Source organism: Onychomys torridus, chromosome 6, assembly GCF_903995425.1.
Source record: "Onychomys torridus chromosome 6, mOncTor1.1, whole genome shotgun sequence".
Classification (NCBI taxonomy): domain Eukaryota; kingdom Metazoa; phylum Chordata; class Mammalia; order Rodentia; family Cricetidae; genus Onychomys; species Onychomys torridus.
The window spans coordinates 56,732,993-56,985,341 of record NC_050448.1 but is presented as its reverse complement, the minus strand read 5'-3'; the positions used below and the strand labels follow the sequence as shown (position 1 = coordinate 56,985,341).

The window sequence follows — 252,349 nt, the reverse complement described above, 5'->3', positions numbered from 1 at the left end:
GTGGCAAAGTATAGACTAACAGAAATGGGTTAATTTAAGATAGAAAAGGCAGATAACAAGAAGCCTGCCACGGCCATACAGTTTCTAAACAATGTAAGTTTCTGTGTGCTTTCTTGGTTGGGTCTGAGCGACTATGGGACTGGCGGATAAGAGAGATTTGTCCTGACTGGACCAGGCAGAAAAATCTAACTACAAATGGCGCCCAACGTGTTGGCAAGAGGTTCTACCTAAAACCTGAGAAAAAAGATTCTAAGACGGAGCTAAAAACAGCTTCCTAGTTGTCTCCCTCAAGTTAGCAGCAGCCTGCCGGTTTGAGCTACTATGGCGGGTTCCTGGCATGTGCGTCTGACCTGCAGTGTGGCGGGAATGAGGAGTCTACAAGCAACACTTTGCTCTGCTGCATGGTGGATTTAGCCTTTGTGAGTTAAAAAAAACAACAACAACAACAAAAGCAAAAAAGGGTTTCTGGGCTATGCACTGCTTTGATAGAACTGCTTCTGATAGTTGATGGTGCACATGGCTCCAGACCCAGAGCTGGTGGTAAACTGTACCACCCCCATGTTGGGAAGCTGAGGTGGGCGGAGCCAGCAGCCACAGTGGTGTTTCAATCTTACAAAGATGGATATTACACAGAGAATCTGGTTTGCCTTGTCTTTGGGATTTTTAACTGCAGAAAAAGATTTGATCGTAAAAGCTGTTGAGTTAAACAAATATGTAAATTTTAAAGGTACCTTGACTTCAAAATTTGGAAATAAGGATATATTGCTTTGGAAAAGAGTTTCCTTTTGTTTCCACAGAAAGCCAGGGGCTGTGGATTTGTTCCAGATTAAGATACATCAGGTTTGATCAGCCAAGACCATCTGAAAGGTCTCCAATGACACCATGGCCCAGATGATCTGCCATCCAGAATGGTTTCAAGGCAACTGGCTCAGAGGTTCACCCTAATGGACTACTCTATAATCCTAAAATTTTCTTTGTATCCCCATAAGATACAGTGCCCCCCTCCAGCAGGAAGTAGTAAGAGAAACTATGCCCACATTCCCAAAATTATCAAGCTGGCTTTGGAGATGGAATTGGCTCACTCCTTCTCTAAACCCAGACATATTGCTAAAAGAAAAGGTTAAGAGATTCTTGTGTCCCAAATCAGAAGAGCCCTCTGGTGTGGGACAGAGAAAAGCCAATATTTTTCTTTAAAGCAGGTTGATTATAAATGCGATCTCTTTCTAAAGAAGAAAAGGGGATATGATACAGATATAATAGGATAAAAGGGTAGATTAAGGAACTTACTTCTAAAGAGCAACAACTTGTTTAAAATGTTTTACATTGGTATAGATTTTAGTCTATTGATACAAACTTAAAGTTAATTTTGTTATACTGTGTGTATATTTCTAACCGTGTTTAAGGTATTATGTTTGTATAGCTCATTTTAAATTGAAATGGATAATTAAAAATAGATTAATAATTAGTCATCTATGATAATCATACTCATAGCCATGTTAGTTAAGTCTTCTAGATATACATAGACATATTTCAGATAGATAGGTAATCTTCAAATACTTCAAAGACCTACAGAATATGGCATTTAAAATACTTTTAAAATTTAGACTTTCTGGACAGTGAGACATGTCTGCTCCTGGCACCACCGATTTACTTCAGAGAGGAGAATGGGCATTGAAGACACTTTCTATCTTATCTTCACCTTGGCAAAATTAGCCATTTGGGCAAGAAACTGTTCTTGCCTGGACTGCTCGATCAACTGGACATACAGGACCCATAGAAAGGTGACCACTGAACTTTGCTTGACAAAACGGTCCTTCAGGTTCCTGCTTCACAGAGCAAACTGCCAGACATTCTACAGGACACTGAGAGAAGTGACCGAGAGACTCTAGCCCTGTGGGCTGAAGACAAATGCCCCAACATTACAAAGGAACATTAGGTGACTGTTCAGGCTGCCAGCTGTCTCTGTCTACCCTGCAAGACTCCCAAAAGTTGCTTGCATCCTTCTCCCAGTTCTTAGGTAATATTATATCCTTCTGAGGTCTTTGATGTGGTTGAAGATTAGATCGTTATAATTTCCTCAGTTATGATAAAAGATAAGTTAGATATAAAACCTTAGACTCACAAATATAAGATAGATAGGATATGTTATTTAATATTGTAACTGTAATTCTTGCTTGATAATTGTTTTGTTATATGTAATTGTACTGTGTAAAAGTTAAAACCTTCCTTAAAAAAAAAAAGAAAAGGGGAAGTGCTGTGGATATCGCTCTGTGTAAATAAAGTTCTGATTGGCCAATGGCCAGGCAGGAAGTATAGGCGGGACAAAGAGAAGAGAATTCTGGGAAGTAGAAGGCTGGAGAGAGACACCGCCAGCCGCCGCCATGAAAAGCAACATGTAAAGACACTGGTAAGCCACAAGCCGTGTGGCAAAGTATAGACTAACAGAAATGGGTTAATTTAAGATAGAAGAAGCAGATAACAAGAAGCCTGCCATGGCCATACAGTTTCTAAACAATGTAAGTCTCTGTGTGCTTTCTTGGTTGGGTCTGAGCGACTGTGGGACTGGCGGGTAAGAGAGATTTGTCCTGATTGGGCCAGGCAGAAAAATCTAACTACAGTAGTCTCATAGAAATTGTTTTTAGGGAGATCACATGTCATGCTGGGGGGAGTGAAAAGCTGTTTATATTACGCAGTCATGTGAACGTACTTAGCATTTGGTTATTATTTATGACACTTTTATTTTGTGACACATTATGTATTTTTTTTTGCCCTTTGTAAATTTTACCTTGATATGTCAAAGACTGAAAAGAACTGGAGCTAGAGGACACAGGGTTTCTCTTGGACATAGAGCATGGAGTTGAGTCTTTGGATTGGAAATAAGCGAATGTGGACAAAAGGAAAAATAACATCCTGGATAAGTCAGTCATATGCAATGTTACTTTGTACAATCACAGACCCCTACAATGACTGAGGGCAGGTGGAAACAAGTCAGCCCATTTGCACTCTCACTACATGCTCCCCCACATCTCTTTATAAACTAATGCATTGTCGGAAGCACTAGGAAAACCTCCTTTTGAGCAACACACCACACTCAGAATGCACTTGCCTGTGTCTGTTTCTGTGTTCTTGCGGGCCTTCCTGCCCCATCTGAACTCACACTCCTCCCAGACCCCGCCCACCATGCTTTCAAGTATTACAAATGTGTGAATGCATTTGCTATTCTCCTCTACATCAGCACTGTGTTGTATACAAGGGAACTGCCCCACCTCCAGCATCACAGGCTTCTGGTCTTCAAACTCTTCCTAGCCCTGACTGGGGACATGAGCATGCTGATTTCACTAAACATTTCTTGTAATTCCCCCTCACTAAGGTAAACAATCAATAAGTCATTAAGAAATCAAGAGGGTTGACAATTTCATGGTGTAACAGTCTGTTCACAATAGCTTACGCCCGATTAATACAGTGTCTGAAATCTATTAGAATGGCAAACTTCAATCCTCTTTAGTCAAGAGTGGGTCAGCAAGATGGAGAGGGTAAGTAAAGGTGCTCGCTGCCAAGCCTGCCAGCCTGCCAGGGCTGAGTCTGATTCTGCAGACTCACATGGTAGAAGAGAGAACAAACTCCCACAAGAGAATGCACACAACCATAAGAAGCGTGCACCTGAGGACTGGACATATGTTCATGTCCATAAATAAGAGAAAAGATGAGTCAATTCTGACATGCTTGTGAACTATGATGGGATACTTATTTAAAACAAAATACGTGCAGTGAAGGATTTGATCTTGAAAACCATTAAGCAGAGAGGAGAAAAAGCCCCAGTATTGACAAGGCTGAGCGTCATTCCCTTGTGTAAACTACAAGATGTCCCTAGGGAGCTGCAGAGACAGCTCAGCACTGACTGCTCTCTTCCAGAGGTCCTGAGTTCAAGTCCCAGCACCCACATGGTGGCTCACAACTGTCTATACCTCTAGTCTCCTGCAACTCAGCGCCCTCTTCTGGTGTGCAGATATACATGCTGGCAAAGCACCCAAATACATAAAATACGTAACTAAATCAATCTTTAAAATAAGAATCCCTGGGCCTCGATGCAAGTTCAAAGTGAAGTCAGGCTAAGTCAGGGTTTTCTACTTAACTGTTATTGACTACTCATTAGCTGTGTGGGTCACTCTCTTGAGGAGAAAATGGGCATCTGCTGACAAGATGTTCCAATCCTCAGAGGGACAGCGTGGGTCTCAGCCTGATGCAGTGCCATTTGCAGCCACTGCCAAAGATGGAAACGTGTATAAAACTGGGGAGTCTCTAAGATGAGCCATTCAGCTTTAATGACGGTGGAACAGTCAATCAAATGGTTAAAGTGAGTTATTCCCCCCATGTGAGGTACCTGGTTGCCTTTAATTTTAACCACTATTAATCACCTGGACAGTGCAGTTTCACATTTGACCACCAGAGGACAGTGTGTGTTCGATTGATAATTTGGGATCCTCTCACAAACTGAACACCCCTCTGCCCGCCCCCTCCCTCCTCGGTCTGCTCTCCTTCATGTATCTCACCTCTAAATGACTGTACCAACAGCATACAGATGTTTAAGTCACTAGTGTACCATTTATATCCTCAAACTCTCCACGTGGCATATGTCTCTCAGTGATTGCTTTCACAATCCTTTTCTTGATTTAGTTTCCTAAAAGGTGAAGACATCACAAATAAACTTGTTTTAAAAGTATTTAAGTGCACAGTGCACCCTTGTCCTAGAGTATCCAGGGCACAAGAATTTCCACAGTTGGTGACTGCCACCAACACCAGGGACAGAGCTAAGCCACACTGTTCTCTGACCTCCTGACAAAGCATCCTCACTGACTCATCAGGCTACATGGCCTCAGTTTTCTCAAAGATGCACTAGTAATTCTTTAGCTTAATTAGACGCTTCAGGTCACAGAGACCTGGAACTATTTGCCCTGTTATTTTTGAAGGCCTTTTTCCAATAAGAGGCTGAAATGTTTTCCCAGTGGGCTCATTAAGTCAAGCACTTGCTGTTACTACATGTCCAGTGAATGTGGAATCTTACAGTCAACTCTCCCTGGCAGACGGGTTTAGGAAGGTATGTTGGCCGTCCCTTTCTCCTGGGTATGGAATTATACTGGGGAAAGGTGATGTTCGGGCATGAGACTATGTTTATTTCAGTTCTGAAACACCTAGTGGAAAATCACAACACAAATTCTGCTGAAGACAGGAAGTTGGATATGTCTGAAATCTCAAATCATAAGCCAAGTTGCTGTGCAGAATTGCCTCATTTACAGCCTTAGAATCCTACCCCACATTTAGGTCACTTTACTCTTTAGTGCTTCTGAGACTTAAAGTAATATTCCATATATACCATGTTGGCAATAAATCTGTTCACCTCAACATAAGAATGGAACATATTTCCTAAGTATGAGGTGAGGGAACATAAAATCAATCCCACACTATATTCTGCTAGGTCTGTGTGCATCTTGGGAGGAAGGTGGGAAACACAGAGAGGTGTATTGGATACTTGCACACCTGAAGGACTTTCTGCGGGCAGCAGACAACACATGCCACACTAGTTCTTCTAAATGTATCTCTTTTCGATGGGTGTTGCAAAAATTGTAGCTGTCCAGTCACCTAGGAGTCACTTTAATACTGAATGAGATGAATTTTTCTGCCTGAAAAGATGTTTCAAGACTACAGAGCCACAGAAGAAAATGTAATTTCCTCAGGTTGTGTTCAGGCTTCCCTGGCTCTATTGTTTAGCTCCCTAACTCCGTTTCTCCAAGCCAGCTTTCTAGAACAGATTTTAAGAAGCCCATCAGGGACAAAGTGCCCCATTCCTGGGCAATCCCCTTTTCTACAAGAGCACACCAACAAAAACTGTTCTGCATATGGGTTGGGGCTCAAAAGAAGAAAGCCTTTCAGGAGGAGGAGAGTCTGTCTCCTTTCTGAGAGATTCTTATGGCGTCCATCAGTTCTATCCGGAATGGACATCAACTTTATTAAATTAGATTTGCTTGTTATTTCAAGAAACAAGTTTGTCATCAAAACAATGGCAAAGATACCAACTGAAAACTGGGCGCCACTTTTCACACTCTCCCCGTCGCTCACTTTCTGTTTCCTCGCACAGTCTTAGAGACTGTTTCCAGAGTCTCACTGCTGAAATTAAAGGACATCATTAATATCGCTGTGTGTTGATCTTACATACTTGATGTGAATGTTTACAATACATTGCTAGACATCACGAAATAGGTACACATTTAATGTTTTGATTGATGCCATCAAAACACTCTATGAAAAGTTGAATTAAATTTCATCCCTCGGCTATGGGTCCCCAGTTCATGGGTTTCCACTAGTTTGGCTAGTTGTCTCTGTACTTTTTCCAATCATGATATTGATATCCCTTGCTCATGGAATCCCTCTTCTCTCTCATCGATTGGGCTCCTTGAGCTCCGCCTGGGATACGGCCGTGGATTTCTGCATCTGCTTCCATCAGTCACTGGATGAGGGTTCTATGTTGACAGTTAGGGTATTCAGCCATCCAGTCACCAGAGTAGGTCAGCTCAGGCACCCTCTCAACTACTGCCAGTAGTCTATGGTGGAGTCATCCCTGTGGATTCCTGGGAACCTCCCTAGCACTCTGCTTCTCCCTATTCCCATGGTGTCTTCATTTATCATGTCATCTCTTTGCTTGCTCTCCTACTCTGTTCCCATTCCAGCTCGAACCTCCTGCTCGTCTAAGCTCTCATCCTCCATCCCTTGCCCTTGCCCTCCATTAACCCCCTCACCCCCAGTTTGCTCATGCAGATCTCATCCATTTCTCCATCGCTGGGCAATCCATATACCATTCCTAGGGTCCTCCTTACTAACTAGCCTCCCTGGAGCTGTGGGTTGCAGTCTGGTTATCCTTTGCTTTATATCTAGTATCCACTTAAGAGTGAGTACATGCCATGTTTATCTTTCTGGGTCTGAGTTACCTCACTCAGGATGATATTTTCTAGTTCCACCAATCTGCCTGCAAATTTCATGATATTGTTTTCCTCTGCTGAGTAGTACTCCATTGTGTATGTGTACCACATTTTCTTTATCCATTCTTCAGTTGAAGGGCATCTAGGTTGTTTACAGATTCTGACTATTACAAATAATGCTGCTATAAACACAGTTAAGCATGTGTCCTTATGGTATGATTGAGCATTCCTTGGGTATATGAACAAGAGTGCTATACCTGGGTCTTGAGGAAGATTGATTCCCAGTTTTCTGAGCTGAGGTGCCCCGATGGTACTGGACTAGGCCCTCTGGATAAGTGAGACAGTTGTTGAGCTTGAACTGTATAGGGGGTCCCCAGACAGTGGGATAGGGACCTGTACCTAGTGCGTAAGACAGCTTTTTGGAATGCCTATGGCGAGACACTTTGCACAGCCTTGATGCAGGGAGGAGGGGCTTGGACCTGCCTCAACTGAATGCACTAGGTTCTGCTTACTGCCCATGGGAGACCTTGCCTTGGAGGAGGTGGGAATGGGGGTAGGTTGGAGGGGAAGGCTGGGGGTGGGAGAAGGGAGGACAGAGAAATCTGTGGTTGGTATGTAAAATGAATAGAAAAATCTCTTAATTTTTTTTAAAAAAAGGGAAAAAATAAATAAATTTCATCCATAATAACATTGACTTATATTTTCTTGCCAAAATGATTTTTCCATGATTTCCCAGTGTGACGAGAATAACTGGCACATGTGTCACATGTATGCATCTTTGCACCTGTGAGCATGTGTCAACCATCCTTTCCTTGGGTTCAGTCCCTTTGCTTCCTTTTCTGGAACTTTCTTCCTATTTATATCTCTCCATAACTGATTCTAGGGAGTTTTGGAATTTAGACCTACAATTTGTAAGAACAATCCCTTGGTCTAGAATGTAATCTGTATTCACTGGTAAATGCTTATTTTTTCTTTTGTTTGATGGTTATCATGCATCGAACACCACAGAGTCCTAGTTGGTCCCACTGCTGGCAGTGCTAAGTTTGATACCTGGATTAAGGCCCTTTCCAATAGATTTACGGTTGTTTTTATCATCTTAACTGTGACACAGTTCTCCAACAACTTTCCCCTGACGGCTTTAGCACTTACTGGGGACTTGGCTTAAATAAACAAGTACATCAACAGTTGCGAAGGGGAGTTTATATGACTATGTCACTAACTCTGTACCATTGCCCTTTATTCTTCTACAGAATAACTCTTCCCTGGGCCCTCATTTCTTATGGGCTTGGGAGTGAATTTCTGCAGTGTGGCCGGCAGGGGCTTCTCAGTGCTTCCCTCGCTGTGTGAGGATGCACCCTGCACTTTCTCTTACTCAAGCTTGGAATCAGTTCCTGTTTCCAGAAGATTTGTTCCTTTCGCTTAGAAGTGATTCCCAAGACTACGAATTGCCTCAGTTTCTTGTTTTCTGGGACAACCATTTTACTCTTCCACCTTTGTGGGAGGCCAGCTCCCACTTCTTCATGACAGGGTACTCTTGAGGAGAGAGGGGTAAGAGGTTTAGACAGAAGAATAGACGGGAGAGAAACAGAAACACAGGATAGTGTGGTGATGTTTTAATTGTGCTGAAATGTGATTTTATTTGTATGTTAATAAAGTTTGCCTGGAGATCAGAGGTCACATAGCGAGCCATAAACAGAAGTCAGGCGGTGGTGGCCCACGCCCTTAATCCGATCACAAGGCCGGCAGACTCTCTGTGTGGTCAAGGACACAGCCAAGCGTGGTGACAGGAGCCTTTAATCCCAGTACCAACCATAGAGACCTGGAGGCCTGTACAGACAGGCAGTGACGAGGAAGTGATGTAGCTGTGTTTAGAGCCAATGAGAAGGCAGAACAGGAAGGCAATAAAGGCGCAGTTTCGACAGGAAGAAGCTCTCTTTTGGGACTCTACAGCCAGGTGATAAACTAAGGTGTGGTCGGTGGCTATTCCCTATTCCTCTGATCTCTTCGGCTATTACCCTTGTATTTGGCTTTGTGTTTCTTATTTAATAAGACTGTTTAGAAATAAGTCTACAGGATAGCCTCAGAAGGGCCTGGGTCATTATCCACGGGCCCCTTCTGTCTCTTCTAAAGGGCTATTCATAGGAATGCCAAGGAGCAGAGCAAAGACCTCCCCTAGCACAGCCAAGTGTAGACCCTTCCAGTCACCTAATAACCATGCATGTGGTCAAGCAATCCACTATTGCAGCTCTGCTGGGTAAAGCAAGCTCAGATCTCACTAGGAAAACTTTGTGGGCGTCCACACACCTTTATCTGCCATTTATTTGCTGTGTTTTGTTTTTTTATTGGTGTTTTCAGATATCTAAACAAGTGTCACATGGTGGACACTCATGAGTTCCATGTTCAGAATCAGGTTCTTTTGCTGAGGTCTGAATTTGCTCAAATATTGTTATGGGAGAGTCTAAGGTTAGACATTCAGTTTTAGTCTTGGTGATCTCTTCCAGAATCATTTTCCAGTGTGATGTGACTACGTGTTCCAGGCCCATTGAGTTGTCTCTTTTCATCTTGTCTTATTTCTTCAGAGACAACAGACCTCCCTTCTCTGCTGCCCAGGAAACGAGCAGGCTCAAGGAGAAAGCATGTAACTCCTCACTCCTTAGCTGGTTGTCACTCTGCTCTGACTCTATTCACATGTCCACACCTCTCTTCTCCTCTACAGCACACAGCAGGCCCCACGGCGGCGTTACCAGGTGTCCCCACTGCTGTCCCTACTAATTTTCATTCTTCCAACCAGGGTGGTCAGTTAACGCTGTGTGGCAAGTGGTATGAGACCCTTCTTGAAGAAGAAAAACTATGAAATCAGAAAAATCAGTCTCCTGTTGAGAGGGGAATTTGCTTCAACTTTAAACATTCTGTTTTTGGTTTTGTTTTGTTTTTCCTTAAAATGAGTAGCTTTGGGATTTGTGATAAGTTACCATGTGGAGCTTTCCCTGGGGTCATCCTCTGATCTAATTCCCTCATCTTATCTTGAACTTACACACACACACACACACACACACAGAGAGAGAGAGAGAGAGAGAGAGAGAGAGAGAGAGAGAGAAAGAGAAAGCACCAATAAACTAACAGTCTCACTGTTAAAACCCATCAGACTGTGGAGTTCAGTGCTTTATGGGAACTTGAATTATACAAAATTGAGTGACACAGGACTGCCCCACCTTTCCAAAGGTGCAGTTGCAGGCTCTTGGGTATGTTTCAGGAATCTTTCTGGAATAAGCACTCAATGAGAATGGAAGAGAGGAGATGTCATTGGTGGACTGGAGCCAAGACATCTCCTGAAAGGTTTCAATGCTGGGTCCAGTTTGCATTCTTATTTTATACTCTAAAACCACAAGCTAGGGTGGGCAAGCAAGCAGGATTTTATAGACGCATAAGGAGCAGTCAGCGGGTTGTAAGGGAAACAACCCATGTTTCAGCTATTCCTCCAGGTCACTCTGTTCCAGGTAGCAAGTGAAGTCGTGCTTGGCAGACAGGCAGGACAAACAGCGCTTTAAGTGAACCACTAAATAAGCCAATAGCTAATCATTGGACTTTTCTACTTTATTCTACTTTGGGCATCTGCAGAGGCAAGAGCATTGGCAATGTGGGCCAGCTGGTAACTTCTGCTTAGCTTCACTTTGGCACAGCTCACCTGTTAGTGATGTTTCTTTTTATTGCAAGGGATATAAACCAAGTTGACGTGAAAAGCTGCTGCACAGTTTATGCATTTGTTGTCTCATGGTTGTGAGAAAAGCATTTGAAGACAGCAACGCTGGGAAAGAAGGTTCTCCTCTGGCTCATAGCTCCAGAGCACAGTTAGTCTGTTATGGCCAGGAAGTTTTGGTGGCAGGGGATCTGGGGAGGTGGTCACATACCAAGAATTATTGTTGTGGTAGAAACTTGGTTTGGCCAAACCTGCTAGGATATATCTTTATCTTATGGAAATACCAATCAGATTATTTATTCATGTTTATTTTAGTGTTTAACTATAGAATCTTTCACAGGTCATTGCACATGTTTTATATTCAATGAAGAGCTATTGACTGGTTCTCTTGGTTTCTTCTTACATTGATATTGTAATCTAGGGTTCAGTGGAACCCCAAACTGGGCTGTTCCATGGGTAGAAGGAAAAGTTTATTGGGGATCAAACTGCTAAGGCTATCTGTGGAGCAAGGGAGGGTGCAGAGAGAAGAGCAAAATGGTGGAAAAGAAAGTATACCTTATGTGACAGTCAACAGGGTAGGGACACTGTCTGGACTGACCGGGAACCAGAGCCCCAGATGTCTGACCTTTGGGGCAGATTAAAGAAGGTTCCTGGTGATTTAAGAGAGGTTCCTAGTAAACAGAAACCCACCTTCAGACCACTGTTCACCCAATAACAATCCTGTTTATCCACCCAAAGTCCTTCTGTTTAGGACACTGTCATCAGCACCACCAGTTTGGGGAGCACTTTGGGCCTAACATTCCAGCCTTTTGTTGATGATAAGGGGTGAATGCTAGTTCTCTGGCTATTTCCTGTTGATTGGGGGCTTGAGAAGAGGGAAATCTGGAATGCTGGTCCAAAGCAAAGACTCAAGTAAGCAGCTGATGGTAGGAGACCTTAGGAAAGTCCATCAGAAGCATCCGGTTTACTGACCATAGCCGGGTTATTTCACTAATTCTCTCCTAGAGGAAGCTTTTGGGCTGTCAGCAAGTTGAGGGTTGACTGGTTTTACAGGACCACCTGAGGCTAGGGAGATGAGTAATTGCAGGGATGAAGTTTTTTCTTGCATGGTGTCTGTCAGCTGAGTGGAAATATACTGGGACAGATGTAGACTCTGAACAGAAAGTACAGTTAAGGACTGGGGAGGATCTTGATCTCTTGATCACAGGCATATGCTTGAAATCTCCAGGCCTTTCTCAGGCGAGGGATCTGGAGCCCATTTGAGTGGTGACAGATGGATCTTACATGAATTAATTTTAAGTTGGCAAAAAGAGACAGAAGTTTTAGATATGTTAGCGGGACCACTGTTTGTAGTCTCTACTGACCTTCTTACGGTAGAGAGAGCGGTTAATAAGTCTACAGCCAGCTCAAGTGGACTCTCACCTTTGACCACAGCAAAAGTAAGGCCTGAACGTTATCAATGGGGTAGAAGCATGAACATCCATCTGTAGTAAGAGAAACGTCCTGACAGGAGAGAGAACGAGTGGGAAGAAGAGCTGGAGCACCCAAAGGATGGTTCTCGGGCAGAAGCACAAACACTCGTTCCTCTTGGACAGAGGACTGGGTACATGGAGATTGGACAGAGGTGCTTTCTGCACAACGGGAAAACAGCTGAAGGAAATTTAACTTTTTTGAGCCTGTGACTATGATAATTTTATTTTTTAGAAGCGTTAGTAGCCAGTGCTTCTACCTGTCACCAAGCCTAGATTAATAACTTATCAGAACTCTGTTGATTGACATTAAACTTTGAAGTTTTAACATAATATGTATTATTTAAAGTCTCATTTTTCACATACCTTAAACCACTTTCTTGGATCCTCACAACTTCCATAAATCTTCTATTTTTTCCCCTCCTGAAAACATCCAGTCACTTTAATCTTTGTTATAATTTGCATATGTAGTCACTGAGGATAAAGGAAGAGTAAAACTCAAAACTCGATATTTAAGTTAGTAGCAGCATGGTAGCTCTGAGCTTGTTGTTTTATTGAAACCTATCCTTCTAGCTCAGCGGTTCTCAACCTGCAGGTCTCCCTTCGACAAGCCTCTGTCTCCAAAAATATTTACATTGCAATTCATAACAGTAGCAAAACTATAGTATGAAGTAGCGACGGAAATAATTCTATGATTGAGGGATCACCGAAACATGAGGAGCTGTATTAAAGGGTCAGGCTGCAACATTAGGAAGGTTGAGAACCACTGGTCTAGCCCTAGGAAAAGGCAAGGCCCGATTTTACCCTTGAGCCAGTTTAGGCTGGCAGGCAATTGAGCCGTGGGGGGTTTTGTGTTGTTGTTTTTTGTTTTGTTTTGTTTTAAGAGACTCGGGTAATATAAACTTTCCTTTAAGGCTCTCAACTTTGTATCATCAGCATGCCACATGTCCATCGTCTGCATGCAAAGTTATTGCAAAGCCAGATGTTTTGAAGGTGGAAACATATTTCTTGGCCATGAATGGAATGACCAGGCAGCTGCAGCCTCTCCAGAGATGCTGGCTGAGGCATGTTTGCTGCTGGAGCAGCACAGGCCAAGGCTGCGAACTTATCTGGTTAGGGTCTATTGTTGGGACTCAGGTTGTCAATTTAGAAAAAACATAGAAGAGCTTCAGAAAGGAGACAGATTCATTTTGGGTGCTCCACCACCTATTTCCCAGTGTAAAAAAAACAAAAACAAAAACAAAAAAACAAAAAAAAATAAAAATAAAAAACAGAAGAAAATTACAAAATAAAAGAACATTGACAGAAGAACTACAAAACGATGCTGTCTGATGTTTTTTTTAACTGCATGTGGGTTCCTAGTTCATCTAACATAAACATTATTATCGGCATAGGACAGGCTCATAGTAAGGTGAGGTTTAACATAATCATAGCCAATAAAAGTACTTTTGTTTGAATAACTGATTTGTCTAAAAATAAGATATGTTCTTTCTCTATACTAAGAAAACTTGGCCATGGTGTTCATTCCAACAAAGCAATCAACTGAAAGACTTCCTGGAATTCCGATGTGGTGGTTTGAAAGAAAATGGACCCCCAAAGGGAGTAGCATGTGGTGATATATCGTGTACCCTAATCAAATTTGCCTGAAGATCAGAGAACAGAATGAGCCACTAGATTAAGCATGGAGGCCAGGTAGTGGGGAAATGGCTGTAGGGATGTAAAAAAAAAAAAAAAAATTGAAAGTAGGTTGCCATAACCCACCAAAATAAACCATATTGCTGAAAGGAATATATTCTCAATAGTTTTAAGAAATACTTTAGTATCTAGAAGGAAAAACTGAATCTCGAGTTTAATTACTTTGGAATATTAAATATCAACAATCGAAGGCAAGACTTTTCTTACTGGTTTTCTTTTTCCCTTCTAAGCCTCTGCTTTTAGATCAATAGCGAAGTCTTCTTAAGAAGACTGGCTCCATGGAAATCATATTTGAGTCATGCTATACAATATAACCATGGAAGACAAAATACAGTTCCTTAAAATACCAGGTTATTTGGTCAGCAAATCTGTGACTCTGAGTTTGCAAGGGGAATAAGAATTCTTTTTCCCTTCGGTGGTTTTATGGGCTATGCCAGACACTTAGCGACCCAGTACCTCTCCTCCTAAACATGCTGTTTGGAAGTCTGTTGTGCTGGACACAAGCTATTCCTATAAGTTTCTGAAGCACGTAACTCCCTGCTCAAGTCTCACAGCCTCGGAAAATTTCCCTGTCAATTCATCCCCAGTGCTTTCTTCTGGGGATGGAAAATGTGATGAGATAGTCTGGCTCTGCTTCCAGGAACTGGGGTGGAGGCAGCAGTGTCCTGTGCAGACTGCACAGAGGACAATAAGGAAACAGCTCCGAGACAGCGGCCCCAGGTACAGCAGGTTTCAATGGTGTCTGCTCCTTCTTCCTTCCTAACCTCACTTTAGTTAGCCACCATATTCCGAGTGCTAACAGGAAACCAGGAGAGCAAGCCAGTCGGCACACACTATTGTTCTCCGATGTTATTGCTGTAGTCTTGGCATGAGCCCTGTCAGAATGAAGGAAAGAACGCATCGCATAGTGTGGGAAGAGGGGGGAGTTTTCTCGTTTTCTTCTACCAAGCATAAGAAACGGAGAAGCAGACAGTAACTTCTTTATTGGAAAGCCATAATTCAAGGCCCCTTTTCCAACCCTGGGCCAATTTCCAACTTGAGAGCTCACTAGCTAAAATATAAACCCACCCCAGGCTCAAGGGCTTTGTGTCTCTACAGTAAAGTCTCTGGTAATGATGCCTCGACCTTCACGGAAACCCACAACCATTTACCACATAACCTGGCTTTGGAAATGAGTAGCCATATATGGAGCATTATCAGATACAGGGTCTAAATTAACATTAGGGTCAGTGTACTGATTTTTGAGAACTTACTGTATGCCACTCATGTGAAATACAGCCATAAGTTGGCCAAGGGCCTTGCGCTGAAGGAGTCTTTGGAGCTTATAGTAATAAACAATGAATACAGTAGTGTTATGCACACACACACACACACAGCAAGAGAGAGAGAGAGAGAGGGAGAGAGAAATCTAGGGAGAGAAAAAGGTGGAGTACAGATGAGTTTGTGTCTCCTGTAGATAGATAACTTGAAGGGGAAAAATGTAGACAATGAATTACCTATTTTTTTAATTTAAAGTAGTGTTTCTTGACATTTTTAAATTATCACACCTCTGCAGATTCATTTTTAGACATTTTTTCCTAATTGCCTCCTCTCCAGTGAAATTCAATAATCAGTAATAAAATTCTGCTGCGTAGGTTCAGGCTGTGGAGAGCCACCAACCACTGCAACACGTAAGATTTTTCCCCATCCCCTTCCCCAAGAACCAACCCCCAGAGGCACACTTGGAGGAACAGACCCTCGAGAGTTCGAGGGAGTCTCCCCGCACTGTGCAGAAAGAAAACTCTCAATGGAAGGATTAGGAAAGCCTGTCAGGAAGTAAAACAAAGTGGTTTTGAAATATGGCTATAATTTGTTGATGAAGAGAAAGCAGCAGCCAGGTGCGGTGGACTGTGTCTGTAATCCCAGCCCCCTGGAGGGTGAAGCAGGAGGATCACAAATGTGAGTTCAAGGCCAGCCTTTGCCATATAGCAAGAAACTGGGGAGCAGGGAAAAAGGAGGAAGAGAGGAAGAGATGGAGGGAAGGAAGGAAGAGATGCTAAGTTAAGGGAGATTCCCACTATTTCAGCATTGAGAGAGGGAAGCCCTGCCTAAGTTTCTAAAAGGCCCTCCTAGCTCATGCTCTGTAGTGGGTGACATGCAAATTCTGCACAGAGGAAGAGCAAAAGCCTTCCTTCTGGGGTTGGCTGGAATACTCTGGGGCTGGCTAGAATAGATAATTATAAATAGAAAGTAAAAGCTATATAAGAGTTATATTATTTTTAAGTATTTTTATATTTGATACATTTCTTATAGGCACACACACATTCACAAAAATAAAAATGAGTAAGTCTCAAGCATTAAAAACTGGAATCATGCTATGTTCCAAAGCAATACCTTAGACTGTTTGAGCTTCAAATTTTTTGTACAAATGTATGTAAAAATAGATGTCTTAGGTGTCAAAACTGGTCTTGCTTTGTATTATGTATCTTTAACAACTAGAATCCCTTGGCCAGAGCAGAAGATCGAAAACTATCTGTTTCTAATTTTTTTAGCAGTATCAACAGAGGGCTCCTAATGGGTGGTGTTGTTTATTTTTGCTTTTTTGGGAGCCTGCCACTCAGCTCCCAAATAAATCACACAAGGCTTATTCTTAATTATAAATGTCTGGCCTTAGCTTGACTTGGTTCTTGCCAGCTTTTTTTTTTTTTAACTTTAAATTAACCCTGTCTATTTTTGCCTCTGGGTTTTTCCTGTTCTCTTACTTCTGTAAATATTACTCTTACTCTGTGGCTTGCTGTCTAGCTGGGTGGCTGGCCCCTGAGTCCTCCTCCTTCTCTGGCTACTTTCTTTTCTTTCTCCCAGATTTCTCCTTCTATACATTCTCTCTGCCTGCCAGTCCCACCTATCCTTACTCCTGAGTTGCTATTTGGCCCTTCAGTTCTTTATTAGACCATCAGGTGTTTTAGACAGGCACAGTAACACAACTGTGGAGACCCAAATTACTCAGTCAAAGAATCTGAGCTTGGTTTACCCAACAGGGCTCCATAATGGGATGATTTGACCAGGGACATAGTTATCAGGTATTTGGAAGAGTCCATACTTGGCTGTGTGGTATGCTTTGATCTAGCAATCAGGGAAGGTCTTTTGCCCTACCCCTTGGTGTTGTTATAAAAAGCCCTTTTGAAGAGGCAGAAGGGGCCGTTGGGTTTTGATACAGGTCTTCCTGAAGCTATCCTGTGTTTCTGTCTTTCTCTTCTTTGCTATCTAAAAGTTTCTTACCCCTCTCTCCTCCTCATAGGAACCCTTAAAAAAAGGTGGGAGCTGGCCTCACACACAGCTTCACAGAGTTAAACAAACGCAACAAAAACAAAAGTAACACACTTCAAAACAATATGCTACACCAAACAGGACCTTACATTTTGCTTGTGTTTTAATAAACAAGACAATAACAAAGAAACAAGGAAAGCGCTCACGGCTCATTCAGCACCCTGTTGAGCTACCCTGTTTTCAGGCCACACAGCTATGGGTTTTCAGCCCTGTTTCTTCATTTCTAAGGATTTGCAGCATGGTTTCATTGAGGCTACAGATGTCTGTTAAGATTGGAGTGAGTGTCTTGTGAAGAAAAGCAAGTGTGTGTGTGTGTGTGTGTGTGTGTGTGTGCGTGTGTGTGTGTGTGTGTGTGTGTGTGTGTCTCTGTGTGTGATACTATATGCTGCTTGTATCTACTCTACAAAAGTTCAGCCAATTTTAGGTTCTTATGTTTCTCATGAGGCAGATAGAATTCAGTGACATTAAAATTTAAGAGAATCCCCCCACCCCACCCCCAGAACCTAGAGAGGGCTCAGTGCTTGAGAGCCACTTGCTGCTGCAGAGAACCTGGTTTTTCACTCCCAGCACCCAAATGGCAGCCCACTGTAACTCCAGTTCTGGGGATCTGACACCCTCTTGTGGCCTCTACAGGCACTGCGAGGACATGGTGCACAGACACACATGCAGGCAAAACACTCGAACATGTCAAAATAAAATAAATAGACCTTTAAAAAATGAGGCATGGCATAATAGCAGATCTTTCTTTTTTGAACTAGAACTCAGTAGGAACCAACAAAGCTGGCTTAGAATATCTTTTTGAGAAGTTCTATTTAGAACCACGATTGTGATTCACTGTTACGTTTTCCAAAATTTGAACCACCAATTGTCTTAGTTAAGGTTTCTATTGCTGTGGAGAGACACCATGACCACAGCAACTCTTACAAAGGGAAACATTTCATTGAGGTGACTTACAGTTCAGAGGTTCAGTCCATTATCACGGCAGGGAGCATGGCAGCGTACAGGCAAACATGGTGCCAGCTACATCTTGGTCAGAAGGCAACCGGAAGTGGACTATGGTACTGAGTGAAGCTTAAGCAAAAGAGACCTGAAAGCCTGCCTCCACAGTGACACACTTCCTTCAACATGGTCACACATACTTCAACAAGGCCACACCTCCCAATAATGCCACTCCCTATGAACTTATGGGGGCCAACTACATTCAAACTATGACACTAATGGTCTTTGATTTCACTACTGATGAGAACTACCCAAACTGTTGGAAGAGCTCCAATAAGCTTTTAATATTAAGCAAGCAAAACTATTTGTTGTATAGATTCAGAAAAAAGAATTTATAGCCATAATATCTTGAACCTATGTTTTAAGACCCATAAATATGACATCTAGTTAAGCCTGCACCGCTTGTCTCTCCTGTCTCCCTTGCACACATAACTGTTCTTCTTCATTAGCTCAGTCCCCAGGGCTTAGCCCTCCCAGTCCCTCAGTCCTGGCTTCTCTTGGAATCATGCTTTCTCAGGCTAGGCATCATGGTGGACGACCCCCACTCCCCCTTATCCCATTCTTTTCCACCTAACTTGCTGCACTAACAGTGTTAACTACTTTTCTTATTGTAGGGGGGTGGTGAGGAAGACAAATGACCTAAGAGAGATGATTTTGTCCCATTTTGTCTCAGCGCTTCGGGGAATACTCCATTGTTGCTGGGAATCCTGGTGGCAGATATGGCCCGGTCTGACTATAGAATCATCACACCAGGCAGGAAGCAGAGAGAACAAGACTGGACCCAGACTGGGCCTTCAAAGGCCAGCCAGGCCATACCTCCTTAGCCTTCACAGTCTTCCAAAAATGGTGTCGCCAGCTGGGGACCAAGCACTCAAACACAGGAGCCCATCAAACCTTACCTCTGGATGGAGTTCAGCCTTTCCCTTCTACTCCAGAACCCAGGGTGGAGAAAAAGACAGAAGTACACAGCTCGAAGCTGCCAGTGGGGTGGTCTTCAGCGGCACGTGCATGCGCATCTTGTGGTAGGCCATCCTGTTTCCCACTGTAATTGCACCCACAAGCTCTCAGCAGCAGAAGCCATTGTTAATCCTCCCCATACGTGTTTGGAACATAAGAGAGAACATGGCTAATCTCCAGTTTTCCTGAAACCTACAGTGGGAGTTGACTAGTCAGGAAGCATTTCAGCTGCAGGTGAGCATGTTCTAGAATTTGTTTTAAACAAAAACAAAGTCTATTATTTCACATAAGAATTCTCCCAGGAGCCAGGCATGATGACATAATTTATAATCCCAACTAACTGAGAGGTTGAGACTGGGAGAGTGTAAATTCAAGGCAAGCCTAGGTCCATAGTTAAATCATGTCACAGGTTTTCAAATATTTAAAAACTGTTGGTGAAAGAGATGGGCTCAGTGGCAGAGCCCGTGCCTAGCCCAAGTTCAAACACAGTAGCACAAAAAATAAAAAATCAACCCCGAGTCCAATCTGTGGGCCCAACCAAGTCCACAAAGACCCACATGGCTTTCTCTTCTCCGCTGCCTTCATTTCATTCTCTCTCTGGCCCACCCCAGGTGCCCCAAGACAATTATTCAGGATCCAGGAAGCAGGTCCAGATACGACAACAGCCAAAGAACGGTGTGAGCCACCCATGCTATAGCTCCTTTTTAAAATATAAAACTTTGCTCCCTCTGAAAACCTCCAACTTTCCTCGGGTCTCCTTTCATCACAATGAATCACGTGACCTGCACTAAGCCGACCTCTAACAGAGCATTTCTACTGCCTGTTCATTTGAGGACACCTGACACTGAGCTCATGGCAGAGGCTAGGAATGGTGACATTTACACAGATGATTCTTGACTTGATAGGAGTCAGCACAAAGAGAAGAAAAATAGTAATAGTCAACTCAAGAGATACTCATGACATGAACACGTGGAGAGCTTGGCACTAAGAAATAAATAAAGAAACAGTAAAACTAAACATAGTCCCTTCCTCGGAATTCCTCATAGCTAGTGGAGAACCAGAAAACGCCCCAAGCTTCCATGAAGGTGACTTACGTGTCACACTGGAGACAGACACTGAGAGACGGACTTCAGGGGAAAGCCTTCCTCAGGCTGGACACAGCTTGGCCCTCCTCCACATGGCTGCCCTCCTCTGACACCCACCACGTGGCTCAGACGCCATCCCCAACACCAGCTGTTTTACTAGGGGCAACCTGCACTCTTAAGAGTGTTCCCAACGGTTTCTGGAACCTCTCCACTGTTTCTGGAAAAATGACAAATGACCAGACCTGGTTTTTTTTGTTTTGTTTTGTTTTGTTTTTTTAAGTGACTCTTCTCTGGAAATAGAAGCTCTGGGGTTTGCTGCCAACGGCCAGACAGATAATTTACGAGCTCGCATTCTGCAAGCATCAAGTGCAGTAAAAAAGTGATGAAAGTCTTTGCGGGCTCCACATGAAGGACCCGCTTACACAGGGTAGTTCTGGTCGCCCCCATTCCCAGTCTGGGTCACAAGCTACATGCTTTAGGCTATTTTAAAACGTCTGTGTCTAAGTCCACAACTGGATCAAAGGGTGGCTTTATGCCCTAGCCCTTTCCCAACGCTCTTGGGAAGATCAAACGTTGATAATAAACTTCAATGGATAGATCTATGAAAATCACCGTATTTCCATCTCTGCTAAATCAAAGCAGCTTCACCGAGCAGGTGGCTCCGTCATCTTCTCTGCAGACACTGACCAGGAGGAGACAAAGGGTGCCTGGGAATGAGGAGCTGCAGATGAAAGGGTGAGCCACCATGCATCATCTGCCCGCTGTTCTGTACCATCCCTCTCCGTCCCTAACTCCACTCAGCGGACTGGCAGGAGATAGTCACGTGCGCATTCCTCTACCTCTGCAAACACCCAGGACAACAAAATCTTAAGCTACTCAATTTTTTTTTTTTTAGTTTAAGTAATTGGTTTTTATTGTAATATAAAAATGTAATGAATACCAAAAAAAGTACAAATGGGAAAAACAGAAGCACCTTAAATATTCATAGTTCTAACAACTCAGAGACAAGTGTTAACTTGTTGATGTATGCTTCCAGAAATTTCTGCACATCAAAACAGATCTATACATATACATATTGTTTTAATCGAAAGACCATATCACATTTTCATTTACTAAATATATTTTGGTCATCACAATTGTCCATAGATATATGATGGTACATTACTTAGCTATATATTAATTTAACAAGTTGTCATTCTCTTCTTAGCTATAAATATATTATGTCCAGTGTTCTTATTAAAGTCACATTTTAAACAATGTCTATTTCTATTTCTTAATCATTTTGCTTTTTAAGAAAATGTATTTTTGTCCAGGTGGTGGTGGCAGCGGCAGCGGCGCACGCCTGTAATCCCAGCACTCAGGAGGCAGAGGCGGGTGGATCTCTGTGAGTTCGAGGATAGCCTAGTCTACAGAGCTAGTCCAGGACAGGCTCTAAAGCGACAGAGAAACCTTGTCTTGAAAAAAAAGAAAGAAAGAAAATGTATTTTAAAATACCATATTTCCTATACTTCTTTCCTGTCTAAAATGAAAAGAGCAAGACAATATAATGTCATTTGACATATTAAATATAATATAAATGTCACTTGGTTGTCCCAGAACTTTCTGTAGACCAGGCAGGCCTTGAACTCAGAGATCTGCCTGCCTCTGCTTTCCTAGTCCTGGGATTAAAGGCATGTGCTTTTTTAGACAGGTTCTCTCTGTGTAGTCCTGGCTGTCCTGAAACCCCCTGTGTAGACCAGGTTGGACTTAAGTACACAGAAATGTGCTTGCTTCTGCCTTCTGAGTGCTGGGATTAAAGATGTGCATAACCACACCTGGCTGATTGTCTACAGTTTTTAAGTCATGTATCTCCAAACATTCTTTGAGATTGATTTTAAGTTAACTTACATACATGCATTTAGAAAAGCATTAAAGTGTAGAAACAAGAATTAAAAATATAAAGAAAGAGTGAAGTAAAGCAGCCAGGTATTAACCTTACTATCACAAAAGCCACCAAAGAAGCATTTCATGTGTCTATTCTCAAGGTCTGGTGTTTTCTTTGGGCCCTAGGGATTCAGAAGAATATCCTGGGTACCTTCACATGAAGAAGACACTGATTAATGAAAATTTTTTCCATCCAACATTTTTTCTTCCTAAATCTAAGGGTACGAAATTAAGTGTATTTCAAGCAAAAATGCTTTTGTAGAAAAACCTAATGCAGTGTAAACACAAGGCTTTTGACCTGATATCATCAAGTGTCCACCATGTAGAAGCTAATTCTACTGTCCCCACCTGTGACTTCCTCCCAACATCCTTCTGTTAAACCACACATGGACGAGACCTAAAGAAGGCCTCCAGGACTTCTGGGGGTCAAAATTCACCCCAAATCTCTGCATATGTCCAAAACCCACATAACCATGAAAGTCATTTCCTGAAATTGAGTTGCAGGTAATTAGAACCTGGTATGTCTGCCACTAAGTGTGTCATGGTGACCATAGAGAATCCTGGTGTTGTTTGATGTAAATGAAAGTTGCCAACTCAAAAAGCCCTCAGCTGTCACTAATGTGAACCGGGACAGCTGTGAACAGCCACAAACTGAAGATGCTTTTCTCAAAGCATTTTTATGTCCATGGGACATAGATCTGAACACCATTTCACCTGCCTTCCTTCTGGAAGAAATACTATGAAGAATTCATGTGTGCACTATGGCCCATCCCCCACCCCATCTTGGCTTCCCGATATCTTTTTGTTGCTCTGAGAATGAACCCAAGGCTTTGTGCATACTAGGAAAGAAGTAAACCAGTGGGCTCCATCCCTCATTTCCCTTACTTCTCTACTCAAGTACTATTTCAGTGAAGCGTCAAGCTGAGAGACAGCGATGCTGAGGATAGATGTTAAGGAAGAAGTGATCGCTTCAAACCTTACTAAAAAGTCAAAGCAAATATTCTTTGGAAAATGGCATTTGAATGAATTTTTTCTGTTGCTTAGTGTTTGCTGAGATCCAAGCATTTTATTCTTTCAATGCTAATAACTTAACACATGTTAAGTCTTCTAATGTGCCTTATTTTTACAGTTCTAAATATTTTCTTCAAATTAGATAGTAAATCCTAGCCACCTTGGGATACTTTGGTTCTTCTATACCACAGTTTTGAAAATAGAGCAAATTCACAGAAAAACACCTATTGACATGGAACTTCCTTCCACCTCTACCCATTTTTTTTTCCAAAGGGTAGGCCAGGGAGGCCATGGTGAGGTACACAGATGTAGGAGGTTGTACAGCATGCAGCAGAAGCTGGTTCTCTGGGGAGGGGCTAGAGCTGACCCAGGAGAAGATAGAGAATAATAAGAAGATGAACAACAGGTGTAGGAGTCTGCAGAAATGGAGAATGTGCCAGGGCTCACCCAGAGCAGGGCATCCAGATACAGAGAGCCACGCCAGGTGATGGCAGAGGCAGGGACCAGCTGGAAGGTAGTAACTGTTAGTGCCAGTAGTAACAGACTCTCACAAGAAGGCTCAGAATAGAAACTGGGGCCCTGAATACCAGCCCCACACAGGAAAATAACAGCTCAAGCTTACCAAGACTTAGTTCTCTCACAAATACTGGAAATAGTCACTGAAAGAAAAACAGTGACTTTAGTTAAAAGATAAAAAAGGAAGAAAACAATAGAGGAAGGGAAGAAAAAGATGCAACCAACCAATTCCACACACAATACACAATCCACACCATTAAAAAGAAAAAAAAATACCTCCTCTGAAAATCACTAATCACATAGTAATTAACCGCAATGAGATGACCTGGAAGAACTTTCAGAGAATTCAGAAGAATAATTATAACTCTTTACACAACTCAAAGAAGACACACAGATGCTCCAAGAAAACAAAAACAAAGAGCCAAATGAAAGAAATAAGGTGGTTGTACTGGCTAGTTTTATGTCAACTCCACACAAGCTAGAGTCATCAGAGATGGGGGAGCCTCAGTTGAGAAAAATGCCTCCATTATATCAGGCTGTAGGCAAACATGTGGGGCATTTTCTTAAGAAATAACTGATGTGGGAGGTCCCACATCAGTTATCAGGTGCCACCCCTGATTTGGTGGTCCTGGGTGCTATAAGAAAGCAGGCTGAGCAAGCCATTGGGAGCAAGCTAGTAAGTAGCACCCCTCCACGGCTTCTGCATCAGCTCCTGCCTCCAGGTTCTTGACCTGCCTGAGATCCTGTCCTGACTTCCTTCCATGATGAATTGTGATGTAGAAGCATAAACTCAGTAAACCCTTGCCTTTCCAAGTTGCTTTGGTCATGGTGTTTCTGCACAGAAATAGCAACCCTAGCTAAGACAAGTTGGTACCAAGGTAATGGAGTGTTTCTGTGACAGACCAGACCATATTAGTGGGGAGGATTGTGGAAGGATGTTGGAACCTGGCCTAGAAAAGCCCTTGAGTTGAGTGCTTAGCAGGCTGTTCTGTCGGAGCTTGGAAGAAGAGAATGTTGAGAAGTATAGACAATGAAGGCCCAGCTTGTGAAGTGTCAGAGGGAAGTTTAAAGACTCTTCCAGGATATCATGCTATTTTACATTAAGATTCTGCCATTCTGGTCAGCTGGGGATGAAGAATTGTCCATAATTAACAAGCGACAGCACCACTGAAGTGATACCTTTGGGTTACTAGGGAAATTGATGCGGGTTAGCTGGAGCTAAGGAACTAGAGGTGATTAAAAAGAGACAAGTATCACTGAGGTGAAGCTTCCTGGGATGTGTTTCCTCAGGGTCAGCACACAAAAATTGTATTTCAAAGATGGCTGAGGGTGTACCTCATGCTAACAGCTGAACTTGGTAGAGTAAGGGTCACCAGGTGGTGCTGGTTGTGAGGGCATAAAGGGGACATAGAGAGCAACTGAGGCTTGGCACTGTGTGGCGGGGCTGGAGTCCCCGAAGAGAGCCCAGAAGAGATTATTTTTGAAATTGCAGCCCAGTTACTGCAAGGGACCTCAGTATTTTGGAGATGCCAGTACCATGGCATGATCACTCAGAACAGCAGCAGCAGTGGAACAGAGGCAGCTGGAGCCTAGAAGACAAGCTGTGTGTGCTACAGATGGCAGAGCGGGGAAGTGACCCAAGCCCCTTGAAGGGGCCCCGAAGATGGTGAGAAAATTCCAGATCATTAGACACTGAGTATTTACACTGTTGGAGCTCGGTTTTGTTTGGTTCAGTTTGTGACTGTACCCTGGCTCTTCCTCTTGAAGAAAGTATTTAATTTTGATTTTCACAGGAGCCCACAGCTGAAATAATCTGAAATTTTAAAAGAGGGTTTGGATTTTCAAAGAGATGATATTCTAAAGAGACTGAACTTTTAATGTGTCCGAATTTGTAAGAACTGTGGAACTTTTAAATTTATTTATGTCTTATATTGTAATATTAATATTAATGGTCCATCTTGGGGATAAATGAAAGAGAGAAGGTTCTAATTGAAAAATGATGTGTTTGTGCATTGTGTTGACAAGGGGTCATTTGTACTGGCCGGTTTTATGTCAACTTGACACAAGCTAGAGTCATCAGAAATGGGGCAGCCTCTTTGAGAAAAATGTCTCCACAAGATCAGGCTGTAGGCAAGTTTGTGGGGCATTTTCTTAAACAGTGATAGATGTGGTCCCGGGTACTATAAGAAGGCAAACCATGGAGAGCAAACCAAAAAGCAGCACCCCTCCATGGCCTCTGCATCAGCTCCTGCCTCCAGGTTCCTGACCTGCTTGGGTTCCTGTCCTGCCTTCCTTCAGTGATGAACTGTGATGTGGAAACATAAGACAAAATAAATCCTTTCCTTCCCAAGTTGCTTTGGTCATGGTGTTTCATTGCAACAACAGTAAGCCTAACTAACATAGTGGCCACTATAAGATATGAAAAGAGAATTCAATAAAGATATACAAAGACAATTATAGACCAATCTCCCTGATAAACATAGATGTAAATTCTCAGTAAAATGCTCACAAACCAAATTCAAGATCACTTACAAAAGAGCATTCCTCATGACCAAGCTGGCTTCATTCTGGCAATGCAAAGATGATTCAACATATGTAAATTAATAGACTTCATCCATAAATGGACTCAAAGACAGAAACCACATGACCATCTCAAAGGCATCAAAAAAGACTTTTGACAAAATTTAACATCTCTTCATGAAAAAAAAGGATAGATTAGCAATGGGAGGAGCATGTCTCAACATAATAAGGACTATGTGCAACAAACTAACCTCTAGCACAGTGATGCATGAAGAAAATAAAACTAAAAGCATTGCCACTGAGATAAGGAACAAGACAAGGGGGGGGGGGTCCACTCTCCCTGCTTCTATTCACTATAGTACTTGAAGTCTTAGCTACAGCAGTAAGACAAGGAAATCAAAGAAAGATAAATAGGAAAAGATGAAGACAAAGTATCTCTATTTACAGATAATATGAATCTGTACATGAGACGCCAGAGAAAGGCTGGGTGAGGCGCTTAGACAGTTGAGCAGTGAGTCGGCCAGCTCAAAATCCCAAACGTGGGTGTAGTCAGAGGTGGGCGAACGTTGGGGGCTCTGGAGCAGGAGCAGCCGTTGCTGTTGCCGACCCGGAGGGACATGGCCCAGAGAGGCCTGCAGGCCAAGGAGTCTCTCTCTGCCCGAGAGTAAAGACCAGCGCTTACCAGTTAAGATGGAGGAGATCTCGTTGGCCAACTTGGATACTGACAAGCTGGAAGCCATCGCCCAGGAGATCTATGTAGACCTGATAGAGGATTCCTGCCTGGGACTCTGCTTTGAGGTGCACCGGGCGGTCAAATGTGGCTACTTCTTTCTGGAGTTCGCAGACACGGGAAGCGTGAAGGATTTGGGCAGTCAGCCAGTGGAAGACAAAGGAGCATGCGGCCTCCCGCTTTGCTCCTTTCCTGGAGAACCTGGGAACCGGCCCCAGCCAGAGCTGCAGCGGTCACCTCCAGAATTCCAGTAGTCACAGCATGAGTGACCAGGACAATAATGTGGACTGCTCCCGTGGCTTGGAGGAGTAAGTGAAGTTGAAGGGGAAAAAAAACGAAAAAGAAAAAAAAAAAAAAACCCAGATAAAAGTCCCAGTTACCCTTAAAGATCTTAGCATTTAAAAAAGAAAAACAAAACAAAACAAAAAACTCAAAGATTGGAATTTGAATCCATTTGAAATGGTACTCAGTGCCAGCTCCAAAATCCTGGGCAAGACAATGTCCAGGCATCGTGCTGTATTTTGAGCTTTATAAATACACCTGTATGTACAGGATCCCTGTACTGCCCTCAGCGTAGAAAATACTTCTGTTTCTCAGATTTTGCATCTGCTTGATGTCAAGGGCTTCCTGCAAAGTCTGGATGCGGTTGATGGTCAGGCCATAATCGGCCAGCTTTGGTGGACTGCTCCTCTGATTCCTAAACCTCCAGTTGGGCCTCTTTGATACAAATGGAAGTCCGGTATGGAACTTGGATACTAAAACATGTTAATTCCCATTTGAATTTGGTAGAAAGCCCTGGACCTTGTCTATAAGAAATTCAGAATCGCCTGTTTTCCAAAGGGCCGGCATTTTCAGTGATTTCAGCTGATGTGGGGACAATGCCTTGCCTTCAGCTCTTCAAAAGCCCTGTCTTGCCATCCCACTCAGAAGCAAAGGTCTGGCAAAGGACAAGGTGGTTTGCAAACAGTTGAAGGTTGTGTTTTGGTGCTGTGAGGGTGAAGTGGACCTCTGCAGCTGCATTGCCAACCTGGAAGATTCATATCCTGAATTACTGTGGACATAAGTTTGGTGGGACAGTCTTTTCCTACTTTTGAGTTACTGGTGATGTAGGCAGCCTATGGGTCTGTCTCGATCATTATGACAGGTCACACTGTCCTCCAGGGGTGCCACTGAACTGTTGAAGAGCACAGTGGCCAGGCGGGAGGGAACTTTTTCCAACTGCCCTCAGTAATGTGAATGAGTTCAATGCTTAGAGCCCTGAAACAGGCCTTGCTTCCCCCGTATGGTTGCAGAATCTCCTCTTCCTGAAATTGGGCAGTCAGACCTCTGCTCTGGTGAATTCAGACTGTCGACACCTTCTCTGCCCTCACAAATGACAGCACTTCACTCGGTCCACTGGACCCTGTTGGCAGCAGTGGCTGTCTTTGTTCTTGGAAGTTAGGCAAAGACCTCCAAAAGTCCCTGACTCTGGAGGCTGGAATAGAAGTGAATGGGAAGTGACTGGTGGATCAAAACTGTCCTCTGATTTAGCCCTTCAGTGGGGGTTTTTGGAGGGTGGGAGTCCTGAGGTGAGCAGAATAGAACGGTGCTACTCTATCTGAAATGTTTTCTCACTTCCTTCTGTGCCCCAGTAAAGGGTCCAGCCTCATCTGTCTGGCTTGGCCATGGTCCTGTCACTGGCTCACTGGCTGTCTGAGGCAGCTCATGGTTCCAGGTGCTGCTTACCACTCTAGCTTTTATCTGGACCAAGTTCAGTTCATCTTCCAGTGTTCCTGCTTCTGAAGCCGACACAGGTTTCCTGTTTTGTTTTTGTTTTTGTTTTTGTTTTTGTTGTTGTTGTTTTTGGTTTTGTTATTGTTGTTCTCTTCAGTTTTTAAGGTTTTATGTTGTTGGCTTTGTTTTACCTGTTTTTATGGAAGACTCAGAGGAGAATCTTCTCATGGCTCCCTCTGTTTGGATTGGGATGGGAAAATAACTTACTTTTGTGTGTAGGTGTGTGTGTGTGTGTGTGTGTGTGTGTGTGTGTGTGTGTGTGTGTGTTTACAAGGCAGTGTCATGCCTAAACATTTCTCTTATATAGGACTTCCTTGCTACTATATCTTCTGGCTTTGACATGAGTTCTTTCTTGCCATTGCTCCTTGGATATCGCCCTGTAGGACTTAGAGCAGAACCAGGAATGCTGGCATACACAAGGATGGAGTTAGCCCTGCTCCACTTGCCTGACCCTATTGTGTACATATTTTCCTCTTCCCGGGTTCTATTGGAACTGTGTGGACTCATTTAGGTCACCGTACTCAAGAGTCAAAAACACCATAGTGACTGGGCCTTGAGACTATCTATTGCCTTCTCAGAGTTTTCCAGCTCAGGGTTCATGCCTAATTACAGTTTGATGGATCCCTCAGTCCAAGCATTATGAGAATTTAGGGGAAAAAATGAAACCTTGGCCAGGAACTAAAAATACCTTAAAAGGATGGCTTGCTACAGGAGTTCTTTCAGCATTTAAAGCAGTCTTAAGGCTCCTGGAAACACAATGAAAGGGGAAATGGCCATGGCCCGCTCACTCTTGCCTTCAGCTAGGAAGCTCAAATGTGACTTGAATATTTCCTTTCTTGTCTGTTCTGGGTAGAAGGTAAGAAGTGGGCGGTAGTGTGGGGTGATGGATTGCTCATATGACTTCCCTTTTTTGTTCTGTTTTCTGTCTCCAACGTTTCCCTTAGGGCCATGGCTCCCCATCCCGTGTGGAGAGAAGGTGGGCTCAGTTCTTTGGCTATTGTTGCCCTGAAGGAACAGCTACTTTTTCGGGAGCTAATGTTCTCCACCATATAGTTGACAGTGGTTAGGAACTCTTTCCCTTCCCTGCTTTTCCTGGAACAGCAGAAGCCTATCCTTCCTCTTCAATTAATTGTATTAACAACTCTGTGGTCCTATTAGATATCTGAGTGTGTGTGTATGGGACAAAGGGTTCTTTAAATTTTCTGTGGTTTGTGGTTTTTTTTTTTTCCATAAATTAGTTCCCACCACCACATGCCCAGGGGCCACTGCCTGGCATTATCACATGCTGGGATCATTGCGGGAGGGTAGCGTGAAATTTACCTCTGTCCTTTGCTTTGGAGATTCTTATTTTTTAATAAGTAATCCATCCTATACAAATAGCTAATTAACTCTGTGTGTCCCCCTGCCCATCTGGCTGCTGGTGTAAATAAATTGCATTTTCCCATTGCTAAACAGTAATAATACAATTTTTAAAATACTTTTTTAAAAAAGAGATGCCAAAGACACCATCAAAATCTCTTAAATGATAGAAAATTTATACACTAAAATCAATGGTCTTCTTATATGCCAATGACAAATATATTGAAAAAGAAATCAGGGGGAAATTTCTACTCACAAAAACCTGTTTTGTGAGTAGAAATTTTGTTTCTATAAAAACAAAATTAAAATACCAAGGAATAAACCTAACCAAAGAAATGAAGGACCTAGACAATGAAAACTTCAAGCCATTGAAGAAGAATTGAGGAAGATGCTAGGTAATAGACTTCCCACATGACCAGAAGTTTCTACTACCTTCTAATAGTCCTACGGGCTAAGGACCAAGATGTTACTAATAACACATGAACCTTTGAAGGAAATCCCACATCCACACTACAGCAATGATGTATGGCCCTCACACGTACCAGATACTTCTCAACACTTGATAATTGAAGGTTCTATGGGGCAGACATGGCCTAGACAACATAAAAATGAACTACAGTCCTGCTCATGAAGAAAATGACAAGGAAACTTGGAGAAAATGTTGATTTTTAAACACATGAGCTCATCAAGGCATCACCATTTGTGGTGGTGTAAGTCCTAGATGATTTTGTCTTCCTAGTATACCCACCAGCAATGCTGAAATAACTTAGCCTCCATAGCTGCGTGACTGGTGTCTTTATATCCTAAGATGACACCACCACCACTTTGTAGTCTGAACAGTCCTACACTTCCGACAAACTCTGACTCAAAAATGACTGCTAACACTTTTTAAAACCTGGGTATCAGGCTTGGTTCAGGGTTCCTTTCCACCTCAGTCTCTTCTGTCACCCCATACAGCCAACCAGAGTTCTAAAGTGCAGGCATGGATGTAGTTCACCTCTGACGACCTTCGTTTCTCCCTTACCACAGACATTTGCCACTCTGGATTCAGAGAAGACTGGAACTGGAGCTATGCAATGAAACTCGCCCTGTGTGGTTGTGTCTGAGATGTTGGTGGGGAGGGGTCCTTCCCATAATGAGGCAGCATCTGCATCAATGGTGCGCATGTGAAGCTTCAGGTTGGGCCTCTGTGTGTCTGAAACCTCAATCTCCAAGATCCCCTCCACAGAACAACGTATGTCCTACCCCACCACAAGTATGTGTCAAAATATCCAGAGCCACATACTCTCTCCTTTCTCTTCCCCAAGTGAGGGAGAAAAGTTGAGAAGTACATCATATATCCAGCAACAGAACAAATGTCAAGATTCTGCACCTAAGTAAATATTTGGAGGGAGAGGCTGACAGTCTCTGCTATCCCAAGATGCCCCAAGTCTGCATGAGGATGTTATTGAGAATGAGTCACTTGGCTCTTTAGACAGAAAAAGCAGCACTGCCTCCTCCACGGACAGGGAAGGGAAAGCATCAGCCATAAATTTTGAGTGTTTACCCTCCCTCAAATTCTGGGAAAGCACGAAGAAACGGGATGGTGAGGGTGACTAGTGATAAGTAATGGTGACACTGTCATGTAGGAAGTCCTGATGGCTATTAGTGGCTCAGAGAATCTCAGTGCCATGTGTTCTCAGCTTGGGTTTTAGACACACTTCTGAGACAAGAAAAATCAAACTCCATATTCTTACACACAGGTGGATATTAATACCATTCTTAACTGCATGTCTTAAATTTTCTATCTTCTCACAGTAAAAAAGATTTTAGTTGTTTAAAGGTATGTTCCAGAAGACTCTCCAAGTCAGAGTAAATGAAACCATCTGCTTTTTAATACTTCACATTTTATGGCTTCAAATGTGCTGTGTACAGCCAACCCCAGAGGAGGACAACACTAACTCACATGGACAGAGATAGAGCATGAGCCAGGGTTTCCCACATATGGGATTCCTGAGGCCACCAGAGGCTACAAATGAGCATAGCAATTCACAGGAGAGGAGGACCTAATGCAGGTGACTTCTATCTGAGAATCCGAGGATTTCTCATGAGCAGTGGCATGAGCATCTCATGGAATCAACTCTAACACAGCCAATAACAAGCATGGGCCACACAGTGAAAGCCCTGAGCTGATAGTCTCAACTCTACATTTACTTGGTTGATTTCAGCAAGAAACAAAATTTTCTGTATCCCTTTGTAAACACATGTAAAATGCACCATAGGTAGCCTTAAAGGTAATGTAGGATCATAAACACACACACACACACACACACACACACACACACACACACACACACACACACGTATGGCTTATATAACACAAACAGCTGTCCTTACTGATTTTTTTATTATTGAAAGGTCTTGGGACTGACATTCAAGGGAGACACTGAGAATGATTTCCTTTGGGGGTAAAAAGTTATTAGAAGAGTTATTAACACCATGGTCACATATACAGAAAGACAGACAACAGTGTGGTGGGAGCCCCAGTGATGATTCAGGCCCCAGAACCATAGGAAGGCAGATACATGGTGGGACTATTCAACTCCTCAAGGCAGGTTAAGGGTCTCTTCTTACAGGTCTCAAACAAAGGAGAGGGTTTCACAGAAGGAGCTTGGAGCCAGGCAGGGGGAAGGAAGGGAATCTAGGGAAAGAGTATTTGGATCCAAGGACATGCAGAATCAAGGGGAGGAAAACAGCTGAGGTGTACACATTAAGTGTGGGGTGGGGAGTGTTGGCACTCTGAGGTCTATAGACAGCCTTGAATTGGGAATGGACTAGCCATTCTTCTGGAAGCTAAGCACCTAGGAATCTATTTAGAGGGGTTAGAGCTTCACAGACAGACTCTTAGTAGGGGGTTGGCCATCTTCTTACATCCACAGTGCCTATAAAAAAGCAACTTCTGCAAGCAGGCAAGGTAAGGAGTAATCTATACTGAACCCTAATAATTATGTTCTCCTAGAATTAATCTATGAATTTTTAAAAGGCTTTAGAAATGTGGGGGCTGGGAGGGAGGAAAGAATGTGTTAGTTCATTTCCTGTTACCATAATGAAATATCTAAGTATGTAGTTTGAGTGAGGAATGACCCCCTCATTCAGGTATTTGAATACTTGGTCCCCGGTTGGTGGCACTGTTTGGGGACCCTAGGGAACTTTTGGAAGGTATAGCCTTGTGCAAGAAATTCATCGCTGGGAGCAGGCTTTAGGGGTTTATAGCCTCACTCTAGTTGACATTCTGCATCCTGTGTTGATCTCTCTCCTTCCTGTTGTTGCCACTATACCAGTCCTTCCCTGCCTTTATGTATTGGTGAAGTTATTAAGGCCACTCCACATAGTTAAAAGGGAGGTTTATTTTGTGGGGTAACTTACAAGTAAAGGGATAGGTAACAGGTTTGGGGAAAGGTAAAGTGCAGTCCAGCCATGTTCTCTGGAGAACTCTGCTTGGTCTACCTCCAGTGTCCAGGATCCAGGCACCAAGAGAGCCAGCACATCCAGATCTTGGGTCTTAAGGGCTCCCTCTCAGCCCCACCTTGTAGGCATGACAGTTACAGGAAGCCTCAATGGGGGTAGTACTTCCAGGTCAAAGCTGGAACAGCTACCCACTACACTTATGCACTCTATCCCTCTGGAACCAAAAATTAAAATAAACTCCTCCTTAAGTGGCTTTTGTCAAAATGCTTTATCACAGCAAAAAATAAAAATAAAAATAAAATTGTTGTGGTTTAAATGAGAATGGCTGCCATAGACTCATGTTTAAATGTTTAGTCAACAGGGAGTGGCGCTATTTGAAAGGATTAGGACGTGTGGCCTTGATGGAGGAAGTGTGTCACTGAGGAGTGAGCTTCGAGGTTTCAGGAGCCTAATCCAGGTCCAGTGGTTCTCTCTTTCTGCTGCCTTTGGATCTAATTAATCCCCGCTATGAGGACAATGGACTAAACCTTTGAAACTATAAGCAAGCCCCAATTAAATGCTTGTCATGCCCATGGTTTCTCTTTGCAACAACAGAATACTAAGACAGAACTTGTTATCAGGGAGTGGGGTGTTGCTGTGACAGGCCTGACCATGCTGCTTGTTGGTGGAATGTGGGCTTTGGGACTTTAGATTAGGAAAGCAGTTGAAGATTTTAAGTGGAGCTTAAGGGGCCATGCAAGAATGAGAATGGAAGATTGGTGCTGAGAGCAGAGTAGATCATGAGGAACCAGCTCAAGAAGTTTCAGAGGAGAAGAATATTAGTAAGTATCCAGAGGCCATTCTTATGATATTTTGGAGAAAAATATGACTGCTTTTTGCCCTTGTCCAAAATATCTCCGTAAAGCTGAGTTGAAGAGTTTTGGATTAATGACATTGGCAGAGGAGATTTCAAGACAGCCTGGTACTAACTTTGTCACACGGTTATTAACTGTGTCTAACAGCTATTATAGTAACTGTCACATGGTCACTCATGCAGATCTGTAATGAAAAGGAGCAAGGTATATGAGGAAAAATATGAATGTACAGGATTGAGGAGAAAAGGGGCACCCGGAAGTGTAATGGAGCTAAAGCCAGTGCTCAAGGAGATAAAAAGATGCTAAATAGAATAAAGGAAGTAGTGACCTCCTGGCAGGATACCACCCAGATAAGCTTCCAACTTGTGGAAAGGAATTAAAGAAAAGCTTAAACAGTAAAAGAAACCACCGAAAACAGAAAGCAGATGTAATTTAATAAAGGGGCCATGTTCCAGCCTCAGCAAGCAGCAGAACTTGGCAGCTTTAGCTAAGTGATTCTGTCTTCAGAGCCAGTGATACAAGAAAGGGGTTGTGGAATCTGCCTTTGTGACTAAAGAAAGCCACTGTGGCCAGGCATGTGTCAGGGGTGTCCCTGCATGGAGGTCCAGAGAGGCCATTGTGTGGAGAAGTGAAAATGAAGTCTGGGTTTTGATGTTGGAGATGCCGGAGTCATGGGATACCCGCCAAGGAGAACTGCCAACAGGGTGTGGAACAAGCCTAAGAGAAAGAAGTGTGTTGCAATCAAGAAGGCTAAAAGAAGTTAGAGATCTAAAGAGAGCTCTGACATCAGATGTGTAGATGCAGAGTTTGGAGTTTGCCCAGCTGGTGTGTGGTCTTGCATTTGGCCAATATTTCCTCACTATGCTCCTTTCCCTCTCTTTTGGAAAGTCAATGTATATTCTATACCATTGTATGTTGGAAGTATGTGATCTGCTTTTTTTTTTTTTATGTATACAGTATTCTGCCTGCATATGTCCCTGTAGGCCAGAAGAGAGCACCAGATCTCATTACAAGTGGTTGTGAACCACCATGTGGTTGCTGGGAATTGAACTCAGGACCTCTGGAAGAGCAGCCGGTGCTCTTAACCTCTGAGCCATCTCTCCAGCCCAGATCTGCTTTTTGATTTTGAATTTTCAGGGGGTTATAATTAAGAGATTGCCAAGTGTCTCAGAAGAGACTTTGAACTTTGAAACATTGTTGAGACTGTGATAGACTATGGGGACTTTTGAAGTTGGACTAAATGCATTTTTCATTTTAAATTGTCAACAAGCCTGTGGGGGCCAGGAAATGGAAGATGGTGATCTGAATAAGAATGGCCCCCATAGGCTCATATATTTGAATGCTTATTCTAGGGAGTGGCACTATTTGGAAGGATTGGGAGGTATGGCCTTGTTTGGAGTAGGTATGGCTTCAGTGGAGGAAGTGTATCACTGAGGGTGGGCTTTGAGGTTTCAAAAGTCAAGCTAGACCAGTGGCTCTCTCTTCCTACTGCCTTCAGATCTAGATTTAGACCTCTCGGTTACCATGTTTGCCTGCATGCAGTCATGCTGGCTGCTTTGAGGATAATCAAGTAAACCTTTAAAACTGTTACCAAGCCCCAACTAAATGCTTTATTTTGTAAGAGTTGTTATGGTGTCTCTTCACAGCAATAGAACATTGACCAAGGCAGTAACTAATACAGAAATTGATTGGTACCAGGAAAGTGGGGTTGTAGCTGGGCAGAAATCAATCACGTTGTGTCTACTTTTTAGACTAGAAAAACATCTTAATATTGTATTCAGAATTTAACAAACCTTTGTGGTAGGAGCCTGGGAAACGTAGTACTGAGAATAATGTGAACAGCAAAGGCATGTTCACAGGGCTTCAGATGGGGGCAAGGCTCTACTAGCACCCATTCATGTGATACTTTGCCAAAGAATCTGGCTGCCTAATGTCCATGTCTGGAAATTTTGCATCAGGCTAAATTAAAATATAGTGGATTATTTTATCTGATAAACAAAATTTCAAGACTACAGAATGTTGAGTCTGTGGTGGGGTTATTGCTGGCCATTCTTAACGCAGGTCAGCAGTGAGAAAGAGCTACACATGACAGAGAAAGAAAGATTTTAAATGTACAGTCTGTAAAGAGGGCACCAGGAAACAACGTTACAGTAAAACCATATGGTGAAAAAGAGGCAGGGATTACTGGGTAGAGAAGCACCATTAAAAAGAAGATTCCTGCTCTGCAGCGAAAGAGTAGGAAAGGTCCCCCGAAGGCAAGCCCCATCCAGCTAAGAAAGAGAGACAAAAGGGTTTCTTACTCCAAGAAAGCAATTAATCTCATGTATAGAAACTGCTCTGCGATCCGTGATCTCTAATGTATATTCTGTGCCATTGTATGTTGGAAGTATAGAATTTGCTTTTATATTTTATAGAGGATAACAGTGAAGAGATTACCTTGAACCTCAAAATAGACTTTGGACTTTTGAACATTGTTGAGACTGTTAAAGACTATGAGGACTTTTGAAGTTGTAATAAATGCACTTTGCAGTGTGAGATGGCCATGAGCCTAGGGGAGACAGGGGCAAAGTGTGATGCTTTGAATTAGAGATTTCATCCATAACCTCGTGTATTTGAACATTTAGTTTCTGCTTAGTGACTCTCTTTTGGAAGGTTCTAGAACCTTTAGAGGGACAACCTTGGTGAAGGGAGGAAGTATATCATTTGGGATAGAATTGAAGCTTTGTAACCCAACCTACTTCCTATTTCTCTCTCTCTCTCTCTCTCTCTCTCTCTCTCTCTCTCTCTCTCTCTCTCTCTCTCCCCTCTCCTCTCCTCTCCCTCTCTCCCTCCTTCTCTCCCTCCCTCCCTCCCTCCCTATCTCTCCTCTATCCATGTGAATGAAAATGTGATCAGCCAGCTTCTTGCCCCTGTGGCCATGCTATTCCTTCCCTGCCATTATGGATGCTAATCCTCTGGAAACATAAACGATAATTAACTCTTCTGTAAGTTGCTTTTGTCAGAAGACTTTATCACAGCAGCAGAAAAGTAACTAATACACTAAGATAACTAACTTATAAAGAAAATAAAAGCTGTATTACACCTCAAATCTAAAAAGTTTATACTTTCTGTAGTACCAGGGAAGACTAAAATAAGAAAGACATGAAATAGTCAAAATAATTGGCCCTTAAAGCACAATACACAAAATGATTGCAAAGCTGCTCATTGGGTAAGATCACACTAGCCTTGCCCCTTAACTTCACTAAGCTTGTTCTCTTTGTGGAAAGTGAGAGTCATAATGATTATGCCCATTCACTAAGTTGTTTTAAGAGTTTTGAATGACTGTTATAATAGTCAAGGTTCTGTAGGGTAACAGAACTTATAGAATGAATCGAGAGAGAGAGGGAGATTTTATTAGAATGGCTTCAAGGCTGAGGTCCAGCTAATCCAACAATGGCTGGCTGTGAATGGAAAGTCCAAGAAGTGCTCAGTCCACAGGCTGGCTGTCTCAGTGGTCTTTGGTATTTGCTGAAATTCTGAAGAAAGAGGCTCTAATGCCATTTTTGGCTTTTAGTTCCAGATGTAGCCAACTTGACAATCAGAGTAGCCACCATGCCTCCCCTCTGTGAATATCTGGGTCTGTGTTCCTATCAGTCTATTGTTCATATCTGTGACTATGCTCCTATATTTATCTATTGTTCCTACCTGTGTCCATGTTCCCATCTGTGTCTGTTTCTTTCTGCATCTATGTTTATACCTGTGTATATAGTTTCTGTCAGTGTCTCTGGTCCCTATCTGTCTCTCTTTTTCCTATCTATGTCAGTGGTTCCAATCTGTCTACAATCCTGTCTGTGTCTATTGTTCCTATCTATATCAATGGTTCCAATCTGTCTACGATCCTGTCTGTGTCTATTGTTCCTATCTGCCTCTACTGTTCCTATTGTTGTCTATGTTTGTATCTGTATCTAGGGGTTCTGTGTCTTTGGTTCTCATCTGTGCTTATGTTCCTATCTGTGTCTATGTTCATATCCACGTCTGTAGTTCCTATCTCTGTCTATTATCCTGTATGTATCCATTGTTCCTGTCTTTGTCTATGCTTATATTTGTGTCTATAGCTTCTGTCTGTGTCTGTGTTCCCATTTGTGCCTATGTTTCTATCAGTGTCTATGTGCCCATCTCTGTGTATGTTCCTATCTGTGTCTCAGTTCAATCTGTAACTATGTTCCTATCTGTGTCTGTATTTCTATTCATATCTATGTTCCTATCCATGCAGATGGGAATATAGACACAGACAGGACTAAGAGACACAGTTGGGACCAACTGACATGGCTAGAAATATAGGCACAGACAGGAATAGACATAGATAAGAACAGAGACACAGATAGGAACCATAGTCACAGACTGAACATAGACACAGATAGGAAACATCCACACAGACAGGACACAGGCACAGATAAAAACATAGACACAGATTGGAACAATAAACATATATAGGATCACAGATACAGATAAGAACATAAACACAGAAAGGAACAATAAACAAAGATAGGAACATCAAATCCTGCCTATGATGAAATGTTACCATTTTGAATTTTGATATAAGAATACAAACAATAAAAATACAATGACTTTATTCATAATCAACTCTTAGATTAAGACCTGTCACTTTGAGACATGTCCATTTCAAAAGAGCAGGTGTGGCAATCTAGGAGAAATCTAGCCACACCTACCCACAGATAAACTCTATGTCTATTTGCAGGTCCAGCAGCAAATGCTGACAAGAGTCCAACTAAATGCAATCATCACCCTACTATCTAGCCCAAGAAGGCCTTTAGTTACAGCCTGCCTTCTCCTCTAATGCCTCCAAAAGGTGGTGTCTCCAAGTAACACAGTCCTTCTAGAAAAAGCCATATCTCACCTTACAGTATCCTTCCCTCCAGAAACCTACAAAATGTAAGATATCCTCTTGTTTCTCTTGAACCGAGGTATCATCCTCTCCCTTCAGGAACCGCATCATACTATCTGTGAGGCCTGTCTCTGTTAATGAAGCTCTTCTTTCTGCCCAAAAGCTCACTCTTATCCTTTAGGGTCCCATCATCACTACCCACAGTAAAGATGCTCTAACTCTCCCAATAAAGCTCTTTTAAAAGGTAATGCTTGCCAGTACCTTTCTACAGACCATTAAACATCTTGTATTATTTCGATAACTCAGTGATGACGATTTTATGTTTCATTGTCAAATCTTTCCTGAAACTCTAGAATTAAAAAAATCTTCTGTTGAACACAAAGAAACTAGAAACACTGTGGAAAGCTGAGACTCAGACCTAAACATCATTCCTTGTGGGGAAAAATTAGAGAAAGCTCATCATTGCACAAATAACAACCAAGACCATGAAGAAAAATGCTGAAAGTTTTGTCTCTGCAGCAGATTCCTCCACTGACTAATCCTTTCTAATTAAGACTTTCTCAAAGCCCTCAAAATCACTGATCTGCATCTAGTTAGAACTCAATTGATAGTTTATGATCAACCTTACACTTTCCACCAGTCTCAATACCATGCATACTGATTCTCTAAACTTAATGTCTATGATACATTGTTTTTACATTCTATAACATTGCCTGAAATTTCTTTGCCTAATTGTGTTCTATATAAACCTAACCCCTAATTTCTTTCTATCAGGAGAGCTCCCAAAAAGAACATTTAATTGATGAATTGATAAAAAATTACCAGGATTCAGCATCCAGTTTGAAATTAGACATTAAAATGTATGAGAAAAAAAATCGAAAAGATGCAGAAGATAGTCATACATATGCAAATGTATGAAAATTAAAGAAACCGAATCAATTTCACTGGTCAACGAGAAGGCAATGAGAAATTTAATAACTGGCTTCAGGTTAGGAGAAAAAGAACTACAATAGAACACTATTTTAACCCTTACTATTTCATGAGAGGTTCTGGGGAGAGAAAGAAAACATTTCCTTATACGGAGAACTGGCTGAACCCCAGTACTCACTGGGAATCCCAAAGCAGCAAATGGACTTGTTTTTCTGAACAGTTTTTCCAAACATTGATCCCCTGTTTCAGGACTGCTATCCTACTCCTTCTCTCTGAAGATATCCAAGAGAGAGAGAGAGAGCCAAAAAAAAACAGAGTGGAGCCGCAGAATAGAGGAGGCACCAGGAATGGAGGAAATGACCGTTGTGACCACTCCTGGGAATAGGAAGGATGTTTTTGCCCCCTATGAACAGAGGGGAGGGGAGACAGACCTACCAGTGGCATTGGGTTCCATGTTTCCCAGTCCAGCGAATGCTGCCACTACTCCCGAAGACAGATTATGCAAGAAAAATCGAAGGTGGAAGAGAAGAGAGATGTAGGGGGAATTCAGGTAGCATGGGTTCCTCGCATACATCCTTAAGCAATGCTGTTGGGACAAGCAGTTGAAATGTCTGGCAAGCAAATAGACATAGCACTGGTGCAGGGCTAAGGAAGGGGTCTGAGTTGTTCTTACGGCCAAAGCCAGTGGCCCGGAAAGCATGGTGGCTGTAGCAGCCCCTGGTTGTGATGGCAAGAGCGTGGAGCTACTCTCTCACATCCAGCCTGATCAGGAAACAGAGAAAAGGGAATGCCAGTACTTCCTGGATCCTCAAAACATTGCCATCGAAAAAGATTTTGAGCCAGAGATTTTGATCTTGAAGTGAAGAGAGCCGGGAAATGTGCTCTGAAGATGGTGAAGTCCCCGGCATAGAAGCGGGAGAGCGAAGCAGAAGCTGGAGAAGTTACCAACAGGAAGGGAGGAGAAACCTTTCAAGTATGCGGAAGTCCATTATACCACGCAGGGTACTGGTAAGTCGCCTCTCAGCAAGGCCCTCTCTGACCACTGAGCTCATCCATCCATGCTGGAGCATCTCCTGCTGACACGAAACCTCCTTGTGGGCAGGAACCCTGAATCCCAGCAATGGGAGCAAAATGAGTTGATGTGTTAATCGAAGGATTCGTTGACTTTCATTGAAGACTTTCCAAAACTTTAAAGTTTCATCTTAGAAATGATTGAATGACTAAAGAAACAAATGAGAAAAATACTCCAGTTTATTTCCTTATATCCCAAGTAAAATAGAGTCATGGAGTCATTGTGGACTATGGGAGCGAAGAGGGACAAACAGAATTAAGCGATAAAGTCACCAAACAAATTAAATCACCAACCTTTCTACTCAGTCTTGGATTCTGCTGCTAGCAATTATTTTTAGCAAACGGATTCCTTTTACTATGTATTCTGTATAGGAAAAGATGCAGAGCTAGTAACAATTCCTAAAAACCAAAGTATACAAAGGAGCCTGGCTTCATAACAAGCCAAACACTGAAAAGACACCTGAGGTGCTTAATGAGAAGCTGTAAGAGTCCATTAAGGAAAAGGAAATGTGTTTCACTAGCCACTGTAGGCAAAAACAACAAAAGTCATTTCAACGCCTGCCTGATTAAATATCTTATTTCTTGGAGTCACAGAATAATTCATCACTGGAAATAGGCATTTCTTTATCATTATTAAAGCCATATTTAATATTTGCCCTAAATAAATTACAAAGCTAAAAGAAATGTCATTTGGGGTCAAACATTTCACACTTCCACTTATCAGGGCTCATAACAACATTTGAGTTTGATTTTAAAACATTAAATTTGGACTGGGAAAGTGGCTCAGTGTTGAGTGCCTGTACAAGGTCCCATTCTCCAGTGCCCAACTCTGAAAAAGAACACTATTAAACCCTATTTTCTGGGATGCAAATGGAAGTGGCAAATGACCCTGGTGATAAGGGAACAGATGTGGGCAATAACAGTGCAACGCCTTTGTAACTGAATAACTGAGAGAATGAAGCTGCTTGTTTCTCTGTCTCTGTTTGTCTGTCTGTCTGTGTGTCTGTGTGTCTGTCTCTCTGTGTGTCTGTGTGTCTGTGTGTGTGTGTGTGTCTGTATCTGTGTCTGTGTGTGCAGAACCCAGGTTCTTGAGCATGGTAGGCACTATGCAATATTCCCCCATTCAATAGATTCACTGTTTAAAGATTCATCTAAAATGAATACTCTCAGGGACAGTGGTATTTCCAAAGCAGCTGTCACAGCCTCGTTCCTATATGGACTCAGAAGAGAGAAGGGAAAAATGGCACCTGTGTGCAGTCTTTGGCCTGCAAAGACACAGAGCCAGGGATGGATCCTGTAGACCAGGTGTGAAAGAGAGCTTGGTACTGCTTTTTCAAAAAATAGGAGATTTCCATTTTTAATAATATGTTTACTATATTATAAAATAACAATATATAAAATTTATATATATACTCTCTGGGTATCTCTATTATAACACCATAATTTTTGTTGTCTGTTAATGTTATCATAGGAAAGAAAAAATTAAAAATTTAAATTGTTAGCATGAATTTTGGCATTAATCTTTATATTATGTAATTCCAGTTTTAAATTTAAATACAAGAACATTTCATTTCTTTGCAAAAATCATCAAAATTACAAATTTCCTAGTTCATGGTCACACATGAATATTTATTTTGCTCTCAGAAAAACAAAGGAAACACTGCACAAAAGGCATCCCCAGTTTTCACTTTTGCTTTCTTACTACAGCACATTTTATGGACACCCTTGAACCCTGGCTCACTGGTCAATCAGGAAAGACTTAAACAAGAAGCTATGACAAGCCCCGTTTTGTACACGTGTGTATGCATGTATGTGTAATGCCTGTGTGTGTGCATACATGTGACAGTCAAAGCTTGAGTCTCATCTGTTCTTCAGTCACTCACTCACTCTCCATCTTTTCTTCAAAATTAAAAATAATGTGTATGTATGAGGATTTGCCCACATGTGTGTAAGTATACCACATGCACATCTGTTGCCCACAGAGACAAGAAGAGGATGTCTGATCTTCTGGAAATGGAATTATAGGCAGTTGTGAGCCACCACCGTATGGGTGCTGGGAACCAAGCCTGAGTCCTCTGCAAGAGCAGCCAGTGCTCTTAACTGCTGAGCCACCTTCCAGCCCCCACCCCACCCCCATTATTTCTTGAGTCGTGGTCTCGCACTGAACTGGGAGCTTGCTATTTTAGCTAGGCCTTCTGGCCTACTATCTTCAGAGGTCATCTGAGCCAAACTGTTTCTTTCATTGGCCTTATCTGAGCCATCCTTCCCTAATTCTGGGCTGTCCAGGGTCAGGGTAGATCTCCCTCTCTCAGTTCTATGGTTCCAAATGTGTGTCATCCTACCTAATAGCCCCACTTTTCATTTTCTCTTGTGTCGGGATTTTCAAAGTGTTTTAACTTGTATAGAGAAGCAGCAGGCACAAGGCGATAGTGGCCTGGGACGACTGGTGTTTCTGAGAACGCTGCTGTCCGCTTTTGAAACATTTCTGCTTTAAGGGGGAGCAAACCTCTCAGGGCTATCAACTCTCCACTTAATCATAAATAACATCATTTTTATGTTCCCATTGGCTTTTGATTAGTTTCCATGCATTAGTCAGTGTCTGCTGCAACTCTGTGGCCCTAGGGCTTTGCAAAGGTTATATGCAAAGGGAGTGGCAAAAGATAGAAGACACACATGTTCGTGTATCTCTTCTGCTTACATGCATGCTCCATTTCCTCACCAGATTCACAAAACACAAAGTCAAAGCTTAAGTTACCCAATGGGTAAACAGTTAAAGAAAATTTGATATATGGAAAGTATTCAGTCCTTAAAAATCAATGTAACTCTGCCATTTGCAATGGTCTAGATGGACTTAGAGGCTACCACACTAAGTGAAATAAGTCAAACTCAGAAAGATAAATTCTGTATGATGTCACATGTAGAGTGACATTTGTCTATTTTAATAGGCAAACTCACAAAACCAGAAAGAATGTAATTGGTAAGGGCTGGAGACAGGAAAGAGAATAGAGAGGAGATGGTCAAAATTTCAGTTATACAAGGTAAATAAGCTTTGGAGATTGAGTATACAATATGGTGACTATGGCTAGCCATGTTATGTTGAATATTTGAAATCACTGAAGTGGGTAGACCTCAAGGGCTTATACCACAAACATTATTATGTGCGGTTCAATGTCTGCACATAAAAGAAACAGAAAAGAGGATCCAAACCACTTTGATTTCTTTATATCACCTGATGCAAACCCTGTGACCACTTACCACCACTTTCAAAATGTCTTTTTCTGGAAATGAGATAAACATATCCACCCTATCATCTTCTTACATCAGCATGCTTTCATCTCTGAAATGAACTTCCAAAGCAATACCAGGAAAATTTTCATGTTTTTCTGATGATCTGGGAGATGGACAACCTTTAGCAGGTTGACTCTGCCTGCCCCAAGAAGGAGGAGGGTCTAGGGGACAAAAACATTGTCACTGTCCTCTCACCACACTTACAACATCAGAAAGATCTCTGGTCCTTCTAAGCCAGTGGTTCTCGAGTATGGTGAGTAACCAGGAGAGATTGCTAAGCCACACACCACCAGGCCCATCCCCATGATCTCTGCTTCTCTAAGAACCACTGTCCCAGCTATCAGAGAGATCCAATAAGGGAACAAATACTGTGATTTAAGAAACAAACAAGTAATTTTCTGGTTGTTGTTAAAGAGAATGAAAACATCCATACCTCTAACTCTAAAATTTTCCTTCTGACTTCAAAAGCATTCTTAAGTGAATTTTAGTGAGTAATGGTAAGGTAAGTATCTATTCTTGCTTTGTTTTGTTCTTAGGACATTCATATTTATTTTACTTATTATGGTTACAGGGAGCACCACGGTGTACATGTGGAATTCAGAGGACAGCTCAGGAACTCATTCTGTTCTGTCCTTCTACCTCGTGAGTTCTGGAGCTTAGAGTGAGGTTGTCAGGCTTGTTCAGCAAGCACTTTTACATGCTGAACCATCTCTCTGGCCCCAGCATCCATTCTTAAACATCAAATATATGCCTAGCATCAGCACACTGAATCTCTCTCTCTCTCTCTCTCTCTCTCTCTCTCTCTCTCTCTCTCTCTCTTTTTTTTTTTTTGTCTTCCTATTTAGAAGTTTAGGCATAGCTATTTATTTTTAGCTTGGCAATTTTGGAAAGAATGTGAGTTTTTCAGTTCAATGTAACATACAATTAAAGAAATTATATTGCATTAAAAGAAAAACTCATCTAAAATTTACTTCTACAAAGCCAGGTGTGGTGGTGTACACCTAGAATCCCTACACTTGGAAGCTGAGACAGGAGCTGTCACAAGTTCAAGACCTAGTATAGACAATAAAATTCTGTGTGGTGATATATTGTGTCCCCCAGTATTGTGTACCCTAATCAAGTTTATCTGAGGATCAGAGGAAAAAGCTAGCCACTATATTAAACATAGAAGTCAGGCAATGGTAGCACATGCCTTTAATCCTAGCATTTGGAAAGCAGAGATTCATCCAGATCTCTGTGAGTTCAAGGCCACACTGGGAACAGTGCCAGGCATGGTGACCATGCCTTTAATCCCAGCACTACCATAGAGGTCTGGAGGTCTGTACAGACAGACAGGAAGTAATGTAGCTGGGCAGAGAGAGGAAATGAAATGGCCAAATAGGAAGTCATATAGGCATGGGTACACAGGAAGAAGGTCTCTTTGGAGACTGAGGTGTCCGTGAGGTGAGGTTGGCTGTGCCTTTCCTCTTCTTCTGATCTCTCAGGTTTTTACCCCAGTATCTGGCTCCGGGTTTTTAGTTAATAAGACCATTTATCAATTCGTCCACATTTCTGTCTCAAAAGAAAATTATTTTCACACATATTTATAGATTTTCTTCAAAACTTTAAAAATAAGTAGTATATATGAAGTTAATTTTTCTAAGCACATACATAATAATGCAGCTGTGGTTTCTGCCAGTTATGTACAATTTTTGTTGAGCTGAAACCACATGTTAAAATGTACAATTTGAAATATCTTTTGCCATTTTCTATGGTAATATAGTAAATAGTATCTGAACTAAAAGATCAGCACACCTGAGAGTACTAAAATATTTACTATACAGAAAGTAAATGATATTATGGTTGCAATAAATGTACCACATATTAGTTTCCTAAATTGTATGGTATATGTTCGCCTCCAAAGGAAGTATTTTCATTCAGTAGTTAAGGATTGATTTGAAACTGCAAATTACTAGGTCTCTGTGTTTAAGTTTAGTTTTAACTGATTTCACACTTCATATATTTTTATATTTATCAAAGCACGGTTGTTGTTGTTGTTGCTTTTTTAAGTGACAGCATATGCTTGTTTCACAGTCTACCACTATCTGATTCTCTGAAATTTATTCCTTCAGTTGCATGGGCTAAATATGATAAAAAGATATTTTTTGTTGTGACATATCTTTGGATAAGGTTACTTTTTAGGATTTAATGTTTCACTTAATAACTAAGCATGGTCTTAGTAACAACCCTACCCAGAAGCTCATTTTAATGATGCTTTCTCTTCCTCTCAAAAATCTGGAAGGTACTACTATTCTGTGTGGACTTACAAACCATTGGGCCAAAATGAATAAATTGTTGGAGTTAGTGAACAGTTGCTAGTTAACATGAAGAAAAGCAATATGTGTGTGGCCACTATAGATATGAAGATCAGTAGGGTTGGATGTTGGTTGAGTACACTGGAATGGAGCACCTACATTCGTCATCACATACCCAACCTGTCCATCCTAATCCTGTGATACAGCACCATCTTCTCCAGCTCTTCTCCAGGTCCATCACAGATACTCAGTATCAGCTGGCTAAAAACAGTCTTAAATGCAAGAGGTTCAGCCCACTAAATCAGCCCAGCTAGTCCTCCTCCTGGGGCCCAATTCTTCTCCCATGTATCCTTCTCATTTAGTGAACATCAATGTTCAACACTCCTCCAAGGTTTCTTTAGGTCCCTGTTTTTCTCTTGGTGTCTCTAGTTTGACTTCTGCTGATGTGTCACACATGGAATGTAACTACAACCACCACAATGGTCACCATGCAAATGCTAAGAAAGCATCGAGTAACTACACAATTAAGCTCATAATTTTCTACATGAAGATCGACTCTGTTGTATTACACTTCCTCTGTGAGTTAAGACTCTTCAGACTCTACTAATGAAATAGCTTGTTGGGGAAATTCCATGTTTTGCCTGACTGTGGTAAGACTAAAGCCACTGTGCACCCAGCATCTCCTCTTCACGCTGCATCTTGCACATGTTTAAATGACGCGGTAAGATATTTGATTCCTGTAAGTGTGTGACTAGCTGATGTATTTACAGACAGGCAGGCTGTGGAGAAAAGCATCACTTTGTATTTTAGAAAGGGAAGAACAGCCTGAGAATATGATGCAAGCAAGTGGCCCAGACTCTATCTTTATTAGCTTTTTCACACTCAGATGTAGTTGTGTGCAGTGGTCTGCTAGCCTCTGGAAGGCACAATTAGATGAGAAATTCCTGTGGCTGCTGCCTGGTACCCAAACACAAGTGATAGAAAATTATCTGGGACATAAATGAGATGTCCTAGGAGCTCCAGTTAGAATGATTCGTTCCAAAGGTTAAATTAGAATTAAAACACGTGTTTGCCTTCATAACCATGGTCTCTTACTACAAGCTGTATCATTAGTAGAGTATAAATGTAATATATCAGAATCTATCTGTCTTCATGTAGAAAAATCATAAACTTATTTGCGCAGCTATATAATGTTTTCTTAGCATTTGTATGGCGACGTTTGGAATGATGGTAGTTACATTCCATGTGTGACGCAAACACCAGCTCACAAAGCAGGATGGTGGTCTCACTCAACCTGCACTGATGATCCACGAACTGCTGTCTAGGTTTGCCTTTGACAATTTCCTTTCCTCAGCCTCTACTCCGCTCCCCTGCCCCAATCTTTTCTTACCCATTTCCACTGTTACTTTGTTTTGTTCTTTTTTTATTGTTGTTGTTACCCCATTTAGTTTAGTTTTTAGTGCTATATCTTGCTATCTATCCCATGCTGACTTGTAACTCACTATATAGTCTAGGCTAATCTCAAAGTCAGAATCCTCCTGCCTCAACCACCCTAGTGCTAGGTTTGTGCATGTGAGTCATCACACCCAATCCCACTAACTCTTAAGAGCATCCAAGTCTTTTTCAGGCTTAGTGTGATTTCCTTTTATACTCACTGGCCTAGGAAACTTCAGAACAGTGGTTAAAACATAAATTTGACCTCCAAATTTTTGGCCATTTGTTAACTAATGATTATGTCCCAAGTAATCTTATAATAATCAAGAACAGTTAATAATGCAGCCTCATATCAATAAGACCTTTAGTGGTCATGAGACTCTAGACACAATTCTTAGTTTAGATTTAAAATGTAACCTAGTCAGGGACTGGTGCCCCTAGTTCTTGAGAGTCCCTAGAAGATGTCTCCTTGCTCTGAGGAGGATAGAGCTGAAAAGAGAAAAACCAGAGCTCAACAGCAATGATTTAATAAAGCAGACAAAAAGTCCTTCTAAGCTGAGAGAAACCAGGAAGTAAAGATAATAGGGGGCAAAGGCTGAGATGAAGGATCGTAAACAGAGGTGGGGCAAAAGACCTGTGTGGCAAGTATTGGATCCCTGGTTATGGGTATCCTCCGCCGATGCAATAAGCCAATCAAGACCAATTAATAAGTCCAGGTTGAATAAACAGAATGAAGCAACTCCTGGGTGACTCTCATGAAGTCGGGAGGGAGAGCACATGGCCTGTCTAGAGACCAGCTCTTAAATACCCTGTAGGTGTGGTCTTGAGGGGCTGACCTTTGGCGCGCTCTCTGAGGGCGGGGTCTGGAGAGGGCAGGGCCAAGGGACATCCCCAACACTGTGGACTTCAGTTGAATTGGTTCCTGGCACCCGCACTTCAGTGGGTCTGACTAATTCAGAATTGAGAAGTGGATGACACTGTTAAAGCAGCTGGCACGTGAGCACAGCTGAGTTGAGGAGGGCTGTGAGCTGAAGTTCCTGTAAAAGCCCTTGCCACTAAGCCTGACTATATGAGCTCCGTCTCCTGGACCTTCTGTAAGGTCCAAAGAAGGATCCAGCCCTCTCAAGTTGTCTTCTTACCTCCATACATGTATAGTGGCACAAACACCCCAACACTCTCCCACACACATAATACATTCATAAATGCAATGAAGTATAATTTTTTTGAAAAGATTCTTCAAGGCTGAATGATTAAAACTCTAGTTATAGAGAGTTAAAATATCATCATTCCCAAGTCAGTTTATCTTGGGTCATCTTTATCCCCCTGAATAGCCATTAACAGCTGTCCCTTTGTCTGATCTAGCATCCTTTCAACTATGAGGCAAAGCCTCTGGAATTAACTTTTTCTAACACAGAAGCTGGGAATGTGGCCCTCTAGCACCTGTCACACAGTTCTCCACACTGTGCTGTGACCTGCCTCCCTAAGGCTCCTACTAATGTATTTAGAAAATATCTTGACTGCTGACTTTCTTCTGTCACTGACTACAGATGAACATATCCCTGCCTCCATAAAGGACCATGTGACTGGGACAACCTCAATCCACAACTCCTAGCCCATTGCCATGCATATTTAGCTCAGAATAATTCCTCTCTCATTCTCTTTGTAGTGAGAATTATGTTTAACAGTAACAAATGAAAAGTCATAAAATTCCTTCATCCCAGACTGGGAAGCCATTAGGTTAGTTATCCCTTTAAAAATCCCTTCATAACACTGGGCGGTGGTGGTACAAGCCTTTAATCCCAGCACTTGGGAGGCAGAGCCAGGTGGAGGATCTCTGTGAGTTCGAGGTCAGCCTAGTCTACAGAATAAGATCCAGGACATGCACCAAAACTACATGGAGAAACCCTGTCTCAAAAAAAAAAAAAAAAAAAATCCCTTCGTATCTGGGAAGAGTAGGCGAGTAGGCAGAGAGAGATGAACATGGTCAAGACATTATGAAATTATTAAAGAACTAATGGAATGTTTTAAAGGATATAATACATAGGCATATTTATTATTTATAAGAACATGCCATATATTAAATATATTTCAAAGTTTTGTAGAAATAGTCATTAGTTGTGGTATTTTTATCATAAATCTTCCCATATATGTTGAAACTAAAGGCTACACAAGAGGCTTGAGTATTTGTGTAATCATGAAGAAAAGGGATATTTTGTAAAGATTATATCAAAGAAACAGTGAAAGATTATTTGACATTATGTTTGATGAACTTTTCAAGTAAACAGAAAAGTGCCATAAACCCTATTAGAATGGAAATGAGAAACAGCCTCTCATTAAATAGTTGCCTCTGGGTTTTCTGCCTCTGGTTTTACTTGTCACTTCCCACACACACACAACTGTGGGACTGTACATTCAGAGGCTTATCTGCTTGAGTCTCTAGAAGAGCATGATGTGAGAAATAAGCTTGGAGTGGGGGCTGGTCGTCAGTGCGTCACAGCCTAGCATATGCTAACTGACTTTGATATCAACTAACTGAAATTGATAGCTAGATGTGGTGTGTTATCATTTATATGATATTGTTTATAGGGTGCATTATATAATAATTCACATAGTATATGTGTCCAGGAGGTATTAGCACCAAGGCTGGTGACAGCCAAGAAGAACACTTCTGTCATGCGCTCTGAGACCAGTGCGCTTGTTAAGCATGATAAGGCATCGACTGACATTGTTAAGCAATGATAACTTGGCAAGCAGACAATATCAATTTGTAATCCTAGGACTAGAGACCACACAAATTTAATGATAAATCTTAGTTTCCATGATTCACATACTTTTACAGAAAGCAAATTAGCTTATTAACAATTAGCCAAATTAATAAAAGGGTAAAGAAGGAGATGCTCAGTGGGTAAAACCACTCTCCTCAAAAGCCTGGCACCTGAGTTGGATCCCTGGCACCCTAGAAAGAGAGAACAAACTGAGCAAAGCTTCCATTTGCTTCCACATCTACCATAGCATGTGCCTGCCCATCCATACACAGACTGCAATAACAAATCAATATTTTTAAGAATAGGAATCTTGAAAGAAGAAATAACAGAGTCTAGAAACTCAGAACTCAGTGACTTAAAACAACCATTTCTACAGCCGCTTCTTAACCACAACCAGAAAAAGATAAAGTTGAAAACTTCTCTTAGCATAAAAGGTCAACTCAAAACAATCTTTTGATAAGGACTAGAAGAAGATGGGTCATTGTGCACATTGTTAAAATCTCTAGAACACTCACTAAATTTAAGAGGGTCAGATTACCTGTTAGTACGGCCCTGCACATACTTCTTGTGGGAGCCTACAGAGGTTTCCTAGTGAGAGCTTACTCAGGGTCCAAGAATCTGAGCTTGCTTTATCCAGCAGGGCTGCATAAGGAGATGATTTGGTCAATGGCATGGTTACCAGGTATTTGGAAGGGTCTACAATTGGTTGTATGGTGTGCTTTGATCTTGTAAGGGGGTGGTCTCTTGCCTCTCTCCTTGGCATGTTATAAAAATCCTTTTGAATAAACCTTTGAAGCTGTTGGGTATTGATCCAGGCTCTCCTGAAGCTATCCTGTGTTTCTGTCTTTCTTCTCAGTGGCTAGGTCTCTTTCTCCACCTAATATTTTTTATCCCTCTCCCCTCCTCCTAAGAACCCTAGAGAAAGTGGAAAAGGTGGGAACTGGACTCCCACCATCTCCCCCACTTCTAATTAAACCAATGACTCATGAAAAAAGACAAAGGAAGTGACTAACCACAGCCTAATAGAGGCAGGGTGACTTTAATGAAGTCATTAAATGAGACAGAAAGGAAGGGACAGCATAGTAAATTAGAGAATTGTGTACACAGAGCCACCCTGAGAAGATACCATGAGTAGCTACTGACATATGAAAAAAGTAAGAATCCAGTGATGTCTCTGAGCTGCTACAGAGATTATCAGTCTAGCTAACAGACAAATTGTTTACAAAATGACCTGAATCCCAGTAAGTCTCCAAAGAGAGTTCATCTTCCCACATCCACTTCAGACATAGATTTTTTTTTTAGGTGAGTCAAAGGAAGGGTCTCCCAAAGAGCAGGTGCGGGGCCTTGAACTCCTGGTTCTCCCAAGTGCTGGGATTACAAGCATGTGCCAGCACACCCTGCTCCATCAAGACTTTTAAAGACTTCCACCACCACTTGACCTGGAGTAGGTTCAATGTTCCCACAGTGTGGTTCGTAGTTGTGATGTGGAGTTTTTACTCATCTGAAGTGCAATGAGAGAAATAAAGACAGTGTGATTGTCTTAATGAAATGTAAAGGATTCCATTTAAAGAATTGTTTAGTTAGGAAAGAGTGAAATTCCTAACTTCACATTATTGAAATCTTGTTACATTTATCAAATGGTGGTAAAAATAAACAGTGGCTTTTATTGTTGTTACTCATGTTTTTATGTGGCAACATTAAGTCCGTTGACTTTATATTATCCAAAAGTCCAAAGCCTCATCTAAATTCAAGGCAATCTCATGTGAAATTTTACAGCCAAAAATAAGTTATTTATATGGAGTCTGAACTGACCATCTTTCATAGCCATGCAAGGCTTCCAATGGTGGGACTGGATTGCCTTTGGTTGAGTTATTGGCCAAGGCAGTCCTGTAGTGATCTCTAAAAAACTGAGGCTGATGCTAGGAGAGGCCACTCTGAAAACTGTCAATGTAGGCCTCATTGCCAAGACATCTACACATTGAATATTGAGAAGTCAAGCTGGTGCCTGCCTAGAGCCTTCACCCTATATTCTAGTCTCTTTGGTGTGAGAAAGTACTCTGCAGGCTACCAAAAGAGAAACCTGGACACCAACCCAGCCACAAAACCCTCCGTCTATAATCTGTCCTACCTGCAAGATTTGCTGGGGCAAGGGTGGCACAGAATTTGTGAGAATGGCCAACCAATGTCTGGTTTAACTCAAGGCCCACTCCATGACAGGGAGTCCATGCCCTACACTGCCTAGATGGCCTGGGACTATCCAAACATGACTGCTCTTTAAAATAATCAATGAAATTATTCCAATGATATTCTGCTATACTCACAGATTAGTGTCTTGTCCAATCATCATCAGAGAGGCTTCTTCTGGCAGTAGATGGGAGTGGGCACAAAGACCCACAGCCAGACATAATGCAGAGAAAGAGAGAGTCTAATTGAGAGGTCTCCATTGGGTCCCTCCCCTAGTAGGTCAGGAAGCTCCTCTGAAGAGGGGGAGGAAATGCAAAGCTCAGAGGGGATGGAGGACACCAGGAGAACATGGCCCCCTGAATCAATCAACTAAGCAGGGTTCATAAAGACTGAAGCTGCAAGCATAGGGCCTGCATGGGTCTGCACTAGGTCCTCTGCATGTATGTTATAGCTGATAGCTTCTTGTTTTGTGGGACTCCTAACAGTGAGGGTGGAAGTGTCTCTGATTCTTTTACATGCTCTTGGGACTCTTTTCCTCCTGTTGGATTGTCTTGTCCAGCCTTGGTATAAGGGCTTTTTCTTTGTCTTATTATACCTTGTTTTGTCCTGTTTGGTTGTTGTCTCTTGGAGGCCAGCTCTTTTCTGAAGAGGAAATGGAAGGGGAGTGGGTATGAAGGAGAAGGGAGGTGAGGATAATTGGGAAGAATGGGGGAGGGGAACTGTGTTTGGGATGTATTGTATGAGAGAAGAATCTATTTTCTACTAAATAAACAAAATAAGCTATGTATTTCTAACACAATAGAACAGATTAATCAATGCATTTGAAAACTAAACAATAGAAGGGTAAAAACAAACCTTGAAGCCCATGCCTGGCATCTGTGGAGTCATGGTAGCATCATCTGGACTCCAACAGGACTAGGTAGCCCAACTCTTCCAGCTTTGTTGCCTGTAACACACATGGTCTCTCACGGGACAGCTCCTCCTGATCTATTCAGCTGTCCTCAGTGGACTTCCCACAGACATCTCCAGTACACTGGGGTCTCTGTTTCCCCCCAACAGCTTCACATGGAGTTGTCACAGGAGCTCTATGGGAGAACCTGATGTTACTTCAAATTGACAAACCTTGGTGGCTTTTTGGAACCTTGATGCGAGTCTCTACAACCCTCTAACTCCTGGAGTTTTCGTGCCTATAAAATCAGTACCATATGGACCATGTCAATTTCTGCTGATAGCCGGCAATATACCCCCAGGGACCACAATTGCAATGGCTTCTCTGTGCTTTCAAGGCTGCCCTGTGAAAACATTTCTATAGGAAGACCTGCTCAGCAGGATACCCTTACAGGAGAGTCTCTCTTTTTTTTTAATGAGAGTTTTTCTTCACTGCACTAATCTCTTTAGGAACACAGTCCCTTTGTCAGCACAGGTGTCCTGCCCACAACTTTAAATCTGTTCATGATCCTTTCTTCCAATTGCACATTTTTTTCATATCTTTCTATTCCATTTTTTAAAATCTCTTTTACCGAAATCTGAGTAAATGCAGTCTAAACCATGCTACTGGCTCAATGATTTATTTTCTTGGAATTCCCTCCACCAAACAAATCAATCCATTGGGTTTAAATTTATGATCGCTGGGGTTTTCAGGACATTCGCAGAATGCAGTCAGGTTTCTTTGGCAGGCTACAACATGAATGACATCTAGTCCAGTTCCTGACAGAGCCTTTGTTTCTCTTTGTAACCTTATGGGACCAGGCTTTCCTGTCCACTCTTTAATCAGCATCCTGCTCTTATGAGCTCCCTCCAGATGGCCCATTAATCTCTGCTTAGAGCACTTTAGGACTTCTCTGGCATACAGGTCTATACTTCCACATTCCTCCCACGAACTAGTTCCAAAGGCTTATGAATCACACAGGGAGGTACTCACAGCAAAGACTCTATAACTGTTACCAATCTTGTGCCTTCATTACTTTGCATTTATAATTTCCCTATAAAATTCCCCTTATTCTTTGAGCATTTCACACGAGCGTGCAGTGTGTTGTGAACTGTTGTGTCGGCCCCCTACCCCTCTTCACATATTCTTTTTTTCTTTTTACCGTGGCCCAACACCTGACAAGAAGCACATTAAGGAGGAAATACTGGTTTTGACTCACAGTTTCAGGATACAGTCCATCATAACAGAGAAGACACCATGACAGGAAACCCCCTCATCCCCCTGGCACTGGAAGCCTGCTCACACCTCACAGGAGGACATTTTAGAACAGAGAGAAGGCAGGAAGTAGGAGAGACTTGAACCCTCAAGGCCTGATTATCCCATGAACAACTTCTTCCAACTACTCCCCACTTCATCAGGGTTCCACAGCCTCCCAAAGAAGTGCCACCACTTGAGGACCAAGTATTGAAACGTATGAGCCTGAGAAACAGTTAGCCTACAAAGCATAACATTAATAGTTTGGATGTGTTGAGTTTGATAAAATTTATCATTAAAACTAAGGAGACTTGATTTTTATTTTACTGCTTTAATGTAGGTTCTAAAAAGCCCTTACATATATTTCACATTTATTCCCATTAGGCATCCCTGTTCTAAAGACAAGCTGTGTTTATGATTAACTACAATTTAAGATTATGCTTTTAGCCCATTATACTGGTGTGTGTCTGCAGTACCATCGCTCTGGAGGCTGTGAGGCAGGAGGATCGGGAGTTCTAGGCTAACCTGAGTGCATAGTAAGATGTTTCAGAGAAAACCAAAGAGACTGTTCTTACTGATAATGTCTTTTGTCTCTGTATCACAGTCACATCAAACTATAACAGCTGACCAAAGTCTTGTGTAGCAATTTTCTCTGAGATTAAAATCCTCCATCTGGGATGGAAGCTCCTAATCAATATACTGTATTGCTGCTTCATACTGTCGGTCTTGAATCAGATGAGCATAATTTCAGGAGAATGAGCCCATAGCGTGAGTATGAGGGAAACAATTAAGACAGAGCTAATAATACTAAGGTCTGTACAGAGTTTGCATTTAGCAAATATCATATACTTTACTTTAAAATGAAAAGTAGATTAATAACAGAGATACATACATGCTTCTATTCACATCCATATATACACAGAGGGAGAGAAAGTTGAACTTTTTAGCCATGCTCTCATTCTCTTTATATATCAACTTTGCATAGAAATACTAAATTCTACTTTCCTGTTATATCTCTCAGTGAGGCATTTGGCAATATATGAGTTGGGACTTGGTTTACCACTTTCTAGGTAATTTTCTACAAAAAATAATGTTTCTGGCCACTTTTTATCAAGGACAAATTTACTCAGATTTTGCATAAAACATCTTTTGAAATACCTGTAGCTATAACTACTCCCTCCAGTTGCAGGTTCAGCAATGTTATCAATCTTATTCTCCAAGAGTCATCTGATTTTGGAATTGTTTAATTAATGCTAAATTAAGACAGCTAAAATTATCTTTGGGTGGAACTTAGGAATGATGAGTCTTGGCTGATTGGCAGCTGTCAGCTGTGATAGAAATGGAGCCGCAGGATCAGCAACTTGACAAAACACTACTTTTGCTCTTGGGTTGGACATAATAGCCTTAGCTTATGGGTAGTGAATCATGATGGGAGTCTCTCTATGCTGCAAAGCTCCAAGTGACAGTTCATTAGCTTCTTATCCTGGGAAAACTCAGGCCTACAATAAAAAATAAAAATAAGGGGTTGGGGATTTAGCTCAGTGGTAGATCGCTTGCCTAGCAAGCACAAAGCCCTGGGTTCAGTCCTCAGGTCCGGAAAAAAAAAAAATATATATATATATAAAAGCCAAATTAACAAAATGGCTGTCTCCATTGTTGAGCATGATAGTGTATGATAGGTATAGAAGAGCATGGTGGCTTTCGGGTGAGGAGGATGAAAAGGTCGCAGGGTCTCATAGATCTGTAACTGTGCCTGGGCAAGAAGGCTTTTCTAGCTTGACTCACTGGGTTGTTACAAGAAGTAATTTTCTTTTTCTTTTCTTTTATTGGTTTTAATTTTTAATTTTTTTTTTGAGACTTGGTTTCTTTATGCAGCCTTGGCTATCCAGGAACTAGCTCCATAGACCAGGCTGGCCTTAAATTCACAAGATCTGTCTGCCTCTGTCTCCAGAGTGTTGGGATTCAAGGCATGGACCACCACCACCACCACCACCACCACCACCACCACCCTGGAAGAAGTAATTTTCAGATAGAGGGCTTTGTTGTTATTCAGAGTGCTTCAGTGGGATCTACAAAGGAGTTCTAAGGTAAGAAAGAACATAATCCTATTAGCCTAAGCAAGCACCCAATCTGGGTGGAAAACCGGGACAATGCTTAGCCATGAAGAGGCTCTGGCACCGTGGATTCTACCAAATCACTCAAGCATGTTTATAATTGACTAGCATGGGTAGAAAGAGAAAGAAGAATGCACGCCATCTGTTTTTGTTTTTGTATATTTATCTTCAAATTGCAAAACAAGAAAATACACTTTAACTCGGACTCTAGGTAAAAAGAATTTGATGTCAATAATCAGACTTAAAACAAAAACAATGTCTAACCAGGCAATAGTGGTACATACCTTTAATCCCAGCATGTGGGAGGCAGAGGAAAGTGGACCTCCAAGTTCGAGGCCAGCCTGGTCTACAGATTGAATTCCAGGACGGTCAGGGCTACACAGAGAAATCATGTCTCCAAAAGAGAACCCAATAAACAAAAATAAAATGGTATCTAAATATTATTCAACAGAATATAATACTAAGATCCAATGATTCTCAACTGGGGACAATTTTACACCCAAGGAGCTTTTTCCAACGTCTGAACAGAATAGGCTCTAAAAGTAATATTTGTTTCACTGACTTTAACATGTGAAGTATATTTCTAAATAGTGGCCAAAAATTATTTTAATTGTCTTTTTCTCCCTTGTAGAAATAATTTATTTCATAGAAAGAAAATCATGACTCCCCTAGCCCAAGTTTTGACTGTGTCTACAGTACCATACATGAATCCCCTTCTGTGTAACAGGTCTCAATCGAATCAAGAGAGTGGGTGTTTACATTCACACACAGTCTTGCCACTATCACACAGGCACATCTTGCCTGGCAGGTCAGTGTTGTCACGTGCAGGTTTCAGTTCTGGGTCAGACAACTAATGCCTTTTCTCCCCCAGCACCCTGCATAGCTCTTGCTGTTGTAAGATCTGTTTCTTTATGTCCTGCATCCAAAGTATGAGTGTCTTCAAGCACAAGACTCTTACCATGCAGTGAGTGTGGAAAGGCAAGAGCAATGGCAATGGCCTATATCTTTTTGAGTGTCTCTGGCCCTTCCTGACCTTAACTCCTAGGGAGGTAACCTGTGCCTCAGGTAACACTGAGGTTTCTTTCAAAACCCATGGGAAAAGCATTGCTCAGGTATGTGGGTTTCCTGTTTAAACTCTTCTCTTTATCCTGGAACTCTCTCTGTAGACCAGACTGGCCTCAAAGTCAGAGATTCACCTGCCTCTGGTGGCTGACTGCTGGCATCAAAGTGTGTGCCCCGCCACCGCCACCACCACCAGGCTTTGATTATATTTTTAATTAGCTTTCAAACTAGCATAGTGGGTTTTATAAGGCTTCTTCATGTGCTCTTACTTTGGTTAACACAGCCCTTATCCCTACATTTTTTTTTACCCTGTGCCCTTATCCCTGCTTAAACCTTTGGCTGCTGGTATTCATCCCCTACACACACACACACACACACACACACACACACACACACACACACACACACACGCATGCACACATGCATGCACATCCTTTTACATCACCTGTGTTCTACAATCCACTCATTATATTTTCTATTGGGTTGCAAGATTTTAGGTTCCCAAACAGCTTCATGCATTCTTCATTTTGGCTGGCATTTCCTCTTCTCCCTCATTTCCTCATCCCTTTTCGAACCCTTGTATCATTGTGATAACTATTAATTCTAGAAAGACACTTCTAAATCAAAAATAAGAATTACATACTCTATGACAAAATGCTGCCCATGGAAATGTTATTTGTATTTACAAATTTTTCTTGTTCACCAGTAGCCAGTATGAAAACTTGTCACATGAGTGGCTGCCATTTGGTAGTTACCTGCTGTGTACTAAGGCTTATGCCAGTCATCCAGTGTGCCCTGTGTAGAGCCCCAGAGCTGTCTTCCTGAACAAGTATTTTTTTCCTGAAAACCTAGGTTGGGATAACAGCTGCCAGCCCCAGAGTGTCAGGATCCCTAAGATTTGGACCCAGGAAGACTTCATTGTTCAGTCACAACATGTCAAGTCTCTACTATAGTAAAATCAGGAGTGCAAAAGCGTTTTGAAATATTTGATTTTTATATTTTTCCTTGAACCATATCTATTGCTCAAATTCCCAAACAAACTTAAAAGGCCACTGCAGTCACACCTTAGTTCCTGCTCTATATTTGTGCCACAAAAGCATTCATAGAGAAGAAAAAAATTTTTTTGCTTTGATAAGATCAGACTTCTGTCAATGTCCATATATGAATGTGGAGAGTTTTGCAGGGCAGAGAAATAAGATGTTTAGAGGAAACAGACCTATGTGCTCTCAGAAACTTTCCTTGCTGCTCAGCTCTCTCTCTCTCTCTCTCTCTCTCTCTCTCTCTCTCTCTCTCTCTCTCTCTCGTGTGTGTGTGTGTGTGTGTGTGTGTGTGTGTGTGTGTGTGTGTGTGTGTATGTGTATGGAAAGATATTAAGGCTTTCAGAAAAGGGAATCAAGAGAGGAGAGAGGAAGGGGCGGAGGGATAAAGGAAGGCAGGGAATGAAGGAGGGAGGGAGGGAGAGAGACAGACAGAGAGAGAGAGAGAGAGACAGAGAGAGAGCGCTGCCTTATAGCTGCTAAGACTGCAGACAGAAATAGCACAACCACTGTGAGCTGTGCGCGGCTCATTTTATCCAAGACCACATTTTATCTACTTTCATTAATCAGTTGCTCAGAAAGAAGGAAATGACATCTGGTCCATTCTTCTTCTGCATCTTCATTATTGGAAAATACTGTGAGTATGCTCAGCATCTAATTTTCTGTGCCTTAGTGTTTTAATGAAATAATTATAAGTACAAATGTTCATTCCTTACATTTATGCTTTTAAGCTAAAATGCATGCTCTGATAAAATTGCAATCTTACTTTAGAATCATTCCTTTTAGTACATTTCTGATATTTGTACTGGAATATACTGTCATAATCAAAAGTTAAGCAAAACTAACATTTTGTATAAGCCTATGCTTAGTAACAGGCAACTTTTATAATTGATGAGCAGTATTTTCATATTTAAAAACAATCTATAGATTCTGTACAAGCAATATGTCCATTGAGTTATCCCGGGAGTTCTTGATACTCATTCGTTTCTATGTGGTTGTTGCACATTGCCATCCTGATATGCTCCCTGGCGTGTGCATCTACACAGAGATGTAGCCATGTAACTCCTCTGCCAGGTTTTGCACTATTCCTTGAAAGGAAAACAAGGGAAAGAATAAAACAATGAAAAACATAGACACCCAAGAAAACAAAAAGTCATTTTGCTTTTAATATAATGGCAATTTTCCTTTGTGTATGCAGCCACAGGTTTTGTTTTTAATCTTGTTTATAATTCTAAGGAAAGGGTTGTTATGCATTATGTCTCACTGAATTGTCATGTCTGAGTTAAGAAAACACTTATGATTGTTAGAACAATTAAATAATCCAAACCCAGTACAGAATGAAAGTTTCTGAGTCCCCCTAATACCTTGGAGTTGTGGAGGTGTGAACATCACCAAATTTAAGACACAAGCATGTTTATGTTCTTGTGGCTCCCAAAGTCTACAAAACTTTTGTTTATACTAAGATATTCTACTTAATTTCTCAGGGTAACCTTCCATCTTAAATCTCTTAATTCTAATATGCATATACTATGCTTTGATGATTTTTTTCTCCTTTTCTCTACAGTACAACTAATCTAAATAGTCAAAGGTTGAGATGGTTTCAAAACCATAGAAGTGACTAGGAATCCCTGAGAATATTCTGCTCCTACTTTTCTCTATCTCAATCTTAATTATGACATACCCACGTGAAACTAAAGTAAGAAAACCTCAAACTTCGCATCATCATCAAGACACTGAATCTTTCTAATTATAACCTAGTGCTTAAGGTATCAGGGCTACAAACACACACACACACACACACACACACACACACACACACAAGAGCTGTACACAAGCTACTTTTGCAGCAAGAGCCCTTTGAAATTAACAATCAATTTTACCATTTTCTATTCCATTTCAAGGAAATGCATAGATTGAGAGACCCAAAGGAATTCTTCTAAAACAGGTGTTCTATTATGAAGAATTTCAGATGTATAAAAGGTGTTCAGAGCAGTTTAAGAAGGAATTTTGGCGGATGTGGTACTAAAGACGTTTCAGGCTATAAAAATGTTCCATGTTAACATTCTTTTGTTAATAAATTATTTTCATGAGCAAAACACTGAAAGTGATAAAGATGATGACAATATCATCTTTTTATATTTCAGTTCTCTTGAGGTTTAAAAAAACAAACAAACAAACCATGTAAGTAGTTGTATAGATGCAAGGTCTAAATTCTAAACATTCCCTGTTTTCCACTGGGGATGGGGCAGCATGATGACACAGAGATGAGGAGCAGGATTCCAGGCTACTTGTGCAATCTGGGTGACTGAGAGGAACTTTGCAGAGACCCTAAAATAGTAACCCATAATAAACTCAGTCCACCTTGATTGTAGCCCATCACTCAAATCCACCTAAGTGGAGACTTTCTGTGCACACAGCAAAGGACATCAGCAAAGATCATCAACAGTAGCATGTAAGGGCAGGCTCCTAACCCTCTACTGCTGCCCTGAGCTGTGGATTGTTTACTCCATGTGCTGAGCTTGCTTCCTTTGGCTTGGTTGGTTGTTGTGTTGTGTTGTGCCATGTTGATCCAGTCCTCTGGTACTTTGGAAAGGTAATGTGGTATCATGGAAGACACCATCCTAACATGTTCAGCTGCATTGGTTCTACTATCCTCAGCAATTAATTTACCATCTTTGAACCTTGTTTTGTAAAATGCCTATCAGATATGTTACCTTATCTACTTCTCAGGGCCCTTGTATTCAGTCTCTACTAGAAAAAAAATCTTTGCAATAACGATTATGTAGAAACAATTCAGCAAGACCCAAGGACATGTTGTGCCGTGTCACAAGGCTAGCACTAATAATGCCAAGATTTGAGTGATTTGGGCTGATGCTCTTTCCTCTGGACAATGATCATCCTCAGCAGGGGTGGCACAGATAATTGGGCCTTGAAAATAGCAAAACCTCCTATAGATGGAAAGAGCTATTGGCCATGTTTTAACCAAAAAGCCCAACTGAATGGCAGTTGCTTTAATAAGCAATAGGATAAAGAGCCGTTACAGCTTCAGCCTTGCTCTGAAGGGACAGAGTGGAGATGGCTGCACATTAGCCCAGAGCTGCTGCTGAGTGACATACACAGACGCTGAGCTGGGCTCCGAAAAGCCAGCCTCTTGTCCTTCAGTCCCCTAGCCATGGCCAGTGAATGGCAATTAACCAAAGTTAATCTGCAGTTTGATACTAGTTTAGTTATGTGAGATTTTGCTGTCAGAGAAAGCTCAGCAAAGGGCACGTGGGACCACACTGTGGCAATTCTGAAGTTCTTGTGAGTCTACAGTTATTTCAAAACTACAAATTTTTTTTAAAAAAATTCTCAGAATGTGTTTTATCATAAATCCTTATCAGAGATATTTTACTTATTAAACAATATCATCAAGCAAAATAGTCATTTTGCATAACACTTTAGGTAGGCAGAAAACAAGTAAGATAGGAGAAAGCAGAAGGGCTTTGAAGCAAGCTGTCCTAGACCTCACTCTGTAGACTAGGCTGGCCTTGAACTCAGAGACCCACCTGCCTCTGGCTCCTGAGTGCTAGGATTAGAGGCATGTGCCACAACCACCAGACCACTTTTGAATTTCTAAAGGACCAGCCCAGATGTTAAGGGTTCAGTTACAGCACCCCAGGGAGACTTAGCGGGCTATCTGGTCTTTGTCCTGGAGCCCATACCAGTGTAACTTCTTAGCAACTCTCTAAGAAGAGAAGAAACAGAAAGTTAGACATCCTACAAAAGCCCATAAGCTTGATGAAGACATTAAAAATGACCCACACCAACAGACTTATCCATGTCCAAATGTGGGAGAATAAATTTAACCAATGCACAAACTATGGTTTAGCTAGTGTTCCAAGTCAACTTTGTGAAGGCTGCTACACTTTCATGCTGTTCCTATTCTGAATTGAGACTCACATTTTTAAGTTCCAAGTAGGTAAAGATAAATCTGTGTAAAGACTTTACCACCTGAATAAAATGGAAGAAATTGTGTTTGTGAAGCAAATAGGCATTCAAGCATAATTTCACACATCAGAACAAACTTGTCCAACTAAAGTGCTTGGAGGTGGGTAGTTTAGTTAGTTTTGATTTTTTTCATTAAAAAAGAAAAGCTGTTAGGATTTAAACAACTCAATCTCAAGCTTTATGGTGATAGTCTTTATTGTTTCCTTTTACTATGAGCTTTCCATGAACCAGGAACCATGTTAAATGTCCCAAACATCTCCTATTCCCCAATGACTTATGAGGTATTCCTACCTTAAAGTAGAAAACAGAGAATGAAGAATGTTCTGTAGTACATCCTAGGCTCTACTCTCTAGAAAGTGTTGCAAAAGAGAGTCGAATCCAAGTCTGTCTCCTTAGTAACACTCTATCAGTAAAATGTGACTTGGTCCTAATACTTCTAAAATTATAGTATCTTAGAATTAAAAGGTACTTTGCAGACACCCTGGTCTATCTCATTTGCATTTGTACAAATGACGTAGTGCCCACTTCAGAATCTGAGCAACCCAAGGTCTCAAAACCAGAAATCCAGGTTTTCTACCACATAGGATGATGCCAGGCAGTGGAACACATTCACCCTCAGTGCCATGCATCTCTTCTTATGGACTGGTGAGGCTCTATGTACCAATTAATGCATACCAACATCCAGTGGATTAGGATACAGATGCTACCAACTTGTGGTATAGAAAACACTTTTGTTTCCAACAATACAGCAAATGCCAATAAATACCAGCTTAGTTCCTGTGTCAGCTCCCTCCTCCCTCTTTCTTAGCTGTGTCCTCCCTCACTAGCTCCACCACCCCAGGAGCTCCATCTCTTACCTGATGTAGAGAGATCCAAAGCTACCTCTCACTGTTCAGTTCTACAGATCCAAATACTCCCCTGGTCAGAACACCTAGAATCCACCCTTGACTTGAGGAATCCTTTCCTTCTTTGCTCAAAAGCAACAGCAAGTAATGAAGACTTCAGATTTAGGTTTTGATCTCCAACCTCATAAACAACAATAATAAAAAAAAAACAAGTAGCAAAAAGAGGACAATAAGAGTAAACTCTCCTATAATTTGCATTAGGAAATGGTATTTTCTTGTTAAATCATTATGTTATGTATTGGGTTCTTTGTTACATGCATTTCATTTTATAATTGTTTCAATATTTACCTGATTTAATTGAGGTCTCTCATGTCTGCACTCTTTCTATTATAATGAATATATCTTTTGGAAATAATCAAAAACTTTCTGAGAGTTTATCATCGAAAAGAGGGTTCACTCTCAGCTTTCACTGGCTGCTCTGGACCACATGGCACCCCTGCGTCATGCGGTGGTGTCTTTCCTTTCTGCCTGTTTTTCCATGTGGTTCTTCCAGGACTCCCCGAATCCTGCCTCAGGAACTAGAGCATTCATTGAGTGTAGACCCTGGCCTCGGCCTCTTCCCAAAGTCAGCTCCAGGCCCAGTGAAAGCCAAATGTCACCCTCATGATTAACTACAAAAAGGGACAGCAGAAGTTCTGGCACATTGTTCCATGGTGAGATTTTCTATTTTTAAAAGGTAGTTGACATTTTAAGTAATTTGATGTTTTTCTTAGAGGACCCATAGGTCCTTGAGCTGAGAGGTCACAGAGTTATGGGTGCTTTTGATGATTATAACATCTAGTTATATGGAAGTTTCCTAAGCATCTTTTCCCTTGACTCTCATCTAATTCACTTATGGAAAAATAACCTGAAGTTTCTTTTTTGTTTTTTGCTGCCTGGAGCCTGAACCTCAAGTGAATTGCTATTACCTTAGGCAACATCATAAGTATTTTTAAAAGACATTTCAGCTTTCTACAAGTGAAGCTCCTTTGAGTTGGAAGGAAACCTAAATTTTCAAAGGATGACACCCACATCTGTACCATGGGAAGACGCTAAGACTCTTCCTTTTCTCTTCATTATCTTGAGTCCCTTCTAAACACGGCTCTGCAGTTGCATACATAGGTCCTAAAGGACAGGAAATAACAGAAGGGCAGAATATCACCTGAAAATAGAAATAACCTAGACTGAAGTCCTTGAATTTATTATCCACCAAAATCCTGGTCTCCGATGTTATGACTTGGCCAATATGCTACCCTAGTATACTCACTTCTCTTGAACCTACCTGGTAAATAAACACTTCAGATCTTTCTCACAACCAATCAGAAAGGATCTGATCCTAGGTCCCCAGTGCTCCGTTTACAGCCGGGCCCTTTGTTGGAAATGCCATCTCTGTTCTCCAATTCCCCAAGGGATCATGTCGCTTTTTATTATTTTCCCCTAATTTCACTGGTACTGAACGCCTGTGCATCTCACCTCCCCCAGGCCCTTCCTCCCTACAGAAAGAATGCCACCTCCCTGCCTTCCCACTTGTTCTGGTGCTACACAGTTAGGACAACAGAGACACTGCTGAGCCACAGCATCACCCTAAACCTACTCTGTTCCCTTCCTAGCCTGGTTTCCAGAGATGAGGTCATGTGTTTTCTTTTATATGGAGAGTAAAAGGTGCTGGTGGGAGCATGCAGTGAGTCCTCATTGTTGTGGAAAGCCACCTCAGGCTTTAACAAGTCATGGCTTGCTGCCATGTTGAGCCCACATCAGTAGTCAACTAACTATCCATTCTGACACCTGTCTCTTATTCATCCTGCGGGCTGACTGTCCTTGCATTTGGGATTCAGGCATTGGAATGAAATGGGCAGGTACAAACCTGGCCTGTTATCTCTGGCCTCTTCGTAGCCTCCTTTTGTTTGTTTACATTGTGTGCTGTTTCGTTTCTGTTCTCCCTTCATGGAAGCAGCTGGCTGTCAAGTGCACTTGCACATTTCCTTTCCCACCTCCCGGCAGTCCAGATATGGGTGCTGAGAGGATCAGACGTGCCCTCTTGTTCCTGTTGTGTTAGTGTCTCCTGTCTATCTTAACTTGTCACTGTTTTCCTTCATCCCACCATGGCTCCTAACCTAACAAAGGACCCACAGTTTTACTCTCTTGATGCTAAATCCTATTCACCTCATCTCCCTGGTACTTCCTCCTCATGAATGCAAACTTCCACAAAAGAGTTGTGTGAAGCACCTTACAACAACACACACACACACACACACACACACACACACACACACACACACCACACAGACCTTTTTTGCAGTTATCTGGATTCATAGCCACTGGAGCTGATGTTTTCAGTTGTTGAATAAATTGGTTCCAACATCTTTCTCAAACATAAGGAAATGATTAACCTTCTGTTTTCTTTAGCTACATCCATTTAAACAGAGAAATATGACTTCATAGGTTTGAAATTAAAATATTACAGAATAAAAATGAATCTGAACTTACAGACCTTAATAAAAATGTACATATCTTGATCTACTGAGATAGAGCAAATAAGTTGTCATATAATTATTTCCTTGGCATTTTTATCCAGGCCTCATTTCTCATCTGTTAATGAAAGTGACTGATCAAGTTCTTGGAATTTCAGGCACCACCTTCAGGGACCCAGCACAAGTGTCTGTCCCCACACCCCTCACACCTCCTGGTCCTTGTCTTTCTTCCACAGCCTCTTCCCAGTCACTGCTGCTGTTACTGGTTGTGGCTTCTTCGTTGTGGATGCTTTAATACATTTTCCAAGGTGGGCTGGAAGCGCTCGCTGCAGGTTCAATGGTCCAGAAGATTGGCCAATTTTACTTTCCCAGTTGTAGCTAATTTGTTGGAAATTGCAAGCAGACTCCTGGTTTATAAATGTTTCTACTTCCTCACACATTTCAAACTTAAAAAGACAGCACTATCAGACACGCTTTTTGTCAACTTCTCCTAGCCTCTCCCAAACATCCCCTTTGTATTAAGACCAAGAGGGGAGAGAGAGAAAAAGAAAAGACCCAGAGAAGTTGCCAGTTAGCTCAGTTAAATTTAGATTTTTATTTCTGCTCCTCTGACTTTAGCCTTTACTCCAACCCTGTAAGACAACAGCACAATTTAAGTCATTAGAGATTGATTTTATTTTTGTGTGTTTCAACAACATTCTGGACAGCTGAATTCTCACCAGCCCCGAACAAAGGCAAGCAGTGGTGTTTTTTCTACCAAATCCACTTTAATGGAGAAAGATGCATATGATATGTCTGAGTTGCTTTTGGGCATCTGCTTTCAAGTTTCTATGTGAACATATGTAGCAGGTCCAAAATTATTCTCACTATTCAATAACTAGGAAGAGCTTCACACACACACACACACACACACACACACACACACACACACACACACACACAAAATAGACCATCTCATTTTTCCCTTAAAGAGTTCATAGTCAATGATAGACAAATTCAAATAGACACGAACTTGATTTACTAAAGAGTGAACAGAGATACCAAGGCCAAGCATACCATCAGTATTACATTCCCTCAACAATTTAGCTAGAAGACAGTCATAATAAATTCCTGAAGAAATAAGGATGGATAAATTAATGGGTATAGTATTAATGAAGGAAACTGGAATTTAGCAAGAATGTAAATTATGTGGGAAAGGAAAAAAATGATGAATGGTTGTATTAAGTAAAAGTAAATGATATTTTGAGTGGTTTGTAGGCACAAGAAAGCTCTGAGATATAAAAGAAGGCTTCATAGCAGCTCAGGGCCTAGAGCCAGGACAGGCATTAAAGCAAAGAATACAATACTGGAGGTGATGTTGGTGCAACTGTTATTCCATGTCCTGTTCCAGAATGGTTTGTCATTGCCTCTGGGATGGGTTACAGAGTGTTCACATTATAGTAGCTACACAGTTCTGTTCTGAACAACTATGAAAAAATAAATCACATTGGGATGTACCATAAAATCAGAGATCTGATAGTAGGGGCGATAGCCATAAAGCCATAGTTTTTGAAATACAATTGTAATGAAAATCTAAGTGAAATATGAACAAGGCTTTTCAATTCACAGCATCAGAGTTCTAGCTATTCACCAGTGGACACCAGTGAGTGTACATGTTAATTGTCATTCCATGAGATTACACAAGGAAATCCAAATCTTCAAAGCTTCACAGTAGTTGATATTTATTCACTTTAGCAAAGAAGCATCCCTACTGGGAAACAAAATGTGTTTGACTTATTTAAATGAAACACAAATATCTTGACTCAAAGCCCTACATCATTTCAGGTGCCATTTCTCCACATTTTTCTGTTTTGTCGCTGTCTTAGTTACCTTCCTGCTACTGTGAAGAGATACAGGACCAAGGCAACTCATCAAGGAGTGAATTGGGCTTACAGCTCCAGAGGATTAGTCTGAGAGCATCATGGCAGGGAGCATGGCAGCAGACAGGCAGGCATGACTGGTATTGGAGCAGTAGCTGAGACCTTACATCTTTGCCCACAAGTGCAAGGCAGAGAGAGAGCTTTCTAAGAATAGTATGAGCTTTTGAAACCTTAAAGCCCATCCTCCAACAAGGTCACATCACCTATTTCTTCCCAAATGGTTCCACTAACTGGGAACCAAGCATTCAAATACATGAGCTAGCTTATGGGGACCATTCTCATTCATACCACAGTTGACCAAACTGGCGCCTTTTGCTTTGCCTTTGTTTACAGATAACTACTTTGCAAGTAAATTTTGTTTCTAATCCTTTATCCTAATTTCTGAGTCAAGGCACTTCTGTGTTGCCAGGATTAAAATGCCTGGAAGAACTTGGGAGGAAGTATTGCTTAATTGAACCACAGATTCAGGTGGTTCAGCCCACAGGTACTCAGCTCCTTGTGCTGGGACAGAACGCTGTGGAGTGGGACTGTGTATCAGGGTTGCTTCATTGCATCCTTTCAAACAGCAAGCAGAGACAAGAAGACTGGAGACCCAGTGTAAACTCCAGTCCTCCCGTAACACACTTCCTCCAGCCCTGCCTCCCAATGTTTCCACAGCCTTCCCAAATAGTACCTGAGGACCACACCACAGAAACACATATTCAGCCAGGCGGTGGTGGTGCATGCCTGTAATCCCAGCACTCGGGAGGCAGAGGCAGGTGGGTCTCTGTAGCAGCCTGGGCTACCAAGTGAGTTCCAGGAAAGGCGCAAAGCTACACAGAGAAACCCTGTCTCGAAAAACCAAAAAAAAAAAAAAAGAAAGAAAGAAAGGAAGGAAGGAAGGAAGGAAGGAAGGAAGGAAGAAACAAACAAACAAACACATATTCAAACCATAAAGAAAAGAGCGTGTCCATTTGGTAATATGCTTTTTCCTTTTTTTTCTAACATGATTCACATTATTATAAAATAAAATAGCCAAATACAGAAATGTGACTCTAAATATGGAAAATCCCTAATGACTGGTGTTATTTATTAACTTTATTATACAAAATTTTTCCACGGAAGTCCCTAAAGCAGTATTATGTGTAACCCATAATTAGAAGGAGCAAAGAATGATCTGATATGGTGATCTCCTCTGCTGGGAAGCTGAGCTGTCTGATTAGTCATGGTGGAGTGCATTCTACTTTAACATTTATGTTGGGGGAAATCATGGCAAGTTTTTCAAGTGAGTTTTAATATTCTTTAGTGTGTGCACTTAAATACACAAAGGGGCTAGATCAAAGTCACTGCGCTTTGGTCACTGGTAAGGTACAGTCAGTTACCTCGTTGAAGTTCTAGTTAAGTGACAAGCAGAAGTAATGTTTACTTCAACCATGGAGGGTAGTATAGCCTTGTCTCACCAAATGCAAGACACAGCTTCAGAGAGATTTGTGAACTTGCCTAGGTCACAGGCTCACAAAGACTCAGAGTTAAACTTGGGTTTAGCTGGGTGGTGGTGGCACACGCTTTTAATCCCAGCACTCGGGAGGCAGAGCCAGGCAGATCTCTGTGAGTTCAAGGCCAGCCTGGTCTCCAAAGCAAGTTCCAGGAAAGGCACAAAGCTACACAGAGAAACCCTGTCTCAAAAAAAAAAAAAAAACAAAACTACAACATGTTATTAAAGTTTCTGTGAACAAATGCAGTTTTCCTTAACTGTGATGTCACAACAGAAGAATGCATCATATATGCAAATAACTTCAAATACTTACTTTATCGGACCAAAGCATGACATTTACAAGAAAATGTTTTTAATTATACTTTAATATTAATGTTTTGAGCAATGGCACTACTTAGGGTAACTCATACACAGGTATCTGTTCACCTGGATTTTTCCCTCTTTGTGTGTGTGGGGGGGTTGCTGATGGGGGAGTATGGATTTTTTTCTTTATAAGAGAAAATTCTGTAAGAGCAGCATGCAATGGGCTGAAAGCTGAAGCTGTGTTCTTCAATCTGTACCAAGAATACCCCTACTCCCTCAGCACATTTTTTAATTTCCATAAAAACTGCACAACTGTAGTAATGCTAACTAATTAGTTTGAAAAAATCTTTAAAGTGGGAAAAAATACATCCTATCATTCTTGCAAATAATAATGTAGCCAAAAGATATCTGAAAACAGGCTCTTTGTGAATACTATACACATTATATAACATTGCTTATAGCTTCTATGTGACTAGATAAAAGTACAGATTCATTAGAAAAAGTCTAAGTGCTTCAATATATTTATTAAGATTAGGGACTCACCTTCAGCTGAACTAAGCCATGCGTTCTTGCTGGGTAAATTACTTGCTGGTATAAATTAAATGCACACTTGGAAATTGTGTGCATGATCTCAAAATGACACTTGCCAGGAAATCAAATATATTCTGGAGTTTCAAAATTAGTGAGCTAAATAAAGTTCACACTGGCAGGCTAGAGGAATTTCTTAAATGCAAAATACACCTTTTTACCATTTCCTATAAATAGTGAATACTGTCGCAGCCACTTTCCTTTTTCTGGGTGAAGATGCCATGACCTTCCAGGGGATTAGAGTCCGTGATGGTGGAGTGGACACAGCAGGTGGTGGGCAGATGGAGCAGCAGTGGAGAGCTCTCATCTCAGTCCAACAGGAGCAGAGAGAGCTCACTGGAAATGGACAGAGCCCTTGGAAACCTCGAAGCCCACTCTTTTAGTGACTTTTCTATTGCTGTGAGACACTGGGACCAAGGCCACTTATAGAAGAGTTTATTGGGATTTACAGTTTCAGAGGATGAGTCCATGGCCATCATAACCATGAACATGGCAGAGGGTGAGCAGGCATGGTGCTGGAGCACCAGCTGAGAGCTTACATCCTTATCCACAAGCTGAGGCAAAGAGACAGAGAAGGGCTAAAGGGAGAGGGGGAGAGAGAGTGCATACAGTCTAACTGGGACTGATGAGGGTTTTGAAACCTAAAGGCCCACATCTAGTGGCACACCTCCTCCAACCAGGCCACACCTCCTAATCCTTCCCAAACAGTTCTACCAACTGGGGTCTAACTATTCAAATATGGGGTCCTATGGGGTCTATTCTCTTTCAAACCACCATATCTACCCACAGTAACACATTTTCTCCAGCATGGCACACCTCTGAATCTTCCCCAAACAGCCACCAACTAGGGATCAAGTATTCAAATGTCTGATACTTGAAGTGGTGATGGAGGAGGGTGGGGGTTGACAGGAGACATCTCAAAACCACCACAAGTACTACTTCAATTATAGGAATCTAGCTAATCTAGGAAAGCTGGTTTCTATTTAGTTGATTGATACAATGTAGTCTAAGATCTAAAGCACAATCACTCTGGGATTTTTAGCCACCATTTGGCGACATCTACAGACATGATGAGTCAGTATTAGCCCCACAGCTGGCTTTACTGAGAAGCTAGTCGCAATGTAAAATGTTCCATTTTTTGATCTCTTCCTTCCCTTACTTTCCCTTTATCTTTCCTTCACCTCCTTCCAAAAGGAACAAAAAACAAAATAAGTTTCCCTAATCTAGTTGTTCACAGACAGAATCTGTGTGCCCTAGAGTATCCGAGAGGCTGATGAGGGGCAATACACCCTGAAGAAACAGGAAACGAGGACTCCCTGGCTGACTGCACCAGTGACAAAATTCAGGGGTGTTTATAGAAGTGGAGTCAACTGGTGGAGGCTGGAGGAGAGGCCCACTTGCCATGCATATTAAAGAGACCTTCACAGAACTGTAGTTTTGAGTTCCACCCTAAATGCTGGAAGTACAGAGCTAGTAACTGTTCACACTCCCTTTCTACAACTCCATGTGTTTACCACAGTATACCTAGCACCAATAAAGTCATAAAAAAAATCATTGGGAGACAACACCAAAAAAGCCCTTCACCTCTAGGAATTGACATTTGGGAAGTGATACTTCACAGAAGGTAAACTAATTGTCTCAGTTCCATTTCCTGTCACTGTGATAAGATATCCTGACAAAACCAACTAACAGGAGAAAGGGCTTCTTAGACTCAAAATTCCAGATTACAATTGCATGAAATAGACAGCAGGAAGCAGCAGTCACATTACAGACAGCCAAAAGCAGACCATGAATTAAGGAATTCGTGCTTCTCCTCAGATCTCCCTCTCCTTTTCATTCAGTCCAGGGCCGAGCCCATGAAATAGTGCTGCTCACATTCAGGCTGTGCCTTCCCACCCCACCTAACCCGGTGTAACAATAGTGATTAAATTCATTAAAGGCAGTGAATCTGAGTGGGAGGGCAAAGGAGAATTTGAAGAGGGGAAAGGGTGAAATGGAGATGGTGTAAATATAGAAATTCTCAAAAGAATTAAATTTTTAATAAAGAAAATTCCTCACATGCATGGCCATGAGTCAACCTAGTCCAGAGAATTCCTCACTGAGGCTCCCTTCCCAGTTTTATCTACATTGTATTAAGCCAAAACTCAAAACTAATCATCACACTAATAAATTTCTCAAATGGCAGTATGTTCTGAAGAAAATAAATACACAGAATAGGATAGTAACTGGCAAGGAATGTGGAGAACTTTGGCTGGAATGTTCCTGAACAGTGTCTGCTATCCCAGTACTAACCAGGCCCAACCTGCTTAGCTCCAGATCAGGGCAATATTTTAGTAGGCACAAATAGTCTTTCTAAGGGAGTGCTATTTATAAGAAGAACCCCTTGCCTTGTAGAGATATGAATAACAATACTCCAAATATCCAGAAAGATAGACTGGCTCACTCAAAGACCTGAAGGTAAGACCAAGCTGAGAACACAGATAGTGCTGAAAAGAAAAAAAAAAAGAAAAAGAAAAAGAAAAGGAAGCAAGCCAGGAGACAGTGGTGACCTGTTCATACATGATCTGAAGGTAAAGGTGAAGAGATTGGATGTTATTCTAAGACAGTAAGGGCCCAGAAGAATCTTGCAGTGAGGGCACTTTTGTGATGTCATTTCTTGAAGAATCTCCTAGCTGCTGTATGATGACCAGGATGGAATGAGGCTGAGTGGAAACCAGAAGGCCGAGTAGGGAATGGCTACTGTTGGGGTCAGTCAGCATGGTTATCCACACTTGGGACACAGTAGAGATGAGGGTTTGACACAATTACAACAGTCATAGATAAAGGTTCTCTAGCCCTTGAAAACCAGGTGAACAGTGGGAAAGGGAATTGCTTGACCCTAAATATGAGAGGATACAAAATGACTCAGGAGGGTCAGAGGAAAGCCAATCATTTTCGGTAAAAAAAAAAAAAAAAAAGGAGTATGTAGGGATGTAGATCATCTCTCCCTGATAGCTCAGTTATAGAGGGATGGTGTCACCTCTTACCTGCCACAAGTGCATCTCTAACCCATTTAATGAAATTGTGAGCTGGATATAGATGGGTATTCAGCAGCCAGTCACACAAAGCAAGGCCGGGGGCAATGATATAACAAAGTATAACTTAAGAAGGAGGGAACTACTTAACTTGGTGACCTGAATTAGCAACCACCTCCATCACAAGATAATTATTTTAATTAACTATTTTTTATTTGCTTTTTTGTTTATAAGTGCTTTGCCTGCATGTATGTGATGTATTGTGTGCATGCCTCGTGGCTGTAAAGGCAAGAAGAGGCCATTGGATTCCCTGGACCTGGAATTATGAATGATTCTGAGCCCACAATGCTGGAATTACAGGCATAAACTAGCACACCAAGCTTTTCATGTATGTGCTGGGAATCGAAACTTAAATCTCCATGCTCACATGACAAAATCTTCACCAAGCCATCTCCACAGCCCACATCATTTCTAAAGCATGATCTTCTCTCATCTGGCTCTTTGCCTTGGCCTTAAGAAAATTCATTACACTTACAGCTCCTTTGCTCTCCTCCAAAATAGAGTCTGATTGCCTTCGATGACCTCAAGATCAGTTGGGAATGCATTCAAGATGCAACACAGAGAAATACCAAGCAACAGTAACTTAAAGATTTTTTTTCACACACTTGTAGGTACATCAAGTCAGTGGTTCAGCCAACCCAGAGGGTCACAAGCCTTTCTACCCCACCATTCCACCATCCTTCGTGTTTATAAAGTTTAAACCTCCAATGTTCCACAGAGAAACTAGGGTCATAAGCCATTGTCTCCATGGAAGCCAGTGTTCCACATGAACCATGAGTTGTTACAGAGTTCATATCTTCAACATTTCTGCAGAAAAATAATAGGAAAAGGTTTTGATTCAGAATATTTTCTTGGACCTGGAGGGAAAATAGCTTTGAAATCCCTGAGCAAACAAATTAAAAGAAACTGACTTCTCTCTTATCTTTGCAATAAAGGCTTTCAGAGAGTGGACAGAGTGCCTAGAGAAAAATAATCATGGAAGTGTTAGAAAATAAAATTGGCCTTGATTTTGAATGGTAGGACTTCAGTGGAAAAAAAAAAAAAAAGATAGGCAAAGACATTCCATGCACTTTCAACATGGATATGGGGACTCATGGAAGCATGATGTAAAGAATGCTTAACAAGAGTCCAGACTCTCGACCAGACAGATATGAGTCTAAATCCATTTTCCCACTGGTGAGTTCTGTGGCCCTGGCCAGGTTGCTTCTCTGTACCATGGCTTGTGAACTCATAAAATCAGGATGTTGTTAACCCTGTGTAGTTGGATATTTTCACTCTTTTGCTCATTGGGGGGCCTGCCACCCAGCTCCCAGATAAATCACACAGGGAGGCTTATTATTACTTATAAATGCCTGGCCTTAGCTTGGCTTGTTTCTAGCCAACTTTTCTTAAATAATTATCCCATCTATTTTTGTCTCTGTGCTTTTACCTTTTTCTACTTCTGTATTTCTTTCTTCTCTGTTGCTGGCTGTGTAGCTGGGTGGCTGGCCCCTTGAGTCCTCCTCCTTCCCTCACTTCTAGATTCTCCTTCTCTTTATTCTCTCTGTCTACCGTCCCCTCCTATCCTTTCTCCTGCCTCACTATTGGATGTTCAGCTCTTTATTAGACCATCAGGTGTTTTAGACAGGCACAGTAACACAGCTTCACAGATTTAAACAAATTCATGAGGAAAGAAGGCAACACATCTTTGCATCATTAAAACAAATGTTTGACAGCATAAACAAGTGTAGCACATCTTAAAATAATATTCCACAACAACCCTGTTTGACAGAATTGTGACAGGGGTGAAGTAAAACAGGCATGTAGCATGTTCAGCCTGCTTGCCTACCACAATTGCACAAAACATGAAAAAAACAATGCACCCAACCAGAGCAAAAAAGTCAATGTAAAGCTACTGGAAGCTATTAATAGTAGGTTGTAGTCTTGATGGTTCATTCACGGCTCAGGGGAAAACATAACTTAAAAAGAAGATGAGTCTTGGGCTATCGAGATGGCTGAATGGGTATAGGTGCTGACTCTGCAGCCTGGCAAACTGAGTCCAATCCCTGGAACACATGTAAAGGTGAGAACCAATTCCACAAAGTTGTTCCCTGACCTCAGGATATAAGCCATGTCATGTGTGTGCACACACACATATCATGCACACAAATAATAATAATAATAATAATAATAATAATAATAATAATTAATATAATGGCAATTTTAAAAATAAACTTACAAAACAAAAGAAAGGAATATTATCATTTGTGACAACATGGGTGGTCCTAGAAGACGTTTTGCTAAGTAAAATAAGTCAGGGACAAGGAGACACTTGTCTGCATAATCTTACTGATGTACAGAAAGTACAACAGTCAGGTGAGCACAGGCGGAAAGCAGAATGGTGGGACCAGGGTAATGGAGCAGGGAAGACACAGGGCCAAAGGTGAACACTTCAATTAGGATGAGTTTGTTCCAGATCTCTTCTAAAGCACAGTCACTAAGGTTAGTAACAGTGTATAATGTGTTTGGAATTCACCTAGCAGAGATTTTTAAATGAAATATAAATAAATAAGTGCCTGAGATAGCAAATTTATGTCTATTGAATGATTTAATCATTCTATTCTCTATATGTCATTATATCCCAAATATGCATGCAATATTATAAACTAAAAATACCTATTTTTACATTTTTGATTGTGAGCCTAGCCTTCAATGGCTGAGCCATCTCTCTAGCTTTTTAGCCGGGTGGTGGTAGCACACACCTTTAATCCCAGCACTCAGGAGGCAGAGCCAGGCAGATCTCTGTGAGTTCGAGGCCATCCTGGTCTAGACAGCAAGATCCAGGATAGGCACCAAAACTACACAGAGAAACCCTGTCTCAAAAAACTTATGATAATAATAATAATGATAATAATAATGCATATTTTTAAATAAGGACTAGGGATGTAGCTCAGTGGTAAGGTGCTTGCCTAGGATGTGCAAAGGCTCTAGATTAAAGCTCCAGCATTGCAATAATAATAATAACAATAATATTTATTGAAGACACACTCCCTAGGAAAAGAGAAGGCTGTCACTATGGCTGATTCTTGATACTATGACCATAAGGTTAAGGAGTAAACAAAAGGAAGACACTACCTTTTTATTCCCTAGACATCAGCTCGTACAATGGAGTGCAAGGAGCTCGGGCCATAAGAGCAGAAACTGAGTGTTAAGTGAAGACGTATTCAGAAGAAATACAATACAAGTGCCCTTGGTTTCGGCTCTTACTTCCTGGCTGCTCCAGCAGCATAATCAGTGAAATTGCCTGTTCCCACATCAGTGAGAAGGAAGGGAATGAGATTGTTTGGTGTCAAGAATGTCACAGTCTGACACATGCTAGAAGTATATAAACACGGCAGCCCTGACTGGCACAAGACAGCCACAGGCCCACTCAGCGCCCCGGAACCACAACAATGAACAGGTACGTGGTGGCAAAATGGCAGGGAAGAAGAAGCAGAGTGGTGTGGGAGCTGTGGAGAGATGCTGGACCGAAGATGCTGCAGGAGTGGGAAACAGGCTGATATGGGTGGCCTAGCTGCTGCCTGGGTCCATGTTGATGTTCAAGGGCCACGCTGCCACCAGGGCCATACCAATCTGAGTGACCAGTACTGCCCCAGGACCATGGCGACCTCTGGACCTGAGCTGAGGCTGAGGGCAGTGTCTGCATCCATAGTCCTCTAGGAGCCGGAGTCTCTGTTGATGTCCATGGCCTGTGATAACACCAAAGCCCATATGGATGCCTGTGGTCTGGGCCACCACCTGGGGCCACGTTGATGTCCAAGGGTCATGCTGATCTGGGTGGCCTTACTACCACCCAAGGCCATGGTGATGTCCGGGCTGAGCTATGGCCAAGGGCCATGTCTAGGTCCATGGCCCTACCACAGCCTGGGTCTGTGTTGATATCCATGGCCTTTGTTACAACTGGGGGCAATGAGAGAACTGGCCCTGGTGGAGAACTGGCCCCCAGTGGAGGCCCGGACTGACCAACTCAGCTACCACCAAGGACTGTGAATTGGCCCACCTCAACATCTATCCTATCTAGAACCTATGGGAGCTTATGAAGGGGAGGGTCCTGCCAAACCATAGCCACAGGATCTTAATGACTCAATACAGCAAGACATCCAAGAGAGGTTTCGATGAGGATCCAGTACTGATGGTGTCTCAGAAGCCAGAGGCCTTGAACCCGACAACAACTCACTGCAAGAAAGCTGTTTGAACAAGAGGTATACTGTTTGACACGCCACAGCTCCCAAGGCCACTATGACAAATGAATATGTGATGGAGAGGCAGGAAAGAGGAAGGAATGAAGCATTTGGGGTTTGGGATTTGTTTGGTTTTTTTTTTTTACTTTATTTGGGCAGGGGAAAGTAGGAGGACAGGCATAGAAGGGCTGGGAAATGAGTAGGACTGGGGTACATGATGAACCAAATAAAGAATCAATAAAAGAAATTATGTTAACAAAAAAAAGAAGATAGAAACATAAATGCAACATACAGAAACCTCAGCTCTTCTGTGTAGGAAAACGTGTCCTTCGTGTGTGCATTGTGCGGCATGGCGAGTCCTGATTCATGTGTAGGACATCTCACAATTGAGGATTGTTTATCCTAAACCCTCAAAAGTGGTTCTTAACCACCCAGGCATTAAAAAAACAAAGCAAGAAAACAAACAAACAAATAAAAGGTATCTTGTGTTCACTCGGAGCACTTCTGTTCACTCTTCGTGCAGAAGTCAAAGAGCTCAGAACTATGGCAGTGACTGTACAGAGGCAGACGTGTGGGTGACTGGTGAAAACACAGCGGAGGAAAGCTAACAAAAGTTGACAGAACTTAGACACAGAATCAAAATCAAGGGGCCCTCAAGACATCACCGCACTGCTCAACAAGGTAAATATTCCATTCAGGGAATTATGGAAACGTCAGAAGTAAAGCTAAGCCAACAACAGTCTGTCAGAGACTGGTGTGGAGCTACAGAGAAGATACAAGGAATGGGGATCTAAGTGACATGGAAAAGAGAATCAAGAAACTATTTTTTTGCTTTTCTTTTTTCTTTTATTGAAAATTCAAACAATATAGTCTGATCACCACTTCCCCTCCCCCATCTCCTCCCAGATCCTCCCCCACTCCCCTACCTATCCAACCCCTTCTTGATCTCTCTTCTTAGAAAACAAACAGGCAAAGCAGAAAGAAAAAGCACAAGAAACACCCTCAGAGAGACATGACACATACATGCATACACATAGAAACGTAAAATCATAATACACAAGCAGAAGACTTGCTAGATTTTTTTAAATGCCCAAGCAAGGCAATAGGAGACAAAAAAAATAACAATTACACTGAGTTTGTTTTTGGTTGGCCATCTACTGCTGGACGTGGGGCTACCCTTATCTGTAACCAGTGAGACTCCATTGCCGAAAATGAATTTTTCCACATCAAGATGACATCAGTTGAAGATAGCTTCGGGGGTCGGAATGGGGACTTGTCTCCACTTTCCCTCTCAGTGCCAGAACCCTGTCTGACTTGAACCTGTCCAGATCTTGTGCATGCTGTCACAGTCTCTGTGAGTTGATATGTGTCAGTACTGTTGTATCTGGAAGACTGTTTCCTCGATGTAATCCATACCCTCTGTCTCCTACACCTGACTCTTTTGACCTCTTTTTCCTCATAGTTCCCTGAGCCCTGAGGTGGAGGGGTTTGATAGACACATTCCATTTATAAATGACTGAGTGTTCCAAGGCCTCTCGTTCACTGTGCATTGTCCAGTTGTGGGTCTCTTTATGAGTTCCCATCTACTGTAAGAGGAAGCATCACTGAAATGTCATGGCAAGACATTGATCTATGGCTATTGCAGAGCATTGTTAGGAGTCATTTTGTTGTTATTTCCTTTAACAGACCTATAGTATTTGATTTTCTCCTGAGCTCGTGGTTGATCTAGTCTCTGGTTCTAGGCCACCCAAGTAGTATTGAGCATGGGTTCCATCTCATGGAGTGGGCTTTAAATCCAATCAGAGAGTAGTGGGTAACTCCCACAACATTTGTGCCATGGTTGTTTCTACAATATATCGAGCAGGCAGGCATGTCATGTGGGTACTATGAACTGGACCTAGGTCCTCTGGAAGAGCAGCTAGTGCTCTTAAACACTGAGCCATTTCTCCAGCCCTTGGTTTCTTAATGTCCAGTTTTTAGTTCTTTATATATTCCAGATATTAACTTTCTATTGGAAGTATAATTGGTAAAGTTTTTCCCATTTGTAGGCTGCCACTCTGTCCGTCGCTATACAAAGGGTTTTCAATGTCATGAGGTTCCATTTGTTAATTGTTGTTCTTAGTGCCTGTGTTCTGTTCAGAGAGTCTTTTCCTGTGCCAATGAGTTCAAGGATATCCCATACTTTCTCTTCTACCAGATTCAGGGTATCTGGCCTTACGTTGAGGTCTTTGATTCATTTGGAGTTGAGTTTTGTGCAGGGCAGTAAATATGGACCTGTTTGCATTCTACACGCAGCTGTTTAGTTTGACCAGTACTGTTTGTTGAAGATACTTTTTTTCTTTTTATCAGTGTGTATTTCTGACTTCTTGATCAAAAATTGTCTGTCCATAAATGTGTGGACTGATGTCTAGGTCTTCAGTTATATTCTGTTTTATGCTAATACCATGCTGTTTTTATTACTATAGCTCTGTAGTATAAATTGGAATCTAAAATGTTGATACCTCTAGCAGTTCTTTTATTATTCAGGGTTGTTTTAGCTATTGTGTGTGTGTGTGTGTGTGTGTGTGTGTGTGTGTGTGTGTGTGTTTCCATATGAAACCGGAAATCGTCCTTTCAATTCCCTGTGAAGAAGTGTGTTGGAATTTTGATGGAGATAGCATTGGATCTATAGACTGCTTTTGGTAGATGAATTTTTGCACTGTATTAATCCTACCAACCCATGGAAGATTTTTCCATTCATTGATATCGCCTTTAATTTCTTTCTCCAATTCTTAAATCAAGTTATCCCATGATGTTTTGGAGGCTACTGTGAAAGTTATTGTTTCCCAGGTTTCTCTCTCAGTTCATTTCAGTTCACAAAGGAAGGCTACTGATTTTCGTGAGTTAAGTTTGTATCCTGCTACTTTGCTGGAAGTGTTTATCAGCTGTGGGAGTTTCCTGGTGGAGTCCTTAGAGTCGTTTATTTCTGCAATCGTATCATCTACACATAAAGATAACTCGACTTCTTCCTTTTCTGTTTGTGCCTTCTCGATCTCCTTCAGTTGTCTTATTACTCTAGTGAAGTTTTCAAGGACTGTATTGAATGAGTATGGAGAGAATAGATATCCTTATCTTTTTCCTGGTTCTGGTGCAACCAGGGTTTCTTTGGGTTTCTACCCATTTGGGTTGATGTGGGCTGTGGGCTTTCTGGAAATTGCTTTTATTATATTAAGGTATGTCCCTTGTATCCCTAGTCTCTCCAGGACCTTTATCATGAAGGTATATTGAATTTGTCAAAGGTCTTTTCTGCATCTGAGATGATCGCGTGGCTTTTGTCTTTCAGTCTGTTTATATGCTGGATTGCACTTGTCAGTTTACATAAGTTGAACCATCCCTCCCTCTCTGAGATCAATTTTACCTGATTATGGAGGATAATCTTTCTGATGTATTCTTGGATTTGATCGACAAGTATTTTATTGACAATTATTGTATCTTGCTCCTAAGGGAAACTGGTCTGTAATTTTGTCTTAGTCTATAGATTCAATGACCTATAGACAGCTGTGTGAAAATATGATTGCACAAAAAGGGTCCAATATGAGTGGAGCAGACTGGGTGGGGGTGGGGATCAGATCTGTGTGCTTGAACCCTTTTTAGCCTCTCTGATAAGCATTTCTTCTTCTTAAGTAGGGAAGGCATCCCACAGAAGATCTTTGATCTACCATGGGACCAGGGCAGGTCACAGACGCCCTTTATACCAGTACTTACACAGAAAACCAAGAGAAAGTCAGGGTGGTATTTTTAGATTTTACTACTGACTTTTGGGAAAGTTCTGGTTTCTATGACCTACCATGGGGAAGAAGAATTCCAGTGTCTATGGCTTGTCTGCTGAAGGGAGGAGGGATGAGGGATGAGAGGCGGGAAGACAAGAGAAAGTCAGAACCTGTGCTTGAGTCTGCTTCCAGTGTCACTTTGGGTCTCATTTTTTTCAGAGTCCACATGTCTCCCACCACCCAAAGTGGAATCACTGCTTTAAGTCTGGTTAGGTATAAATTTTAACTGCTACAAATTAACAAAATCTAGATTCAAAAATCTTCATTATTCTGGTCAGACATTTAGTCACTCAATAAAGATTTACCACATCAAGGAGTTTTGTGAATGCACAGTAGACACTTCTCAAATCTCACACAAAGTCTAAAATGTTCTCTTGGTTTCCTGTCGTATCTGTATATGTAATCCATGGGTTTGTGGAGCTAACATACTCTTCCAGAAAATATTCTGTGGCTGTGCTCCCTACCTTGAGCAGGATAAAATTGAACTGTCTAATTTTTCAAAACCTCCTGAAATGTTCTCAGTAACTCAGCCCACTCACTGTTCAATAATTCAAACAGTTATCACTAACATGGCTATTTCCCTCTGGCATTAGTGGTATAAACTGCAGTCTATTTCCCAAGACTCTCATCCAAAACCGAAACCATCACTGCTTCCAAAAGAGAAGAACAGCTGGACTCATCCCCTACTTGCTAGTGTCCAGCTACTCCTTAATTCTCTTGGGATCAATTAAAAAATCTCAACAATAAGACAAGGAGCCTGAAAAAATAGTCAACTGCTAATCCACAATGAGCAATCTGTGCATATTTTCATTAGGTATTGCTGTGGTTTGGAGGGGTGCCTCCTAGAGATGTATTTTAGGCTTGGTCCCCAGACAGTGACACTAATAGAGGTGGTGGATCTTTAAGAGTTAGGACCTCATGAAAGGATGTTAGGTCGCTGGGGCTGTGCATTTGAAGAGAATGTCAAAACCGCAGCGCTTCCTTCTCCCTCTTTGTTGACTGGCTGGTATGAGGTGAGCACCTTCCTCTGCCATAGATTCCACTGTGGTGTACTGCCCTATGTGACAGGCCATTGGCCATGGACTGACACCTCCAAATCTCTGAACCAAAAAGGAAACCTTTCCTTGTTTTAGGATGATTTTCTTCACATATTTTGAGGCAATTGTGGAAATCCAGCTACTCCATTATAAATGTTACAGCTCTGAAGGGAAAGGTATCCTGGTAGTTGGAAACCGAAGATTACCTGTAGGTGTTACATCTCTGAAAAGAAAGGTATCCTGACAGTTAGAAGCCAAAAAATACCTGCAAATGTTACAGCTCTGTTTCAGTGGTGGATGGCTTCCCCAACAAAGTGTTACAGTCCTTGCTCAGGAAAATGTTTTCCTAATGCAAGTGTAACAACTCTGCTCCATGAGGGGAGGGTTTCCGCAGCTCTGCTCTGCTCTGCTCTGCTCAGGAGAAGGGTTACAGCCCAACTTAGCTTCTCTGGAATGTAACAATTAGGCTCCCTCGAGGGAACGTTTCCCCAGCCAAAATGGTACAGTTCTGCTCTAGCTCCACTCCACTCGACTCTGAGGAGAGTCCTTCTGCTCTGCTCTAATAAGGGAGTTTCCCTGTGGATATATAGCAGTTCTGCTCTGTTCCAGCCAAAGCAAGTTATTACAACTAACCTCACTCAAGAGATTTATTGGGAGGGAAGAATCCAGGCAAGCAGCTGTCTCTGCCATGGTGGAAAAAGGCAGTCCCAAACTGAACAGGTACAGGGTTTATGTAAGGTTTCTTAGGGGTAGAATTTTCCAAGGTGAAGATTTTCAGGATGGGATTGGTAGAATCTCAATTCCTGAGCTTAAAACAAGCTCAGAGATTGGTTGGATTTTGTGCTCAGGGACTGGTTGGATTTCATGCTTGGAGACTGGCTGCATTTCAATTACTGAGTTAGAGGAATAAAGACAGGATGTGTTTCCTTGGCCCTGGTCTCAGGGCCAGGGTGTTCTTTCACTGGCCATTTTTACCCTACATCCATACCTAGCTCTCTATCTCTCAACCTATACTCTTCTGCGATTTTAAGGCAGAGAAACTGCCCTATCCATGTGGCAGATTTATCAGCATCCCTAGCCTCTACCTACTAGATGTCAGTGACTCTGTCTACATTCTGACAATCAAAGATTTCTCCAGCCAGAGTTAGGGTTACCTGTAGTCTGAGCTGTGTGGGACACGTATTAGTCAGGGCTCTGTAGAGGAACATAACTAACGGATAGGAGTGTGCTAGATTGGTTTACACAATAAGGTCTAGGTGGTCCAACACTGGCTGCCTCACACTGGAGAGGCCAAGAATTGGAAGTAGCTCTGGAGGTCTCAGCAATCTCAAAATGGCACTAAAAGCCTGGAGGATTTCTGGGAAGCTGCTTGTCTTCAGTCTCTTTTGGAAGTCTGGAGTAGCTGGTTGTATCAGCAAAGGAACAACACAGTGGTGACAATGTGGACAGACTTGACAGCAAGAGTGAAGGCAAGCAAAGGCGATGTTTCCTTCTCCCGGGTCCCTTCCATCCTTACTCCCCAGATTCAGCCTTTTAATCACACCAGCACTCAGTAAGAAGACTCCAGAGCCACACAGAGCCCGGCGGCTTCCCTTCTCCATGTCCACAGTCCACACAGATCCCACCATAGAATGTGGTCATACAGAAAAAAAAAAAAGCCGATACTCACCAAGTTCCTTGTTTCTCACTTGGTAGTCAGTAGATGTGATTGTCCATCTCTTTTAACAGTTAATCTCAAAGAACTTCCAAGAAATACAAGACTTAAACTGTTCAGGAAAAAAAAAAAATGTTTCTACTATCAAAGCAAACAACCAGCAGAGTGAGGAGACAGCTTACGGAACAGGAGAGAGTCTCTGACAGGGAATTTATGGCTAGAGTCTAAAAAGTACTCAAAAAAATTAAACACCCAACAATAAGTTAACACTTGCCATCAACAAGTGAGCAAATGAGCTGGCTAGCTCTCCAAAGAAGAAATGCAGATGGGCATGGATACATGCCACACCTTTCATCTCAGCACTCAAGAGGCAGAAGCAGGCAGATCTCTGTCAATTCAAGACCAGTGAGAGCTACATAGTGAGACCCTGTCTCATAGAAAGGAAAGGAGGGAGACAGGGAGGGACATACAGACATACAGACAGACGGATGAACAGATGGACAAAAGACAGGCAAGTGGCTAACATATTTGAAATAAAAATGTCCAATAGTCTTATATCATGGAGAGACTACAAATTAAAATGACTTTGAGAGTCGAGTTCAACTCAATCGGAATAATTATTTTCAATGGCTTGCTGCTGGTAGGTATAAGAATAACTTCCAATTTTCTGGAAGTTCCTCAGAAAACTAAAAATAGAACTACCAGGTACCTAACTATTTCACTCCTGGGCATATACCCAAAAGAATCATCAGCATATCTCAGAGACCTGAACATCCCCGTCTTCCATGTTTGTTGGAACACTAGTCACAACAGCCAAGGTATAGAATCAGCATAAATGATCATTAATAGATGGAGACAAACATTACCTAGATAAATGGAATTATGTAACTCAACAAAATGAATGGAACTGGAGGCCATCATGTCAAATAATCCAGTCTCAAAAGGACAATTATTGCCTGTCTCTCTCATCTGAAGAATCAAGATGTAATTATGACACATACACACACACACTCAGATGTAAGACATAAAAACAGAAAATGATGAGGCTGGAAGAAACAATCAAAAGGGATGGGAGAAAGAACAAAAGACAGTAATGGAGAACAGAAAGATAAATATCACTTTGTCTCTCTCTCACATACAGAACCTAGATTTAATGATAAGCTAGGACATGAAAGCACAAGGAAGCTATTTGGGAGGGAGAAAAGCCATTGAGTTATTGTGCTCACTGATTTTTTTTTCATATAATGAAAGCTAAGATTGAGGCTTTCAGAAAATCACAGATCTATGGAGGTGACAGATGAGGGTTAGGAGCCTCCATGGAGTCCATGGAGTCCCAGTACTGACCATTTTTTCTTCCACCACACCAGAGACCGGTATGCTTTACAAATATTTGTATAACAACTAAGCATCCAACATTAAGACAAGTGGCTGCAAATTCTGAATTAATGGCTTGTGTATTAACAAAGAAAGACTGCTTCTTTTTCTAATATAAATTGCAAGATTATAACATGCAAAGTGGAACAGCAGGAAGGCAGTCAAGAGATGCACTTGCCTTTTCAATAGAAAATCAGTATCCTTATACAATTCTACGGTACTGTTAAAGGCTTATCTATCTGCTTCGATGATATTATTGAATTGACATAAGCTTGATACATGAAATTAAATGACAAATGAAATTTACCATCAGGCCAAAGGAACCTCAGGACTGTGACTAGTCATTCATGGAAAACCAAGGTACAAAGCCTTCAAGATGTCTTAATGTTTAGTGGGGCCTTTCTCCCACAGAGGAAAGGCAAGCTCTCTCCTCCATAGCTAGGGGATGCTGCTCCTCCCCAGCTTGTGTGGAGAATATGAACTCAAGGCTGCAGGGCTACAGGGGTCCATCCTGTCACACAGAACACAACTTACCTACATGCCAATCTCACAATGTCCCCATGCCCAATGTGACTCTTTGCTTCCATCTAACTAGACACCAGGAAAGATGTAATAGTTCAGGGAGGTCTCTAATCTCAGTTGATCTAATCAGGCAATTAAGCATCCCACCAATTCTGGAACCTCCTCATACTTTAGTACTGTAGTCTCCATCCATCTCTCTGGTGACCCTGTCATCCTTTCAAATAGATTGCCAACCTGAGATTTCTCTTTAAAAGGAAACTGTATGGGGAAAGGATGCTCATGTTGTTTGTTTGTTTGCTTGCTTGCTTGCTTGCTTGCTTGATTGATTGATTGATTGATTTGTTTGAGATAGCATCACACTATGTAGCTCTGACTGTCCTGGAACTCACTATATAGACCAGACTGACCTCAGACCCTCAGAAATTCTCCTGCCTCTGCCTTCCCAGTGCTGGAATTAAAAGCATGTGCCACCACACCCAGCTTGCTAGAAATTCATTTATTAGAAGAAAAAAAATATGACCCTACCTATATAAATAAGAAAGGTTTATTCTTCAAACTGGAAAGAATCTGGTGGGCTGGTGATTCCAAGGTCAGATGTGTCTCAGCATCTGTGGTTTCCTTGGTTTCACCGGTGCTTGTTAACTCAGAGTTGTGAGGAGATGGCTGAGGATCTACATGGCATCTCATGATGGAGGCTGGACTATGGAAGGCATCGAACAGTAGCATTTATTTTGTTCAGCAAAGCTAGCTCCTCCAGGACTTCCTAAGAAGTCCCACAGGCAGTCTCCATGGCCAGAAGAATGTGTTGCAGCCACCTGAAAGCAAGAAGGCCAGGAAAGGTGTTCTTTCTAGACTCTTAATGGGAGGCAGTAAAAGGGCAGGGTTCTGGGGTAGCCATGTAACCAGCAAGGCAACAGTACAGCCACACTTGCGTCTAACAATAATATGAGTTTATTATACATACTATCATGAAACCTTTCATTTCTAGTTTCAGATCTTATTATTCTATTCATAATCCTTTGATTTCTTTTGTTTTTTCGAGACAGGATTTCTCTGTGTAGTTTTGATGCCTGGTCTGGAACTCACTTTGTAGCCCAGGCTGGCCTCGAACTCACAGAGATCCACCTGCCTCTGCCTCCTGAGTGCTGGGATTAAAGACGTGGGCCACCACTGCCCAGCTTCTATTCATAATATTTTAAGGTGGGAAATCACCTTCACTTTCTAACTTACCAACTTACCAAGTTCAGCTTAAGTTGAATGAACTGAGCTCCTTACAAACCCCCTCACAAATACATTGAGCTATTGTTTGAAGAAATCTTACACATAAACTTACTTTATTTTATATGGTTTAAATGTTTGCTTAAAATTCTAGAAAATCTAATAAAATGAATTTTAAGTATAGCAAATGTCAACTTAAGCATTTCAGTTCTGCTTATATATTTCATTCCATTTTTTTAATTAAAGTACACGTGCAGAACCAGATGCAGTGATGTTTATTTGTAACCACAGGTGATTGAGAATCGGAGGCAAGAAGATAAGAGTTCAAAATCAGCTTTGGCAACATAAGAAGACTATGTCTCAAAAAGGGAAGGAAGGAAGGGAGGAAGGAAGGAAGGAAGGAAGGGAGGGAGGGAGGGAGGGAGGAAGGAAGGGAGGGAGGGAGGAAGAAAGGAAGAAAGGGAGGGAGGGAATATAGCTGGAATTGGAGAGATGCTTTAGCAGTTAAGAAATCATACCGTTCTTCCAGGGCATTGAAATTTGTTTCCTATACTATGGCTGGCCAGCTTACAACTACCTGTAACTATGGCAGACAGATTCACACACACACACACACACACACACACACACACACACACACACGTGTATATATATGCATATATATATGTATATATATATATATAAATTTTTAAGAAAAAATACATATTTTTTAAGAAAAAATATATTTTAAATTATTTTTGGGCTCACTGACCCAAAGAGATCTTTAAGAGAACAAATAGTCAATAAGAAAGTCTGTGTTATCTGTGTCCATGTGCATCTGATGTGGGACTTGATCCATCATCTAGGGCTATCCTTGTTACTGTTCTATTACTATGAAGAGACATCATGACCAAGGCAACTCATAAAATAAAGCATTTAAATGGGACCTTCTTATTGTTTTAGAGGATTAGTTCATTATCATTATGAAGGGGAACAGACAGGCATGGTGCTGGAGCAGCAGCTGAGAGCTTTACATCCTGATCCATAGTCAACAAACAAAGAGAGAGACATTGGGCCTGGCATTGGCTTTTGAAACCTCAAAGCCCACCCCCAGTAACACACTTCCTCCAACAAGGCCACACCTCCTAATCCTCCCCAAACAGTTCCACACCCTGGTGAGTAAACATTCAAATATATGTGACTATCAGGGCAATTCTCATTCAAACCACCAAGGGACTGAGTATACCCCCAGGAAAGGGATTTATCAGAGATTACCCTTGGCCTCTCTCCTAGGAGCAGACTGGCCCCAAAGAGAAAGTTGATGCCAGCTTTAGTTCCCAGACATTTCTGCTGTTAGTCAGATAAATGAGCTCTGAGAAGGCACATTTCTCCATCTGTTGAGTTCCAAATGTCTTCAGCTCAAAATATCAACTCTGGAACTCCAAGTAAATCCCTACACCTGTTAAAGGATAATTTAACAAGAATTGGGAGGAAAAAGAGATTAGAAGTCATGAGTTATACAGATATAAAATCAAAGTATCTCAAAGATTTTATTTAACTCATTTACTAAGGAGAGAACCAGTGGTAATTCAGGAAACATTGTGTATTCATGTGTGGGGTGTGTGTGTGTGTGTGTGTGTGTGTGTGTGTGTGTGTGTGTGTGTGTTTTGCCAAGAGGAATGATGGAATAAAAGCATAATAAATAAATAAATAAAAATCAACCAATACCATGAAACAATAATTAATGTATCTCACCATCTCATTTCTACCACAGAAAATCTGTATTTCTAGGGACAATGGTTATTTTCATTTTTATATGCCAGAGCTGAAAAACAGAAGATATGAGGTCAAGATAACTACGTTCATTGATCTTGTGTGTTTTTCCTATTTCAAAGTCTTCCACTTTTCTTTTCTGTCACATAGCTGTACTGGAACAATGCCAGACACCATGGGGCACCTGGATAGTCAGGTGACAGGTAGGCTGACATGCTTTCCTATGGATGGTTACTTGGTGAATCTTTGGGTAACTTTCCAGAGACGTTCATTATCCTGTCTTCTATCTGTCAGCCCCACAACAACACGGCTTCCACTGCTGTAAGCAGATCATGCCGTGATTGCAGGGAAGCATTCTTCCCACGTCTTTAGATGTTGCCTCCAGTGTCCCCAGAGCACTGTTTCCTGGCTCTTTGTCCTGAACAATCGTGTTCTAACGCTGTTTCATGGCCCCCAGAAAGATATTCTGTGTTGGGATGTAAGAAGTGACAGGTAGAGGAGCATGTTTGAGATGCTTGGCTGTGAAAGCCATCCACAGTGGTGAGTAGATTGTCAGTGTAATGACATTGAAGTTATAGAAAGCAGATTCCTTGCCTTTAGAAAAGCATGGAGAGGAAGTTAATGGGAGGAAATAAGACTTAGTCTTATGACACTGCATAGGAGGAGGGACTCATATTCAGTATGGTGAGATGTTCTAAGTAAATACAGATGTCTGCATACACAGGTCTGAATAACCACAGAGTCCCAGTCCATCCACTGAGGACACTGGGAACAACAACATCCCAGTAGCAATATGTGTACCCAGAGTCCTTATCTTGGTTTTTAAATCTGATTCGACTTTAGGAGAAGCCAGAACTCAGAAAATTGGTGGATTCTAAAGCCGCAGCAGGCAAAATAGATGGTTCTGAAAAAGTCATTTAGTGCCCAAAAGCATGGAAGTCCTCAGAGACCAGTGGGTTCTGCTGAGGCTCGAGAGAATCAAAGCCAGGTTGAGGTTGTTCCTACTGCCAAAGATGGAGAAATGTGGGGGCCAGCAGGACCAAGGGACCAGTAAGATGGCTCAGCAGGTTAAGGCACTTGTCTCCAGTTCAGTTCCTGGAACCTACACAGTGGAAGGAGACAACTGGCTGCACAGAGCTGCTCTCCACACGGGTGCCCTGGTACACTTGCCCACTCATCCCCACATCATGCACATACACACGACACAATGATGTTTGAAGGAAACAAAGGTGGTTCCAGATAAAACTAAAGACATAATAAATCATCTCAAGGGCTGAGTCCAAACTAGACCCATCTGCTTAAAGGATATTTGGGAGCCCCAGCTTGAATAGAAGCTGAGGGTCCCGTGGGAATGGCAACACAAGGTCAATCTGATTTTGATGGCTGTGTCGTGTAGTGGGAGAATGCCTTTGCCCATAGGGAACATGTAGCAAAATGTCTGAGGTTTTTTGTTTTGTTTTTTGTTTTGTTTTGGTTTTTTGTGGAGCTGAGGATCAAACCCAGGGCCTTACGCTTGCTAGGCAAGCACTCTACCACTGAGCTAAATCCCCAACCCTGCAAAATGTCTGAGGGTAGTATCAGGTGAGAACTTTACTCTCAGATAGTTGGGGGAGATAAAAAAGATTCTTTTCCCATATTTACAGGTTCTCTGGCAGTTTGAGAATTGAAAATTATAAACTAACATTAATCTAATATTAATTATATTATAATTATAATATAATATCTAAGGCTTTTAATCTATCTATTGATCAGAATGTTATGGAAATAGGCTAATTTCGTGGTACTGTCATTGAAAAGCTGTATCCACATTGAATATAAATTTAAATTTAAGAGATAAGATGTAGGCTGGGAATTTATTCAGTAGCAAAGTATGAGTTTAGCATTCCAGAGGCCCTGGGCTTAACCCTAGTACCATCAACAACAAGAGGAGCATGAAAACACAGTAACAACAAAAACAAATGTCTCCGACTATTCAAACCAGCAGCATGAAAGCACAGCCATGTTCATCCAGCTAAGGCTTTAAACAGTTGCTGGGGCTGGAAACTGATAATTTGTCAAGAAGTTTTGTTTTGTTTTTCATCTTGATCTTTAAAGTTCATCCTTTAAATTTTAATAAAGAAGATTATTAAAATTAAGGGTCAGCACGAATGTGCTCCTGAGATCTCTGTTCTGGGATACACAATTCTTGGTTTCCACTGTGGTTTAATCAACTATTGGAGGGGAATGATGAGTCGATGAATTTTAACGTAACTTCACAAATGAGAATACTATTCACACCATAGTGTACGATGCTGGTGTTATGATTCCTTGGTCCCGGGGAGGGGAGGGCTGGTGGCATGTGTGTATTTCTGTATGGGAGAATTGGGTGGGGGGGCTGCATTGTGTATTTCTATACAGGAGAATGCAAATGAGTGTTGGTGCCCTCAGGGGCCTGTGGTGTTGGATCTCCATGGAGCTGGAGTTACAGAAAGTTGTGAGCTACCTTACTTGGGTGCTTGAAACCAAACTCAGGTCCTCTGTAAGAGCAATGTGGTCTTAGCCACAGAGCCATCTCTCCAGGTCCTGGGGTATTGTTTAATGAGTCTCAACATTACACTCATGATAGATACACTTGCCAAAATCCCATTTGTCAAGACCAAGAATGAACTATGCTATAAACGACAGGCAGCGATGACGTGTTGGCTCATCTCATCTAACAAATGCACCACACTAGGCAGGTCTGATGGTGTGGTGGGAGAGGCTCTGCTTGTGTGGGTATAGAAGCATGTGGGAAAGGTGCCCTCCATTCTCTTTTCTGTACACTAAAAATAGCTCTAAAGAATAACATCTACTTTATCCCCAGTGTGCTTACCCTTCAAAGTCAGAAGTCCCTGGACCTTTCAGTTCTCTCAACAGCTTTAAGACAAAGAAAGGTGCTTCCTCTAAGTCTCCTCCATACACTTTCTTCCGAGTATCTGTGAGGCAACTGTCACTCCTTGTCACTCCTCGTCACTCCTGTGTTTGCATCTCTAGTTTTCCTATTCAGCAGATCTCTTTCCAAAACCCTCAAGGGGCAAACAATGGCAGGGGCTTCTTTACAATTGGTTTCTTTCTTATCATCATAAGACAAAAAAAGCACACACGAGAATTTGAGACCCAAGATGTAATAGCCTTTTGTTAACTGCCTTTGGTTTAAATTGGGGTCTGGTAGGGACAATTAATGTGCCCAACTCTTTGAAGTTTCAAAGTTCCCATAGTCCTCTTGGTTCTGTTGTGTGCTCATAAGGATATAAGGCATTTAATTTTGGATTGGCCTGGGATATTTAGAACATATTCTCTCCTAATAACATGATTTCAAATAGTAATTAATTTTCTATCAATCAGTAAATAAATGTTTGCCTAGCAAGAACAAAATCTCGCCTGGAAGTACGACAGAATAGTCTGAGGCAGGAATTCCAGCAAGACTGGCTTCTAGCTCTCTAAGGAAAGGTGTGAAGAGAGAATGGTGCCTCGGGGTCCCAGGAACTAGAGAAGGGATGGGATGGGGAAGCAGGGCTGGAGATGGAGGATGGATTCGAGAGTCTAATGCTGAGCAGAGTAAGAGGCTGCATGGCAAGGCTCTGGTAAAGGACGGGACTGAGGGGGATGTGCCCCATGTCTCCTCTCACCCCTAGCACATCCCAGGAGACTGAGCAAAGGCACAGCCTTGCCTCTGGCTGTTCCGGCCACTTCCACTGTCTCTTCTAACTGTGGTGTGTGTGTGTGTGTGTGTGTGTGTGTGTGTGTGTGTGTGTGTGTGTGTGATGTGTCTCTTTTCTTCTCTCGGCCAACTCCACCCTAGACTAAACTCCATCATCTTTCAGTTGGATTGCCACAGTCTCCTCAGCATCAGTCTGTCTCCCACTCTCACCCTCTGAGATCTGTGACCCAGCTTTGGCAGCCAAAAGGATGTGAAGAGAGAAAGCACATGCCCTCTCTGGCTGAAGGGCCAGGTCTGTGGCTGAAGGGCCAGGTCCACCTTCTGTTTCCCTTGCATTTTAAATAAAGGTCAAAATCGCCCCTTTGTCTGCCTCCTCAGCCCCAGCTCAAGCCACACATGCCTGTTCACCATGCTCCATCACAACCCCCATAAGGTACTTGGTCATCAGCCTAAACCCACTCACCTCCGCACACACCCCCTGCTCCACTGATTCCACTCTACATTCTGCTCTCTGCTTACTCAGACCACGTTCTCAGAGGCCTACTATACAGACCCCAGCAGCTCATGTCCACTATGCAGTTCTCAGTTTGGAATTATTTATTGATTTGCTCTGGTGTGTCCTCCCAACAGACAGCGGTCCTGGCCAGGACAGCAGCTGGACTTTAGCCCATGCCCTGCACAGTCTTGCCAGAGCCTCACATGTAGGACTGCAAAATCCACTGCAAAATGAGCATGGGCCACATGCTTCTTGATGCCCTCAAACCAGAGAAGCCTTGTTTCTGAGTCCACACTGAAGATACACTAAGTTCTTGATTTTAAAAAAATAAAAGCTGAAAGCTTTCTATAGAAGAGAGGAATAGAGCTGAAGTTCAAATACAAGCATACTTTCATTGAAAGGGGGCCTGAGAAAACATTTCTAGAGTTGAGATCTGGAAACATGGTCTAGTGGCAGAATGCTTGCCTAGTATACAGTAGGTTTTAGGTTCAATCCCCACCACTTTGGCACTCTTAGAGGGGTGGGGGCAATGGACAAAGAAAAGAAGCTGGCAAGACAATGCTAGGGAGAGGAGCTACTGAGAGCATCCTAGTGAGGCAGAGGCTCTGGAAAGCAGCCACAGCCATGGTGGATGGCAACACCCGATTTCCATACTAACCGGACCAGGGTACAAATGTGTAGGAACTACTGGGTTGGGGTGGGGGGAACTACCTTTGGTGCTATGTTTATATTAACGTTCTAAACATCCTGTCTCTCTCCCTCTTCCCCAGTCACTTCTGGGAGTGCACAGGATGTCAGCTGCCCCCTTGGCTCCTTCCCCTGTGGGAACATCACCAGGTGCTTGCCTCAGCCGCTTCACTGCAATGGTGTGGACGACTGTGGGAACCAAGCCGATGAGGACAACTGTGGTGAGTGAGGAACCGAGTCACAGCCAGCAAGGCCTGGCCACTCCAACCAGAGAGAACTGAATGCAGAGGGCATGTGGACCAACAGTTGGTTTTGCTTCAATATCTGCTTTGTGAAAGGACCGGAATCAGCACAAGACACCCCAAGACCAAGTTCTCAGCACCAAGGAGATTTATTTGCCCTGGAGGGACAAAGGCATGCCTCGAGATAGAGAGGAGACAGATGTATCCCATAGGCAAATGAAGGTTTATAAAGGGAATAGGGGAAACCCTGTGTTGGGATGAGTTGTTTGTTTTGATTGGGCATGTTAATTGGGGTATTCAAAAGGGAGCTTTTGATTGCTAGACCTCAATACTTTGATTGCTGGACCTTGGTTGTCAGCCTCAGGAGGAGGAAGCAGCCAAATAAGGGAACAGACCTTGGTGGCCAGCTTTAGGAATGCAATCTAACAGTTTAGCAAGGCAGAGGGAATGGGAGGGAAGGGCAAGGCCTGCCAGAGCCGTGTTTGCCATGCTTGGGTCCGCTAGAGCCCTCCACCTCGCCGGCACTGTTAATACAGTGATGGGCTGTCCCATCCAGCTCCCACCATTTTATAGGGAATACTGTTGCTCTCAGGATTTCAGAGAAGTAGTTATGCAGCACAATCAAGTGTCTTTAAGCCAAGAAACCTGCAGAGCTCATGTCTTTGAGGCACCATGGTGTCAAAATCGAGAACATGGTCTCCGGAGACTGAGCCTAGGAACCGCTTTCACCAATTATGCCAACTTTGGAGAACACTTCGTAGCCTCTTCGCGCCTCAGTTTCCTCATTTTGTAAGAGGGTTTAAGGGCCGGACGGTGGTGGCGCATGCCTTTAATCCCAGCACTCAGAGGCAGAGCCAGGCAGATCTCTGTGAGTTCGAGGCCAGCCTGGTCTACAGAGTGAGATCCAGGACAGGCACCAAAACTACACAGAGAAACTCTGTCTTGAAAAAAAAAGGGGGGGAGGGAGGTTAATGATTGTACCTACTGTGAGACTTTAGGAAGATTAAGTATAAAGGATTAGGAGAGTGGCAGGCATATGACCAGGACTCACAGCCTGTTAGAGACTGTTGTTCTACTTAACACAGCTGGGGAGGAAATGTGAGAATTCCTGAAAACAGAAGTGGGTAAGTGGGACTCACTTGTCCCAGCAACAACCTGCCCTACAACCTTACAAGGCCAGCAAGTGAGGCTGTTGGCCAAGTCGAATTTTTAGGAAAATAGCTTGCAGTTGATATTTTTGTTCAAATTCCTGAAATTTTAGAGTACAAATTTATCAAAACAACTTGAATGCCCTGAAGCTGGTTCACTGCAAAAGGAATCTGTTAGTCAATACACAGGTTAATAATATTCTTCACTTGTGGGAAAAATACACTATTTTTGGAAGACGAAAACATACCTACAATGCTAGCGTTGGATGTGCTGTGTAAATGATAAGCCTGCGGGAAGCCTTGCTGCCTGACTCTGGGTGTTCCAGTTTTACAAAGCACCAACCTGAATGGATTAAAACTTCCTTTACAAATAGACCTGGAAGGAGACAGAGCTTTCAAAACCTCCATTCTGTGTAAACCTCACTTAGTTTATGTCATAGAAGTAATGCTTGGCCCTCCAGAAACAGGTCATTTCTTGTAAATGAATCTTATAATCACAAACCTAAGTCATTGTCCTAAGAGGGTATGAAGTAACTATTTTCACCCAACTCCTTGCCCGTGGGAATCCCAGTACAATAGCCAAGAACTGCAATGCACTAACAAGGTCCTCAGTCTCCCTTCCTAAGCCTCCTCTGGCTGAGCGTCTCACCTGGGCTGAGGTGAGGAAGACCAAGCTGTGATTTCTCTTACTTTGTGACGGTTCACAGCTGTTTGTTTGATTACCATGTCAAGTGGACAGAAGCGAAGTTGGATTTAGGCAAGCCGTCAGTCACCATGGCACACCCTCCAGCCTTGGGCTTTTGCAGTTTGGTTTGGTTTGGTTTTGCTTTGTTTTGTTTTTTTGTTTGATACCTTCCGCTGGTTGTATTTTCACAACTTCTCAGTTTGGAACACTCTCTGAACTTGGGTAGTAAGTCAAATGCAGACACTTAAACTGGTGAGTGGAAACTATGCACACCTTGGAGTGAGAGGTCTGCAAACAAGTCAAAGAATAGCATTTGCTAAACTAACCAAATATCACACAGTTCTTAAAAATGAAAATGTAGTGGTGATCTGCATGCTGCCAGCTGCTTTTCTCTGCACCTGCTTGTTGTTTGGACACAGTCCTAGATGGAGTCCCATTAAGTGGGACGGTTCCCAGCAGCACAAGCCAGGTAGCTATCTCAAATTCACCAGTAAAGGTGGATTCCAGCATAAAGGAAATTCAAGCTTTCATGGCAATCTTAAAGAGACCGTATTAAAGAATAAAAATAATAAGTAGCAGTCCTTGTAGTGATAATCTTTAGTCCAGTGCTTTCTTCAAAACCCCCAGTCAGCAACTCATACAAAGACAATAAGGCATTCAATACAGATGGCTCAGCCTCCAAGATGTCTACTTCAATGCTGGAATGAAGGGCAGTAAATGATCCTTCTTCTCCTTTTTAGAAAATGGGATAAAAGAGTGCCTATGGCCACAGGTTGGTAAAAAGGATTCAATGAGAACTAGGGACATAGTTTGGCAGTCAAGAGCACTTGCAACTCTTGCAGAGACTCTAAGTTCAGTTCCCTGCACCCATGTCAGGTACCTCAGAACCATCTCTAACTCCAGCTCCAGAGGATGTGACTCCTTCCAAAGGCAACTGAGAGAGAGAGAGAGAGAGAGAGAGAGAGAGAGAGAGAGAGAGAGAGAGAGAATCTTTGATCCTATATATGGGAGGTGTTTAATGGAAGATAGATATGATGCATTTGTACCCCTCACCCAAGTTCATGTGTGAGAATCCTACCCTCTAAACATGTTGAAATGTTAATCTGATCCTCTAAGATGTCCAAATGCATGTTGCTGCTGTCTGTCCATGCCAGAGAAGGCTAGAACACTCAGAAAGGACAGCAGAATTTCATCGCCATCTGTAGAGTCAGGTGACAAAGATGAGGAGCTTGAGTTATTTCTACCTCTCATTCTAATTTCCCTGGCCAGCTGTGGTTTTTTTATTTCTTCCCTTTATGGTATCTGGATAACTTATGCTTCCAAGGCTGCTCACTTTTAAGACATCCATATTTAAATGCTTTGCTAATGCTAATTAAATTAAACCAGAAATTTGGTCTTTTCAGAATATATAAACTTCATGAATATTTGATGAAGCAGTATTAGATATATTTCCAACTATGTAAAATAAATTTTTTTAGCCTAACTAGATGAGATGAGTCCATGATCATTTGTGATTAAAAACATATTGTCAAATAAAATGTCCTTTTTTAGTGGAAGAGGACCAAGGTAAATCTTAACTCAGGAGTCCAGCATTCAGGAGGCAGGGGCAGCCAGATCTTTGCAAGTTGGAGGCCAGTATGGTCTATAATTACAATGGCTAATGTCATCTTGACAGGATCTAGAATTTATCTGGGGAAAAGCCTCTGGGAACATCTGACCTCTCCCTTTCCTGAATAGTATTACAACATGACCAGCTGCCTCAGACTCCTGTTGACAGTTCCTGCCCCACCACATTGGTTTGTACCCTCACACTGCCAGCCAAATGAAGCCCTTCCTTCTTTAAATCACTTTCGTTAGATGTTTTGTCACAGCAATGAACATTAAAGGTAACTGATACAAGAGCTAGAGAGATGGATTAGCAATTACGAGCTCTTGCTGCTTTACCAGAGCTTGATCCTAGTACCTGCATCAGGTGGCTGACAACTGCCTGTAACTCCAGCTGGAAATCTGACTCCCCCTTCTGGACAGACAGACAAACAGATACACACACACACACACACACACACACACACACACACACACACACACACAAAGCTAATACAGAAATGGGTGCCAGGAAGCGGCATCTTTGCTGTGATAAACATGCCCACGTGGTTTATAGGCTTTTTAAATTGGTTTGTGGGAGGAATGTGGAAGAGTTTGCAGGTACAGGATAAGGAAGTCCCAGAACACTGAGTAGAACCTCACAGGCCATTCTGATGGGCTTTTGGGAGACCAGAATGCCAAGGGAAAGGCAAACAGGGGAGACCCAGCTCCTGAGGTTTCAGGAAGAACTAGGCTAGAAGTCATTTTGGAAAAGATTCTGATTTCATTCTGCCTGTGACACTGATCAAACCTCTAAGATGTCCAGGTACGTGCTGCTGTCTGTCTGTCCATGCCAGAATAGTCTGGAACACTCAGGAAGGACAGCAGAATTTCATCATCATCTGTAGAGTCAGGTGATAAAAAGTAGGAGTACTGCTGAATTCCAAAGTAATGGACTTTCTTGTTGAGCAATGGAAATTCCAAAGTCGCCTAGCATTCAGACTGCCACATGACAATTGCTCGCTCTCTTACCCAGATCTACAGTGAAAAGAGAGAAGAAAGATGTGAAAACTCTGAATCTGGCAAGAAAAGGAGTTTGAGGTTGTGAACAAAGACAGCATAGCAAAAGCAGCTGTAGTATATAAAAAGATTAGCACCATAAAAGTTAAACATCATGTTCTGCAATAGGACAATAGGAATGGTTCCCTAAGCAAGATCCTACCAATGAAGCCTACAGCTTGTAAAAACACAAATAAATATGGAAGGGGACAGCCTAAACTAAGAATGCTTAGTTTCTTTTTTTTTTTTTTTTTTTTTTTTTTCCGAGACAAGGTTTCTCTGTAGCTTTGGAGCCTGTCCTGGACTAGCTCTGTAGACCATGCTGGCCACGAACTCACAGGAGTGCGCCTGGCTCTGCCTCCCAAGTGCCAGGATTAAAGGCGTGCGCCACCACCGCCCAGTGCTTAGTTTCTTGTACAAGAGCAATCGCCTAAAAAAGACTTACCTAAGGGTCAGCAGCACACAGCAGTGGCTGTAGCAATGGTCCAGGAGAACCAGACTAACCTGGAGCTGGCAGCAGAACTTGGCAGCAGCATCTGTGTGGTACTGATTTTATAGGCACAAAAGATGCAAGAGTGAGGGAGCCGCATAGGCTTGCACCAAGGTCCTTGAATGCAGGTCAAGCATCTAACATGCGCGAGGGTTGGAGTCCCTGTAAGGAGATCCTGAAAAGCAATTGCATGAAGCCGGAAAGGCAGAGCCTTCGCTGCAGTGGAGATTCCAGGATGTTAGAGATGCCAGGACAGTGGGTGTCCACTAAGGAAAGCTGCAGACAGAATAGAGGCAGTCCAAGAAAGAGTATGCATGTTACAAGTGGCAGAGCTGGGGAAATGGGGCTAATAAACCCCTTTGGAGTCTAGATGATTCCATCGGAAGTCCCAGTGGCCAAACAGTGAGCTGCAGGATTTGATGATTTCCCTTCTGGGTTTTGGTCTGCTTTGGTTTCCTCTTTCCTTGCTCTGCCCCCATTCTTCCCACTGGAATGGGGATGTTTAGTCTGTGCAACTGTGTATTAGAAGTAAGTGGGGTGTTTTTTTAATTTTATAAGACCTCACAGTTAAATTGTCTTGAGTCTGAGATGAGACTTGGGCTTTGGACTTTTAAATAGTGTTGAAACTGCTCAAGACTATGGAGGACTTTTGTCATTGGACTAAATGCATTTTCCATTATTAGATGGTCATAAGCCTATGAGTACAAAAAGTGGAAGGTGTAGCTTCAGAGTGATACATGCATGTGTCAAGCTTAGAAGAGATCGACTCCCAATGGTTAACATTGATTATCAACTTGAAAGGCTCTCGCATTACCAAAGAGGAACATTCTAGGTATGTCTGTGAGGTAGTTTCTAGAGTGAGTTCATTGAAGTAGGGAGATCCACCCTGACTGTGTAGATACTATTCCATGGGCTAGGGTCCCAAACTGGATATAAAGGAGAAAGCAAACTGAGTGCCAGCACTCATGTCTGTCTGCTTGGAGATGCAAGGTAACCAGCTGGCTTAAGCTTCTGACATGCCTTTATGCCATGATGAGTTTCACCCTTGAACTGTGAGATAAAATAAACCCTTACTTCTTTAAGCTGATTTTTTTTTGTGATATTTCATCCAAACAATAAGAAAAGTAGCTAACACAATAACCAAGTATGAGGAATAAAATACCTAATACAAAAACCATTAGAATGTATTAAACCATTGGACATTTCCATGGGCATAACTTAAGGAAAAAAATACATTTAGAACCTTTCTGTTGAATTCATGGGAATCCTTTTCTTTTTAAAAATGTAAGTATTTAGAGATTACATATGTGATTTACTTAGATAGGAAAACATATTTCTCCAAGTTCTAGTATTTAATATAGTTCCCATATAATTCCTGTAGTTTTTACCATGTCACTAATACAGTTTTCATCTCTCCTGAGATGTTTCATAAACACAATCTGGGTACAAACCAAAACAAAATCAGAAGTCATCAGAGCAGAAATTTGGTGTGTCAGTTGCAAATCAGAGAAAAAGAGACCTTCTTTTTTGAGATAGAATGACTAGACACTTAGAGAATGTACCTTTGTAAACACTAAGGGAAGCTGAATACAAAATATTGACAATTCTCATTTAGAAATCACATATGCTCATTTCAAACCAAATGCCAACTCAGTAGTAAAACTGTAAAGTTGAAGTATCAACAAATTCTTGGGTGGGGCCTGGGGTTGGAACTCAGTGGTAGAGCTTTAGCCTTGCACAAGCAAGGCCCTGGGATCGATTACCTTACACACACACACACACACACACACACACACACACACACACACGGACCTATCAGATGAACTCACCACAACTAGCTTTTCACTTGAAAGAACTCTGCATTTCCAAGATTTCTTTATGTTTTATAAGTAGACACAGAGTACCCCTTTCTTACTTCAGCTTACCACCCTATTCTAAGATAGGCTGCTTGCTCTGCTATGGAGACCAAGTCTTCTACAGACCAAATCATCATGCCTGTCCTTGCTAGACTTGCTCTTTGAACATCTCTCATCTCCTCTACACCTCTTCAGCATCATCCACAGAAAAGGAATGAAGACATTTTAGTCTGCTTCCACATTAGCATTTCTGTAAGCCATAAGAGAAATAGCACGAAACCCCTTCTAGTACATTTAGAATCATGTACAGTAGTGAGAAAATGTCTGGTAAAGTTTTGTGTCCTCCTGGAACCTAAGAATGTGACCTTATTCAGAAGCAGAGTCTCTGCAAAAACAAGAAAGACAAGGATGAAGACCATGCTCAGACAGAATCATTAGCATGGACCCCCAAAGCCAATGACAGTGTCCTTGCCAGAAAGAGAAAATAGCTGCAGAGATGTAGTGGCCATGGGTAAATAGAGGCAATGGCTAGACTTTTGCTGGCACACTAGAAGCAAGCAAAAGCCCAAAGAGGCAAGGGAAGATCTTCTGGAGTCCAAAGAGAGCATGTAACCCTACTGATACCTTGAGTTTAGAGTCTGGCCTTCAAAACCATGAGAGAGTATAATTCTATTGTTTCAAGCCACCAAATCACAGTAATTTGTTATAGCAGTCAAGGCAAGGGACAAGAAATAGAAAAAGGTAGGTCCTCTGTAGAGCTGAGTCCTAGTCCAGATGACTAGCAATCTGGATTTGGGTACATTCTAGACAGCATTTCCAGCGAGGCATCCTTACACCTTACTGTACATGGCATAAACTCTGTGAAGATAAATTCTCCTCTCAGACAGTCTTCCTACACTTGAAAAACATTTTTTTTACTAGATACTCTATGTTCTTTTATGTGATGGTCAGTCATACATAGTCACAAGGGAGGCACAGGAGAGGAATAGAGAAGATTCTCAGTGACAGGAGGCAGAACTCCCCACACAGAACACCCAGAAAGACATCAAGGTGTTTAAGGGACCGACAGGAGGAAGGGGAAGCCTTTGACCACAGTCTTTGGTGTGAGGTCCATAGGAAGGGAAAAGCAAACTGAACAGGCTAAGACTGAGTAACTTCAAAGGCTGTAGGAGTTGCTCTTTGGCTGCCTCTCCTCTCCCTGTACCTGGGTTTGGATGTTTCAGGCAGGGGAAGTTGTCTCCTAGGTCCATGGGCCAAAGAGATGAGTTCCTTTGGCTCCAGACCGATGGTTTCACCTCTAATAGGACCAAATGCATTTTTCATTATTAAATGGCCATGAGCCTTTCCCAGCTGTGTTCTTTGTTCCCTCTGAGAACTGTCTGGGCCTTGGATAGCCAGCTGTCCCAGCCAGAAAGGTTAGAGGCATAATAGTACCGGGCACATGCTCACAAAAATTAGTGTGGAGTACATCGGTCTTTGTGAATTCAGTTGGACTAGCACTTCCCTGCCTTCCCCCTCACAAGCACACATACAGAGTGAAATAGCACATTATCAGTAAGCAGAAGCCAGCTTTGACAGCAGAATGACAACGGCATTGTGCTTCCTGGGGAAGCTCCCCGCAAAGACAAGGATGATCACTTATGGAATTTATATCACAGCCGTGTGTTCGCTTCCTGTCCCTATAACCAATTCCTGAGAAAATCAATTAAGAAACCTAAAAAGATGAGAGGTCCATTTTGGCTCACAATTGGCTCATTCCAGTCCATGGGTCCCAGTGCATAATTGATGGGCCTTTGTCATGGAAGAGGCACATGGCAGAGTAGAACCATTCACTTCATGCCCAGGAAGGAAAACAAAAATAGGAAGGAGTGACAGTCCCCTTCCAGGTTACATGTCCAAGGATCTATAGACTTCCAACTAGGCTCCACCCATAAAAATCCCATTAGCATCATACTCAGGACCAAGCCTTTAAAACATGGGCCTTTGGAGAAGAGTCAACACTCAGACCTCAGTAAGACCTTTCCAAATTTTATCTTAACTGCTTCTCCTTTGCCCCTCCCTCTAGACACCAGTTGTTAATGCTGTGTCTTATTTGGAAACATCCTTAGGCACTGGAGAACCCATTTTTGAATAGCTTTCTTATGTTTTCTTCTGGGCAGTATTTGGTTTTATCTCATAAGAGTTATAACTAGATTATCTTCTATGTTTGAGTATTTAGGTGTGCCAGACACAATACAAGTCATTCATATGCATTCTTTCATTTCATCCTCATGTAAATTGGTATATTGTAATATCTTCATTCTATAAATAAGGAAAATGAAAATGCAGAAAGATTACATAAGTCTCCTGATAACATTGTTTAGTCAGAATCCCATCTCAACTGTGTGGCTTGTGTGTTAGTTTTTCATCACCCTAACAATTTAGGTAATCAATCTGTCAACAGAAAATTATTTATTCTGGTTCACAGATTTCACAAGTTTTATTTCACAGGTTTTCAGTTCATGATTAGTTTACCTCCATTGCTTTAGCCTACAGCAAGGTAGTGTGTCATGATAGGAGCATATGGTCAGAAAACTACTCATGGTCAAAGACCAAAGGGACTAGAGTCCCCTTCAAGGACCATTCTAAGTGGCCTAAAGTTCCCACTTGGTCCCAGTTCTTACAAGTTCCATCACCTCCCAGTAATGGCATGGCCTAAGGACCAAGATTTTATTAGCACATGGACTTTTGAGGAACACTTTTCCAAACACAGAAGCATCCTACATTCTGTTTTTCCTGCATGGAAGAATAATGCCCATGCCGTTGCTCATTATGTGATCTTGCAGTCAAACAAATCTCTTGTTGATAAAATTTAAATTGTATGGAGCCTCCCCTTACATAGTATTTAAAATATTTACAAGTTTTTTAAAGGAAAGTATTTTTAAATTTCTTCTTAGAAAAGTAGTATATGAGAAATTAGATACACCTCCAAATTTAAAATGGCAAGTGTGATGATGACAATGAGAGTTGATTTTTTTTTACCATAGTTACTAAATATAAGATACTATTCTAAGTCTATATTTTGCCTCATTTAATCCTCATAACAAATTGGAGAAAGGAACTGTTTCATTACCTTTAAAGTGGGGAAGTTAAAATCCTGCACTACCCATGAACTAGGAATGTCAGCTCACATTCCCAAATGAATAACACTCTTTATTCATGCAAACCTTTCTCTGTGACCAAAGGTTGTTTCTATTATAAGCTTCCATCCTCCCTAGAGAGAAAAACCAGTTAAAAGTCTCATTTGTTTTCTTTCTACTAGGATTGCAGCTGAGCTCGTGTGTCCCCGTGGTGCCAGGATACCATATGGGATCCACAGGGACAGAGGTCTGGCTAGCTGTCATCTTGTGAAACCACAGACTCCCCCAAGATAGGCATGAATCAATCTGGTCTTCTGCCTTAGACACCTCTGAATAGTCATCAGCCTGTCACAGACACCTCCACTCAGTCCCTCTTCCCTATACCCTTAGCCCTCCATGGCTCAAGGGAAACTTTTCATTGTTCCTGAGCTAGCTGTGCCGCTAGAGAACTTCTGTGGTCTTGTTGATGCTCAGCTGCCATTTCCACTTTGCTGCTCCAGTGTCAAGCCAGGCTCTGCAACAATTGCCCCATGACCCCCAGGCCACCCTGCCCAGAATCCAATGTGGGAAATACGATCCATAATTTTGGGCACGCTTCAATTGTCCTTTCTTTGGCCCAAGTCTCTTGCCTAGTTTGTGGCCAGCAAAGCCCACTGCTTCTCTTTAATATGCTTGCAAACTTCTCGTCAAATGCCAGTCTTAAGTATTTGAAAATAAAATTCCAGGAATTTAATTCCTCTGTGAACCTTTGAACTTCCATGTCATCTTTTTCCAATGATGTAAGTGTGAAAGTCTAGCTGCCTAGAGCAGGAAAGGGGTAGAAGTTGCACAGAATTTAAGAGAAGAAGAACTGTTAATACCCCAGAGAGTTTTCTCGACACTGACTTGGCATTTACTGATCTATGAGAACTAGATAAACTGTGCCTATTTGGGGGTGTGATGGTGATGATATGTATTTTTAATGGGATTAGAAAACTGAAGTATATTCAAGGACTCTTTTAATGTTAATTTGTCCTGCACTGAAAGTTCAGAAGCACTAAATATTCCATAGCTCCTTATCAGCTTCTTCTGTTGCTCTCAGGAGGACAACTGTACCCAGCAGTGTGATGCAGGAGTCAGTTCTCATTTCAGAATACTCCTCTAAAGTGGTTGGTCTGGCTTTTTTTTTAAAGTTAAAAACAGAGGAAGGAGCGTGATGTGGGTCATGGTCTTGTATTAATATACAGTCATGCTTTGGTTATGTGTCTTTGGGGGAACTGAGAATTGATCCTAGAGACTAACGTAAGAGAGTACTCTCACTGAGCTATGACCCAGCTTTCTTTTTACTTTTATGTTGAGACAAGACCCTACCAAGTTTCCCAGCCTGGCCATAAACTCACTCTGCAGCCTATGCAGGCCTTAAACCTTGTCTCCTCTAACTGGACCTCCTAGTGACTGGAATTATAGGCCTGCACCACCATGCCCATCTTATAATCAGGTGTTTGGTGTTCAAAACTAATTGGTTTTATATTTGGTAGCCTCAAAAATATAAGTAGCAGAACCCTTGGCTCTTCTAAAATTACTGGCCTGATTTTCATTTCCAATATGTTTGTGATTATCCAACAATGTTGAGGCCCGAGCACAGTGTGACACCCAGCTATTATCTCAGATACTGAGAAACCAAAGTAGGAAAGCTTGAACCCAGGCATTTGAGGCCAGTGTAGACAACAGAATGAGATATATATATATATCAAGAGAAAATATCTAAAAGTAATACATAAAGCATATTTGTGTTATCTCTGTGATTTTCTTTATAGAACACATCTTACTAGATAAGGAGAGAGGGGCAGTATTTCTTTCTGTGTCCTTAATTTTCATTAAAAGATGCCCAGGATAATGGCATACTCCTTGACTTCTAAATAGTTGCCTGCAGTGGCACTAAGCCCACAGACAGACAGAGGCATATGCATTCTGTACAGCAAACTACTGTTGCTCTTAAAATTCAAAGAGACTCCATACAGCTGTTTTGACAAACTGCTGAACTCAGCCACATTGCATTCCCAGGCTCACTCTAGCAGTTCAGGGCATCTCTCTCCCTTTAAGGACAATCACTTTATCAGTAAAAGATGCTCCACTCTTTCCCAAGAATGGGTGCTGAAAGTTGACTGACTATGTGAGCACCAAGTATGCTCTGGTTTGTATAAATCCAGACCTTACAAATGAACCCCTACTTGTTCACCAACCAATATAATGTATGCTTTACAGACTATCACTTGCATTCTTGCATTCCAATGCTTTCCATTTAACATGTGATAGCATCACACCCTCCTTTGTTCTAGGTTCCTCTCCAATGAGAAGGACTATAAATCCTTCAAATTTTGATTATTCAAAATTAAGAGTGAGGTATTTCACAGTGATAAAGCATTCACCATGTACTCAAGATTCAGGGTTCCAACTTAAGCACCTCTAAAGAGAAATCGAAACAACTGGGAATCCAGAAGCAATCTCTGAAAGCTAGGGAAAGCTTCTGAAGTATGTAGGGGTCCATGGACAGCTAAGCCCCACCCCCAGGTTGCTGAAAGAATCAAGAATCCCAAGCTTCATTCCCAGAAACAAAAATATAAGAATAAGAGGTAGAGCCTAGAAATCTCCATAGTTTTAAACAGAAACTAAACATTAAGTGACTAGTGAATCCTGTTGATGTTTTGAAATTCCTTCCTTCCCAGTGGGGCCAATTTTAGCTCCTCTACATAGACCTAGAATGTGGTGTGTCAGTATTAGTGGAGCCTTCTGCTCAAGTTCTCGGGTGCTGCTGTCACTGTGCACCCAGGGCTACACTCTGATCTGGACAGGGTCTCTGTCACACAAATTTGGAAGCAAACACTCTCCAAAGCATATTACCAGAGTGAAATATGACAATGGCTTCATACAGAGATGTTTCTCACTTCATTGTACTAACATTTATTAACACCAAGTGGGGACATGGGATGCAATACTTTCCAATCATATTTTAGGACAGAATTCTCACAATGAATCCTGGCAGAGTAGCTAAGAGGAGCTTGATAAATCTCTATAAGGCAACACATCCAAGGAACTTGTACCCCCCACCCCTTCCCAACTAAGCACCAACCTGTCTCCAGCCCTCAAGGTCAATTCCAGGAGAGTCTGACACTGGCAAAATTCTCTTGAATTCAAATTGTTGTGTCTGACCCATTTTCCTGTACAGGAAATATAGCTAATACTTGGTGCAAATGAAACATGAGCGATCCCAACTTACAATGATCTGCTACATGTTCTTTCAACTCTACAACCATGTGACAGTGATATTCATTTGACTTTTTAAAAAGTACATTAAATTCTGAATTTTGCTCTTTTCCGAAGCTAGTGATATGCAGTATATTATCTTGTAAGATTGGACAGTAGCAGTAAGCCTTGGTTTGATGTCAAGCCACACACACATAAGGAAAAATCCAGTACTTTAGAGTGTTCTGTACTAACCTGTGATGTCCAGGAGATTAGATACATTATTTGCTTTTTAAAATGTTTTTCATTGTGTGTATTCATTGCACATGGAACTGTGTTGTAGAAGGACATTTTCATGCTGGTATATATTGTACATTGAGCATGTCCCCCCAGAACCCTCCGTTGTAATTTTTCAACCATCTCGTTACTCCTCTTTTTCTCTAGTTTCCCCTCAACTTCCCAGCAAACACATTTCTATATAAAGTCTAGGAACCAAGTGTGGAAGAAAGCCTATGGCATTTGTCTTTCTGCAGGTGGCCTGATTCACTGTGATATCTCCAGTTGTGTTCACATTCCTGCACACAGCATCCCTTTTCTTCTTCGTGATTAAAACTGTTCCAGTGTGTACGTCAACCACAGTTCCCTACCCATTCCTCTGTGGTTGGACACCTAGGTTGGTGCCCTAACCCAGTGACTGTGAGTAGTGCTGTAGTAAACATTCGTGTGCAAGCGTCTCGGTTGTGTTGGCTTGAGGTCCTTCTGCTAGATACCCAGCAGTGGTGCAACTGAGGCTTATGGTAGAACTCTTGATTTCAAAGACCTGATACTGATTTCCACAGGAACTAGACTGCTTTCCATTCCCACCAGCAGAGTAGAAAAGTGTCCTTTTGTGCACATCCTCATCATCCTTTGTGGTTTTTTGTTTTCTGACTGGGTAAGATGGAATCTCAAAGGAGTTTTAATGTGAACATTCTCTGACGGCTAGTAAGAAGGAACATCATATGTTTATGGGCCATTTGTATTTTATCTTTTGAAATCTGTTCACTTGTTAAAACTAGCTTGGTCATGGTGAAGGACCCTTTCATGTTCTTGAACTAAGTATGCAAGTATTTCACTGGGAATCTTTGCATCTGTGTTCTTCAGGGAGGTTGATCTATTGTTTTTTTCTTTTTTCTGGGGTCTTTATCTGGATATCAGAGTTACATTGGCTTCACTAAATCCAGTTTAGTGGCTTTCCTTTTCCTTTCTGTTGACTAGTTTGAGAAGCAAATGTGTTAATTCTTGAAAGATCTGGTAGAATTCAGCAGGGAATCCATCTGGACCTGACCTTTTTATAGTTGGGAAATTTTTTTTTATTAATACCTCAGTCTTGCAGGTTGCAAATCCATCTTAAATTGTTTCTCCCAGTTTAATTTTGATAGGTCATGTGTGTCTAGAAATTCATCCATTTCTTTTAGATTTCCTACTTTGTGGAAGATGTTTTTAAGATATGTTTCCCAAAATAAAAAATTAATTTTATTAATTTCAGTCTTCCCTTTCTCTTTGGATTTGTTTGGCTGAGGATCTACCAATCTTAATTTTCCTTTTCAAAAAATTAAGTCTGAGTTTCATTGAGTCTTTGTATTGTCTTTTTCTTTTCTGTTTCATTAATTTCTTCCCCAACCAGTTATTTTTTCATCCACTGATCTGGGAAGTTGTCTTGCTCTTCTTTTACAAAGGCCCTGTGATGCACTACTGTTTTAGTGCTATCAGATTTTTTTTTAATGTTTATATGCGTGTGTGTGTGTGTGTGTGTGTGTGTGTGTGTGTGTAAATACAAGCCACGTGTGTGCAGATGCCCACAGAGGGGGGCCAGAAGAGGGGGGCATATGCCCTGGGCTTTAGTTAGAGGTACCTATGTGCTACCAACATGAGTATCAGAAACTGAACCCAGGTTCTCTAAGACAGCAAGCAGCCTTAACCTCTGAGCCATATCTCTCCCCCCTCCACCCCCCCCCCCCCCCCCCACCCCCACCCCCACCCCCTACCCCCGCTTTTAATGTAAGCATTTGTAGTTTTTACAACTTACCTTTTAGGGCTGCTTTCATTGTGGATTTGGGGATGTTATATCTTCATTTTCATTCAGTCCTAGAATAATTTATATTCATCTTGATTTCTTCAGTGACATATATTGATGCAAGTTTTGTAATTTCTCTTACTGTGATTTCTAGTTTTATTCAATACAGTCAAAAAGAATACAAGAAATTGTTTCAATATTTCTATATTTGTTAAGACTTGTTTTGGGGTTTTATGGGGGGGGGGCTGGCTTTTTGAGACAGGGTTTCTCTGTGTAACTTTAGCGCCTGTCCTGGAACTCACTTTGTAGACCAGGCTGGCCTGGAACTCACAGAGATCCACTGCCTATGCCTCCTGAGTGCTGGGATTAAAGGTGGACACCACCACCACCTGGCTGTTAAGACTTGTTTTGTGTCCTATTAGATGATCTATTTCAGGGCTGCTGAGAAGAATGTGTATTCTGTAGGTTTTCTGTTGTTGAGGATGATGGAGTGTTCTATAGATATCTGTAGATCCATTTGCTATATGATGTCATTCGACTGAGCTGTTTTCTTTGCTTTTGTCAGATGACCTATTTATTAGTGAGATTGGGGTATTTAAGTAACACACAATTGCTGCAATGGTGTTACCTGCATCTTTCTGTCTAGAAGTACTTAGTTTTATGAATTTGGGTGCACGCATGCTCAATGAATACATGCTGAGATTTGTAATGTCATCTTGATGACTTGTTCCCTTAACAAGAGACTTTCTCTGTCTCTTCTGACTGATCCTTATTTCCTCAGGTACTAGAACATCAGCACTTGTTGGTTTCCTGGTTCTGCTTGCTGGGCATACCTTCTTTCATCTTTTCTACTGTCGAATCCCTCTTTGATGGTGAGGCTCATTACTTGCATGGAACAAACAGATTCTTCTTATTAATCTAATCTCCTAATCTGTGTTTTTGATGCCATCTTGAGACCATTAATATCCAGAGTTGTTATTGAGAAACGTGTACTATTTACTGTTACTTTGTGGTGTTTGATGTTTTCCGAGTCCTCCTTTGCTCAACTACGGTTCTGGTATGGTTTATTATTTCCTGTAGCCTCATGGATGTGCTTGTCTTTCTGTTCAGTCTGAAGTATTTCTTCAAATATTCTCTGAGTAGTTGGCTTAGTGGCCAACTTTTTCTTTTGTCTTCAATTACGATAGCTAGTTTTCCTGGGTATAGTAGTCTGGGTGGGCTGTTGTCTTTTGAAATAACATCATTCAAAGCCCTCCTTACTTTAAAAGTTTTGTTTGGCTTTGTCTTGATTTGTTTCAGAAATCTGCTGCTATTAGGATGGGCCTATCTTTCTATGTGGTTCTGTGTTTCTGTCTTTCCAGTTTCAATATACTTTCCTTAGTCTAGATTTTTAATCCTTTATGAGGAAATTCTTTTCTAGTCTTCTTTCATTGGGGTTCTAAATGCCTCTTGTACCTGGATGGACATTCTTCCCCTAAATTTGGGGAATTTTCTGCTGTGATTTTATTGGAATTATTTTCTGTGTCTTTTTAAGACAAATTCTTATCCTTCTTCTATGCCCATGATTCATAGGTTAGGTCTTTTTATAATGTTCTAAAGATTGGATCCCCTAGAATGGGGGCTACCAGCAGTTGTAAGTCACTTGACTAGAAATCAAACTCAGATCCCCTGGAAGAGCAGCACCCACTCTTAGCCACTGAGCCGTGTCTCCAGCTCTGGTAAGGTTTTTATTGAGGTTTTTCTTTACTTGGCTTCTTGAATTTTTCACTTCCAATATTTCAGTTTAGTTTTTCTTCAGTATTTCTGTCTGTTGATTGAGTGGCAATTTCATGTCATATGTTGGCTTTCTTTGTCATCCAAGTGCTTGTGTTCTCTGGGAATTCCCTCAGGAGTTTGTTCCTCTTTCATTCCTTTGTACAGCTCCTACTCATTCTGTTTCAGTCTCCCTCTGGGATTCTGTCCCAGTCACTCTCACTGGATGTGAAGTCTTGGATTCTCATGCTTCTGGTTCCCTGAACTTGGACTTACTGAAACAGCTGGGTCATTGGTCAGGTTCTCTTTTTTAACCACCCCTCTTTCAGGAGAAGTATTTGCAAATTTCAAGGAAGGCTGTTTGTAGTAGCATTGAGGTGTCATTTTCCTCTATGGACCCTTATGCAAGGCAACAGGCTCACTCCCCATTGCTGCCCTGTGAGAAGAATACTATTTTCAAAAGCAATCATTATCAAAAGGTTTGCCCACTATAAAAATACAGTAATAGCAAATTATTTCCCCTGAAGACTTGCCCTAAGATTTACCCAGGACACAGAAAATGCAGATTTCTAGGCCCCACACTGGCAAAATCAATGAGAACTGAAACATAAAAGTCTATGTTCTTGGTAAGCACCTTAATTTCCAAGTTGTACTAGAACAAAGGAGACTGAGTTTTCTTTCACTAATGTATCATTAAGTACTTCATCCATTCGGTGAGTATCCCAAGTCTTCCTTCAGTCTAAAGTACTCTGTACATTACCTTAGATCACCTCAAAAAAAAAAGCAGAGAATTAAATTCCTGCAATAGTTACTAATGTATGAAAAACTGTGTATCCTTTAAATATCAAGCACATATGAGTTAAAATATAGAAACACATAATATTAAAAAGCTGTGCTCTTAAAAATGCTAACTCCAACTTTGCAATTCTGGCCACATGCCTCTTGTTCTGTGTGCCTGCCTTCTGCTGGAGGACATAAAGGCTAGGAACAAGGAAATGCCTTGGCAAGCAGAGAGAAGGTAAAAGCTGATCACTGAAAGGCTTGTTTATTTGAAGATTTAAAAAGAAATTTAAATTTATTTAAAAAGAAATTTCTACAAAATGCATGCTCTGACCTCAAGAAGAATGAGCAGGTTAGTGCTATTCCTCCTCATCAAAAATACCTTGCTGTCAGCCTGGTTTCACTTCTTTCCCCTTTTCCTCTTATTCCACTGTTCTCTGAATGTGTGTGTGGTGGGGGAGAGGCAGGAGGAAAGGAGTGAAGAGAAGGAAGACTAAGAAAGAGGAAGAGTAGGAGCAGAGATTCCTGTGGCTCCACTCTGACCTGACTCGTCCACTCAGTGTGTCAAGGACACTGTCCCAGACACAGCAGTTGGCACAAAATCACAATTGTTCATCGTGAGCAGCCTAGGTACAACCGTCACTGGAAAAGACAGGAAGATGCTCAAAGAGGACAGCAGGAGTGCAGGGATCCCCTCCATGATGGTCCATGTTGCCCAGTGATGTCACCTTCAAGAAGGTCACCAGCATGCCAGTCACTCATGCAGAAGAGGAAGAATATTCAGTGAAATGAACATGGGGGCCACAGACACCGTGGTCAGCTACTGTACCTCAGTGACCCCTGTGCTGCGTGAACAGCCCATCTACATCCAGGTCTCCCTCCACTACTCAGGCTGCAGGCTTCCCCATCTCTAACATCCATAGACCCCTGCCCCTCTGCCCATTCCATTCATGGTAACCATGACAATAATGGATGGCATTGCCATCCCCTCCCCAACAGGCAGATGAGGTGTCCCCTGCTGAAGGATCTTTGGACCCCAAGGTTCCATAAAGAAGTATGACAGGGGTGTAAATATTTATGAATTTTTAATACCTGTTATGAGGCAGAGACAGCATACAGCGGGCTTTATGGTGACACATACATTTTGGTAACACCTACTAGAGGGTCAATGTTGTCTGTGAAGTCCCCCCTTCACTCTATGAAGTCACCCATAACAGTCCACCTAGTCCCAGATGGTGTCCCAGTGAGAGCCTCACTAAAGCCATTTTATAACAGGAAAGAAAGAAGAAGAAGCAAGCATGCAATGACAAAATTTTAGCTTGTTTGAACTTGTTTGACAAAATTACTGCCACAAAGGTCACAGTGATGGCCAATGCTAGTTGTCAACTGGACAAAATCCAGATTTATCTGATAAATGGACCTCTGGGCATGTCTGGGGGGGGGGGGGCTATTGTGACTAGGTTGACCGAGGGATGATATCACTCCCTGGCCAAGTTTTCCTGGATCTTTAAGGATAAGGAAAGGGAACTGGGTCGTAGCAGCGTAGACTAATTCGGTGCAGTGTGACCCACTGTCTCAAGCTCCTGTGTGATTGTGACTTCCCCCAACGCAGTGGCCTGTAACCTCAGGGCTAAAATAGACTCTCCCGCTAGTTTTCGTTTGTCAGAGTATTTTATCACAGCAACAATAAGGAAACTAAGATAACCACATACAGTGCATGCCTTAAAATAGCAGACGGGTAAGAGAGCAATCACGAGAGACAAAAAAACAGGAAAGGGCGCCAAGCCCGTGGTGGCAAGTCACTGCACTATGAACAGCAAAAATGTGACAACTTAAAATAGTCCACTTGTAGAAGCTGAGTTAAATATAGGCCCTGCTAAAGGAGCACTGAGAATAACATCACGTCAGTCACCGACATGTCTGTCAGTTTCAGCAGCGAGGAGATACCACCTACAAAACAGCCCTGAGAGAGCGAGCTGCCATGCCACCTCTCCCCACACCGCTTCCGAACAGAAACACAACCAAATGAGCCTCGGCTGCCTGGTCCACAGTTTCACAAGGCCCTGTAGCCTGCAATGTCAAGACTGCAGACCCTCCTAAGACAGGCTCACCCTCTCACCCATCCTCTGCAGCTGTGACACCAAAAGCAGCCCTGGTTATAAGAATAAGAAGACTAGGGGTGTTACCCCAGTGGTAGAGCACTTGCCTAGTGTGTGAGCCCCTGGGTTACATCTGTAGTACCACGGCAAAGAAGAAAGAAAAGAGGGAGGGGGCAGGCAGGGGGAGGACAGAGGGAAGAGACCAATGAGTCAAGTATTTCCACACTTTATTTATAAATAGATGATAACAACTCATAAGGCTACTCTGAAAAATGCATTTATCTTAAAATTTTTTGATAACACTTTGTAATATTCAATACTTTCCTTCATTCCAATTCCTGAATACTCCTGTGTTAATTAAAAGAATTTATTAAATGTTTACAGTGAAGTCCAACAAACTGCCAAATTCAGAAAAGGGGAAATTCCAGTGCCACAAATGATTGCATTAGTAACTCAAACAAAATGCCTAGCAAAAGCAACTTAAGGAACAAAGGTTTATTTTCAATACACACTTCCAGGGCCCAGTTCATTGTGGAGGGGAGTCCCAGTGGCCACAGTCAAGATGTGCAGAGTTGGAGAGGAGGCGATAATGCACTAGAACACTGGCCTCATGTGCATGGTTAGGTTCAGTCCTCAGTGCTGAAGGAAAAAGAGGGACAAAGGGTGACCTATGATTGTACTCAGTGTGCTTTCTTTCTATGCGGTCTGGGACCCTAACCTGTGTTGAGGTTCTGCACACAGCTAATGAGGATCCTTCCACCTCAACTAACTCAATCTAATAATCCCTCATAAACATGCCCAGAAGCTTTCCTCTTTAATGAATGAGGGTTCTGTCATATTGGCACTATAAAATATCACAAGTGTACCCCTTATCAATTTGACACTTAATATCTCTTAGGCAATAACAGTCTGTTCTTTGTCCCTGTGTGTTCACAGCCATCTCATAATACAGAATGCATCCATTCCAACTTCAAGAGTCTACACATGCTTTAATAATTTCAACATCACTGAAAAGTCCCAAGTCTTCTGATACTAAAGACAGTACCTTAACTGTGAGCTTCTGTAAAGTTACAAACAATTCTGATGTACAATGACCTAGATTAACTGTTCCCATCCCAACATAGAACAAGAACATAGCAAGAAAAGATCAAGCCAAACCAAAACCAAAACCCAACAGGGCAAACACCGAATCACACAGTTCTGTGTCCAGCTTCGGGAGCTCCTGATGGAGCAGTCTGGGCCCCAAAGGACTTCGGTGGCCCCTTTTCTCCAGTTCTGCTGTCTGAAGCACACACAGCCTTTCTCTTGAGTCAGCTTTACTCCTTACATTTAGCGTACCTGTCTTCTCCTCCTTAACACTGGGAATACAAAAACATGCTGACATACCCAGTTTTGTTTTGTTTTGTTTTTTAGTTTTTTGTTGTTTTTTTTTTTTTTAATGTGGATTCTGGGGAGTAAACTCAGGTCCTCTTAAGAACAAGCAAACAAACAAAAAACAGATGGCTGGACATGGTGGCTCAAGCCTACAATCCCAGCAATCGAGAGGCAGAGGCAGGTGGATCTCTGTGAGTTCAAGGCCAGCTTAGTCTACAAAGTGAGTTCCAGGACAGCCAGGGCAACACAGAGAAACCCTGTCTCACAGGTAGGGGTGGGAAACTCAGGTTCAGCTCCTCCTGTTCATACAGCAAGCACTTTACCAGTTGAGACACCTCCTGGGCCTGCTGCTTCTTATCTTAAACGTGACCATCATGGGCACATTAATGAGTGTTCTCATAGTGTGAAGAGACACCTGACCAAAGCAATGCTTACAAAAGAAAGCATTTCACTAGGGGCTTGCTTACAGTTTGATAGAATTAGTCTATGATCATCATAGTGGGAACGTCATCAGGAACAGCCCTGAAAAATGGGCATTGTGATCTGCAGGCAGAAAGCTAGGAGAAAGATGTACCAAGCCTGGCATGGACTTTTGGAAGCTCAAATCCCACCCCCCAGTGACACACCACCTCTTACAAGGGCACACCTACTCCAGCAAAGCCACACCTCCCAATCCTTCCCAGTTCACCAACTGGAGGCAAAGCAGGAGAATAGCCATTCCCATTCAAACCACCACAGTCGCCTATCTGCGCCTACACAGCTCGAGAACCAGCTCCAATGAATAGAGAAGATCTATCTGTACATGCCAAGAATCCATTTCAACTAGTGAAGGTGGCTTAGGGAAACATGAGAACAATGTGGAGAATGTGATAACACATTTCAGCGTATCTGTCACTGGCTCAACTGTGGTCAACTATGGCTTGCAGGAAGCTACTACAGTGTTTGGTGAATGTTAGGGTCCTCAAATCACTCCAAAGACCAACACACACACACACACACACACACACACACACACACACACACACACACACACACACATATGCAAAACACAGAAGCGTTTATTTCTTGAGAGCAGAAACTCCCAGCATGCAGGGGTCAACCATTTATGGGAAATGGTGGCCCTGAGAGAATCACACAGGCTCCTTTTTAGCAAAGTTATGGGAATATTGGGGTGGGGAGGTTGACTTTTAAACTGATTGGTAGGAATGAACTTAAGGGGTATGGGTTAATACTGGATGGTTAGTAGTTAGGGACTTTCCAGCAGCAGGGTAGGGGAAGCTATCTTTTGTGAGCATAAGGCTGTGGGGCGCTTTCTGATAAGTTGCCCCTGGGCTGTGCTTTTTCCAAGAAGTGTTTGTTCAGTTCCAGTAAACTAAATTTGAGGCCTAAGAGCCTGACATGGCATTTGCTTGGTTCTCTCATTCTTCCCTTGAGTAGTAAATTATCTCAAATCCTGGAGATGCTTCTTCCTGACCTACAGCTAATATTGTTGTCTCAGAACCATCAGCTGGACTATGGAGATTCCTTCCTTAACAAATCTAACCAAGGCATTCATGATACAGGGTCCCCAAGTTAAGGCCAGCCGTAAGAGGACTAGGGGGTCAGGCGAGGCCTGTGGGAAGGTAGTCAACCATGGTGACCAATTAAATAGGGATTCGTACCATCCTTTTCCTGACTCCTGCCATCTGCAGGATCAAGTGTTAGGGAGTTAGTCTAATTTCCGATAACCATAATCCCTTCATCATAGGGTGGCTTTGTGTCCAGAACAGCCAGTGAGCCTTGGTGAGATTGGGCTTCAAGGCATTTAGAACCTGATAAGTGGCTGTCCAGAGCCCTAGGGGATCCCCCGATTAGAAGGTGGGTCCATAGGGGCAACCCCAGTGACTGATGGGGAGGCCTCAGTTCTTTCTGGTTTCAAGGGTAGGCTTGGATTTAGCAGGAGCTACTACCTTGTTAGCAGGGGCTAGTTGTACAGTTGTATAGAAAACATGGTCCTTGGGGTCAAATCTAACCTTATCTCAGCCCCTAAGTTTTACCTGATGTCTAGTCCAAGGCTCCTTTACCAAGGTCAGTAAATCTAACACTGGGTTGCATGATCCTGCCCCCTTTTCCACCCCATGGTGGCATGGTGGGTGAGCCACCCTGGATACTGTGATGAGGTCACCCATGCCTTGGGGCCGTCTACCAGATATGAGCCATAGAGGTTCAGCTCCAAAAAGCACAATAGTAATCACCTGCTCCATCTCCATAGGTTTGCCTCTGGGCTTTAGTATGCCCGGGGCAAACATAGAAATGATGCTTTTGCACAGAGACATCACTGCCCCAAGGCCATAGCAATAGTCTTCCTAAATCAAAGTCCAGGTCTAGAAACCATGTCCCAGAGGGAGCTGAGGTGATAAGGACCTCCCCATCTGCATTGATGATGGCCCAGGTAAGGTTGCCAGGCTGGTGGGGGTTGCGGTTGTTCTGCCCAGGCGCCAGGAGGGGGAGCCCCAGTAAGCATAGGCTGAGGAAATGTGTGAACACAGCCATGACTTAGCTGGGTCAGTGACTTTCTGGATCCTCAGTTTAAAAGGATCTTGAGGATGTGCAACCGCTTACTACAGGCCTAGGGCAGCCTCTGGAGTGTAGTCCTCTGGGTCTGTGGGGGGTTACAGGCTTCATGTGGGTGTGGTCCACCTTGCTTGCAGTAGATGTTGTCAGGATGACAGTGTAGTGTCCCTTCCAGTCAGGCTATAAAGTCTTCTTTCAGTGTCTCTTGATGATCACTAAGTCCCCAGGCTGCAACCCATACGGTAAGGGCGGTAGTGCTATCATATGGTGCTCAATTGGGGCCAAAGCTGTTTCTGGACCTGGAATAGGGCTTGTAGGGAGGAGTGAAATTTTTGGTCATCAAATTCAGCAAAGATTTTGACCTTTAGGTTAGGTAGCAAGGGTCGGGGGCATAGAGTACATAATCTTCAACGGGTCAAGCCCAGGTTATAGGGAGGATTCCCGGTCCAAAAAAGAGCAAAGGGAAGGAGAGACACCCAGTCACCACCAGTCTCAAGGGTTAATTTAGTCAAAGTTTCCTTTAAGGTCCAATTCATCCTTTCTATATGTGCTGAACTCTGGGGATGGTAATCACAATGAAGCTTCCAGTTAATCCCCATAGCTTTAACTAACTGTTGTGTTACCTGTGAGATTAATGCTGGTCCACTGTCTAATCCTAAAAGGGTTGGGAGGTGATCCTAGGGATGATGTCTTGGAAGTTTCCTGGTGACTATCCACAGTCTCTGTTTGGTGGGATATGCTTCAGTCTATCCTGAAAAGCTATCTACCAAAATCAGTAAATATTTGTAGCCATGTGGACCCCGCCTTTACATCCATGAAATCTATTTCCCCATTGGCTCTGGCCCATTCCTCTTTCTTTGCTCCCCATCCTTGTGCCAGTGCCTGATCTTGCATTGACCAGGTGGCAGGTCAGTCAACAAGCTACAGCTTCTTCTGTATTCAGTCTTAGGTAGAAGACCTTAAGCTGAGCCCTTCTTAGTAGGTCTTGTATTTCCCTTTCCTCTAAATGGGTGCCCTGGTGTATTTGGAGAGCCAGTTGGCTGGCAAAGTCTGCAGGGAGAATAATCTGCCCTTCAGGGGATTTATACCAGCCGTCCTTCTTGCATTGGTGCAGGAGCAGATCCTTCTGAGTTTGTCTCTGGTATAGTTTAGGTCTCTGACAGGGTTGGAGCTAGAAAGCCGACCACCAAGGCCGCCACAATGAAGGGTTGCTTCCTGGGCTGCCATATCCGCCTGATCATTTCCCTTAGAGATGGGTTCTTCCCCTCTCTTATGCCCTGGGCAGCGTATGACAACAACTTTCCAGGGCAGCCATATAACTTGCAAGAGGTCTAGTATGTCCTATTTATTTTAATTGTCCTTCCTTCAGCCCCTCTCTCTATAGATGGCTCCATGGACATGAACCATAGGAAGGTGTATCAGCTATTGATGTAAATGTTAAGTCTCTTTCCTTGGCCCAGTTGTAAGGTCTTAGTTAGGGCTATCAGCTCAGTCCTCTGAGCTGTCGTACCTGGAAGTAGGGCCTCAGCCCAAATGATCATCTCCTCCATAGTTACAGCTGCCCCTGCCCCGACCTTGATCAAACTGCTGCCTTCTGTGTACCAGGTCATTTTGGTCTCCTTTAGGGAGTAAGTTTGCAATTCCAGCTTCATCCACTGTAGGTGGCTTAGAATTTCTTTTTTTTTTATTAAATATGTTTATTTATTAAAATCTTTTGCCATTTTACATACCAACCCCAGTTCCCCCTCCCTCCCCTTCTCCTTCCTCCTCACCTCCCTCCCACTCTGCCCCCATCCACTCCTCAGAGTGGGTAAGGCCTCCCATGGTAGTCAACAAAATCTGACATACCAAGTTGAAGGAGAGCCTAGCCCCTCCCCATTGAATCAAGGCTGAGCAAGGTATCCTACCACAGGGAATGGGCTCCAAGAAGTCAGTTCATATACCTGGGATAAGTCCTGGTCCTGCTTCCAGGGACCCCACAAACAGATCGAGTCACATAGCTGTCACCCACATTCAGCCAGCCTAGTTCAGTCCCATGCAGGTTCCTGAGCTGTCAGTCTAGAGTCAGTGAGCTCCAACTAGCAGTCTCTGTGGATTTCCACATCATGTTCTTGACCCCCCTCTTCTTCTTCTTCTTTTTTTCTTTTGAATGTCAAATGTCATTTATTGAAGGAGGGAGGAAGTCTTAAATACAGACTTACAGCACAATGGGGGAACCCTAGTTGGCAGAAGTTCGCATCTGATTTTTTTTTTTTTTTTTTTTTTTTTGAGCTGAGGATTGAATCCCGGGCTTTGTGCTTGCTAGGTAAGTGCTCTACCATTGAGCTAAGTCCCCACCCCCACTCCTGATGTTTTAAAATCTTACATCTAAGCAGTTAACGCCCAATATGCTGGATTCACAGACAAGGAGCTTCCCTTAAACATTCAGGAAGGTGGAATCTCACAGGGAATTAGCATAGGGAGGATATCAAGGTCAAGGTCAGGAAGCAAGGCAACAGTTACCCAAAATGAGGGCCGGGGACCTACAGGTCCCCCTTTACTAAAAAATGAGCTTCTGATTCAGGTTGCATGTGACGTCAGCAGGTCACCTTACCCATCATGGAGACACCTGTCCAGGCCACACAGGTGTTCTGTCTTAGGTTGGTGAGCGCCCCCCAGGAATTACTCGTCTCTGAATACTCATTATCATACAGGCTCAATTGTGTGAGAGCTGCAGAGTTGACTATTGCCAAAGATCTCTAAGTGGCGCTGGGCTTGCAATCTGTGTGTTCGACACAGAAAAGACCAACAGAAGTCTTGACCCACCTATAGCCGGTAGGCTAAAGGCAACTGAGCCATTCCCTTCCTTAACGAGTTTTACTGCAAATTGGAGACCTTGTAAGATGGTATCCTGAGAGCAAGTAGAACTTGAGTTTGTAAATTTATAGCTTTCAAGGCCAATTGAAATGTACATAATTATTGATTTCAATTTGTTATGCCCAATAGCATGAAAGATTAATTAACTGTGGTAGCTACTTTTGCTGCCAGGGTCCCCACTGTGCAAGCTGTAGTAACCAATTATGAAATGGCAATCCCCAAAACAGTAATAGCAGTGGTCGCCACTGTTATACCAGCAACAATGGCAGCAGTGGTGTCAAATTCTCTTCTGGAGCATGTGGGTATCCATTGGCATGGACGCAACTCCAGGACCATGAACCACTAAGGCCCATTATTCTTGATCCCAGCATGACCCAAGCTGGCAGCTCTTAATATTGTGATGTGTCATTGAGGGTTGCTCAGTAATTGAATAAAACCAGATCTTATTATAAGCAACAGTCATCCTAAGGTCCTCCATGTCATATATATAGCCTTATGGTTCTGTGTGTTGCAGTCTGATTGTCCTTTGCTTTCTATCTAGAATCCACTTATGAGTGAGTACATACCATGTTTGTCGTGGGTTTGGGTTACCTCACTCAGGATGATTTTTTTTATAGTTCCATCCATTTGCCTGCAAATTTCATGCTATCATAGTTTTTCTCTGCTGAGTAGTACTCCATTGTGTATATATACCACATTTTTTTTAATCCATTCTTCAGTTGGCATCTAGGTTGTTTCCAACTTCTGGCTATTGCAAATAATGCTGCTATGAACATAGCTGAGCATGTATCTTTGTGGTATGGTTGAGCATTCCTTGGGTATATGCCCAAAAGTGGTATGGCTGTGTCTTGAGGTAGTTCGATTCCCAATTTTCTGATAAACTGCCATACTGACTTCCACAGTGGTTGTACAAGTTTGCATTCCCACCAACAGTGGAGTTGTGTTCCCATTGCTCCGCATCCTCTCCAACATTGACTGTCATTAGTGTTTTTGATCATAGCCATTCTGACAGGTGGTATCTCAGAGTCATTTTGATTTTCATTTCTCTGATGATTAAGGATGTTGAGTATTTCTTTAAATGTCTTTCAGCCATTTGTGTTTCTTGTTTTGTGAATTCTCTGTTTAGCTCTTTAGCCCATTTTGTAATTGGATTGTTCGGTATTTTGATGTCTAATTTCTTGAGTTATATACTGTGGAGATCAATCCTCTGTCAGATGTGGGGTTGATGAAGATCTTTTCCCATTCTGTGGCTGTCTTTTTGTCTTACTGATGTATCTTTTGCCCTGCAAAAGCTTCTCAGTTTCAAGAGGTCCCATTTATTAATTGTTGTGCTCAGTATCTGTGCTGCTGGTATTATATTTAGGAAGTGATCTCCGGTGCCAATGCGTTCAAGAGTACTTCCTACTTTCTCTTCTATCAAGTTCAGTGTAACTGTAATTATGTTGAGGTCTTTGATCCACTTGGACTTGAGTTTTGTGCATGGTGACAGATATGGATTTATTTGTTATCTTTTACATACTGACATCTAGTTATGCCAGCACCATTTGTTGAAGATACTTTCTTTTTTCCATTGTATGGCTTTGGCTTCTTTGTCAAAAATCAGGTGTTCATATGTGTGTGGATTAATGTCAGGCTCTTCAATTCGATTCCATTGGTCCATATTTCAGTTTTTATACCAGTGCTAGGTTGTTTTATTACTATAGCTCTGTAGTAGAGCTTGAGATCAGGGATAGTGATGCCTCCAGAGGTTGCTTTATCATACAGGATTCTTTTAGCTATCCTGGGTCTTTTGTCTTTCCATATGAAGTTGAGTATTGTTCTTTTCAAGTCTGTGAAGAATTGTGTTGGTATTTTGATGGGAATTGCATTGAATCTGTAGATTGCTTTTGGTAAGATTACCATTTTTACTATGTTAATCCTACCTATCCATGATCATGGGATGTCCTTCCATTTTCTGATATCTTCTTCAATTTCTTTCTTTCTTTAGAGATTTAAAGTTTTTATCAAAAAGGTCCTTCACTTGTTTAGTTAGTGTTATATTATTTGTGGCTATTGTAAAGGGTGATGTTTCTCTGACTTCTTTCTCAGCCCTTTTATCATTTGTGTATAGGAGAGCTACTGATTTTTTTTAGTTCATCTTGTATCCTGCTACTTTACTGAAGGAGTTTATCAGCTGTAGGAGTTCCCTGATAGAATTTTTGGGTCACTTATGTATACTATCATATCATCTGCAAATAGTGAAAGTTTGACTTCCTCCTTTCCAATTTGTATCCCTTTGATCTCTTTTTGTTGTCTTATTGCTCTATCTAGAACTTCTAGTACTATATTGAATAAATATGGGGAGAGTGGACAGCCTTGTCTTGTTCCTGATTTTAGTGGTATTGGTTTGAGTTTCTCTCCGTTTAATTTGATAGTGGCTATTGGCTTGCTGTAAATTGTCTTTATTATTTTTAAGTATGGTCCTTGTATGCCTGATCTCTCTAAGACTTTTATCATGAAAGGGTGCTGTATTTTGTCAAAAGCTTTTTCAGCATCCAATGAGATGATCATGTGGTTCTTTTCTTTCAGCTTGTTTATGTGGTGGATTACATTGATGGATTTTCTAATGTTGAACCATCCTTGCATCCCTGGGATGAAGCCTACTTGATCATGATGGATAATTTTTTTGATGTATTCTTGGATTCGGTTTGCCAATATTTTGTTGAGTATTTTTGCATCAATGTTCATGAGGGAGATTGGTCTGTAATTCTCTTTCTTTGTTGCATCTTTGTGTGGTTTGGGTATCAGGGTAATTGTAGCTTCATAGAAAGAGTTTGGTAGTGTTCCTTTTGTTTCTATTGTGTGGAACAATTTGAAGAGTGTTGGTATTAGTTCTTCTTTGAAAGTCTGGTAGAATTCTTCACTGAAACCATCTGGTCCTGGGCTTTTTTTGGTTGGGAGACTTTTGATGACTGTTTCTATTTCTTTAGGGGTTATTGGACTATTTAAATAGTTTCTCTGGTCTTGATTTAACTTTGGTATATGGTATCTATCCAGAAAATTGTCCATTTCTTCCAGATGTTCCAATTTTGTGGAGTATAGGTTTTTGAAGTATGACCTGATGACTCTCTGGATTTCCTTGTTGTCTGTTGTTATGTCTCCCTTTTCATTTCTGATTTTGTTAATTTGGGTGCTCTCTCTTTGCCTTTTGGTTAATTTGGCTAGGGGTTTGTCTATCTTGTTGATTTTTTCAAAGAACCAACTCTTTGTTTCATTAATTTTGTGTATTGTTCTCTTGGTTTCTATTTCATTGATTTCAGCCCTCAATTTGATTATTTCTTGGCATCTATTTCTCCTGGGTCAGTGTGTTTCTTTTTGTTCTAGCGCTTTCAGTTGTGCTGTTAATTCATTGGTATGAGATTTCTCCATCTTCTTTATGTGTGCATTCAGGGCCATGAATTTTCCTCTTAGTACTGTATAGTATCCCATAAGTTTGGGTATGTTATACTTTCATTATCACTGAATTCTAGGAAATCTTTAATTTCTTTCTCTATTTCTTCCTTGACCCATTGATGTTTCAAGTGATCATTATTCAGTTTCCATGAGATTATAGGCTTTCTATAATTTTTGTTGTTGTTGAAGTCTTTAAGGCTTTAAGGCATGGTGATCCGATAAGATACAGGGGGTTATTCCTATGTTTTTGTATCTGTTGAGATTTGTTTTGTGACCAAGCATGTGGTAAATTTTTGAGAAGGTTTTATGGGGTGCTGAGAAGAAGGTATATCCTTTTGTGTTAGGATGGAATGTTCTGTAGATATCTATTAAGTCCATTTGAGTCATAACATCTGTTAGGTCCTTTTTTCTTTGTTAAGTTTCAGTCTGGTAGATCTATCCTTTGGTAAGAGTGATGAGTTTAAATCTCCCACTACTAATGTGTAGGGTTTGGTGTGTGTTTTAAGCTTTAGTAGTGTTTCTTTTATGAATGTGGGTGCCTTTGTATTTGGGGCATAAATGTTCAGGATCGAGACTTCATCTTGGTGTATTTTTCCTGTGATAAATATATAATGATCATCTTGATCTCTTTTGATTGATTTTAGTTTGAAGTCTATTTTATTAGATATAAGGATAGCTACACCAGCTTGTTTCTTAGGTCCATTTGCTTGGAAAGCCTTTTCCCAGCCCTTTACTCTGAGGAAGTGTCTGTCTTTAAAGTTGAGGTGTGTTTCTTATATGCAGCAGAAGGATGGATCCTGTTTTCTTATCCATTCTGTTAGTCTGTGTTTTTTCATAGGTGAGTTGAGACCATTGATATTGATGGATATTAATGACCAGTGATTGTTAGTTCCTGTTATTTTTGTGGTCGTGTTGTCCTTCTTTGGTGTTTGTTGGTGTGGGATTATCTATTGCCTGAGTTTTCATAGGTGTGTTTAGCTTCTTTAGGTTGGATTTTTCCTTCTAGTGCTTTCTGTAGAGCTGGATTTGTGAACAAGTGTTGTTTAAATTTGGTTTTGTCATGGAACATTTTGTTTACTCCATCTATGTTGATTGAGAGTTTTGCTGAGTATAATATTCTGGGTTGGCATCCGTGGTCTCTTAGTGTCTGCATAACAATTGTCCAGGATCTTCTAGCTTTCATAGTCTCTATTGAGAAGTCTGGTGTTATTCTGATGGGTTTACCTTTATATGTTACTTGGTCTTTTTCCTTTGTGGCTCTTAATATTTTTCCTTTGTTCTGTATGTTTAGTGTTTTGATTATTATGTGGCGAGGGGACTTTTTTTTGATTCAGCCTATTTGGTGTTCTGTAAGCTTCTTGTATCTTCATAGATATTTTTTCTTTAGGATAGGAAAGTTTTCTTCTATTTTGTTGAATATGTTTTCTGTGCCTTTGAGTTCTTCTTCTATCCCTATTATTCTTAGGTTTGGTCTTTTCACAGTGTCTCATATTTCTTGGATGTTTTGTGTTATGACTTTTTTGTCGTTAGTGTTCTCTTTGAGTGATACATCTATTTTCTCTATTGTGTCTTCATTGTCCGAGATTCTCTGTTCCATCTCTTGCATTCAGTTGGTTATGCTTGTTTCTGTATTTCCTGTTCATTTAGTCAGGATTTCTATTTCTAGCATTCCCTCAGTTTGTGTTTTCTTTATTGTCTCAATTTCATTTTTCAGATCTTGAATTGTTTCCTTCCTCTGTTTAATTACTTTTTCTTGGCTTTCGTTGATGTCTTCCAATTTTTTGTTTGTTTTTTCTTCCATTTCTTTAAGGGAGTTTTTCACTTCCTCTTTGATGGAGTTTTTCATTTCCTCTTTCAGGGAATTATTTATTTCCTATTTAAGGGAATTATTTATTTCCTCTTTAAGGGAGTTTTCATCAACTCCTCAGTGGATGGCAGCTCAGCTCCTGGTTTTTATTATAATTGCATTTAGGCCGCCACCCCCAAAGCTGGGCCCGCCTGCCTCTGCAGGCCCCATGCTCCACTCTGCTCTTCCCTCCTGCCTCCAGAATTTCTTGACTGTCAAGCTAGGCAGTGGTGGCACATGCCTTTAATCCCAGAACTTGGGAAGCAGAGGCAGGCAGACCTCTGTGAGTTCAAGGCCAGCCTGGGCTACAGAGTAAGTTCCAGGAAACGCACAAAGCTACATATATAAACCCTTTCTTGAAAAACCATTTTAAAAAAAGAATTTCTTGACTGTCATGAAGTGGTCCATCTAAATCTGGCTCAGGGAGAAGGGTGACCAGGTTGAGGACACTGCTCATGAACTGGACCCAAGGGGGATTGAGAAGAAGAGCCAGATAATGGGTCAACTGGGTCATCTACCTGTTGGTAGATAGCTATCTCGGACCTCCCACTGGGGACAGAAATGCACACCTGAAGTAAGTCCTTGATGGTAATTATCAAACCACCTTTGAGATTCACTGGCTTATTTTAGAAGAACTATTTTTGCCAAGATAGCAAAATATATGTTTGGTTTTCCTTTTTAACTCTCTTGCTATTGGATTTTTCTTTTCAGGAGACAACAATGGATGGTCTCTACAACTTGACAAATACTTTGCTAATTACTACAAACTGACTTCCATGAAACCTTTCGAGGCAGAAACTTCTGAATGCTGTAAGTAGCCACAGCAGCTGAGTCCCCTCTTTGATGAGTTCATGGTAAGATGCCATGCTATTAAATTTTGGATACAACATTCTTTGTTGAAAGCCAATTATAGTTTTCTAATTGCAAACATTTTAAGAAAGGAAGCCTTAATTTGGAATTCTGTCTTTAAGTACACCAGGAATCAATCAAGTCAGGTATTGCAAACAAAATTAGTGTCAGTGGTCAGGGTTGCTGTTTTACATAATGTCCTTTTGGCCATCACCACAAACCCCAAAGTGAAGGAAAGTGAGGAAATGGAAGAGCAGAGCGGCTGCTTGGGTCCCAATGTCTGCAAGCAAAAAAAGGCTTCTGTGGTTGAAGCCACAGCTCTTTGAAAGCCGAATTCACTGCATCTTGCTGTACACTGTCACCTGCTGAACACTTGCACATACTGCACAGGCTATGGAAGGCAGAAAGCCTGAACAGTAGCTTCATTCTGCTTTAGATCAAGAACACTTACTAAAATTATTCACTTTAAATAAATTCAGTCTAGTTAATAAATTATGCAAATATACACATGTGCTTTGAACCCGTCATTTTCAAAACTAAACCCATAAGCCAAGAGTTGGAGGACAGGGAAACTCTTTTGCTGTATTATTTTCCTTTTTGTTCTACCACAAATATAAAGTTTAGCTTTTTCAAATTGTTAGTATTTTTGTCTCCACAACTCAAATGAGATTAATAGGCTACCAGCAATCTCGAGTGGAAAGGTACACACATCCCTCCCATGAGTCTTAGAGGTGCACAGCAACCTATGTCAGCGCCACGCTTGCCTCTCAAAAGAGGGGGACTAAATAATTTGATTGTTAGAAAGCTAAAAGTTCAGCTGGCAGTGTAGCCAATGGTAGGACACTTGTCTAGCATGTATGAAGCCTCAAGTTCAATCTCTAATATTGCTGAAAAAATTTAAGCTAAAATCTTTTTGAAGAAAAAAACTTAAAAGGTATAGCATTGCTATCAATAAGATATAAAAATATAAACTAGGGGGCTCAGAGGTTAAGAACACTGACTGCTCTTCCAGAGGTCCTGAGTTCAATTCCCAGCAACCACATGGTGGCTCACAACCATCCACAATGAGATCTGGTGCCCTCTTCTGGCCTGCAGGTGTATATGCAGACAGAACACTGTATATATAATAAATAAATAAATCTTATATATATATATATATATATATATATATATATACAAACTAAATGTATTATCTTAAAATGCAATTTTGTTTTTTAATATATTAATTTTCATTTCTTATATTTTAATTTAATTTTATCTCACACTATTCAAAAAATTGATTTGAATCTTATATTTTACCACAATCCAAAAATATTTTATCAACTGAAAATTAAGGTATAGTTATCAATAGAATCAAATTAATAACATATCAAAAAGTTATAGGAGGTAAAAGTTAAATGGAAAATGAAAAGGTAATAGCCCCCAAAAATACTCCATAAGAAGATGCTCAGTTTGGTGTAATGGTACACACCTGCACATGCATCACATCTAAAAAGCTCCATGGTATATGTTGTCATGACAACACCAAAAGCCTGAGTAGTAGGATCTGACGTCCAAAACCATCCTGGGCCACACAGTGGAAATAAAGAAGGGGGAAAGGGAGAAGGAAGGAAAGAAGGAGACAATGAAAGAGGGAGAGAGAGAAGGAGGGAGGAGAAAGAAGAGCAGAGCGGAGGGAGGGAGAGCCCGAAAGCTCTTGCTGAGGAGAGCTGAGCAGCTGCAGCCAAAGATCAGGTCACTGGGGTCAAAGAGAGAAATCGGCAGCTTACGGAACTCACAGTTTATAAAGCAAAAATAACGGGGGAGATGGACTGAGTCCGCCAAAGAACCCTGTTCTGCCCACTCTGCCACTGGGGAGACGTGTCACAGGTATGACGACTGCTCCAGAAGCATGGCCCTACACAAGGGACGGTGGATCCAGAGCGACACCGAGGTAATGGTTTTTATCGATACTTAGAGGACATGAAAAGCTGGATTTTTAATTGGATTTCTTTAGAGACAGTGGGGATTAAAATTGCTAAATTAAACATCTTTTTCAAGCAGCACAGGAAATAAAAGTGCAAGATCAAAATCTTGGGTGAAACTTAAATTAAGGTTCCTATTTGTAACACTTTCTCATGTCAGATTCTTGGTGGAAATTAACATCAAAAACATTTTGGGATACTTGAAAGAATGTGAGCAATTCACATTTTAAACTCACCTCTTCGGAGAAATGCCATGGGAAGCATCACCCTTAGGACAGCCAATGCGTGATCAAAGTTTGACTTTGAAGGATTTGAGGGAGAAATTATTTACTCGTTATCTGCCAGCATTAAGTTGCTAATGCATTAATCTTCTTTTTAACCCAGTTGAAATTCTTACATGAACAATTTTTAATGTAATTTTATATTAGCAGGGTGGCTTTGAACCCACAGTCCTTCTACCTCTGCCTCCCAAATGCGGGATTCACAGGTGTGTGCCATTATTTTCCTCAGAACAGGTACAACTTAGGGATGTGATGGAATTCAGTTTCTCAAAAGATATTTTAAAACATTCTTTCTTGTCATACATAGGATGAGTAACGCCTAAAACTGCACTTATGGGGTGAATGCTTTGCTGTGCATTCTAATTCCACTGAGAGTGGGTGTTGGGAAGATAATGGGATGCATATACGCTCTGGCCATCTTGTGTGGCTGGAGCATCTTACAGATGAGATTCAACCCATCTGAAATTCTCTGGAGACCAGCAGTCCACATAGCTAAGGAGTCTAGCACATTTGTGTTCTGCATAACTTAGACAGTATGGTTTGTGCTTGCTCTGGAATGGACACAGTCAGGACAGTGAATGTTCCCCTCTGCATTTACCCCTTCCTGGTGCTGGGAACTACATAGTTGCAGCTGCAAATATTTACTGCCCTGATGTACAAGGGGAACATTTCCAACTGTTGTCAGCCAGGAACATGTGTAGCCATGTCTACCAACTTCTTCAAAGACACTAAAATGACAGTGCTTTACACACAATTGCTTATTTTAAGACAATTATAGCTCATTTAAAACACTGCATGGACAAGCAAAAGTTGCTGTAAGGATTCTGTTCTCTCACTCCCCAACCCTGAGCCACACAGGAAAACCCTTTCGAAGGGATGAAGCCTCATCATTCATCAGTTACGTCTCCTTTCCTGCTTGCTTCTGGTTAAAGTGATTTAGTCTCCCACCAAAGGCTTTATTTATTACTTTTGATACTTATACTCAAACAGAAGCTTTCAAAGGGACATGAAGGCCCCACACTATCACTTCTCCCTTTGGAGACAGAAGCCGAAGATTTCGTTCACTTTGTGGCAAATGAAGGTCAATCCAATATTTAAGAAAAAAAAACAAGGTGAGCTGGGAAGATGGATCATCTTCTCCTGTGCTGGGTTCAGTAGTCCATCCCACCATGGGATTCATTTCATTGTCTCCTATGTCTAGAGAACTTAAAAGAGTGTAAGGAACTTTGTTCAGGAAACTCTCTTCTTTCCCCAACCCCAAGTTAGTCAGCTTTCCATGATCATAACAAAGATCTGAGGTGGGGGTTGTACAATTTCTCAGTGTTTAAGAACACTTACTTCTCTTGGAGAGGACAGGAGTTTGGTTCTCAGTGCTCACCCCCAACCCACCCACTCGCACCTCCTCTACCCCCGTCCCCTAACCCCACCCCAACAAGCAGGCGCTCACAACCACCAGTAACTACCAGCTGCAAGGGATCTAATGCCCTCTTAGAGCACCCAGGAATGAGCATACACACATACACACACACACACACACACACACACACACACACACACAGGCAAGCACCTGTGCTCAGGAGCTCACACACAAATACACATGCAGAGACACACAAATGAAAAATGAATCTTAAAAAAAAGAAAGGAAAAAGAAAAAGGGATAGGCTCCTCAATGTGTGTGTTTCCTAATGTTCATGCTAGACTGGTCTGGTCTTGAAGGTAATTCAGAGCAAACTGTGGAACCTTAATTTAAATCATTCCCTCAAGTGCTTGGGTAAAAAGCATGATAGACTTTTATCCTAGTCAATATTCTCATGGCTTTGCATTTCTTTCTCTTCGTTCCCCTCCTCTCCCTGGTCCCTCACTTCATCATTCCTTCCCGCTTCCTCTCTGTTCAGTGGTTGGCTCTGTGCCCATGCATTGTTTGTGCCGAGATCTAGAGCTTGACTGTGATGAAGCCAATTTACGAGCTGTCCCGTCAGTTTCTGCCAATGTGACTGTAATGTAAGTAGCAAAAACTGGCTCATCCTTAAGGCTGGATAGAACTGCAGCGAAATCACCAGGACTGACACCAGGTCTTGACTTCAGATGCATGTTTGTTCAAAGACTGTTCCATCTGTAGATCAGTTACAAGGAATTGTTCACAGATGGTTTTAAATACGTTTAAATACTAGACCTCACCTTAAATTACTCCATAAACAATTCTGTGAAGTGTTGACTGCTCACTATATTTCATCTGAGCAAAGGATGCCATCCATTTCAATTGCTGTGGAGCAGGTCCGGGAGGGGAGCTAAATAAACTGCTACCCACAGCTTTCTCATTACACAGAATTTTTATTCCATGCTTATGGCAAGAGCTGTTTTAGAGTTTATTACACATAAAGAAGTTTTCATGTACTCTTGTGTACAAGCAAATTTAATTTACTTGAGGAATAAGTAAAATATATTGGATAAAATATTCTCAGAACTTCACATTTAAATTAACTTCTAAACGACATTTTGACTCAGACATATTGATGTTGTGGTCTTTTCTGATGAAATTCAAACTTACGTATAGAAAAGGAGAGTCTTGTGAAAGTGTCAGTGTTGGTGGTGCTAAGTTTCTTGTTCTGTTATTTGAGCTCATCCAGACTTCAAGCAGCACACAAACACATATTTTGATCCAGTTGTTGTTGTTGTTGTTTTTTAAAGAACTCGATGCAAAGTAAAAGCTTCAATATATTTTTTTATTGAGTTGGTTGGGTTTGGGGTTTTGTTTGTGTGTGCTCTTCACCCATGTGTTTTAATATCTTGTGACTCTGGCTTTTTGGTTCGTGCAGACACAGTAAGAGTAACCCTTGAGTACACAGGTGTTGGCAAGTCTTGCCTTTCTCAAACAACCTACCAGACAACCCAGATGCTTGGCACACAGGTAAAGGAGCTGCAGCAGAGTCCCATCAGGCTCACAGAATCCGGGTGTTGTCCCATGGATCTCAGTCTGGGAACATAAACAGAGAACATGGGGAAATAATCCACAAAAACTTGCTCTCTGAAGGAGGTGACCTTTCCTGGACAAAGAGGAAGCATCCGCTAGTGTTCTTCCTTTCTTGCCTCCCATGGCTTATCATAGTAATTAGTCCTGCTAGGGAAAAAAGTAATGATTTCCCTCAAAGAAACTGAGGGAGGTCCTAGGAAGAGTTTCTGCGAATTCATTGGTGAAAGAAATAATTATCACCTCCACTGCTTACATCAAGTTACTGGAAAGCCCAAATGAAAGACAGATCAGCCAGTCTCATTTTTCATTTTCCCACAAGTAATATTGGAACCCCTTTGCCAACAATGCAACTAATCTTTGTGAAAGGAAGGAACAGAGGAGGAATGCTGTAGGGATGGGGGTCAGGAATAACAGGGTAAATAATTTAGTTACATGATGATTTGATCTAAAAAGAAATGTTCTGAACACACACACACACACACACACACACACACACACACACACACACACACACACATGGATAGAGACTGACAGACAGACAGATAATGTCTCAGTCAGCTTTCACCCAGGAAGGAAAGGCGGGAAGGACAGAGGAAGGGAGGGAGGGAGGGGGGAAGGAGGGAGGAAGGGAGGGAGAGAGGATGAACTAAAGCTAAGATCACATCCTCCAAGAAGACAAGTTAAGGATGTGGCTAAAGCGACTTCAGGGCACCCACCCTGGGTGACAGATTGATGGAAGTATGGAGGCTAGGTCCCAGTAAATAGGAATGATCAAGACTTAAATGTTAAGTTTCTTATTTCAATTTAACATTAACAGGTCATTTGGTGGATATTCAACAGCCATTTATAGATGTAGGTATAATGCTCAAAGGTTTAAGTCTACAACCTTTGATTATTTGGTTTTTTTTAAAGCATTATTAGACTTGGAGTGTAACTCAATAATATTGCACTTGCTTAACATGCATGAGGCCCTGAATTCATCATCAGGACTGTAAACACACATACACACACACACACACACACACACAACTCTGAGTGTGTATATACCAATAGATAAGGCAATACAGCACTGTCTTGTGCTTTTGATTAAACCACTTGATTCCAGTTGTTCATACAGACTCTTCTCTGCAGATCCTGGCTCAGTTTCATACCTTGTTTTAGTCTGTTTGGTCTGTTCAAGAGGGAAAAAGCTCTAGACTTTAGTGTAAATGTATTACAAGACTAAATATCAAGTTCCATGACTGAGTTCTTCCGGATTTTGAGTTGCAACTATTATAGGAAAATATCAGGAATGACCTAAATCACATGTAAGTAAAGTACCAAAGAAGCCTAATCATCCAACGAGTGTTTATTGAAGTCGAGGCTTTGGGAAAATGTTTCAAATAAATGCTAAAGAGTGAAATGGGCAAGCACAGATAGCTATGAATATTTATACATTGTTCTAACTCAATAAATGTTAACTTCGAGAGTTGACTTTTAGATCCCCAAACTTACCCACTAAAAAGCAGAGCTCTGACTTGCCTTTTGCTCTCTATGACATACACATACTATGTATGAATGTGTGTACATATATGAACCAAATGGATATCAAACTTTAAAATATAAAAATGTTTTATGTGATGAAAGTTTGAGCTAATCTGGGTTTTCTCTAATCAATGAAAATAGTACCTACCCCTTTTAGTATCAGGACATTTTGAAATATAAATGAATCTATTTGTGAAAATATTTTGTATCATTTAGAAAGAATGATATTTGTCTATAAACTCTGGGCATGCGCTAATAAGGATCCAGCTTTAAAAAAGAAATTTCTTGCAGATCCTTGAAGGAGCCTCCCTCCCTGTATAGTAAGCCACTCCACTCAAGGGTGGTTAGCCCTTGCTTTGGGGGTTCTCATAGAATCTCACTTTGCACCTCTTTTCAAGAATATTAAATGTGCTTCCTTGCATAGTCTTTGGGATCCCAATCTTCTCTTACAAAAAGGGGAAATGTCATCATCCCCATTGTTTTTCTAGATATCCTCCAAAACTCCCAACACACTGAAATAATCCCTAAATAATGACTTTGAAATGAATGTGTACATAAAAAAACATAATAAGAATAGGACAATGAAATGCCTTCTTATCCCTGGGGACTAACTCTGAGGCTAGTTTACAGGCAAGGGATATCACGAGTCATCCAAATAGAGTGTGAGAGTTAGGGAAGAGATATTGCTTGCCTTTCAAAAGCCCATGGTGGGAGTTTAATAGACCTTTATTGAGAGAATGAATGAATGATGAACAAATGGATGAATGAATGAATGAACACGCTTTTAAAAGCACACCAAATTTTCACCTAGGTCATTAAACCAAATTAAAGTATTTAATGATTTATCTTTCCACAATATAAACACTTGAAAGACTGTAAGGCAGAGTTTGGTTTGGAGGCTGAAGAAGAACACTGGTAGGAAAGGAAGTCTCAGGAAGCTAGGGTGAAGATGAAACAGGTTTAGTGGGGGACGCTCAGCCACCCAGAGTGACTTGGAGAAAGCGTGACTAGTTCGGCATTTTGAGTCACTCCTTGAGAAACACATCATTAAACCAGTGCGTGCAGCTCAGAATCCAGCTCAAGATCGTTGATGTTATAATTAGAAGTAAGACATTAAAGTGAAAATCCACTCAGCATGACTGAACTATGTGTGTGTTTCAGGTCCCTGCAGCGGAACTCCATAAGAACACTCCCCCCCAACGGCTTCAGGAAATACCACGAGCTCCAAAAGCTGTAAGGAAAACTTGAACTCTGGCCTTACATTGAACCTGCTGTCTGTGCACCTGTTTATTGTTACTTCTGTAGAGAATAGCATCATACCACATATTAAGTCTAATAATCCCACCTGGAGAAATTATATATCTCTTAACCGGAGATTTACAGGTAAAACTTCTGAGTATTTCTAGGAGACATTCTAGGAAAAAAAACTCAGATAACTATCCCCAAACAAACTGGATGGAGCACATGCACTGTAGATCCTCCACCACGCTCCATAGAATGGAAATAGGTATTTCTGCTTCCTCCTGTCATGGAGCAGTTCAAGGCTCATCTCAGAGAAAGGTGTGCTGAGTGTAGGGCCAGCAAGATAGTTCAGTGTGTAAAAGCACTGTTTTAGTCATTAGTCAAGGTTCTCTAGAATAACAGAACACTATATATGGGAATATATATGTATATACATATATATACATATATTTATATATATATGGGATTTATTAGAATAAAACTATCCAGCACAGGCACCAAGCCTGATGACCTGTGAGCAACCCCTGGAAGGAGAGAATGGACTCTCAAAAGTTGTCTTCAGATCCTTACATGTACTGCGTGATGTGTACATATACAAACAGATGAGTGCAAAAAAAATAAATAGGGATTGCAAAGATGCCTCAGCAGTTAGGAGCAAGCATTACTCTTTCAGAAGACCAGAGGTCAGATCCTAGCCCAAGTCAGCCATCCACAACTGTCTGTAACTCTAGCTCCTGGGAACCCAACACCTCTGGCCTCCAGGAGGACCAACTCATGTGCACCTATGAACACACAAACACATACACATAATCAAAAATAAAATCAATGCTTAAAAAACATTTTTTTAAGATGTAATGATATTTTTCCAAGACCCACTATCACTACTGAATAGTGGGCTAAGGATGCGGCTCTGAGGAAGAACACTTGTTCAGCATGTGTAAGACACTGATTTCAATCCCCGGCACCACATGGGGTTGGGGGTTAAATTGTGAAGGATTTGTCTTGGTCAATGTTCTATTGCTGTGAGGAGACACTATGACCACTGCAACTCTTATACAGGAAAATATTTAACTGGGGCTGACTTACGTCAGAGGTTTAGTTCATTGCCATCACAGCAGGAAGCATTATGGCATGCAGGCACGTTACCTTATTTTTTATATGTCCTGCTTGCTTGGTGGCTGGCTAGCATCTCTTTGACTCCGCCATCCTTCTTCCCATCATTCTCAGTTTGGCCTTCCCACCTAACTTCCCAGCCAGCTACTGACCTGTCAGCTTTTTATTAACCAATGAGAGTGATACATGATCACAGTGTAGAAAAAGATTGTGCCACAGCGGGCCTTAAGTAGCATTGGGCATGCCTGTCTCGGTAGTTAGAGTTTTCCTGCCTGGCCCACAGTCAGGACAAATCTCTCTCACCCTCCAGTTCCACAGTCGCTCAGACCCAACCAAGTAAGCACACTGAGACTTATATTGTTTACAAACTGTATGGCTGTGGCAGGCTTCTTGTTATCTACCTTTTCTATCTTAAATTAACCCATTTCTATAAATCTATACTTTTCCATGTGACTCGTGGCTTATCATTACCTTACATCCTTCTTGCCATGGTGGCGGCTGGCGGTGTCTGTCCGCCCCAGCCTTCCACCTCCCAGAATTCTCTTCTCTCTTGTCCCACCTATACTATCCTTCCTGCCTGGCTACTGGCCAATCATCACTTTCTTTATTTTAACCAATCAGATCAACACATTTAACATACAGAACATCCCATAGCATGTCTCACTTCAGGTGAGCCTCATGAATGTATTCCCAAAATCCACAATAACCCAAGGTAATCTCTACATCATTTAGGTCAACTTTATGACTAAATTGTAAATAAATAATGAATTATTGAGCTCAGATTCTCTGTCCCTGAGGCATACTATCAAGAAAACATCTTGGAACTTCTCACTTTATTTTCACGGATGCCTTGATTTTATTTTGGTGCATTAATACATATATGTACTTTCCTAAGATAATAGATGGACTTAGTACAAACTCATTGCAGTCACTAACATATCCCCAGTAACCAGGAGTGCACTGCCCAGGGCAGGCCGGACCTGAAGAAGGGTGAGGCTGGTATTGAGGCAGGACAGGGTGGCATTTTTTAACTCTGTCCATCCTCTGGGCTTGAGATCTCCAAAGTCATGTCAGAAAATGTGGACTTGATTGACACATACATAAGCTGGCGAAGAGTTCATCCAGGACTTATATTTAGTAATATACATCAGATTGGCCTGTGTGAGAATGTGCTGGCACCTCACAGCTCTCAGATGACAGAAGCATCAGTCCTAAACTACCTCCCCCTGCTTGCAAGGACCATCTCCCAAGCCCAGCAAAGCACCTGTGATTCTGCTCATGGTAATCCGTGTAAGCAGCTTCTCCTGGAGTGTTGTCTGCGGGTGAGATTTCAGGGTATACACTAGATGGCCCCATCACAGTGTGGATGACAGACCAGCAGCTGATGCAAGGTTCTTCACCTTATAAGAGTCTTTGATACTGTGGAATTGAAATGTGTAGAGAATCAAGCAAATGGCCCAGCTAAGGGGATGCTGAGGTGGGAGTGGCCTCTGAAAACTCTATCCATGAATTGTTGGAACTCCTTCCAGGAAAAGGTTTTAAAGAAGAAAAAGTGGACCCAAGACCAACCACTGGACAGAACCAGTGGGAGCCCTTCCAGAAGAAGACCTTAATCCAGGGGAGGTCACCAGTAGCAAGCAGCACTCAGGTTTACTCATGTTGCTTGTAATGAAGACTCACTGTGTCCAAGAAAGGAATCAGAGTATAAGAAACATCACGAGTGAGGTCAGGACCAGAACCATTAAAAAAGGCATCTATCTGGCTAGAAGAAAATTGTTTGAGTGGATTTATATCACCTCACTTGATTAGGACTAAAGGAGAGAGGACTCCAAACATCTTACCTCCTCCAAACTCTCAGGCGATGCCTTTGCCCTACAGGATTGAAGATGGCTTGGCAGCCCTTCCAACCCCCACACCTCCTCTTGCCAAAGGAAATAATCTAAGTCTCTGCACTGCTTCAATATGTGAAAAACATGCTGTTAGGCTACACCTTGCCCTGGATGGGCCAGTATCATAAGGCAGCAGTTCATTCCACTTTGAGTACTGATACAGAGGCAGGATGACTCTGCCTTAGTGTTGTGGTTTGAATCTCAAATGTCCTCCATAGGTTCAAGTGGAAGGTGATGGAAACTTAGGAGATGGAGCCTCACTGAAGGAAGTGGATGGTGGAGGAGGGGCATGTAGCCCAACCCCACTTCCAGTTCTCCCCCAGCTCCCTCAGCTCTCTGACTGCAAAAACCACTGGCAAGCTGCCTCCTGCTCCACCTACCAGGCCTGCCCTGCCTTGAGCAACTGTGTTTCCTCGAACTGCGAGCCAGAACAAACCCTTCCTCCCTTAAGCCGCCTTTTGTCCAGTGTTTTCCCACAGCCACAAAAAGAACGTGAACTAATGCTATTGTGTTTGTGTGCACAGACACCACTGCCTGTCAAGCACACACCGCGAGACACTGGCAGATACGTAACGTTTTCCTACAAGTAAAAAAAGACCACCTACCCATTTGTCAACGTCATTTGGGAACTCGTTGGTGCATGGATGTATTCAGACCACATCATAAAATCCAAACCCATGAACTGAACCACCGCCAGCCCAACAAAGAGCCGAACATCCTCAGCTAAACCTAGCACTATTGTAGGCTGGCTTCCCCTACCTGTCGGCTGTCCACCCTATGCACATGTCAAAGGACCAACACACAGAGAACTCCCAGCTATCCTGAGGGTTTCAGCTCAGCAGTCCCCAACAGGTGACATGACCCACTCAGATTGCTGTCCATCTATCCATCCAAATCTAGTGCCTCGCCCCCACAGTCCTATGTCTGGGAGGTTCAGCTCTGTGGCTGTGCCTGCCTTCGTCCGATCTCCAAATGTATCTGTTCATGTTTCATCTGCACGCCTACATCAGCTCTGTCTGCCTTCAGTGAGACCTCCCTGAGTTACAGCCTCTATAACCTTTTTACGACAATTCTGCAACACCTCCCTCAAGAGTCCTAAGAGTTAATATGGGTAATAAAGGAACCTGTGACCACCCATGGTTCTCAACCTTCCTAATGCTGCGACTCTTTAATACAGTTCTTCATGTTGTGGTGACCCTCAACCCTAAAATTACTTCATTGTTACTTCATAACTGTAATTTTGCTACTGTTATGAATCATAATATAAGAATCTGATAAGCAAGCCACAGGTTGAGAACCATTGTTGTAAAAAGCTATCATGACTACTTTATAAACTGCAGCCAACCAAAACAATAACTCTTGCAAATTTGTTGTTATTCACTAAGTTCTGACATGGTAAAAGACACAAACATGTCCATCTATGTCTGACATCATCTGCTCATGACAGACATAATTCTTTAGTTTTATCTTCTAATAGCAAAATAAAAAGGAAGGCACAATCCACAAAAGGCCAAGGCCCAGCCTTTGTTGTCAGGGATTTGTTTGTCTTTCTGATAGTTTAAACTGTGTAATAAATGTGATGTTATTAAAAATGATATAATAGACAGAAATAGAGCAAAACCAAATGAAGAATTAGTTACTTAATACAAACGAACTATTCTAAAGCACCAGATAACATGGAAAGATTGTATTTTATGTTTGAAAATAAAACTCAAATGACAACCCATTTTTCAGAATTTCTCAGCTGAAAAAGGGCTCTTTGTCCAAGAGCAGGAGAATTGGCCTCCCTCCTTGCTGCATTGGGTGATCTAGCCTAGGCAGTGCTGGAGAGCTCGCCCAGGTGTTCAGGATGAGGGAAAGCTGGCGGGCTGACCAACCTAGCTACCAGCCAGGCCCAGTACCAGGGCTATGAGTTGGCCCACCTCAGCATTCACCAAATCTATGAACTGTTGGAGCATGTGAAGGGGATGAACCTAAGATCCAAAACAGCAGGAATCTCCATGACACAGGACAACAGGATATCCAAGAGGAGCCCCAGAGAGAGCCCATTGTTAGTGGTATAGCAGAAGCCAGAGGCCTTGAGTCAGACCATTGATTCTTGGTAATGAACGCTTGCAAGTGAAGAGGAATGGACTGAAGGGCAAACTGTGTACCTCAACATGCCACACTACAGCTTCCACATGACATTCTTCTTTGCTTGTTTGCTTGTTTGTTTTATTTTTGTTTTTGTTTTGTTTCTTGGGTTTTAGTTTTTCATTTAAATTTGGTTTTGATTTTGGAAGGAAGTTGCAAGAGCAAAGGGCAAAGGCGAGGAGACAAGAGGGGAAATAAGTGAGATCAAAATAATGCATAATGCATTATGTGAAATCCATAAAGAATCAATAAAAGTTAAAAAAAATTAAAAAAATTTTAAAAATTAAAAAAAAAAAAACCTCTTCACAACAGGGTTTCTATATAGTCTTTGTGGAGTCCAAAGGCTCTTCCTGTTCTCCAGCACCCCCTTGTGACCACATAGTTAAATGGCATCAATAGTCTACAGTATTCATACACAGTAAACATTTTGCTTGCTTTTTTTAAAGATTTATTTATTTTTATTTTACATCTGTCTGTGCACCTGTGTGGGCCACAAGAAGGCTTTGGATTCCGTGGAACTGGAGTTACAGATGGTTGTGAGCCATATACTAAATATATATTACCTACCATGACTGGGCCCACAGCATGTCATGTGAAACAATTTCCTAAGTAAATTTTCCAATGAGAGTCAGATAGAATCAAATTTCAAGTTAACTCAAATCCATTCCTATTGATTTCTTTCTTACTGCTTCTAACAAGTCATATACAAATTAAAGACACTCTCCAGAGCAATGGTGACCTGGATTCCAGAGCAGAAGGCAGACCTGCCATCTTTGCTTTGTCATCCCTCACAACCCAGGGCAGGGATCCACAGGGCAGCCCGGCTGTGCACAGGTACCCAGCACGGGAGAGCTAAGTCCTGGGGCCTATACTTCTAATATGCAGTCCATTGAGGCCAAGCTGTCAGAGAACTCGAGGTCACTCCATAAGCCTGCATTTTTGTCTTGACGATCCAATCTAGTTCATATTCTTCCAGTCTTGATCTTTTTCTTTACATGTCACTCTTTGGCCATGTAAACCCCTTATAAAAGATGTCTCAAGTGCTTTTGTGAACAAGGTTTAGGATGTCCAATTAACCAAACAAAATTGGATTTACTAAGATGTGGTGTTGCTGTGCAATACGGTTTGTGGTATAGGGTGTCACAAACACTTTGGGGGGGGTGCAGTGCTAGCTCTGTGTGAGCACTTACAAATCTGGATCAGTGTAGCAGGAAATTTTTAAAGCCTGCCTTTCAGGCCCATGTGATCAGTGAGTACTTTTCTCTGTATTAGTTTCTCTCTAGAAAATTCTAGATGGTCACTTTACTCCTGTACCTTTACAGCTTCAAATTTTTTTAATTTTTTTTTTTACCCATTGAGAATTTCATACTATGTATTTTTACCATATTCATCCCACACTCCTCCCAGTTTTGCCCCCCACCTCCCCACCCCTCCCAGCTGTGAGTCCTCTTTCTGTGTGTATGTTTCTTTAATGACCCACCGAGTCCAATTCGTGTTGCCCATATACTCGGAGGGGTGTCATCCCCTGGAGCATAGTTAACCTACCAGGGCCCATACTCATAAGTAAAAACTGGCTCAAGAGCATTACAAATTTAACAGCAAAATACCAGTTGCAGCCACTTGATCTACTGCGTCTCCCTTTCCTCTCAAGTCAATTTCTAATGCCAGTACAATACTTTCAGTAAGATGTACCATCTCAGCTGACAGAGGCCGTCAGCCCGAGCGTGTGCCGCCACCACTGCTGACATCCGCCAGGCTCTTGCAAAGCTGATGACATTGTTTTGTTTTCTCTTTGGCTCCTCTTGGTCACAGGTGCCTGCAAAACAATAAGATTCGCTTCGTGTCTGTCTCTGCTTTCAGAGGGCTGCGCAGCCTCACTAAACTGTAAGTATGGGGTCGGCGGAGGGGGGGTGGTGCTAAAAGGCTCCCTGGACCACCAGCATCCTGTCAGGCTAACCCATTCCAATCAAAACCAGTTCCCCTGCTCAGGACAGTCAGTACCAGGGGGCCTGAAAGTAGTGCTGAATGGACAGTGTCGTAGGGGACCGGGGACATGGGATCGGGGTCACACTGTGTTCAGGCTGAGCCCTGATTTTACTTGCCAGGTGAGTGTCCTGGGGTGCCAGCTCCCTCTACTGCCTGGTTCATGCTCTAACAGTGCCCAACACGTGGCTGCGGGGGAGGGAACAAATGAAAAGGCCGATAGGCGACATTACATATGCCGCACCCGCCCAGCACAGAAGACAAACTCATTGTACATCGGTAATGGCTGCAGGAGTAGCAGTTGAAGGCCTTAGTCAAAGGGAGGAACCTGATGACAGAGAAGAAGAGGGCTTCCCCCGTTGTCCAGGGGATTCTGCTCGCTCTGCTTTTCCCTTCATGCTGAGGGTGAAACCGGTGCCTGAGAGTCACCCCCAACTGCTCACTTATATTTTGCAAGTTTTTGAGATAGTATCTCACTGTGTAGCTTCCTAGCTTGGAACTCACTCTGTAGACCAGGGTGGCCTTAAACTCACAGAGATCCACCTGCCTCTACTTCTGGAGTACTGGGGTTAAAGTCATGAGCACCACGACTGACTTCTCTTATAATGTTAAATCCGACCTTATAAACATTTAACGTACAATAGATTTAGGGACCAGGTAGTGGTGGTGCACACCTTTAATCCCAGCACTTAGGAGGCAGAGACTAGTGGATCTCTGTGAGTTCCAGGACAGCCTGGTCTACAGAGTAAATTCCAGGACAGCCAGGGCTACACAGAGAAACTCTGTCTCAAAAAACAAAAAACCCTGATGGTTGTGTGCCTGTAACCCAAGAACAGGAGGGGCTAGGCAAATAAATGTCTAACATACAATAAATTTAAAAGAGCAAAGCTTTTGACCATGAAATCTGGTTTGTTTCCTATCTCACTTTGCCAATGTCTCTGGCATTCCTCCCTGTAGCATGTATGGGAATTTTCTCTTTTTCAAGGCTGCATAGTATTCTGTTGTATGTATATTACCACATTTTGTTTATTCACCCATCTGTCCATGGGCGATTGGGAATTTGCATCTTATTCTGTTATGATAATACTACTATTACTCAGTCCACACATCTGTGTGAGTGCCTGCTTTCGGTTCTCTTTGGTGCTCGAAGCCAGGGAGTAGAATTGCTGTTCCTGTGCTGATTCTACCTGCTTTTTGCCCCCTTCTGGAAGCTACTGTACTACTTCTCCAGCAGCAGCATTTTTTTTAATTCTTTGAGAATTTTATACAGTATATTTTACCACATTCTTTCCTGTGCCCCAACTTCTCCTGGATCCCTCCCCTTCCCTACCCACCCAACTTCATGTTTTCTCTCTCTTTCTTAAAAAAAAAATGAAAAAAGTCTTAGCTGGGGTCATCCTTGTAGATTCATGGGAGTTTCCCTTGCATCAGGTTTCTACTTGACCCCAAAATGCCCCCTTTCAGTCACCTCTTTCAGTATTCTCCCCCTCCACCCACCCCCAGTCCACGCAGGAGATCTCCTCTATTTCCCCTTCCCAGGGAGATCCATGCATCTCCCCCTTGGGCCTTCCTTGTTTCCTAGCTTCTCTGGAGCTGTGGGTTGCAGTCTGGTTATTCTTTGCTTTACATCTGGTATCCACTTACGAGTGAGTACATACCATGTTTGTCTTTCTGGGTTTGGGTTACCTCACTCAGGATGGTTTTTATTCAAGTTCTATCCATTTGCCTTCAAATTCCCCCAATGTCATTGTTTTTAACAGGTAAATAATACTCCATTGTGTCTATGTACCACATTTTCTTTATCCATTCTTCAGTTAAGGGGACATCTAGGTTGTTTTCAGGCTCTGGCTATTACAAATAAAGCTGCTGTGAGCATAGTTGAAGAAGTGCCCTTGTGGTATGATTGAGCATTCCTTGGGTATATGCCCAAGAGTGATATTGCTGGGTCTTGAGGTAGATTGATTCACAATTTTCTGAGAAACTGTCATTATGATTTTCAAAGTGGCTGTACAAGTTTGCACTCCCACCAGCAATGGAGGAATGTTCCCCATACTCCACATCCTCTCCACAAGCTGTCATCAGTGTTTCTGATCTTAGCCATTCTGGTGGGTGTAAAATGGAATCTCAGAGTCATTTTGATTTGCATTTCCCTGATGACTAAGGATGTTGATCAATTCCTTAAATGTCTTTCAGCCATTTGAGATTCTCCTGTTTAGCTCTGTACCCCATTTTTAATTGGATTATTTGGTATTTTGCTGTTTAGTTTCTAGAGTTCTTTATATATTTTGGAGATCAGCCCTCTGTTGGATGTGGGGTTGGTAAGGATCTTTTCCCATTCTGTGGGCTGCTGCTTTATCTTATTGACAGTGTCCTTTGCCTTACAGAAGCTTTTCAGTTTCAGGAGGTTCTATTTATTAATTGTTAGTCTTAGTATCTGTCCTGTTCTAGTCAGGAAATTGTCTCCTGTGCCAATGCGTTCAAGGCTATTATTTCCCACTTTCTATTCTCTCAGGTTCAGTGTGACTGGATTTATGTTGAGACCTTTGATCCACTTGGGCTTCAGTTTTGTGCATGGTGATAGATATGGATCTATTTGCAATCTTCTATGTGCTGACATCCAGTTATGCCAATCCCATTTGTTGAAGATGTTTTCTTTTATCCACTGTACAGTTTTGGTGCTCATGAATCTACAAGGTTGACCCCAGCTAAGACTCCTAGCAATAGGGGATATATAACCTGAACTGGCCATCTCCTGTGATCAGATTGGTGACTACCCCAATTGTCATCAAAGAGCCTTCATCTGATGGAAACAGATACAGAGACCCAAAGCCAAACATTAGGTCAAGTTTGGTGAATCCTGCTTAAGAAAGGGAAGAAGGATTGTAGGAGTTAGAGGGGTCAAGGACATCACAAGAAAACCCACAGAAACAACTAACCTGGCCCATAGGAACTCACAGACTCTGAACCAACAGCTAGGGAGCCTGCATGGGACCAACCTAAGCCCTCTACATACATGTGACAGTTGTGTGGCTTGGTCTACTTGTGGGACTCCTAATAATGAGAGCAGAGGCTGTCCCTAATAGCTCTTGTGAACCTACTCCTCACACTGGGTCACCTTGTCCAGCCTTAATACAAGGGGAGGTGCTTCATCTTACTGCAACTTGATATGCCATGCTTTGTTGTTACCCTTTCTGAACAGAAACAGAGGAGTGGATGGGTGTAGCACAAATTGTTAAAAATGTCTTATTAATAAAAACAAACTCAGAGCCAGGTATTGGGGTGAACGCTGAAAGATCAAAGAAACAGAACCAGCCACAGCTAACCTCACCTCGCCAACTTCTCAGCCAATCCTGTTTCCTCAAACTGCAAGCCTCTGAGTCCTCATCCAAATGGATCTCAGCTGTCCTGCTGCTAAAAGCCTAAAAGCTTAGCCAGGCCCTAGTTCCTCGTCCTTGTGCCTTACATACCTTTCTGCTTCCTGCTATCACTTCCTGGGATGAAAGCCATGCCTGGCTGTTTCCAGTGTGGCCTTGAACTCACAGAGATCCGGATGGATCTCTGCCTCCAGAATGCTAGGATTAAAGGTGTGTGTGTGTGCCACCATTTTCTGGCCTCTATATCTAGTGGCTTTTCTGTTCTCTGACCCCAGATAAGTTTATTAGTGTTCACAATATATTGGGGAACATAATATCACCACGGGTGGGGAGTCGTAGAGGGAAGGTAGGGAGAATTAATGTGAGGAGAGGAAGAAGGAGAAACTGTGGTCGGGATGTAAAATAAATCAAAAACTCAAATAAATAAATAAGAAAAATGAAAGAAAAAAATTAAAAAAACATAAAGTGCAGTTAGTGTTTGCCAACTAGTTCTGGGCAAGATGCCTGCCCTGAAGTGTGGCTCATATACTTGGTATCACTCCATTGAAGAAAACTGATTTTCCCCTTGCCAGCAGGTATCAATTTTAAATAGCTTCTTGGGCAGAGGTGAGACAGTGCCCATTTCCACTCCTCTGTGCTGGGAGTTTGTCTGACTCACACTTGTGCAGGTCTTGTGTGCGCTGCTTCCTTAAAATCACCCTCCACCTCTGGCCTTGCAATCTTTTCACCACCTCTTCCATGTAGAGTCCCATGGTCTCGAGTGGTGTAGTTCAATAAAGGCAACCTACTCAGGGCCGAGTGCTCCAAAGTCTCCCATTCTCTCCATGGTGTCTAGTTGTAGACCTCTGGGTTAATGTGAAGACCCACAGAGGTTTCCTACTGAGATCTGAATTTGCTTTACCCAGCAGGGCTGCATAGGGTAATAATTGGACCGTGAGTGTGGTTACCAGGTATTTGGATGGGTCTGCACTTGTCTTGTGATATGCTTTGGTCTAGCAAGGAGGAGTCTTTTGCCCTGCCCCTTGGCATTGTTATAAAATGCTCTTCGGAAGAGACAGAAGGGGCTAGTAGATTTGATCCAGGTCCTCCTGAAGCTGTCTTGTGTTTCTGTCTGTTTCCTCTCTGCTATCTTTATATCTGAAAGTTTCTTAATCTTCTCTCCTCCTCATAGGAATCCTTTAAAAGGTGGGAGCTGGCCTCCCACAGGTTAATTATCACCTATTGCAAGAAGCTTCTCTGATGAGGGTTGAGTGAAGTACTGATCTATAGGTACAGCCACGTGTCATTAGCATCATTGTATTTCCATGTTCATATAGCAGAATAACAGTAGTAGGTTTTCCCCCAGACCCATCAGCAATCTCACCTCAGGTTCTTGGCCTCATTAATGCTATCACCTGTGGGTTGCCTCTCATGGCTCGGGCCTTAAATCTAATGAAAAAATGATGGGTTGCCTCCATAACACATGTACCACTATTACACCAGTAAGCATATCTTGCAGACATGTTGTTATCATAGCTGTCAAGGTTCAGAGCTTGGTAAGACTGATGACTATTTGTCTCTTTCTATAGCAGGTATAGAAACTTCTATCACTATGAATGCCAGCTAGCAGGGATGAAATTTCCAGTTGAGTACCAGCTAAATTTCTTCATGTTATATTCCATTTGTTTGTTGTTTCCAGCAATAGGGTCTTAGTGTCAAGTTGTGGAGGCTAAGGAATAGCACTGGCAATAGTCTATAGTGTTTGGAGAGGTCTATGGGACCCCTTTGGTTAAAGACCCCCACAAAGTGTAACTCATTCCTGGTAGTGGGGGTGGGGGTTACTTGGTACGATGTCTGGTTGGGGCATTATCTTCCTCCATCATGTGGTGACTCCATTCATATTCTTTATATGTATGTATGTGTACATATATGTATATATATGTATGTATGTGTACATATAGTGTATATATATATATATGTATACATATATACATATATGTTTCCTTGTGGATTTTCAAAAGCCCCTTAGTATTAGTCACTCTTCCCCACACTCTCACCTGTACCTGGACCTCCATCCCCCACTTCACGCCTCCTGCTCTCCCACTCTCATCCCTTCACTCCTGTTCTAACGTCTCCTTTATTTATTTATAACACTGTCTTTGAAACGCCTTGCTTGGTGGCTGCACTGTTTTAATCTCCCACCAATCACACATAAGCATTCTAGAGTCCGCCGTCCTCAGCCACACTCATTCTCTCCCAGCTTGAAGGATTGTTTCAATACTGACTACCCTAGTGGGTGTCGAGTTGTGTGTCGTGGTGCTTAAGAGGAAAGGAAAGCCATGTTTTCCTCTTAAATTATGTATATGGACATTTTGCTTGTCTGTATGTCTGTGCACCTTGTGCATCCAGTGCCTGAGAATGGCAGAAAAGGGTGTCAAGTTCCCTGAGATTGGAGTTACAGCCAAGGTTGTAAACTACCATGTGGATTTGGAGAATCAAACCCAGGTCCTCTGGAAGAGCAGCAAATGCCCATACCCACTGAGGCATCTCTCCAGCCCAGGGCATCTTTTTAAAAATAGGCTTTTGAAATTCCATCACATTCATCCATGTCCTTACCAAACAGCCTCTTCTAAGCTAACAGATCTGAAGCTCGGGTGAATGAGCAGCTCCCTAAGTTTCCCCTGCTTCCTTTTGGGGTTAGGTTTTTTTCTTTTCAGTTTTCTTACATTCTTTTCTGGTGGAGGCAGGACACTGCACAGGCAGGACATGGCTAGTGTGGAGGTCAGAGGACCACCTCAGTTTTCTCCTTCTAATATGTGGGTCCTGGGGGTTGAACTCAGGTCACCGGGTTTTGTAGCAAGCACTACTGACCTGCTGAGCCATCTCACCAACCCTGCTTATTTATTTTCATCCTACCTCAATCTCCACCTTTACCCTACCGATCTGTTTCTATCATATTTTTAGTCTATGGTACCGAAGTGTGATGTCGAGTCAAGAACACCTGCAATTGGAAGCAAATGGTCCTGGGCACCTTAGCCCCTCCCCTCCTTCTGTTCAGAACCTGTTGCCCTTGTCTTGACAGCATTCCGCTCATTCTCACCTGGCTCTACTTTCCTCTCCACGGGTGTATTTGCAACTTTCTGGACAGCATCAGCTTGGCTTCCTGTTTAAGACACAGGAAACATTCTTGAAAGGCAGAATGGAGCAGGCAAAGAAGTTTTTGAGGCTCCATCTCTTCCCACTTGTTCCTTGGCACCAGTCTATTGTGTGACTGTTACCTCCACATTATCTCTAGTTTTTTTAAATGTCATGAAATGCGTGCTTTTGTTCCTACGTGAAAGTATTCATCCCATCCTTTACTGGGCAAGTCTTCAGGTAGATGTCTCTGGGACACAGGACAGTAGGTCAGACATACTAAGGAGCTGCTTGCTACCTAAGAAAGTCAGGGTTCCCTGAGCTGTTCTGGAAGGTACCAAGCTTCTCATTGTCTGGAGAGAAAGCAATACCATAGTATTAGTACTTACGTTGAATCCCATGTTGCTCACACCAACTCTGCTATACCAGTCAGACCTTCCTCACTGTGGCAAATGCCTGACAGAAATGACCCAAAGGGGAGGAGATTCCACATGGCTTGTGGTTTCAGAAGTCCAGCTTTGCAGGCAGCCTAGTGCAGTCCACATCCCTGAGGAGTCTCCCCTGACCCATAGTTAATCCTCTTGGTAAGACCCTTCACAGACAGTGTGCTTTACTGATCTCCTACATGTTCCTCAATCCAATCAAGTTGACACTCAAGGTCAATGTCGCAGGTACTCTGTGAGAAGTGACCATTTCTGGTCTAGAGTGATGCAGGAGGGCTCGGAGAAATGTAGAGGACTGGACAGTAGAGATGTGGGTGAGGTGCAAGGGTGGATCCATTGCCTTGTACTTAGGGGATGGGTGTTGATCCATGACAGAGCCCTGAGGTGTTCATGGGTGTACAAAAGCTATTTCTTAGGTCTTCTTTTTGCCTGCCAGCATCCAGGCCAACAAAGCAGAGAAGGAACTGGCTTGACCTAAAAGACAAACAAGTAAAAGTCAAACCTGGGGTAAAAATAATAAATAAAAGAAGTCATATTCCTGGCAGAGTTTTTGCAGGTTGTCAACTATAAAATAGGAGAAAATTTTTAAAGGGGGGGAATTTTTTTAAGTGGGGAGCTGGGGATGACAGAGTGCTGGCCTAACATACACAAAGCTCTGGTTTTGATCCCCAGTACCACTTAAAGCCAGGTGTGGTGGTGCACTCCTACAGTCCCAGGACTTGGGAGGCAGAGGGAGGTGGGTCAGAGTTCAAAGCCAGCCTCAGAAGTTGGAGGCCAGCCTTGTCTAGATAATGCCCCGCCTTTTCAAAGAAGAAAAAAAAAAAATACTCCCGAAAGGACAATAATGGAGAGATGCCAATGTGTTCCATTTATCCGGCCAAGTGAAACTTGAACAAGTGCTTGCAAATGAATTATAGGCAGAGATGTGGCAGAAACAGTGTCTAACAGTGATACGTGCGGAGCTCAGATGGCATGACCTGTCTCCAATGTGACTGCAATCCTATGAGGGAGGAACTGAATGCATGTCTTAAACAGAGGAAGCTAGCGCTCACCAGAAGGAAGTGTTTGCTCCAGACCACACTGTTGACAGTCAATAGAAGAGTCAGAAACCAAATATTAGTCACAGACTCAAGGCAAAGATTCCCTCACTGAGGAAACTGAGATATAAACACACGTGGCAAAAAGACGTCAACACAGTATAACAGCACTGGCTTGCTTTGCAGGGAGAGAGGTGAAGGTGGGTAGGCAAAAAAGAGTCAAACTCATTAATAAACCATATCATGGCCTTTTACCAGCATAGCCCCCCAAGTTCATTCCCAGGGTCCTGCCACGGTGAATGTCTTAGCTAGGGTTTTCATTGCTGTGAAAAGACACCATGACCACGGGCAACTCTTGTAAAGAAAACATTTCAGTGGGGTGGCTCGCTTACTGTTTCTGAGGTTCAGTCCATTATCATCATGGCAGGGAGTATGGCAGCGTGTAGGCAGACATGGTGCTGGCTACATCTTGGCTTGCAGACAACAAGAAGTCGACTGAAAGTCACACTGAGGGAAGCTTGAGCAAAAGAGACCTCAAAGCCCTTCCCCAAAGTGGCACACTTCCTCCAACAAGGCCATACCCACTCCAGCAAAACCACACCTCCTAATAGTGCCACTCACTAAGGGATTATGGCACACTGAAATTTCTAACAGTCCCTTAACTCCTTCCTCTCTTGTTGCTGTTGCCCTAACATTATGCTGTTTCCCCTGCCTAAAGTAACTCCTGCCACTTCTTTGTGTAACACAAATCTTAAAAAAGGGCTTATTAATTAAAAAAAAAAAAAAAAAACCTGGAGCCAGGTAGTGGGGTGAATGCTGTAAGATCAGAGAGACAGAACAAGCCACAACTAAGCTCATCTCACCAATTCCTCAGCTGATCTCGTTTCCTCAAACTGGAAGCCTCTGTGTCCTCATCCGAATGGATCTCAGCTAAACTGCTGCTAAAAGCCTAAAAGCTTAACAAACCTAAAAAGCCTCTTAGTTCCTGGATTTCATGCCTTATATATCTTTCTGCTTCCTGCCACACTTCCTAGGATTAAAGGCGTGTGTCACCATGCCTGGCTGTTTCCAGTGTGGCTTTGGACTCACAGAGATCCAGGTGGATCTCTGCCTCCGGAATGGTAGGATTAAAGGTGTGTGTGCCACCATTTTCTGGCCTCTATATCTAGTGGCTGTTCTGTTCTGTGACCTGAGATAAGTTTATTAGGGTGCAAGATATTTTAGGGAACACAATACCACCACATCTTTGCTTTGTGAACACCATGTCTTCATCCAAGATGCTTCGAAATTGTGCCTCCTTTCTGCCTCCATTCCCTTGTCTTCCCCAGTGTCCCATCTTTACAGACCCGATGCACTCTGCAAATGGAAGAGTAGCCACATGTTGTACACATCCCTCTGGTTTTTGTGTGTTGCCTAGTTACCTGTTCACCTCCCTGCCCTGCCGCTCCAGATTCAATGCCCTTCAAAGAATGGGCTGATATACCTGTCACAACTCACCCATTTGGGTAGTTCTCTGTCACTACAACAAAATTCTTGAGATAATTAACTTATAAAGAGAAAACATTTTTGGCTTACACTTTCTGAGCTTTGTTTGTGATCGACTGACTCCGTTACTTTGAACCTGTGAGTGAGGCAACACACGCTGGTGGGAACCCGTGGTAGAGCGCTCACCTACCTCATGGCTGGGAAGTAAGAAGAGAAAGACATCCTTCAAGGGCACCTTGAAGAGCACATCCCCAATGACCTGAGGATTCCCACAGGGCCTTACTCCCTTAAAGGTCTTCAGCCCCTCCCCCACAGTGCCCCAGGAAGCAAAGTCTTTGACCCATGTGTACCTATGGAGGTGACAGCAGAGTAGGTCGTTAACACATAGACAATTCACTAGCCAGTTATGGGAAATTAAAGGCTAGAAGGGACAGAGAAGCGAGATGGGCCCTGAGAAGTCCAACGGCTGTTAGTGCTGTGGTGAGTGTGGTATAGGAGAGAGTTTAGGAGGGGGATGGCCATCGTTACCTTCCTCCCTGAAAACACCACAAAGAATAAACTCACTGCCCTTATGTCTCCTCCAGGTACCTCAGCCACAACAGAATAAGCTTCCTGAAGCCAGGAGTCTTTGAGGATCTCCACAGGCTGGAATGGCTGTATGTGTCATTTGTGCGGCGCTCCCTTGTGTCAGTTTTAATGTCCTGAAAATACATATGTCACTCTGCTCTCTTCCTACTGACAGGATAATTGAAGACAATCACCTCAGCCGAATTTCCCCACTCACATTTTACGGACTGAATTCTCTTATTCTCTTGTAAGTACTCAATTAAAACTAACAGGGAGGTGAGATGGCTCACTGGCAACCTGATTCAATCCCCAGGACCTACGTGGTAGAAAGACCGACTTCTGCAGGCTATCAACTCTACATGAAAAGGGGCATACACATGCGTGAATGCACACGTGCACAGAGAGAGAGAGAGAGAGAGAGAGAGAGAGAGAGAGAGAGAAATAAGTAGATCAATGCCATAAAAACTTTAAAGTATTCCAAATGAAGAAAGAGACGGAAATAAAAAGGTTTAATTTAATTTAATTAAAGCATAGTAGCATTAAATTTGTAATTATTAAATCCTAAAAGAAGCTTTCTTGACTGAAAACCACCTTGCCCATATTCTCTAAGGCTACTTACAGGTCTGACCATTTTGTAACTATGTTCTGCCAGCCCATCAAAACTGAGCACATCTCCCTGTTGTACTGCGCTCAAGTACTCCTTAGCACCATCCCTCCCCTGCAGCAACTTCAGCAAAGGAAAAGCTTCACACAAAGGCTGCCTCCTCTGCGCAGCCACTGCTGATGGGTGGGCACAGGCTTCTGCCTGCAGACTAGCCTTGCTGCTCCCTGCGTGAGATCTGCTGTGGGTAAACATGTCCGTACTACCAAAGCATTTCAGGACTTCAGGGTGTATGGAGAGAAAGCAGTGGAAAGATTTGCAGTGTGAGATTCTAGCTGTTTCTGAAATGATAACTGGGTTTGCCCAGAGATAGAAAAGAAGCAGAAAATGTGATTTTGGTGCTTTCTTTCTTTTTAGAGTGCTGATGAATAATGTCCTCACACGTTTGCCTGACAAACCCCTCTGTCAGCACATGCCCCGGCTCCACTGGCTGTAAGTCACTCTCTCTCTCTCTCTCTCTCTCTCTCTCTCTCTCTCTCTCTCTCTCATATCTATATCATATATATAATATATATGTAATATATATATATATATATATATATATATATATATATATATATATATGCTACATTTTCTGAATTTGACTAACTCATATTAGACACCAGGGGTCTTCGGTGCCAGGTGGCTAGTGTATCAAGTTTCTTTGCCTTATTTTGTTGCATTTTTATATTAAACATACTCATTGACTAGCTTCTCTACACCTTCACCAAAATGCAATATCGGAAAGAGAAAAAACATTTTGGAGCCAGGAAGAAGGAAGACAGAAGGGACGTCACCTGGTTTGCATCACACTTCCTTTTCCCGCTGCCAGTTCACTCTCCTATTAAGTTGACACAGAAAGCTAAGCCGTTTTAGTTTTATCCCTAAATTCTGAGCGATGAGAATGTGTTGCTTGGCACTAATCATGAGAGGATGAGGCTGTGAGATGTTTTGAGACAGTCCCCAGAGGTTCTGTGTAATGTGTTGGCACAATGGCTTTGCCTAGTAATAAATATCACCCCACTAGTTAGAGTTCAGTCACCCAGTAAATTTGCCCGTTTAAATATAGGTTTGGTCAGGTGTGGTGGCTCACACCTGTAATCCTAGGAGGCTAAAGCAAGAGGCTGAGGAAGGAGAATCACCACAAGTTCAAAGCTAGCCGGGGGTATGGAGTGAGGCCCTGTTATTTTGTAAAATGGACTAAAGGGGTTTATTGTGTCTTGTTTTATTAAGAAATGACCAAAATTACTATTTAAAAGTTCAATCAACAAACTGCCTACCAGAATCAGGAAAACTCCCTCTATTTCTTGTTTCGTAAGAAATTTTCAAAAGTGGATTGCTTGGTATCCAAGTCCACAGAAAACTAGAAGTGTCAAATTACAAGGACAAGAAGATAGTGAGAAACACCATCTTTGTGAGTAGTGGCGAATGTCGACCCAATTGCAACAGAAGAGAAAAGGGTCAGCTAGAACACAAGGCAGCTGTGGCATGTGCTCATTTAGAATCCCACCAGGGAAGCAAGCATGTCTAAGTCCAGAGGCACCTCGGTGTGACAGCCCAGCTCTTTCTGTACGAGTCAATGACCTTCCTTGTAACTGACGTTTGGTCCAAAGGGTCCTCTAACAGCCATTGCAATTCTGACTTAGTGATGGAACACAGCTGAGCAATACTTACACCGGCAATCAGCAATTAAAGCTGTGTGTCTTGAGAGAATGGAGGTTCAGCTCGATGGTGGAGTGCTTACTTAGTGCACAGGGTCCTGGGTTGAAGAGAGAGAGAGAGAGAGAAAGAGAGAGAGAGAGAGAGAGAGAGAGAGAGAGAGAGATTATTATTAGATTATTATTAAGTTTTTTTAAACAAGGTTTTATTATGTAGCCCAGGCCGGCCTTGAACTCACTCACAGTTATCCTCCTGCCCCAATCTCCGCAGTGCTGAGATTGTAGAGGTGGAAGCTGCAGCAGGCAACACTTAATGAGTATTCGCGGATTCTTCAGAGAGCACTGCCACCTGGTGGTAGGTTCATGATCTAACCCTTAGCAAAAACAAAAGGAACAAGGTCTGACTTCCAAAAGCCACTTTTGTAGAGCAAAGACTTTGCCTCCAGAGGGTCAGTGTGCTGTTTATTCTGCAGCCTGACTTCTTAGGCTGCTCTCCATTATACATACACCCTCTTCTTCAGTGCACTCAGTTTTTAGATCCCTTCATTCCCAATCTTTCATATATATGTCACTCTGTCGATGTCAACTTCGGTGCAGTTCCAAAAGCAAGGCTTCAGTCCCCCTGGAGCCGGCAGGACACCGGCTTTTCTCTAGAGCTTTCCGACTTTTCCTTGGAGGTTTTGGTAGCTCTCCCACACGTCTGTCGCGCATGAATCACTATTGCTTCGAAGTAGCTTCATGCCGTCTAGCAACCACTCAACTACGTGTGTGATGCCCTTAGACCAAGGGCAGCGTCCAAGGCAGTATATCACTCCCTTCTGCCCTGCAAACTTCTACCATGCACCTGCTGCTGGGGCCAAAGAAGAGGGGCCGTGTGAGAACAACTCCAGCTGGGGACACAGCTCAGTGGTAGGGCACAAGCTTCATATGTGCAAAGCCTTGCACTTGATCCTCAGTAGGAGAGTTCTTGTGGTGACCTCTCCACAGAGCACAAGCACTCCAGGGGAACGTCTACACAGCGCCCCCTGCTGGAGAGGCAATCCCGATGGCTCCCAGCAGTGGCAAGCTGTCGGGAATCTTTCCCCTGACATAAGTGAGGGAGACAGGAACTGGATAGTGTCTTCTGGAGACCATCACAGAAAACCACAGCTGTCAAGATGCAGAGAACAACTGATCAGGGAGCACACAGCCCCAACAGATGCATCTACAACACAACTCCCGCACCTAGGGCGCTAACGGAGCAGCGTATCAGAGGGGCGTGGGGTGGGGGTGGGGGGCACAGACAGATTGTAAAACCAGAAGGACAAGGAGGGAGGATGTGTCTCCTAGAATAGATAGGAAGCTATACCCATGATACCACAGCAATACGGTAGCGTAAGCAAGACTCGAATAACGATAGCAATAATGGATAAGCTAAAGCCATAGGGGGGAATCTCTTGGGGTCCCTTCCCTTAACAAAGAAGTACAGGCAACTAATGACTTCTGGAAGAGGGAGACTTGGTCTTCCCCAGTGACGAGCACCTAAGTGGTCAACTCTGAAATCGTATATATACAAACAACACTAAACAGACTCAGCAGACTGTTTTTATATATTTATGTATGTATGTGTGTGTGTGTGTGTGTATGTGTGTATGTATGTATATATGGTAAAAATAATAATCAAAGAAAAGGAGGCCAGGCATTTAAGAGGGAGTAAAGAAGGATGGGAGAGATTAGAGGAAGAAAATGAAAAGGAAAAATGGCATAATTATATTTTAATGGAAATTTTTAATTATTAAGATACATAAAGGAATGAATATTGTCTGCTCAGCCACAGCCTCTGTAGCCTAATTGAATCCTATGGCTTCATTTCTGCTTATGGAAGCACTTTGCACCTCTGGACAAATGTTTAATTTGCTTGACTACTAAATATCTGTAAATAAATTAGATATTTCTCTTTTTCTTCGATTTCTTGGAATAATAATATCCATGTCATTGTGGACACATGATAAAGATATGACTCAAAACATTTTTACTTCATGGTACTGGGAATTGAACCCAGGACCTCACATTACTTTTACTAATGATATAGAAGACAGACTATAATACTACATGTATATAGCATATATATGTGTAAATTCAACTGCTGTACAAATGATCGTAAACAGAATGTAAAGGAAAGATATTAGATAGCAGGTAATCCTTAGCCAATTTATTTCTGTCTATGGGTTTAATTTGATTGTGTTTTCTTTTTATGTTCTAGGGACTTTGAAGGCAACCATATTCATAATTTAAGAAATCTGACTTTTATTTCCTGCAATAATTTAACTGTTTTGTAAGTATTGTCTTTTTTTTTTTAAGTAATGTTGACTCTCCTTACAAACCAAATGAATCTTTTAAGTGGGTAGAACTTGGCCTGAGCATGTACAGAGACAGGCAGGTGTGACTCCTTTCCTCATCTGTGTGTGTGTGTGTGTGTGTGTGTGTGTGTGTGTGTACCCCCAAGTCACACATGCACACCCTGCCTGTGAGTGGAGTCCCCTCGGAGGGCACAGACTGGAGCAGTGCTGACATGTGATGGTGACTCTCATCACTGTGCCTGTGCTTCTGCCTTTATATTCACTGCATTGTTAGTAGTGTTTCCACTTTATTCTGTCTTGTAAATCATGACATAGTTTCCTTCTTTTGTGTACATTCGTCTACTTGTACTCACTGTCAGCCACTGCTTTTTCTTCTCCTTTTTGGCCTCCTACCTTCCCCCTCTCTTTTATCCTCTCTTTTGTACATTTAGAAGTTGCCGATGCTGTTGTTGTTTCCAAAACATGTTTTTATTTCTTATTCACGTTCTTCACATTAACTTTGTCACTGTCATACATTCTCGTTACTGGAAACTTGTTCGTTTTCTTTCTTTTTCCTTTTCTTTTCATCTTGTCCTGTCCCTTGGTCATGTCTCTTCCCCTCTGTCCTAGTTTGCTTTGATAAACACCATGACCAAAAGTAACTCGGGGAAGAAAGGGTTTATTTGGATTACATTCCAGATCACAGTCCAGCACTGAGGGAAACCAAGGCAGGAACTGAAGCAGAGACCATGGAGGAACACTGCTTACTGGCCTGCTCATTGGGGATAGGGGATGAGAAAGTCAGCATTATGCATAAAAGTATAAACAATATGAAAGAAAACATCAGCAAAAGAAATTAAGATTTTTTTTTCAAAAAGAACAAATAGAAACACTAGATCCAAAAAACTAAATGAAACAGAGGGCTGATCTCCAAAATATATAAAGAACTCAAGAAACTAGACAGCAAAATACCAAACAATCCAATTTTAAAAAATGGACTACAGATCTAAGCAGAGCATTCTCAATAGAAGAATCCCAAATGGCCAAAAGACATTTAAGGAATTGCTCAACATCCTTAATCATCAGGGAGATGCAAATCAAAACAACTCTGAGATACCATCTTACATCTGTCAGAATGGCTAAGATCAAAAACACTGAAGACAGCTTATGCTGGAGAGGATGTGGAGCAAGGGGAACACACCTCCACTGTTGGTGGGAGTACAAACTCGTTCAGCCACTTTGCAAATCAGTATGGTGGTTTCTCAGAAAATTGGGAATCAATCTACCTCAAGACTCAATGATACCACTCCTGGGCATATACCCAAAGGATGCTCAATCATACCCCAAGGACACTTCTTCAACTATGTTCATAGCAGCATTATTTGTAATAGCCAGAACCTGGAAACAACCTAGATGCACCTCAACTGAAGAATGAATAAAGAAAATGTAGTACATATACACAATGGAGTACTACTCAGCTGTAAAAAACAATGACATCATGAAATTTGCAGGCAAATGGGTGGAACTAGAAAATGTCATCCTGAGTGAGGTAACCCAGAATTAGAAAGACAAACATGGTATGTACTCACTCATAAGTGGATACTAGATGTAAAGCAAAGAATAACCAGACTGCAACCCCACAGCTCCAGAGAAGCTAGGAAACAAGGAGGAGCCTGAGAGGGGTATAAGAATCACATTGGGAAAGGTAAACAGAGAAGATCTCCATGAGTAAACTGTGAATGAGGTGGACAATAGAGGATAGGGATGGGGGATGAGAATATGAGAGAACAGGATGGTCGAGCTGGAGAAGGGATGGAGTGGGATAGCAATGAAAGAGATATCTTGATAGAAGGAGAGATTATGGGGTAAGGGAGAAACCTGGTGCTAGGGAAATTCCCAGGAATTCACAAGAACAACCCCAGATTAGACTACTAGCAACAGTGGTGAGGGTGCCTGAACTGCCCTACTCCAGTGATCAGATTGGTGAATACCCTAATCATAGAGTTGGTGAATACCTGTCATCATAGAGCTTTCATCCAGTATCTGATGGAAGCAGATGCAGAGATCTACAACCAAGTACCAGGCTGAGCTCCAGGAGTCCAACTGAAGAGCGAGAAGAGGAATTACATATGAGCAAGGGAGGTCAAGATCATGATGGGGAAATCTACAGAGACAACTGAACCAAGCTCAAAGGAACTCACAAATTTTAGACTGATAGCTGTGGAACATGCATGGGACCAGCCTTGGCCATCTGCATACAAGAGACAGTTGTGTAGCTGGGTCTGTTTGAGGGACTCCTGGCAGTGTGATCAGGATCTATGCCCGGTGCATTAGCTGGCTTTCTGGGTCCCATTAACTGTGGTTGGACACCTTGCTCACACCCTGATAAAGTGGGGAGGGGCTTGGTCCTGCCTCAGCTGAATACACCAGGCTTTGCTGTCCCCCCATGAAAGAACTTACCCTGTTGGAAGAGGGGAGGAAGGGTGGGAGGAGACGGGGTGGGGGGGCAGGAAGAATAATGAGAGGGGTATCTGTGGCTGGTATGTAAAATGAATTAAAAGTTTTCAAAAGAAAAAACTAAATGAATCAATAAAAACTCTATAGAAAACATTACCAGTAACTTGACAGGACAGGGGGGAAAAAGAACACTAGATGTAGAAGGCAAGGTCAGGAAATACTACATTCAAAGAACAATAAGGAAAATCTGTAAATATAGCCACAATATCCAAGAACTTTGCAATATAATCAAAAGACCATACCTAGGAATCCACAAGACAGAAAAGGGGTCTGATAATAACCAATGGCATATTGAATCTATTTCATGAAGTTATAGCAGGAGATTTCCCAAATCTAGAGGAAAAATGACCATGCAAAAATAATAGTCATTTAAAAGTCCAAATAGTCATGAGCAGAGAAAAACCTCTCCACAACATATTACAGACAAAATGTCAAAAATTACAAAGCAGGGCTAGAGATATGGCTGAGCAGTATATTGCTCTTGCAGAGTTCTGGTTCCCAGCATCCATATAGAGCAGCTTACAAATACCTGTAACTCCAGTTCCAGGGCACCTAGGGTACTCTTCCAACCTCTGCTGGTATGCATGCACTCATACACATGCTAACATAAGAGACACCACACATACAGAATAATAAAAATATTGCTAATGAAATAAATTAACAATAGGAAATGCTGGTAGGAATGTGTGAAATGGGGAATGCTTATACACTATTGGTGGGACCATACATTGTAGCTGGAGTTTTCTCCAGTCCTGCCTGGCCCACATTCAGGACAATCTCTCTCACCTGCCAGTCCCACAGCTGCTCAGACCCAACCGAGTAAACACACAGAGACTTATATTGCTTACAAACTCTATGGCCGTGGCAGGCTTCTTGCTAACTATTCTTATATCTTAAATTAGCCCAATGATATTAATCTATAAGTTGCCACATGGCTCGTGGCTTACCGATATCTTAACATGTTGCTTCTCATCACAGTGGCTGGCATCGTCTCCCTGACTCAGCCTTCCTGTTCCCAGAATTCTCTTCTCTGCTTGTCCCGCCTATACTTCCTGCCTGGCTACTGGCCAATCAGCATTTTATTTATACAGAGTGATATCCACAGCACTGATACAGTCACTATAGATGTCAGTATGAAGATTCCTTCAACAATCTAAAAACAGAACTATCATAACCCAGACATATGGTTCATGAATTTATACCAGAGGACTCTTAAATCAACATGACACAAAGATACTTGTACATCCATGTTTATTGCTGTCATATTCGCAATAGCTAAGAGATGGAACAAGCCTAGATATCTAGATAAATCATTAAAGAAAGGTGGTACATATGTACAATGGGGTTTTATTCAACAATAAAGACAAAGGGAATTGTGGCATTTGCAAGAATAATGAATACAATAGGAGATTATGTTAAGTGAAACAAGCCAGACTCATAAAGACAAACAGTACATGCTTTCTCTCATAAATGGAGTCTAAATTGCATTTGTGAAGTGGTGTGTGTGTGTGTGTGTGTGTGTGTGTGTGTGTGTGTGTGTTATGAAAGTAGGAAAGGGACCATGAGGAGGAGGAGGAAGATCGTAAGGGGACGGGGAGGAGAGCAAAGACAGTAATAGCACACACGTGACATCAAAGCAAACTGAAGGACCATCTGAGGAATAAGCAAGAGTGGGGCAAGCGGATGGAGGAGGACAGAGGGGCCACGGTACAAAGGAAAGGAGTATTATGGCATGTGTGTATGAAGGTGCTGTAATGAATCCCATTATCTTATATGCTAAGATAAAAAAGTTTTTCAATAAAAGAGTAGATTCAAAAACAACTGGAAGCCCTTTGAAATTTCCCAGATTAACTATTTATGCTAATAGATAACTCAGAGGTCAGTGAAGAGGGGATAGGATGCAGATCAGCAGTACAGCAAGTGCCCAGAATGTGTGAGATCCTATATTCAACCCTCCTCTCCCTGTCCCTGTCCCTGTCCCTGTCCCTCTCCCTCTCCCTGTCCTTCTCCTTCTCCCTCTCCCTCTCCCTGTCTCTGCTTCTCTCTCTCTCTCTCTCTCTCTCTCTCTCTCTCTCTCTCTCTCTCTCTCTCTCACACACACACACACACACACACACACACACACACACACACAGAGTCAAGAACAAGCACTACAATCTGACTCATATTTCCAAAATAAAGAGATGTTGAATTGGTCCATTCAGACCATTCTTTCTTAGGCAGCTCCGTCCTAATTCTATCCACTAGCAAATAAGAGCTTTTGTTAAACAGACACACTTTGCAGACTGAGGAGGTAAGTCTAAAGCAATTCCTATGCTCACAGCTGCAAGATACTCAGCGTTTGTTCAGAAGAGGTGAGGATCCCCTGTTCCTTTCAAAGTCCTTCTTCATTTCTAATTACAAATCTAAATTACATGTTTGTATTGTCCCTGTTAAAAGATGTATGAAATTTAGGAATAAAATCGAACTGAAGCTGGGTGTGGTGGCGCACACCTATAATTGCAACACTCAAGAGACTGATGCAGAAAGGTCAGACATGAGTCTGAGGCCAGCCAGGGCTGCAGAGTTGAGACTTTTCAAAATAGATTGAATTATATCATAATATTCAAAACATTCTCATATGAAAATGTACTCTATATTCATTATCTTTATGATTTCTTTGTAGGAGTTACATTTAGTAATCCATGTGAAAATCGTGTTGACATGTTAACATGTGCTTTTTTTTTTTTACTTTCAGGGTAATGAGGAAAAACAAAATTAATCACTTACATGAGTATGCATTTACACACCTCCAGAAACTAGATGAATTGTAAGTTTAACTAAGTATGTATTTAGAATGCTCTTTTCCAGTTTTACTTTATATTACATATATATATATGATGTTAGTATATTTAAGAAATATTAATTTCTTCTTTCCAAACAGTATTTATATGTAACATTGGTCACAAAACAATTCAGATAGCTTACAAAAGTAAATATAAAATAAAATGTGAAATAAATACTTAAGATAAGTTAGATAAAGGAAATACAGACAAAGAATAAGACCAGGGTAAAATTAATAAGTAGAATATAACCTACACTGTTCTGTTTTATTGCTTCAAGGGGACAGAATATCTGTCATTAAGTTTCCCAGAGGCTCAGACTGAGGAACCACAAGACTCAAAGATATAATTCTGAAGCTGACACTGAAGGGTTATCCTGGACCCATAAGGAAATACAGCACTGCTGTGGATAAGATTACTATCCACAGTGATGGAAGTGGGAGATGCATTCAAAATATTTTAATGCCCCCTTTAAATACCAATAGCATAATTACAAAGCCATCAAAGAAAGCATATGATGAACCTAAAGCTTTATGATGATTGGTGGTCAGAATAAGATAATATGAGCCATCAGTGAACCCTTCAGACCATTGTCTATTTTAGTCTGGGAATAACCTGTAGTGAATGTGGTTACATGTTTTGATGATTATCTAGGCCGAACACTGAATTACTGAGTCTTTCATACAAAAATTAAAGTATGCAGAGGCCTATGAGAACAGTTAGAAATGCATATTGCTCTTCCAAAGGACTGGAGTTCTGTTCCCAGCATTTATATTGGACAGCTCACAACCATCTGTATCTTCAACTCCAAGGGATCTGACACCCTCTTCTAACTCTAAAGTCTAAAGGCACCAGCACATATCTGTGCATATACACACATACAGAGAGAGAGGGGGGAGAGGGGGAAGGAGAGAGGGAGAATAAAATCATTTTCAAAAAAATTAAAGAATTAAGCCAGGCAGAGGTGGTACACACCTTTAATCCCAGCACTTGGGGGGCAGAGACAGGCGGGTTTCTGAGTTCAAGGCCAGCCTGATCTACAGAGCAATTTGCAGGGCAGTCAGGGCTACACAAAGAAACCCTGTCTCAAAAAAAAAAAAAAAAAAAAAAAAGAATTCAGATAGAATGTTAGGGACAATGTTAGACAGCTTCCCTGCACATGTGTAGGCTGTGGGGAAGTGTCTGAGGAGACAGCAGCAGGAAGTGATATTAGAAATGTATGTCACTACTTCAAGATATCTTACATCATGCTAAGCAGTTTTGAGTTTGTCACCTAGGCCACTGTAAATTATGGAAGGGATTTCTGAAGGATGAAAATTGTACAGATTCCTTTGCCAAATAAGAACAATGCATCTTTATAGAAGATTCACCCATGACTGTGTAAATCACAGACAGCCATGAAATTAAGTATATACATGTACAGTTTGAAAAAAAGGCACTTATAACAACAATGTTGATAGTATTTGTCAGATTGGATTGGCTGTTTCTTTTTAGTGTCAAAAACTCATTGAAGCTAGCTAGGCATAATGGGACACATTTATAATCCCTGAACTCAGGAGGTAGAGGATCATGATCTCAAGGCCAACCTAGACTACATCATAAGACCCTGTGTCAAAAAGAGAGAGACATGGATGGACAGAGACAGAGAGACAGAGAGAGGGGGGAGGAAGGAGAGAGCCTCAATCAACCTATCAGGGCTGGAGAGATGGCTCATTGGTTAGGAGCTTGCACTGCTCTTGCTGAAGACCCCAGTTCAGGTCCCAGCACCCTGTCAGTGGCTTACAAGGACCTGTAACTCCATCTCTGAGGGGATCTGACAATCTGAGCTTCTCAATCTCTTCCACTCTTGCACACTTAGCCACACACAGACACAAGTACATATAGGCAGACTTTTCTGTCCTGCCAGCCAATTCCCAAATAACCACACAGTGACTTATTACTAATTTTAAAAAATGATAAAAATAAAAATCTAAAAAACATCATCCCGCCTTTCAAAGTTGATTAGCCAACTGACATAGGTGACAGCATATCTTTTCTCCTGCCTGTCCCCATGGAGGTGGGTGGGAGAATTACATTTTCTGTTTTAATTCACAATCACCTAATTCAGGCTCACTGAGACATTTTCTTGTTTAAAAGAAACTGAAGCCTATAGTTGGAGAGCTTCTCTCCAGCCCCCACCAAGCCCTATCTGTTAGCCCAACAACCCACTTATAAAAAAACACACAGACATTCATATTATTTAAACTGTGTAGTTGGAGTTTTTCTGCCTGGCCCACAGTCAGGACAAATCTCTCTTACCCACCAGGCCCATAGATGCTCAGAACCAACCAATTAAACACACAGAAACTTACATTGTTTACAAACTGTATGGCCGTGGCAGGCTTCTTGTTGTCTACTTCTTTTATCTTAAATTAACCCATTTCTATTAATCTATACTTTACCACATGGCTCGTGGCTTACCAGTACCTTATTTCTTTCTTGTCATGGCAGTGGCTGGCAGCCTCTCTCCAGCCTTTCACCTCCCAGAATTCTCTTCTCTCTTGTCCCGCCTATACTTCCTGCCTGGCCACTGGCCAATCAGAATTTTATTTATACAGAGCAATATGCACAGCACTTCCCCTTTTCTTTTTTTTTTTTTTTTTTTTTTTTTTAGGAAGGTTTTAACTTTTACATAGTAAAATTACATATAACAAAACAATTATCAAGCAAGAATTACAGTTACAATATTAAAGAAGATATCCTATCTATCTTATATTTGTGAGTCCAAGGTTTTATATCTAATTTATCTTTTATCATAACTGAGAAAATTATAATTATCTAGTCTTCAACCACATCAAAGACCTCAGAAGGATATAATATTACCTGAGACCCAGGAGAAGGATGCAAGCAACTTTCAGGAGTCTTGCAGGGTAGACAGAGACAGCTGGCAGCCTGGACAGTCACTTAATGTTTCTTTGTAAAGTTGGGGCATTTGTCTTCAGCCCACAGGGCTAGAGTCTCTTGGTCACTTCTCTCAGTGTCCTGTAGAATGTCTGGCAGTTTCCTCTGCAAAGCAGGAACCTGAAGGACCATTTTGTCAAGCAAAGTTTAGTGGTCAGCTTTCTATGGGTCCTGCACGTCCAGTCAATCAAAGCAGTCCAGGCAAGAACAGTTTCTTGCCCAAATGGCTATTTTTGCCAAGGTGAAGATAAACTCCATATGAAGTGTCTTCAATGCCCATCCTCCTCTCTGAAGTAAATTGGTGCTGCCAGAAGCAGACACGTCTCATTGTCCAGAAAGTTTAAATTTTAAAAATAGTTTAAATGCCATATTCTGTAGACCTTTGAAGTGTTTGAAGATTACCTGTCTATCTGAAATATCTCTGTGTATACCTAGAAGACTTAACTGACATGGCTATGAGTATGATTATCATGGATGACCAGTTATTAATCTATTTTTAATTATCCATTACAATTTTAAATGAGCTGTATAAACATAATACCTTAAACAAGAGTAGAAATATACACACAGTATAACAAAATTAACTTTAAGCTTGTATCAATAGACTAAAATCTATACCAATGTAAAACATTTTAAACAAGTTGTTGTTCTTTAAAAGTAAGTTCCTTAATCTACACTTTTTTCCTATTATATCTATATCATATCCCCCTTTTTTTCTTTAGAAAGAGATCGTATTTATAATCAACCTGATTTAAAGAAAAATATTGGTTTTTCTCTGTCCCACACTAGAGGGCTCTTCTGATTTGGGACACAAGAATCTCTTAACCTTTTTTTTTAGCAATATGTCTGGGTTTAGAGAAGGAGTGAGCCAATTCCATCTCCAAAGCCAGCTTGATAATTTTGGGAATGTGGGCATAGTTTTTCTTACTACTTCCTGCTGGAGGGGGGCCCTGTATCTTATGGGGACACAAAGAAAATTTTAGGATTATGGAGTGGTCCGTGAGGGTAAACCTCTGAGCCAGTTGCCTTGAAACCATTCAGGATGTTGGATCATCTGGGCCATGGTGTCATCGGAGACCTTTCAGGTGGTCTTGGCTGATCAAACCTGATGTATCTTAATCTGGAACAAATCCACAGCCCCTGGCTTTCTGTGGAAACAAAAGCAGAGACTCTTTTTCAAAGCAACATATCCTTAGATCCAAATTTTGAAGTCAAGTTACCTTTAAAATTTACATATTTGTTTAACTCAACAGCTTTTACAATCAAATCTTTTTCTGCAGTTAAAAATCCCAAAGACAACACAAACCAGATTCTCTGTGTAATATCCATCTTTGTAAGATTGAAATGCTGCTGTGGCTGCTGGCTCCACCCACCTCAGCTTCCCAACATGGCGGTGGTACAGTTTACCTCCAGCTCTGGGTCTGGAGCCATGTGTACCATCAACTATCAGAAGCAGTTCTATCAAAGTAGTGCATAGCCCAGAAACTTTTTTTTTTTTAACTAGCAAAGGCTAAATCCACTACACAGCAGAGTAAAGTGCCACTTGTAGACTCCTCATTCCCGCCACACTGCAGGTCAGACACACACGCCAGGAACCCGCCATAGTAGCTCAAACTTGCAGGCTGCCGCTAACTTGAGAGAGACAACTAGGAAGCTGTTTTTAGCTCCGTTTTAGAATCTTTTTGTCAGGTTTTAGGTGGAAACTCTTGCTCCACGTTGGGCGCCATTTGTAGTTGGAGTTTTCCTGCCTGGCCCACAGTCAGGACAAATCTCTCTCACCGGCCAGGCCCATAGATGCTCAGAACCAACCAATTAAACACACAGAAACTTACATTGTTTACAAACTGTATGGCCGTGGCAGGCTTCTTGTTGTCTACTTCTTTTATCTTAAATTAACCCATTTCTATTAATCTATACTTTACCACATGGCTCGTGGCTTACCAGTACCTTATTTCTTTCTTGTCATGGCAGTGGCTGACAGCCTCTCTCCAGCCTTTCACCTCCCAGAATTCTCTTCTCTCTTGTCCCGCCTATACTTCCTGCCTGGCCACTGGCCAATCAGAATTTTATTTACACAGAGTGATATCCACAGCAAAACTGCTTGGCCATTAGCTCAGGCCTACCATTGTCTAGCTCTTACTCTTATATTTAGCCTATTTCTATTAATCTATACTTTGTCACATGGCTTGTGGCTTACCAGTACCTTACATCTTGCCATGGCAGTGGCTGGCTGTATCTCTCTGCCTTCACCTTCCACTTCCCAGAATTCTCCTCTCTCCTTGTCCCGCCTATACTTCCTGCCTGGCTACTGGCCAATCAGCATTTTATTTATACAAATCAATATCCACAGCAGAAGCCTTTCTCATAAATCTGCCACTGGCGAAACTTGACAGCCACTGCTGCTGAAAGCCCCTTACAGCTCCAAGGTGACATCATGTTAGGCAGCCCCTTCTGCACACATACATTCTGCCCAGAATAATATGAGCCTATGCATCTCTCTGAAAGAAACTTGAGCCTCAAATGACATGCTTTGAGGTAATCATAACAAACTAGGGCAAAAGAAAAGCCAGAGCCTCAAATCATGTTCTTACTCAAACAGAAAGAGAGGAAGGGGAGAGAAAGGATGACGGAACATCATGCAGACCTCAAATGGAAATTAATATGTCAAAGCCAGATTAAATACCATCAATGACTTGTCTCCAAGGAAACATGATATGGAACTTTAAAAAATTGAGGGAGGAGGAGCTTTGGTAGCCCATGCTGGCTTTGAACACACTCAATTATAATTGAGGATGTCCAGTAACTTCTGATTCTCCTGCTTTTCCTTTCCAAATGTTGGGATTATGGGTATGAATTACCATGCCTGATTCAGGATAAAATATTGTGTGTCCCCATTTCACCTCCTCTTTAAAGCCTCTTTCTTGACTTCCTGGGCCTGGAGTAGTCAGGCACATGCTGAGCAGGAACTAGGCTGTGACTTCAATCCCCACCCCAGGGAGACATTTGCTTCTTGGTATTTATCACAACTCACCAATGAATGGCGCTGTTGGAAAGTTGTAACTAGTTTCCTAATGAATTTTCTACCAATGAATGAAGTCTTCAGAAAACAGTGTGACATGTTTACAATTGTTTCCCTAGGGATTTGGGAAGTAACAGGATTGAAAATCTTCCACCAAATATATTTAAGGACCTGAAGGAGCTATCACAGTTGTAAGTGTCTTACCACTTCCTTTCCTTTTTCTTTTTTAAAGATTTATTTATTATGTGTAGTGGTCTGCCTACATATATGCCTACATGCCAGAAGAGGGCACCAGATCAAATTATAGATGGTTGTGAGCCACAATGTGGTTGCTGGGAACTGAACTCAGGACCTCTGGAAGAATAACCAGTGCTTTTAACCTCTGAGCCATCTCTCCAGCCCACCACTTCCTTTCTTGATCTTATTTTTTAATTGTGATAAAATACACATAGCAATGAATCATCCATCTGTTTCTGTACCATTAGATTACATCAAGATCTTCCATATTGTTGTTCACCTCTCACAACATCTGCCCCCACAGGTTTTTACTTCCTACAAAGCTGAAACCCTGTAACCATCCAGTTACTAACTCCACATTTGTCCTGCCCCACCCCTGGCAACCACCATTGTACTTGCTCTCTCCATGATATAGTGGCCATTTTCTTCCTATAGTTTCTTCTAGTTTGATAGCTTTACATGTAAGCATGTGATCCATTTGAGTACATAGTACAGAAGGGTCTAATTCTTTGCATGAGGGTATCTAATTTTCCCAACACTTTTGTTGAAAATATTGTTCTTTCCTTATTGAATGGCTTTGGCACCTGTGTCTAAAGTTATCTGATTATGTCTGAGTGGGGCTGTTCCTGGGCTGTATGGTTGAGCCCTTTGGTCTACATAGCTACAGTTTATTGTGCAAACCCTAACTTTCTTGTTCTTCTTTCAAGATTGTTTTTACTATTTGTGTTTCTTTGATGTTTTACATGAGTTTATAAACTTTAATAGGGACTGAGTTTTCCAATGCCACAAACAAGACTATCTTTCCCTTCATTGGTATTGATCTGGTCTATCATCTGCTAATACAACAGCATACCACAGCCTGGCTAATTTATAAGCAATAGAATTTTGTGTGGCTCCTGTTCTTGAGGTTCAGAAGTTCAAAGGTCAAGGCCAAATCCAGTGAAGTTTAATGTCATCCTCAGCTATACCTTGTCTCTAATAAATAAATTAGCATTTTTCTAATGAATACTAATTCTGAATGTGCCTTATATATCTGCTGGTCACTTGTGTGTCTTCTTTTGAGAAATGTCTGCTCAGATTCTTTATCTTTTTCTCAATCAGATTATTTGTCTTTTTTACAATTGCATTGAGCTCTTTATATCTTTGTAGATACTAATTCATCACCAGATATATGCTTTGCAGGGGTAGGGATCTGGCTCAGTGGCAGAGTGTGTCCTTACCATCCCTAGAACAAAACAATGAAGTGGAGGAAAAGAGAGAAGGCTTTGAAAATCATTTCTTCCATGCTGAAGACTTCTTTTATGGTGTGAAGAAGCTTTTTAGTTTAATGTGGCCCTCTTTGTCTCTTGTTGATTTTACTGTCTGCATTTTGGAAGTCCCATCCAGGCTTTTCCTGTCTGAGCTTTGGAAGTCACTGCAAGGCCAATGTCATGGAGGTCTCATGTCTTACATTTGAATCTTCAATATACTTTGAGCTGTACTATTTTTTGGTAAATGTTTCAAATCCATTCAAAGTCAACAAATAAATTCTCATGACCCAAGAACGATAACTTACTACTTTCTCTTTTTAAACAGGAATATTTCCTATAATCCAATCCAGAAAATTCAAGTAAATCAATTTGATTATCTTAGCAAACTCAAGTCTCTGTAAGTATATTCATATACAGTTTTGCTTCAATACTAATAACATGTCTTTTAATTATGTTTTATTTCTAGCTCCACAAAAATATGAGTCCTTGGTTGACCATAAACAGATAGTTATTATTTCTACCTCAAGCATTAATAAGCTAAAAATTAAATGATAATGAATCTCTACATCTCTCTTTGTCACCAGGATCTTATACTGAATTGTGCATTTACATTCTCTGAATGTATGGGGCATATTCATTGCTTCATTAATTATTTTTGGGGAGGGCTGGGGGGGCTTCAAGACAGGGTTTCTCTGTGTGTAACTCTGGCTGTCCTGAAACTCACTCTGTAGACCAGGCTGGCCTTGAACTCACAGAGATCCACCTGCCTCTACCTCCTGGGTGCTGGCATTAAAGGAGTGCACCACCACCACTCAGCACTCCATTAATTCTTAGTACTTAAGATTTTCTATAGGCATAAGTCCCAGTTTGTGTCTCCATTTCTATAGTAAAACACTCACCAAAAACAACTTGAGGAGAAAAGAGTTTATTTGGCTTATAGGTTACAGTTCATTGAGGAAAGCCAAGGCAGGAACTCAGGGCTTACAACAGAAACCATGGAGGAAGGCTGTGTGCTGGTTTGCATCCCCTGGCTCTCTCTACAGGCTTTCTTAAACAGCCCCAGCCGCCTTTCTAGGGATGATACCACCCACAGTGGGTTGGGCTCTCTCACGTCAATCCTTAATCAAGAAAATGCCATATACACACTGGCCAAAATGATGCATACAATTTCATCAACTGAGGTTCCCTCTTCCTAAGTAAGTCAAGTTGAAAACCAGGATTAGCCTCCTTACCCTAACATAGAATTTTCTAGACTTATATAAATCATGCCTCCCACAAGACAAAAATTCTATTAATGTCTAAGACTTGTCTTTAAAAGATAAGCCTCGGTTAATCTTATTTAACTATTCTATAGTAAAAGAGCACTTTATTAGAAAAAAAGTATGACTTTAAAGGTATTAGAAAAGTTTTTAAATATCTAGAATATAATGTGTATGCACTTACTCTATAAGTATTTATGGAATAGTTAGCATGAATTAGGCATTATATCATTAACTGTTTTAAAAACCAAGATAAACATGTCTCTAAACTAAAGAAGTGTTTAGGTAGGCTGAGTCTGAGCATTCTACTTAGAATAATGTTAACTTAAACCATTTTACTACATTGTCCTTCACAAAAATAATTATTTTACTATGCTGTGGATAACATATGTTCTCTTGACTATTACTTGGTATTTTTAGCAGCCTAGAAGGAATTGAGATTACGAATATCCAACAAAGGATGTTTAGACCTCTCGTGAATCTCTCTCACATGTAAGTAGATGTTTTCATGTTGTTCACCTTGATCCTAAGCTTTGTGTCCCCCATGCATTATGATAATATACCCAAACTAAATGCAAGTGAGAGATTAATAATTTCTACTAATTTGCCTCTGTGTGCTTAGTATTTGTGTCCCTCTTCCAAATCATATGTTACAGTGTTAATTCCAGAGTGATGGTATGATTAAAACATAAAGCCTTGAAAAAGTGATTAGTTCCAGAGGGCAGAGCCTTCATGAACAGCATTAGTGTCTTTTTAAAACAGAACTGAAAACCAGCGGTGGTGGTGCATACCTTCAGTCCCAACGCTTGGGAGGCAGAGACAGGTGGATCTCTGAGTCTGGAGCCAGCCTGCTCTATATGGAGAGTTCTAACCTAGTCAAAGCTTCATAGTGAGACCTTGCCTCAAAATTAAAATGAATTTGAGAAAGACTGGAGCTAGTGAATCATAGCTCTGGGTTTGATGGATTCCCAGCAAGTGGCAGGAGGAAGGGAAATGGGGGAGCGTGCTGGAGAGATAGCTCAGCTGGGAGAGTACTATGAAGGTGTGAGGACCAGAGTTCACCAGCACCTGTGTACGCCTAGAACCATGTGAGCCTGTAACCAAAGTATTTGAGGTGGTCAGAGACAGAAAGATCACTAGGGCTTGCCAGGTGATCAGCCTAGCTCCAGTTTCAGTGAGAGGTTTTGTCTCAAGGAAATAAGAAGGAGAGTAACGGAGAGAAACTTCCTAACTTCTTCTTAGGTCTCTACCATGAATGTACACACACAAAAGAAAGAGAAAATGAGAAAATTGAAAGTATCAAACTTTAAGAAAGGAAAATGAGGAGTTGGGGATTTAGCTCAGTGGTAGAGTGCTTGCCTAGCAAGCACAAGGCCCTGGGTTCGATCCTCAGCTGAAAGAAAAAAAAAAAAAAAGGAAGGAAGGAAGGGAGGGAGGGAGGGAGGAAGGAAGGAAGGAAGGGAGGAAAGACCTCTTCTGTGCTATCCACCTTGTGAGGACACAGTAAGAATGTTTCAGGAAGCAGCCTTTCACTAGACACCTAATCTGCTGGTTCCTTGACCTTGAGCTCTCCAGTGTAGAGAACTGAGAAGTAAATTCTCATTGTTCAAGCTCCCAGGCTATAGGGCTTTTCAGCAGGCTAAATGGGCTGGGACATCAGTAGTCAAAAATTAACTCCAAAAATTTTGCATTAGATGTATGGATTTTAGTTTCCCACATTCTGATAAAATTTTATAGAAAATTTTTCAAATACCAAAAACTACAAATGTAAGAGGGGTCTACTCAATATTTCAAGACACTCTCATCTCTGATATCATTCACAAATGCTGATTTTACCTAACAAGCTAGTAATGTGTACATTTTATATAAGTATCACGAGGAGGAGGAAGAGGAGGAGGAGGAGGAGGAGGAAGAGGAGGGGGGAGGGGGGAGGAGGAGGAGGGGGGGAGGAGGAGGAGGGGGCGAAGGAGAAGAAGAAGGAGAAGAAGGAGAAGAAGGAGAAGAAGAAGAAGAAGAAGAAGAAGAAGAAGAAGAAGAAGAAGAAGAAGAAGAAGAAGAAGAAGAAGTAATGTATATAAGTAGCATAAAACAATTACAAATAGGGCTGGAGAAATGGCTCAGCAGGTAAAATGCCTGAGTTCAGATCCCTGGGACCCAAGTAAAAGAAAAAGTGGCATGTGTCTGTGACCTCAGCACTCCTCCAGTGAGCTCGGAGGCAGGGACCCGAGGATCCACCCTGAAGCTTGCGAGCCAGATAGCCTGGAATATGAAATGCAGCAACAACCAACAAGAGAGATTGTGCCTCAAAAACAAGGTGGGAGGTCAGGACCAACAGCCGAAGCCATTCTCTCTCACCTACACACACACATCAGGGCACACATGAGTCTTCACTTCGTCAGGTGTAGACACACATCACACACACACACACACACACACACACACACACACACACACGTATAAATTTGTAGCAGTTATTTATTTCTACTTTTTAAGTATTTACATATAGCATATATTCATATGTAATATATAAACACAAATTTTAAAATTAGAAATAGTTGCTACAAATTAATGAAGGTAGGAGAACTCTTCTCCAGCCATAATTGTCCTTCATGTCAGAGTGGGATTGGAGCTAGTGTATGGATAAAATGGTAACCTTTGTAAATTCTGTGCAGTAGTTTTGCATTGATTATAAGCTTTATACATATTTTGAGTTGAAGATCATAGTAAGTACTAGACTGCTCTTCACACTGTGGTAATTTCCTTTCTTGTACTATAAGTCTAGCACAGGCCACTGTTTCTGTTCCTATGATTTCTCGGAGACAAGGCTTTTATAAGCTCCTTTGCTTGCTCTCAACATGACAGTCTGACCAAGAAAAACTGAGTATATTTGAAGAAACTGATGTAGCTCACAACATCCAAAAATAGCTAAAAGAAGAACCTGAATTGGGCAGGTATTGTGGGAACAAGAGTTCAACAGTGATCTTAGTCAAACCTGGCTAAAAGAAGCCATTGACACGCCATCAACAGGACTCAGGATTCCTCGTCTGCTATTTGCTTACCCTGGGCTAGAGGAGGATCTCCACTGTATGTCTACCATGAGTCCTGTGGCTGGAGGATGGCTTCCTTCAGGAAAAATCAAGACACCATTGCTAAAAGATGAGTCTATGCTAAGCAGCCAAACTAGCAAACAAGTATCTGCTGGAGTTCTGTTAATGAAAGTAGTTCACCCCCAGACACTTAAAACAAAAAGATTCGTCATGTCCTTCCTTATAGTCTGCTCTGCCCCATCACAGCTCACAGAGAAATGCAAACAACCATAGACATATCAGCAACCGACCTTGCCTTTGGGAAGACACAAAATGACCATCTGCCTTGTATCATTTACTACTGTAATTTTTATACTATGGAGATAATTTCTATTTTTTTTGTCACCACTCTTTCCCTGTGAGGCAGACTGACACAGTCTGAATTCTAATCTCTACTATTATTAGAAAATCTCCTACTAAGTAATTTTCCTGCATTGAAGATTCATCTCCTATTATGGTGATGCTAACACTGATCTCATGGAATTCATTAGAGAATTTATTTCTGATGTCTGAAAAAAATGCTCATAAGTGGTGCTGGTATTGCTGCCAATAGAACAGGAATTCTTGGTTATCCAGGTGACATCTTTATCTGAGTGGGTTTCTGTCAACGAGAAACTCACGCCACATTTAATTCTCCATTGTGTTTCAGAATCTAGTGTGAGTGATAGATATGCTTAGAAGTTACTGATTATAATGTAATATGATATTATAACTTCTGTAACAGCAAAGCGATAGACGCAGCAAGGAGAAAACATTTCCTTTCCCCCTAAGAGCCAGGCAGTGGTTATAAGGCAAGCTATGGTTATAAGAGGTTTATAACCAGGTGTTTATATGGACTGAATTCTGGAACCACCACTGAAATCTTCTTTGGATAAATTCCTTCTCATGTTCACAAGCTAGCCAATTATGCAAATTCTAAGACATGTCTAACATGTATTCATTATACTTGCTTTAAGTTCTTATCCACACATTCTTTTACTGTAAAGTTAAGTGGATAAGAATTAAATTTTGAACTTCCGAATCATGAGGGATCAGTAAGGAATGTTTTCTATTCTACTAAGTCTTATATGAACACATTTTCTACTGAGAAAACGTTGAAAACAAATATCAATGATGTTTAAGTTAATGTTAAACATGTACTATAATTCTGTCTTCTCTCTGTACACCAGCTATTTTAAGAAATTTCAGTACTGTGGCTATGCACCACATGTGCGCAGCTGTAAGCCCAACACGGATGGAATTTCCTCCCTTGAGAACCTTTTGGCAAGCATCATTCAGAGAGTCTTTGTCTGGGTTGTGTCTGCAGTTACCTGCTTTGGAAACATTTTTGTCATTTGTATGCGACCATACATCAGGTCTGAGAACAAGCTGCATGCCATGTCCATCATTTCTCTCTGCTGTGAGTATTTCCTGGTTAAAGAGGAACTAGGTTTGAAATGTGCAAAACTGTTGTTGCTATTAGAAAATAAATTCTGTGGGGCTGAAGAGATGGCTCAATGGTTAAGAGCATATAGTGCTCTTCTAGAAGACCCAAGTTGGGTTCCCAGCTGTAATCCACATGTAGTGGATTACAACAGCTTGTAATTTTAGCTCCAGGGACTTCAACACCTCTGGCCTCCAAAGGCGGGTGCAAGCATGTGCACACACCCACATACACACACAGATGTACACAAGCACAATAAAAATAAGAATAAAATATTTTTAGAAAAAGAAAGAAAGGGAGAGAGGGGGAGAAAGGGAGAGAGAGGCTGAAGAGGCTGGAGAGATGAATCAGCATGTGTTGTTCTCACAGAGGACCCAGGTTCAGTTCCCAGCACCCACGTGGTAGTTTACAACCATCCATAACCTCTGTTGGCACCAGGCACCCATGTGATACACATTCTTACCTGCAAGAAAACAAGACTATACTCATAAAACAAATAAATCTTTAAAAATTTTTCAGAGAGAGAATAAGTTCCATGAGTGTTAGAATTATGAAATTTAAAATCTTCCTTTTTTTGTTTATATGGTATTTCTGCATTTTCTACAATAAAAAAAAATAGATCACTTTAGTCATAAGAAAGCTCGTTTTTAAACTAAGAAAGATTAGGAGCCAGAGAAATGGCTCAGCAGTTGAGAGTGGCTATTTTATAACTGCTTGTAATTCCAGTTCCATAGGATCCCATGCTTTCATTCAGCCTCCACACATAAGGACACACACACACACACACACACACACACACACACACACACACTAAAATAAATAAATCTTTTTTTTAAAAATCTAAACTGAACAAATGAAACTGTCAAGTTCCCCTTCTGAACCAACAAAGCAAGGCGCCTATGAGCTCAGAGACGGAAGCAGCAAGCACGGGGCCTACGTGGGCCCACACCAGTCCTCTACGTATGTATTAGAGCTGAGCTTAGCATTTTTGTGAGGCTCCTGACTGTGAAACAAGTGGGTCTCTGACTCCTGTGCCCGCTCTTGGAACTCTTTTCCTCCTGTCGGGTTGCCATGTCCAACTCAATATGATAGTTTGTTGTTTTGTTTTGTTGATTTTTCAAGACAGGGTTTCTCTGTGTGTAAGTAACCCTGGCTGTCTTGGAACTTGCTCTGTAGACCAGGCTGGCCTCAAACCCAGAGATCCACCTGCCTCTGCCTCCCAAGTGCTGGGATTAAAGACCTGTGCCACCATCACTTGCCCGGTGTGATATGATAGTGTTTGCTTCGTCTTATGTATTTTATTTCGTCATGTTTGGATCTCTTAGAAGCCTGTTCTTTTCTAATGAGAGACAGAAAAGGAGTGGAGGATCCAGAGGGGAGAAGAGGTGAGGAGGAACTGGGAGGAGGGGAAGGAGGGGAAACTGTATCAGAATGTATTGCACGAGGAAAGAATCTATTTTCAATAAAAGAAGAAGGAAACTGTCACCTTTCGTGGCCACATTTTCATATCCAGAGCTGCATTTGTTGCTTGGTTTGCATGTTTAGTTACTGAACGTTGACTTTACCACTCAAAGTGTTTCTGGTCTCTGGGCTGCTAAAATAGTTTTCACTCAAAGCTTAAATATATAAAGAGGGAAATGTTTCCAGGTAGTGTTAGTTTTTTTTTAAGTTTTCAAAATGGGATTGTAAATTATGTAAATGAGGATTACAAAGAAAAAAAAATTTTTTTTAAATCAGACTTCAGGATGTCCCAAAGCCGAGTATGTATTTGTAGCCCCTCACCAAGTAAAGCAGCCCCACACACAATGTCCACCATTGCATGAGTGGCCACATGCGCTATTCCAGACACTGTTCAAAGCCTGAGTCCAATTTGTTTTCATTGCAAGCTCTGCTATGTGAGAGACAGAACCCAACGAAATGTTTACAACTTTGTACGGTTAGCTAAAAAATTCTGAGTCAAGTTTAATTTCCCTACTGAAGGTGAGAGAATAACTACATTGTTTAAAAATTAGAGTCAATGCTCACAAGAGAAAAATTAGTATACTCCAATGACATCTCACTGGGTATATTAACCACATTTCAGGGCAGGCCCCATGCAGGAGTAGCTGGCCAACACAAAGCAAACTCAGTGGTCTTTTGTAGACCTTTGTCCCATATTGCTTTGTTTTGGCTTTTTTTTGGTCTTATTGTTCTTTTGCTCATGTATTTCGGGTTGCTTTTTGTTTAAAACAATAGAAAAAAGGGGGGTGTAGAGTTGGGAGAAAGGGGAGTTAGGATCTGAGAGCAGTTGGGGGAAGGGAAAGCATGATTAGAATTTATTGTATAAAAAATTCAATTAAAAAAGGCATTTCAAAAAAATTAGAATCAGCCTTATGATTTCTACAAGATGTGATTTTAAGGACTTAGAAGAAATATTTAAACAATAAAATCTCAGTTTTTGCTTGAAAAGGAAATAATGCTAGAGCACATTATATATATTTATGAAAATGTCATAATGACCAAAATACCTTGAAATTCTCAAAGAATTAATTAAAACATTAGTACAATAAAAAGAAAATACATAATGAAAATCATCATTTTATGTAATAAATACACACTAATTGAAAGAACATTTAAAAGGCAAAAATGCTAAGAAGTGTACACACTGAGTGCTAATTAATTTTGAACAGAAGAATCTCAAAAGAGACAGAAAAACATATGTGGAAGAGAGAGTCAAGAACAAGCATACTGCTTAGGTGAGCTCAGATCACCAGCCCTCCTAAACTGTGTTGGCTGCAAAGCTATTCATAATTACGTCTATCTCCTAAGTTTGTAGACTTCAAAACTCGCAGCCATTTTCCTATCAACAAAACTTCCGGAGTAGTGTCTCCAAGTTTTGGGTGGTACTCTTAGCTTGCTGAGCTGGGAGAACTTCAGTGGGAGAGCTGAACCAAATGATGCCCTCCTTCTAAGCCCCTGAATGTACAGCCTAACAGATTTGATTTTATTTTGGTTTGTTTTATAATTGCCAAGTGATGAGGCTAGATGAGACCAAAACAAAGAGGATCTCCAGTCTCACAGACTGGCACTGTAAGGAAGACAGAGAGAGAAGTATACAATTCACTACAGTCTCCTCTTTTTAGTGTTTTTTATTTTATTTTAATTTTTAAGTATGTGGATGTGTGTTCATGCATATGTGTGAGTTTCCAAGGAGGCCAGAGGTATCTGATTCCCTGGAGTTGGATTGCTGTAAGTTCATTGACATATATGCTGGGAGTCAAACTCAGGTCATCTGCAGGAGCAGTACCCACTCCTGACTGTGGTAACAAAGAGAATGGATTAGTGGGTCCTCATGCAAGTGGGGGATTTGCTTGGTACTGGCGGTTGAAGCCAGGGCGTCATTCATGCTAAGCAAGCACTCTGTTGCCAAGACACATAACCAACCTATGAATTCTTAAGAGAATAAAATATGTCCCCTCTTAATATAGAAGGAATTGGGTCATTTAAACTGTTTTGTGTGAAGATGAGCATACTTTGTGTCTCTCTGAACCTGTAAACTTTGGACTCTTGTAGGTGCTGACTGCCTAATGGGAGTATATTTATTTGTGATCGGGGCCTTTGACCTCAAGTTTCGGGGAGAGTACAACAAACATGCACAGCCGTGGATGGAGAGTGTTCATTGTCAGCTGATGGGGTCTTTGGCCATTCTGTCCACAGAAGTATCTGTTTTACTTCTAACATTTCTAACGTTGGAGAAATACATCTGCATTGTGTATCCTTTTCGGTGTTTAAGACCTCGAAAAGGCAGAACAATCACCGTTCTGATTTTCATTTGGATTATTGGATTCATAGTGGCTTTTGCTCCACTCGGCAATAAGGAATTTTTTAAAGACTATTATGGCACCAATGGAGTATGCTTTCCTCTTCATTCAGAAGACTCGGGAAGTACTGGAGCCCAGATTTATTCCGTGGTGATTTTTCTTGGTAAGAAACGATACGTTGCCAACCTTTGTGTATTCCAACTCTGTCAGTCACAGTAGGAAACTCATTTATGCCTTCTATTGTTTACAAACTTTTGTCCTTCTAACCTGTGGCTGCAGAGATGAATGTAATCAGAATGCTCAAGGAGAATTCTTTTCCCTCAAATGACATTTTTGTCATATAAATTCCAATCTGATACATTCAGTAAAGAAGAGTAAATGATTATATTTCACATACTTACCCCAATAATATAAACATAAAGATATTTACTATTGTTTCTATTCCTATGTACAGGCATACATAACTTTGGCTTTAGCATATACGTGAAACCATTCTAAAGCAAAAAATGAAAATATTTTCAAAGTTCAGCACAAGGTTTTTAGAATATGAGAAGATATTAATATTAGAGAGCAAATGATCCATAATACTTGTCAAATTTATTTAATATGCTAAATTAAAATTAAACATATCATTTTCCATTACTTCAACGGTATTTCTGAGTCAGAAGAATTGATGACTTCTGTGTACTCTAGTAATTCTGAAAAGCAGAAAAAAAGACTATATTAAAAGTTAGGCATAAAGGTATACATTTGGGGTTTTGGTGGTGGTGGTATCTTTTATTTTTTAATAAAAATAGATATTTTATGTAATATATTCTGATTATGGTGTCTCCTCCTCCAGCTTCTCTTCCCTCCCTACCCATGCAAACCCAAACCCTTTCTTGCTCTTTCCTTAGAAAACAGACATCAAATACTAATAATAACATTGACTAAAAACAAACCTGAATAGGAGAAAATAAACAAGTGAAGAGAAAAAAAGCCAAAGAAAACGCACACACCTTTAATCCCAGCACTCAGGAGGAGGGGATCTCTGAGTATTCACACAAAGAGAAATCCCATAAAAACACAAATCTAGAAACCATAATATAAATAAGCAAAAAACCTATAAAGCAAAAAATTTTTAAAAGCCCAGATAAAGTATTGTAAGACCAAAATAAACTAATAAAAAATTAAAACTCCAAAAGATACCATTAAGTTCGTTTTGTAGTGGCCATCTACTGCTGGACATGGAGCTTGGCCTTAAGTGTGGTTTGTAACCTCAGTGAGACTTGGTTGGAAAAATTTTTTTCTTTGAGAGCAGTTATCATTGGAAATAGCTTCTGGTTTAGGGATGGGGCCTTGTGTCCACTTCCCTCTCAGCACTGGGACCCCATCTGACTTAGACCAGTGTGGGCCCTGTACATGCTGTCACTGTCTCTGTGAGTTAATACCTATGCAGCCCTGTTGTGTCTAGAAAGCCCTGTTTCCTTGAGTGTCTTCCATCCCCACTGGCTATTACAATCTTCCCACCTCCACTTCCACAGTTTCCTGTGTCCCAACGAAATAAATCTGATGAAGACATACGTTCACAGCTCTCTCATTCTCTGCATGCTATCCAGTTGTGAGTCTCTGTATTTGTTCCCATCTACTGCAAGAAGCAGCTTCTCTGGTGATGGCTGAGCAAGACCCTGGTCTATGAATATAATAGAATGTCACTAGGAGATGTTTTATTGCTACAGTCCTTTAATAGCAGTATTTGGTTTTCCCATAAGTCTCTGGCCTATGTGGTCTCAGGTCCTTGGCCACCCGAGCACTATTGGGTGCAGGTTCCATCTCACAGAGTTGGCCTCTAATCATATAATCATTGGTCACTCTAGCAATGTTTGTGCCATTATTGCACCAGAGTATCTTGCAGACAGGTCACTATCGTAAGGTTTGTAGCTTGATTGGTGTTTACTTTTCTCCTCTGGTAGTGTGCAAAGTGACTTCTGGTACCACAAACACTAACCAGTAGGAGGTGATGGCTCTAGGTAGGCACCAGCAAGATTTCTCTGTGTTCAAGGAGATATGTAAGTGCAGTCTTCAGTGACAGGGCCTTCCCATCAGTTTGTGGACAGCAACCAAATACCCTTGGCAATAGCCTGGGTTGTTGAGGCTTTCCGGAGCTCCTTTGACCAACAACTCAACTAGATGTAACCGGTTCTTGGCACTGGAGGTTTCATCTGGTAGTGAGAGATGTCCAGTTGGGGTTTTCTCTCCCCCATTATTTGGTGAGTCCATTTAGATTTCCTTCATATATGTATGTGTTTTTAAAATCTTCCACTGTAGTGGATTTCCATATGACGCCACAACTGGCCCTTAGTTTTAGCTGTCCCTCCCTATATTCTCCCTCACCCTTTCCTCTTTGCTCCTCCCCTAGCTCCTCCCCCATTGGACCCTCCCATTCTTGTTCCCACCCACACCTGTCAGTCAGTAACTATCTCCTTCCTCTTCAGAGGGAGATTCTCCGTTTCCCCCAGTACCTTACTCTATAAAAACCCTCTGTGGACCTCTCGAGCACTCTGCCTATTCCTGTTCTCATGTGGTCTTCATTTATCATGGTCTATTATTCCTCATTCTCCCTTTCTGTTCTTGATCCAGCTGAGATCTCCTGCTCCCCTAAGCTTTCTTTCCCTCAAATCTTGCCCTTCATTACTCCCACTGTCGTCCAGGTTGTTCACGTAGATCTCATCCATTTCTCTGTCATCGGGTGATCCTTGGGTCTTTCCTAGGGTCCCGTTTTCTAGGTATCCTCCCTGGAGTTGTGTAGCTGTCTAGTCATCTTTGTTTTACATCTAGTATCCTCCTATGAGTGAGTACATACCGTGTTTGTCCTTCTGAGTCTGGGTTACCTCACTCAAGATGATTTTTTCTAGATCCATCCATTTGCCTGCAAACCTCATGATGTCATTGTTTTTCTCTGCTGAGTAGTACTCCATTGTGTATATGTACCATATTTTCTTTATCCATTCTTCAGTTGAAGGGCATCTAGGTTGTTTCCAGGTTCTGGCTATTACAAACAAAGCTGATACGAACATAGCTGAGCAAATGCCCTTGTGGTATGATTGAGCATTCCTTGGGTATATGCCCAAGAGTGCTATAGCTAGGTCTTGGGGGAGATGGATTCCCAATTTTCTAAGGAAGCGCCATATTGATTTCTGAAGTGGCTGTACAAGCTTGCATTCCCACCAGCAGTGGAGGAGAGTTCCCCTTGCTCCACATCCTCTCCAGCATAAGCTGTCTTCTGTGCTTTTGATCTTAGCCATTCGAGAGGTCCCCAGAAACCCACAGTGATATATTCTCTGTAGTCTGCTGGCAATGGTCTAGAGAAAGCCTGATCTGACCGAGTCTGGTGATCAGATGGCCAAATACCCTAACAGTCGTCTTGGATCTCTCATCCAATAACTGATGGAAGTGGATGCAGAGATCCTCAGCCAGGCCCCAGGTGGAGCTCCAGGTGTCCAACTGTCGAGAAAGAGGAGGGTCTGCAAGAGCGTGAATTGTTGAATCCAAGATTGCAAAAGGCACAGGGACAAATAGCCAGGCGAATGGAAGCACATGAATTGTGAACCAAAGGCTGTGGAGACCCCAGCTGGATCAGGCCCTCTGGATAAGTGAGACAGTTGAATGGCTTGATCTGTTTGGGAGGCACCCAGTCTGTGGGACCAGGATCTGTCCTTAGTGCATGAGCTGGCTGTTTGAAACCTTGGGCTTACACAGGGACACTTTGCTCAGTCGGGAAGTGGGTGACAGGACCTGCCTGTACTGAATCCACCAGGTTTAAATGAATCCCCAGGGGTGCCTTGATCCTGGAGGACATGGGAATGGAGGGGAGGGGCTGGGGGAAAGGTGGGGGTAGGAGCAGGAGGGGGGAGGACAGGGGAACCCATGGCTGATGTATAAAATTTAAAACACATAATAATTATTATAATAATAATAATAATAATAATAGTAATAATAATAATAAAAGAATAAACAGAAAAAAAAAACCTCTGTGACTATATGGGCTGTAGCCTGCTGATCAAGAACTTAACAGCTAACATTCCATATAAGTGAATACATACCATATTTATCTTTCTGTCTTGGATACCTCACTCAGAATGATTTTTTTTTCTAACTCCATTTACCTGAGAATTTCATGAACTTGAAGAGTTTTTTTAATATCTCAGTAATATTCAGTTACATAAATGTATCACATTGTCTTTATGCACTCATCTGTTGGTGGACATTTAGGCTGCTTCTAATTTCTGGCTTTTATGAGTACAGCGGCACTGACATGGCTGAGAAAGTGTCTCTGTGGTGGTAGAGTCCTTTGAGTATATGCACAAGAATGGTATAGCTGGATCTTGACACAGACCTATTCATAGCATCCTGAGGGACTGCCATACCAATTTCCATAGTGGCTGTACAAGTTTGCATTCCCACCAGCAGTAGATAAATGTTCCTCTTATCCCACATCCTTGCCAGCATCAGTTGTCATTTGTTTTATTGATCTTGGTATTCCAACTGGTCTAAGATTAAATGTGAAAGGAGTTTTGATTTGCCTTTCCCTGATGACTAAGGATGGTGAACATTCTTCTAAATGTTTCTGAACCATTTGTGTTTCCTCTTTTGAAAACTGTCTTTTTAGATCTCTACCACACTTTTAATTGGGTTATTTTCTTGATGTCCAGTTTTTTTTTTTCTTTTTAGTTCTTTACATATTTTAGATATTGGGTATGTCATTGGTCAAAATCTTTTCCCGTTCTGTGGCCTGCTGTTTTGTCTGAATGATGGTGTCCTTTGCCATACAGAAGCTTGTCAGTTTCATGAGGTCCCATTTAATTGTTGTTCAAGGTGTCTGTGAAAAAAGTCTCTTCCTATGATAAAGAATATTTCCCACTTTCTCTTCTATCAGACTCAGGATATTTGCCTTTATGTTGAGTCTTTGATCCCCTTAAACTTGAGTTTTGTGCAAGGTGATAAGTATGGATCTATTTGAAGTCTTCTACATGCAGACATCCAGTTAGACCAGCACCATTTGTTGAAGATGCTCTCTTTCTTTCAGTGTGTATTTCTGACTTCTTTATCAAAAATCAGGAATCCATGGGTGTGTGGAATTATGCCTGGATCTTAAATTTGATTCCATTGATCAACATGTCTGTTTTTATGCCAATACTACACTGTTTTTATTACTATAGCTCTGTAGTAATATTTCTATTACTCAATTAATTACTCAAGTATGATCCCAGTTTGAGATCAAGGATGATGATATCTCCAGCAGTTCTCTTATCATTCAGGATTGTTTTAGGTGTCTGGGATTTTCTGTGTTTCCACATGAAGCTGAAAATAGTCCTTTCAATTTCTATGAAGACTAGTGTTGTAATTTTGATGAGGATTGCATTGAATCTATAGATTTCTTTAGGTAGGATGGCCATTTTCACTATATTAATCCTACCAGTTAATGAGCATGTGCAATCTTTCCATTGTTTGATATCTTCAATTTCTTTCTTCAATGTCTTAAAGTTTTTATTACAAAAGTCTTCCGCATGCTTCATTAGAGTTACTCCAAGATATTTTATTTTGAGACTGTTGTGAAAGGTGTTGTTCCACTGATTTCTTTCCCAGTCCATTTGTCATTTGAGTACAGGGAGACTACTGATGTTTGTGAGTTGTTTGTATCCTGCTACATTGCTGAAAGTGTTTATCAGCTATAGAAGATTACTGATGGAGTCTTTGGTTCATTTACGTATACAATCATATCATCTGCAAATAAAAATGTCTTGACTTCTTCCCTTCCTGTTTGTATTCCCTTGATCTCCTTTGGTTGTTTTACTGTTTTAGATAAGACTTCAAGTACTATATTGAATGAGTATGGAGAGAGAAGAGTGGACTTGTTCCTGTCTTCTTCCTGATTGTAGTGGAAATACTTTCAGTTTCTCTCTATTTATGCTGATGTTGGCTTTGGGCTTGCTGTAAATTGCCTTTATTATGCTGATGTATGTCTCTCCAGGACTTTTATCTTAAAGGTGTGCTGGATTTTGTAAACGGCCTTTTCTGTATCTAATGAGGTAATCGTGTGGGCTTTGTCTTTCGGTCTGTTTATATAGTAGATTCCATTAATTTATTTGCATGTGTTGAAGCATTCCTGAATATCCAAGTATGTGGTCAATTTTGGAGAAAGTTCCATCAGTTGCTGAGAAGAAGGATTATTCTTTTGTGTTTGGGTAAAGTGTTCTGTAAATATATGCTGGGTCCATTTGATTTATGGCATAATGTAGCTCCAGCATTTCTCTGGTTAGTTTTTGTTGGGATGTCCTATCTATTGGTGAGAGTAGGGTACAAATAGCATTGTATAAAGGTCAAGACGTGATATTAGCTGGCACTGTATAAAGGTCAAGACATGATATTAGCTGTAATAGTGTTTTCTTTTATGAACTTTTTATGCATAGATGTTTAGAATGGCAATGTCCTCTTGGTGGATTTTTTCCTTTGATGAGAATATAATGTCCTTCTCTATCTCTTCTGATTAGCTTTGGTTTAAAGTCTATTTTGTGAGATATTAAAATGGCTATACCAGCTTAATTTGGGGGTCTATTTGCTTGGAATATCTTTTTCCATCCTTTACCTTGAGGTGATATCTATCCTTGATATTAAGATGTGTTTGTTGGAGGCAGCAGAATGTTGGATTCTGTTTTTTGATCCAGTTAGTCTGCATCTTTTTATTGAGGGAATTGAGACCATTGATGTTGAAAGCTGTCAATGAACAGTGTTTGTTCATTTCTGTTACTTTGTTGTTGTGGTGCGGGGTTTTCCCCTTCTTTTGATTTGCTGGTCTCGGATCATTTATTCCTTATGTTTTCTTAGGAGTGGTTAACCTCTTCAGGTGTTTTCTTCTAGTGCCTTCCCTAGAGGTGTATTTGTAGATAAATAAATTTGGTTTTATTGTGGAGTGTTTTTCTTTTTTTAATCTTTTTTTAAAAAATTATTTATATTTTATGTATGAGTGTTCTGCATGTATACCTTCATGGCAGAAGGGGGCATCAGATTCCTACTATAGATGCTTTTGAGCCACCATGTGGTTGCTGGGAATTGAACTCAGGTCCTCTGGAAGAGCAGCCTCTTAACCGCTGAGCCATCTCTCAGTGTTCTTCTTCATCCATTGTTATTGGAAGTTTTGCTGGGTATTATAATCTGGGATGGCATCTATGGTCATCTATTGAGTTTGTAAAACATCCATCTATGCCCTTCTGGCTTCTAGAATTCCCACTGTCTCATATGCCTTTATACGTTTACTTGGTCTTTTTTCCTCCCAGATTTTAACATTCTTTCTTTGTTCTGTTTAGTGTTTTGATTATGTGTAGTAGGGGATTTCTTTTCAGTTCAGTTGGTTCTGTCTGTTTGGTGTTCTGTATGCTTCTTGTACCTTGATAGGCCCTTCCCTCTTAAGGCTAAGGAAATTTCCTTCTGTGATTTTGTTGAAGACATTTTCTGGGCCTTTGAGGTGGGTTTCTTCTCCTTCTATTCCTATTATTCAAAGATTTGGTCTTTTCATGGTGTACCAGATTTCCTGGATGTTTTGTGACTGAATTTTTTAGATTCAACATTTTCTATGATTGAGGCATCCATTTCTTTTACCCTGTCTTCAATGCCCTAAATTTCCTCTTCCATCTCTTGTACTCTGTTGGAGAGGCTTGCTCCTGAGGTTTTTGTTTGACTTCCTAAATTTTTAATTTCCAGTTTTCCCTCAGTTTGACTTTTCTTTAGTGATTCTATTTCTACTTTCATGTCTAGAACCATTTTTATCATTTCATTCCACTGTTTGTTTATGTTTTCTCATATTTTATTAATAGAATTATTCATATCCTCTTTGATATGAGCATATTCATAATAGATATTTTGAAATCCTTGTTTTGTGCTAAAACTCCATGGCTTTTTCAGGGCCTACTGGAGTAGGGCTCCTGGGTTCTGGTGGAGACATATTGTCTTGGCTATTATTGATTGTGTTTTTAGCACTGGCATCCAGGCATCTGGGTTTGGGATGATTATGATTCTAAATGTTGATATCAGGTCTTGTCTTTAATGGGTGAGTATTTCAGTCCTCGGTTTCTGTTGTCCTCTCTGGGTCTTAGGAGAGTATGGTGGGTATATGGGTTACCCGGTGGGGAGTGCTTTGGAGTCCCTGCCAGCTGTGGGTCACGGGAAGTCCCAGGTTCAATGTATTCCTAGGTATTGGGAGCTGACATGAAGGAATGGGGACAGGCTGTCAGGAAGGTGGGGTGAAAGTGTCTGCAGCGGGGAGGAAAGCTGGGTCTGCTGCAAGGTTTGATGGAGTTTCCAGAGTGGAATCACAGAGGGAGGACAGGCCCTTGCAGGTGGTCTGCTGCAGAGCTGGAGATGAGACTGGGGGGTTGGAATTGAAGGACAGAAAGGAGAGTGAAGATTGCCTCCCTGATTCTCAGTGGCCAGCATGTCCCCAGGTAGAGAGTGCCTCTGGGCATTGGCGGCTGACACAAACAGATGGGATGAGGGAGGAAGGCTGGGTCCAGAGGTGCAGCAGAGTCCCTGGGGAATGGAGGGAGCCCCATGATTGGCCTGAGAGAGTGATGGCAATGAGACCATGAAACTGGAACTGGAAGTCAGGAAGATCTGGTACACATTTGTAATCTGAGGCAAGAGGACTGGAAGTTGATGTCCAGCCTAGGCTACCTAGTCAAGCTGAAGGCTAGTCTGAACTTCCCAGTAAGACCTTGTCACAATGTGAATAAATAAATATTGATGGGCTCTGTGGTCTTATTAGTAAGGTCTAAGGCATGTTTTATCTGTTTTTCCTAAAAGAATGCTAACACACACTAACAATGTTCTTCACGCTCTAAACAGGCATTAACCTGGTGGCGTTCATCATCATTGTGTTCTCCTATGGAAGCATGTTTTACAGTGTTCATCAGAGCACTGTAACAGCCACTGAAATACATAAGCAGGTGAAGAGGGAGATGGTCCTCGCCAAGCGCTTCTTCTTCATCGTGTTTACTGATGCACTATGCTGGATCCCCATTTTTATTCTGAAATTTCTTTCACTGCTTCAGGTGGAAATACCAGGTACATGCTTTTCCTAGAAAAAAGAGATCTGTGCAGTGTTATTCTAAGAAAGACAACTTACGCTCTCAACACTGACTCATTTCAAAAATTACTAGAGTAATGTGGACTCTGGCTCCATCATCAAGGAAATACTTCCTGATAGGAACTGTTCTCAGTTCTTTCTGTAAATGCTAAGTGCCACAAAAAGCAAAGTACAACGACCAAAATAAATGACAGGCAGTGCTGAAATTGGTTGCCTGCTTAAGAGGACCAGGAAGAAAAACAAGATGAAGTAGTTGTCAAATCATGAATTCATTGTTTTTGGAACGTAAGAAATGTTCCTCCCCACAGTACATATGATAGAGACCACTGCACCAGAGTGTGTCATAATAGAAAACAACACAGAGTTTTAAAATAATGTCCATCGCATGCATCACAGTGGAGAGAAAATATGAATATGAACACGTTGGTAAGGTGGAGAAATTTGACACTGTGCATTGATAGCAGGATTTGAACACAGTGTAGCTACAGTGGGAAAGTGTGTCAGCAACTGCAAAATACAGAATTGCCATACAATCCAGCCATTCCACTTCTGGATAAACATCCAAGAAAACTGAAAGCCAAAGCTAAAACAGATATCTGCACACCTGCGTTCAGAGCAATACTAGTCACAACAGCCAAAAGGCAGCAGCAGCAGTGTCCACAGATACATGGGTGCCTCAAAAGTACGCATGGATCATTATTCAGGTTTATAGAGAAAAGAAGTTTTCAAAATTATTTTTACATTTATTTATTGTGTGTGTGTGTGTATGTATATGCACACACACCTGCATTATGACACACATGTGGAAGTCAGGGGACAACCTGTTGGAGCCAATTCTCCCCCTTCACCATGAGTATCCTGGGCATCAAACTCAGGTTGTCAGGCTTGGTGGCAAGAACCTTTACTCACTGAGCCTTCTCATCATCCCTTAGAAGGAAATTCTGGCACATGCTACTTTATACATGAGTCTTGGAGGTGTTGTGTTGAGTAAATAACCCTGACACAAAAGGTGGATGTGTTTTATGATTCATCTTACATAAGACTCCTGGAAGAGTCAAACTCATAAACAGAACATAGGGGCTGGGAAGGGGAGAAGGGGAGGGATGATGGGAAGATGAGAACACCCTGGGACTGGCAGTGGTGAGGGATGCTCAACATTGTAGATGTACTTAGTGCCACAGAACTGTACATGTGAAAAAAGGCAAAAGTACAAATTTTATGTCATGCATATTTTATCACAAAAAGTATGCAAGTATCGCCTGCTGACTGCATAGGCAGTGCAGCATACATTCACATTTTTACACTTATATATGCATAGTTTAGTTTTGTTTGATCCTACAGGTGCTGATAGCAGAATCTGACAAGTTAGCAGACTAAGAGAGAGAACAGCATCAACTACATCGGAACAGAAAGCTGAGTATTTGGTAGTTCTATGCAAAACTGATTTTTAAGATAGGTTTAGAGAGTTGTAGGGATGCTCTGCTCAACAGTAAGAGCATTTGCTGCTCTCCAGGGCACAGGAGTTCAGTTCCCAGTGCCCACATAGAGAGGCCCAACCCCTAGGTTTCTGACATCTCTTCTGTCCTCCTTGGGTCCCCCCATATATGGTATATACACTGACAGAACATACATAAGTTAAAATTAATCTTCAACAAAAGACGAATTTGGGCTGGAGAGATGGCTCAGCGGTTAAGAGCACTGGCTGTTCTTCCAGAGGTCTTGAGTTCAATTCCCAGCAACCACGTGTTGGCTCACAACCATCTGTAATGAGATCTGGTGCCCTCTTCTGGCTGGCAGGCAGAACACTGTCTACAAAATAAATAAATGAATCTTTAAAAAAAAAAAAAAACAAATTTAGTCAAATATATTTGGGGATTTTGTTTTTATTTTGCTTTACTTTAGGTTTGGGGGTTGTCTGTTTGTACTAGGGATTGAACCTAGGGTCTCATAATACTAGGCAAGTACTCTACCACTGACTTATATCCCTATCCCTTTTCCCCTACTTTTTACTTTGAGGCACGGTCTTGTTAAGTTGCCTCATTCATGCTATAGGTCAGAATGGCCATGTAATTGAAAACCTCTTGTCTCAGCCCTTTATTAGTTGGGCTTTTAGGCCTGTGCCACTAGCTACTCAAAGACATTTCACTGAAATAAATATTTGGTTTAAAGCCTAAACACGTTGCGGGCTGGGGAGATAGCTCAGTTTATAAGGTACTTGCCACACAAGCAGGAGTTTAGGTTCCCCAGAAACTACGTAAAAAGCAAAGTGTGCAGTAGTACATCCGTAATCCCAGTGCTGGGAGGAGGCAAAGATAAGGGAATCCCCAGAGTTCACTGGCCAGCCGGCTTAGCCTATTAGGCGAGTTCATGGAGAGGTCCTATCTCAAAAAACAATGTGGAGAGCAGTGGAACAGACACCTGACATTGACCTCTGGCCTCCACATGCGTGAGCACATAGGTGCACATATACTTGCATGTAACACACACACACACACACACACACACACACACACACACACACACACACACTGTCTGTGTGTGCAAGCCCTAAAATGTGTGCCTATTTTAAAAATACAATCAATAGGCCTGGGAACAGCTGGGCACTTGCCAAGCATGTACAAAGCACTAGGTTCAATCCCTAGCAGTGCCACAAAGGAATACAGGAGAAAGCCACATAAATAGCAAAAAGGAGATTCATTCAAGATAAATCTACATATTCTGAGAAATACTGCATGTACTTCCTATTCATTAAGACATTTGTCAAGGGGGATATATGCTAAACGACATGGTTTTCCTTTAAATGGATTCATAATGATATGTCATGACTTTGTGTAAATACTCCCAACAGTGTCCTTTCGTTGGCACGCTGAAGTATTCAGGTGAAACCTCTCACAAAGGGCCCCATGCCTTCACAGCACTGGCCTTCCTTTAAACACTGACACTACAGAAAGACATCGTGAAAGTACCAGAGACTTGGTGTTTAATTATGTCACATCAAAGAAAAGGGCGGCCAAAGACAGGAGATACAAGAGATGCCTTAAACCATCTATTAACACTCAGATTTTTCATTTTTTCTCTTCCAGAAACTATTACCTCTTGGGTGGTGATTTTTATTCTACCTATCAACAGTGCTTTGAACCCAATTATCTATACATTGACCACCAGACCGTTCAAGGAAATGATCCATCAACTCTGGTACAACTACAGACAAAGAAGGTCTGTTGACAGAAAAGGGACTCAGAGGGCATATGCTCCATCATTCATCTGGGTGGAAATGTGGCCCTTGCAAGAGATGCCCACTGAGTTCATGAAGCCAGCCATTTTCACAGACCCCTGTGATCTGTCACTGGTCTCTCAGTCATCTAGACTCAACTCTTATTCATAACTGGCTCTGTCTGGAAACCATTTATTCTCAGAGAATACTGTGAAGTTCTTCTAGAGGGATTTGCTGGTATGAAGTAAATACCACAAAATGTGTAACTTATGGTTAAGACAAGTTCACTTAGAGTGACACAAGGTGGGGAAAGGTGGCTGGTGTTCATACAAAGAGAAGTAACTATCCTGACAACGTGTGCATGTATTGTAATACAAATTTGCATAGGAGATGAAGGGAAATCTATTTCTAGCATGCATTTATGCACACTGCATGGAGGTAAAGTGCTGGACACGCACAATATAAAGCCGTTTTAATCTATATATTGTGTTTAATTACTAACAACACAAATTCTACCCACAGCTCCCAGATTTCTCTATTGTGCATATGAGCAAACATAAGACCCATACACATTTTAAAGTTAAGGTCTAAAGTTTTAGAATTCTCAAAGATAACAGCCTCAAATATAAGGTGTGGAGCCAGTGAGATGCTCAGTGGTTAAAATTCGTTACTATACAAGCATGCTGGCCTGAGCTCAATATCTGGAATGAACAGACTCTGGAAAACTGTTCTCTGACCTCCACTTATGTGACATGGCATGTGTGTGTACACATGCACATCATACACACACACACACACACACACACACACACACACACACACACATGTTTTAAAATATGGTTGTATGCAAAACAGAAACATTGTGTTTAAAGAATCCTCTGTGTTGTTCTTTGAGTCTCCACACTTGAGAGTCAATGCAACGTATTTATTAAAAGGAAGCTTTGCTGTCAGGTGTGGTGGACAAATCTGTAGTCTGAACATTAGAGAGGAAGAAGCAGAAGGAGCACAAGTTCAAGGCCAGCCTCAACAACCTAGAAAGACCCTGCCTCTAATGTGCAAAAGTAAAGCTTAGGGTATGGTTCAATTGCTAAAGTGCTTTCTTCACACACATGGGGACCTGAGTTTGAATTCCTGGAACGCACATCAAAAGAAAGGTGTGGTAGGGCATGCCTGTAATCCTAGTGCTGTGGAGGCAGAGAATGGAGGATCCCCAAGGCTTGATGACCAGATATTGGGAAGATACCCATCACCAGCCTCTGACTTCCATACACATATGCTCACCCATATATACATACATGCATACACAGCAGACACACACGAAGATAAAGGAGGTAGGCAAGCTTTGTTATACACTCAGAACCAGCATTTTTTGTCACTCCTACCCAGTTTTCTCTTGGTTTTGCTTTAAGTGAGTGCCATCATGTGGAAACAAAACAGGATGGTAGGTAGGAATATTGCAAAAGGGTAAGCCAAAAAAGGGAGAATGAGAGTGTTTAAATCATTGAAATCCAATTCAGAGTTGAGAAACAAACCTTTGTGTTTCAACCAACTGATTGTTTAAAAGGGTGACAAGATACATGTAATCTAACCAAATTAAATCAAGAGGTTATGAACAACTCATATCCACAACCAGCAAACAAAACTTTAAAGAAAAGCTAACACCATTGCTCCTCCAACTGTTCCGCAGATGGAAAGTGAGGGAACACTGGCAAACTCACTCTATGAACCCAGCACAGCCCTGAACAAAACCAGAGAAGAGCACAACATAAGAATAAAAACTAGGGCTGGAGAGATGGCTCAGTGGTTAAGAGTACTGGTTGCTCTTCCAGGGGTCCTAAGTTCAATTCCCAGCAACCACATGGTGGCTCAAACCATCCGTAATGAGATCTGGTGCCCTCTTCTGGCCTGCAAACATACATGTAGGCAGAACACTGTATACATAATAATAATTAATAAATAAATAAATAAATAAATAAATAAATAAATAAATAAATAGTCATCAATTTCCTGGCAAACATAGGTGTAAAGATTCTCATTAAGCACCTGCAAATCAAAGTCAAGAACAGATGGGGGAAAAAATCACACGCCATGAGCAAGTTTGTCTCGTGCAGGGATGTAAGTTTGTTGGTTCAATACACACAAATCAATAAATCTGATACAAAAGTAGAAGAGGACAGGTCTCATATGATTATTTCAAGACACACACACACACACACACACACACACACAAAGACCCTTGACAAATTCAACATCCCTCATGATAAAAGATCTAAAGAAACCAAGACTAGATGGGACAACAAAGGTTATATCAAACAGAGCTAGAGCTGACTGAGTGGGGCGGGAATGAAGGCCTCTCCTCTAAAGCAGGGAATGAGGTAAGAGTACCTGTTGGGGACCCTGAAAGTGTCCCGGGTGGCAGGAAAGCCATCTGCCTGAAGTGAAGAATGGAACTCAAGTCAGCACCAATTTTGCAGGCGCTGGGCCAAAACTTCCAGAGTCTGACCTTGTTGTTATTTTCCCTTACACATTTAAGCACCATAAAACACTGGAAAGAGGTCTGCATGTGACGATTATCATAACAAAGCTGAGGCATAGCTACCTAGAGACTCCCTAGCAAAGTAGGAAAGCACCTGTGACCCTTACAATGAGTTCTATTGACTGGGGCCTAAGGGGGAGGATCTGGGATAAGCCTAAGGATAGATTCTTATTGGTGGAGGATGCAAAGTCCACGGACCTCTTTCATAAGGATGGGTTCTAGTCCCTGAGACAAAGCTCAAGATTGGAGCCTAAACAATGCTCAGGATTTGGGGGAATTCAGGAAGACTGGCTTCATAGAATAGCAACAATACCACCAAGTTGTCAAGACAACATCCTCTCCAGCCTTCTGCGTGACCAAGCGTCAGTCATTTTCTTCCTTTGAAGAAAATAGGCTCATGTGTTTAACAGTTCTGGTTCCTCCAATGCTTTCTTTAAGCTGTGCTTCCTACAAGTGTCCACTTACACAATTCCTATTCAATATACTGCTCAAAGTCTTAGCTTGAGAGAGTATAAAAAGAAACAAAATGGACACAAATATGACAGGGAGAAATTAATATATTCTTATTGTAAACAACCCACACCTACATTTAAAAGCCCCTAAAGATTCCACCAGAAAGCTCCTAGATGTCAATGTTTTCTGTATAGTGTTCCTAAAAATAGAACTACCATGTGACTTAATCAATTCATAGGTGTATACCCAAAGTACTCTGTGTTAATATACCACAGAAATACGTCCATATTTATTGTTAATACTGTTCACAGAAAAAAGGAGGGGAAAAAAAAGAAAAGAGTCTAGATGTTCATTGAAAGAAAAGGAATTTACATATTTACAAAAAATTCAGTAGCCTTCCTATATACCTATAAGAAACTTCATTTGAATTGAAGCAAGTTCATTGTGGGTATATAGAAATACTACTAGTTTTGTGTTTGTTTTTCATTCTATTTCTTAACACGGAAATCTCCAGTTATATTCGTTTTTCTGAAAATGTCATTTTCTTTCTCTTGATGACTAAATAAAGTTCCGTTGTGAATATGTTAAATGTTATTATTTTCCAGACTCAACAGGCAAATAGTGTATTTTCTCTCATATGAGTGAGTGTGTGTGTGTGTGTAAGCATGCACATGTATGTGAAATGAAACTACAAAAGGAACCATGGCAGGGAAGAAATACTGAGTAAGGGACAGGGAAGGGAGTTGGGGAAGAGGGTAGGATTTGTGTGCCAACAAAGGTTGGCAGTGTGGGGAGAAATGAAAACAGTGTACATATGTATGAAAATACCATCTAAACTCATTACATTAACATGTAAAAATAACTTTCAAAATTCTTAGAAAAAAACACAGGGATAATTCTTTGAAATTCTGTGATGGATTTTTTTCCTTTTTTTTTTTTTTTTTTTTTTGGGGGGGGGGGGGGGGGGTTGAATAGGGCTTTTCTGTGTAGTTTTGATGCCTGTCCTGGATCTCACTCTGTAGACCAGGCTGGACTTGAACTCACAGAGATCTGCCTTCCGAGTGCTGGGATTAAAGGCGTGTGCCACCACCACCCTGCTTGTGATGGATTCTTAGTGATGCAAAAATGTGAACACCAAAGGGGGAAAATGGCTTCATCCAAGTTCCAACCTTTGGGCATCGAGGAGATGAACCCAGTGGAGAGAAGGCTGAATGAACCCTTGCTTCTTTTCCAGAGGACCCAAATTTCACTCCAGGGACTCCTATTGGTCAGCTCACAACCATCTGCAACTCTCAGGCTTCCTTGGACACTGCACTCATGTGAACAAACCTACACCCAGAAACACACACACACAATAACAACCACTGTGGGAAAATTTGGCCTGTTGAACCAACTATCTGGGCACCCGTGGCACTACCAAACATGAGGAGAAGACAAGGACAAACCTGAACTTTAACATCTCTGGAAGCCTCTGGGCAGCAAGGTGTAGTACAAACAAACATTAATAATCTCATCTCAGGCTGGAGAGATGGCTCAGAGGTTAAGAGTTCAATTCCCAGCAACCACATGGTGGCTCACAACCATCTCTAATGAGATCTGGCGCCCTCTTCAGTATACATATAAATAAATAAATCTTTAAAAAAAAATAATAATCTCATCTCATAGGATATTGAGGGTTTTAAGATTTCTGAGTAAGAGTGTTCACCTTCTGTGTGTGTGTGGACCACATTCATTGCTAGTGCCTAATGAGGCCAGAAGAGGGTGTTAAGTCATCTGGAACCAGAGCCACCATGAGGGTGCTAGGAACTAAATCTGCATCCTCTGCAAGAGCAGGAAGTATTCTTAACCACTGAGTCATCTCTCCAAGCCCTGGGAAATTGTTTTAATTGTTTTAATCTCGGCTTCCATTTCCTGCTCTATGAACAGATATCACTTTCCTTGGAGCTGATGGGTTTCTATAAAATAATGTTCCAAAGTTCTAACACAGTGCCTGATACATGGCTCACTTCCCATCAATGAGAATACTAAAATTTCCTCTGAAGTTTGTAATGAGCTACTTGCCAAGTCAAGAAGTATCTTAGGTCTTTTAGAAAATGATTCTCAAGCTTCCTCACCACAAAAAAAAAAAAAAAAAAAAAAGCAGAAAAATACGTGAAAGGGGATAATTTTTAATCCCAGCACTTGCGAAGTAGAGACACAATAGGAATTCAAGGTCACTTTTGGCTATCATTTTAAGACCTTGACTCAAAAAACAAAATACATAAGTATGATATCTTAGTTAGGGTTTCTATTGCTGTGACGAAACACCATGTCCAAAAAGCAGGCTGGGGAGGAAAGGGTTTATTTGGCTTACACTTCCATATCACTGTTCATTATTGAAGGAAATCAGGACAGGAACTCAAACAGGGCAGAAACCTGATGCAGAGGGCATGGAGGGGTGCTGCTTACTGGCTTCCTCAGCCTGCTCTCCTATAGAACCCAGTACCACCAGCCCAGGGATGACACCACCCACAATGTGCTAGGTCCTCCCTCATCAATTGCTAATTCAGAAAATGCCTTACAGCTGGATCTTATGGAGGCATTTTCTCAATGGAGGTTCCCTCCTTTCAGGTTGACATAAGACTAGCCAGCATACAAAAAATATAAAAACACACGTTGAGAGTCTAAGGAGTGCTTACTTAGCACACACAAGGCCCTGGGCTCAGTCCTCAGCATGATTTGGGGCAGCAGGGAATACAAATCAACAATTATTTAAAACCATATAATCACAAATTAACAGACAAATGACCACTTCTAAAGCAGTGGCTGTGGAGAGAAACAAGGGGATGGGTGTAAGAGGTGGCAAAGCAAAGTTCCAGTGAGTCTAACATTTGAGGGGGGACAGGTAATTAAAAAAGATTTAAAAAATTAAATATAAACATTAACTCTGCACAGTAGGAATACACGGGAATTATTTAAATGATTCACCTTTTTCTGTATGGTTGAACTACCTCATACAGTCTTAAATAATGACCAAAGAAACAGAAATTAACTTGTAATACATTTATTTTTATACATTTTTAAATTGCAATTTTCAGAATATATATGCATTTCTCTCATACAGAAATAAGAATCTCTTTGGTACAGAAATCACACCATACATGTTGTGTGATCTTAAAAAAAATCATTAACTATGACTATGTCAAAACTAGTCTTTGCCCATCCGTTTGTCCCCATCACAGCTCCACTGTGAGACTTTATAGAGTTCTGTTCACATCAACATATCTACACAGACATCACATCAAAGATACTTAAAGGTCGTATGTATCAAGGTAGTACATGGCTTGATAACAGATGGCACAAATTACATAAAATACAATACAGGTCAACTAGAACTCTAGCAATAAGGTCAACTGATATGAAACCCATTGAAACAGTGAAATGTGACACACTGGAAACTAACTGCACAGCCCCAATACTAGCATACAGCCATAAATTTGGTAAGGTATTTCAAAGGTAGCAATCAGACATATAGAACATTAACAATAAGAGATATTAACTATGAAAGCAGCTTACTATAAAAATAAATAGACAAAAGTAAATATTTTATACAAGTTTTCATTCTATGAAGTAAAAGCTTTTTAAAAATGGGATCACAGAACAGGAAAAATATTTTTTAAAAGTCTTCATCAAAATTCAAAACGCTGTACTGGGTATAGTACTGGGTATGGTGTTGCACACGAGTGGTCCTGCCATCAAAGAGGCTAAGACAGAAACGTGGGATTCACAGCGAGACTTTCTCAAGACAGAAAAGAAAACCCAAATTCCCAAAAAAAATCGAATATTTTTCCTTCAAGTCAATGAAGTTTAGATTCATACCGTTTTCTTAGAGAAACAATTAGTCTTCATCCTAGAAAACAGGAAGCAAATGTAGTTTCTAATTATTCTTATCAAGTCTTATCCACAGGCACTGAGTGTTGTGTGACATGGCTTCGGGTACTGGAGCTAAGTAAATAAAGCGCCATCACCGGTTTCGGAGTAGGTGAACTTCCTTTGGAGCTGGCTGGACCCACCACCTGAAGTCTCTATCAAGGGCCTTAGGGGATGAACCAAGCTCAACTCCCAAATCAGCACTTCTGGCATCTTCTTAAAAAACAAATAATGATCTGATTAGTTGCACTGAGGCACTAATATAGTCAATTATTGACTGATGGAATTAGCTTTCATAAGGAGTCTACAAAAATTTAGAGGGCAAAAAGTATTCAAGGTAAACACTGTGGCAACAGAGCAATTAAACAAACAAAAAACCTTCAGTATTCTGCTTTCTCAAAAGTCAAGAATACCAAGAAAAATTTCATTCTCAGTATAAATGTCTGGAGACAAGCAGTCCCATAAATGCTGTCCATGTGCAAATATCTTACGTGTGAGTCATTAACCGACCACATCTGCAAGTCAGTTGTCGGGTTTCAAAGACTCATAGCCTTCTTTCAGGAGGTCCCGCCACGTTTTAAGGAACCGTGCATTTTCCGTACATTTCAGGGCAAGCTCTTCCACTTGAGCTGAAACTGCGGATGTGGCTTCAAGAAGTTTAGTTAATGAAAATGCCGCCTGCAATTTAAAGAAAGAAAAGTCAAAGGAGTGTGGTACTTAGGGAAAGAACCCAGGGCCTCCACCACTGAGCTACACCCTGAACCCCACATAGGCTTATTTTTTTAAATTCTCATCTAACTTCATAGTCTAGAAATAGCTTAAAACCTCCAATCAAATGAATACTGCTTCTTTCTTGAACCCAAAGCCTCAGAGCACAGTAGGCATACAGCTCCACACCTCTGAGCTACATTTTTTTTTTATTATGTAACTTGAGGAAACACTTCTGCCACAAAAATACTCGTTACATATGACACATGACAACTCGTTATTTTTAACGGAAAACACACCCAACTCTCATGTACTTCCCCAAGGCAACCTGGAAACCCCTTGACTAAAAGCGACACAGTCATCTAAAGGACTTCCTCATAAGCCACTTTTGCTGATAACAAGAGTTAAAAAAAAAAAAAAAAAAAAAGTAACAAAAGCACTGTTCACTAGTTTTACCTCTGAACTTTTTTTTGGAACTACAAAAAAAAAAAAAAAAAAAAAAAAAAAAGTGAAATCCAAAGAACTGATACTCTGACAGAACATCTAAAATCTAAAATCTCTCTCCCTCTTCTCTCTCTCTCTCTCTCTCTCTCTCTCTCTCTCGCGCGCGCGCGCGCGCGACACACACACAGAACTCTGAAAAACTCACTTTTAAATCAAATGTTTTCTCCACCAAAGATATGAAACAGCACTTTTTTGGGTATGACATCAGTACTTAGTAACCAGTATTGTTTTGGAAAAAAAATAAAACAACCCTGGACCAGCACTTCAGTCATCTCTTTAAAAACAAACAAACAGAAAGAAAAAAAAAAACTGCAAACAAATAAAGCCAACAAAAAACGTGTCGCTCAGTTCCCAGTTTCCAATCTTCACAGGGCTGTCATGCCACGGTGCTCTCCCAGGAAGGTGACCCGCTACATACTTCACTCTGCTCTTCCTCTCCAGAGTCCCTAGAAAGTGAAAACTGACACCCTCCAACCCCCTCCGTGGTACGTGTGCTGAGGTCAGGTGGTGATTTCTGGGAATTCCAGCTTGAACAAAAAGTTGACAAAATTTTTGCATTGCAGGAATCAGTGAAGCGTCCTGTCTAATCCATTAGTGAAACCCACGATCTCCGCGGCCGGCTGGGATTAGCCCTGGTCTAAGCAAATCCAACACAGAACAAGCCTGAGGCACACAACAGCATCACCAGCTGGCCCTGGGCTGGTGGCCAACCAGAGGAGCAAGCTCAAGTCCCTCGGAAAGTACCAAGGCTCTGGCACAAAGTACTCGGAGAGATGCGAGGAGGCGGAGAGCGGATCCCGGTTGCGGGGATGCGGACGATCGCAGCAAGAGGGGAAGGGGGAAAGGTGCGGGCAGAGAGAGCAGAGGCTAGCCCTCAACTCCCTGGCCAAGCGTGGCAGGCAGGAGCACCCTAGCTGCAAGCAGCGACCCGGACCCGGCGACACTCACGTCTCCGATCTGCAGCTCCACTTGCTCCAAGGGGTCCACCGTTGGGTCGTCGCTTCGGCTTGGACTCCGCCAGCCCAAACTCACTGGCATGCTGAGGGACGACGAAGAGGCGCCTGAAGACGGAGACGAGGGAGGCGGCGGCGGCGGCGAAGCCCGAAACTCCTCTGGGTCAGCCATGGGGCTGGGCCGGGGGGCGCCCGACAGACCAAGCAACCGAACCCACACCAACTGCCTTTCAACAGCTCGCGCCCAAAAGCCCACAGGCTCCGCCTCCTCCCACAGGGGTCCCGCCCCATCTTCTCGTAGGTCTCCGCCCGGGACCGCAAGGACTTTTCATTTTTCCAGACAGCCAATCAGATGTCAAGCCAGTCGTCACCCCGTTCCTGCGCACATCTCCGGTGGGCACAGAGAACGCTGGAGATGGACACTACAACTCCCAGAATGCCGAGCGAATCCTCCCGGCTACGCTCTCAATGCGCATGCGCATAGCGGGGGCGGGGCTTGGGGGCCTCTTCCGCACACTGGGTTCCGGGCTGAGGAGGATGGCTGGGAAATGCAGTCTTCTGCCTTTCTCTTGCTGGTACGTGACTCAGAAACCTTATTGGCCGTCGCGTCCTCGGTGGCGCCGGCGCAAAGCAGAAGAGGGGCGGGTACGACGCGAAGCAAGGGCGGTCGACACAGCCAAGAGGCTGACTTCAGAGGGGCAATCAGGGCTTCTTGGCAGGTGATGGCGCCCCCGGTGGTCTAGAAGTCCAACGCCCTCGGCAAGCCATAGACGGGCCTTCCTCCGCTGTCTTTGTCAAGTCTCCCGGCTACTTTGAACATGTTGGTGCGCCTAGCCAAGCTGTCCTGCCCTGGTGAGAAAGAACTGGTGGGGACAGATGGAGCAAGGTGGCTAAGTTGGGGCAAAATAGACTGGGCCAACCTGGGGTAACTGCAGGCACCTCTCTCCTTGTCTGTTTTCTTAGGCTAAACGAGGGCTCGGGTCAGTGCTGCCAGCGCCTGGTGGTGGACCCTGGCTCCCCGTCCTTGAAGTTGCCCCACTTGGCAGAATTAACATCTAGGTGAAAGGTCATGAGCGGAGGAAAATTGTCAACACTGCCCCCTCGGTGGAGGCTCCCCAAATCCCGATCCTAATCTTTATCCCAAGGCTCAGGTATTATCTGCTGCCTTATTAGGAATGGGAAAGAAAGAAAGAAAAACTTGTGTGGGATTTCTCCTTGGCTCTGACCTGGCTTTCATCTTTGTAGCCATTCTAGTTCACGAAGTCTGAGTTGTCATAACGTGTTAAGTCATGTGCTGCCCGGGTCACCAATTATGTCTGAAGCCGCAAAATTTTCTGTATTATTCTTAGTTAAATCCAGGCGCTTCTGTTAGGGGGTGCTTCTTCAAGCAGTTGGATGATATTTTTAAATTTTTACTTGAAAACAACCCCCTAATTCAAACAGAAGTTTAGAGGATCTAGAATTCTGTTGTAACTGGCCTCATGTGAATCTTTACGGAATTAAGATTTGGCTGTGGAATTTTTAAACAAGTATACATGTTGTAAATTCAAACCAAGCATCTATTACACACAGGATATGTTCTGTTTGGGGGACCATCAATGTACCAGATGCTGTCTTCTTAATTTAGATGCAGTCTGTCTTGAGTCTGGTCGGTGACTTTTCTTTGGATGCTAATTTGTTATAGTGTCATAACTCAATGACACACTAGTGACGACAACAAAGTGGATATGAGTGTGTAATGTGTATGGTTGATCGTTGTTCAGTGGACTCTGTGACTTTGCTTCTCTACAATAACAAGTCTCTAGGCCTAAATGTTCAGATGCTTCATGAGAGACACCAGGCTTGTTTTAGCAAAGGAGTAAAGGTTATGCCTTTTTTAAATTCCATGGTGGAAATCAGAGGTCACAGTTCAAACTGTTCTCAAGCAAATTAGTAGCTCTACAAATAATAGAATTAAAGTTTGTCATATTCCACTCATTAGTTTTCAGAAGTAAATGATAACTTGTGTATGCTAAACTACAGTGTATAATAGTCCTTTTTAATGATGACAGTATGTTTGAGCTCAAAGTGAATTTGAATATAATATTTATAGGTATCTTTTTCAAGATTTAGAATAAGTAAAGACTTAAACTTGTTTTTAATAAAGTATTCTCGATACAATTTCTTGTGCTTTTTATTTATTTATTTTGGTTTTTCGAGACAGCGTTTCTCTGTGTAGCCTTGACTGCCTGAAACTGTCTCTGTAGATGGGACTGGCCTCAAACTAACAGAGATCAACCTGCCTCTGCTTCCCAAGTGCAAGGATTTAAGTCATGTGTCACCACCACCACTCCGCAATATTGTAATCTTTAGTGTGCATTACAAGTAAAGAAAGTTGGTTTCCCTACCACTTTGAAATTATCAAAAGCAAATGTATAGTACTTACAAGGTATTAGACTTCTACTCCAAATTCTTTCTCCCACTTCATTATAACATTTATTGTCTTGATGTTAGGTATTACTTTAAAAACTGTTTTGTTAAAAAATATTAACCATGCAATTGGTACTATATAATAAAATTAGTTTATGTCAGGTTGACTTTGTTTAAACATGCCTTCTTTCTGTTTCATTAGAAGAAACATTTACCACAGCCTCAGTTTCCATGACTTCAGAGATAAATTCAAATCAATTACTAGTCTCAGAGTTTGACAGGTATTAGAAGAGACTATCTGAATTCTGTTTGTCTGCTGTAAATAGTGATTGTAGCTACTCACATATCTCAGGAAGTTATGAGGGATAAGATATGATAGCTTTGTTTTGTTTGCAATGGGTTCTCCTGTATCACAGGTTGGTTATGATCTCATTATGTAGCCGAGGATAACTTTGAATTCCTGATCCTCCCAGTGTACATCACCACCGCTGGTATATATAGTACTGGGGATTCAACTAGGCAAGTATTCTATCAACTGAGCCACATCCCCAACCAAGACATAGTATTAAAATGGAAAATTAAAATTAAAGTTCTTAACTATTCATTGTGTCCTGGAAAGTTTAAATTATATAGTCAAAATGAAATTCTTTGTTTTTGCTATTTACTTTTTAAAGTCCATATGTAAAAGTTTCTTCATTTGCATATGCTTCATAAGACACAGTTCAAGTTAGAAAAGGCCAGAATTTGCCAGGTGGTGTTGGTGGTAGTGGTGGTGGTGGTGGTGGTGGTGGTGGTGGTGCTCGCCTTTAACCCCATCATTCGGGAGGAAGAGGCAGGTGAATCTCTGTGAATTCGAGGCCAGCCTGGGCTACAGAGTGAGTTTGAGGAAAGGCTCCAAAGCTACACAGAGAAACCCTGTCTCGAAAAGCCAAAAGAAAAGAAAAGGAAAGGCCAGGATGTAGCTGGAGTTATCTCCAGGCCTGCATCTGTTCAGACCCGAATAAACAGTTGGAGACTTATATTACTTATAAACTGTATGGCCATGGCAGGCTTCTTGTTATCTAGTTCTTATATCTTAATTAACCCATTTCTATTAATCTATAAGTTGCCACATGGCTCGTGGCTTACCGGTACTTTTGCATCTCTCTTCCTCTGACTGGCAACTCCTGCCTCAGTCTTCCTGTTCCCAGCATTCTCCTCTCTGTTTATCCCTCCTATACTATACTTCCTGCCTGGCTACTGGCCAATCAGCATTTTATTTATCAATCAATCAGAGCAACACATTCACAGCCTACAGAAAGACATCCCCAGCACTTCCCCTTTTCTTTTTTTCAAAAAGGAAGGTTTTAACTTTAACATAGTAAAATTACATATAACAAAACAATTATCAGGCAAGAATTACAGTTACAATATCTAGTCTATTTATAATATCTAGTCTATTTGTATTTGGCAAAATTAAAAAAGATATCCGATCTATCCTTTATTTGTGAGTCTAAGGTTTCATATCTAACTTATCTTTTATCATAACTAAGGAAATTATACCTATCTAATCTTCAACTATATCAAAGACCTCAGAAGGATATAATATTACCTGAGAAATGGGAGAAGGATGCAAGCAACTTTCAGGAGTCTTGCAAGAGTAGACAGAGACAGCTAGTAGCCTGAACAGTCATCCAAAGTTCCTCTGTAAAGTTGGAGCATCTGTCTTCAGCCCACAGGTCTAGAGTCTCTCAGTCACTTCTCTCTATGTCCTGTAGAATGTCTGGCAGTTTCCTCTGTGAAGCAGGAACCTGAAGGACCATTTTGCCTTGCAAAGTTCAGTGGTAACCTTCCTATGGGTCCTCCTGTATGTCCAGTCAATCTAACAGTTCAGGCAAAAACAGTTTCTTGCCCAAATCGCTATTTTTGCCAAGAAGAAGATAAACTCCATATAGAGTGTCTTTGATGCCCATCCTCCTCTCTGAAGTAAATCAGTGCTGCCAGGAACAGACATGTCTCACTGTCCAGAAAGTTTAAATTTTTAAAACATTTTAAATGCCATATTCTGTAGGTTTTAAAGTGTTTGAAGATTACCTACCTAACTGAATTATATCTATATATACCTAGAAAACTTAACATGACTATATGTTTGACTATCATAGAAGACTAATTATTAATTTATATTTTTTAATTATCCATTACAATTTTAAATGAATTGCACAAACATAATATCTTAAACAAGAGTAGAAATGTACATATAGTATAACAAAATTAAATTTTTAATAAACTAAAATCTATAGCAATTTAAAACATTTTACACAAGTTGTTGCTCTATAATAGTAGATTTATTAATCTACCCTTTTATCCTATCTATCCTTTCTTCTTTAGAAAGAGATTGCGTTTATAGCCAACCTTTTCTTTTAGCAATATGCTTGGGTTTAGAGAAGGAGTGAGCCAATTCCATCTCCAAAGCCAGCTTGGTATATTTGGGAATTTGGGTGTAGTTTCTCTTACTACTTCCTGCTGGATGAGGGCACTGTATTCTTATGGGGATATAAAGAAAATTGAGTAATCCCTGAGGCTGTATTGTCTGAGCCAGTTGCCTTGAAACCATTCTGGATGTTGGATCATCTGGGCCATGGTATCACTGGAGACCTTTCAGGGGGTCTTGGCTGATCAAACCTGATGTATCTTTACCTAGAACAAATCCATAGCACTCGGGAGGCAGAGGCAGGTGGATCTCTTTGAGTTCGAGGCCAGCCTGGTCTACAAAGGAAGTTCCGGGAGAGGTGCAAAGCTACACAGAGAAACCCTGTCTCGAAAAACAAAAAAGAAAACAACAACAAAAATTTATTAATCTGTATTTTTTAATTATCCATTACAATTTTAAATGACTTGAACGAACTTTCTGTGGAAACAAAAGCAGAGCCTCCTTTCCAAAGCAGCATATCCTTAGATCCAAATTTTGAAATAAAGATACCTTTAAAATATATATATTGGTTTAACTGAGCAGCCTTTATAATCAAATGTATTTCTGCAGTTAAAAATCCCAAAGACTAAGAAAAAAAATAAAAGAAAGAAAAAATTTAAAAAAAAAACAAAAAAAAAAATCCCAAAGACTACACAATGCAGAGTCTCTGTGTAATATCCATTTTTACGTGGCTTATTTTTTATACTACCTTTACTGTCTCTTTAAAAACTTTATTTTTTAAAACTATTTCTTTGTATTACTGTCTATATTCATTCTTTTCTCTATTTCAAGCGTACATACATTTTTACACATGATGTAAACCATTTAAAGTCTTGTTCCATCTCAATCTGTCTTATTGTGAATCTATTGCTTGAAACTGCAGCATTTCCGCCCACCTCAGCTTCCCAACATGGCGGTGGTACATTTACTGCCAGCTGTGGACCTGGGAGCCATGTGTACCATCAACTGTCAGAAGCAATGAGTCTGTGCTTTTATCAAAGCAACGTGTAGCCCAGAAACCTTTTATTTTTTTTAAGTCTGTACTAGCAAAGGCTAAATCCAACACACAGTATAATGTGCAGCTCGCATATGCCTCATTCCTGCCATGTTGTAGGTCAAGCCTGTATGCCATGAACCCACCATAGAGTAGCTCAAGCACATGTCCCTTGTCTGCAGTATCTCTCCTCTCTCAATTGGATTTCTGGAGCTCAGCCTGCTGTCTGGCTGTGGATCTCTATATCTGCCTCCATCTGTCACTGGACAAAGGCTCTATGATGACAGGTTATTTGCTAGGCTAGTCACCAGAGTAGACTGGTCCAGGTACCCTCTGGACCACTGCCAGCAGACCAAGGTGGGGTCAACCTTGTGGATTCCTGAGAGCCTCCCCAGCACCCTACCTCTTCCTATTCCCATGATGTCCTCATCTATCATGGTATCTTCCTCCCTGCCCTCCCACTCTGTCCCTGTTCCAGCTTGACCCTCCCATTTCCCTATGTTCTCATCCCCCACTCTTCACCCTCTGCCCCCTACCCCCCAGTGCACTCATGTAGATCTCATCCACTTCTCCTTCACAGGATCATCCATGTGTCCCTCCTAGGGTCTTTCCCTGTTAGCTAGCCTCTCTGGAGTTGTGGGTTGCAGTCTGGCCATCCCTTTCCTCCCATTTAGTATCCACTTATGAGTGAGTACATACTATGTTTGTTCTTCTGAGTCTGAGTTATCTCATTCAAGATGATATTTTCTAGATCCATCCATTTGCCTGCAAATTTCATGATATCATTGTTTTATACTGCTAAATACTACTCCATTGTATATATGTGCCATATTTTCTTTATCCATTCTTCAGTTGTGGGGCATGGAGGTTGTTTCCAAGTTCTTGCTATTATGAATACTGATATGAACATAGTTGAGCAAGTGTCCTTGTGGTAAGATTGAACATTCCTTGGGTATATGCCCAGGAGTGGTATAACTGGGTCTTGAGGAAGACTTATTCCCAATTTTCTGAGAAACTGCCATACTGATTTCCAGAGTGGCTGTACAAGTTTGCATTCACACTGACAGTGGAGGAGTGTTCCCCTTTCTCCACATCCTCTCCAACATAAGCTGTCTTCAGTGTTTTTGATCTTAGCCATTCTGACAGGTGTTGTTTTGATTTGCATTTCTCTGATGACTAAGGATGTTGAGCAGTTCCTTAAATGCCTCTCAGCCATTTGAGATTCTTCTATTGACAATTCTCTGTTAAGCTCTGTAGCCCATTTTTTAATTGTATTGTTCAGTATTTTGATGTCTAGTTTCTTGAGTTCTTTATATATTTTTGGAGGTCAGCCCTCTGTCAGATGTGGGGTTGGTGAAAATCTTTTCCCATTCTGTAGGCTGTTGTTTGGTCTTATTGACCATGTCCTTTGCCTTACAGAAGCTTCTCAGTTTCAGGAGGTCCCATTTATTAATTGTCGTTCTCAGTGTCTGTGCTACTGGTGTTATATTTAGGAAGTTTACCGGTTCTTTTACATCTCGCTTCCTCTGTGTCTGGCTGGCAACTCCTGACTCAGCCTTCCTGTTCCCAGCATTCTCCTCTCTGTTTATCCCACCTATACTATACTTCCTGCCTGGCTACTGGCCACTCAGCATTTTATTTATCAATCAATCAGAGCAACACATTCATAGCATACAGAAAGACATCCCCAGCACCAGAATTTATATATACACATACGTATGTATGTTGAAATTGTTACTAGGAAGGTCCCAATCCATTTGACAAACAGGTATTGTTTGATTTTGTTTTTTGAAACAGAGTCTTTCTATGTAGCCATAGCTGGACTAGAACTCTATGTAGAACTCCTGGACTAGTAGTCACAGAGATCTGCCTGCCTCTGCCTCCAAATACCGGGATTAAAGACATGTACCACCATGCCCATCTGAATAGTTGTAGCTCTTGTATTTCAGTCTTTAATCTACTATTCATTATCACTCTATTCTTTATTTAAATTTTTATTTTGAACTTTATTTAGGATTTCAGATGAGTTGTATAACAAATATAGAGTTCCCATGTGCCTTTTCTCAAGCTTAACATTTTACATAATCATGGTGAATATCAAGACTAAGAAATTAACATTGATGAAATGTTGTTACACAACAAGGTTATTGAGATTCCAATTTTCTGGTCCAGGATCTAGTTTATATTGCTCTTAGTTAGCATACCTTCATCTATTTTAATAAGACAGTTCCTCTGCTTGTCTTTCGTGACCTTAATATTTTTAATGTGTATTTGTCAAGCATTTTATTGCATGCCTTGCAATCTAAATTTGCTTGGTGGTTTCTCATGATTTCCTGATTAGACTGAGGTGTAAGGATTTTTGAGGGTATGTATCACTGTACCACACAGGTAAAGAATCTTTCTCATTACATCATAACAATGGTATGTGATCTTTGTGTGTTGCTAGTAATATTCAAATGATATTTGATCACTTAATCCAAATTATATTTACTATACTTTTTCTATTATAAAGTTTGGGGTTTTTTTCTCTTTTAATCTTCTACTTATTAGAAACTAGTTAAGTACAGCCCATACTCAAAAGGAAAAGAATCAAAAAATTTATGAGTAGAGGCAGAGGCAGGTGGATCTCTATAGTTCAAACCCAGAATGTCTATGTCTACATAACAAGTTACACACACACACACACACACACACACACACACACACACACAAAAAAAAAAAAAAAAAAAAAAAATACCACATTGATTTAGTGGAAATCACTTTGACATAAAGAACAGGGTATGCATTTTTTCCAAATGTTTTTCTGTTTTTGTACCATTTAAAGAGTAACCATCTCCCCTGTATATATTCAGTCTCTGAGCTGTTCATTTACTATTCTAACTTGTTTTAAAAGATTTGAAAATTCTGCATCATGACCACAAGCTAACTGTATAATCATCTAAGAAAGAGCATGCTCCATTTCCATTTGTGCCATTCATTAAGAACAGTTGTTCTGCTTAGAGACTTTTCATTGTATGACAGATGAAAGCTAATCTTAAAAGATATTGTTCATAATTTTTATGCAGTGTATCAGTGCTTTCATGCCTTAAAAATTAAGAAAAAGTGCCTACCCCTGTGTGCTACAAGATGGTCTTCAACTTCTGTTGTACCTCAAATTACTACCCACTATACTGTTCATCCCCGGGAAAAAGACAAAAGATGGGAAGGTATGTAATAATGTTCATAATTCTTGAGACTTTCCGAGATACTTTGTATTATCTTGTTGGTATGAATATTTTATTTTTCATGATAATTTAAAAGCATTCAAGATACCTCACAGCTTTATCAAATGTGTCACATAGTACTATTTAGATAAGTAAAAACTTTGTTGTTGTTGTTGTTGTTCATTTGTTTCTTTCTCAGAATAGGGCTTCATGCAGTGGCCTGGCTTTGAGCACCTGCTCTTACCTCCTAAGTATTGATATCATGAGTGGGCACCACTATGCCTTATAAATTTATTTTTTTAAATAAATCTTTTTTTTAATGTGCATTGGTGTTTTGACATGGGTGTCCAGTCTCCTGGAACTGAAGTTACAGACAATTGTGAGCTGCCATGTGGGTGCTGGGAATTGAACCTGGGGCCTCTTAACCACTGAGCCATCTCTCCAGCCCTGTGAATACTCTTAATAAAGGTCAAATAAGTAGATAGATGTCATTTGTAATCATTCTTTATAGAATAAACTAAAGTCTAAATTTCCTTTGTGCTCTCCTTCCCAGTCAGTCAGTGCTCTTAACTGCTGAGCCATCTTTCCAGCTCATGAATTTATAATAATGGATTTCAAAGCCAAAACTTGGTTTATGGGAACCAAAATAAGATACACAATGAAATAGAACCTAAGAGAACCTGAAACTCATCAAATGATACATTTACTATATTTATATCGAATGTTATATTATTATGCATAGCCCAGAAAGAATATCTATAAATTATACTCTGAAGTATAGTGAGCACACTAAAATACATATTAAAGTATTCTAAACCAGCATATGACTCATGTGGTTATCAGGTCATATTAATTGTTCTTTATTTTTTAAAGAATTTAAAAAGTATTGTTCTTTATTTTTCACGTGTTTCGTCTCCCAGGAGTGAATATGGAGAGATTTGCAGAAGAAGCAGATGTGGTAATAGTTGGCGCTGGCCCTGCCGGGCTCTCTGCAGCTATCCGTCTAAAGCAGCTGGCTGCTGAGCATGGGAAGGACCTCCGTGTGTGTCTGGTGGAGAAAGCTGCTCAGATCGGGGCTCACACGCTCTCAGGGGCTTGCCTTGACCCAGCCGCTTTTAAAGAGCTCTTCCCAGACTGGAAGGAGAAGGGGGTAGGACAAGCTGATTCTTACACAGGTTTAACCTTTGCTGTTCTACTTTTACATTAGTGACATAAGAAAGCCTTTTTGTGTAAGCCTCAATCATTAGGCATTGAATATATATACTCTTAGATCTTTTAATTTAAAAGGAACCAAAGAAAAGAGTCTATAGTCAGTGGTATAACATGGACAAACCCTGGGTTCAGTCTCCAGCACCACACACAAATGAACAAAAACTGGAAAGCTAGTTTGGCAAACCAAAATAAGATACACAATGAAATAGAACCTAAGAGCACCTGAAACTCATCAAATGATGTATTTACTCTATTTATATCAAATGACATATTATTATGCATAGCCCAGAAAGAATATCTATAAATTAAATAGATGACTCTTATACTCTTAACACGGAGGAAGCAGAAGCAGGAGGTCGATGAACCCAATGCCAGCCTGGCTACATAGCAGACCCAATCCAAGATAAAAAAGAAGTAACAAAATTGTAACTTGAGGTAGTAACTCATATTTTTATACAATTTTTATGTATTGTTTATTATTTTGTGTGTGTGAGAGTTTTGCTTGCATATATGCATGTGTACCACTTGTGAGCCTGGTGCCTTTGAAGGTCTAAAGAGGGCTTCAGATCCCCAGGAACTGGAGTTACAGACAATTGTGAGCTGCTATGTGGGTGCTGGGAATTGAACCTGGGGTCTCTTAACCACTGAGCCATCTCTCCAGCCCTGTGAATACCCTTAATAAAGGTCAAATAAATATATAGATGTCATTTGTAATCATTTTTTAATGGAATAAACTAAAGTCTAAAATTTACTTTGTGCTCTCCTCAAAATAGCATGCCTTTTTTTAACACAAAAACACTTTAAAGGAACAGCTATCATTGAACTGGTACAATGTCAGTTCTAATGTCAAAGCCCTTTATTGCCTTGACACCCTTTCTCTCTCTCTCTCTCTCTCTCTCTCTCTCTCTCTCTCTCTCTCTCTCTCTCACACACACACACACACACACACACACACACACACACACACAGGGTGTCAATGGGCTATCATTATATACGTGTTAATTGTCTTTATCACCTAAAAGGATAAATTTTCTAATTTTTTTTCAACAAGGCAGGCAGTTTCAGCTTGGAGCCAGGCACTTAGGCTGTACTCCCACAGAGACAGGGAAACATGATGGGCACAGTTCAAACATGTCTCCAAAGCTTCTAGACAAGAGGTTTCTAGGACAAAACTACCAAGACATATAGGTTAGCTTTTAAGATTTCCATCTCAAGGCTGGAGAGAAAACTTCAGAGCACTGGAATTGCTTTTCCAGAGGATCAAAGTTCAATTCCCAGCACTCATGTGACAGCTTATAACTGTCCATAACTCCAGTTCCAGGAGATCCAAAGCTACCTTCTGGCCTCTGTGGGCTCTAAGCACCCAAATGGTACACAGCCGTACAATCAGGCAAAACACCCATACATATTTAAAAAAAAAAAAAAAAAAACTGTTTCAAACAGACATTTAAAAAAAGATTTAGTTACCCCAGCACTCGGGAGGCAGAGCCAGGTGGATCTCTGTGAGTTCAAGGCCTACAAAGTGAATTCCAGGAAAGGTGCAAAACTACACAGAGAAACCCTGTCTGGGGGAGATTTAGTTACAAGGTTTCCAAAGGAAAGACTGAAAGAAAAGTGAAGAGGAAAAGAGGAGTTCCTTTTGCCTTCTCTCTTTAAGATTTTAAAGTGTACGTTCAGCCCTCCAAATATAACTGAAAACATTTCCTCCCTGTTTTCATTTGTTCCTAGGCTCCACTTAACACTCCTGTAACGGAAGACAGATTTGCAATTCTAACAGAGAAACATAGAATTCCTGTGCCAATTCTTCCAGGTAGAGTATGGCATAGTCAAGAGACTATGGACTTGCACAGCTCAGAGAAGCTGCATTTCAGTGTGCCCTCCTTGCAGACGAGAAAATTGAAGCTCTGTGACGTGAAGGACTTGCTCAGAGATACCGAGCTAATGAGAAAGCCAGAGTAGGAAGCAGTTCTTTTGTCTTCTAGTCTAGAAGAGCTTTGTAAGCCAGCCAAGAATTTCTAATTCTAGGCTTTAATATTGATTTTATTTTAATAACCTGGAACTTTCAATCAAACCTATTTTATTTAATAACTTGTCATTGTGGCCATAAAGATAATATGTATATTTATGCAGCTGTACACATTGGTTAGATTTTTTTTAAATTAAGTATATTATTATTTAGCTGCCATAGCAATAAAATGTCAGATTTTAATTCCATAAATATTTGCAGGTCTTCCAATGAACAACCATGGCAATTACATTGTGCGCCTGGGACACCTGGTGAGCTGGATGGGGGAGCAGGCAGAGGCTCTGGGAGTTGAAGTGTACCCTGGATATGCTGCAGCTGAGGTCTGTGTGGTTTGGCTTTTAACACGTATAGGAAACAATCTCTTTTTATTTAGAAAATAATTCAGTAATTTTACAGAAGTAAATTGTTCTTTTAAAAAAATCATAGGATTTTAGAATTTCAGGACTGGAGAAAATAACTAAAATGTTTTAATCTAAAGAGGAACTGAATTTCATATATTCCCCCATCATGTGATGAACACCATAGGGATAGGATAATTCCCTCGGTGTGGGAATTCTCTGCTCTGTGCTTTGCAGAGTAAGTCTGTGCCTCTTCCACGGGCATCCTTCTTGCCGTTGTCTGCTCTCTTCCACCTTTACTCACCAGGAGGTTTGTGTTTCCCAGGCTACGTAGTCTCATTTCTTTCAACCATCACGCTGTGTCATTTGATTGCCCTTGGTGTTCTTGCCCTCTAATGAACACATTCCTTTTCATCCCTTCTTAATACCTATGGTAATATAGATATTATATATTAATGTTTATATGTATATATATATATATATATTAATATCTATGATGAATAAGCTAGTTCAAGCTTTGTGTAGATTATTCTTCATTCTGGAAACTTCTGCTAATTCTCACAAAGCAATAGTTTTTGGCAACCATTATAAACTGTTGACCCCTATAAATAAAATTTGAAAACCCAGAAGGATCTCTCTAACTTGTCAAAAGTGATTTAAATCACTTTAATATTGAATGAGCACTAAACCAAAAACACCACTATTGTCACAGGCTGAGAAAGCTTTTAAACAGCCTGGCAGCCAGGCATGATGGTGCACACCTTTAATCCCAGCACTCAGGAGGCAGAGACAAGCAGATCTCTGTGAATTTGAGGCTAGCCTGGTTTATATAACAAGGTTATATATCAGGTTAGCCACGGCTACATAATGAGACCCTGTCTCAGAAACGAGGGGGCTGGAAAGAGGATGGCTCAGTGGTTAAACGCACTGGCTGCTTCTCCACAGGATCCAGGTGTAGTTCCCAGCACCTACATGCCAGCACACACAACTGTCTGTAACTGTAGTGCAGGAGACCTGCCACCCTCTTCTGACCTCTGCAGGCACAGCATCCACATAGTGCACAGACATACATTCGGCCCAAACACTCATACACGTTAAAAAAAAAAAAAAACACCTTTTTTAAGGAATTTGGCTGGAAAAATACAGTGAAATAAGAGTGAGGGGCAAGGAGCAATTCTTTTGTCTTTGGTGTCAGAGAAAATGCAAGTTCTTTACCAATCAAAGCCAAGTTAAAGACCTGGGCTCCTGCATTGTCCTTGTTGCTAAAAAGTCGTTTCCCAGCCCTTACACACGCATTTGGCCTTTTAGACCTCTATGTGGGACTTGCTTCTTGTTAAATGTGCTTGACTGGGCTCCGTGCCAGTCACAGGTGGGTGATTTACGGAGTACTACTTATGGCCTCCAACACGGCTTCTCTTGTTCTTCTTCACTTCTTTCCTGATACTCTTACTAGGTTGTATTGCTTGCTTTAGTGCTGTGAGCCAGACCTCAGATCGCTTCCTACAGCCTTCTCCACTTGTGTTCACCCTTGGATCACTGTCCATTGCTTCCCTACGAGTCATGAGATGCCAGGGTACATTTTAGACTTGGCTTCCCAAAGAGCATTTCCTCTACTGGAAACAGAAATGAAGGGGTCAGGATAGTGCATTTCCTCATCTTCACAGCTTTTTATTTCCCTCACCCTCTTCAGGCTCCAAAGTGAGCTGCATCACCATCATTTCAGATATGTCACAGTTAGCATGAATGCCGAGGAAATAATAAAGTCGCTTCTGTCATTTTCAGATCCTTTATCATGAAGATGGCAGTGTAAAAGGAATTGCCACTAATGATGTGGGAATACAAAAGGATGGTGCACCAAAGGTACCTTTATAGTTACATGCTTAAAGAGAAGAAGCAGGGGGAATGGAGAGATGGCTCCGCAGTTAGGAGCATTGGCTGCTCTTCCAGAGGACACAGGTTCAATTCCCAGCACCCACATGGCAGTTCACATCTGTCTGTAATTCCAGTTCCAAGGCTTCTGACACCCTCACACAGACATATATGCAGGCAGAACACCAATGCACATAAAATAAAAATTAAATTAAAAAGAAGTGGCAGGCATGGTTCCACATCTGCAGTCCCAGTACTTGAGAGGCTTAAGATGAAGGTCAAGACCAGCCTAAGCCACATACAAGACCTTTTCTCAAAAAACAAACAAACAAAACATCAACCAACTCAAACTCAGTATTTAGGTTTTCCCATAAACTACACAATATGTGGGTTTCAGAATATAATTAATAATAGTGGTGTTTTTCACAGTTGATATTTAAAAACAAAAAACAACAACAAAAAAAACCAGAAGCAAGCCAGGTGGCAGTGGTGCATGCCTTTAATCGCATTTAATCCCAGCACTCGGGAGGCAGAGCCAGGCAGATCTCTGTGAGTTCAAGGCCAGCCTGGTCTACAGCGCAAGATCCAGGACAGGCACCAAAACTACACAGAGAAACCCTGTCTCAGAAAACTAAAAACACGGAAAAACACTTTATAAAGATAAAACCTGAGTCATAACCATATAAAACGAGCGTGAAAGACTCAGGCAGTTGTCGGAGCCAGTACAGTCATCCGCATTGGCACACTACGGTTTCGTTCCTGGAGACAAGAATCATTTACTCTGTTAGCAGCAGGAATCTTTTGGGAAATGTAAAACGGGTTGCCTTCCTCTCATTCAAAATGTCAGCCTAACAGAGTACACATGGACACGTGTTATCTGTAACTAGTATGTAGAGCACATACTACAAAACCAAGAGCCACTAATGAGATTAATAATTAAACTACAGGCCAGGCATTGGTGGCGCACACCTTTAATCCCAGCACTCAGGAGGCAGAGGCAGGCGGATCTCTGTGAGTTCAAGGCCAGCCTGGGCTACCAAGTGAGTTCCAGGAAAGGCGCAAAGCTACCAGGGAAACCCTGTCTCGAAAAACAAAATATATATATACATATATAAAAGTACAGATTTAAACAGGCATATCTAGAGCTAGGCATGACAACTGAACCTGTAATCCCAGCATTAGGGAAGCTGAGGCAGGATAGCTGTGAGTTTGAGACTAGCCTGGCCTATAGATGAGACCCTGTTTTTAAAAAAAAAAAAAGAAAGAAAGAAAGAAAAAAAAAAGATTGAAAAAGAATCTTCTATGTAAGCCTAGATTGAAGCTGAAAAGAATTACCAAGCTCTCAAGTGTAACGTTCATTTTCTGTCACAAGAACAAATACAAATTCCTGTCTTGACACATTGTCTGTGTGTATTACCTAGTCTCCTAACAACTGCATGCTCAGTTTCTTGAGCACAGAAGTAGTAGATGGCTACCCTGGTCCTGGGTTACTTTGGCTTAGTGATATTTAGCTCCTTTCTGCCTTTCTTGAACAAAATTAGGAATCTAGTCTACTGCAGCATGTCTTCCTGCTTAGAAAGCAAGTGGCAGAGATATACAAGCTGTTTTCCTGTGCAAAGATTTTCTATATATTATGACAATTTAAATGTATTAGAACATATATATTAGAACATATTTATTAGAACGTATAACAACTAATAAGTAATATTACAACATCACAACAAAGACAACAGATCCTACCTTTCTAATATTTCATTTTTGTTCTCATTCAAAATTTCTCATGTTCTATGCTTTGTATTTATAAAAAATGTATTTTATATCTATATAAATATAACGCATAAAAGAAGCCAGGCGTGGTAGCACATACTTATAGTCAGTTGAGTAACCTGAACCCCAGTGCTCAAAACCAGCCTTGTCAACACAGTGAAAAACTGAAAGGAAGAAACCTACAGCACCGTCCAAGAACGCAACGGGCTCCACTGCCCACCTTTGCCTGGAAAAAGAGGGATTGTCTCTGCTGCTGTCCACTCACTTTTGAACCTGCTGTAGCTTGGTTTTGACTTCCGACATTCGGAGACAGCTCCAGTTTGTCATGGCGGTCAGCTTTGCCTTCTTACTTGACCTTCTAGTGTATGCATATCTGTGTAGATGACAGAGGTGACGCAAACGAGCACTCCTCCAGAAAAAAGAAATTATCGACCCAAGTGAAAGATGTCCCATTTCTCTGAGTGCACTAAGGTAGTCCTGAGGTCATTCTTACAGTTCAGACTGAATAACGCATTGGCTGGAGTTCACAGCCAGGGTGGGCTTCACAGCAAGCCATTAAAAAAAACAATGTGATCTGTCTGACCACTAAAAGTGAATGCTTCATTTGTGGTACTTTAGGTAAATTACATCTAATGTATAAACAATTATGAAACATTACCTCGGTATAAAACTATTAATTATATGGATATATCTGTATACACACATGCAAGCAAACTCCTAAGTAGAAAAACATCAAGAAAGATACATTTTATAAGGGACTGCCTTAAGTATTGTTCTAAAGTACCTGCCATGTGTTAGATGTAAATGCAAAAAGTAACAAGTCTCCTGTAGCCTGCTTTTGTTTTGTGTTGAACTCTTCTCTTCAGTGTGGCCTAAGCTGATCTCAGGTTCACAATCCTGCCTTGGTCTCTTGAAGAATGCACCATGCCTAGCTTTTATATACATACATACATAATACATATATACGAATGATTATTTTTTTAGTGGAAGAAGTCATTTGTTTTACAATACTCTATGTTGAACAATAAGGAAAAAGTTAAAGTAAACAAAGCAAGTAGCTGAGGAGGGTGTTGAATACACTCTACTTGTGCTTAAAAGGATGTAACTAGTGTTGGGGATTTAGCTCAGTGGTAGAGCGCTTGCCTAGCAAGCACAAGGCCCTGGGTTTGATCATCAGCTAAAAAAAAAAAAAAAAAAAAGAAAAAGGATGTAACTAGATTCTATATAGTCTGTAGTTCATTTTTTTTTTTTTATGATTCACAAGAAACCTATAGGTTTTTTTTTCTAATGGTAAATGGAAACTCAGAAATATATGGAGACAGGAAGGCCTTTTCATTTGTAGAGAAATTTTGAGCATAATCATACTTTGCTTTTCTGGAAATAAGACATTATAGATTTAGACTCTACTTATAATAGTTCTGTTAATTTTTCTTTCTGTTATATAGTCTACTATGTCTTGTGTACCTACATTATTATTTATTTAATGTATCAATGTTACTTTAACGTAGTTTTGCTTTTTAGACAACATTTGAGAGGGGACTAGAGCTACACGCCAAAGTCACCGTCTTTGCAGAGGGTTGCCATGGACACCTAGCCAAGCAGCTTTATAAGAAGTTTGATTTGAGGGCCAGCTGTGATCCCCAGACTTACGGAATTGGTTTGAAGGAGGTATCCTGATTTGTTTGTACAATTTTTATTTTAAGTAATGGAATTTAATTTGTATTATCATATAGTTTATAATACTGAATTTTACACTTAAAATTTTTCATTAACTTCAAATGTTCCTTATAACTAAAACTGGAATATTTTCTGAGGTGCAAGAAATTGTTACAGGTCAAATGATTGCCTAAATTGTGTATACAATAAGACTTAAACTTGCAAATTTTGAATCTTAATATTTTTCATAGCCTGCCCTTCTATGGTTATCTCATTTGCTGCTTTGTAGAATGGCCACATCCTACAAAGAATTATTTATTCAAAATTATAATGTAAAAATATTTCATTAAATAATTCAGACATTGTATATTGATCTATAATTTAGTAAGGTTAAATGTATTTTCTTAATTTATTCTATAGTCTATTAACCCTTTAAATTTGTTTATTTTGCAATGCTATGGATTAAACTCAGGGCCCTTAATAACATTCTACTGCTGAGCTACATCCCAAGCTTCCAAACTAGTTTAAGAATTTTAAGACAGGCATGGTGGTATAGATCTGTACTCTTAGTACTTGGGAGGATGGGGCAGCCTCAGCTATATAGCAAGGTTCAGTCTAAATAAGTAAAAGAGAGAGAGGGAGAGAGAGAATGAGAATGAATGTGTGTGTATGTTCAAACAAGGTCTCACTATATAGCTTGGGCTGGGCTGGAACTAGCTATGTAGACCAGTAGACCAGGCTGGTCTTGAATTCACAGAAATCTGGGATTAAAGGCTTGTACCACAATTCCCAGCACATATATATATATATATATATATATATATATTTTTTTTTTTTTTTAAAGGGGCTAAGGGATATCATAGAGGGCTTGCCTAACCATGTGAGGCCATGAGTTCAATCTCCAGCACTTCAACTTTGCCGGGCAGTGGTGGCATACACCTTTAATCCCAGCACTTGGGAGGCAGAGCCAGGCAGATCTCTGTGAGTTCAAGGCCAGCCTGGTCTACAGAGCAAGCCCCAGGACAGGCAGGCACCAAAACTACTACAGAGAAACCCTGTCTTGAAAAACAAACAAACAAACAAGCAAATAAATAAATAAACAGATAAAGACAAATAAAATAAACAACTTCATTATTTTGTGAATAAGTTTGCAGTGAACAGTGACTTTACTGTACAATGACTGAGTGGGAAAGATAAAGGAACAGATTGAATTGTTTTGCTCTACTTATGTTTCCCTTCTCCCCCAACAGTGAACATGCTCAAGCAGCCAGTACTCCAGAAATTCCTTTTTCAGTGGTCTTTTCTATAATCCCACAAAAGAAATTCTTAGAGGTTCTAATGTCTTGAAGGGTTCGTAACTTTTGTGACTCATTTCTTTATCCTGGTTTAATATGTAATCATTTGATATAATTTTCCTTGATGTACAGAATAATTTTTTTTACAGCTTTCATTTGTAATTAATACTGTAAAACTTCTTGGGCTTGTTTTTGTTTTTAGTTATGGATTATTGATGAAAAGAAATGGAAACCTGGAAGAGTAGATCACACTGTTGGTTGGCCCTTGGACAGACATACTTATGGAGGCTCTTTCCTTTATCATTTAAATGAAGGTGAACCTCTAGTAGCTGTTGGCTTTGTGGTAAGTTATCTTCCCATTGCAAAAGATTTTGCCAGAATTATAGTGGTTTGTGTGAAAACAGGGTTTTAAACCTAGAGAATACTTTTCCATTAGAAAGCTGACTTTTGAATTTATCTGAATGTGTCTGGCTACTATAGACATTCATCAACTTACTTAGCTAAAATACTAGTGGCTACCACACTCCGGGCACTGTTCTCTAGAAGCTTTGTGGAGATTGGTCAGTACATTTTGTAGCCATCCTGTGCTATGAAACATAACCTTATTGTGCCAGTGAGAAAACTGAAATCTGAGCAAATTAACCACGTCTATCCAAAGGCCACAGTAATGAGCACAAGGTAACTTTTATAAAAGAAAGCATTTAATTGGGGACTTGCTTACAGTTTCAGAGGGCTAGTCCATGATCAATGGTGCTGGAGCAGTAGCTGAGAGTTTTACATCCTGATCTGAAGCCAAAGAGAGACTGGGCCTAGTCTGGGCTTTTAACTACACCAAGCCCATTCCCAGGGACACACCTCCTCCAGCAAGGCCACACATCCTAACCCGTCCAAACAGTTCACCTAACTGGAGAACCAAGCTTTCAGATATATGAATCTCTGGGGGTCTTCTCATTCAACCCACCAGTGATGGAGGCAGGATTCATGCCTGATGCTGACTTTAAAGCCCACTTCCACCACAGCATGCTGCCACTGAAAATAAAATTGGCCCTCAGTTTGAACCTACTACTTAAAAACAATCACAGGCAATTTCCTCTTCTGTCACTATAGCAACAAATTATATCTTGAACATTCTGAACAATGCAAACCAGATCGTTTCCATCCCTTGTCGTTGACAGCAGCATCATGGTACAGTGTCATGATCCTACTTTTACATGACACACCGTTGAATTATGCACTGTCAGTGCTTCGTGCTCTCGGTTTCTAGTGTCCCTTTATGGTACTTACCCTCGTGACTCAGTCTCATCAAAGGAAAAAGCTGTGGCTGTTCATTTTAGCACTATTACTGCCGTGAAACCTGCATCTCATCCCGCCGTTTCTCTGAATACAATTTACATCCCTTTTCTTCATTTCTGGCCTAGTAGTACTATAACATAGATTAACTATCTTCCTTGTAGAGTTCCTATTGATAGACGAGTAATAAGTAATCAAAACTCCATTTGTGGAGACTTATTTACAAATAAGGTTTTGATTACTTTTTCCCTTAATATGGATTTTGATTTCCAGAGCACAATGGTTTTTTAATGTCTTCTTAATTTGTAAAGTTTTGCTGGTTATAAACACATATTACCCTTTTGCTTACTTTTCCTCAGAGTTTAGAGTTGATCTGTTTTCATTTGGGTTTTGGGTTAAGGTTGGTCTCGACTATCAGAATCCATACCTGAGTCCGTTCCGAGAGTTCCAGAGATGGAAGCACCACCCAAGCATCCAGCCCACACTGGAAGGTGGGAAGAGGATAGCCTACGGAGCACGGGCGCTCAACGAAGGCGGCCTGCAGGTAGCTCCAGCACTCACTCTCCAGTTTTAGTTTGTAAACTAAATAACCAGTCAAGAACAAAATAATTCTTCCCTAGGGAGAAAATTTATTTAAGGAATTTAACAAAATACTGTTTGTAAAATTATGCATGAACACAGTAATTAATTACACTATGAATTTAGATTCAAGAATGTTGAGAGCTGGAGAGATGGCCCAGTGGTTAAGAGCACTTGTTCTTGCAGAGGACTCAGGTTTAACTCTAGCACCCACATGACAGCTCACAATGTCCCCAGCTCCAGTTTCAAGGCATCTTGACATCCTCTTCTGACCTCCTCAGACACTAGGCACACACATGGTACACAGACATACGGCAGAACACTCATACACATGAAAGAAGAAAAGAATATATTGATTTCATTGGGTGTGGTGGTGCATGCCTTTAACCTCAGTACTTGGTTAGCAGAGGCAGGTGGAATTCTTGAGTTTGAGGCCAGACAAGAATAAGAATTCATAGTGAGACCATCTCATTCGTGTGTGTGTGTGTGTGTGTGTGTGTGTGTGTGTGTGTTTTGGTACACGCCTTTAATCACAGCACTGGGGAGGCAAAGGCAGGTGGATCTCTGTGAGTTCAAGGCCAGCCTTGGCTACAGAGTGAGTTCTAGGAAAGGCGGCGCAAAACTACACAGAGAAACCCTGTCTCAAAAAATCAAAAAAAAAAAAAAAAAAAAAAGAAAGAAAAAAAAAGAAAAAGAAAAAGATATATATATCTGCATGAGCCTTTTATTTTTTTACTAGAAAACAAAAATTGTGTAATTCATGCTATTTTCCTTTATTCTTTAACTATACTAGGAAAGTGAAAATTTTCAAAAATGATTTATCCCAACTAAGTCTTTCAGGTAGCCTCTGTTAGGATCCTGCCAATTATTCTGTGTTAGTACACATTCAAAACGAATATTTTGCAATATGATTAATTTACTGAGTAGGTATTGAACAATGAAATAGGACCTAAATGGCCATGATAAAAGCTGTCAGTACTGTTGTTAAAAAGTGTCAGACGAGTAAGATCATTGAAAACCAGCTCTAAGGGTTGGAACAAGATAGCTTCTCTGACCTTCAGGATCCTGTCATCCTATCTAGTCTAGCTAGATTCTAGGGATATTTTAGAAATTGGGGTCTGATTTTCTTTGATTGAATTAGAAAAGTAACATGGGGGGGGGGAACTTAGCCTTAAAATAAAGTTCAGAATACATTGTTGCTATTAACATTGTCTTAATGGCATTATAAACAAGTCACTCAAATATGTGTGTATGTGTGCACATGTATGTGTACATGCATAGATCAGAGGACAACTTGTGAGACTTGGTTCTCTCTTTCCACTATGGATTATGAGGATGAAACTCAAGTCATGAAGCTTGACAGCAAGCTTTCCCCACGGAACCATCTCAGCAGCCTGGGCATGGTCCTTCTCGGATTCCTTCTGCCCTCGGGTTTGCTTCTTGCTGTAGAATTCTACCATTGGAGGAACTGTGGCCACAAAGCCTTCCTTCCCCATGTCTTCTGCAGCTGATGGCAAGTTTTGTGAGTCTCAGTCAGCACCATCAAACTTTCACCACTCCACCACCCACTCAACAAAGGCCTGTCTATGGCTGAATTTAGATAGCCCCAGAGAAGAAAAACTGCATCTGAAGAAAAGAACAACCCTGCATTGGCCTTCTTCCTTTTCAGACTCAAGGATATGTTCCCGTGCAGTTTTTTCAGCTCCTACTCTTTAAACAATATACTTTATTGGCTAAAGTGAAAATACGGAGACCTTTATTATATTGGTTGTTTAATCAGAAATTGAAAGTTCAGTTTGTTAAGCTAATAAAATTTGTTTAGAGTAGTAGCTAGTCATTGTAATGCCATTAGATCATAGTTATCCATCTCTACATGTCAGACTAAAATAAAAAGATGATATGGAATCTTTTCCTCAAACATGTAAAGGAAGTTAGTTTGTCATTCAAATTTAGAAAATCTTCTAACCATGACACAGATACATATTAATAAAAGCATGTCATTTCAAATGTGCTGGGTGATAATCCCTTCCCATAGAGATCAGGCATGGAATAAGAAAAAAAAGGGAAATGGCCATAGTCCTAATCCTAAACTGCCCTGCCTGGGCTTCCTTCCCTGGCTGCTGTGTCCCTTTCATATTGTTTATTCATCTTCTTTTCCTACAGCCTTAGGTTTGGGTATGTGTTTCTGCCTCTTTTGAGCTGACAGATGTATTCTGAATCTTCTTTTCAGTCTATACCAAAACTCACTTTTCCTGGTGGCTTACTAATTGGTTGTAGCCCTGGTTTCATGAATGTTCCCAAGATCAAAGGTACTCACACAGCAATGAAAAGTGGAAGTCTGGCAGCAGAATCAATTTTTAATCAACTAACTAGTGAAAATCTCCAATCAAAGACGACAGGTGAGAAACTCCTCCTACAGTAAAGGACCACTAATACAGTCAGAAACTTTAAAACTGTCATGTTATTCTCATCCAAAATATAGTACCAGTGATTGTCTCCTTTTGGATTTGATGGTACATCTGCATTGCATATATGGAATGATTCAAAAGGCATCACACCAATTCCCAAGTATCTGTAGACTAGAAACAGAGCCTCACCACACAGGGCAAAATCAGCCACCTATCCTTAGCAAATACTGCAAGCATAATCACATGACTCTGCTGTGCCAGAGAACAGGCACTGCCACCACCATAGATCATTATGAGGCCATCTAACTGGGCATCCATTAATCAAAAGAGACAGGCAGGTTTCTATGAGTTCCAGGGCAACCAAGGCTATACTATGAGACCCTATTTCTAAATCAGTTAATTCAAATAAAAAGATCCCCTGGCAAGTCTCTTATTTTGAAATCTAATTTTTCCTTTCATTTCTTTTCTTTTTATAACTATTTTTGTGTATACATGTAATATATAGGGCTGGGGCATGTACATGCTACAGTGCACATATGGAGGTCAGAGAACTTAAAATTTTTTTTACTATCATTGTTTACTTGTGTACGTAGGTATATGCACATGCGTGCAAGTTCCTGCAGAGGCCAGAGGAGTCAGATGTCCCTGGAGCTGGGAGTTACAAGCAGTTGTGAGCCACCTGATGTGCATGCTGGGAATCAAACTTAGGTCCTCTGGAAGAGTACTATATGTTCCTAACTGCACATGGCACCTGTCTGGCTCACTATCAGAAGACTTTGGAAGTCAGTTCTTACACATTTATGTAGTTCCCAGGAACTGAACTCAGGTCCTCACACTTGCTTGGCAAGTGCATTCACTAGCTGAGCCATCTTCCTGCTCTCAAAAGAAACCTCCCAAGGAACACTGTAATCACATAACTATTCCCAATGGAACCTTAACTCCATGATCACCAGTTTGGGGGGTTGTTGGTGGTTGTCTGTTTTGTTTTTCTTGCCAGTACTGAGGATTCGATCTAGGACTCTACTACTGAGCTCTCTCCCCCATCTTTTGACTGTTTCTACAACCCTGCGTTCCGGCCACTGGTCTCCAGTTCCTGAACATCCCGTGCACGCTCTATCTTGTGCTTTTGTCTCTGTTCAGATAGTACTCTCAGGTAGCCTCTCTAAATCTTACCAGTTGGACTACGCATAGCCCTCCTACCCCTTGAACTGTTTATTATCAGGTGCCATCATTTTTATTTGACACACTATATATTTGGCTTAATTTATCTACTGTCCAAAAGAAAATTTGTATCCGTCTCCTGCCAAAAACTCCAGCAAAGACTGTGTTCATTTTTCAGTTCTAAACACTTGGCATATAGAATCACAGATAACCAATGTTCCTTTACTAAGAATTAGCAACCAAGGGACTTAGGGCATGGCTCAGTGGTTGAAGGACCCTGGGTTTGATTGGTTCCTAGCCCTAAAAAAACAAAACAAAACAAAACAAAACAGTAAGTACAACTTGGTTATGCCTTCAAGTATCTAAGAATAAAGGTCTAGCACATGGGTTTGGTAAGTGGTAAGAAAACCAATAAAAGCCAAGAGAATACTTTAGGCAGGGCAAGACAGGTAAGATGGAATGCAACAGTTAGGTAGAACTTTCTCTTAATTCTTAGTCAAGTGCTGTTCCTTGTGGAACCAGCAGCCCTACTCTAGCTGCTGTATACACAGCACCAGATAATTTAGTATTATATTGTATAGTATTCGATACTAGAATTTAGTATTATAACAAGGAATAAAATCCCTTGAGAATTATAACAGGAAACCATTAACCACTGTCATTTGTGCAAGTCAGTTAGTTGTAGCTGGGTGGTGGCGCACGCCTTTAATCCCAGCACTCAGGAGGCAGAGGCAGGCGGATCTCTATGGGTTTGAATCCAGCCTGGTCTACAGAGCCAAGTCCAGGTCAGCCAGGGCTACAGAAAAACCCTGTCTCAAAAGACAAAAAAAAATCAGTTGTTCCCCCTTAAAGATTAACTGCACCTTACCAGATGTAGTGCTTGCCCAGCATTCATGAATCACTAGGTTCAATCCCTAGCATCCACACCTACCCACCCCCTGAAAAAGAATTCTTAGTTGTGCTCTAACAAAATTCTACAAACTAGTTGACTTTAAACAAGTTTTTCAAGTTTTTCTTTACAAATTCTGCCAGCAGGAAGTTCAAAATCAAGGTGTTAATAGACCATGCTCTCAAAAATTTCTATTTCCCCCTATCCATCCCAGCTTGATTTATGCATTCTGTACTCCATCCTCTGCCTTTCTTCACCTCCCCATCATCTATCTCTCTTGTTAAGTGGGCACATCTAATAGACCCCCTCTATTCCAGAAGACCCCAATTGTCTGCAGCCATCCTATTATAAAGTCACAATCAGTCACTAGGGCTGATGCCATTGGGAATGCAAAAAATATTCTTGCAGGGACACATTTCCACTTAAAATACATGTTTCAGAGATATTTTTAAAAAATTGTGTTTGTAAATACCCTGAACTTGTATTGTTTCCCTTTTCAAACTAATTTGTTATGCTTTCAGTGTAAACATTAAGGTCTAAGATTTATGGCTCAATGGTAGGATACTCACATACCATGCACAAAGCCCCAGTGCCATCCAAAGGAAGGCAGATCAAATGCTTCCTACCATTAAATATAGATTATCTTGTTGGAAGACGCCAACATTTGTGTGATTCTGTGTGGATCCACATAACCATGTTTCTAAAACTTAGCTCACCCTGTGTTTCACTGAATTTCTCATTTTTCATAAAAGGACTCCATGTAACTGAGTATGAGGATAATTTGAAGAAATCTTGGGTATGGAAAGAGCTACATGCTGTTAGAAATATAAGGCCATCCTGCCATGGGATACTGGGAGTATATGGAGGGATGATTTACACTGGAATATTTTACTGGATATTGAGAGGAATGGAGCCATGGACTCTAAAACATAAAGGTAATTAAATATACTAAATAGCCGTGTTGATCTTAAGCACCTTTATATGGAAGAAAAGTGTTTGTATGGGGTATGTTCATTACTAGGAAATGTAACTTTTTAGTATTTTGGAGTGTTAGGGTTGGACCTGAGGCTTTTGCTAAGCTCTATCTCTACTCTCCTATTTTAAACTTGCTTTGTCAGACATGTGGTAAACATGGTTCTGTCTGGGTGTGGGTGTTTATTTTATTGGGGGGGGCATATTTTGCGACAAGATCAAATCTGCTTCGTAGTCAAAGGGTTGGCATTAAACTATTTCTCCTGCCTCTGCCTCCTAAGCACTGAGATTACAAATATGCATTACCACACCCATCTGAAATTCAGTATCTTTAAAAGGTAAACTACCCTAGACTGAGCTCTTTCCTTCGGTATGATGATAGCTCCAAGTTTTTCTAATATACTACTTGAGGCCAAGCAAAGGGAGATAAAGGCAAGAAGGTAAGTTCAAGGCCAATCTGAACTAAGTAACAAGATTGCCTCATTGATGGACTGAGAGTGAAGTTCAGTGATAAGAGACTATTAGTATGCATCTTGCTGAATCTCCTGCACCAAAAAAAAAAAAAAGAAAAAGTACTGGAAAATTATGCTACTTTGGGGCTGGAGAGATGTCTCAGAGGTTAAGAGCACAGGCTGCTCTTCCAGAGGTCCTGAATTCAATTCCCAGCACCCACATGGTGGCTCAACCATCTGTAATGAGATCTGGCGCCCTCTTCTGTGGTGTGGGCATATATGCAGAACACTGTATATATAATAAATAAATAAATCTTTTTTAAAAATTATGCTACTTCATTAAACATCTTCCTCAAAATTGCTTAAGGCTCAGACTCTGATCAGCTCAAACCAGCTAAGGATTGCACACCCATTGAGTACCCAAAACCTGATGGACAGATCAGTTTTGACCTCTTATCATCTGTGGCTCTGAGTGGCACTAATCATGAACATGATCAGCCAGCACATTTAACCTTAAAGGATGACAGCATACCTGTTAATAGAAATCTGTCAATATATGATGGGCCTGAACAGCGGTTCTGCCCTGCAGGTCAGTAACAATTTCCTTCTGTTCCTAAACATTAACAAATTTCCATTTGAAGATGTTCCCTTTCCATTGCAAGGAGACTGTTGTTTATTTAAAAAACAAATACTTCTATGTTCAGCATCCTTAAGGAAAGTCATGTCCTAAATGTTCTGACTAGCAGTGACAAAACAGTAGGGATTTTGATTAGGCCTAATTTGGGTGACCTATCACCTCCAGTCTTCTATCTACCCTTAGACAAAAGGATTATAGAAAACAAATACAAATACCTGTTCTTGGGTAATTTAAAAGGCTGTTTCTGAGCCGGGCGGTGGTGGCACACGCCTTTAATACCAGCACTCAGGAGGTAGAGCCAGATGGATCTCTGTGAGTTCGAGGCCAGCCTGGTCTACCAAGTGAGTTCCAGGAAAGGTGCAAAGCTACACAGAGAAACCGTCTCGAAACCCCCCCCCCAAAAAAAAGCTGTTTCTGAAATGACAGTTTGTATGTACGTGTATATACATGACGGCCACAAATAAAGTCAGTGACACTAAACTTTAAATTCATCAAATACTGAACCCCTTAAGTGATAAGAGCTTTCAGTTAAACTTAATGAGAAACAGATCTAAATAATATAGCAGAATAAATAGCATTGGGAAATATGAAAATTACTGTATGCTCAAGTGAAATTAGAAGGTAACTATTCAAGAATAAGGCCTTGTCTTGACTTTTAAAAGTTACACTGTACTATAAACTCTCAGAGGAAAAGACTGGAGCTAATTTGTTTAACTCTTGTTAGACTAACCCAGACAATACTGTTGTGTTTCCACTATGTGTTTAGTAGAAGTACTAAGTTTATTAGCATACTAATAGCAGCAACATACACCAAGACCAGTTAGTCTCTGGGGGCAAACATGAAAGCCTCAAAGCCTTCTGAAGTTGTTCTAAGATTTTAATTTCGACTCATTTTTAAATTATTTACCTTTTTGTTACCTTTTGTTAATACACCTTCATGTATTTGTTTTTATTTTACAGGAGTTTATGAATTTGTTCCTTTGGAACAAGGTGATGGATTTCGATTACAGATAAATGCTCAGAACTGTGTGCACTGTAAAACATGTGATATCAAAGACCCGAGTCAGAATATTAACTGGGTGGTGCCAGAAGGTGGAGGAGGACCTGCTTATAATGGCATGTAAAACACAAGCGCCTTCAATTACTGGCACATTTGATAAAACTGTAAATGTATGCCAAGCTAACTTTTTAAATGTTTAGATAACTTCTGAACAAGTGTCCTTAAACATTATTGAAGTAAACTTTATATCTAAAGTTGTCCCATAAAATCATGAACTATTTCTCCTAAATAAAACTTTACAAGTAAATGATGTAGCATCTCACTTCCCAAGTCCTTCAGAAGCTTCAGTACCAACAGGAACTTGTACTACTGGCCTTCATAGCGCATCTGTCTTGCTAAACACAAATCTTCAAGTATAAAATCAAATGTGTATTCTAGACCAGGGAAGGACAACCAGAACTAATTTTATTGAAACATTAACTATGCCCACTGGCTATACACATAGTTGTGACAGACTAGAGTAGCAGTTCTCAACCTTCCTAAATGCTGCCACCCTTTAATACAGTTCCTCATGTTGTGGTGACTACCATAAAATTATTTTTATTGCTATTTCATAACTATAATTTTGCTACTGTTATGAATCGTAATGTATATATCTGTGTTTTCCAATGAGAACCACTGGGCCAAATCATTCACAAAGCCTAAAACTTAGTAAGACTTTTAATTTAGTTTAAACATTGGCCAGATACCATTCTTGGTGAAAATGGAGACTGAAAGACTTTAAAATGAGATTAATTGTATTTTGTAACACTTTATTAAGAAGAAACCTGTATCAGTACTTCTACGTAAACAATGATGACAAAAATCAAGAGAAACATATCAGGGATCACATGTAGACAGTAACTTACGTTATCTTTATATAATCAATGTATAATATTTAAGCAAAGTTTAATTATTTTTAAGCAAACATTTTTGCATACACCGCCTTCTCTTTATCTTTCTGTGCCTTTATCATTTGTTTGACTTTAAGCAACTCTGCCTGGATAGCTGCGGGGGAGAAAAGGCAATGAATTAATTTTCACAGCATCTAAAAGAACAAGAAAAACGACTAACATAGTGTTATCCCCCGCCACAGCTATATTTTTAGCAGTAATATTTAGACCTAGTGTTACTCTTCATCTGCTTTACCTTAGAGCAAGTTCATTTCTATCATAGCTACTCTGCAACATACCCAATACATACAAAGCTTGGTCATGGTCACAGCCACATTCAGCTTAGGGAAGGAATGTCCCAAGCTTTAAAATTACAATGAGTGCTTTATTTCTTACAGTTGAACCTTTGGCTAGCACTGATGTAATAGAGCCTGCATCTCCACAGAAACGGTCACAGAAGCAGTACCATATGAAAAAGCTAGTAATACATTCTTGAGCAGAATTAGAATGTAGCCTCTGTACACAGTAGGAACCCTGAATACTTGTCTGTTTACTATATAATCAGTGCCTGGCCTAATAACTGGCACTCTGTAATACCTGAACAAATAAATATGTCAAGGTTATTTGTACATTGGCTCATGAGGACCCATTTTTGAAGGACAAAACCTGCCAATTTACCTTTATCTCCTGGAGCTATCTCCTGTGCCTTCTTAAGATCAGCCTTTAATGGGGGCAGGGAAAATTTAAAAAACATTAGACATTAAATCTTTTAAGGTGATCATCTATTATAAAGCAATGAGAAAATAATTTACCAATGCTTGATCATATTCTTTTAATCCTTGCCATCCTTGTGCTTTGCGGTAGAGTGCTTTGGTATTTGATGGGTCCATTTCAAGAGCCTATGAGAAAAGTTATAAAATCAGTATTTGTATCTCAAAGTGCCTGTTATCAACTGGCTCCAACTCACTGGAGCTAGAGCACCTGTGCCAGCCAGGAGTTTACCAGAAGAGGGTGCTGAGTGGGTGTGGGAAAGAAGGATGGGTTTCTTTATGAGTCTCCAGTGTGGTGCTCTGCACTGGTTTCTAGCTCAAATGGACCCAGACCATTTAAGAGAAAAAAAATATTTTTCTTTCTTTTTATTTTGGAAGGGGATAAAGAGGGGGAGGGGAGTGGTGAGGGAGGAGGAGATGGCCGAGAAAAAAATTAAAAGTTTAAATACAGTCGCCTTCTAATATAATCATTGGTTCGAAGGCAGTCCAACACCTCCTGAAAACCAAAATCCAGTGATACATAAGTCACTCAATTGCCATGTAACTCTTTGTCCAGCTATATTTATAGGAAATGATGACAATAAGTCTACATGTTTATCACAGAGTAACATTCAACCTGTGGTTAGATAATCTGAGAACACAGAGTCCAAGGACATGAGAAGGCAATTATACTACAAACATGAGCAACTTTAACAGGTCTCTCCCCTGAAACATTTTTAAAGCAGTATGTTTTGTTTGCATGACAGCTCTTAAGAGAGCCAATACTGAGAATTTTTTCTTAAGATGGAGTATTACCTGCCTTACAAAAGTAAAGAGGTCCAGAATGGACAAGCAAACTTTTCTCTATTGCATGTTCTAAATTGGCAACATTTCTTGTTTTTATCCATTCCATCTACTTAAGCAAGGGGTAATGGGAAGGCTGGGACTAAAGGGCAGCCACGTGAATATTACCCAAGTACTACTATACCACTAAGCTGCACACTCAGGTCTTTAGTTCTTGCTGAGCATAGATAGGTACATGCTCTAAGTTTAATGTGCAAAACCAAAATATTTAGACTGAACATTTTTTCTGAAACTATCATTCAGTATACTTGGATGGCCCAAATTAGGGCAAAGTATCTTTCTGTGTATTTCCAGTAGTAACCAATCTCAACACCAAATAGGAACTCTGTGCACACTGTGTCCTATCCATAAGCTTTTTGAGGATCGGGCTTTAAAAAAAATTAAAGCAGCCAGTGAGATGCCACAGTGGGTAAACGCATTTGCATGCACACCTGAGCCTTAGGCTCAATCTCTGGAATTCACGTAAAGGTGGCCCTTGTACATACACACACAACTATAAAATTAAAATACACCAAGCCCAGCAAGTACCACGTCTGATCCCAGCAATTTAAAGGCCAGCAGGAAGACCTTGTCTGAGTATATACCCTGACTGTACATAGGACATATCTCAGTTGTAACCAAGCAGAAAACCCAGCACAGGCAGGAGAGAAAGCACACCTACACACATGCGTTAGTTTAGTTTTTGAGACAGGGTCTCTCTTATGTAGCAAAGGATGGCTATGACTTTCTCACCTTCCTACCTCTACAGTGCTGGGATTATAGGTGTGGGTCACCACCCTCATACCTACATTCTTAATCATTCCTGGCTTTGTGTTCATATATGTCAAGCTCATATATACAAATAAATAAGCAGATAAACATGCTTTGAGAAATGAAAGCAGAGTACTTAGTCCATATTAGGTGACAGTTAAAAAGCAAAATTAATGGATTAGCAGAAAGAGCTGACAATCCAAACTGTTCAGAGACAAGATGACTTGTCAAGTCTCATTAGGTCCTAGGCAACTAAAATACAGTAAGGACCATTATCTTTTTCTAACTATATTAACATCACATAGACTTACCTCCAAACAACTGTCAATTGCTCCCTGCCAATTTGACATCTTCAATTTACAAGCACCAATATTTAGTACACAGCTTAAAGCTATAGGTTGCAGTCTGCCTGTATCTGCTTTCTCAATCACAGCCTTTGAACTGTCCACGTATCTAAAAAACATATTAATAAAGGCAACATGTAACTACACACTGCTTCTTCAGCATTATATCTAATATTAAAGGTCCATCTGATACATGATGATCGTAATTTTTTGATGACACTTTTTTTTCAGATGCAAGAAATTAAACCCAGGGCTTTGTGAGCCTGCTAAGCACACCTTCCAGCCACTGAGCTACACTCCTAGCCCTATTTCTCCAGAGGATATTTTTTTACATCAACTTTCCCACACAGTTAAGAACTAACAATAGTTCCCATATCTAATTATGTACAACTCAGGTTCATGTTATATATCTCCTAATATAAATCATGTTTAAAGTGTAGTATTCCTACATTAGGACAACTGAACTCAATGGAAAGAATCAAAGCACTATGTAGTATTGGTTTCTAAATATTACTTTGTGCGTTTGATACAGGTGCCAGACATAAGTATGTGTGTCAGAGCACAATTTGGGGGAGTCAGTTAATTCCTTTTACTGTAGAGGAGCTAGGGTCACAGGTTTGCTTGGCAAGGGCTTTTACTCACTGAGCCATTTTGTTAGCCACGTAGCATTGATGTAACTGTTGACTGAAAAGATCCCAGAGGCTAAGCCGGGGATCTGGTCCCTATAACTTAGTTTCTAAAGTTTCCTTTCTCCAAAAGAAATTGACTCCTTAGAGAAACTGCTTATTCCAGATACAAAAGCAAAGCAGTTCTAAAAGCAGCCTAAAAGCAAGTGCTAACACACTGATACAACATGTGAAAATGAGGCTGGGAGTGTAGCTCAGGGTGCTTATCTAACACGCCAAGGGTCCTGAGAACCCCAGCACCTCAAAAAACAGGGAGGAACTTGTCACAAGTGTACAATGTTTCACTGGGCAAAAGCACTAGTAGCCAAAACTGATGACCTGAATCTGACCAACAGGAACCCAGACAGTAAGATGAGCACAGACTCCCACAGGTTGCCCTCTGGCCTCCGTAAGTACTCTGTGGGACGTGTACCTACACACATATGTAAATTAATGTAATAAAAAATAAACTGAGTTTTAAAGACTCGTAGATTTACTATGACTTAGAGGAGGAGGGGCTGCCCCCTATAGAATGTTAAAATTCAAGAACTAAAGCCCTCTAACAATCAATGTAGCAATTACACAAAGGCACTTCAGCGACACTACAACCACTGTGTGAAGACTGCATCTTCATACGGTCTCACAATAGCACCTTTTTCCTATCTACAAAGGGGAAAATGCACAAGGGCAACATTTACAAGGCAATCAGAATGATACCACTTTAACCAAGTGCCCAAACACAGAACAGGCCAAACTGACATGTGTCTTTGAGGTGTTTATCTTAGGAAATACACAATATCATGCTACCTACATCTTCTTCCCTAAATATTTAAGCTCTTCATTCTAAAGTAACAATTATGTACTAACTTACTAGGATACCACAAAAGTATAAATGGAGGCCTGGGAAGACAGCTCAGGTGGCAAAATGCTTTGCCTTGCAAACATGGGGACCTCAGTGTGACACCACCCCCACCCTAATTCACATAAATGATGGACAGTGGCGCAGCACTAGGGGCTGAAGGACAGATCCTTCAGTCTAGTCTAACTGGTAAGCTTCTAGTCAATAAGAGACTGTCTCTAAGGAGCTACACAATGTCCCTAAGGATGACATCCAAAATTCAACTCTGGTCTCCACACATGTACAGGCGCACACGTACACGCACACACACCAAAATTTTTTAAATGCATGGCCAAAACATGCCTAAAGAAAGATAAGCCTGACAACCTGAGCTCAATCCCAGGACCCACACAGTAGGAGAACCAACCCCTATAAGTTTGTCCTCTGACCTCTACTCTCATGCTGTGGCACATGCATTCACACACAAAATACATTATAAATCATTTACATGAGTAAATAAAAATCAAATAAAAAGATACTGGAGATGCCAGGCATGATGACTTTGAATCCCAATAGGCAGGGGGAGGAAGGAGGCTACACACAGAATAAAGCAGATCTTTGGATATGAGTTCCAGGCCAGACAGAGCTAAAACCTTGTCTCCAAAAAACAGCAGCATTACAACCAAATACTTATTTGATACTGCTCATGTTATCTTCTTGAGAGGGTGTTGTCTTATTGAGGTAAGTAATTTAGACTGTCTTTGCTCTTTAGCAAGTACATTATGTGCTGATATACTCAGGAGTAAATATGGTATCTACAAGTTTTGTGGAAACACAAAAGTTAAAAACCCACAAAAGGTAAAAACATGTAGTTGAGTCCCACTTGAACTTTTATGGATTTTGAAATTGTTCAAAATAAGTCAGGGCAACAAAAGAAATGTAACTCTTTTGTGGGGAAGGGGTTATTGTTTCAAGACAGGACTTCTCTGTGTAGGCCCAGAGCTGTCCTGGAGCTAGCTCTGTAGACCAGGGCAGGCTCCAACTCAAAGATCCACCTGCCTGGGCCTTTCTAGTGCCGGGATTAAAGGTGTGCACCACACTGGCAAGAAATGTAACTCTTTCATTATAGCTGTTTATTATACAAATAACTTGCTAAATATGAGTGATTTTGAGTCTTAGTTCAAAATAATTCAGCTTATACATTCTCAAAAGTAATTTACTTAAAATGCTGTATTACCTTAAAACCTTTGCATATTTTTTAATAGCCATCTCCCAGTTCTGAGATTTGAAAAAAGTATTTCCAATGTTTTTTAAGTCTTCAGATATTAATAAAATTTTATCTACCTGTATAAAATACAAATATGGATATTAGTAAATAATGTGACTTAAAACTAAGGTTCTATCATTATGACAGGCTGCTCAAACTTTTAGAACTACATAGTTTACTTCACTTAAGAAACCCCAGTTTATTCATCTCTGATACTCACATCTTTTAAGTCTATGTCTGCATCCTCGGGGAAATCTGGATGACTGTCACCAGAGCCATCTTTGGGGAATATTCCCCAGTCATCCCCTTCTTTCAATTCTCCACAGTCTGCAATAACACACAGCTGTAAAAATATTAAACTGAAGTGAATACTTAGAGATCTTTAAGTCTACTGCACAGCCCAGTCATCTACGCCGCTACTGCTACTGTCACAGACTTGACGGGGTGCATCTATCTGCTTTAATTACAGTAACTCCTTGTATGTACATTCCAACTGATCTGACAGTGTCACTCATCACGGTATTTACAGTTGGGAGTGCTTATGAACACAGTGAGTTGAGAACTGCATCACCGTGGGTGAGGCTGTCTGAGGTGCTACAGTCTTTGTCATGTATTGTCTGTCGGCTGGCATCCTTCCTATGAGTAACTGGATTCTAATCCCCATGCAGTCTCGTTAGTGCGTGTCTCTCAGTCACTTGCTTCACACGCATTTAGAATACAATACAACCTGAAACATAAGCAGTTTATTCAGGCTGTGAAACATACAGGTCAAGACAGGAACAAGACCTGTGCCAAACTTCCAGTTAAACAGCAAGAACTCACTACCTTCCTTCTGGTGTGTACTACAGTTAATTACGACTGCCGCAGAAGCCTCACTGCTAGGGGATGACTCGGGCAATCTTACAAAGATCACTTGTTAGATCACACGGAAGCTGAAACAAGAATTCAAATCTCTTGCTGGCCATAGCAGTTAATCCTGGTGCCTGGGTAGCATTAGCAGTGACAAAAAGACTACCAGACAATTCAACGAAAGCCAGGCCTACCTGTTTTGAAGGAAAAATAAACGCATTTCCTTTACATAATCTTAGCCATTGTTTTAAAGAGTTTCTGAGAAAAGTGGCCAATGCAGGCTCCTACAGCAAAAACATCCTAATCTCTTTCCTGCTTTTCTGATGGTCACCTGACCCTGTAACTTGCATTTCTTTGACACGGTAACTAAGCAGGCCTGTTAATTTCACGGAAGTTTTTACTTACTTTGGCAGGTTTTTCGCCATTCACTTCTACATTTTCAAGCATCCTTGCCACACCTAGTCCTTTAATGACTTGACCAAATATCACGTGTTTCCCATCCAAATGAGGAGTTGGAACTGTTGTGATAAAGAACTGGGAACCATTTGTATTGGGGCCTGCGTTTGCCATGCTCAGCAAACCCTCTCGATCATGCTGTAGAGAAAAATCACCAAATGAAAAGCAAAGTTGGAGGCCTTAGTCTGAATTTCCTTTTAACTCTTCACCTGAAACAGATGAAGTGTGCGACTATTTACTCTTTTACATCAATTTCACTTATAGTGTTTAAGTACCCTTTTCTCTGATTTTACTTTAATAAGAAGCAAGTATTTCTAAACTGGCCATCTGCAAGGGATGCTTACACTTCAATCTTGAAGATGCCACACCAAAGCTATCTAGTAATTTACTTTCCTCTTTCAGTGACAGTTACTACTTTTCTGAAACACCTATACAGTCTCCCCAATCAGAAATTGGCCTATATTATGATTCTTCCTTTCACTAAACTGAGATCAGTAATGTAGTGTTGAATTTAGACAAATTATTCTGATAAGTACTTGCCTAATTTGGAAAATAATTCCAATCTTACGGCTTTCATCCAAGTAAATGAACAACTCTGAAGAGTATGCAAAGGAACATCTTGCAATTCCTATGTTCAAGGACAAGACAGTTTGCTTTTCTACTTTGCATGGATAGCATAGCCTGTCTGAATACATACCTGTAGTGCATGCCTCATAACTCTCAGGTTACTTTTCCCACACCTAAGACATCTCATCAATGTAAACCCAATTCAGCTTTCAAGGTCACTGATTTTCGCAATGCCACAGCCAAGTAGTCTGTTCCTCAGGTCTCCTTTCTTTCAATCAATGCAATGGTCAGAAATACCTGAGTTATTCCTCTGATAGCTTTGTTTGGTGCTTCCCTTTAAACCACACAGTTAAGCTTTCTTTCTCTGGCATTCCATTGCCCTTCCCTGTTGCTGTCCTCACTGTCAATCTGAAATCTGTATTTCAGTCCCAGACTAGCACGTCTCAGCCACCTGCAGACCCACTTTACCTAGCTTAAGTGACAAAACCTCCTAGTGTCTCTCCTACTAACTTGATCTACATCTTTCTCCTACCAGATGGCTAAGTGTAGCTCCACATGCTTTCAATCCCAGCATTCAGGAGGCAGAGACAGATCTCTTTGAGTTCAAGGCCAGCCTGGTCTATACAGCAAGTTCTATCTTAAAGGTTGAACTTCCTTAATCTGAAAACCAAAGTCAGACATGTTACAAAATCTGAAACTTTTGAGCAACAACTTTCAGATATCAGATTAGAGTGCTCAACCTATAAAATCCATGCAAATATTTTGAAATTGAAATAACTCTGAAATCTGAAATATTTCTAAAATAAAGCATTTCATAAGGGGCAGTCAACTTCTATCAAAGTTATGTAATAAATATGTTCAATCTACTTAGCATTTACATGCATATTATGTATCATTACCCTCCACTGTCCCTTGTATTTTAATCCTGACTCTAAGGTAAGATAATAAATAGCCTCTCATTTTTCATAAGCTCTTTGGTGCAGTGATAGAACTGAACAACAGAAATTCTCTTTCCAAGTCACCCTAATTACCTTGTTTATATCCTCATTTCCAAAGACATCACTTTACTTTTGTACTTACATGTCTGTTCTTAAAACGGGAATGGTGCAATACACCCCGAACATTAACCATATCCTCTAGGTGGAAAATCCCCTGACATCCTGGATATTAGCGATGGTTTTGTTGTTCTTCAAATTCAAGGATAAAGATGCACAAGTTACCATCCTTACAATAATGAGAACATTTTTTTTCCTGGGATCATTTTTGCCATATGGCAGCTTAAAAACTCACTGGCTTAACTGAAGCATATAAAAACTGACTGTAGTGAAATAAGTACTGTATTTTTGCCAAAATATCATACTGGCCAAGTATGGTAATGTTTATCTGTCATTCCAACACTCAGGAGGCAATGCAGGAGGATGGTAAATTCAAGACCACCCTGGATTACACAGTAAAACCCTGTCTCAAAAAAGAAAAGTGTTACTGGATAAATCCTTCCCACATTAAAGATGGATGTTGAACTGGGATGTAGCTCAAGTGGTAGAGAACTTGCCTAGCATGCACAAGACCCTGAGCTCATTCATGCCCATCACCACGTGGTACCCTTAGAAATGTTTATTTATGAACATGATTTCTTTTCTAAGAAAAGCATAATCCACACCAGGCCTGCTAACACAGGTTTATAATACCATCTCCTAAGGAGTGTTAAGTAAAAGGACTGGGAGTGCAAGGCCTGCCTGGGCTACAGTTTAAGGCTAGCCCGAGCAACTAGGCAAGACCCAGTCTAACATGGGAAATGGGAGGAAAGGTAGCTGAGCGATGGAGCACTTGTCTGGTATAGAAGGCCCTAGTACCAGGAGGGAGGAGGGGGGGGAGAAGACAGCAATCTGGTCACACTCAAAAGGTATTTTTTTGGTGTCTTAATTCAAGTTTATTTCAAATACATAATCTTTATACTAGCAAAAACAAGAATTTTTCCTTACCTTATAGTGAAAATTTTCATCTTCAAATTTTTCTCCATATATACTTTCTCCACCGGTCCCATTCTGATTTGAGAAGTCTCCACCCTGAATCATAAACTTCTTAATAACTGCAAAAAAGGAATATGGCTACTAGCAACTGCAACAGAAGATCTCAGCAATGCTTACTAATGAACAAGAAAGAAAAGACAACTTCCTAAACACAACTTTAGTGGTGTACCTGGCCTTTCTCCCGTTTCCATGCAGCTTCTACTCATAAGAATTCTCACAACCTAACTCTAACAAACTCTTTATTACCCACCAGATCCCAAGAAATTAGTTCTTTGAACAATTCAAAAGTACCTCCCTATAAAACTGTCACTGAAACAAAGGTAAACCTAGTTTCTATCATTATACTAACTCTACTTCCATTTTATAACATGTAATAATCTGTCCCCTTCCAACAACAAATTGCTTCAATTGTATTTTACTCCTTGAAACTATGTACATACTTGCTCAATAATGCCAGCTAAATAAACACTATCCCTGTTAGTGTTGAGCACACAATAAGGATTGAGCCCAGAAACTCACATATGCTAGGAATCATGCCAGAGATTTCTGTATACTTAATGACAATGGTTTGAAACCACCTCATGCTCAGAGAACCCTAGGTTCACAGTACTCAGCATTTGGCTACACTGTAGTAATTAAACCCCAGCACCCAAAATATTTCCTGGGCATTATCATAAAAGTATCCTCTGCCTCACACGTCCCAAAATTTAAGACTAAAAAGCATATGTTTCTTATCAATTACATTTTGCAAAAATAGTGTAGGCCTAATTATCAACTTAGTGATTTAAGGAATAGTTAAAATGTCAAGCTCCCAACTCTAGCCAACTGCTTTTTGAAAGAAGTTTTAAATCTACCGTGTTAACTATTTTCTTATTAAATATGAAAGTAAATCAATTTAAAACATTTAAAAAATCAATGTTCATTTTTCTTAATAAACTGCATTTTTAAGAAAATCGAACTACTGAGTAGGTGTGTAAATCAGGGGTATAGTAATACCCTGGATTCAATCCCCTGCCATACATGAAAATTACTGATACTGTAATGTATTTATTCATAAGTATTTACTGTTTACTTAGACTTTTATTAGATGCAAGAATAATATGGTGAAAGCATGCAGCTCCTGAACTTATGATTATTGAACCTAAAAACTACTGGGACAGCAGTCAAATAAACTATGTGAAATCAGAGTTTCATCACATATTACCAGGGTGTCTAAGACATTGAATAGCCGGACTTCTCAAACAGTTCTGCCCAGGCTGTAAAACGACCTAAGGTCAGTTATTTATCTGTCATGCTTTTTCTTTCCCAATGAAATGGTTTGAAGAGGGAGTCAGAAGACTGGTGAGGTCAGATTGTCCATTTCCCAGCAGATACACTTTGGTACGCTCCCACAATCAATCCCATTGCTCACTGCCAAGCCTTTGATACTGAGCTATCTGTATCCAAGTATCCTTCAAGAAACCTGAGTTGTTAGACCTTTCACCTCACTTTATATTCTTCTTCAGCTCCTAAGAGCAGGACTGATTTCTGTATCAAGATAATCAGACAGAGGAAGTTTAGACACATACTTCGGTGAAAGGGGCATCCTTTAAAATGGAGAGGTTTCCCAGTTGTGGATCCAGTGCCTTTTTCTCCTGTACACAATGCACGAAAATTTTCTGCAGTTTTGGGCACAATATCCGCAAATAATTCTAAAACAATTCTGCCAACTGAAGGAAAAGCAAAGAAAATCATGTCATTGTGTAAAGTAACTAAATGGGTAAACAAAAAGGGGATAACTAGTATACCTAACCAGTGGTTAACACATGGTTCAATGAGTCATTTAGTTCTCTTTTAACAACTTATGTTAACTATAGCCACAATGTCATATAACACATCTTTTGAGCTTACCTCTCTTTACAAGAATTATGCATCCTTTGACTGATATCTCCCCAGTCAGTGGTACCTTCATACTACTTCTGAGTTCAACTTTTTAAAGATTCCATGAAAGTGAGATCCTGCAGCATATTTATTTCACTCAGTATAACATCCTCTAGATTAATTAATCTATGCAGTCATAAATAAGAGTTCCGTCTTTTAAACAGCAGTGTTATATTCTACTATCTACACATCACAGTGTAAGTATTCATGCTTTGATAGACATTAGATTGGTGCTGGATCTTGGCTACTAAGAATCATGCTGCAATGACACAAGTGTGCATACAAACTTCATCTCCCTTGGATAGAAGCCCAAAAATGGAGCTGTTAGATCTTAGTGACATTTTTCTAATAGTCCTATTTAGTCTAAGGGAAGCTTCATAGATCCAAATTTGAACAACACACAGATTATAACTAATTACAGCATCCAGCTGATTAGTAGCAGAGAAAGGATACCATGAGTACAAATGGTTTAAAATCTTGAATCGTTTAACTAATATTCAGGCTTTTAAAAAAATAAAAAGATTTATTCTATGTGTGGGGCTGAGACATGCTGTGTGGAGATCAGGGGACAACTTCCAGAAGTCAATGGTGGCAGACACCTTCGCCTGCTGAGCTATCTCAGAAAGGCCTGTATTAAGAATTTCTGGTGGTGCACGCCTTTAATCCCAGCACTGGGGAGGCAGAGCCTGGCGTATCTTTGTGAGTTCAAGGCCAGCCTGGGCTACCAAGTGAGTTCCAGGAAAGGCACAAAACTACAGAGAAACCCTGTCTCGAAAAAGCAAAAAAAAAAAAAAAAAAAGGAATTTCTAATTGCCATGTAACCAACAGGAGACAAATAGTACAGGAACGGTCGGGTTGCCTGGGGTTTTGTTTGTTTGTTTTAAATACCTTAGCAGTTTTCTGTGCTGTGTTAACTGCTTACTGCGGTCCGACTTTCAATGACCCAAAAGACAGTAACAATAAAACCTTAGTTCCAAAATAAAGTGAATGCACACGTAAATTTGTTTGTGTTCTGGTCCTAGTATGTGTGGCCAGCAACTCTATAACGTGTTTCAAAACAAGCCCAATTCAGTTACAAAGTAACACATCCCGCCCCCACCTGGTTCTCAAAGGCTCAGGACAGCGGTTCAGAACCTTACCAATGCTGTGACCCTTCAATACAGTTCCTAGGGTTGTGGTGACCCCAACCATAAGACTATTGCATCGCTACTTCAAAACTGTAATTTTGCTACTGTTATGAATCTTAATATAAATATCTGATATTCGACCCCTGTGGCACTCAATTCCATGATGCCAAAATAGCAGAAATGATCGCTGCTACAATCAGGAATGAGGAAAAAAGCACTAAGCAAGTCACTTTAATTTGTAAAGGTCACGCAGCTCCCGATGTATTTACTTCCTGGGCCAAGAGTCCTACGGAGTGACTAGAGCCTTGAAGGCAGATATCCAGAGGGCACCCCGAACTATCCACCACACTCTTCAAACCATTTTATTTTATAATAAATGGTGGCGCGAAGATTGCAGGGAAGTGCGACCAAACCAAGAGTCAGACGTAAGGGACGCCACAATTCCTGAAGTAGAAATTTCCAGAAACTTCCCCGGGAACGAAGGCATCGCCTACAGGGGAGCAGGCTCAACCTGGATTCGTGGACGCCAGGTCTTGGTCCGGGTAGGATCCAGGCTGCTACCTCCCTCCCTCCCGACCCCAGGCCCCGGGCCGCTGGACAGTCAGCGGGCCGAGCAGAGCCGCAGCCGGGAGGCCCCAGGCGCGGGAGCCGCTGAGCCGGCCGCGCCGCTCACCTCGCTCCCCGCCGATGTCCACGTCAAAGAAGACCCGCGGGTTCTTGGGGTTGGAGGGCTTGGCTGTCGGGGATGGGTGCGACATCTTCACTGCAGGCGCTGGGAAGCAGGACGCGGGCACCACGTGCGCGTCCGGGGCACAAATCCTACGGCGCCGCTGCAAGCTGCGCTGCCCACACGCTCGAAGAGCCACTTCCTGCGCGCAGCCGGAAGCTGCACTCTGGTTTCCGGTTCCGTCCCCCCCTTTTCCGGTTACGGCGTGTAGCCGCTGTGTCCTACTTCTCTTTAGTGGCTGGAGGGATGGTCGATTTTTTTTTTTTTCAGTCTGTGAGCTGTTTCCGAGTCTTTGCGGCATCGCCGGGTGGCAAACTTAGAAATCATCCTAGCCTCGGATCTGCCACGAACTGCCAGTAACTACTCCGAAACTAAAAAGTGGGAATAAAATGCCTACTTTGAGCAGGCGAGATGGCTCAGTGGCACTTAACCGCGCTTGACGACTGAGCTGGACCCCGGAACCCACAGGGTGGAAGGAAAGAGTGTTATCTCCCAGTTGCCATCTGACCTCCAAACTCATGTTGTGTCAGCACTCAGGCACGTGCATACATAAATTAATTTAAATTTTTTTAAATGCCCACCTACCTCGGGAAAGCGTTTTGGAGATTAAATACACAAAATACTTGTCAGGTTACCCGACATAAACTGGTTGCACCCAATCAATAACAGCTATCATGTTACTATTAACATATTGCTGTCATTTGACCGTGGCATTGTAAGTGACCCAGTCTAGACCTAAGACTTTGAACTGCTGATGTTGAGAACCCAGAAGAGGGTGTTTTCGACTTCTGTTAAAACTGCATACGCTTTTAGAGTCTACTTTTTTTCCTAATGGGCTTGGTGTAAAATGTACATCTTAAAGCTGGCGTGGTAATCTCAGCACTGAGCAGGTAGAACTCTGCAGGAGGATCCACGCAAGCTCCAGGCAAGCATGAGCTATGCAAAACAAAGACCCCTTTGCAAAAATAAAAATGTGTATTTAAGATGAGTAGCTCTAGCACATGTCTGTTCAGTTCAAGCTATCCTGGGCTACATAAAAAGGTACTCTTCCCAAAAAGGGGGGAAAAAAAGGAAGACAGGCCAGGTGCCACCTTCCTGTATACTCAGCACTTATGAGGTAGAAGAGGAAGATGGCCAGCTCCAGGTCAGTCGGGCAGGATGAAACCTTTTTTTTTTCCCCAAGACGGTTTCTCTGTGTAGCTTTGGAGCCTGTCTCGGAACTCGATATGTAGATCAGACTGGCCTTGAACTCACAGAGATCTGCCTGCCTCTGCCTCTGAAGTGCTTAGATTAAAGGCGGAACCCTTATCTTTAAAAGAATGAACAGGCTGAGGTTGGTTCCCAGCACCTGTAATCTCAGAACCAGAGTTAGGAGTATAAGGATTCACAGGGCAGCCCTGGGCAACATGAAACTGTGTCAAGTAACTCAGGAGGCAGAGGCTGGTAGATCTCTGTGAGTTCGAGGCCAGCCTGGGCTAGTTCCAGGACAGGCTCCAAAACTACACAGAGAAACCCTGTCTTGAAAAACAAAACAAAACAAAAAAACAAAACAAAAAACTTCTTGTAATAGTCTACCTGTGTATATGAGAATGCATTGGACTATGTCACCTCATGACATGGTCTAATGTTACATTAAACAATGGCAGTTCCCAGTGCATTTTGTTGGCCTCCAGAACTCCATGAGGGATCCATACCATCTAGATAGAGCATGATGCTTACCTTGTCAGTACACTTACCCCTAACAGAAATAAGAATGGGGGCAGGGGGGACCCCCGGTTCGGCTAGCAACAGCCAGCAGTGTCCTTTGAAAGGAAAGGATAGCAGGTGTAACTGCGACCATCCATACCCGTGTGATGATTCCTTCCTGCTGGCTGCTAGATTTAGGAGATGTAAAACTCAAGTTATCAAGACCAGCTATTTCCTGTTCTGAAGTTGAAGCAGGCTGTAAATTTATGTGCTGGATAGAATGAAGCATTAAAGTTGTTTTTTTGTTGTTGTTGTTTTTTGGATACAGGAGCTTGCTATGTAGCTCTGGCCATTTGAGGACTCACAGGATAGACCAAATTGGCCTCCAATCTGCAGCTGTCCTGCCTCCCTCCCAAGTGCTGAGATTGTAAGCTCAGGCCGCTAAGCTCTATGTACGCAGCACTGGAGTCTTATGTATATTAGAATCAAGCATGCTACCAACTAAGCTGCAGCTCTAGCCCCAAAGTTGACGTTTCTGTTTGTTTGTGCAAGAAGCACTTTATTGTTGCTGCTTTGTTTGTTTGAGACAAAGTCTCATTATGTAGCCACACTGGCCTCAAATTCCCAGAGATCCAATTGTCTGTGTCTCCCAAGTGCTAGGATTAAAGGGCTATCTGACAACCAGTCCTGGAAAATGTTGACTTCCTGTGTTCTGCAGTTCCTCAGCTCTTATTCTTCAAGTTTCTTGAAGACTCAGAGATGGCTCACTACAGAACTCCTGTGTCCTTTGATAATGTGACCGTTTGAATGAGAATTGTCTCTGGTAGTATCAGGCATTTTAACACTGAGTCCCCAGTTGAAGGTACTGTTTAGGAGGTTTAGCAGCTATGGCCTTGCTGGAGGCCGTATGCCACTGGAGATGTGCTTTGAGAGTTTAAAGACTCGTTTGCTCTCTGCTTACTGCCTGTGGCTCAAGATATGCGCTCTCAGCTTCGTGATCTAGCTGCCCTGCCTAGACTCTAACCCTCTGGAACTGTAAACCCAAACAAACTCTTTATTCTATAAATCGCCTTGTTCATGGTGTTTTATCACAGCAAAAGAAAAATAACTAGGACAGTTAAAAACTTTCTCTCACCTGGGCTCATGTCTGGGCTGCAAACTGGTCATTTATATGTTGTCTTACACACTGCAGTGACAAACTAATTAAAATGTGTGCTCTGGGGTCTGGGAAGACATCTCAGTCAATAAAGTGACTGGCACTCAAGCACCAGGACCTGAGTGTGGGTCCCCAGCACCCACACAAAAACTGTGTGTGGTGTACACACCTGTGCCTTTAGTGCTAAGGAGGATGATTCCTGGAGCTCATTGGCCAGTCAGCCTAGCTAAATTGATGAGCTCCAGCTTAAAGGAGAGATCCTAGCTCAAAAATAAGATGGAGACTTACAGAGGAAGAGACCACACATCAAACTCTGACTTCCACATATATTCACACATCCAGAGAAACATGTACAAAAAATACCTAAACACACACACACACACACACACACACACACACACACACACACATCATTCTGATCTACTAGTTTGAAATCAGTTGAGGCCAGCCTACAATGCATAAAAAGACTGTCTCAAAAGGGAAAACAAGACGGGCGGTGGTGGCGCACACCTGTAATCCCAGCACTCGGGAGGCAGAGGCAGGAGAATCTCTGTGAGTTCAAGGCCAGCCTGGTCTACAGAGTGAGTTCCAGGACAGGCTCCAAACTACAGAGAAACCCTGTCTCGAAAAACAAAACAAAAAGGGGGGGGGGAGGGGGGACAAAAAGGAAGAGGAGGGAGAAAGGAAAAGATAAGAAAGGCAATAGGTGTGTTGAGAATGCTGCTTCATTCTCGTAAGAAGAAAGCTGAACAATTCTGTTGTATGTGTTTATGGGTGTAAAAGAAACTATGTGTTACTCTCACGGTATCTTGACGCTTTCCCACAGCAAATTAGTGGCTTTTTATGAAACTGTCATCTTATTAGAACCAAACCAAATGAAAGAATCAAACTTAAAAAAACAAAAAAAACAACAACAAAAAAAAAACAGCTATGTGTCTGTTTCTGTGAGTGAGTTTGTGCGTGTGAATTCGGGTGCCCACAGGAGTCAGAAGAGGATGTCAGCTCCCCTGGAGCTGGAGTCATAGGCAGTTGTGATCCTGCTTATGTAGGTACTGGAAGCTAAACTCTGGTCCTCTGGAAGAGCAGCAAGCTCTCTTGACGTCCAAAGTCAACTCTTCAGCCCTGACATCACTCAAAAACAGATCTCTAGCGACAAGACAAGCCTCTTGGAGGCTGTTGGCTCCTCCAACAGTCTGCTGACTCAGGACAGGGCTTCTTTGCCATCTCAGCAAGGAACAGAGCAGAGAGCTGCTTCTTAAGGCCGAGGACCTGGTTTCGCCTAGACAGAGGGGGAGCATTGTGTGAGAGCATTACCAGTATTGTTTTATCCTGTCTGCTTTTCATCCGCTCAGGAGGACGATAGTAATACATCCCACCCCAAGCTCCTTTAGCTCTCACTGCACTTCGCTCCACCCCAAACAAGCAGCTCAGTATTCCGTGTTCATCGATTCAAGAGCAGAGATGTCTTTCTCTGTGTAGCCCTGGCTTCCCTGTAACTCACTCTGTAGACCAGGCTGGCCTCAATCTCAGAGATCCACCTGCCTCTGCCTGCCAAGTGCTAGGATCAAAGGCATGTGCTACCACTACCCAGCTCCAAACCTATCTTTTATAAGACTAGGGTTTTCTTTTCTCAAAATAAATAAATAGATAGATAGATAGATTTAAAAAATGGAGCATGATAGTTCATAACCATAATCCAGCACTCAGGAGGCAGAAGCAGGTGGATCTCTGTGAATATGAGCCTGGCTTGCTCTACATAATGAGCTCCAGGCCATCTAGAGCTATATAGAAAGACCAGCTAAATCAATAAGAAATGTCCATTCTTGTTCTAGAAAAAGAGGGATTATGGGTGACAGAAGGGACTATGGGGGAAAGCAAGGCAGCTTGCCTCTTCACAGGGGTGGGGGAGATTGATTGGTTGATTGATTACCATATTAACCATCATATCTCTGAGAACCTATGAGCACCCACAGATAAATAAGCTAATGAGATTTTTTTTTCCGAGGCAGGGTTTCTCTGTGCCTGCCCTGGATCTCGCTCTGTAGACCAGGCTGGCCTCGAGCTCATAGAGATCCACCTGGCTCTGCCTCCCGAGTGCTGGAATTAAAGGAATGTGCCACCACTCCCCAGCTAACTAACAAGATTTAAGAGGAGAGAGTTCAGGCATGCTAGTGCCTAGATAGCCCAAGCTGGGCTGTAGGCCACAGAAAGCAAGCTTTGGCTCATGTAGGAAGCAAGAAGCTGGGAAGTAGACAGGCTCCCAACACGTCCTATGTACTCAAGTGTTTAGGACAAAGAAGAGCCAGGTGTGGGGACACTCACCTGTAAGCCCAGCACTCAGGAGGCTAGGGTAAAAAAAAAAAAAAAAAAATAGAAACTTGAGACCACGCTAATGTGTAGTAAGATCCTCCCATCAGGGGAAAGGAAGAGAAAACAACCCCCAACTCAAGAGAGTTTGCACAAGGGAACTCTGGACTCAGCAGAAGACCATGAGTCCAGATGACTGAGTTCAGCTGATGAGCTGGGTACTTGTGTACCTACATGGCATTGAGAGGCAGAGGCCCCAAACCCAAAGCCTTGCCACTATCTGAGACTTTCTGACATTTAGATCTGACCTCAGCTAGAAAAAAGAGGGATTCCATAAGTCGACAATGGTCAAATTACCAGTCTTTCGGAAGAGACAATTTGAAATTAGTACTGTAATCTCAATTCTTGGGAGGCTGAGGAAGTAAGATTGTGAATTCAAAGCCAAATTGGGCTATATAGTCTCAAATAACAAAGAAATGGGTAAGATGAGGAAGGAAGAGGGGAGGAGGGAGAGGGAAGGAAGGAAGGAAGGATGGGGGAAGAGGAGGAGGGAGGGGCAGAGAAAGAAAACAACCCCAAATGAAATCTAAAGTGAGTTACAAACAAATAAATATGTATTTCAGTCATGTCTAAGGTAATGCTCTTACATGATGAGCACAGGCCACAGATCACTGAAGTCCCTACCAGGCAAATTTGAATAGTACCCAATTACGTTCTCAAAGGTAACAAGTTAAACAGGACCCTGAAGATGAGAGAGGAATTTCATGTCCTACGTGTACTATCAAGCTCTGGTTGTAAAACTGTACCTACAAAGAGGGTGAGGGCACATGTAGTTGCATGGTGAAAGGAGGCATTGTGTGCAGGTGGTCACACACAGACAGAACTTCCTCCATGAGAGCTCTCTGCTCTTAGTCCCGCAGAGATTGTTCCTAGAGGAGGCAGGGTGGGCTACAATCTCGCAGATTTTCTGAGCTACAACAGGGAATCAATGAAAGGCAGCAGGTGCCACCAGGGGGCAGCAGAGTCTCCACTGCAACCCACTCTGCCCAGATAGATGCACTAGCACCCTGGAGTTCCCTAAGATTCTTCATCCAGGTGCAATACAGAAAGGGGCAGCCTTTAGCCACTTGGAGGCTTATGTGTACGGAATAGCAAAACTTTTCTGAGGAGCGATGAGAGTATTTTCTTTTCTCAGAAGCGAAAATTAATTTTATTTGTTTTCACGTGTGTTTATCCTTATTTGATAAAACCAGTTCAGTGATAGACTTGTAGACATCAGGATTTCCAAGGTGAAATAAATGCAATAGCTTGAAGTAATCTTGTCTTCCTTTCTGTTTTCCTGGCATTGGAAATTGAACCTAGGATCTTGTACATAAAAGGCCCACACTCTACCAACTTTCCCCAGCCCTCTAAAATTTAAACAATATAATTGGTCTTACCATAAATCATAAAGGATTTTTTATTTTGGTCCCTGAAGCTCTGAAATCTGACAGAGCACTTGCCTCACATATGAAAGACTAAATGTAAGCTATATCCAACCATGTAGCTGAATAAATAAATGAACACATCTTTTAATGGCTTACTGTTGCTCCTGGGAGAAAATACTAAATCCTTAGCATGTCCACGGAAGTCTTGTCAATCAATAAGACCTAATAGACTGCCCGTCTGCTTAAGCTCCTCTGCTTGGTATAGCTGCTGCTGTCAGAGATACCAGGACCTGTGGTTTGCATAGCTGTGTTTCTTGTTTCTTTTTTAATGATTTATTTATTATTTTTAAGTGTGTGTGTGTGTGTGTGTGTGTGTGTGTGTTTGTGTAGTTTTAGGCACGTGTGTGCAGATGTCTGAGGAAGCAAAAGGTATTGGACTCTCCTGGATCTGGAGCTGAGGCAGTTGGGAGCTGCTAATGTGGGTTCTGAGATTTGAACTAGGGTCCTCTGGAAGAGCAGTATGTGCTCTCAACCACTGCATCATCTCTGCAAACCCCCATATTTTTGTTTCTCTTGACTTCAGTTTTTGCCCACAGTTAAAGAAGTCTCTAATGAGCTGGGCAGTGGTGGTGCACGCCTTTAATTCTAGCACTTGGGAGGCAGAGGCAGGCGGATCTCTGTGAGTTCGAGACCAGCCTGGTCTACAGAGTGAGTTCCAGGACAGGCTCCAAAGCTACACAGAGAAACTCTGTCTCAAAAAACAAAACAAACAAACAAACAAACAAAAGCCTCTGATAGCACAGATTGGCATCAGCTCTCACTCTGCAAAGTGAGTAGGAGGAATTTCCTTGTCATTTTCACTTTCTGTCCTGTAGTTATAAAAATATCGATGTATAAAAGCCCAATGTGTTGCATCAGATCAATACCAAAACACATAATGATAAGACAAATTTGACATGAGTGTCAGAGGACCTTGGCACACACTTGGCTGGCTTTCAACCCTTTGCCTTCCTGCCTCTGCCTCTGAGTGCGAGACTATAGATACGCACACTTGACCCACCGTGGTGGTGAGTGTTTGCAAACACTTGACTCTTTGAAGACTGTTAGATTTGTCCTGGTCATACAGTCCAGTGTCCAGCACTTGCCCAGCATGTGTGAAGCCTTAGACTCCATCCCCATCACCAAGCACACCAAGTGAAGGTTGTTCGATTCTGTCCTCCCAGTACGTGGTGCATCGGCTTTAACATTGCATCGGACAACTTTTTAAACCTCTCTAAACCCCAGTACTCTAATAAATAAAGTGGAATAATAAGGTCATATCACACAGTTATTTGAGGACTAAATAGATCATGTAAAAACCTGCACCATAGAGTAATGGCCAATAACAAGTGTCACAAAGAAATTTTTAAAAACATTTATTTTGCCCGGTGATGGTAGCAGGTGGATCTCTGGGAGTTCAAAGCCAGCCTGGTCTGCAAGGCAAGTTCTAGAACAGCCAGGACTGTTACACAGAAAAACCCTGTCTCGAAAAACCAAAAAAGGAAACAGGAAAAAGAAGTGTTATTTCAGGGATAATTGAGAACTTCTTCAGGTTACCCTTATTACAATGGGAAGTAAACATTATAATTAAGTTAAATTTTAAAATAACCACTGACATTTATTACATGCTTACTCTATGGCATGAGTGTTCTGTATAGTTTCAATCCATTTATTTATAGCTTTGATCCATTTATCTAAGTGTACGTGTGTGTGGCATATGCAAGTATGTTCACACGTGAATGCAGATGCACTCAGCTGTGTGGGTGCCTGTCGAGAGGCTGATGTGGGATATCATCCTTAATCATTTTTGAACCTTGTTTTCTGAGACAAGGTGTCTCCCTGAACCCA

The 252,349-nt window shown here is 41.4% G+C and overlaps 5 protein-coding genes across 8 annotated transcripts; 3 read left to right on the top strand and 2 right to left on the bottom strand.

The window, feature by feature from the left end:
• Positions 1 to 26,839: 26,839 nt before the first annotated feature.
• On the top strand, positions 26,840 to 27,133 carry LOC118585262 (ataxin-7-like protein 3B). Its single transcript, XM_036189586.1, has one exon. It carries the CDS (start codon positions 26,840 to 26,842, stop codon positions 27,131 to 27,133), a length of 294 nt encoding a protein of 97 aa, XP_036045479.1.
• A 32,905-nt stretch (positions 27,134 to 60,038) lies between these two features.
• On the top strand, positions 60,039 to 192,876 carry Rxfp1 (relaxin family peptide receptor 1). Of its 2 annotated transcripts, XM_036190591.1 has the most exons (18): positions 60,039 to 60,195; positions 94,793 to 94,930; positions 127,574 to 127,672; positions 131,852 to 131,957; positions 135,613 to 135,684; positions 142,641 to 142,712; positions 152,849 to 152,920; positions 153,007 to 153,078; positions 153,850 to 153,924; positions 157,372 to 157,443; positions 162,702 to 162,773; positions 168,865 to 168,936; positions 170,558 to 170,629; positions 171,912 to 171,983; positions 175,747 to 175,976; positions 179,553 to 179,963; positions 188,678 to 188,896; positions 192,002 to 192,876. In XM_036190591.1, exons 1-18 carry the CDS (start codon positions 60,147 to 60,149, stop codon positions 192,301 to 192,303), a joined length of 2,277 nt encoding a protein of 758 aa, XP_036046484.1. In that variant the 5' UTR covers positions 60,039 to 60,146; the 3' UTR covers positions 192,304 to 192,876. The 2 variants fall into 2 exon arrangements, with proteins under 2 accessions (XP_036046484.1, XP_036046485.1); XM_036190592.1 differs by lacking the exons at positions 60,039 to 60,195; positions 94,793 to 94,930; positions 131,852 to 131,957 and having other exon boundaries at positions 127,617 to 127,672.
• Positions 192,877 to 198,742: 5,866 nt separating this feature from the next.
• C6H4orf46 (chromosome 6 C4orf46 homolog) lies at positions 198,743 to 201,597 on the bottom strand. Its single transcript, XM_036190831.1, has 2 exons — positions 201,191 to 201,597; positions 198,743 to 199,708 (listed from the first exon to the last, which is right to left on the bottom strand). The coding sequence occupies exons 1-2, from the start codon at positions 201,365 to 201,367 to the stop codon at positions 199,553 to 199,555; spliced, it is 333 nt and encodes a 110-aa protein (XP_036046724.1). The 5' UTR covers positions 201,368 to 201,597; the 3' UTR covers positions 198,743 to 199,552.
• A 154-nt stretch (positions 201,598 to 201,751) lies between these two features.
• Positions 201,752 to 230,111, top strand: Etfdh (electron transfer flavoprotein dehydrogenase). Its single transcript, XM_036189454.1, has 13 exons — positions 201,752 to 202,047; positions 210,113 to 210,253; positions 211,171 to 211,400; positions 213,191 to 213,272; positions 213,690 to 213,808; positions 215,609 to 215,686; positions 218,984 to 219,130; positions 220,616 to 220,756; positions 222,104 to 222,247; positions 224,513 to 224,681; positions 227,493 to 227,675; positions 228,532 to 228,753; positions 229,762 to 230,111. Exons 1-13 carry the CDS (start codon positions 202,014 to 202,016, stop codon positions 229,923 to 229,925), a joined length of 1,854 nt encoding a protein of 617 aa, XP_036045347.1. The 5' UTR covers positions 201,752 to 202,013; the 3' UTR covers positions 229,926 to 230,111.
• Positions 230,112 to 230,505: 394 nt separating this feature from the next.
• Positions 230,506 to 244,049, bottom strand: Ppid (peptidylprolyl isomerase D). 3 transcript variants are annotated; one of them, XM_036189456.1, is made up of 11 exons: positions 243,833 to 244,049; positions 241,681 to 241,821; positions 240,065 to 240,171; positions 239,163 to 239,269; positions 237,465 to 237,653; positions 236,431 to 236,553; positions 236,181 to 236,287; positions 233,408 to 233,549; positions 231,546 to 231,632; positions 231,412 to 231,454; positions 230,506 to 230,848 (listed from the first exon to the last, which is right to left on the bottom strand). In XM_036189456.1, exons 4-11 carry the CDS (start codon positions 239,211 to 239,213, stop codon positions 230,760 to 230,762), a joined length of 831 nt encoding a protein of 276 aa, XP_036045349.1. In that variant the 5' UTR covers positions 239,214 to 239,269; positions 240,065 to 240,171; positions 241,681 to 241,821; positions 243,833 to 244,049; the 3' UTR covers positions 230,506 to 230,759. The 3 variants fall into 3 exon arrangements, with proteins under 3 accessions (XP_036045349.1, XP_036045348.1, XP_036045350.1); XM_036189455.1 differs by lacking the exon at positions 239,163 to 239,269 and having other exon boundaries at positions 230,593 to 230,848; positions 243,833 to 244,038; XM_036189457.1 differs by lacking the exons at positions 240,065 to 240,171; positions 241,681 to 241,821; positions 243,833 to 244,049 and having other exon boundaries at positions 230,593 to 230,848; positions 239,163 to 240,054.
• Between the last annotated feature and the right edge of the window lie 8,300 nt (positions 244,050 to 252,349).

What these genes read in the sequence shown, in the direction of transcription:
- LOC118585262 (XM_036189586.1), top strand. Translation starts at nt 26,840, where the DNA reads ATGGAGGAGATCTCGTTGGCCAACTTGGATACTGACAAGCTGGAAGCC.
- Rxfp1 (XM_036190591.1), top strand. Translation starts at nt 60,147, where the DNA reads ATGACATCTGGTCCATTCTTCTTCTGCATCTTCATTATTGGAAAATAC. An exon ending in ATGCCCCGGCTCCACTGGCT is followed by an intron (nt 153,925 to 157,371) that starts GTAAGTCACTCT and finishes TTTATGTTCTAG; the next exon opens with GGACTTTGAAGGCAACCATA. An exon ending in CTCGTGAATCTCTCTCACAT is followed by an intron (nt 171,984 to 175,746) that starts GTAAGTAGATGT and finishes TCTGTACACCAG; the next exon opens with CTATTTTAAGAAATTTCAGT.
- C6H4orf46 (XM_036190831.1), bottom strand. Translation starts at nt 201,367, where the DNA reads ATGGCTGACCCAGAGGAGTTTCGGGCTTCGCCGCCGCCGCCGCCTCCC. An exon ending in TGGAGCTGCAGATCGGAGAC is followed by an intron (nt 199,709 to 201,190) that starts GTGAGTGTCGCC and finishes TTTAAATTGCAG; the next exon opens with GCGGCATTTTCATTAACTAA.
- Etfdh (XM_036189454.1), top strand. Translation starts at nt 202,014, where the DNA reads ATGTTGGTGCGCCTAGCCAAGCTGTCCTGCCCTG. An exon ending in AGCCAAGCTGTCCTGCCCTG is followed by an intron (nt 202,048 to 210,112) that starts GTGAGAAAGAAC and finishes ATTTTTATGCAG; the next exon opens with TGTATCAGTGCTTTCATGCC. An exon ending in CAGACTGGAAGGAGAAGGGG is followed by an intron (nt 211,401 to 213,190) that starts GTAGGACAAGCT and finishes ATTTGTTCCTAG; the next exon opens with GCTCCACTTAACACTCCTGT.
- Ppid (XM_036189455.1), bottom strand. Translation starts at nt 243,917, where the DNA reads ATGTCGCACCCATCCCCGACAGCCAAGCCCTCCAACCCCAAGAACCCG. An exon ending in GGACATCGGCGGGGAGCGAG is followed by an intron (nt 241,822 to 243,832) that starts GTGAGCGGCGCG and finishes CTTTTCCTTCAG; the next exon opens with TTGGCAGAATTGTTTTAGAA. An exon ending in ATGGCGAAAAACCTGCCAAA is followed by an intron (nt 236,554 to 237,464) that starts GTAAGTAAAAAC and finishes ATATTTTTACAG; the next exon opens with CTGTGTGTTATTGCAGACTG.